General features: G+C 45.3%; 8 protein-coding genes and 1 long non-coding RNA gene across 17 annotated transcripts; 5 read left to right on the top strand and 4 right to left on the bottom strand.

Annotated features, from left to right (window-relative positions):
- Window positions 1-22,099: 22,099 nt before the first annotated feature.
- loxl3 (lysyl oxidase like 3) lies at window positions 22,100-80,322 on the top strand. 3 transcript variants are annotated; one of them, XM_062981911.1, is made up of 16 exons: window positions 22,150-22,188; window positions 25,846-26,050; window positions 41,375-41,718; window positions 48,492-48,655; window positions 64,856-65,067; window positions 72,883-72,942; window positions 73,398-73,635; window positions 73,803-73,983; window positions 74,254-74,408; window positions 75,490-75,663; window positions 76,030-76,189; window positions 76,459-76,702; window positions 76,829-76,944; window positions 77,243-77,379; window positions 79,506-79,617; window positions 79,716-80,322. In XM_062981911.1, exons 3-16 carry the CDS (start codon window positions 41,394-41,396, stop codon window positions 79,787-79,789), a joined length of 2,352 nt encoding a protein of 783 aa, XP_062837981.1. In that variant the 5' UTR covers window positions 22,150-22,188; window positions 25,846-26,050; window positions 41,375-41,393; the 3' UTR covers window positions 79,790-80,322. The 3 variants fall into 3 exon arrangements, with proteins under 3 accessions (XP_008121501.1, XP_008121502.1, XP_062837981.1); XM_008123294.2 differs by lacking the exon at window positions 25,846-26,050 and having other exon boundaries at window positions 22,100-22,188; XM_008123295.2 differs by lacking the exons at window positions 25,846-26,050; window positions 72,883-72,942 and having other exon boundaries at window positions 22,100-22,188.
- Window positions 80,323-81,062: 740 nt separating this feature from the next.
- On the bottom strand, window positions 81,063-90,566 carry htra2 (HtrA serine peptidase 2). The gene is made up of 8 exons (XM_062981927.1): window positions 90,079-90,566; window positions 86,183-86,387; window positions 84,610-84,804; window positions 84,448-84,480; window positions 83,957-84,065; window positions 82,888-82,960; window positions 81,953-82,048; window positions 81,063-81,834 (listed from the first exon to the last, which is right to left on the bottom strand). The coding sequence occupies exons 1-8, from the start codon at window positions 90,411-90,413 to the stop codon at window positions 81,669-81,671; spliced, it is 1,212 nt and encodes a 403-aa protein (XP_062837997.1). The 5' UTR covers window positions 90,414-90,566; the 3' UTR covers window positions 81,063-81,668.
- A 4-nt stretch (window positions 90,567-90,570) lies between these two features.
- On the top strand, window positions 90,571-105,940 carry aup1 (AUP1 lipid droplet regulating VLDL assembly factor). Of its 2 annotated transcripts, none has more exons than XM_062981925.1 (12): window positions 90,571-90,773; window positions 90,880-91,017; window positions 94,344-94,494; window positions 96,179-96,366; window positions 96,538-96,610; window positions 96,763-96,914; window positions 97,145-97,211; window positions 97,371-97,479; window positions 99,613-99,753; window positions 102,647-102,804; window positions 102,921-103,009; window positions 105,536-105,940. In XM_062981925.1, the coding sequence occupies exons 1-12, from the start codon at window positions 90,694-90,696 to the stop codon at window positions 105,585-105,587; spliced, it is 1,398 nt and encodes a 465-aa protein (XP_062837995.1). In that variant the 5' UTR covers window positions 90,571-90,693; the 3' UTR covers window positions 105,588-105,940. The 2 variants fall into 2 exon arrangements, with proteins under 2 accessions (XP_062837995.1, XP_062837996.1); XM_062981926.1 differs by having other exon boundaries at window positions 90,572-90,773; window positions 96,841-96,914.
- Window positions 105,941-121,313: 15,373 nt separating this feature from the next.
- On the top strand, window positions 121,314-129,389 carry LOC103281529 (BCL2/adenovirus E1B 19 kDa protein-interacting protein 3). The gene is made up of 6 exons (XM_062983663.1): window positions 121,314-121,472; window positions 125,952-126,084; window positions 126,207-126,252; window positions 128,735-128,814; window positions 128,919-129,044; window positions 129,216-129,389. Exons 1-6 carry the CDS (start codon window positions 121,406-121,408, stop codon window positions 129,262-129,264), a joined length of 501 nt encoding a protein of 166 aa, XP_062839733.1. The 5' UTR covers window positions 121,314-121,405; the 3' UTR covers window positions 129,265-129,389.
- Window positions 129,390-139,628: 10,239 nt separating this feature from the next.
- LOC103281528 (INSYN2B protein) lies at window positions 139,629-155,892 on the bottom strand. 6 transcript variants are annotated; one of them, XM_062983667.1, is made up of 5 exons: window positions 155,779-155,892; window positions 153,218-153,321; window positions 144,289-145,777; window positions 143,942-144,016; window positions 139,629-140,086 (listed from the first exon to the last, which is right to left on the bottom strand). In XM_062983667.1, exons 3-5 carry the CDS (start codon window positions 145,359-145,361, stop codon window positions 139,834-139,836), a joined length of 1,401 nt encoding a protein of 466 aa, XP_062839737.1. In that variant the 5' UTR covers window positions 145,362-145,777; window positions 153,218-153,321; window positions 155,779-155,892; the 3' UTR covers window positions 139,629-139,833. The 6 variants fall into 6 exon arrangements, with proteins under 6 accessions (XP_062839737.1, XP_062839739.1, XP_062839735.1 ...); XM_062983669.1 differs by lacking the exon at window positions 155,779-155,892 and having other exon boundaries at window positions 144,289-144,590; window positions 145,209-145,777; window positions 153,218-155,543; XM_062983665.1 differs by lacking the exon at window positions 155,779-155,892 and having other exon boundaries at window positions 153,218-155,543.
- On the top strand, window positions 155,657-175,994 carry dqx1 (DEAQ-box RNA dependent ATPase 1). Its single transcript, XM_062983664.1, has 12 exons — window positions 155,657-155,765; window positions 158,708-159,023; window positions 162,820-163,013; window positions 163,426-163,801; window positions 164,507-164,743; window positions 166,887-166,986; window positions 167,078-167,236; window positions 167,333-167,524; window positions 170,500-170,625; window positions 170,732-170,922; window positions 173,054-173,244; window positions 174,855-175,994. The coding sequence occupies exons 2-12, from the start codon at window positions 158,736-158,738 to the stop codon at window positions 175,078-175,080; spliced, it is 2,280 nt and encodes a 759-aa protein (XP_062839734.1). The 5' UTR covers window positions 155,657-155,765; window positions 158,708-158,735; the 3' UTR covers window positions 175,081-175,994.
- Window positions 175,995-195,896: 19,902 nt separating this feature from the next.
- Window positions 195,897-204,546, top strand: LOC103282245 (interleukin-12 subunit beta). The gene is made up of 5 exons (XM_062980918.1): window positions 195,897-196,523; window positions 197,533-197,632; window positions 197,947-198,140; window positions 202,038-202,219; window positions 204,228-204,546. The coding sequence occupies exons 1-5, from the start codon at window positions 196,430-196,432 to the stop codon at window positions 204,372-204,374; spliced, it is 717 nt and encodes a 238-aa protein (XP_062836988.1). The 5' UTR covers window positions 195,897-196,429; the 3' UTR covers window positions 204,375-204,546.
- A 3,553-nt stretch (window positions 204,547-208,099) lies between these two features.
- On the bottom strand, window positions 208,100-214,988 carry LOC103282246 (alpha-internexin). The gene is made up of 3 exons (XR_507838.3): window positions 214,443-214,988; window positions 210,490-210,614; window positions 208,100-208,331 (listed from the first exon to the last, which is right to left on the bottom strand). It is a non-coding gene; the product is annotated as an alpha-internexin (long non-coding RNA).
- Window positions 214,989-224,292: 9,304 nt separating this feature from the next.
- On the bottom strand, window positions 224,293-237,330 carry tlx2 (T cell leukemia homeobox 2). Its single transcript, XM_062981485.1, has 3 exons — window positions 236,985-237,330; window positions 235,009-235,270; window positions 224,293-224,636 (listed from the first exon to the last, which is right to left on the bottom strand). Exons 1-3 carry the CDS (start codon window positions 237,328-237,330, stop codon window positions 224,399-224,401), a joined length of 846 nt encoding a protein of 281 aa, XP_062837555.1. The 3' UTR covers window positions 224,293-224,398.
- Between the last annotated feature and the right edge of the window lie 30,729 nt (window positions 237,331-268,059).

The raw sequence follows: 268,059 nt of genomic DNA on the forward strand, positions 1-268,059 counted from the left end.
TGCAGTGGTTGCATAACATCACAATGGGGAATGTGGCAATGAAGCTACAGTATGTACGGTAAGCACACTGGCTTATAATTGAAAATGCTAGCCTGAATCTGTTGCTAAGCCCAACTGGAATAATATATCCATGGAATTGCTGTGATTCATTTATGTGTTGGTGTATCATTTTATAAGAGGGTTGAATGAAAAGTCATGCCTCCACCTTCGTAACTCCTCAACTCCTGGTCTGTGGCAGGTCCTGGCTTGTTCAGTAGACTCTCCTCTATAGTTAGTTCCATTTGGAGGGAAGCCTTAGCATTGAACGGTTGTGTTGTTAAAGTGTGAAGTATGGAACCCTGCGCAGACGGGGAAGCCTTAGCATTGAACGGTTGTGTTGTTAAAGTGCGAAGTATGGAACCCTGCGCAGACGGGGAAGCCTTAGCATTGAACGGTTGTGTTGTTAAAGTGCGAAGTATGGAACCCTGCGCAGACGGGGAAGCCTTAGCATTGAACGGTTGTGTTGTTAAAGTGCGAAGTATGGAACCCTGCGCAGACGGGGAAGCCTTAGCATTGAACGGTTGTGTTGTTAAAGTGCGAAGTATGGAACCCTGCGCAGACGGGGAAGCCTTAGCATTGAACGATTGTGTTGTTAAAGAGTGAAGTATGGAACCCTGCGCAGACGGGGAAGCCTTAGCATTGAACGGTTGTGTTGTTAAAGAGCGAAGTATGGAACCCTGCGCAGACGGGGAAGCCTTAGCATTGGACGGTTGTGTTGTTAAAGTGCGAAGTATGGAACCCTGTGCAGACAGGGAAGCCTTAGCATTGAACGGTTGTGTTGTTAAAGTGCGAAGTATGGAACCCTGCGCAGACGGGGAAGCCTTAGCATTGAACGGTTGTGTTGTTAAAGTGCGAAGTATGGAACCCTGCGCAGACGGGGAAGCCTTAGCATTGAACGGTTGTGTTGTTAAAGAGCGAAGTATGGAACCCTGCGCAGACGGGGAAGCCTTAGCATTGGACGGTTGTGTTGTTAAAGTGCGAAGTATGGAACCCTGTGCAGACAGGGAAGCCTTAGCATTGAACGGTTGTGTTGTTAAAGTGCGAAGTATGGAACCCTGCGCAGACAGGGAAGCCTTAGCATTGAACGGTTGTGTTGTTAAAGTGCGAAGTATGGAACCCTGCGCAGACGGGGAAGCCTTAGCATTGAACGGTTGTGTTGTTAAAGAGCGAAGTATGGAACCCTGCGCAGACGGGGAAGCCTTAGCATTGGACGGTTGTGTTGTTAAAGTGCGAAGTATGGAACCCTGTGCAGACAGGGAAGCCTTAGCATTGAACGGTTGTGTTGTTAAAGTGCGAAGTATGGAACCCTGCGCAGACGGGGAAGCCTTAGCATTGAACGGTTGTGTTGTTAAAGTGCAAAGTATGGAACCCTGCGCAGACGGGGAAGCCTTAGCATTGAACAGTTGTGTTGTTAAAGTGGGAAGTATGGAACCCTGCGCAGACGGGGAAGCCTTAGCATTGAACGGTTGCGTTGTTAAAGTGCGAAGTATGGAACCCTGCGCAGACGGGGAAGCCTTAGCATTGAACGGTTGTGTTGTTAAAGTGCGAAGTATGGAACCCTGCGCAGACGGTCGGTCAATGCAACTTAAGCAACGTGCAGTCACTGAATTCTTGACCGCAGAAGGTGTCACCCCAAAGGAGATTCCTCAGAGAATGCAAGCTATTTATGGTGGTTGTGTTGATGTGAGTCCTGTGTGTCGTTGGGCGAGTAAGTTTAAAGATATTGAGGTGGGAACATCTGACTTGTGTGACAAACAAAGAGTTGGACATCCTGAGTTTCACAAGCAAAAGGTTGACAGATTGATTCAGGACAATTGTTGTATCACTCAGAGAGAAATTTCAAGCATAATCGGCATTTCAGAAGAACGTGTGGGTCACATTATTGCTTTGCTTGGCTATCGAAAGATCTGTGCACGATGGGTCCTGTGAGACGCCGGTTGCGGAAACAGAGTGCCGACTTCTTCCGTGATGACTTCAGAAAACATGTTCATCGTTGGCAGAAATGTATCCAATTGTCTGGTGATTATGTGGAAGAGTGAATAGTGGCCGTTAAAGAGCACAAGCAAGAGCTTTTAACCTGAATGCAGTATTGCTCTCACAAAGATTGTACCAGCATGAACCACTTTTTAAAAGTCAGAATCCCTCCCATGACATCATTTCTCCCACACCTGCCTTCCCACTCCTTATCTCTAATTCTCTGAGAGAAGTTAATCTGTCTTAATTGCAGGCCCTGTCTTCTCAACTCCAGTCTCCTTGACCTAGACAAACATTCATCTCCCACATTTCTCTCAGCCTGCACTTCTGGCAGGTTCCCTTGGGAACGGATATCGGCTTCTCCATTCTCTTGGGAACTACTGCCAGGAGGATATTCCAAAACACCTCTCTCTGGGCCGCTTCTAGTCTCCTCTGGGCCTTCTGAATCTCTCCCAACATCCCCTTCCTTCCCATCTGAACACTCAGAATCTGACCAGGTTACAACACAGTGGAACTCTCTGCCTCGGAGTCCGGTGGAAGCTCCTTCTTTGGAAGCTTTTAAACAGAGGCTAGATGGCCATCTGCTGGGTGGGCTTTGATTGATTTTTCTGCAGGACATCATGAGGTTGGAATGGATGGCCCATGAGGTCTCTTCCAGCTTTATTATTCTATGTCCTTTAGGACTATTTGGTATCTATAGCAGAACAGAGTGCAGCAGAAGTGGGCTGGGCCCATAACCAGACTGAACAAACTCTTGATGGCTTCCAGCCTGCCATCCTCTTGAGCCCAAGTCCAGCCAGACTCAAAAAGGCTTTGATGTCCTTTGATGTCCACTGTTTGAGAGAGCCCAAATCCAGGCAGGAGAGAGTTTCCAGCTTTGGAACGTGAAATAAAATGCACAGATATAGGAAGTGGGGGACATTTGGCTTGGAAACAGCCCATGTGAAAGGGATCTAGGAGTCTTAGTGGGCCACAAGCTGAACATGAGCCAAGAGTGTCATACAGCAGCTTTAAAAAGCCAATGCGATTCTCGGCTGCATCAAGGGGAGGGTAGTGTTGGGACTGAGGGAAGTCATAGCACTACTCTCTTTTGTTTTGGTCACCTTGAATAATAATAATCCTGTGTCCAGTTCTGGGCAAAGCAATTCAAGAAGGGGATGGACAAGAGGTAATGGGTCCAGAGAAAGGCCACCAAAATGGTAAAAGGTTTGGAAGCCATGAATCCTTATAAGAATTGGATTAGGGAGCTGAGGATGTATAGTTTGGAGAAGAGATGTTGTGATGATGATGATGAAGGGGGATTTGGGTTTATGCAGGCTGACTAAAGCAATGCTGAAGAGGGAAATCTTGAAGGCTCTGATGCTGGAAATCTTGAAGGCTCTGAATTGTCAGAGAGGCCGCAGGAAACAGAAACTAATGATAAGGATGACCTTTCACAGGATTCAGAACATCAACAAGTTGCAGATGTTTTGGGCAGTGAGTCAGAGGAATCTTCCTTGGATAGAGATACAAGATTGAGGTTAAAGGTTCATCGCCCCAGACGTTCCCTTAGAATAGCTGGCAAATGCGTGGGAATTCAAGGGCAGAGAAATGCCTTTTTGGCTTGTAAACATGGAGAAACAGAGAGAGATTACAGACGAAGCAATGTTGATTTTTGGAAGCACATCTCCTGCCTTGTCCAAGCTCATGCAAAGGGATTCTCGTTTATGTTCATGCCTGGAAACTGTGTTTTGAATTTTACTCTGAAGTTCATGGTGCCTTGTTTTTCAGGATTAATTTCCTATATCAGAGATTTGGAATTATATTCTGAAAATTGCTTTTACTCCTGGACTATATTGCTTTTTACTGACTGCCATTGCATTTAGATGTTTGCTTTCTTTACTGCTTATTATTCAGACCTTGCTATCTTTAATCAATAAACTGTTTAAACCTAGCCTGCTGTGGTGGAGTGTGTGTTGAGAGCAAGGTGAACCAGCGCTGAGGTGCAACAAAAGAAGGCTCAAAGGGGAGATGAGAAACAGATTTAAATATTTGAAGGGATGTCCCATTGAGGAGGGGACAATGCTTATCTTGTGATGTTCTGGAAACCAGGACATTATGGAACAATGGGCTCAAATGGCAGGAAAAGAGATTCCACCTCAGCATAAGGAAGAACTTCCTGATGGTAAGAAAAGCTGTTCAGCAGTGGAACTCACTGCCTCAGAGTCTGGCGGAAACTCCTTCCTTGGAAGCTTTTAAACAGAGGCTGAATGGCCATCTGTGGGGAGTGCTTCACTTGTTTGGACTAGATGGCCCTTATGGTCTCTTCCAACTCTATGATGCTATGATTGTATGGATGCCACTGGGCAATAGTGTCACTCACACTCACACGCCAGCAGCAAGGTGGATGCAAAATCTGCAAAGCACGAATGTGCAGGCTGGGCTGGTTTGGGGAGTTTTCTCTGCCCCATTGAAGTTCATGAAGCTGTAATAAATGTGCGTCAAGCGTCTCCTAAGCATAGACTCCACCCAAATTAATTGTAAACAGACATGTTTGAAAGCAAGAGGGGAAATGAAAGAGACCAGCTCCTAATAAACAGCAATGAAATAAGTTGACTGGTCCAAGCCCATGAAACACCCGCACAGTTGTAATCTTGGGGGGGGGGGGGGGGGGGCTCTGACTCAGACTACCAGAACACCTTTGCTGAAGCATATGAGAAGCTCGGTCTCTCACTGAACATCAAGAAAACCAAAGTGCTCTTCCAACAGGCACCAGCCAATCCCTCTGCAAGGCCAGGAATACAGCGTAATGGTGTCACGTTAGAAAATTCAGCCACCTCTCCACAAAAGTCAACATCGACACTGAAATACAACACTGCCTGAGCTCTGCGAGTGCAGCATTTTTCCGAATGAAGCAGAGAGTGTTTGATGACCGGGACATCCGTAGAGAGACCAAGGTGCTTGTTTACAAAGCCATTCCCCTCCCAACCCTGCTCTACGCCTGCGAAATGTGGACGGTCTACAGATGTCACACTCCTGGAGCATTTCCATCAGCGTTGCCTCAGAAAAATCCTGCCAATCTCTTGGGAAGACAGGCGGACAAATGTCAGCGTGCTTGAGGAAGGAAGCAAAGACCACCAGCATTGAAGCGATGCTCCTGCGCCATCAACTCTGCTGGACTGAAAGCCATGTTGTCCGAATGCCCAAAGATCACCATCTCCCAAAGCTATACTCCTGACTCAGAAACAGAAAACAGAATGTTGGTGGGCAGGAAAAGAGATTTAAAGATGGGATTAAAGCCAACCTTAAAAACTGTGGCAGAGACACTGAGAACTGGGAAGCCCTGGCCCTTGAGCGCTCCAACTGGAAATCAGCTGTGACCAGTAGTGCTGCGGAGTTCGAAGAGGAACAAATGGAGGGCTTAAGGGAGAAATGTGCCAAGAGGAAGCGTCAAGCCAACCCTGACCGAGACCGCCTTCCACCTGGAAACCGATGATTCCACTGCGATTCCAACTGATTACCGTGGTCTATATAAGATGCTAGTTCTGACCTTTAAAACTCTTTACGGCCAGGGCCCATCGTACCTTAGGGACCGTCTCTCCTTCTCCCATCATCGGAGGTCGCAACGACCATCCCAACGAGACTTACTTTTCATACCGGGTCCTAGAGAAGTGCACTTGGAGAGGACCAGGCGCAGAGCTTTTTCTGTTTCTGCCCCTGCCTTATGGAATGCCTTGCCGCCCTAGATGAGAGCCATGCGTGAGTTAGGGCCTTTTACCCTCGCACTCAAGACCTGGCTCTTTACTAGAGCTTTTCATCTATGTTAATTTTATCAATATTCGTATGTATGTATTTTTATCCTTTACAATTTTATCTTGTAAATTGCCTAGAGCATCTTGGATGGAGGGCGATTAATAAGTAATTAAATGATGATGATGATGATGATGATGATGATGAAAGAATATGCGGATCAAGAATAGGTCACCTACGGACACACTGCCAAGACATCAGAATGGGAGGACCACCATCCTCAGCCTACGAGGATCGCCTAAGTAAGTAAAGTAAATAACCAGAACTGACTGAAGCAAAGGCCTCAAGTCAGTGGCTGATATATCTGGGGAGGAGTGCAGGCTTTTCGGCTGATTGGCTGAAAGAAGGCTGAGAAGAGAATAAAGCAGAAGCACCGGATTTTGTTCTTGGCAAGGAGAGTCTCCTCTCGGATGCTGCCAAGTGATAGCGGATAACCTGGACTCTGCTGTGTGGAAACACGGAGTTTTCTGGATGGAGCTTGGCATTGAATTCCCAGCCAGACGGCAGCCAAGAGAGGAGCTCAGCAGGGGCACGGGAGAGGGGCCGGAGCCCTTGGATGCCTCGTTCCGATGGAAATGTGAGGCTGAGCCTGGTCACCCAAGGCCAAGAAGAGCCTGGCCACTCACCTGTGTTGCTAGAATAAATATGAGCAGAAAACTGCAGCTTCTGCCCCTGTTGCTTTCCTGGAAGCACAAGGCTTAAGAACACTCAAGGGGAATACAGGTGGCAGTCTGGGTACTATAATAATAATAATAATTATTATTATTATTATTATTATTATTATTATTATTATTATTATTAGGCCTTCTGTCTCCTTCTTCAGGGTCCCATTTGTGAGCCAGAGCCAGGTCTTCTCTTTATCAGCTTTTCCTTCAATTTTGCATCAGAACAAATGCAATCAAGGCCAAGATCGAAAAATCAGCTGATGACCCAAAGTGCAGACTGTGCAAGGAAACCGATGAAACCATGGATCATATCCTCAGCTGCTGTAAGAAAATCGCACAGACAGACTACAAACAGAGGCACAACTCTGTGGCCCAAATGATTCATTGGAACTTATGCCTCAAGTACCACCTCCCAGCAGCAAAGAACTGGTGGGATCACAAACCTGCAAAAGGATTGGAAAATGAGCACGCAAAGATACTGTGGGACTTCCGAATCCAGACTGACAAAGTTCTGGAACACAACACACCAGACATCACAGTTGTGGAAAAGAACAAGGTTTGGATCATTGATGTCGCCATCCCAGGTGACAGTCGCATTGAAGAAAAACAACAGGAAAAACTCAGCTGCTCTCAGGACCTCAAGATTGAACTTCAAAGACTCTGGCAGAAACCAGTACAGGTGGTCCCAGTGGTGATGGGCACACTGGGTGCCGTGCCAAAAGATCTCAGCCGGCATTTGGAGACAATAGACATTGACAAAATTACGATCTGCCAACTGCAAAAGGCCACCTGACTGGGATCTGCACGCATCATCCGAAAATACATCACACAGTCCTAGACACTTGGGAAGTGTTCGACTTGTGATTTTCTGAAACGAAATCCAGCATGTCTATCTTGTTTGCTGTGTCATACAACGTCGTTGTGTCAATAATAATAATAATTATTATTATTATTATTATTTTATTTTGTATCCCGCCTCCATCTCCCCGAAGGGACTTGGGGCGGCTTACATGGGGAGAAGCCCAATCAACATAGTTAAAATGTAATGACATTAAAATTCACAAACAGCATCATAAAACAATATAAAACAACAACAATATGACACAGTATAAACCAGCCATCAAACAACAACCAGTGACCTGGAATAGTACTCGGGGCAACTTACGCACGGCACAAAAGTGCCTAAAAATAGAGCATAAAATAAAACACGATATATAATGCAATTAAATATACAAATAGACACATAAAACAACAGTTAAAATTCAATTTAAATGGTGCGCACCTGGCAGTAAGCTACTGTAAACATGGCCAGGCTGCCAACAATGGGCAAGGGAATGGGATAAGCGCAAAGGTGCAACCATGGGAGGAGAGCATGGGAGGTAGTGTAAAACTGCATAACAATTGCATAGAACAACTATGGACCAGGCGTTCTCAAAAGCTTGTTTGAACATCCAGGTCTTCAGGTCCTTACGGAAGGCGGACAATGTGGGGCCAGCCTAATCTCCCTGGGGAGGGAGTTCCGAAGCCGGGGGGGCCACCGCGGAGAAGGCCCTCTCTCTTCTCCCCACCTACCTCGCTTGTGATGGTGACGGGACCAAGAGAAGGGCCTCCCCGGCAGATCTTAGAGCCCTCGGCGGTTCATGGGGGGAGATGCGGTCACGAAGATAGGCTGGACCCAAGCTGCTTAGGACTTTGTAAGCTACTCCCTCTGCAATGCCAGGAATACAGCGTAATGGTGTCACATTAGAAAACGTTGACCATTTCCGCTCCCTTGGCAGCCACCTCTCCACAAAAGTCAACATTGACACTGAAATACAACACCGCCTGAGCTCTGCGAGTGCAGCATTTCTCCGAATAAAGCAGAGAGTGTTTGATGATCGGGACATCCGTAGAGAGACCAAGGTGCTTGTTTATAAAGCCATTCCCCTCCCAACCCTGCTCTACGCCTGCGAAACGTGGTCTACAGACATCACACCAAACTCCTGGAGCATTTCCATCAGCGTTGCCTCAGAAAAATCCTGCCAATCTCTTGGGAAGACAGGCGGATAAATGTCAGCGTGCTTGAGGAAGCAAAGACCACCAGCATTGAAGCGATGCTCCTGCACCATCAACTCTGCTGGACTGACCATGTTGTCCAAATGCCCAAAGATCACTGTTTTCCAAAGCAGCTACTCTACTCCGAACTCAAGAACGGGAGACGTAATGTTGGTGGGCAGGAAAAGAGATTTAAAGTCAACCTTAAAAACTGTGGCATAGACACTGAGAACTGGGAAGCCCTGGCCCTTGAGCGCTCTAATTGGAGGTCAGCTGTGACCAGCAGTGCTGTGGAGTTCGAAGAGGCCCGAACGGAGGGCTTAAGAGAGAAATGTGCCAAGAGGAAGGCCCATCAAGCCAACCCTGACCGGGACCGCCTTCCACCTGGAAACCGATGTCCTCACTGCGGGAGAACATGCGGGTCAAGAATAGGTCTCTTCAGCCACCTACGGACACACACCCAAGATGGAAGACAATCATCCTTGAACTACGAGGGATTGCCTAAGTAAGTAAAAGTAAGTAAGTAAGTGTAAGTAGTAACCTGCACTTTGAATTGGGACCAGAAACTTATAGGTAGCCAATGGAGCTGCTTTAAGAGGGGCATTGTGTGCTTCCTATACAGTAGTTAGCTCCAGTTAGTAGCCTGGCTGCCGATCTCTGCGCCAGTTGCAGTTTCCAAGCCCTCTTCAAAGGCAGCCCCACATAGAGCGCATTGCAGTAATCCAGTCTAGATGTAACTAAGGCATGGACCACCGTGGCCAAGTCAGGCTTCGTGAGGTACGGTCACAGCTGGTGCACAAGCTTTAACTGTGTGAAGGCCCACCCCAACACCTGGGCATCAAGCGTCAGCGCTGAGTCTCGGAGGACCCCAGACGGTGGGCCTGTGTTCTCAGGGGCAGTGTAACCCCGTCGAGCACAAGTTGCCACCCAGGGCCGGCCCAAGGTAATTTTCAAATATAGGCGAACAGAATTTTGGCGCCCCCCCCCCAAACCAATCACTGAAAAATAAAAGTGTTGGATAAGCGAAAATGTTGGATAATAAAGAGGGATTAAGGAAAAGCCTAAATAAAGAACAACATTCTGAAAACAGGGGAAATCCAGACAGGAAACAATCAGGGCCAGCTAACACCTCCTAACCAAGGATGCCCCCAGGTAGCAATAGCCAGGCTTTGCAGCTGCAAGGCACCTCAATGTTAAGCAAGCTGGCAAACTGCAACATTCACACTTGCTTCGAACAGAAAAGAGTTCTTTCTCCCACCCTGGACCTCCACAGATATATAAACCCTATTGCGCCAAATTGCTATGTGTGTGTGTAAAGAAATCCTTGCAAAGTTGCTTGCAAAAGATCTCTGCAAAAAGGGAGCTGAGCTTTTGTAGAGGCAAGCCATGCCTCAAACAATGCATCGGTTTGCTGGCAGATGGCTGGGTTTGTCAGTTGGGAATCTGCGCTTGCAGGGAGAGCACAGAAAAGACAGGCTCTCTAGCTACGGTCAAGTAGCAGTTTAAATATGCCATGCTGGGTATATTGAATGCTGATTGATTAGTTATAGATCCTATGCAACTACAAGGACATTGTACGATTGCTGAACTTTTTATTTAACTTCAACTCAACAAGTATAGTTCCTTTGTTCTTTCAATTCCTCTGCCTGGTCTGAGTCTTTTGCATATGGTGTTAACTGGACACTGCTGGTTCTGCTATACACACTCGCTAACAAACCCCACTTACCTAGCTTCCAACAGACCTCAGAACCTCTGAGGATGCCTGCCATAGATGTGGGTGAAACATCAGGAGAGAATGCTTCTGGAACATGGCCAGGCAGCCCAGAGACCTGGCCTCGAGGAAGGGGCGAGAAGGAAGGCGTTCGCTGCTTTGGGGAGCAGAGAAGTGGCGTTTCTGTGCTCCCCAAAGCGGCGACCTCCTTCCTTGCGGAGGCAGAAATTTCCTCAACAGCACCCCCTACAGGATGGCGCCACAGGCAACTGCCTAGTTTGCCTCATGGTTGAACCGCCCCTGTTGCCACCCTAGACCCTGATCATCCTCGCAACTGACCGGGAGGACCTCTGTCTTGTCTGGATTAAGCTTCAGCTTGTTTGCCCTCATCCAGTCCATCACAGCGGTCAGACACTGGTCTAGGATCTTTAGGGCTTCCATTGAACTTTGGTCGAAAAGAGTAGTAGAGTTGTGTGTCATCTACGTATGGATGACACCTAACTCCAAAACTCCAGATGACCTCACCCAGCAGTTTCATGTAGATAATAATAATAATAATAATAACAACAACTTTATTTTTATACCCTGTCCTATCTCCCCGAAGGGATTCGGGGCGGCTTACATGGGGCCTAGCCCGATAAGACAATCAATATCAATAGCACGACTATAAAACAATTATACCAGTAAAACATTAATAGCAATAAAACAATCGTTAAAATCAGCAAAAAGCATACAAAAAACATACAATATTAAAACAGGAGACTAATTCATAAAATCCAGAACAGAATGTGCCGGTAGAAATGGACAATAAAGTGCAAAATAGCATTGGCAACATCTCAGAAAAGGGGGCTATTATAAAATGGGCAGATGGATCAGTCCAACATCTAATTAGGTGTCAAAGGCCTAATAATAGATGTTGTAAAGCATGGGGGGTGGAATGGTAGGCTGTCAGGAATTGTGGAAATTGAAGTCCAAAACACCTGGAGGAAGGCCAAAGTTTGCCCATGCCTGTTGTACAAGATGTTTATTTATTATGTTACTAGCTGTGCCCAGCCACACGTTGCTGTGGCGAAGTGTGGTGGTATGGGAAATAAAGTATTGAGGAATTGATGGGAGTTAGTGTATATTATTTCCTAAGGCTTGTGAATATACAATATTTCTGATTGTTGGTGCCAAGTATAAATACTGCAATTAGCCAGAATGATTCTCATGTAATGGCTTTCAGCTTTAAAGCCTGGCTACTTCCTCCCTGGGGGAATCTTTCGTTGGGCGGTGTTAGCTGGCCTTGATTTTTTTCATGTCTGGAATTCCCCTGTTTTCAGAGTGTTGTTCAGAGTGAACCCTGCCTGCCCACCGGGTGCCATTGTGGCTGAGGGGGTTGCTATGATACGGAGAGGGTGGGGCCTAAAGGGGGCGGGACCTACCCTTCTGACTGGAAGCCAGTGGGAAGATGGCTCTTCCTCATCCTCTGTAATTTGGACTTTATTTTTCTAGGGCTTTTTTTGATTGAAAGACATAGATCATAGAATCATAGAATCATAGAATAGTAGAGTTGGAAGAGACCACATGGGCCATCCAGTCCAACCCCCTGCTAAGAAGCAGGAGATTATGTCTTTTGTGGCCAAATTTGGTGTGATTTGGTTCAGTGGTTTGTTGTTTACTCCATGGGAAAAAACGCACATTACATTTATATATATACTAACTGTGCCCGGCCACGCGTTGCTGTGGCAAAGTATGGTGGTATGGGAAATAAAGTATTGAGGAATTGGTGGTAGTTAAGTTAAAGGTTTTCTCCTGACATTAAGTCCAGTTGTGTCCGACTGCACACTGAAGTGGATTATATGTCAGTGTGGAGTCAAGATAATCCAGTTCAAAGCAGATAATATAAGATTACTAGCTGTGCCCGGCCACGCGTTGCTATGGCGAAGTCTGGTGGTCTGGGAAATAAAGTATTGAGGAGTTGGTGGTAGTTAAGGTCAAGGGTAAAGGTTTTCCCCAGACATTAAGTCCAGTCCTGTCTGACTCAGGGGGCTGGTGCTCATCTCCATTTCTAAGCCGAAGAGCCGGCGTTGTCCGTAGACTCCTCCAAGGTCATGTGGGATGACTGCATGGAGCGGCGTTACCTTCCCGCTGGAGCAGTACCTATTGATGCACTCACATTTGCATGTTTTTGAACTTCTGGGTTGGCAGAAGCTGGGGCTAACAGTGGGGGCTCTCTCCGCTCCCCCAATTCAAACCTGCGGCCTTTCGGTCCAGAAGTTCAGCAGCTCAGCGCTTTAACACGCTGCGCCATCAGGGGATATTATTTCCTAAAGGTTGTGAATATACAATATTTCTGATTGGTTTTTTTTGTTTGTTGGAGGCAAGTATGAATGCTGCAATTAGGAAAAATGATTAGGATGTAATGGCCTTGCAGCTTTAAAGCCTGGCTGTTTTCTCCCTGAGTGAATTTTTTGTAGGGAGGTGTTAGCTGGCCCTGATTATTTCCTGTCTGGAATTCCCTTGTTTTCAGAGTGGTGTTGTTTGCGATATTTTATGTGCTTCTACTGTCTGTGGCCCTGAGAAAACAGAGGATTTGCCAGTCTTTGATTATGGGAATACTTTGTTGGGAGGTGTTAGCTGGCCCTGATTGTTTCCTGTGTGGAATTCCCCTGTTTATTTACTGTCCTGGTTTTAGAGATTTATGAATTTAGCACCAAAATATCACGATATATTGAAAGCATTGACTACAAAAATGCGTTGGATAATCCAGAACGTTGGATAAGTAGAATGAGACTCTACTGTAATTACTACATAGCATTACTGCGTATGGAACTACTTTTTCTGTCAAATTTGTTGTATAATATGATGTTTTGGTGCTTAATTTGTATAACGATTACCTAATTTGATGTTTAATCAGCTTTTCCTGAATCCCTTCTTATTATCCAATATATTTACTTATCCTGCCGGCCTGTTTATGTTGGATAAGTGAGAGTCTATTGTATATTGATCATCTTATATTATCTGCTTAGAACTGGATTATATGAGGCCCTTTCTTCACAGCTGTATAAAATGCACACTGAAGTGGATTATATGGCAGTGTGGAGTCAAGATAATCCAGTGCAAAGCAGATAATATAAGATTATAAATGGGTTATATAGCTGTGTGGAAGGGCCTTGAGTCTACACTGCCATATAATCCAGTGCAAATTAGATAATCTGTGGAAGAAGCCTAAGTGAGGCCTAAATCTGCCTGTCCCCTAACTGAAACCTGGCTGTCCCTTGGTTGCTAGGCAACCAAGTGGGCAGAGATTAGCCCTCTAAACTGGCAGCAATTGGATAAAAACAATTATTGCTCTCCCTCTAATTAGGACTTTATTTTTCTTTTCTTTTTGTTGTATCAACCTTGAGGCGTGGATGATGGGTTGTGTTGTCAAATTTCGAGGTTGGGGGGCCTGTAGTTTTGTTGTTTTGTCCACTGCCCTGATGCCATCACTCTTTTATATATATAGATAGATAAATGGGTTATATAGCTGTGTGGAAGGGCCTTGAGTCTATACTGCCATATAATCCAGTTCAAATCTGATAATCTGTATTTTATAGGCAGTGGGGAAGAGGCCTAAGTGAGGCCTAACTCTGCCTGTCCCCTGAGCTGAGTGGGTTGCTAGGAGACCAAGTGGGCGGAGCTTAGCTTTTTAACTGGCAGCAATTGGATAAAAACAATTATTCCTCTCCCTCTAATTAGGACTTTATTTTTCTTTTCTTTTTGTTGTATGAACGTAGAGGCATGGATGAGGGGTTGTGCTGCCAAGTTTAGTGTTTCTGGGATGTGTAGTTTTGTTGTTTTGTCCTAGGCCAAAATTTCATTACCCTTTTATATATATAGATACAGATTATGTTTATTAATACCATGCTTTATCTCTCATGATGGAGACTCACATACTAGAATACTGTGAACCTTTGAACTGAACTGAAGCCAGCTTGAAAGCAAACAGTGCTACAGCATACGACAATCCGTCCCCAAAGACTTGCTGGAAGAGAAGGGTTTGCAAAGAAGCAGCCAAACTGGCCTCTTAATCCCCAGAAGCAGTTCCTCATAATATGCAACTGGAATCTCTCTTCCTGCGCTTTGAGTCTATGCCTCCGTTGTGTCCAGAGAAACAAAAACAAGGCTCGACTTTGCCTCAATGGGATGCCCTTTCCAATATTTTAAAAATATTTTCCAATATTTAAAGATGGACCTCGAGTTCTTTCTTCACTCTCTCACCTCCAAGCTAAACATCCCAAGTTCCCTCAGGGATTCATAGTTTCCAGACCTTTTTGATCGCCCTTCTTTGTAGCTTGTACATCTTTCCTGAACTTTGATGCCCAAAATGGACACAGTTTTCCAGGTCTGACCGACATAGAATACAATACTTCCCTTGACTCTATATTCCTATCGATGCAGCTGAGAATCACACTGGCTTTTAAAGCTGCCGCTTCACCTTGTTGACTCATGTTCAGTTTGTGGTCGTCAACCCAAATAGTTTCCTTGGATTGCGGTGAGAAGCAGAGAGAGAGAGAGAGAGAGAGCTGGGTGTCCTCCGCATACTGGTAATACCTTTCTCCCAGTGGTTTCATGTAGGTATGAAATAGCTTGAAATACCAGGGCTGAATGAAAAGTAATGCCTCCACCTTCGTTACTTGGGTTTGGATGGGAGGATTTTAATAAATCAAACGCAGAAATAATCCTGAGAATGTGCTCTTTAACCACCACTATTCACTTTTGCACATAATCACCAGACAACTGGATACATTTCTGCCAACGATGAACAGGTTTTCTGAAGCCGTCACAGAAGAAGTCGACACTCTGTTTCCGCAACCGGCGTCTCACAGGACCCATGGTGCACAGATCTTCCGACAGCCAAGCAAAGCAATAATGTGACCCACACGTTCTTGTGAAATGCCGATGATGCTTGAGATTTCTCTCTGAGTGACACAACGATCGTCCTGAATCAATCTGTCAACCTTTGAATGGCCTTGCAGCTTCAAAGCCTGTCTGATTCCTGCCTGGGGGAAATATTTATTTATTTACTTAACCTTTTTTTTTCCTACCCCGCCTTTCTCTCCCTCACAGGGGACTCAAGGCGGCTTACATATGGCCACTATTAGATGCCTTCAAACACATACAAACAATAATAATAATAATAATAATAATAATAATAATAATAATAATAATAACTTTATTTTTATACCCCGCCTCTATCTCCCCGGAGGGGACTCAGGGCGGCTTACATGGGGCCAAGCCCGAATAAAAACAGTAGCAGTATAAATCACAGCAATAGACAACAACTTGCACAATAAAAAAAAATTAAACATTAGCCAATAAAAAACAAGAACTAATAAAAACATGAATTAAAACTGAGAGATTGTAAAAGTAGACTGGGTAAGGTGCACCATATAAATATTGTAAACACAAGGTGACTGATAAAGTGCTGCAAATTCTGGAAGTGCAAATTGGGATGGCAATAGACCCTGTGTCTATATCGAGTTGACAAAGGTAAAAGGTGCAAATAGGGTTGTTGTATGTTTTCCAGGCTGTATGGCCATATTCTAGAAGTATTCTCTCCTGACGTTTCGCCCACATCGATGGCAGGCATCCTCAGAGGTTGGGAGGTATGGAGAAACTCAGCAAGGAAGGTTTATATATATCTACATCTACTAGTCATTTAATGCAAATTAGGGTGATTAACTGCAACATTTATGCTGGCCTCCAACTGACAAGAGTTCTTCTCTCACCCTGGACTTTTCACAGATATATATAAACCTTCCTTGCTTAGTTTCTCCATATACCTCACAACCTCTGAGGATGCCTGCCATAGATGTGGGCAAAACGTCAGGAGAGAATGCTTCTGGAACATGGCCAGACAGCCCGGAAAACATACAACAACCCTGTGATCCCGGCCATGAAAGCCTTCGACAACATACAAACAATAACTAAGGTCATCTGGAGAGGCCCTGCTCTCGGTCCCACCTGCCTCACAAGTGCGGCTGGTGGGAACAAGGGACAGGGCCTTCCTTCTCGGTGGTGGCTCCTCGGCTGTGGAACACCCTCCCCAAAGATATACGGCAAGCCCCAACCCTTTTGAGTTTTAGAAAAGCCTTAAAAACATGGACATGTGCTCAGGCTTTCAACGAATAAACGACAAAGACGACCCAGACTGATGTATAGATAAAGCACGAAGATATTGGATGAACGGATTTTAACCATTTGTTTTATATTTTACTAGCTGTGCCCGGCCAAGCGTTGCTGTGGTATTGTCTGGTGGTGTCTGTATTTTATAGGCAGTGTGGAAGAGGCCTAAGTGAGGCCTAACTTTGCCTATCCCCTGGGAGAGTGGGTTGCTAGGAGACCAAGTGGGCGGAGCTTAGCCTTCTAACTGGCAGCAATTGGATAAAAACAATTATTCCTCTCCCTCTAATTAGGACTTTATTTTTCTTTTCTTTTTGTTGTATCAACCTAGAGGCGTGGATGATGGGTTGTGTTGTCAATTTTCGAGGTTGTGGGGTGTTTAGTTTTGTTGTTTTGGCGGTCGCCAGGATTCCATCACTCTTTTATATATATAGATACTGTACTAGCTTTGCCCAGCCACGCGTTGCTGTGGCTTATGGGAATCCTTTATTGGCCAGGTGGAATAGCAGTGAATAGCCTTGCAGTCTCAAAGCCTGGCCATTTTCTGGAGTAGCTGGAGCTGTTTATTGTATGAACGTAGAGGCATGGATGAGGGGTTGTGCTGCCAAGTTTAGTGTTTCTGGGATGTGTAGTTTTGTTGTTTTGTCCTAGGCCGAAATTTCATTACCCTTATATATATATACTAGCTGTGCCCGGCCACGCGTTGCTGTGACTTAGTCTGGTGGTGTTGGTCAGTCTACATTAGGTTGTATTTATGCTGTGACCTCCACCTTCTTTATACTCACATTAGTAGTAGTATTTGAAGTCTGTTACCTTCTTCAATTTTTGTGTTGATTGATAATTGCTTGAGATCCCTGTTGTCTTTGGTTTGTTGTTAGTTGTAATGTCTGATTCTGCTGAGTGCGGTTTACATTTTTATTGTGGTACAATAATTTTTTTTGGTTTTGCCTGTGTAGGTGTTTATTATTGTTGTTGTTGTAGTGGTCATGAAGGTTGGATAAGTTAGATGTTACTGTATTGTTTTTTGGAGGCCCAGTGTAGCATTGACTGGCCTCTCAGCCTCAGTGCCTGGCTGTTTCTTGCCTGTGATGGTGTTGATTCTTATTGTTGTTGTTGTTGTCATTGTTATTACTGTAATTGTTTTTTTGGAGGCCAAGTGTGAATGTAGGGATTGGGGAGGTGGATGAGTTGTGTTGTCAAATTTTGTATTTGTTAGTCACAATGCGTTGTTGTGAGTTTTGTGGGTCCGGATTGTGGTTTTGTGGTGTGGTTGTGTTACAACTGAGAGGCAAGGCTTTTGTGTTGTGTTGCCAAGTTTAGTATTTCTGGGGCGTTTAGTTGTGTGGCAAGTTTTGTATTTCTGGGGCGTTTAGTTGTATTGTTATAGTCACGATGCACTGTTGTGAGTTTTGTGGATCGGGATTGTGGTTTTGTGGTGTGGTTGTGTTGTTACAATCGGGAGGGAATGCTTTTGTGTTGTGTTGGCAAGTTTCGTATTTCTGGGGCGTTTAGTTGTGTTGTTATAGTCCTGATGCATTGTTGTGAGTTTTGTGGGTCCAGTGTGGTTTTGTGGTGTGGTTGTGTTGTTACAACTGGGAGGCAAGGCTTTTGCGTTGTGTTGTCAAATTTTGTATTTCTGGGGTGTTTAGTTGTGTTATATTCATGATGCGTTGTTGTGAGTTTTGTGGGTCTGGATTGTGGTTTTGTGGTGTAGTTGTGTTGTTACAACTGGGAGAAAAGGCTTTTGTGTTGTGTTGTCAAGTTTTGTATTTCTGGGGCGTTTAGTTGTGTGTCAAGTTTCTTATTTCTGGGGAGTTTAGTTGTGTTGTTATAGTCACAATGCATTGTTGTGAGTTTTGTGGGTCTGGATTGTGGTTTTGTGGTGTGGTTGTGTTGTTACAACCGGGAGGCAAGGCTTTTGCATTGTGTTGTCAAGTTTTATATTTCTGGGGCGTTTAGTTGTGTGCCAAGTTTCGTATTTCTGGGGCGTTTAGTTGTGTTGTTATAGTCACGATGCATTGTTGTGAGTTTTGTGGGTCCGGATTGTGGTTTTGTGGTGTGGTTGTGTTGTTACAACCTGGAGGGAAGGCTTTTGCGTTGTGTTGCCAAGTTTTGTATTTCTGGGGCATTTAGTTGTGTTGTTATAGTCACGACGCGTTGTTGTGAGTTTTGTGGATCCTGTGTGGTTTTGTGGTGTGGTTGTGTTGTTACAACTGGGAGGCAAGGCTTTTGCATTGTGTTGCCAAGTTTTGTATTTCTGGGGCGTTTAGTTGTGTTGTTATCACATGATGCGTTGTTGTGAGTTTTGTGGGTCCGGATTGTGGTTTTGTGGTGTGGTTGTGTTGTTGTAACCTGGAGGCAAACCTTTTGCATTGTGTTGCCAAATTTTGTATTTCTGGGATGTTTAGTTTTGTTGTTATAGTCACTGCGCAAACAACTTTATCAATTTATATATATATATATATATATATATATATATATATATATTTAACTATTTGTAATAGATTTTATATGCTGTTTGTTTTTAATGATGAGTCAGCATCGAATTGTTCCCTTCGGGTGAGAAGGGCGGGATAGAAATATTTAAAATAAATAAATCAATAAATAAATGTAAATTAAATTAAATCCTTGTTGAGAGGATGCCTGCCCTAGATGTGGGCGAAACGCCAGGAGGGAATGCTTCTTTATTAAAGACTTAGACGAAGGGTTAGAAGGCACAGTCATCAAGTTTGCAGATGACACCAAACTGGGAGGGATAGCTAACACTCCAGAAGACAGGAGCAGAATTCAAAACGATCTTGACAGACTAGAGAGATGATTGGCCAAAACTAACAAAATGAAGTTCAACAGGGACAAATGCAAGATACTTCATTTCGGCAGAAAAAATGGAAATCAAAGATACAGAATGGGGGACGCCTGGCTTGACAGCAGTGTGTGCGAAAAAGACCTTGGAGTCCTTGTGGGGAGGAAGATGAACATGAGCCAACAATGTGATGCGGCAGCTAAAAAAGCCAATGGGATTTTGGCCTGCATCAATAGGGGAATAACGTCTAGATCCAGGGAAGTCATGCTCCCCCTTATTCTATTCTGCCTTGGTCAGACCACACCTGGAATACTGTGTCCAGTTTTGGGCACCGCAGATGAAGGGAGATGCTGACAAGCTGGAAAGCGTCCAGAGGAGGGCAACTAAAATGATTAAGGGTCTGGAGAACAAGCCCTATGAGGAGCGGCTTAAAGAGCTGGGCATGTTTAGCCTGCAGAAGAGAAGGCTGAGAGGAGACATGAGAGCCATGTACAAATACGTGAAGGGAAGTCATAGGGAGGAGGGAGCAAGCTTGTTTTCTGCTGCCCTGCAGACCAGGACACGGAACAATGGCTTCAAACTACAGGAAAGGAGATTCCACCTGAACATCAGGAAGAACTTCATCACTGTGAGAAGGGCTGTTCACCAGTGGAACTCTCTGCCCCGGGCCGTGGTGGAGGCTCCTTCTTTGGAGGCTTTTAAGCAGAGGCTGGATGGCCATCTGTCGGGGGTGCTTTGAATGCGATTTCCTGCTTCTTGGCAGAATGGGGTTGGACTGGATGGCCCATGAGGTCTCTTCCAACTCTACGATTCTATGATTCTAGGGTAGGGGTATGTAACCAGGGCCACAGCACCCTGCCTGGGGGTCCACGGGTGGGCTACTTGTGGGGCTGACCATTGCAACTCTACTATTCTACGATTCTACCCTGTTTCCCTGAAAATAAGACATCCCTGGAAAATAAGACCTAGTAGAAGTTTTGCTGAATTGCTAAATATAAGGCCTCCCCCGAAAATAAGACCTAGCAACGTTTTTGTTTGGAAGCAGGCCCAGCACCTGCCAAACAGAACATCAGAGCATGCAGGATTGGTAAATGTACATGCCAGTTGTACATGGAAATAATGGTAGTAACAAGAAATTCTTGATAGGATTCAGAGTTTGTCTGGTTATGTTGGTTTGTGATGACAACTACTGTACAGTATATAATAAATGTTCTTTTTTGTTCAACAATACATGTGAATTCTTCTTCATGGAAAAATAAGACATCCCCTGAAAATAAGACCTAGAGCAGGGGTCCCCAAACTAAGGCCCGGGGGCCACATGCGGCCCATTGAAGCCATTTATCCGGCCCTCATGGTGGTGGCTCCCTCCTCCTCTTTGCTTGTTTATAATGGTATTTTAATTATTATTTAATTAATTATTAAGGGATGCTTTGCTAGTGCTTTTGGTGCACAAAGGCAGAAGGGAGTTGGACTAAATGGCCCAAGCGGTCTCTTCCAACCCTCTTTATTATTATTATTATTATTATTATTATTATTATTATTATTATTGACAGAAGTACACAGCATAACACAGCAAACGAGATATATATGCTGGCTTTCATATCACAAAATCACAAGTCGAACACTTCTCAAGTGTCTAGGACTGTGTGATTTATTATTATTCTTATTATTATTATTATTATTAACAACATTGAGGCTGGGTGGCCATCCGTCAGGGGTGCTTTGCTTGTGCTTTCAGTGCACAAAGGTAGAAGGGGGTTGGACTCAATGGCCCAAGGGGTCTCTTCCAACCCTCTTTATTATTATTATTATTATTGTTATTATTATTATTATTATTATTATTAACAACATTGAGGCTGGGTGGCCATCCGTCAGGGGTGCTTTGCTTGTGCTTTCGGTGCACAAAGGTAGAAGGGGGTTGGACTAAATGGCCCAAGGGGTCTCTTCCAACCCTCTTTATTATTTTTTATCATGATTATGATTATTATTAACATTGAGGATGTATTTGTTCCCTTTTTTTTACTTCAAAATAAGATACGTTTAATGTGCATGGGAAATTGTTCATAGTTTTTAAAAAAACCTATTGTCTGGCCCTCCAATGGTCTGAGGGACCGTGAACTGGCCTCCAGTTTAAAAAGTTTGGGGACCCCTGACCTAGAGCATCTTTGGGAGCAAAAATTAATATAAGACCCTGTCTTATTTTCGGGGAAACACGGTATGCTTCTTCTGGAACATGGCCAGACATCCCAGAAAAGCTCCCAGCGTTGGATGGAGTCAGGAAGTCGGTCTTTCGGTGGGATCTTTCGGTGGGATCGGTGGGATCATGTCAGACTACACAGAGAAGCCATTGAAATCCACAAGCATGTGGACAACTTCAACAGAAAGGAAGAAACCATGAAAATGAACAAAATCTGGCTACCAGTATTAAAAAACTCAAGAATCAGAACAGTAAATAAAAAGCAATACTCTGAAAACAGAGGATTTCCAGACATGAATCAACCAAGGGCAGTTAACGACTCTAAACAAAGGATGCCCCAGAGGCAGGAAGAAGACAGCAGATAAGCTTTTCAATGCTAATTAAAGTGATTAACTACACAACATTCACACTGACCTCTCTCACCCTAGACTTTCCACAGATATATATTTACCTCTTTGCTTAGTTTTCTCCATACCTCACAACCTCTGAGGATGCCTGCCATAGATGTGGGCGAAACGTCAGGAGAGAATGCTTCTGGAACATGGCCACATAGCCCGAAAGACATACAACAACCCTGTGATCCTGGCCATGAAAGCCTTCGACAACACAAGGGATCCGTTTCTCCTGCCATGTGAGGGGCGGGGGTCTTATTGCCGGAGCCCCCTCCCTCCCTCGCCCCTCCCTGCCCGAGAGGAGGAGGAGGGGGAGGGGGCGGGGCGGGGGCGGGGCCTGGACCGAGCGAGGGAGGGAGGGAGGGGTCCTTCTATCCATCCCTCCTTCATCCATCCGGTCAAGTAGCACAACCAGGGCTCGGACGGCGCAGAAGGTGAGGAGGGGGCTCTCATGGGGGGGGGGGGGGGCTGAACCCCTCCTGGAGCTGTGGGCTTAAGAGGAGGGTCTGGGGGTCTGTTTCTGCGGGATGCGGCCGAGGCCGGGCTGGAAGAAAGGAGGGATCTGAAGGGGGACAAAGGTGGGGTCCGGGGTGGGGGTGGGGGGCACCCTGACCCTCTTCTCGCCTCCCTTTTTGTATCCAGAAGTTGGGGAGGGGGGGGGGGTAGAAAAGAGCCAAGGCGACTCTAAGAAAGAGAAGGGTTTTTTTGGCCGAACACTGAAACCTTCCAGCCTTGCAAAACTCAGCCTAAAACAAACGGCCTCAACCTCAGGCGAACCTAAACTTCGCGGACTCAAATGCAGAAACTATTCTGCAAACCTCGCCCTCCTTGCCCGTTAGTTTCCAGCCCTTAAAACCCGATTTCCACCAGACTATATATACAGTAGAGTCTCACTTATCCAACACTCCTTTATCCAACGTTCTGGATTATCCAACACATTTTTGTAGGCAATGCTTTCAATACATCGTGATATTTTGGTGCTAAATTCGTAAATACTGTAATTTCTACATAGCATTACTGTGTATTGAACTACTTTTTCTGTCAAATTTGTTGTATAACGTTATGTTTTGGTGCTTAATTTGTAAAATCGTAACCTAATTTGATGTTTAATAGGCTTTTCCTAAATCCCTCCTTATTATCCAACATATTCGCTTATCCAACGTTCTGCCGCCCCATTTACGTTGGATAAGCGAGACTCTACTGTATATATAATAACCACACTTCTGCTATTAAGAAACATTCCACTCTTTTAAAAAAGCTCAACAGTTGAAACTTGATCCCCTCTTTGCTCTGGAAAAGGTCACAAACAAGTCCCGAACTCTGAAAAAAAGTTTGTCAGGAGATTTCTCCTTGGGTTGCTGTGCCAATGTTCCAGAAGCATTCTCTCCTGACGTTTCACCCACATCTACGGCAGGCATCCTCAGAGGTTGTGAGGTCTTGTTGGGAAAAAAAGTTTGTCAAGAGATTTCTCCTTGGGTTTCTGTGCGTTTCCCGGGCTGTCTGGCCAATGTTACAGAAGCATTCTCTCCTGACGTTTCACCCACATCTACGGCAGGCATCCTCAGAGGTTGTGAGGTCTTGTTGGAAAAAAAAGTTTGTCAAGAGATTTCTCCTTGGGTTTCTGTGCGTTTCCCGGGCTGTCTGGCCAATGTTACAGAAGCATTCTCTCCTGACGTTTCACCCACATCTACGGCAGGCATCCTCAGAGGTTGTGAGGTCTTGTTGGGAAAAAAAGTTTGTCAAGAGATTTCTCCTTGGGTTTCTGTGCGTTTCCCGGGCTGTCTGGCCAATGTTACAGAAGCATTCTCTCCTGACGTTTCACCCACATCTACGGCAGGCATCCTCAGAGGTTGTGAGGTCTGTTGGAAAAAAAAGTTTGTCAAGAGATTTCTCCTTGGCTTGCTATGAGTTTTCCGGGCTGTCTGGCCAATGTTACAGAAGCATTCTCTCCTGACGTTTCACCCACATTTACGCCAGGCATCTTCAGAGGTTGTGAGGTCTGTTGGAAAAAAAGTTTGTCAAGAGATTTCTTCTTGCGTTGCTGTGAGTCTTTCCAGGCTGTATGGCCATGTTCCAGAAGCATTCTCTCCTGACGTTTCACCCACATCTACGGCAGGCATCCTCAGAGGTTGTGAGGTCTGTTGGAAAAAAAGTTTGTCAAGAGATTTCTCCTTGGGTTTCTGTGCGTTTCCCGGGCTGTCTGGCCAATGTTCCAGAAGCATACTCTCCTGACGTTTCACCCACATCTACGGCAGGCATCCTCAGAGGTTGTGAGGTCTGTTGGAAAAAAAAGTTTGTCAAGAGATTTCTCCTTGGCTTGCTATGAGTTTTCCGGGCTGTCTGGCCAATGTTACAGAAGCATTCTCTCCTGACGTTTCACCCACATTTACGCCAGGCATCTTCAGAGGTTGTGAGGTCTGTTGGAAAAAAAGTTTGTCAAGAGATTTCTTCTTGCGTTGCTGTGAGTCTTTCCAGGCTGTATGGCCATGTTCCAGAAGCATTCTCTCCTGACGTTTCACCCACATCTACGGCAGGCATCCTCAGAGGTTGTGAGGTCTGTTGGAAAAAAAGTTTGTCAAGAGATTTCTCCTTGGGTTTCTGTGCGTTTCCCGGGCTGTCTGGCCAATGTTCCAGAAGCATTCTCTCCTGACGTTTCACCCACATCTACGGCAGGCATCCTCAGAGGTTGTGAGGTCTGTTGGAAAAAAAAGTTTGTCAAGAGATTTCTCCTTGGCTTGCTATGAGTTTTCCGGGCTGTCTGGCCAATGTTACAGAAGCATTCTCTCCTGACGTTTCACCCACATCTAGGGCAGGCATCCTCAGAGGTTGTGAGGTCTGTTGGAAAAAAAAGTTTGTCAAGAGATTTCTCCTTGGGTTGCTGTGAGTTTTCCGGGCTGTCTGGCCAATGTTCCAGAAGCATTCTCTCCTGACGTTTCACCCACATCTACGGCAGGCATCCTCAGAGGTTGTGAGGTCTTGTTGGAAAAAAAAGTTTGTCAAGAGATTTCTCCTTGGCTTGCTATGAGTTTTCCGGGCTGTCTGGCCAATGTTACAGAAGCATTCTCTCCTGACGTTTCACCCACATCTACGGCAGGCATCTTCAGAGGTTGTGAGGTCTGTTGGAAAAAAAAGTTTGTCAAGAGATTTCTCCTTGGCTTGCTATGAGTTTTCCGGGCTGTCTGGCCAATGTTACAGAAGCATTCTCTCCTGACGTTTCACCCACATCTACGGCAGGCATCCTCAGAGGTTGTGAGGTCTGTTGGAAAAAAAAGTTTGTCAAGAGATTTCTCCTTGGCTTGCTATGAGTTTTCCGGGCTGTCTGGCCAATGTTACAGAAGCATTCTCTCCTGACGTTTCACCCACATCTAGGGCAGGCATCCTCAGAGGTTGTGAGGTCTGTTGGAAAAAAAAGTTTGTCAAGAGATTTCTCCTTGGGTTGCTGTGAGTTTTCCGGGCTGTCTGGCCAATGTTCCAGAAGCATTCTCTCCTGACGTTTCACCCACATCTACGGCAGGCATCCTCAGAGGTTGTGAGGTCTTGTTGGAAAAAAAAGTTTGTCAAGAGATTTCTCCTTGGCTTGCTATGAGTTTTCCGGGCTGTCTGGCCAATGTTACAGAAGCATTCTCTCCTGACGTTTCACCCACATCTACGGCAGGCATCTTCAGAGGTTGTGAGGTCTATTAGAAAAAAAGTTTGTCAAGAGATTTCTCCTTGGGTTGCTGTGAGTCTTTCCGGGCTGTATGGCCATGTTCCAGAAGCATTCTCTCCTGACGTTTCACCCACATCTACGGCAGGCATCTTCAGAGATTGTGAGGTCTATTAGAAAAAAAGTTTGTCAAGAGATTTCTCCTTGGGTTGCTGTGAGTTTTCCGGGCTGTATGGCCAATGTTACAGAAGCATTCTCTCCTGACGTTTCACCCACATCTACGGCAGGCATCCTCAGAAGTTGTGTTGGAAATTAGGCAAGTGGGGTTTATATATATGGGGAATTATGTCCAGGGTGGGAGATAGAAAGAACTCTTGTTTCTTTGAATGTTGAATTTTGCAATTGACCACCTTGATTAGCATTGAATTTTTTTTTTCTGTGTCAGGAGTGACTTGAGAAACTGCAAGTCGCTTCTGGTGTGAAAGAATTGGCTGTCTGCAAGGACGTTGCCCAGGGGATATTACCCTGATGCTTGATGTTTTTACCGTCATTGTTGGAGGCTTCTCTCATGTCCCCGCATGGAGCTGGAGCTGACAGAGGGAGCTCATCCACGCCGTTCCCGGGTTGGATTTGAACCTGGCAGCCTTCAGGTCAGCAACCCAACCTTCAAATCACAAGGCTTTAACCCACTATGTCAACGGGGGCTCCTATTAGCATTGAATGGCCTTGCAGCTTCAAAGCCTGGCTGCTTCATGCCTGGGGGAATCCTTTGTTGGGAGGTGTTAGTTGGCCCTGATTGTTTCCTGTCTGGAATTCCCCTGTTTTCTGAGTGTTGTTCTTTATTTACTGTCCTGATTCTAGAGTTTTTAAATACAGGGAGCCAGATTTTGTTCATTTTCATGGTTTCCACTTTCCTGTTGAAATTGTCCACATGCTTTTTTTGGATGTCATTGGCTTCTCTGTGTCATCTGACATGATGGCTCTCAGGGTGGTCCATCATTTCTGTGTTCTCCAATAATATTCTGTGTCTGGGTTGGTTCATAAATGTCTCTGCTATGGCTGAGAGAATCCCTCTTGACCTTTGCTGAACGTAGCATTTGTTGGATTTTCTTAGTGGGTCTGGAGACAGTTTGTAGGTTCTGTTTCTTCACCCAGGCAGGAGGCAGCCAGGCTTTGAATCTGCAAGTCCATTAAATGCTAATCAAACTGGCCAATGGCAACATTCACACTTGTCTCAAACAAACAAGGGTTCTTTCTCCCACCCTGGACATCATTCCACAGATATATATATATACAGTAGAGTCTCACTTATCCAAGCTAAATGGGCCGGCAGAAGCTTGGATAAGCGAATATCTTGGATAATAAGGAGGCATTAAGGAAAAGCCTATTAAACATCAAATTAGGTTATGATTTTACAAATTAAGCACCAAAACATCATGTTAGACAACAAATTTGGCAGAAAAAGTAGTTCAATACGCAGTAATGCTATGTAGTAATTACTGTATTTACGAATTTAGCACCAAAATATCACAATGCATTGAAAACATTGACTACAAAAATGCGTTGGCTAATCCAGAATGTTGGATAAGCAAGTGTTGGATAAGTGAGACTCTATTGTATATATAAACCCGACTTGCCTAGTTTCCAACAGACCTCATAACTTCTGAGGATGCCTGCCATGGATGTGGGCGAAACGTCAGGAGAGAATGCTTCTGGAACATGGCCAGACAGCCCAGAAAACTCACAGCAACCCAGGGATTCTGGCCTTGAAATCCTTCGACAACAGATTTCTCCTTGACCAGAATAATCACTTTGCCTTTCATAACTGCATTCAGATTGCACTATGTCACAAATTTTGAAAATATTTCTGTTCCTGGTTTGAAAGTATTATTTCCTGTTTAATTGTGCGGTTTTGTTCTAGTCCAGAAACTTTTGTTTTTGTGGCTGCCACAGGCTAGGTTGAATGGGTTGAGACTCAAAGATGAGATAGTCATTGAAAAACTAGGGCAAAATGTGCTGCAGGGTGTCCTGCCAAAACAAAGTCTTTGCCGTTTAATAAACCTGGTCTGTGTTTTTATGACTCCGCAGTGAGATATTCACTGAAAAACTGGGACCAAATGTGCCGTGGCAGGATGTCCCTCCCTCCCGCAAAGTTTTGGCAGTTTAATCAACTTTGCCCATGTTTTTATGATAGAACCAATTAGGAAATGACATTTGGAGCCCAGGAACAAAAATTGTGTTACGCAATGTACTGTATATACTCGAGTATAACCCTAGTTTTTCAGCCCTATTTTAGGACTGAAAAAAAACCTCCTCGGCTTATACTCGGGTGAGGGTCCTGGTGGGCTTATATTCAGGTCGGCTTATACTCAAGTATATATTTATTATTTTTCTCTATTATTATTGGTATTGTTACATTTATTATTTTACTCTATTAATAATTATTATTACATTTATTATCTATATATATAAAAGAGTGATGGCATCACGGCGACCCACAAAACAACAAAACTGCAGGCCCCCCAACCTCGACATTTGACAACACAACCCATCATCCACGCCTCTAGGTTGATACAACAAAAAGAAAAGAAAAATAAAGTCCTAATTAGAGAGAGAGGAATAATTGCTTTTATCCAATTGCTGCCAGTTAGAAGGCTAAGCTCCTCCAACTTGGTCTCCTAGCAACCCAATAAAAAATAATAAAAAACACTAAAAATAATTAAAAACACTAAAAAATTAATACAATAAAATACTATAATAACAGAAAATAACTAAAAAATAATACAAGAAAATAATAAAATATAATAAATAAAAAGATAACTTACAATAAAATTAATTAAAAAATACAAATAACGTCAAATAAAAATTACACAACAATTTTTAACCAATATCACCACCACTTTGCCACAGCAGCGCGTGGCTGGGCACAGCTAGTTTTATCTCTATTATTGTTGTTACTTTTACATTTATTTTACTCTATTTTTATTATTATTAATACATTTATTATTTTACTCTATTTATTATTACATTTATTATTTTACTGCATTTATTATTATTATTATTACAGTAGAGTCTCACTTATCCAACACTCGCTTATCCAACATTCTGGATTATCCAACGCATTTTTGTAGTCAATGTTTTCAATACATCGTGATATTTTGGTGCTAAATTAGTAAATACAATAATTACTACGTAGCATTACTGCCTATTGAACTACTTTTTCTATCAAATGTGTTGTATAACATGATGTTTTGGTGCTTCATTTGTAAAATCATAACCTAATTTGATGTTTAATAGGCTTTTTCTTAATCATTATCCAACATATTCGCTTATCCAACGTTCTGCCGGCCCGTTTATGTTGGATAAGTGAGACTCTACTGTATTACATTTATTATTTCACTCTATTGTTATTAAAAGGATACATAAGCACATTTACACTGAAGAAAATGAAAATAATGATTTAATCAGAGTTGAACAGTCATATCTTAAATTACAGTTTGACGTAAAGATTCAAAAACATTTAAACTACTGATGCCTCAATTAATGTAATTTCATTGGTATCTCGGCTTATACTGGAGTCAATGTTTTCCCAGTTTTTTTGTGGTAAAATTAGGTGCCTTGGCTTATATTTGGGTTGGCTTATCCTCGAGTATATACGGTAATTCTTGCTGCAGTTATCCTATATCGCAGTCATCTTCTATATTTTCTTTATGGTTTATCGTCCTGCCTTCCCAAGAAATCAAACTTGGGTTCCATCATGGTTTTAACCTTTATTGACACAGTATTTTGGGGCCTCTTTGCAAGACTCCTCCATAGGATAACGTGTCCTAATGTTGCCTCTCCTAACCGGGTGGTAGGAAAGAGGTCAGGGGTCCCAGATGACCCCCCGACTTCATTCCCAGCCTTTTGGGGTCTCTCTGGGGCAGAGATACTTCTCTCCCAAAGTTGGGCAACAAGATTGGGACTTATTTGTGCCGTTGTGGGGTTGGGCTCTGTCTTAGTCATCTGGACCTTTTTGTGTTGTGTATTGTATAGTCCAGAAGTCCCCAAACTACGGCCCGCGGGCCACATGTGGCCCATCAAAGCCATTTATCCGGCCCCCACAGCACAAAGGCAGAAGGGGGTTGGGCTAAATGACCCAAGGGGTCTCTTCCTCTCTTCCAACCCTCATTATTATTATTTTATTATGACACAGCAAACAAGATAGATATGCTGGATTTCGTATCACAAAATCACAAGTCGAACACTTCCCAAGTGTCTAGGACTGTGTGATGTATTTTCGGATGATGCGTGCAGATCCCAGCAGGGTGGCCTTTTGCAGCTGGCAGGTGGTAATTTTGTGAATGTCTATTGTTTCCAAATGCCAGCTGAGATCTTTTGGCACGGCACCCAATGTGCCCATCACCACCGGGACCACCTGCCCTGGTTTCTGCCAGAGTCTTTGAAGTTCAATCTTGAGGTCCTGAGAGCGGCCGAGTTTTTCCTGTTGTTTTTCGTCAATGCGACTGTCACCTGGGATGGCGACATCAATGATCCAAACCTTTTCCTTTTCCACAACTGTGATGTCTGGTGTGTTGTGTTCCAGAACTTTGTCAGTCTGGATTCGGAAGTCCCACAGTATCTTTGCGTGCTCATTTTCCAATACTTTTGCAGGTTTGTGATCCCACCAGTTCTTTGCTTCTGGCAGGTGGGACTTGAGGCATAAGTTCCAATGAATCATTTGGGCCACATAGTTGTGCCTCTGTTTGTAGTCTGTCTGTGCAATTTTCTTACAGCAGCTGAGGATATGATCAATGGATTCGTTGGTTTCCTTGCACAGTCTGTATTTTGGATCATCAGCTGATTTTTCGATCTTGGCCTTGATTGCATTTGTTCTGATGGCTTGCTCCTGGGCTGCAAGGAGCAAGCCATCAGAACTATTATTATTATTATTATTATTATTATTATTATTATTATTATTAAGGCTAGGAGGCCATCTGTCAGGTGTGCTTTGCTTGTGTTTTTGATGCACAAGGTGGAAGGGGGTTGGACTCAATGGCTCAAGGTGTCTCTTCCAACCATCATCATCATAATCATTATTATTATTATTATTATTATTATTATTATTATTATTATTATTATTATTGCTCAGTGGCCAACTATAGTCCCGCTCTCCAATGGTCTGAGGGATCGTGAACTGGCCCCCTGTTTTTAAAAAGTTTGGGAACTCCTAGTACCATCCATGGGTCAGACATCCTTTTTTGGACCTCCAAACCTTGATTTTGCCATTTTATATAAGCGGCACCATTTGGCTACTACACCATTTTATGTAATGAGGTTTTGACCATCCGCAGTCTGCAAATCCCTCCCTCCCAGACCTTTCCCTTGTCCATCTCTCCAGCCATTTTGAGGATTCCCTCTTTGCTCCTTGCCTTGACCGCTTGCATTATGAAATCCTGCCTCGTTCACCCCACCCACAACAAAAAGACATTTCCACAAACACAAACATGCCTCCCGAAGCTCCCTTTGGTTCGCCTCATTTTCCATAATGACGTCCACAAGCAGCCATCCCGGGCCTTTGCAGAAGAGACTTGGGAGGAGGGAGGGCATTGGTTGGTTTGATCGAGGCCTGCTTGGGGGTCAGGGGGGTCACCAAAGGCCCTGCCATCAATCAGAGGGGTGCAGGGGGTGCCGAAGAAGGGGAGCAAGCCCCTTTCCCTCCTTTGCAAAACTGTTAAGTCTTTTGGGAAGCATCTGGGCGAGAGCGGCCGTCTCCTTGGCAGGCCTCCCTGGCTTTGGGCTGCAGGCAGACTTTCTGTTCCATTTCAAGAGGTCATTGGGGGCCAAGGCGCCTCCACCTCCTCCTCTCTTCCCCCCCCCCCCCATGACGTTTGCTAAGGCTGTCACTCAAAGGGCCTTCCTTGGCTCGGACACTGCTGTGGTGCCAGCTGGGCAGTCTGTTCCTGCAGGACAGCATCCGGGTCGGGTGTCCGGAGAAGGCGGAATGGGTCACTTCAGAGCCCACGGAGAAGGAGGCAGGCAAGCAGACGGCCTCGGCCACATACGACAGCCCTGTGAGGTTGGCCAGCTGGAAAGCGTCCCGGGGATGAGGGAGACTCAAAGGATCAAGGGTCTGGAGAACAAGCCCTATGAGGAGCGGCTGAAAGAGCTGGGCACGTTTAGCCTGCAGAAGAGAAGGCGGAGAGGAGACATGAGAGCCATGTATAAATATGTGAAGGGAAGTCATTGGGAGGAGGGAACTGGATTGTTTTTTGCTGCCCTGAAGACTAGGATGAAATGGAACAAGAGCTTCAAACTACAGCAAAGGAGATTCCACCTGAACATCAGGAAGAACTTCCTCACTGTGAGAAGGGCTGTTCAGCAGTGGAACTCTCTGCCCTGGAGTGTGGTGGAGGTTGCTTCTTTGGAGGCTTTGAAGCAGAGGCTGGATGGTCATCTTTCGGGGGTGCTTTGAATGTGATTTCCTCCTTCTTGGCAGAATGGGGTTGGACTGGATGGCTCATGAGGTCTCTTCCAACTCTAGGATTCTATGATTGTATGTGATGGGCGGCAGCAGCAGCAGCAAGAGCCTCTCACCAAGGCTCTCTGGAGCCCTTTGGTATCCTGTAAGGAGAGAGATGGGGGATGTGCTTGGAGGCTATGGCGCAGCTGGCTAGTAACCAGCTGCAATAAATCACCACTGACCGAGCGGTCATGAGTTCAAAACCCGGGTCGGGTTAAGCCCCCGACCATTAAATAGCCCGGCTTGCTGTTGACCTATGCAGCCCCGAAAGACAGTTGCATCTGTCAATTAGGGAAATTAAGGTACGCTTTATGCAGGAGGCTAATTTAACTAATTTACAACATCATAAAAAAAAACTGCCAGCAAAACACGAGGAAAGGAATGAGGAAGTACAGCCACTAGTGGACGGTGAAGCAACAGCTCCCCCTGTGGCCGGAATCGTGAAGCTGGAAAAAAAATGTTAAATGCCTCTGTGTCTGTCTATACTGTATGTTGTTTGTCTGTTGGCATTGAATGTTTGCCATATATGTGTTCATTGTAATCCGCCCTGAGTCCCCTTCGGGGTGAGAAAGAAGGGCGGAATATAAATACTGTAAATAAACAAATAAATAAATACAACCAAGTACAACCAAGTCCTCAATTTCTTCCTAATCTTCAGCTTGGATTGCTACAAAAACAAAATGGCTTGTATGACCGATTGCACACCAAGTCCTAAATACAATTCCTGCTGTCCTGCTCACTTCAAAGGATCAGTCTGAACGCAGATCAGAGATGGCTGCTCTCAAATCCAATCTTTATTGAAGAACACATGACTTTGGAAAAGTCAGGAATGACCCAATGTTTACATACAACTATTTTTATAACTTTTGATGCTACGTAACACCACACGTAAAGATCATCATCAAGTCCCACCCCACAATATCACATTACTACTTTACTATTTTCACACACTAGACCAATTATAATTGTTTATACTTTCGGCCCCAAGTTCCCAGGCATATTCTATCTTCTTCTGCCAGGTGCTCCTGGGATTGTTTATGTTATGACTCCCAGTTACAGGGCTGAATTACCAAAGCCCTGTAACTGGGTTCCATGACATGGTGCCCTCCTTTTCTTCGTCCTCCTCTTCGGTTCTTCTTTCATCACAAGCCTGAAACAAAACAATAATTCTATGTGTCCATTTTGTCCAAAGTACCCATATATTTTTTCAGTAAGCTACGATGGAATACAGGGTGTATTTTCCCTAAACTTTTTGGCAATGCCAACTGGAAAGTCACCTCGTTGATAACACCCTGTATTCTAAATGGTCCAATATATTTAGGGCCCAATTTTTTCGAAGGTAGCCCCAGTTTGATGTTTTGGGTACTTAGCCACACTAAATCTCCTTTCTCCAATTTATCACCTTCCACCCTCTTTCTGTCTGCGAATACTTTATACTTTTTATGTGCTTCTTTTAAGGATGCAGTCACTTGACTCCAGCATTCCATCATTTGCGCTTTCCATTTCCCTGCCTCTGTTCCCTCATTCTCTGTCCATCTCGGCAGCTGGGGCAGAGGCTGTATTTCATACCCGTAAACTACCTCAAAGGGGGTTTTATTTGTTGCTGAATGTATAGTCGAATTAAAAGCTAGTTCTGCAAAAGCCAACCACCGAGACCAGTCATTTTGTCTCATGTTAGAGTACATTCGAAGGAACTGCCCAAGTGTCTGCTGAGTACGTTCTACCGCCCCATTTGTCATGGGGTGAAAAGCAGAACTTAAACTCCTTTCTGCTCCTAGCATTTCCAGGAATTTTTCCCAAAATTTTGCTGTGAATTGTACTCCTCTGTCACTGACAATTCTACTGGGACATCCATGCAGTTTGTAAATGTGGTTTATGTACAATTCAGCTAGTTTCTCGGCTGATGGTAGTTTCGTCAGTGCTATGAAGTGGGCCTGTTTAGAAAACAGGTCCAATACTGTCCAAATATAACGATGTCCTTTGCTAACCGGTAGTTCCCCCACAAAGTCCATAGCTACACATTCCCAAGGTCTGGTAGGTTCTGCTACTGTTTGTAATAATCCCATTGGCTTCCCTCCTCTCGATTTATTTCTGGCACAATCATCACATTGAACAACATAATTTTTTATGTCCTTCCTCATCCCTGGCCACCAGCAATGTTTTGCTATTGCTTTTGTTGTTTTTGTAATTCCTGTATGACCAGCGCTCTGGTTGTTGTGAAAACGATGCAAAATCTTGATCCTTAATGTTGCTGGGATATACAGTTTTTTGTTCACAAACCAAAATCCCCCCTTCTGCTCCCCCTGTTCTGCATTGGATGCGATCCACTGGTCTCCTTCATAAGACTGTTTCAGCTCGTTTCCCCAATTATCTTTTCCGTCGAGTTCAACCATAGCAGTGTTCTCTTTTTGGGTTTGTGCTCTTGTCCTGACAGCTAAGCCCCATTGTTTGTCAGAGAATATTGTTCCCTCTTTTGCTGTGGGTATTCCTTCGTGTTGAGGCATGCGTGAAAGAGCATCCGCCAAGACATTCTGCTTCCCTTGAAAAAACTTTAATTGGAAATCGAATCTGCTGAAGTATTGCGCCCATCTAATTTGTTTGGGGGACAATTTTCTAGGAGACTTTAAATACTGTAGGTTCTTATGGTCAGACCAAATTTCAAATGGGATTCCGCTTCCTTCGAGGAAGTGTCGCCAGCATTCTAAGGCTTTTAATATGGCTAGTGCCTCTTTTTCCCATATCGGCCAACATTTTTCAGTTTCGCTGAACTTCCGGGACAAATATCCACAGGGTTTTAAGTTCCCATTTTGATCCTTTTGCAATAGTACTGCCCCATACGCACAGTCTGAGGCATCGCAATGGATTATGAAAGGGCTCCTGATATCGGGGTGTTTTAGAATGGGTCCTTCTGTGAAGCATTCTTTTAGGGTTTCAAATGCCTTTTGGCATTCTGGCGTCCAACTCAGTTTGGCGCCAGGAGCTTTTACTTTTGCTGTCTCTCCTTTCCCTTTTGTTTTTAAAAGCTCAGTAAGGGGTGCAGTTATTTGCGCGAAGCCTTTTATGAAGGATCTATAAAAATTTGCAAACCCCAGAAACGATTGCAATTGCCTCCTTGTTTGAGGCACTCCCCATTCTTTTACATCTGCTACTTTAGCTGGATCCATAGCTAACCCTTCTGGAGATATCCGATACCCCAGAAAGTCAATTTGAGTTTTATTGAATTCACATTTGGACAGTTTTGCGTACAGCTTTGCTTCTCTTAGTCTCTGCAAAACTTCCCGGACCAATTTTACGTGCTTTTCCTTATCTTCAGTTACGATCAAGATATCATCAAGAAATATGAATACCCCTCTGTACAATAACGGGTGTAGTATTTCATTTATAAGCTGCATAAAGCAGCCGCCTCCGTTTTTTAACCCGAAAGGCAAAATTTCGTATTCAAAATGGCCGAATGCGCAGGAAAATGCAGTTTTCCAAGTATCCTCCGGTTTGATCCTTAATTTATGATACGCTTCAATTAAATCCAGTTTAGTAAATATGCTCCCTTTCTTCAATACGGTAATTAAATCCTTGACTAAGGGCATAGGGTATTTATTGTCCTTAGTAATTGCGTTTAAATTTCGATAATCAATGCACAATCTTAGGGAGTTGTCTTTCTTTCTCCTAAATAACACTGGGGCCCCGAGAGGAGAATTGGATGGCTTAATGAAGCCTCGCGCCAGGTTTTTATCAATGTATTTCCTCAATTCCTCCTTCTCCTGCACAGACATGGGATACACTTTTGGTTTGGGTAAGCTTGCTCCTGGGGTTATTTCAATTTCTACTTCTATATTCCTTTTAGGAGGCAATTTACTGGCCTCTTTCTTATTGAAAACATCCACAAAGTCCCTGTATTCAGGTGGCAATAGCTGTGGGTCTATTTCCCCTGCTTCATCTTCCTCGTCCTCCTCTTCTGCAATTTTGCTTATCTCCCATTGCATCTGCTGTTCTTTGAATGCTAGGCTTTTTCCTCTCCAATCTACTTCAGGATTTGCCTGTTCGAGCCATGGTATCCCTAATATTACGTGGTATGTGGCAATAGGGGCTATCACAAAGGATATTCTTCCTTCCCATTTGCCTATTTTACATGGGATTCCTCGTATTTCCTTTGTAGATACTTCCCCAGCAGCGACTGATCCATCTAGCTGCGAAAATGCAATTGGGGAGTCAAGCGCCATCTGCTGGCATTTCAGCGCTCCTGCTAACTCCGGGGTTATGATATTTCTAGAACACCCACAATCCACAAATGCCTTGCAGGTGGCCCGATTTTCTAGCCCTGAGAGGCAGATTGGCACTACTATCATGCGGTTGTCCCGACTCACTAGTTTTTCTGAAGATTCTGGGGCCTGCACCTCCTCTTCCGCGCGCCTCCCGGTTGCTGGCTTGGGCTTTGGGGCTTTTGGCGGCTCCCCCTTCCGGGCCCAGCATTCTGCTGCTCGATGGCCCGTCTTCCCACATACAAAGCATCCCGGTTTAGGTTTGTTGTCATCTCCTCTGGAGGGAATCCCCGGCCTCCCTCCGGGTCTTTCCTGCTTCCTCGTTTCTCCTCGGCCCCTCGCCACCGGTCTTTGCTGGCCGCTGCCGCTCCTGAAGCGCTTTACTTGGGCCAGGGTGGATTCGACGCGCCCCGCTAGTTGAATCCATCCCTGGAGCGTTTCGGGGTCGTCTCTGTGCGCTGCCCAGCTGAAAATCTCGGGGCGCAGTCCCTCTTTAAATAATTCCACTTTGGTCACTTCAGACCATTCTGGTACCCTTTCCGCGAGGTGAAGGAATTCCTCTGCGTACTCGGGCACTGTTTTGTCCCTCTGCTTTATTCCTTTCAGCTGGTCTCGAGCCCTCAATTGCTCTAGCCGGTCTCTGAACCGGTTTTCCAGTGCGGCGAGGAAGCGGGGCACTGACCTCAGGCATGGGTCGCGTCTGGCATGAAGCTGCACATACCAGCTGGCTGCTCCTCGCTTTAGTGTGTTGCCGATGGCTCGAACCCTGCTTGCCTCGGAGGGGAATGTGTATGCATTGTCTTCCATGTATCCTCTGATGCTAATTAGAAAAAAGTTCAGTTCATCTGATTCCCCTCCGTATTCTAGTTTGAGGTCTTCCCTTCTAGGCATCCATTCTGCAGCTCGTTGATGCTGTCTGGGAGGCATGGGGAAGGGTTGCATCAGGTTTCCTCGGGCGGCTCCTTGGAACACGCCGCGCCCCACTCCGGTGGTCATTCTGCGCGGCTCCCGAAAGTCTGCCGCCGCTGTCGGCTCTTCCGCCCATCCGCATACTGGCCTTGCTGTAGCCCCCTCATCTCGCCTTTCCTCGTCGTACGGCACATCCTCCTCCTCTTCCTGGATCCCCCGCTCCTCTCCGCCTTCGTCTGCAAATCCACTGGACCCGATCCCTGGCCCCAGTGGCCTTTCCACCCCGACGCCCATTCGGGGGGTTGGGAGCTCTGTTGGAGATGGCGGCCTCAGAGTTCCCAGGGCTCGCTGACGCTCCACTTCTCGCGCCATTCTGTCCCGGAACTCCAGCTCCCGCCAGTATTCCTCATCTCCCTCGTCCCTTGCCGCCACGGGACTCTGCGTTGAAGCTCCCCTCTGGTTCCAATCGCCTCCTTTGCTTGGCTCTCTCTTGGCGCCATATCGGATGTGCTCTTTTTGGAGATTCTCTTCCAATATTGGCACTATTCTCCCCACGGTATCCGACAGCCTGGATAAGTGAGTTTCCAGGATGGATAACCGCAGGGCCACGGTCTCCGGCATGCTTCCTCCAGATCCCCAACTGGTTTCTGCCGCCGCCGGAACGCCTCTTTCCCCTCTGGGAATCCTCTGGGTCACGCCGTCCGGCTTGGGGTACCCCGTAGAGGAAGCTATGGCTTGCAATGTCTCTTCTGCCAACGGCAGAGCTCCCAGCGGAGGCCCCTTTGCTCCGTCATGGCTTTGATCTCCTTCCCTGCTCATTATCACTTCACTGCAAATTTGCAGGAGGGTGAGAACTGGATTCCTGACTTAATTGTCCTGCTCACTTCAAAGGATCAGTCTGAACGCAGATCAGAGATGGCTGCTCTCAAATCCAATCTTTATTGAAGAACACATGACTTTGGAAAAGTCAGGAATGACCCAATGTTTACATACAACTATTTTTATAACTTTTGATGCTACGTAACACCACACGTAAAGATCATCATCAAGTCCCACCCCACAATATCACATTACTACTTTACTATTTTCACACACTAGACCAATTATAATTGTTTATACTTTCGGCCCCAAGTTCCCAGGCATATTCTATCTTCTTCTGCCAGGTGCTCCTGGGATTGTTTATGTTATGACTCCCAGTTACAGGGCTGAATTACCAAAGCCCTGTAACTGGGTTCCATGACATCCTGCCATCTTTTCATCCTGCTTTGCTGCCTTATCAAGCCCCCTCCTCACGCCCAGGTTGGAAGCTCCCCTCCCCAGAAGCCATGGGGCCCGACCCCTCCTCAGTTCAGGGTCCCCAGCAGAGACTCCCCAGAGCAGAGCTCCAGCAAAAGGGGGGCTTAAGGTCCACACATCTCCCACCCCCATACCCACATTAGAGACCCTTGGTTGCTGGCCCAGCCAAAGCCTCCTCGGGGCTGCCAGAGAGAGCTGTTCCTGGACTGAGCTCCGACAGGCAATGCTCACCCTTCGTTTCTCCATCACTTTATGTCTTCAGGTCTCCCCACCTGCAACCTCAGGGGGCATACCTTGCTACTGACAAGTAAATGGGTTGTGTGTGGGTCTTCTTGCCTCATAGAAGGGGCTGCCCCACCTCAGTTAACAGAGTACTATAGGCAGACCCAACAGGTTGCCCTTTGCCAAGCAGAAAGCATGGGCACCAAGAGATGGTGGCCAATGGGGTTGGATGTGTGACTAACCCCCTTTCCCCAAAGACAGACATGGGCAGTTGGCAGCAAAAGCAAACTGAGTGTTTGGAGGGAGTGGGTTGTGTGTGGATCATCCTGCCTCATAGAAGGGGCTGGGGTGGCATGTACTGTCCCACATCAGTTAATAGAGTACTATAGGCAGACCCAACCAGTTGCCCTTTGCCAAGCAGAAAGCATGGGCACCAAGAGATGGTGGCCAATGGGGTTGCCCTCTCGGCCCTTCCTAGGGTGCTCACCCTATAGCAGAAGCCTCTGGGGCAACTGGGTTGTATAGGGTTCTAGTGGAAGTGGAATGCTCCCGTCATTTCCCCTGTTCTCCTTCCCCTGTTAGCGCCTTGAAGACAAACTCAGCATGGATTGGATGTGTGACTAACCCCCTTTCCCCAAAGACAGTCATTGGCAGTTGGCAGCAAAAGCAAACTGAATGTTTGGAGGGAGTGGGTTGTGTGTGGATCTTCCTGCCTCATAGAAGGGGCTGGGGTGGCATGTACTGTCCCACCTCAGTTAATAGAGTACTATAGGCAGACCCAACCAGTTGCCCTTTGCCAAGCAGAAAGCATGGCCACCAAGAGGTGGTGGCCAATGGGGTTGCCCTCTCAGCCCTTCCTGGGGTGCTCAGCCTCTGGGGTAACTGGGTTGTATAGAGTTCTTGTGAAAATGGAACCCCCCCTTCATTCCCCCTCTTCTCTTTCCCTTGTTAGCGCCTTGAAGACAAACTCAGCATGGTCTGGATGTGTGACTAGCCCCCTTTCCCAACTGGTTGCCCTTTGCCAAGCAGAAAGCATGGCCACCAAGAGATGGTGGCCAATGGAGTTGCCCTCTTGGCCCTTCCTAGAGTGCTCACCCTATAGCAGAAGCCTCTGGGGCAACTGGGCTGTATAGGGTTCTTGTGAAAATGGAATCCCCCCTTCATTTCCACTCTTCTCTTTCCCTTGTTAGCGCCTTGAAGACAAACTCAGCATAGACTGGATGTGTGAATAGCCCCCTTTCCCAACCAGTTGCCCTTTGCCAAGCAGAAAGCATGGGCTCCAAGAGATGGTGGCCAATGGAGTTGCCCTCTTGGCCCTTCCGAGGGTGCTCACCCTATAGCAGAAGCCTCTGGGGTAACTGGGTTGTATAGGGTTCTTGTGGAAGTGGAATCCCCCCTTCATTTCCCCTCTTCTCCTTCCCTTGTTAGCGCCTTGAAGACAAACTCAGCATAGACTGGATGTGTGAATAGCCCCCTTTCCCAACCAGTTGCCCTTTGCCAAGCAGAAAGCATGGGCACCAAGAGATGGTGGCCAATGGAGTTGCCCTCTTGGCCCTTCCGAGGGTGCTCACCCTATAGCAGAAGCTTCTGGGGTAACTGGGTTGTATAGGGTTCTTGTGGAAGTGGAATCCCCCCTTCATTTCCCCTCTTCTCTTTCCCTTGTTAGCGCCTTGAAGACAAACTCAGCATAGACTGGATGTGTGAATAGCCCCCTTTCCCAACCAGTTGCCCTTTGCCAAGCAGAAAGCATGGGCACCAAGAGATGGTGGCCAATGGAGTTGCCCTCTTGGCCCTTCCGAGGGTGCTCACCCTATAGCAGAAGCCTCTGGGGTAACTGGGTTGTATAGGGTTCTTGTGGAAGTGGAATCCCCCCTTCATTTCCCCTCTTCTCCTTCCCTTGTTATTGGCTTGAAGACAAACTCAGCATGGTCTGGATGTGTGACTAGCCCCCTTTCCCAACTGGTTGCCCTTTGCCAAGCAGAAAGCATGGCCACCAAGAGATGGTGGCCAATGGAGTTGCCCTCTTGGCCCTTCCTAGGGTGCTCACCCTATAGCAAAAGCCTCTGGGGTAACTAGGTTGTATAGGGTTCTTGTGAAAGTGGAATCCCCCCTTCATTTCCCCTCTTCTCTTTCCCTTGTTATTGGCTTGAAGACAAACTCAGCATGGTCTGGATGTGTGACTAGCCCCCTTTCCCAACCAGTTGCCCTTTGCCAAGCAGAAAGCATGGGCTCCAAGAGATGGTGGCCAATGGAGTTGCCCTCTTGGCCCTTCCGAGGGTGCTCACCCTATAGCAGAAGCCTCTGGGGTAACTGGGTTGTATAGGGTTCTTGTGGAAGTGGAATCCCCCCTTCATTTCCCCTCTTCTCCTTCCCTTGTTAGCGCCTTGAAGACAAACTCAGCATGGTCTGGATGTGTGACTAGCCCCCTTTCCTCACAAATACTATATAAAGCACACACACAGCCTTTATTTCAGGCATGGGCAAACTTTGGCCCTCCAGGTGTTTTGGACTTCAACTCCCACCATTCCTAGCAGCCGGTAGGCTGCTAGGAATGATGGGAGTTGAAATCCAAAACCCCTGGAGGGCCAAAGTTTGCCCATGTCTGCTCTAGAGAACAGCGGTAGAAAGTCACCAGCTGTTCTCCATTCAGTTGTTGGTTCAACTTCTATAGGGGATCTGGAGGGCAGCACCCCCATGCTACCAGATTCCCCAAGGACCAAAGGCGGGCTTCACCTGGGAATGGGCTCAATGCGAGACCCTCACCCATTTCACCCTTCTTCTCCCTACAGGTCCAGGCAGCAGGAGAGGATGGGCCGGCATTGGGCGCTACTGGGCCTGCTCTGGGGAGCCTGGCTGTGGGCGGGTCTGGCGGCCCAACGGAGCACCCCCTCCCCTCCAAGGCAGACCACCCCCACCCCCGGAGGGGCCACCCCTGCCCCCAAGCTGCAGTTCCGCCTGGCCGGCTACCCCCGCAAGCACAACGAGGGCCGCATCGAGGTCTTCTACCGCCAGGAGTGGGGCACCATCTGCGACGACGACTTCTCCCTGGCCAACGCCGAGGTCCTGTGCCGCCACCTGGGCTTCACGGGGGCCACCGGCTGGGCCCACAGCGCCAAATACGGCAAAGGCGTCGGTGAGTGACAAGCTTGGTAGATACAGGGAATGCTGTGGGTGTAGTATATCTTGATTCCAGGAGGGCCTTCGACAAAGTCATCTAACCCTAACCCATGACCTTCTTGCAAGCAAACTAGTCCAGTGTGGGTCAGGCAAGGCTACTATTAGGTCAGTGGGTCTCAACCTGTGGGTCCCCAGGGGTTTTGGCCTACGACTCCCAGAAATCCCAGCCAGTTGAAGGCCAAAACATCTGGGAACCCACAGGTTGAGAACCACTGTGTTCGGTGGATCTGTAATTGGTAAAGTGACCAAACCCAAAGGGTGCTTCTCCCCAATGGTTCCTCTTCTTCATCCTGGAAGGAAGGGACTATTTGGGTTCCATGAAGAGGGTTCGGTCCTGGGCCCAGTTCTGTTCAACGTCTTTATTAATTACTTGGAAGGAAGGTTTAGAGAGCCTGTTGATCAAGTTTGCAGATGACACTCAATTGGGAGGGAGAGCTAATACTCCAGAGGACAGGATCATGATCCGAAATGACCTTAATAATAATAATAATAATAATAATAATAATATTTATTGATTTATTTACAGTATTTATATTCCGCCCTTCTCACCCCGAAGGGGACTCAGGGCGGATCACATTATGTACATATAGGGCAAACATTCAATGCCCATAAACACATTGAACAGAGACAGACAGACAGACAGACGCAGAGGCAATTTAACCTTCTCCTGAGGGGATGTTCGATTCTGGCCACCGGGGGGAGCAGCTGCTTCATCATCCACTCTGACCGCACTTCCTCATTCCAACGTTGTAAATTAGTTAAACTTGCCTCCCCACTTTTCATAAGTAGTACCTTATTTCCTACTTGATAGATGCAACTATCTTTCGGGTTGCTAGGTCAGCAACGAGCAGGGGCTATATTTTATTTTTAATTGACGGGTGCTCACCCCGCCACGGGCTGGCCTTGAACTCATGACCTCATGGTCAGAGTGATTTACTGCAGCAACTGTTTACCAGCCTGCGCCACTTATATCCCACTTTTCTCCCAAAAAAGGAACCCAAAGCGGCTTCCAACATATTAAATACAGCATAAAATCTGCAGCAATCAACACATAAATAACACATGAACCATCAATAAAATATAACATGAATAAACATTTTTAAAACCATATGCATTATTATGGTTTCTTATCCATTGCTCCGCTCAGTAAGAGATAGCCTTAACAGATTCGAGAGCGGATTGGTCAAAAATAACACAATTAATTTAAACAAGGAAAAATGTAAGATACTACACTTAGGTACCAAAAAAAGAAAGAAATCCAATGATACAGAATGAGTGACGCCTGGCTCGACAGCAGTCCAGGCGAGAAAGATCTTGGAGCCTGCATGGTGAATAAGTTGAACCTAAGCTAAAACTGTGATGCAGCAGCTGAAAAAGCCAATGGGGTTCTGGGCTGCATCCAAAGGAGTCTAGTGTCCAGATTGAGGGAAGTCATGGTGCCTGTCCATTCTGCTTTGGTCAGAACTCTTTCCCTGGAATCACACTGTGTCCGATTCTGGGATATTGACTCTAAGCTGGAAGGAGTCCAGAGAAGGGCAATTAAAATGATCAAAGGTCTGGAGACCATGAATCCTTATGAGGAGCGTCTTAAAGACCTGGGTCTGTTTAGGTGCAGAAGAGAAGTTTGGGAGGAGACATGTAGAGCAGGGGTCCCCAAACTAAGGCCCGGGGGCCGGATGCGGCCCTCCAAGGTCATTTACCTGGCCCCCGCCCTCATTTATAATATAATATTTTTATATCCGTTCTAATAATATAATATATTGTATAGGAGATTCCACCTGAACATCAGGAAGAACTTCCTCACTGTGAGAAGGGCTGTTCGGCAGTGGAACTCTCTGCCGCGGAGTGTGGTGGAGGCTCCTTCTTTGGAGGCTTTTAAGCAGAGGCTGGATGGCCATCTGTCGGGGGTGCTTTGAATGAGATTTCCTGCTTCTTGGCAGAATGGGGTTGGACTGGATGGCCCATGAGGTCTCTTCCAACTCTACTATTCTATGATTCTATGATATACATATGATATTGATAATAATATTATCATTTTATACAATATAATACTAATAATAATAATAATATCATATATTAATTATATGTTATATATTACACTAGTTGTGCCCAGCCACGCGTTGCTGTGGCAAAGTATGGTGGGATGGGAAATAAAGTATTGAGGAATTGGTGGTAGTTAAGGTAAAGGGTAAAGGTTTTCTCCTGACATTAAATCCAGTTGTGTCCGACTGCACACTGAAGTGGATTATATGGCAGTGTGGACTCAAGATAATCCAGTTCAAAGCAGTAATATAAGATTATAAATGGGTTATATAGCTGTGTGGAAGGGCCTTGAGTCAGATAATCAGATGTATTTTATAGGCAGTGTGGAAGAGGCCTAAGTGAGGCCTAACTCTACCTGTCCCCTGGGCTGCATGGGTTGCTAGGAGACCAAGTGGGTGGAGCTTAGCCTTTTAACTGGCAGCAATTGGATAAAAACAATTATTCCTCTCCCTCTAATTAGGACTTTATTTTTCTTTTCTTTTTGTTGTATCAACCTAGAGGCATGGATGAGGGGTTGTGCTGCCAAGTTTAGTGTTTCTGGGATGTGTAGTTTTGTTGTTTTGTCCTAGGCCGAAATTTCATTACCCTTTTATATATATAGATATAATATTACAGTATAGTGGTATAGTTCAATATAATGCTAATATTGTGCTATGCTAATAATATAATATATTGTATGTACATACAGCTGCTCTGAGTTCCCTTCGGGGTGAGAAGGGTGGGATATAAATGTAATAAATAAATGTAGTAGATGAATACATAAATAATTTTGGACTTAAGCTCGCCCAAAGTCTGAAATGACTTGAAGACTCACAACAACAACAATCCTAATTAACCTGACTATCTCATTGGCCAGAAGCAGGCCCACACTTCCCATTGAAATCCTGATAGGTTTATGTTGGTTAAAATTGTTTTCATTTTTAAATATTGTATTGTTCTTTCATTGTTATTATTGTTGTTTTGCACTACAGATAAGATATGTGCAGTGTGCATAGGAATTTGTTCATTCCCCCCCCTCCCCAAATGATAATTCGGCCCCTCAACAGTCTGAAGGATTGTGGACCGGCCCTCTGCTTTGAAAGTTTGAGGACCCCTGATGTAGAGCCATGTATCAGTATGTGAAAGGGTGTCATAAGGAAGAGGGAGCAGGCTTGTTTTCTGCTCTGGAGACCAGCATTCATTGTAGCCATGGCTTCAAACTACAGGAAAGGAGGTTACACCTGAATATGAGGAAGAGCTTCCTGGCTGTACAAGCTGTTCAGCAGTGGCACTCCCTGCCTCAGAGTTTGGAGAAAGGTCCTTCTTTGGAAGCTTATAAACAGAGGCTGGATGGCCATCTGTCAGGGATACTTTGATCGTGCTTTTCCTGCATGGCAGGGTTGGACTAGATGGCCCATGTGGTCTCTTCCAACTCTATTATTCTATGAGCGTGTGATACAGTTGTGATGGTAAATGTGACATTTTAGATATCTTAACTTGGGTTTAGATACATATATTTCTAAAGGAAATAAAACAATAAAGGAAACGGTACCAATAAAAGAAAGCATGATCAAATGGGCCCAAAACCTAGGTAAAACAATACATCTAACAGAATGGGAAAAGGCCTGGAACTCTAGATTGAAATTCACCTATGCAACCGAATTAAAAGAAAACTGGATCAAAATGTTCTACCGCTGGTATTTGACCCCCCCAAAATTATCAAATTTTAATAAGAAAATCTCAAATAAATGTTGGAAATGTAATGACCAAGTGGGTACATTTTATCATTGTTGGTGGACTTGTAAAAAGGCGAAAAACTATTGGAAGAAAATCCATCAAACAATTCAAAAGATGTTGCAAATTAATATAGAACTAGATCCCAAACACTTTCTTCTGGGGATGATTAATATAGAAAAGGATAAAGATAAAGAAATTCTTTTCAATTATCTCATAATAGCTGCAAGAATAGTTTATGCCAGATATTGGAAAAAGAAAGAAATTCCGGAGCTGAGCCAATGGCTAGTCAAGATTTTGGAAATAATGAACATGGATAAATTGATGTATTTACTCAAAAATAACTATGGCATTCCCAAAAAGCAAACAAACTGGGACCTGGTTAAGAATTTTTTGATTGAAAGGCAAATGAAGGTGCTAATTTAACCCCAATAGAAAATCCAACGTTAATGATGGAAGAATTAAAAAAAAATAAAAAAAGAGAAAAGGCTGACACCAAAGCAGAACGAACGGAAAGACTAATTAAAGATAGAAATTTTTCTTTAAGTATCTGTGTAAGAGATGGAAGTGACCAATTATTTTATACTTCTGTTTATTTTACTCTATTTTCCCCCTTTTTTTCTCTTTTTTTTCTCTCTTTCTTCAATTTCTACTCACTCATTGCACTTTTTCTTCTAAGAACCCAATGTGTTCTTAAACACGTACTGTAAATTTTATTTGAAAACTCAATAAAAAATTTTTTTTAAAAAGGATCTGGGTTACAAAAGTGGGAAGTAAAAAGTGATGTTATATATTTTTGAAAACTTGGTGATGAAAAATAAACTTAAATAAAGTTTTGCGATGGAAATGTAATGAAGATGAACAAATAAGGAAACACTTGGGAACAAGATGGTTTTAGATCATATGCATATGAAAAAAGGTTGTTTTATTAATTGATAAAATGTTTTGACATGAAATTATTCATTCAATTCTAATAATGATGATGATTTGGTTATTTGCAATTGTAATTGTGAAAATGTATTTCTGGTTAAGAAACTGAGATTTGGCACACCTGAAATTTAGATGTTGCTTTACTATATTTTGCATATAGATTTATAAATGAAATCAATATGCAAGAGGGGGAATATGTGACCAAAATATGCATATATGATATGTGGTATGAATGGAAGAGTGAACGAGAGCTAGAAATTTGAAGACCTGCAAACCATTAACTACCTGCACAGGGGAGCTGCTCTTGCTTTGCGTCCTTCTTCTAGAAGGGAAGCATCCCATAAAAGCCACCCTTGCCCAGGACCAGCCGACCCAATGGGTCACACCTGGCTCAGCTGAGTGGAGGCCAATGTGGTGTGGGCAGCACTCACTCTCTCCAGACTTCCCAGAGGTCTGTCTGAAGAAGTGGCTCAGCAGTATTAAAGCATGTGCAAAGTGTTGTGGTAATCTCTGAGCGGTTAGACCCAATTGAACCCTCTCTCAGGGAGATTCCACCAAAATGCAGCAGATCAGCAAAAGCAAAAGCTTTCAAATGCAACAGTTACTTACACAGGGTGAGCAAAGAGAAGCCTTTGTCTATTTAGGATGGCAATGGCTGCAGAGTCTCAGTAAAAGTTCAAAAAAGTATTTATTCAGGTAAAAAGAATTCCATTGTAGATAGAAAGGCTTGGGAGCTGTCTAGTCTACTCTAGACTGGTTTCTAAGGAAAAATAAGAAAGGAAAAATAACAAACATCTAAATAGTTACATCTTGCCAGGAGAGATGGCGAGATGCTTGTTAGCTAGAAGAACAAAGGGAGAAGAGAGAACCAAAATGGTTCCAACCTCATGGTCCAGTTTATTGGGGCCATAAAAGACATTCTGACCAATGGGAAGTTAGTGTCCCTGGAGATTCACATTTCTACTAACTTCAAAGTAAGGGATGTGACGTAAACAGGATAGAGTGAAACACAGTAGAGCCTATCTAGGCATGCTTTGGAAACGGGGAAAGGATTCCCTCAATCTAACTCTATCATCTAATTGAGGGCCGGGCTGTTGGGCAGCTGGCTAGTAACCAGCTGTAATAAATCACTACTGACTGAGAGGTCATGAGTTCGAAGCCCGGGTCGGGTTAAGCCCCCGACCATTAAATAGCCCGGCTTGCTGTTGACCTATGCAGCCCCGAAAAACAGTTGCGTCTGTCGAGTAGGGAAATTTGGGTACGCTTTATACGGGGAGGCTAATTTATCTAATTTACAACATAAATTACAATAAAACTGCCAGCAAAACATGAGGAAAGGAATGAGGAAGTACAGCCACTAGTGGACAGTGAAGCAACAGCTCCCCCTGTGGCCGGAATTGTGAAGCTGGAAAAAAATGTTAAATGCCTCTGTGTCTGTCTATATATGTTGTTTGTTGACATTGAATGTTTGGCATATATGTGTTCATTGTAATCCGCCCTGAGTCCCCTTCGGGGTGAGAAAGAAGGGCGGAATATAAATACTGGGGCTGTGGCGCAGACGGGAGAGCAAGCCAATGCAATTAACTGCAATGGATCATTGACCAGGAGGTCATAAGTTCGAGGCCCGCTCGGAGCTATGTTGTTGTTTGTCTTTGTCCTATGTTAAAAGGCATTGAATGTTTGCCTAATATGTGTAAGGTGATCCGCCCTGAGTCCCCTTCGGGGTGAGAAAGAAAGGCGGAATATAAATGCTGTATATAATAAATAATAAATAAATAAATACTGTAAATAAATTAAATAAATAAATACATCTAGACTTGAGTAGTCCAGGGTGATTCCCAACAGGCAGCACTCACTCGATCCAGACTTCCCAGAGGGAGGTCTGTTGTGGGGAATTACTGTCTGAAGAAGTGGCTCAGCAGTATTAAAGCATGTGCAAAGTGCATTTCCCATTGGGAGCAGGCGTTCAGGCCTCTTCCTTTGCGTCGGCACCTTCTTCCCTCTCCTCCTGATCTTGATCTGTGGCTCTCTGTGGCTCCGCAGGGCGCATCTGGCTGGACAACCTCAACTGCGGAGGAAGCGAGAAGAGTGTCGCGGATTGCCCTTCGCGCGGCTGGGGAAACAGCGACTGCTCGCACGAGGAAGACGCCGGCGTGATCTGCAAGGACGAGCGCATCGCGGGCTTCGTGGACTCCAACGTCATTGAGGTATGGGGAAGGGAGAGGGTCTGAGGCTGGTCTCCTGGGCCAGGAGGCTCTTGTTGGCCTTTTCTAGGATCTTGGAGCAGGGGTCCCCAAACTTTTAAAACAGGGGGCCAGTTCACGATCCTTTGGACCGTTGGAGGGCCGGACTATAGTTGGCCACCGAGCAATAATAATTAATAACAACAACAACAATAATAAAGAGGGTTGGAAGAGACCCTTTGGGCCAGGGGTCCTCAAACTTTTTTAGCAGAGGGCCGGTCCACAATCCTTCAGACTGTTGAGGGGCCAAATTATCATTTGGGGAAAAAAACCCAAACAAATTCCTATGCACACTGCACATATCTTATTTGTATTGCAAAACAACAATAACAATGAAAGACCAATACAATATTTAAAAATGAAAATAATTTTAACCAACATAAACCTATCAGGATTTCAATAGGAAGTGTGGGCCTGCTTCTGGCCAATGAGATAGTCAAGTTAATTAGGATTGTTGTTGTTGTGTGTCTTCAAGTCAATTCAGACTTTGGGCGAGCCTAAGACCAAAATTATTTATTTATTCATTTACTACATTTATTTGCTACATTTGTATCCCACCCTTCTCACCCCAAAGGGAACTCAGAGCAGCTGTATGTACATACAATATATTATATTATTAGCATAGCACAATATTAGCATTATATATTACTATATTGAACTATATCACTATACTGTAATATTATATGTAATATATAACATATAATTAATATTATTATATGGTATTATTATTAGTATTATATTGTATAAAATGATAATATTATTATCAATATCATATGTATCTACAATATATTATATTATTAAAACTGATATAAAAATATTATATTATAAATGAGGGCGGGGGCCAGGTAAATGACCTTGGAGGGCCACATCCGGCCCCCGGGCCTTAGTTTGGGGACCTCTGATCTGGGAGTCTTCATTGACCGCAAGTTGAACATGAGCCAACAGGGTGATGCGGCAGTTTAAAAAGCCAATGTGATTCTAGGCTGCATCAGTAGGGGTTTAGCTTCTAGATCAGTTGTTCTCAACCTTCCTGATGCCGCGACTCCTTGATACAGTTTATTTATTTATTTATTTATTTACAGTAGAGTCTCACTTATCCAACATAAACGGGCAGGCAGAACGTTGGATAAGCGAATATGTTGGATAATAAGGAGGGATTAAGAAAAAGCCTATTAAACATCAAATTAGGTTATGCTTTTACAAATTAAGCACCAAAAAATCATGTTATACCACAAATTTGATAGAAAAAGTAGTTCAATTCACAGTAATGCTATGTAGAAATTACTGTATTTACGAACTTGGCACCAAAATATCATGATGTATTGAAAATATTGACTACAAAAAAGCGTTGGATAATCCAGAATGTTGGATAAGCGAGTGTTGGATAAGTGAGACTCTACTGTATTTCAATTATTTATACTCCGCCCTTCTCACCCGAGGGGACTCAGGGCGGCTTACAAGTGGCAATTGATGACGTTACACTGATATACAATAAACTAAAACAGTTAAAACAGTCATAAAATAGTCATAAAATACAATACACAAGCTTAAAACAATGCAAAGTGCTTATGCCATTCATCCACCAGACCTTATACAAGAGCCATAATTCAGACCGCGTCCGTCTTTATCTCCGAGGGGACTCAAAGCGGCTTACAGTAAATAGGCGAAAATTCAATGCCAAAAAGCAATGTAAAAACAACAATTCATACAAAACAATCTACAAAACAACAATTCATATAAAACAGATACCATTACAAAATAAATCACATTATATAAAATTTTAAGCATGTTCCTGATGTTGTGGTGACCCCCAACCATAACATTATTTTCATTGATACAGTAGAGTCTCGCTTATCCAACATTTGCTTATCCAGTGGATTATCCAACGCATTTTTGGATGCAATGTTTTCAATATATCGTGATATTTTGGTGCTAAATTCATAAATACAGTAATTACTACATAGTATTACTGCGTATTGAACTACTTTTTCTGCCAAATTTGTTGTCTAACATGATGTTTTGGTGCTTCATTTGTAAAATCATAACCTAATTTGATGTTTAATAGGCTTTTCCTTAATGCCTCCTTATTATCCAACATATTCACTTATCCAACATTCTGCCGGCCCGTTTATGTTGGATAAGTGAGACTCTACTGTACTATGTAGTAATTACTGTATTTATGAATTTAGCACCAAAACTTCACAATGTATTGAAAAATTGACTACAAAAACATTGACTACTAAAAGGCAAACTGCGTTGGATAATCTAGAACATTGGATAAGCAAATGTTGGATAAGCGAGACTCTACTGTATGCCCAAATTTGAATAATGGTAGGGTTGGGGGAGGTTATTGATTTTGTCATTTGGGAGTTGTAGTTGCTGGGATTTATAGTTCACCTACAATCAAAGAGCATTCTGAGCTTCACCAACAATGGCATGGAACCCAACTTGGCTCACAGAATTCCCATGACCAACAGAAAATAGTGGAAGGGTTTGGTGGGAGTTGTAGTTCACCCACATCCAGAGAGCACTGTGGACTCAAACAATGATGGATCTGGACCAAACTTGGCATGAATACTCAGTATGCACAAATTTGAACACTGGTGGAGTTTGGGGAAAACAGACCTTGACATTCTGGAGTTGTAGTTGCTGGGATTTATAGTTCACCAATCTTCTATTGTATGTGAACTATAAATCCCAGCCACTACAACTCCTAATCAACCCCCCTTAACCCTACCAGTATTCACATTTGAGCGTATTGGGTATTTGTGCTAAATTTGGTCCAATGAATGACAATCCATCCTGCATATCAGATATTTACGTTATGATTCATAATAGTAGCAAAATGACAAGTTATGAAGTTATGAAGTAGCAACGAAAATAATTTTATGGTTGGGGGTCACCAAAACATGAGGAACTGTATCAAGGGGGTGCGGCATTTGAAAGACTCAGAACCACTGATATACAGGGACCAAGACGACCTCTGATTCAGCAGCTCAAGCCCCGTAAGAGCCTAATTTTGAAGCAATCACAATGGGCACCTGTTGGGTTGCACAGCCTCCTCTATAATAATGATGATGATGATGATGATGATGATGCTGTTATTAATCCAGCATATATGTCTCATTTGCTGTGTCATACTCCGTGTTAATAATAATAATAATAATAATAATAATAATAATAATAATAATAATAATTTTAATTTTCTATCCCGTCTCCTACCCCGTAGGGACTCGGGGTGGCTAACAAAGGGCAAAGTCTGAAAACAATAGAGCAGAGTAAGACAGATAGAATATGTTAAGTATGTTAAGTAAAACACAATAAAATCACAATACAAATGCAATACAATAACAGCAAAAAAAAAAACCAATGTAAAACATGAAATAATGAGATATTGTTTGGTCCTGATCCTGCCACCAGTTTGCCATACTGTGAACCCAAACTGGGCCAGTTCTTGTATTTTGGGGGAGACAGGAGCCAAAGCAGCAGGCAATGTGAATCCAGTTATATGAGGGTTGAATGAAAAGTAATTTCTCCACCTTCGTAACTCCTCAACAGGTGGCAGTCCAGGTATGCGGCAGGTCCTGGCTTGTTCAGTAGACTCTCCTCTACCCTTCCATTTGGCGGGCAGCCTTAGCATTGAACGGTTGTGTTGTCAAAATGCGAAGTATGGAACCCTGAGCAGACGGGGAAGCCTTAGCATTGAACGGTTGTGTTGTCAAAGTGCGAAGTATGGAACCCTGCGCAGATGGGGAAGCCTTAGCATTGAACGGTTGTGTTGTTAAAGTGCGAAGTATGGAACCCTGCGCAGATGGGGAAGCCTTAGCATTGAACGGTTGTGTTGTCAAAGTGCGAAGTATGGAACCCTGTGCAGACGGGGAAGCCTTAGTATTGAACGGTTGTGTTGTCAAAGTGCGAAGTATGGAACCCTGCGCAGACGGGGAAGCCTTAGCATTGAACGGTTGTGTTGTCAAAGTGCGAAGTATGGAACCCTGCGCAGACGGGGAAGCCTTAGCATTGAACGGTTGTGTTGTCAAAGTGCGAAGTATGGAATCCTGCGCAGACGGGGAAGCCTTAGCATTGAACGGTTGTGTTGTCAAAGTGCGAAGTATGGAACCCTGCGCAGACGGGGAAGCCTTAGCATTGAACAGTTGTGTTGTCAAAGTGCGAAGTATGGAATCCTGCGCAGATGGGGAAGCCTTAGCATTGAACGGTTGTGTTGTTAAAGTGCGAAGTATGGAATCCTGCGCAGACGGGGAAGCCTTAGCATTGAACGGTTGTGTTGTCAAAGTGCGAAGTATGGAACCCTGTGCAGACGGGGAAGCCTTAGCATTGAACGGTTGTGTTGTCAAAGTGCGAAGTATGGAACCCTGCGCAGACGGGGAAGCCTTAGCATTGAACGGTTGTGTTGTCAAAGTGCAAAGTATGGAACCCTGCGCAGACGGGGAAGCCTTAGCATTGAACGGTTGTGTTGTCAAAGTGCGAAGTATGGAACCCTGCGCAGACGGGGAAGCCTTAGCATTGAACGGTTGTGTTGTCAAAGTGCGAAGTATGGAACCCTGTGCAGACGGGGAAGCCTTAGCATTGAACGGTTGTGTTGTCAAAGTGCGAAGTATGGAACCCTGCGCAGATGGGGAAGCCTTAGCATTGAACGGTTGTGTTGTTAAAGTGCGAAGTATGGAACCCTGCGCAGATGGGGAAGCCTTAGCATTGAACGGTTGTGTTGTCAAAGTGCGAAGTATGGAACCCTGTGCAGACGGGGAAGCCTTAGTATTGAACGGTTGTGTTGTCAAAGTGCGAAGTATGGAACCCTGCGCAGACGGGGAAGCCTTAGCATTGAACGGTTGTGTTGTCAAAGTGCGAAGTATGGAACCCTGCGCAGACGGGGAAGCCTTAGCATTGAACGGTTGTGTTGTCAAAGTGCGAAGTATGGAACCCTGCGCAGACGGGGAAGCCTTAGCATTGAACAGTTGTGTTGTCAAAGTGCGAAGTATGGAATCCTGCGCAGATGGGGAAGCCTTAGCATTGAACGGTTGTGTTGTTAAAGTGCGAAGTATGGAATCCTGCGCAGACGGGGAAGCCTTAGCATTGAACGGTTGTGTTGTCAAAGTGCGAAGTATGGAACCCTGTGCAGACGGGGAAGCCTTAGCATTGAACAGTTGTGTTGTCAAAGTGCGAAGTATGGAATCCTGCGCAGACGGGGAAGCCTTAGCATTGAACGGTTGTGTTGTCAAAGTGCGAAGTATGGAACCCTGTGCAGACGGGGAAGCCTTAGCATTGAACGGTTGTGTTGTCAAAGTGCGAAGTATGGAACCCTGCGCAGACGGGGAAGCCTTAGCATTGAACGGTTGTGTTGTTAAAGTGTGAAGTATGGAACCCTGCGCAGACGGGGAAGCCTTAGCATTGAACAGTTGTGTTGTTAAAGTGCGAAGTATGGAACCCTGCGCAGATGGGGAAGCCTTAGCATTGAACGGTTGTGTTGTCAAAGTGCGAAGTATGGAACCCTGTGCAGACGGGGAAGCCTTAGTATTGAACGGTTGTGTTGTCAAAGTGCGAAGTATGGAACCCTGTGCAGACGGGGAAGCCTTAGCATTGAACGGTTGTGTTGTTAAAGTGCGAAGTATGGAACCCTGCGCAGATGGGGAAGCCTTAGCATTGAACGGTTGTGTTGTCAAAGTGCGAAGTATGGAACCCTGTGCAGACGGGGAAGCCTTAGTATTGAACGGTTGTGTTGTCAAAGTGCGAAGTATGGAACCCTGAGCAGACGGGGAAGCCTTAGCATTGAACGGTTGTGTTGTCAAAGTGCGAAGTATGGAACCCTGCGCAGACGGGGAAGCCTTAGCATTGAACAGTTGTGTTGTCAAAGTGCGAAGTATGGAACCCTGAGCAGACGGGGAAGCCTTAGCATTGAACGGTTGTGTTGTCAAAGTGCGAAGTATGGAACCCTGCGCAGATGGGGAAGCCTTAGCATTGAACGGTTGTGTTGTTAAAGTGCGAAGTATGGAATCCTGCGCAGACGGGGAAGCCTTAGCATTGAACGGTTGTGTTGTCAAAGTGCGAAGTATGGAACCCTGCGCAGATGGGGAAGCCTTAGCATTGAACGGTTGTGTTGTTAAAGTGCGAAGTATGGAACCCTGCGCAGATGGGGAAGCCTTAGCATTGAACGGTTGTGTTGTTAAAGTGCGAAGTATGGAATCCTGCGCAGACGGGGAAGCCTTAGCATTGAACGGTTGTGTTGTTAAAGTGCGAAGTATGGAACCCTGCGCAGATGGGGAAGCCTTAGCATTGAACGGTTGTGTTGTTAAAGTGCGAAGTATGGAATCCTGCGCAGACGGGGAAGCCTTAGCATTGAACGGTTGTGTTGTCAAAGTGCGAAGTATGGAACCCTGCGCAGATGGGGAAGCCTTAGCATTGAACGGTTGTGTTGTTAAAGTGCGAAGTATGGAACCCTGCGCAGATGGGGAAGCCTTAGCATTGAACGGTTGTGTTGTTAAAGTGCGAAGTATGGAATCCTGCGCAGACGGGGAAGCCTTAGCATTGAACGGTTGTGTTGTCAAAGTGCGAAGTATGGAACCCTGCGCAGACGGGGAAGCCTTAGCATTGAACGGTTGTGTTGTCAAAGTGCGAAGTATGGAACCCTGTGCAGACGGGGAAGCCTTAGCATTGAACGGTTGTGTTGTCAAAGTGCGAAGTATGGAACCCTGAGCAGACGGGGAAGCCTTAGCATTGAACGGTTGTGTTGTCAAAGTGCGAAGTATGGAACCCTGTGCAGACGGGGAAGCCTTAGCATTGAACGGTTGTGTTGTCAAAGTGCGAAGTATGGAACCCTGAGCAGACGGGGAAGCCTTAGCATTGAACGGTTGTGTTGTCAAAGTGCGAAGTATGGAACCCTGTGCAGACGGGGAAGCCTTAGCATTGAACGGTTGTGTTGTCAAAGTGCGAAGTATGGAACCCTGTGCAGACGGGGAAGCCTTAGCATTGAACGGTTGTGTTGTCAAAGTGCGAAGTATGGAACCCTGCGCAGACGGGGAAGCCTTAGCATTGAACGGTTGTGTTGTCAAAATGCGAAGTATGGAACCCTGCGCAGACGGGGAAGCCTTAGCATTGAACGGTTGTGTTGTTAAAGTGTGAAGTATGGAACCCTGCGCAGACGGGGAAGCCTTAGCATTGAACAGTTGTGTTGTTAAAGTGTGAAGTATGTTATTAAAGTGCAAAGTATAGAACCCTGCACAGACGGTTGGTCAATGCGACTTAAGCAATATGCAGTCACTGAATTCTTGACAGCAGAAGGTGTCACTCCAAAGGAGATTCATCTGAGAATGCAAGCTGTTTATGGTGATTGTGTTGATGTGAGTCCTGTGCATCATTGGATGTGTAAATTTAAAGATGTTGAGGTGGGAACATCTGACTTGCGTGACAAACAAAGAGTTGGACGTCCTGTGACAACAACCACTGAGTTTCACAAGCAAAAGGTGGACAGATTGATTCAGGACAATTGTCGTATCACTCAGAGAGAAATTTCAAGCATAATCGGCATTTCACAAGAACGTGAGGGTCACATTATTGCTTTGCTTGGCTATCGGAAGATCTGTGCATGATGGGTCCTGTGAGACGCCGGTTGCGGAAACAGAGTGTCGACATCTTCTGTGACGGCTTCAGAAAACCTGTTCATCGTTGGCAGAAATGTATCTGATTGTCTGGTGATTATGTGGAAAAGTGAATAGTAGTTCTAAGTATTGGGTTGTTGTATGTATTCTGGGCTGTCTGGCCATGTTCCAGAAGTATTCTCTCCTGAAGTTTCACCCACATCTATCGCAGGCATCCTCAGAGGTTGTGAACACGTTCTTTGAGAACCTTGAGAACACGTTTGAGAGGTTGTGAACACGTTCTTTTGAGAGCCTTTGAGAACACGTTCTAAGGATTATTTCTCCCTTTGATTTATTAAAATATTCCCATCCAAACCCAAGTAACGAAGGCGGAGGCATTACTTTTCATTCAACCCTCGTAACTGGGCATTTGCATCACAGCTCTTGGAGGGAAACGCAATGCCCGGGGTCTGGCCATAGGCTGAGGAAGGGGCTTCCCTTGCTGCCCCTCGCCTGGCCTTTCTTTCTCTGGGAAGCAGCCGTGCTCCTGGGTCCCCAGCCCATCTTTTTGGAGATTGCTGGCACTTCCTTCCTCCCTCGGCCGCCCACAGCATTCCTTCCTTCCCTCCGTCATCCGAGGAAGGCTTCCAGACTCTTTCCAGCCTCGGGAAAATCTGCGCAGCGGCTTCCTTGTAAACAGGCCGGCTGGCTTCCCAAACGGGGTCTGGCTGCTGCGAGGCTCCCATTTACGTTGCATGTTTGTGGAAAGTTGGTTGGCTGTCTGTCGCAGAGGACGAATGCCTGTGGAATTGAGGAAAATCTTCAAGCAGCAGCAGGGAAAATGATCTCATGAAGGCTGCTAATTGCCGCTCCTGCTGACGAGACGCTTAGTCAGCCATAAATGCCATAAATGGGCTCAAGGGTTCTTCGCATGAGGCATCGTTAACCTGTGGAATTCAGTGCTACAGGAGGGTGGCGGCGGCGGCGGCGGAGGTGGTGGGGTATTACAAAGAGAATAATCCTACCAGTTATCCACCAAATGCACACACACACAAATACAAGGCAGGTGAGGGGCTCGCATGAACCAAAGAGCCCTTCTTGCCTGCGCCAAAGGGAAATGAGCCATGTGTGGAAATAATAAAAGCACCAGAGTCTTGCAACAGTGCATGCTCTATTGTGGTCTATAACTTTGAACATGTTTTAATGGTTTTTAACTGGGGGATATATATATACACACACACACATACATACATACACACACACACACACACACACACACTAGCTATGCCCGGCCACGCGTTGCTGTGGCAAAGTGGTGGTGGTATTGGTTAAAAATTGTTGTGTAATTTTTATTTGACATTATTTGCAATTTTTTAATTAATTTTATTGTAAGTTATATTTTATTTATTATATTTTATTATTTTATTGTATTATTTTTAGTTATTTTCTGTTATTATAGTATTTTATTGTATTAATTTTTTTAGTGTTTGTTATTTATTTATTTTTTTGGGTTGCTAGGAGACCAAGTTGGAGGAGCTTAGCCTTCTAACTGGCAGCAATTGGATAAAAGCAATTATTCCTCTCTCTCTCTAATTAGGACTTTATTTTTCTTTTCTTTTTGTTGTATCAACCTAGAGGCGTGGATGATGGGTTGTGTTGTCAAATTTCGAGGTTGGGGAGCCTGTAGTTTTGTTGTTTTGTGGGTCGCCGTGATGCCATCACTCTTTTATATATATAGATACACACACACACACACACATACAGTAGAGTCTCACTTATCCAACACTCACTTATCCAACGTTCTGGATTATCCAACGCATTTTTGTAGTCAATGTTTTCAATACATCATGATATTTTGGTGCTAAATTCGTAAATACAGTAATTACTACATAGCATTACTGCATATTGAACTACTTTTTCTGTCAAATTTATTGTTAGACATGATGTTCTGGTGCTTAATTTGTAAAATCATGACCTAATTTGATGTTTAATAGGCTTCTCCTTAATCTCTCCTTATTATCCAACATATTCGCTTATCCAACGTTCTGCCGGCCGGTTTATGTTGGATAAGTGAGACTCTACTGTATATATAAAAGAGTGATGGCATCACGGCGACCCACAAAACAACAAAACTACAGGCCCCCCAACCTCGAAATTTGACAACACAACCCATCATCCACGCCTCTAGGTTGATACAACAAAAAGAAAAGAAAAATAAAGTCCTAATTAGAGGGAGAGGAATAATTGCTTTTATCCAATTGCTGCCAGTTAGAAGGCAAAGCTCCTCCAACTTGGTCTCCTAGCAACCCAATAAAAAATAATAAAAAACACTAAAAAATAATACAATAAAATAATAAAATATAATAAATAAAAAGATAACTTACAATAAAATTAATTTAAAAATACAAATAACGTCAAATAAAAATTACACAACAATTTTAAACCAATACCACCACCACTTTGCCACAGCAACGCGTGGCCGGGCACAGCTAGTATATATATAAAAGAGTGATGGCATCACGGCGACCCACAAAACAACAAAACTACAGACCCCCCAACCTCGAAATTTGACAACACAACCCATCATCCACGCCTCAAGGTTGATACAACAAAAAGAAAAGAAAAATAAAGTCCTAATTAGAGGGAAAGGAATACAGTAGAGTCTCACTCATCCAAGCTTCGCCTATCCAAGCCTCTGGATAAACCAAGCCATTTTTGTAGTCAAAGTTTTCAATATTTCGTGACATTTTGGTGCTAAATTCGTAAATACAGTACAGTAGAGTCTCACTTATCCAACACTCGCTTATCCAACGTTCTGGATTATCCAACGCATTTTTGTAGTCAATGTTTTCAATATATCATGATATTTTGGTGCTAAATTCGTAAATACAGTAATTACTACATAGCATTACTACATATTGAACTACTTTTTCTGCCAAATTTGTTGTCTAACATGATGTTTTGGTGCTTAATTTGTAAAATCATAACCTAATTTGATGTTCAACAGGCTTTTCCTTAATGTCTCCTTATTATCCAACATATTCGCTTATCCAACATTCTGCTGGCCCGTTTATGTTGGATAAGTGAGACTCTACTGTAATTACAACATAACATTACGGCATATTGAACTACTTTTTCTGCCAAATTTGTTGTCTAACATGATGTTTTGGTGCTTAATTTGTAAAATCATAACCTAATGTGATGTTTAATAGGCTTTTCCTTAATCCCTCCTTATTATCCAAGATATTCCCTTATCCAAGCTTCTGCCAGCCTATTTAGCTTGGATAAGTGAGACTCTATAAAAGAGTGATGGCATCACGGTGACCCACAAAACAACAAAACTACAGGTCCCCCAACCTCGAAATTTGACGACACAACCCATCATCCACGGCTCTAGGTTGATACAAACAAAAGAAAAGAAAAATAAAGTCCTAATTAGAGAGAGAGAGGAATAATTGCTTTTATCCAATTGCTGCCAGTTAGAAGGCTAAGCTACTCCAACTTGGTCTCCTAGCAGCAACCCAATAAAAAATAATTAAAAACACTAAAAATAATTAAAAACGCTAAAAAATTAATACAATTAAATACTATAATAACAGAAAATAACTAAAAAGAATACAAGAAAATAATAAAATATAATAAATAAAAAGATAACTTACAATAAAATTAATTTAAAAATACAAATAACGTCAAATAAAAATTACACAACAATTTTTAACCAATACCACCACCACTTTGCCACAGCAACGCGTGGCTGGGCACAGCTAGTATATATGTAAACATGTAATGTGCATAATTAGGACTGAGTTAACAACAAAACCACTGGGCCAAATCACACCAAAATTGGCCACAATACTCATCACTTTCCAAGGAGTGACCATCAAAAAATAGCCCTGCAGCTTCAAAGCCTGGCTGCTTCATGCCTAAGGGAATGCTTTTTAGGCCGCCTTGAATGCCACAAAGAAAACCCCGCTTTGGACTACATCACAGCAACATGTGGCCGGGCACAGCAAGTTACCATTTATAATCCTGTTGCAATGTTTGCATATTTGCATATCTTAAACTGTATGTTGATGCTTTTGTATTAAGCTGCTTTGAGTTGTCGAAGGGGTTCAGGGCCGGCATCACTGGGCCGCTGTGAGTTTATCGCCATGTTCCAGCAGCATTCTCTCCTGACATTTCGCCTACATCTGTGGCTAATGGCATCTTCAGAGGTTCTGTTGGCAGCGAGTATATATATTATACCTGTGGATTGATGTCCAGGGTGGAAAAAAGAACCCTTGCCTGTTTGCGAGTTGCAATTAGCAAGCTTGATTAACATTGAGTAGCCTAGCAGATGGGGGTATTTACATAGGGGTGGCTTGGCTGTTGTTTGCCTGGAGGCATCCTTCATTAAATTGTGATATTTTTCCCACTCTGGATTATTCAGATATATATACACTCCCCTTGATTCATTTCCAACAGACCTCTAAGGATGCCATTAGCGACAGATGCAGGTGAAACGTCAGGAGAGAATGCTACTGGAACATATAGCCCAAAGAACTCACAGCAACCAAGCCGCTTTGAGTCTCCTGTGCGGGAGATAAAGCGGGATATTTGTAGTAATAATAATAATAATAATAATAACAATAATAACAATAATAATAATGATACCATGTTTCCCCAAAAATAAGACAGTGTCTAATATTAATTTTTGCTCCCAAAGATGCTCTAGGTCTTATTTTCAGGGGATGTCTTATTTTTCCATGAAGAAGAATTCACATTTATTGTTGAAAAAAAAAAATGAACATTTATTATATACTGTTCAGTAGTTGTCATCACAAACTGTGAATCCTATTAAGAATTTCTTTTTACTACCAATATTTCCATGCACAACACTCTATGGTACGTACATTTACCAATCCTGCATGCTCTGGTGTTCTGTTCAACGGGGATGCTTCCAAACAAAAACTTTGCTAGGTCTTACTTTTGGAGGATGCCTTATATTTAGCAATTCAGCAAAACCTCTACTAGATCTTATTTTCTGGGGATGTCTTATTTTAGGGGAAACAGGGTAGTAGTAGTAGTAGTAATAATGTAGAGCAGGGGTCCCCAAACTAAGGCCCGGGGGCCGGATGCGGCCCTCCAAGGTCATTTACCTGGCCCCGCCCTCATTTATAATATAATATTTTTATATCAGTTTTAATAATATAATATATAGTATATACATATGACATTGATAATAATATTATCATTTATACAATATAATACTAATTATAATACCATATAATAATATTAATTATATGTTATATATTACATATAATATTACAGTATAGTGATATAGTTCAATATAGTAATATATAATGCTAATATTGTGCTATGCTAATAATATAATATATTGTATATACATATAATATTGATAATAATCTTATGTTATACAATATAATACTAATAGTAATACCATATAATAATATTAATTATATGTTATATATTACATATAGTATTACAGTATAGTGGTGTAGTTCAATATAGTATAATGCTAATATTGTGCTATGCTAATAATATATTGTATGTACATACAGCTGCTCTGAGTTCCCTTTGGGGTGAGAAGGGTGGGATATAAATGTAGTAAATAAATGTAGTAAATGAATAAATAAATAGGGTTGTTGTATGTCTTTCGGGCTGTGTGGCCATGTTCCAGAAGCATTCTCTCCTGACGTTTCGCCCACATCTATGGCAGGAGAGAATGCTTCTGGAACATGGCCACACAGCCCGAAAGACATACAACAACCCTGTGATCCCGGCCATGAAAGCCTTCGACAACACATTGAATAAATAAATAATTTTGGACTTAGGCTCGCCCAGAGTCTGAAATGACTTGAAGGCACACAACAACAACAATCCTAATTAACCTGACTATCTCATTGGCCAGAAGCAGGCTCACACTTCCTATTGAAATCCTGATAGGTTTGGGTTGGTTAAAATTATTTTCATTTTTAAATATTGTATTGGTCTTTCATTGTTATTGTTGTTGTTTTGCACTACAAATAAGATATGTGCAGTGTGCATAGGAATTTGTTCGGTTTTTTAAAAAAATGATAACTTGGCCCCTCAACAGTCTGAAGGATTGTGGACCGGCCCTCTGCTCTGAAAGTTTGAGGACCCCTGATGTAGACTCTGCAGAAGATGCTTCAAGCTGTACTCCAGAAAAAAAGGAAAATTATGCTGTTTAGCAAATTTTGCAAAGGCTGGTTTGTCATGAGTCAATGTTTTTGTACCTATTTCACATACCTTTATGCCTGGGATCACATACCAATGTCTTGGGCCAAAAGGGGTCACAAATGGAAGAGGTTTAAGAAGCCCTGGTGTAGCCCACCCCCTGAGGGATGGACCAAAGTAACCAGAGCCACAGCACCATCAAACTGTTGCATTAACAGTATGATGAATGGTAGTTACATTCACAACGGAGTAAACTTTCTTGTTTACTTTCTTGTTTCTTCACAAAAGATGCGTAGACTCACGAGTTAATGCTACGCACTGCACTCTTCAAGGTGCTGGAAGAGGTGTAAATACGGGACTATTATTGGAAATGCAACAGGTCAGACTTACTGGATCAATGTGTTGTCGAAGGCTTTCATGGCCGGGATCACAGGGTTGTTGTATGTCTTTCGGGCTGTGTGGCCATGTTCCAGAAGCATTCTCTCCTGACGTTCCGCCCACATCTATGGCAGGCATCCTCAGAGGTTGTGAGGTATGGATAAACTAAGTAAGGAAAGGAAGGAATTGTGATGACTCATGGGCCTTGTAGTCCTGTTCCTAGTACTATTGTGGCAGACGAAGAGGAAAACATGGGATTTTCGCCGGTTCAGCAAGAGCCGGAGTCTCTTCACCTGCAGGATGTTGACGTTTGCCCTCAAGAATTCAGTCAAACAGGCCTTGGGCAGAACTCCCCCCCGTTTTCCAGGAGGGAAAATTATACTAAAGATAGGGGAGTCAGGGAGGCTAATCGCAGAATCGCTGCCAAACAAATGGCTGATTAGGTCTGCTTCCCTTGGGAAATTCTAAGGAGTCATGCATCTGGACAGAGTTGGGTTTCGCTTCTCGTTCTCTAGGGAAAGAGTTCTGTTGACGGGAAAACGAGACCCAATATAGGTGCTTGTCGCAAGGAATACTTTGCGGAGTCAATTGATCAGCTTGAGGAGAGAGATCGTGTGTGGACTTCGTAATCCCAGTTCCTTGCTTCCCGGATCAAGCTTCAAGCCTTGCCCTGCCTTGCGTTTTTACCACGGACCCTGCTTCATGCTTCATGTTTTGTCTTGTCTCCAGTCACGGATCTAGTCAAGAATCAAGTTTATTTCCAGCCTTGTTGTCAAGCTTCATTGGACTTTAAAGACTCTGTTATTTCCCCACACTATTGCTTGGCAAAGTGTGTGTTTCGGTCAAGTGGATTAAAACTTTGAACTCTAATATCTTATATTGGACAATACATTTCTGGACTATATTTGACCTCATCTGAAAGGTCTGCTTCTGAACTTTATTCTTCACTTGTTTTTATTGATTTTATATATTTCTTTAATAAAGATATTAGATAGAGACTGGCCTCTGTGTAAGGTTATTGGTGCTCTGCAGCCTGGGTCCTGACAGGAATATATATCTGTGTAGAGTCCAGGGTGTGGCAAGAGTCCTTTGTCACTGGGAAGCCAGCATTAATGTTTCAGTTAATCACCCTAATTAGCATTGGAAAGGTTTTGTCTCTTGCCTGGGAGCGTCCTTTGTTCAGTCATTAGCTGCCCTCAGAGTGTTGGTTCCCATCTACTGTTTTGATTTTGGAGTTTTGTAATACTGGTATTCAGATTTTGTTCATTTTCATATTTTTCCCCTTTCTGTTGAAGTTGTCCACATGCTTGTGGATTTCATTGGCTTCTCTGTGTCGTCTGACATGATAGTTGTTGGAGTGGTCCAGCATTTTTGTGTTCTCAAATAATATCCTGTGTCCAGGCTGGTTCATCAAATGCTCTGCTGTGGCTGATTTCTCTGGTTGAGTGAGTCTGCAGTGCCTTTCATGTTCTTTGACTCTTGTTTGGGCAAAGCTGCGTTTGGTGATCCCTATGTAGACTTGTCCACAGCGAATGACTGAACAAAGGATGCCCCCAGGCAAGAGACAAAACCTTTCCAATGCTAATTAGGCTGATTAACTGAAACATTAATGCTGGCTTCCCAGTGAGAAAGGACTCTTGCCACACCCTGGACTCTACACAGATATATATTCTTTCCTTTCCTTACTTAGTTTATCCATACCTCACAACCTCTGAGGATGCCTGCCATAGATGTGGGCGAAACGTCAGGAGAGAATACTTCTGGAACATGGCCACACAGCCCAAAAGACATTCAACAACCCTTACTGGATCAGTTATTGAAGGCCTGCTGGAAGAGCCATGAAAGGAGAGGAGGGTAGGGGTAGGTAACCAGGGCCACAGCACCTGCCTGGGGGTCCACGGGTGGGCTGCTTGTGGGGCTGACCATTGCCCTCCCCTTCCTTCCTTCCTTCCTTCCTTCCTTCCTTCCTTCCTTCCTTCCTTCCTTCCTTCCTTCCCTGCAGACGGAACAGAACCAGCTGGAGGAGGTGCGCCTGCGCACGGTGGTCTCGCACGCCAAGCGCCCGCTCCCGGTGGCCGAGGGCATCGTGGAGGTGCGCCACCGCAACGCCTGGGCCCAGATCTGCGACGAGAACTGGAGCAGCCGGAACAGCCGCGTGGTCTGCGGCATGCTGGGCTTCCCGGCGGAGAAGAAGGTCAACCGCAACTTCTACAAGTGAGTCAGGGAATGCGCAGGCATGGCCGTGCATACATCCAGAGTGCGTATGTGGCTGTGGTTTTTTTTTTTTTTGGGGGGGGGGGGAAGGGCTTTCCAGTTTCCACTGATGGAATAATAACAATGTATTAAATATCATTAAGCATTGTATTATGTACAATAAATGAATATACATTTCAGATTTTTAAATAATTTTAAAAAAATTATTTATTTATTTATTGGGCTTGTATACCGCTACTCCCAATTTGGCTCGGAGCGGTTTACAAAATAGATAAAACAATACAGTTAGCTTTAGATAACAATAAGAACAGACATAGACCCAAGTTTCACCCTTCGAAGGCTTGTCAGATGAGAAAGGTTTTACAGGCTTTCCGAAAGGCAAGTAGGTCTCGGGTAGTTCAAATTTCAACCGGCAAGGCATTCCATAAATAAGGGGCTACAATCGAGAAGGCTCTCTGCCTAGTAGAAGACAAATGATAGGTCCGGATGTTAGGGACTTCAAGCAAATTTTGGTCTTTAGACCGAACTAATCTCTAATCTGACAGTTGCATTCACAGTATGATGAATGGTAGTTACATTCACAATGGAGTAAAGGTTTTTGTTAATTTTCTTGTTTCTTCATAAAAGATGAGTAGACCCCTGATGCACAACCGGTTTCGACTACCTATAGTCTTCGTCTGGTAGTAGGGTCTGCAAATATTGGGTAACATTAATACAATTGTACAAAGTGTTTTCTGGCTTAGTAAAATTGACAATAGGAGAACACAGAACATTAGGGATATTTTAATACATTCTGATATAGATCCGAAACAACATTTCATAAAATCCAATCTGGTGGGTAACTTTGCATGTCGACCCTGCTCCATATGCCCACAATTTGTACAGGCCAAGTTCTTCAAGAATCATAACACCAATTTTGAATATAAAATACATCATTTTGTTACCTGTACCACTAAAGAGGTTATTTTTGCTATCACTTGTTCATGTCCACTAATATATATCGGTCAGACAGGCAGGGAAATCAAACTTCGAATTACAGAACATAAAAGCAAGATCAGAAACCATTCTATTGATTCTATTTTTTACAAGCATTTTGAAGATTTGAACCATAGCCCTGAGTCACTTCGGGTCCAGATTCTAGAAGTTGTCTTGATTCTTGAAATACCAGAAGCCAGAAAACACTTTGTACAATTGTATTAATGTTACCCCATATTTGCAGACCCTGCTACCAGACGAAGACTATAGTAGTCGAAACCGGTTGTGCATCAGGGGTCTACTCATCTTTTATGAAGAAACAAGAAAGTAAACAAGAAAGTTTACTCCATTGTGAATGTAACTACCATTGATCATGATGTGAATGCAACTGTCTGATTGTCATTTGTTACCATTTATCTGAAATTTCTATTCATTTATTGTACATAATACAATGTTTAATGATGTCTAATACATTGTTATTATTCCACTAGTGGACACTTGTTAGTTCAAGCCCTTGGGAACCCATTTTTTTCTTATAGGGCTTTCCAGTTTCCTCACTATCTAGTCCTGGAGGGCAACAAATGATGTTGGTGTGGAGGGGTGAGACATGAGTGGGCTTGCAGCGCACGTTTAGCAAAGTTGTCCTGGAAAAGAGTGCATCAGGTGCCTCTATCGGCACAGGATTTGGAAACTCAAGTGAGCAGGACCGTTCATGACAAAGCCCATCATCCCCGGCTGCTCACTACCACCAGAGCCGGTCCAAGGTAATTTTCTAGTGTAGGCGAAGAGAAATTTTGGTCCCCCCCCCCCCCAAAAAAAAACTATCACTGAAAAATAAAAGTGTTGGATAAGCAAAAATGTTGGATAATAAGGAGGGATTAAGGAAAAGCTTAAATAAACAACACTCTGAAAATAGGAAACCCAGACAGGAAGCAATCAGGGCCAATTAACACCCCCCCCCAACCAAGGATGCCCCCAGGGAGGAAGCCCCACTTGCCTTGCTTCCTAGACTTCCTACAGAGGAGGAGGAGGAGGCTGAGTTGGATGACCCAGTAGTCTGAATCAGTACAACTATTTCTGACAATGTATGTCAGATTTTTTCAAACTGGCATTTTCCAGAAGTGCTGGACATTCATTACTGCCTTGCACATCCATTAGAAAGTGTAGATTCTATATCTCTGCTAAACTAAATAGTTGTATACAGGTGTTAAAACTTTAATCCGTGGGAAAATCTACTTATAAATGAAGGTACTAGGACTTATTTAACAATTTCCCTCCTTTTCATAAATGGGGCCAAAAGTGGCTCACCCATGAATTAAAACAAGCTCCATAAATTAAAAAATAACAGTAGAAAATGAATATTCAATTAAATAAGTGTGTATGCATTAAATTAATTCACCCAAGTTAGGTAAGATAAGCAATACTTACTTCACAGGCTTCCCAAAAACCATATTGTCTTCCTAGGTTCCTTTCTGCCGCAGGAGACAGGAGTTGCCTCGATGGCGCCCCCAACAACATGGCGCCACAGGCAAATGCCTAGTTTGCCTGGTGGTAGAACCGCCTCTGACTACCACCATCACTGTGTCCTGAAGAGGCTGTTGGCTTTCCTCTCTAGGCGATTCAAGCGAGCGGCCAAGGCAGCCCCCCGAAGCCAAAGCAAGAACAGGAGGAAGAGGCGCCCGCTGCCCCCAAAGCCCTCCAAGAGGTAACGGGCCGGCCAGGGTGGCCCTGCTAATGGTCCAGCTAGTTGCCCCAGGCAACTCTCCGCTGGCACCGTTGCCACCAAGGCCCGGCCCCGCTCCTGCCCGCATCCCAGAGATCGGGCTGAGCCGCCCCACTTGGCTGGATTTGTTGGCTACGAATCCACCCAGAGGATGTTGGAGATGGAGAACCTCATCCCCAGACTGGCCAGGCGGCCCCACATGCATGCTCATGCTCTCCCTTTCTCGCTTCATGCCTCTATCCAGATGGATGGGCAGCAGTCTCACCAATGGGCCGGCCCCATTGGTCTTGAGGGCATGAGGTTCACCTGGGAAAAGGGTGCCAGGGGAGGGGGCTTGGCTTGAGCAGCTTGCTTGGAAGGGTGGGAGTGGGCTCCATGCACATTGTTTTTCCCACCTATGGGTTGTCAGCGGTGACGACGCTGGGGTGAGACCCTGGTTGCCGTGCAGAGTGGGTTCCAAAAACATCATCCCGGTCTCACCTCCTTCTCCAGGCTGTTTTCCCATGCGGAGAATCAGCACTGGTCAACAAACACTCCAGCAGGCGAAGAGTCAGTTGTTTAACTGTTGTTTAACTTTATTTACATAACTATTTACAGTTGCAGTTATTCACAATAAATCCCGGACACATGGCTGTGTCTCCTCCGCTACAGAGCATAGCGTTCATAGTCCATCTCCAGAGAATGCTCAAGCCAAACACACTCTAACAGACAACACTCCCCTGCATTCCACAGACCAAGAAGGAAGTCCCGGTCAAACAAACTTGACCCCATTGGTCCTGTGATACGTCAATCAAAGCAGGTTCTTATTAACTCCATAGTTACTGAAATGCCTTGCCGAAAACTAACACAGAAGGCATTTCTAACAGCCTAGATTGATTTCAACATTTCATTGCCTGATAAAGCAGCACATTACTTATTTATTTATTTACAGTATTTATATTCCGCCCTTCTCACCCCAAAGGGGACTCAGGACGGATCACATTATATACATATAGGGCAAACATTCAATGCCCATATACACATAGAACCGAGACAGAGACAGACAGACGCAGAGGCAATTTAACATTCTCCTGAGGGGATGTTCGATTCTGGCCACAGAGGGGAGCAGCTGCTTCATCATCCACTCTGACGGCACTTCCTCATTCCAATGCCGTAAATTAGTTAACCTTGCCTCCCCACTTTTTATAAGTGGTACCTTATTTCCTACTTGATAGATGCAACTATCTTTCGGGTTGCTAGGTCATCAACGAGCAGGGGCTATTTTTAATTTTTAATTGACGGGTGCTCACCCCGCCACGGGCTAGCCTCGAACTCATGGTCAGAGTGATTTAATGCAGCAGGCTGCTCACCAGCCTGCGCCACAGCCCGGCCCCTTACTTACTTAGGTGATCCCCTGTTGTCCAAGTATGATTGTCTTCCAGGTGAAGTGTCCTGGTGGTGGATACGTAGGTGACTGTGGAGCCCTTTGGATGCTGGGTTTGGTTGGTTCTTCCTTTTGAGCAGGGAGAAAAAAATCCACAAACAGGGCCTGCAATCTTTCAAAGACCCTCCCCTCTTTGTGTTGTTGAAGGCTTTCATGTCCATAATCACTGGGTTGTTGTGGGTTTTTGGGGCTGTACGGCCATGTTCCAGAAGCATTCTCTCCTAACACCTCCCAGCAAAGGATTCCCCCTGGCAAGAAGCAGCCAGGCGTTGAAGCTGCAAGTGTATTCAAGGTTAATCACACACCTCCAACAGACAAGAGTTCTTTCTCTCTCCCACCCTGGACATCATACCACAGATATATAAACCCCGCTGGCCTAGTTTCCCACAGAACTCACAACCTCTGAGGATGCCTGCCATAGATGTGGGAGAAACGTCAGGACAGAATGCTTCTGGAACATGGCCATAAAGCCCAGAAAACTCACAGCAACCCAGTCTCTCTTCTATTATTATTACACCATGTAACAAAATTTGAAGAATGTTCTGTTCCTGGTTTGTAAGTGTTATTTCCTGTTTAATTATTCAGTCCTTTCTTTGAAAGTAGTTGTTCTACTCCAGAAACTTTATTTTTTGTGGCACAAACTATGTTGAATTGGTTGAGACTTAATGATGAAATATTCATTGAAAAACTTTAACAAAATGTGCTGCATGTTTTCCCATGTTTTTATGATAGAGCCAATTAGGAAGTGACGTTTGTAACCCAGGAACAAAAATTGAGTTACGTAGTGTTATTGTTATTATTATTGTAGGAGCCGCGGAGGTGCAATGGGTTAAACCCTTGTGCCGGCTGAACTGCTGACCTAAAGATCTGAAGGTCAGCGGTTCAAATCCACGAGACGGAGTGAGCTCCCGTCTGTCAGCCCCAGCTTCCATGTGGGGACATGAGAGAAGCCTCCCACATGACAGCAACACATCTGTCAATGTCTCTGTAGATGGCCGATTCTCACACACCAGAAGCGACTTGCAGTATATTCTCAATTCGCTTCCAACATGATGAAAAAATATTAATGTATCCCACCTTTTCTCTCTAAAAAAGAGACTTGAACGTTGTTGTCTCCTGGAAGCAATGAGTAGGAGTACAAACTCAACCATGCTGCTCCTTCTAAAAGCCCCCAAGCCATTCCTTGGGCTTAGTATTAAAAAACTCAAAAATCAAAACAGTAGATGGGAAGCAACACTCTGAGGGCAGAGGAGCCCCAAGGACGGCTAATGCCTCTTAACAAAGGATGCTCCCCAGGCAAGAGACAAACCTTTCTAATGCTAATTAGGGCGATTAACTGAAACATTAACGCTGGTTTCCAACTGACAAAGGACTCTTGTCACACCTGGACTCTCCACAGATATATATTTTTTTCCTTCCTTGCCCAGTTTATCCATGCCTCACAACCTCTGAGGATGCCTGTCATAGATGTGGGCGAAACGTCAGGAGAGAATACTTCTGGAACATGGCCACGCAGCCCGAAAGACATACAACCATTCCTTAGTGTTTCTCATTCTCTAGGAGACCCCCAACCCATTGGTTCCCAGCCCCTGCCCCATTGGGAGCTGAGCCTTTGCAGGGAGGGAGCAGTGGCTGTGTTGGGCCAGGGCTGAGCTGGCCCTTGGACTGAAGAGCAGCTCTCCTCCCAGGCCTTGATGCTCCCCCCACAAGGGAACCTCAGGATGCACAAAGCAAGGGGCAAAGAGGGGTCCAAGGGGCATGGAATGGATGGGGATGGGGAGGGCAGGCCACAGCAAGAGCAAGCCTTGGACAGGAAAGGCCGTGCCAAGTCCATGCCAAGGGAGATCTGGGGTTCCCCAGCTCTGCAGATGACCTTCTTCCTCGCCCCATGAGAAGCAGCCGGCTGAGAGGCAGGAGGGAGGGAGGGAGGGAAGGGGGCCCAGGCAGTTTGAGTGGGGAGACAAAGCCCCCAGTGTCCTCTGCTTTGCCACTTTGCCCAGCGGAGTTTTTAGAAGCAAGATGAGTTTTCCAGAGCATGCAACAGCAGCGGCACATGGCAAGGCAGCCTTGGCACCCTGGGACTGCCACGCGGGCATCGCTCTCTCACTCCGACCGTGTGGGCACTGCCCAGCTGTCCTCAATTGACAGCACCTTGCTTCCTATTCCTTTTACTCCCACACTTGAAACCGTTCGGGGGACCAGGAACTGGGCTTAGGTTGGCACAACTGGAGGAGTGAGAGGGAGCCAGAGGAAGAGAGGGTTGCTCTCTCCTCCCAAAATACCAGGAGTGTCGCACCTCAGAATAGTTCACCTTGCTATAGACACCAATCACACATGGGAGATTGTCTTTTGTAGTTTTATTGAGCAAAAGCAGATATAAATCAAAGCAGGCAGTTAAAAAGTCAATAGAAATCCAATAGTCATAAGCCATAATAATCCACAAGTCCATAGCCAAAACAGTAAACGATAGATCCCAAAGAACAAAGGCAAAAGGTTTCCAAGATCCAAGATCAGAAATCTTCTCTAGGCATGAAGCAGAAACATCCACACAGATGAAGCGAGGATTTGCTTAGACAAAAATCTATTCCCCAACACACACTTTTAAAAGCACCCCAGAAAGGCATTTCTCTTTCCTGTGGAGGCCTCTCGCTTACTGCCAATCTCTCACTCCTACGAGGCTGAACTCCCTTCCATAACAGCCGGTCCACCCTAGATAATTCAAGGTCTTCATTATCTAGCACCTGAACCGGAGCTTGGGCTTGAGACATCTCTTGCTCATTAATTCCCATGGGAATGTCATGCTGGCTGTTATCTATGGTCTGTGGGGTCAACAGTTCATTCTGCTCAAGCTGCAGTTCTTGAGCCCCTGAATCAGCCTGCATGATTCCCATGCCATCCTCCTGAAATTCATCCTGCATCCCCTCATCTAGCTCTTGTATCTGAAACCCAGAATCCCCTTCTTCATCCTCACTCTGGCTATGCTGTGGCTGAGTCACAACAAGGAGGGTCTTTGGCAGAGACTAGGGATGGGCAACAAGGCCCTCCATCAGCAGCAGCTCTCCTTCCTTGAAGGAAGACGGCCCTTTAGAGGTCCCTTCCAAGTCTATGATTCCATGATATGGTCTTCAGGAATGCTCCTTTTCATACTTTTAAAAATCAAGTGCACTCACACCTGGCGGAGTCAGAGGGAACCGTAGGAAGACAGCGTTTCTCTCTCTTCCCAAAATACCAGACTAGGGATGGGCAACAAGACCCTCCAGCAGTGGCCATCAGACCACATTCAGCTACAGCTAACAAGGCTGTCCTGGTCAAACTGGGCCAAGGTCCAGCACCCAGGCAGGGGTCTTTCTGACTGTGCCCAGCTAAGATCCAGTGGCTTGAGCCCCAAGGACGCCTTCCCAACGGCCATTCTCAGATTGCAGCCCCCTTGGATTGGGCCCTTTCTCATTGCAGTAGGATCAGGATTCAAATCCCAACCCTCACCTGGACCTGACTGCCATTTGTTCTGGTGGAACAGATTCAGGGTCTCTTTACTTGTTGCAGGGGATTCCAGGTGCATTCTTCCTTGGGCCTTGGGGGCTGGGAAGGTGGGGCTGATCCAAGGGAGCATTGGCAAAGAAGCATCTCCCACCCCACCCCACAAAAGCCCAGCAACAACCCTTGGCCTGTTTCATGTTTGTCTTCTATTTTCCAGGAGGGTCTCCAAGCCCCAGCCCAGAGACAGACGCAGGGAGGCCTGGAAGGGCACCAAGAGGTACAATGGCCTCGGCTGCCTCTTCCTCCACCCCACGTCTTGTGCTCAGCCTTTTGGGGAGAGGAGGCCTTGCCCACTCCCCATCATAGACCTGGGCCAGACCGGGTGAGGGCGGGGGGGGGGCTGAAGGGGAGGGCAGCGGAGGGGGTCCATGGGGTGCAACTGGACAAAGCCTCTTCTGGGGTGTTAGGGGCCGAACCAGGGCTGCACATCTGACCAGAGTTGTGGGCTGATGAACCACCTCCGCCTCTCAAGGCCTGTTGAACAGACCTTGATGGACACGATCCAGAGGCAATGATGTACAATTGAGCCCCTGTGAGCCTCACGCTCAGTCACTGAAAACATGAGCAACCGCGGAAGGACTGTGGGCTCAGTGGGCATCTGTGGCCGCAGCCCAGCCCCACTCCGTTTCCCTCTGCATGCCTCATTGGACCCATCTGACCCCTCTCTCACAGGCTGTCCCTGGAGCGCCAGCAGAACCAGCTGAACTTCCGCCTGCACTCGGTCGCATGCACCGGGAACGAGGTCCACCTCTCCCTTTGCTCCTTCGAGTTCTACAAGGGCAACAACACCGGAGCCTGCAAGGGTGGGATGCCTGCCATCGTCAGCTGTGTGCCCGGGCCCCTCTTTGCCGCCGGCAGCAATCCACAGGCGAAGAAGAAGAGGCGGCAGCAGCAGCAGAACGACAGGCAGGTGAGTGGGTGGGCAGGAGGGTGCGCATCAAGGCTTCCTTTGCACCTCTCCTGGCCAGCGGATGCACGAGTTCTGCAGAACTCCAAAGTGGAGGTGAGGGTGGAGCGGAGTGGCATCTTTGGGCGGCTACAGTCTCTTGCTCACCACCTCTTTGTGCTAACCCACAGCAATGTGTGCGCCTGAAAGCGGGTGCCAAACCTGGCGAGGGTCGGGTCGAGGTGCTGAAGAACGGCGAGTGGGGCACCGTCTGTGACGACCGCTGGAACCTAATCTCGGCCAGTGTGGTTTGCCGTGAGCTGGGCTTTGGTAGCGCCAAGGAGGCCCTGACAGGGGCACGCATGGGCCAAGGTGAGCACGGGGATGCCGGGCCTGGTGCGCTGCACACTCCTCTCCCCCTTCTTTCTGCAGAGGCTTCCAAGGGGTCTGAGGAAGGTCCCTGCTTCCACCTCTTTACCCATCATACAGAAACTTCTGCATGGCAGTGGGGCTCCCATTGGGCAGCACCTCACTGCCCCTGATATGCAGAAAGGTAGGACAAGAGCCATGGGTGCATCAGAGGTTTGGGTAGAGAGCACCTTTCCACACACACGCATGATGTCACCCATTGATTCCTGGCAGGATTCGGCGAGATCTACATGAATGAGGTTCAGTGCCTGGGTTCCGAGAAGTCCCTGTGGAGCTGCCCTCACAAGAACATCACCCAGGAGGGCTGCAAACACTCAGAGGACGCTGCCGTTCGCTGCAACATCCCTTACATGGGCTACGAAACCATGGTGAGGCGTGGAGGGGTTCTACTCTGGGAGGGATGGGCAAATATCCAGCCATTCCTTAAAGGAGCCAGCTGTTGTACTCCAAGGCTGGGAAGCACCTCTGTACTTAACACAATAGCAAAGCAGTTTGTTGATGAATATATATGAAAAGCAGATCAGCAAAATAGAATAAAAACAAAGTCAAAATGTCAGAAATAGTCTGCAGAATTCAAAGTACAAGAAGTACAAGCATCAAAACCCAGGAATAAATCCACAAGATGAGATTCAGGAACAATTCTTAGAACCTGGAAGCATGAAATATGAGCAACAGGAAACATGGAACTAGAAATCCCTTAGCAGGTTTGACTTGGCAAGAGATGTATCCTTAAAAGCCAACGTTGACCAGAATGGCAAAAAAAGCCTTTTGGTCTTGCTAATATAGACAGAAAATCATGCCTTCTCTCCTAAGATACTGATAAGGACTTTTTGGCTAACAAGCGTCTTGGCCTTTGCAAACTCTGTTGAGCTGCCCTGTGTTGACAAAATGTAAATCTCCTATCTAACCGCTCATTAGACTGAGCACCTGGAATCTCCTCCTCTGAGCTCATCTCTGCTTCTGACCTTGCTTTCCTAGCAAACTGTCTTTCTGGAGTGTGGCCTTCAGACAGAGACTGCTCAATTTCAGGACTTAAAATCTCTTGCGGACTCTCCTGCTGGTCTGTAGGCCCAGAATCCCCAGCAGCATCAGGCTGGCCTGCAGGTCCAGAATCCCCACTAACCTCAGGTGCAGGCACAATCAAAGACTGAACTACAACACCAGCAAAGGAGATGGTAGCATTTCCCCAGGTGGCTCCTGGCATTAAGTCCTTCCCATGACAAATACTGTTGGCACAATGGGGGAGTTCTGTGCCAATGGGGTGATGGTGGTGCTTTGCTGCAGACTTTAACGTAAATAGAGATGGGGAAATGACTGACGGGGCAGAGAAACATGGTCCAGATAGAAGCAACCAACCCATCTGTCCCTCCTGTGTGAAAGGTGAGGAGACCAAAATGACCCCAACTGACCTATGTGCTTCCCCGTCCCACCCTTGTGTCCCCTCCACAGATCCGGCTGAGTGGGGGGCGCAGCCGCTTTGAGGGGCGAGTCGAGGTGGCGCTGGGGAACGGTGGCCTCGGCACCCGCCGCTGGGGCTTGATCTGCGGAGACAACTGGGGCACCCTGGAGGCCATGGTGGCCTGCCGCCAGTTGGGCCTGGGCTATGCCAACCACGGCTTGCAAGTAGGTACTGCCGCTTGCCCCTTGCCCGGCTGCCACCGCTAAACTAACCGGTTGGCTGGCGAAGAGCAGCAGCAGCAGCAGCAACAGCTAACTCTTACCCTTGACCGGAAGCCGCTGGGCCTGGGCCATGCATGCCATCACGGTAGGTGGGCGGCCAGCATGGAGGGCGCATGCGTGCATATATGACAGACATCACAAAAGGGCTTGGGGGGAGGGCAACAATGCAGCCACATTTAGTTGGGCACCCAGAGCAGCACCTGCATGTGCTCACAGCCACGCTTGCCTTGCAATGTGGGGAGGGGGTGGGGTGGGGCTTGCCGCAAGTCCCATACCCCTCTGTGTGTGCTCTGCTTGTGCCCCCCACAGGAAACGTGGTACTGGGATGCCAGCAACGTGACCGAAATGGTGCTGAGTGGCGTGAAGTGTGCCGGACATGAGATGGCTTTGAGCCAGTGCCAGCACCACACCACCGTCACCTGCCGGAAGACAAACACCCGCTTTGCCGCCGGCGTCATCTGCTCTGAGAGTAAGAGGGGCGCGGGGAGGGGCCTTCCATCTTTGCCATGGCCTCTGTGGCAGAGAGCATCCTTGGCATGAGCCACATTGGTTGCTGAATTAACACGAGGAGGAGGAAGCAGTGGCTGGTGGGAGTGCGGCCACGGCCAGCTCTCCATATTCCTCCTGAGCATCCCAGTCCCTGCCTGGGGGTCCTTGGGTGGGCTTCCTGCACATGCCACTGAGCATGCTCCCTCTCTCTCCCCACCATGACCCCTTGTCTCCGCCATCTCCTCCCAGCTGCATCAGACCTCCTTCTGCACGCTCCTCTGGTGCAAGAGACTGCCTACATTGAGGACCGCCCTCTGCACATGCTCTACTGTGCCGCAGAGGAGAACTGTTTGTCCAGCAGCGCCCGCAATGCCACCTGGCCCTATGGATACCGGCGGCTCCTGCGCTTCTCCTCCCAGATCCACAACAACGGCCGTGCCGACTTCCGCCCAAAAGCTGGGCGGCACTCCTGGGTCTGGCACGAATGCCACGGGTAAGGGACCCCACCAGAGCCCATTTCCATGCCGCTTTGACCCCTGGCACCCAGTTTCGCCTCCCCACCCTTTAGCTTCACCCTCTTGGTATGTGCCACTCACATTTTGTGGTTTCCTTACCCTAGGCACTATCATAGCATGGACATCTTCACCCACTATGACCTCCTGACACCCAACGGCACCAAGGTGGCTGAAGGACACAAGGCCAGCTTCTGCTTGGAGGACACGGAGTGCGATGAAGGTGTGTGGGGGGAAGGTCTGCCTTCTTTGACACAATTGGGGGCAAAGACCTTCCTTCCTTCCTTCCTTCCTTCCTTCCTTCCTTCCTTCCTTCCTTCCTTCCTTCCTTCCTTCCTTCCTTCCTGTTACTTTTGCACTTTCTCTGCTTCTCCCTCTCCCTTTCTCACTTTCAATGTATAGTGAATAATATTCAGAAATGATATACAAACACTTGAGTTCTGTTGAAAGTGGGGAAGGTGGAGGATCCTCTTTGTTGCAGCTTGCGTTGGGATCTAACCCCTGCCCTTCTCTTTGGGCAGATGTGGCCAAGCGTTACGAGTGTGCCAATTTTGGGGAACAGGGCATCACCGTGGGCTGCTGGGACCTCTATCGGCATGACATCGACTGCCAGTGGATCGACATCACGGACGTCAAGGCTGGGAATTACATCCTGCAGGTGAGTGGGACATGGGGAGTGGGGCAGGAAAGACCTTGTGGTTGGAGAAGAAAGGCAGCGGTGGTGGGCTCCCTTCCTTCCGCATCCTGCCCCCAGGTAACTCTTGCCAGGGTTGCAAAGTCATCTTGCATGGGGAAGGGCTGGCAGGCTTTGGTGCTTGACTGCCTGCCAGGTTTCACAGCCTGGCCTCTGGTTAGTGGGATGTCGTCATTTCCAACAACTGAGGTGAAAAAGGGATTTAAGAGGCGGCTGTCTTTGGCTACTACCAGCCCTCCTGCTGTTTTACGTGCAAGAGGCATTGGGTTGTTAGGCTGGTTTTTTTTTAATCTCTCCTTGCATTCCCTGAATTCCAGAATCCACAAAGGATAGAAAGCCAGAATGGGCAAAATGCCACCCCACACAAACGCGCTTATACAAGGCTACCATGGTTAAAAACAACCAACAGAAGCAGGCATTGAACATGGGGGTTGTGACAGTTACATGAATCAACAGAGTGCGTGGCAGCTTTAAAAACCAACACAATTCTAGACTGGAGCAGAGTGTAATGGCTCAGAGTACAGCCAAAACAACACCCAATTTGTCACAAACCAACCGCTTAACTGAAGGCAACACTTAAAACACTTAAGTCTCTTCAATGTCGGACTACAAAACATAAAGATTGCCCAAAGCTGAAGTTATAAAACAAAGTCCCAAGGTCCATGACACAAGCAAAGTTCCCAAAATAATATTCAATGATTCAGGTAAACCAGTATCTATTATCCTGTAGCTCAACAGTACTCCAATGCGAGAGTCACACCAAAAAGTCAGTCCACATTCCAACAAAGGGCCTCAGGTTAATGAGCACACAGCCACGTCCAGGGTTCAACAAGGAACAAAACAAGATATATGGAATCAGGTTAAGATCCACACCCTAGGGGGGAAACGGCCAAAACCCATGTCCTAATATGACGGATACTGGCAGCTGATCACAGCTGCATCCCATTTCAGCAGGCTGGCTCCCAAATGATCACAACAGCCTGTGCATCCTGACTGGGAAGGTCAACCTGACCCCTTCCAAACAGGAGGGAGATTAACCCCTTCCAAACATTCAACAGCAGCTATACTACAACCACCAAACTACTGGCCTTGACAAGAGTCTAGATTAAGGGAAGTCATGGTCAAGCCTCACTTGGAAAAAACCTGTGTCCAGTTCTGCACACCGTAATTCAAGAAGGATAGGGACAAGCTGAAATTGTTCAAGAGAAGAGCACCAAAAGGATCAAAGGTCTCAAAACTATTAATCCTTCTGAGGAACTTCTTAGAGAGCTGGGGATGTTTAGCTTGCAAAAGAGATAGTTGAGAGGGGACATGAAAGCCATGTTCAAGCCACTCTGAATCCCCTTTGGGAGAGATAATGCGAGTTACAAATAAATAAACATGATGATGATGATGATTAAATACTGGAAAGGATGTTCCATTGAGGAGAAAGGGGAAAGGTTGTTTCTGATGCTCTGCAGACTTGGTCACATTGGAGCAAAAGATTCAAATTGAAGGAAAAGAGATTCCAATCACAGCACGATATCAATTTTAAACATCTTTACATTGCGTAGTCCAGCCCGGGCTTTGAATACAGGACCAGCCATGCCAGGTTGGGGCAGACGACAAAAGAGAGATGCAAATCTCCATTTATTTTATTCTCTCACATACATCAACAAACGTACACACACATGCCGCTGGGAAGATTGCAATGACTTGTATGTATTTCCTCAATTTTGTGCTGAGAAGAGCAGCTGGCCTCTTTCTCACAGAAGGCTAAAACGCTCAGTCATTGGCTGGTGCGTGGGTGTCTCTGGGCGCCACAAGATCCACTTCCTTCGTGAGGGAACGGAAAATGTGTGAACCTTTACATGTCACAGAATCCTGAGTTCCTTTCTCACAGACACATACGCATGTTGCTTCTCACCTATGGAAACCAACGCACAAAACAGGTCAACAACGCAGCAGTGCCAGGGCCCTTCTACGGTGCTTTTGGGCCCAATAGCAGCAGCAGCCATACTGGGATGGGCACTCAGGGAGGGGGACATGTGCAAAGCCCCCCACTCTGGCCTCCCTCCCACCCACACCCTTGCCGTTCCTTCTCCTTCCAGGTGGTGATCAACCCTCGCTATGAAGTGGCGGAGAGCGACTTCACCAACAACGCCATGAAATGCAACTGCAAGTACGACGGGCACCGCATCTGGATCCACAACTGCCATATAGGTACAGCCCGGAGGTCGTGGGATTCTGCTGCAGGAAGGGAGGGAGGCTTTCTTCCCGTGGGGGACAAGGGTGAGCCTCATTTTCTCCCTTCTCTGCAGGCGACGCTCTGAGTGAGGAGGCCAACAGGCGCTTTGAACAGTACCCAGGACAGCTCAACAACCAGATCGCGTAGCAGCAGGGAGAGACCACCTGCCGGCCCCCTCATGCCACTAGAACTGCCTGCGTCAGCTGCGTCCCCTGGAGAGGAGAGAAGCACGTGGAGACATCATCCCCAGGATCAAGGGCTGAGCGGGAGAGCAACTCCATGGGCGCAGCTGGGGCTGCCCCAAAGTCAGCCCCACCATCTCCCAGCGACGCCTGGCTCCCAGGACCCTCCCCTGAAAGGAGTTGCCACTGACCCTCTTCCCCATACAGCTCAACCTCTTGCGGTGTGCCTGGGACCAGACTGTCACCGCCCTGGCATTGCCCCCAACACGTCTTCTTATCGCCATGGTTACATTCAGAATAGTTGGGTCAAGCCTACTGGTGGGAGGGCAGGGGTCTCGGGTAGGGGCTCCCCTTGGTGCTGCAGGTGGCAGGCACGGCGGCCATCCAGGAGGCCCTCGGCCTGCCCCCTTCCCCCACCGTTCCTGGTGCTTCGGTCTCTGTCTGCCTGGCCAGTGGCCCATTCTGTCTCTTATATAAAGGTAACTCTCTTGGCCCAACCGTGTGTCTCAGCTGCCTCTTCTATTTGCCAGCTCCAGCCCCCACTGTGCCCAGAGCAAAAGCCATGTCCCCTCCCCAAAGGAGGGGCTTTTCCTCCCCCTTCCCAGTTAAAGGAGGGAGTCGGGACCAGAATGGGAGGCATTGATGGGCTCAGCCACTCTCTGCCTGGCAGGCCGGCCTCTCCCCTTCCAAGGACACAGCCAGCTATGTCAGCAATGCCGCCAGGGGCCCCACCTGCGGTCAGAGGAGCCACCAGACGCTTTCTGCTGCAAGGACTCTGTCTGAATGTCCATTCGCTGGGCCTGTTTTCTTTCCTGGCTGGTTCTCACATTCCAAGACAGGAGCTGAAAGGAGAGGCTGTCCGGCAGCTGGACAGCCCAGCCCTAAAACCAACACAGCCCCCCTTGACTTCCTGGGGTTTAGTTCAGCACACAGTCAGTCTGGATGCTCCGCACACAGACACGCACACACAAGGGACTCCCATAAAAGGCGCAACTCCACTGCCCAGGTGCAGAGGCCAGAGCAGCAGGTGAAAAGGTATTTGGGGGCAGCATGCCAACAAGGAGGCTCCAACCTCTCTGGGGGCAAGAACACCCACTGGCTCCTTGGACTCGGTCCCTCGCCAACACTGGCAAGAAGGACCAGAGAAAGTAACAACTCTGTAGGCACAAAAACTTCAATCAATCACACACACAATTTCAAAACACTGGCTTTGAAAGAAAAGGCAAAAGGTCTGGGTATGCGCATCCCAAGATTTATTTTGTCAAAACCTTAGGAGAATGGGTCAAGGCCCACAACTCCCCACACATAATTTTCAGTAGCTACTGTAAAAAAAAAAAAAGAAGACAAAGCTCAAGGTGCTGGTCCTTATGGCAGCCTCCCCAGTCCAGCTCCCTCTTTCTGTATTGGACTACAACTCCCACTATCCCCAACCAGCACAAGGCATTGCCACTACATTATCTTCTGATTTCACACAAAGTCCTTTAGGAAGAGATGTGATGCACATAAGATACGCATTTCTGAACCAGCTCAACCTACGACGTTCAGGGGCCACAAAAAGCCGCCCTCAACGCACTCAAAATAGGTTCCCCCATACACATGTCCCCCCCTTGTGCTCTCATTGTCAATGCAGTGGGCCTGGAACACACTGTCCCTACAAGTCTGAGAGTGGGGAGAGCACAGCTACTGTCACACAGCCTTTTAACCGTGAGAAACCATGTCCGCTTTGAGGAATGTGGGGGTCAACTTGCACAGCCCCACCTTTGAGAGAGCAACTCTTACTTAATGCTCCCTTGAACAAGGCATCCATTATGAAAATAAAGGGACCTTTCTGCCTCGTTCCTGCTTCACTCGGTGACTTCGGGGGTGATGGTCAGGAGCAAGGCCTCGTAGCCCCGGTGGACCAGCAGGGTCAGGTGGTCCTGGGTCCGCACGGCCTCATAGACATCCTCTGCCCGGCGGGAGGCCCGGCCATTGATCTCCACCACCACGTCGCCTGCCTTGAGTCCCGCCCTGCAGGGAGAAAGGCACAGCGATTGATGGCAGGGGAGCGCAATGGGGGAAAACAGTGGCCCACACAAGGGAGGCATCCCCTCCAAATCCCTGCCTCAAGAGGGAACTTGGAACTTACTGGTGTGCTGGAGAACCAATGATAACCTTGTGGATCAGGACTCCATAGGAGATGTCCGGGAAGGAAGGGTCTCTCATCTTCAGCTCTGACAAGATGCTATGAGAAGGGGGGGGGGGAGGAGATAGCATCGTTGGGGAGTTGTCATGAATACTTTATAAAGAAAGGTTCTTTGTTTGAGAGAGTATATCAGAACTTTTACACAAAGAATGACATTAGATATACAGACACACAGATTCTATGTAACCACATTGGATTCATAACAACCTGTTACATTAGCTAACAAACAAAAAAGGGGAATTGCATTTTTACTCAGCATTCACACACATATACATGTATTCATCCCCATTTCTCCATTCTTCCATTCTTTCTCCGTAAAGAGCACCTGTTAGGCCAGACTGCTTCCTTGCAAATCTGCCAACGTATAGTTCCAAAACTCCTAAAATGACAAAATTTATCTTTTCCTAAGAACAATGCCAAGGATCAGACCTCTATTTTCCATACAGCAGAACCTGACATGTATCATGACTCAAAAATGCACTCCTGAGTGTAGTTAGTCATTGCAGGCTTTAATATTTTTGAATTGTGTCTTCAAAATTATTAGCTCTCATTCATTCATTCCTTGCATACATTTCATTCATACCCACACCTATCAAACCCACAATTATCAAATCTACACATCATATTTTAGTGACAGAATGGGTTCACAAAATAAGCCTCCTCCCATGGACTGGGAAACAGTGGGGAGGAATGGGGCTGCAGGGGGTCCTATCATAGTACTGGCTTCATTGCACCCCACTATTCCTACAATGCACAGCCCACCTTATTCTGTGGTTGGACAGGAGCAGAGTCTTTATCTCCAACTAAATAATCTCTTCTGCCCCATCCACTGACCGCAAGACCGCCCCCCCCCCCCAGCTTTACAGAAAAGTATCTACCTGGAGGTCAGGGTCAGCATCATCACGCCAATGTAGCGCCTCTTCCCCTCCTTCTTGCCACCAAACCAGGAGTCTGCAATGGGGGGAAAGGGGGGAGGAGGAGAGAAAGAGGAAGGGTCTCTCATCTTGGAAGCGGACCCAACGCTCCAGCCCACCTCCCAGATCTCACACCCGATGGAACAACACACAGACCCACAGAGTAGCAAACCCAGAACAGAAACTGAGATTTGGATGCCCTACGCCACAAAGGCAAAAAGTGAAGAGATATTGGTGAAGGGGCTCCACTGGGTAGTTCTGGATTTCCAGTTCCAAAACAGACCTCTCCCACTGCACACACAGCAAGGGCAGGGTTACTGGAGCTGAAGGACCACAGGAACCTTCCCCACCCAGTAATAATATAACAGCTCTTTATTTGTACCCTGCCACCATCTCCCCGGGGGGGGCTCACAGAAGCACTATAGTGCCACATATAAACTATAATACACAGCACACAAGTATAAATATATAACGTAAGTATAAAAACAAATATACACGTAAAATCCCAGTAAAATTGTAAGAATTATAACATTTCCTAAAATTCAATGGAACCTGTGAATAAGCTGGCTATCTGCAAAACAAAGTGTGGTGTGGCATAGTCAGCAAGTCATCAGGCTGGCCAGATTACACAGGCTCAAAGGCCTATCTGAAGAGCCATGTTTTTAAACTTGCCCGAAAGGCTTGAAGGGTAGGGGCTAATCTAATTTATTTAGGTAAGGTATTCCAGTGTCAGAGAGCCACCACTGAGAAGGCCCTCTCTCTCGTTCCCACCAACCGTACTTGAGACGGTAGTGGGACCAAGAGAAGGGCCTCCCCAGCAGATCTCAATGCACACGCCGGTTCATAGGAGATGCGGTCTTGAAAATAGGTTGGACCCGAAGCGTATGGCCCCAATCCCCCCAGAAAAGCTTTCCAGTTCCCGCAGGGATCCCAGCGAAGCAAATCAGAACTGTCAGCTAAATCCCCATGGTCCCTCTTCTCCTGCTCCCAAACTCTCTCCCCCCCCCCCCAACCCCTCCACCATTAAATTCACCTTTGCTCTTCTCCTCCTTCTCTAGAAAGGCCCGGAGACGGTCCGAGGGGATGGCAAAGGAAATCCCGGGCGTCACCTTCATGGTGTTCACCCCAATCACCTCTCCGTCCTGAGGCCAGAAAGAGAAAGTGAGGACTGAGATGCAGCTGTGCTCCAAGAAGGAGGTGGGGGTGGGAGGGAGGGGGGTGGGAGGAGGACCCCTAGACATTGCTATAAAGTGGGGGGGGGGCTTCTAGAGTGTGCAAAAGCCCTAGCCATGGACCATAGGGCCACCCCTGCCCCAAAGTGCCACCAGATAAGTAAACAAGACTTACGGGCAAAATAATAATATAATTTTTTATTTATACCCCGCCCATTCTCCCTGAAGTGACTCGGGGTGGCTTACAACGATCAACAGATCCATAGAATAATATAAACAATAGACAACGGATAACAGTAAACAATTATCAAAGAGAGGGAAACAAGCCTTGGTCAGCAAAAGAAGTACTTACCAGATTGACAAGGGGACCTCCAGAGTTCCCAAACTGGAGGAAAAGAGACACAAAGGGTGGTGTCACTTGAGGGCCCCATGACACCCCCAAGGACCCCTCTCACTCCCAACACAGGGGCCAAGATTGAGCCTGTGCCTATCCACTCTGAAACAGCTTACTTACATCGATAGCAGCATCAGTCTGGATGTACTCTATGTCCGAGGAGGAGAGACCCAGCTCCCGGCCCCCCCGCTGGGCCGAGCTGACGATGCCGGAGGTGATGGTGTTCTGGAGGGCGAAGGGGCTGCCCATGGCCACCACAAACTCCCCCTGGCGCACCTCCGAGGAGCGGCCCAGGCGGAGCGTGGGCAGGGGTTTCTGGGGGAGAAGGGGAAGCAGGTCAGCGACAGGTGCCAGCGGCAAACCTAATTTGTCTTTTGAAAATAAGCCCAGCTTGAAGAATGGAAGAACTCCATGGATAGAAAACAGAAGCTCTGCCCTCTTTCGTTGTCAGGACTACAGTTTGTCATAACATACACACATTATGATGACCAGCATTCAGACACTTTGTGCATACATTTTCATTGGTGCACAACACCTCTATTGGCTAATAAAGCTGAACATGGCCCCTTATCCTAACCCCAGGTGACTTCATTCCTAGCTCCACATATCCCAGACCTTTCTCTCTTATCTCCCAGGTACTGGTCCTATAAGCTTGATTTTTATTTATTTATTTATTTATTTCCAACATTTATATCCCGCCCTTCTCACCCGAAGGGACTCAGGGCGGCGTACAAAATTGGCAACAATTCGATGCCTATACATAATTAAAACAGCTATAAAAATCCAATAAAACAATTAAAACAATATAAAAAATATAAAAACATATGATTAAAATCCATTCCTCCAAAATCCTCGTGCTGTAGCCGTAAATCAGTCCGGGTCGTCATTATTTTACTCTAATTCCCACCAACAAGCTTAGTACAAAGTATTAACAATATGTTGGAGCAAGCTATAGTAATACATGTAAAGCAGAAGATATAGATATACAGATACTGAGAATGAGTTGCAGTCCAAAAGTTTGCATGGGTGGGGCCAAAATTACTTGGGCAGTTAATACAAAAAGGCAAGCCTGTCAAAAGCATGGGACCAAACGGAAAAACTCTCATTTAGGATATTATCCTTTGGGATGTGAACAACTCAAGACATTCTTCTGCCTGAGGCCAAGAACAAAATGTTGTCAGCTCCCATCCATGAACAAAAGGTGGCATGAATCATCTGTCTTCCTTCTATAATTGATTTATGTCTTATGGCCCTTCTCCAATACTACTGATTTATTAGTCTGACTGTATAGCTTTAATTGGAAATATTAATTATTTCAACAGAATGAGGTTGCTCATTGGTAAGGCACTGGAAGAAAGAGCTGTCTGCTGCACGGCCTTTACTTCACCCTAAACCAGGCTTCATTCCAACAAGGTGGAGGAGGCTGCCTCATTGTCAACCCTGAACGAAGAGTTCAATGCCAATCAATTTAGGTGCCAGGGTGGGAATATGACAGAGCTAAAGCCTGCAAATGGGTTCTGTGTTGGCTCCTTGAATTGAAAGGGGCAGTCTATCTGATGACTGCCACCATCACTTTCAGATGCTGTGAGGAGCCAGTTCCTAAGGTCTGGAGGCCGGCCTGGCATTGTCCTTCTTCTGTTCCTTTGGCTCAATCCCCTTCCAGCCCCAGTGGCTCCTTCCCTGCTGGACCCACCTTAGGGGAGATCTTGAGGGTAGCGATGTCGGCCACCTGGTCCACCAGTCGCACCGTCGCATCATAGAGCTCCCCGCTGGCCAGGCGCACCCGCACCCGCCTCCGGTTGGCCACTACGTGCGCATTGGTCACAATCAGCCCGTCTGAAGAGACCACGAAGCCTGAGCCGTTGGAGATGGGTACCTCGCGCCCGGAGAAGGGATGCCTACGCAAGGGGGAGCAGAGGAAGGATGAGGCGGCCAGTGGAGGGGCAACACCCCCCCCCCCACTCACACAGCCTCCCACTCCAGAGGAATCACAGATACAACATAAGTCCACAATCTTGAAGGTATAACTGATAACACTGGAACAGGCGTACATGAACAGGAATACAGAAAACTTCCAGGACGTACTAAATCCAAAACCAAAGTTTGACTTGAACCACAAACAAAAGAACTCAGGCTCAGCTTCTCACTCTTACGCAGCGTTGCCTGAACTGACCTTAAAGTAAACAACTTCTTGTTTAATAGACACCAATGAAATCATTCCAATTCCCATGAATTTCTTTCACAGCTTACCCACGTAATCTCTCTGAATGACACAATTTATTTTTGGCTTTGATTTGTAAACAAAGACTTTTGATGATCTCCGTAACTGCAGATGGGTTCCCCTGGGAACTCTCCTTATCACTCAGCTCTTCATAGAATCATAGAATAGTAGAGTTGGAAGAGACCTCATGGGCCATCCAGTCCAACCCCCTGCCAAGAAGCAGGAAATCGCATTCAAAGCACCCCCGACAGATGGCCATCCAGCCTCTGCTTAAAAGCCTCCAAGGAAGGAGCCTCCACCACAGTCCGGGGGAGAGAGTTCCACTGTCGAACAGCCCTCACAGTGAGGAAGTTCTTCCTGATGTTCAGGTGGAATCTCCTTTCCTGTAGTTTGAAGCCATTGTTCCGTGTCCTAGTCTGCAGGGCAGCAGAAAACAAGCTTGCTCCCTCGAATTCACTCGAATTCTTATCTGCTGTAGCTACGTCCGACTCCCCAAATGATTTTGAGGCTCTGCACTTTACGAGCCAGTTTTCTCACAAAGAAAACTATCATTTCCCAGACTTGAGGGGCCATCACTTTGTGCCACAGGAAAGCTCGCAATCGTCTCTAAATCATCAGTTAAACCATCAGCTTCTGGTGACTGATCTACTACACAGACAGGGATCCAGCAGGATCTCTGTCCAAGGCACCAAAGTCAGGGCCTCCATTTCATGGAGCCATAGAGTTAGAAGACAGCCCAAGGGCCATCCAGTTCAACCCCTTCTGCTATGCTGGAAGGTACAATCCAAGCCCTCCCAACAGATGTCCATCCAGCCATCTGCTTAAAGACCTCAAAAGGAGGAGACATCTGGAAGCAACATATTGCTTGGTTGAACAGCTTTTAGCATCTCTTTACCTGCAATTTGAATCCATTGCTTCATTTTGTCTCCAGATCATAAGAAAACATTCTGGCCCATTCCTCCTCGATGTGACCTCCTTTCCAATATTGAAACATGCCTCTCATGGCCTCCTTCTCTCAGCCTCCTTTTCTCCACAAGCTAAACATCCCCAGTTTCTTCAGCCTCTCTCTTGCCAAGAACACCAAAGGAGGGGCCTCCATTTGATAGAATTAAAGAATCAGAAGAGACCCCAAGAGTCAACCCCCTTCTTCAACAATCAAAGAACTCCTGAAAGATGGCCATGCAGCCTCTGTATGAAAATCAAAGTAGACATCCCCAGTTCCCTAACCGTCTCCTAATAGGACTTAGCTTCCAGACCTTTTGACTGTTTTGGTTACCATTCTATGAGTGAGTTCCAGCTTGTCAACACTTTTATTCAATCTTCGGGAGAGATAAAGTGAGGTATAAATGAATATATTTATTTCATTTATATACCGCTTTTCTCAAAAGGACTCAAAGAGGTTCACAACAAAGTAAATGGCAAAATGTAATGCCTCATAAAATATAAAATACAACACATAACTAAAATAGCATACAACAATAGATTAAACCCAGTAAAGTATAAAACATCAAACATAGACAATCTAAAAAATAAAAAATTGGACATTGCACCAATCCCAAAGTTATCATGGCTGCTTCATCTCACTCTCCAAATGTTTGCTTAAACAGCCACGTTTTAAGTAGTTTCCTAAAAGTCAGGACGGAGGGGGCTGGTCTGATCTCGTTGAGGAGGGAGTTCCACAGCCAAGTTGCCGCCACCAAGTAGGCCCTGTCTCTTGCCCCCACTAGTTGCACTTGCAAGGGTGGTGGAACCGAGAGCGGGACCTCCTCAACCAATCTTAATGCTCTAGCTGGCTCATAAAGGGAGATACGTTCTGATAGATAAGCTGGACTGGAACTGTTTAGAGATTTATGGGCTAAATCCAGCACTTTGGATGTGCTCTGTAGTAGACTGGCAGCCAGTGTAGCTGACACAACTGAGGGATTGTGTGCTCCCTGTGAGTAGCTCCAGTTAGAAACCTGGCTGCTGCTCAGTTGAACTACTTGAAGTTTCCGAACAGTCTTCAAAGGCAACCCCATGTAACAATGTCAAGCCACTTTGAGTCCCCTTCAGGAGAGATAAAGCAGGGTATAAATAAATATAATAATAATAACAATGTCAAACTACTTTAAGTCCCCTTTGGGAGAGATAAAGCAGAATATAAACAAATATAATAATAACAATGTCAAGCCACGTTAAGTCTCCTTTAGGAGAGATAAAGTGGGGTATAAATAAATATAATAACAACAACATCAAGCCAATGTGTTGTTGAAGGCTTTTATGGCCGGAATCACTGGGTTGTTGTGAGTTTTTCGGGCGGTATGGCCATGTTTCAGAAGCATTCTCTATGTTTTGCCCACATCTATGGCAGGCATCCTCAGAAGTTGAGGGGTCTGTTGGAAACTAAGTACAGTAGAGTCTCGGTTATCCAACCTCCACTTATCCAACATTCTGGATTATCCAACGCAGTCTGCCTCCTGCCCGGATCCACAGCTGTTTCTCTAGGCAGCAAGGACTGAACTTTTTACGGATTTAACTTCTGACAGTGTTGTTACTGTAAATTCATTCTATGCTATTCTACCTTTATTTGTAGTAAATTTGTTAGTAGCCAATGTTTTTGTAGTCAATGTTTTCAATACATTGAGATATCTTGGTGCTAGATTCGCAAGTACAGTAATTACTAAATAATGTTACCTTGTATTGAACTGCTTTTTCTGTCGAATTGTTGTAAAACATGATGTTTTGGTACTTAATTTGTAAAATCATAACGTAATTTGATGTTTCATAGGCTTTTCCTTAATCCCTCCTTATTATCCAACATTTTCACTTATCCAACGTTCTGCTGGCCCGTTTATGTTGGATACATGAGACTCTACTGTAAGTGAGGTTTATATAACTGTGGAATGTCCAGGGTGCAGGAAAGAACGCTTGTCTGCTTGTGTGAATGCTGCAATTTGCCAACTAACAACAAACCCAGTGTCAAGCCACTTTGAGTCTCCTTCGGGAGGGATAAAGCGGGGTATCAATAACTATAATACAGTAGAGTCTCACTTATCCAACACTCACTTATCCAACGTTCTGGATTATCCAACACATTTTTGTGGTCAATGTTTTCAATGCATCATGATATTTTGGTGCTAAATTTTTAAATACAGTAATTACAACATAACATTACTGCATTTTGAACTGCTTTTTCTGTCAAATTTGTTGTATAACTGGATGTTTTGGTGCTTAATTTGTAAAATCATGACCTAATTTGATGCTTAATAGGCTTTTCCTTAATTCCTCATTATCCAACATATTTGCTTATCCAACATTCTGCTGGCCCGTTTATGTTGAATAAGTGAGACTCTACTGTAATAATAAGGAGGAGAACCCTGAAGGCGCACCTGCCCAGGATCTCGATGTAGACGAGGGCCGGCGCGGTCCGCTCCACGACATCGGCGATGAAGTTGTAAGTGCTGCGCGGGGAAGGCGGCGGGGAAGGCACGGCGGCTAAGAGCGCAGGGACAAGGCCTTCCTCGGGCCTCCGCCGTTTGCGAGGGAAGAAGAGTAGCAGCAGCAGCCCGGCTCCCGCTCCGCACGCTCCCATTGCTGCCCAACGCCACCGAGGAGGAGGCGGAGGAGGCGGGGAAGGAGGAAAAGAAGGCCTTCCTCCGCCTGAGAAGACCGCCCTCTTTCCCAACGCCAGCCACAAGCCCCTCCGCAGCCCCGCCGGCCACATCCTCCCCACCCGCCGGGCAAAATCAGCAAGAGAAGGTCTGGGAGTAGCGCCGGAAGTGTAGGCCGCGGCGCCACCGGAAGTGTAGGCCGAGGCGTGCTTCTGTCACTTTTTCCGAGCGGCGAACCAATCAGGATGCAGAGTTGTGCTACGCGGTGACGCACTTCCGCCCGAGTGCGGCCTGTGCGTGCGGGCGACGCCAAGATGGCCGCCGGGGCCTGGGAGCGCTGAGGGAGAGCCGAGGAAGGGAAGGCGGCGAGGCGGAAGGCGCGGGGGAGACGCCATGGATCCCGCACCGGCTTCCGCCGCAGCAGCCGCCTCGCCTTCCCCCGTGGGGCCCGAGCGCCTCTTCGACTCGCACCGGTGAGGAAGGGCGCGGGGCGCATTGGCTTTGGGCCTACCTTCTCTTGCCTTTTCCTCAGTCCCTGACGCCTCTCTCTCCCCCTCTCTCTCTCCGTCTCTCCCTCAGCCTCCCGGGCGACGGCCTGCTGGCGGTGGCGCTGCTGCTCTACGCGCCGGTGGGCCTCTGCCTGCTCCTGCTGCGCCTCTTCGTCGGCCTCCACGTCTTCCTCGTCAGCTGCGCGCTCCCGGACAGCGCCCCTAGGAGGTCAGGCCCGCCCTCTTCACATTATCTAACCCAGGCATGGGCCAGCCTCGGCCCTCCCGCCAGGTGTTTTGGACTCCAACTCCCACAATTCCTAACAGCCTCAGGCCCTTTACTTTACTCCCTCAGCCTCAGGCTGTTAGGAATTGTGGGAGTTGGAGTCCAAAACACCTGGAGGGAAGACCGAAGTTGGCCCAGGCCTGGTCTAACCCAATTTGACATATGTTCTGTTCTCTTTATATACGAGGGCTATCCAGAAAGTACATGACGTTTTGGAATTAAAAAAGAACAAAATACAGTAGAGTCTCACTTATCCAACATAAACGGGCCGGCAGAACGTTGGATAAGCGAATATGTTGGATAATAAGGAGGCATTAAGGAAAAGCCTATTAAACATCAAATTAAGTTGTGATTTTACAAATTAAGCACCAAAACATCATGTTATACAACAAATTTGACAGAAAAAGTAGTTCAATACGCAGTAATGCTATGTAGTAATTACTGTATTTACGAATTTAGCACCAAAATATCACGATGTATTGAAAACATTGACTACAAAAATGCGTTGGATAATCCAGAACGTTGGATAAGCAAGTGTTGGATAAGTGAGACTCTACTGTATAGGATAAACCACTTACGATATGCAGTTGAAAGCCACACTGAAATAGTACATTTCAACATAGTTCTCATTCAGATTTAGGCACTTATCACAGTGAGGAATGACTTTGGAAGTTTCATAGCCTCAACACTTTGCCGCCGCTGCGACCAGTGTTATTGCAACGCTGAAACTCAGCCAGGCTGAACAATGAATGCAAAGGGAAGCAAGCAAGCTCTGGAAAGCGGACTGGAGGAGAGCAGCTCCCAAGGAGAAGCTGGCAGGATTGGCTAGGTTGCAATCGGCCCAGGTTTTGCAAGCAACCAGGATCGGCTGGCAGGAAGTCTGTCTTCTTCAGATCCCTTTGCTAAAGAAGCAAGAGCTGAGTTTTTCCTTGCTTCCCTTTGCATTCATTGTTCAGCCTGGCTGAGTTTCAGCGTTGCAATAATGCTGGTCTCAGCGGCGGGAAAGTGTTGAGGCTATGAAACTTCCAAAGTCATTCCTCACTGTGATAAGTGCCTAAATCTGAATGAGAACTATGTTGAAATGTACTATTTCAGTGTGGCTTTCAACTGCATATCATAAGTGGTTTATCCTATATTTTGTTCTTTTTTAATTCCAAAACGTCATGTACTTTCTGGATAGCCCTCGTACAATGCACAAGATAACCAGGGCCTCAATACCTACAAGTTTCAGAAAGATTTACATACAGTAGAGTATCACTTATCCAAGCTAAACGGGCCAGCAGAAGCTTGGATAAGCGAATATCTTGGATAATAAGGAGGGATTAAGGAGAAGCCTATTAAACATCAAATTAGATTACGATTTTACAAATTAAGCACCAAAACATGTTTTACAACAAATCTGACAGAAAAAGCGGTCCAATACACAGTAATGTTATGTTGTAATTACTGTATTTAAGAATTTAGCACCAAAATATCATGATATATTGAAAACATTGACTACAAAAATGGTTTGGATAATCCAGAAACTTGGATAAGTGAGACTCTACTGTATCTACAGATTTTGAGGGATTTTATAAAGTTTAGACTAAAAGCGACCACAACAAATTGTAACGAATATGATACAAAATACGAAGAGTAATTTTGTACAGCCCTACTATCTAATCCAGGTCTGGGCCAACTTTGGCCCTCCCTCCAGATGTTTTGGACTTCAATTCCCACAAATCGACTGTTGGGAATTGTGGGAGTTGCAGTCGAAAACATCTGGAGGGCCAGAGTTGGCCCATGCCCGATTTAACCCAGTTTGAGATATACTCTGTCCCTGGTTTGACCTTTTTGTGCCACAAACGAGGTTGAGTTGGTTGAGACTCGATGAAGACATACCCACTGAAAACCTATAGCAAAATTGTTCTCGCAGTTTAATTTTTGTAGTTTAGTAAACCCTAACGGTGCTCCATGCAGTCATGCTGGCCACATGACCTTGGAGGTGTCTGTGGACAACGCCAGCTCTTTGGCTTAGACATGGAGATGAGCATCAACCCCCAGAGTCAGATATGACTGGACTTAACGTCAGGGGAAACCTTTACCTTACCTTTTAGTAAATTATATACCAGCAATCAATGCTATGTGACACTATTTTTGTTCTTAGCTTATCAGTGTCGTTTCCTAATTGGTTCTATATAGGATTGCTAAGCGGTTGTGTTGGTGCAGTGGGTTAAACTGCTAGGCTATAGAACTTGCTGATCGGAAGGTCAGCGGTTCGAATCTGTGGGACAAGGTGACCTCCCACTGTTAGCCCCAACTTCTGCCAAACTAGTAGTTCAAAAACATGCAAATGTGAGTAGATCAATAGGCAACACTTTGGCGGGAATGTAACAGCGCTCCATGCAGTCATGCCGGCCACATGACCTAGGAGACATCTACGGACAACGCCAGCTCTTCGGCTTAGAAATTGAGATGAGCACCAACCTTCAAAGTCAGACACAACTAGACTTAATGTCAAGGGCAAATCTTTACTTTTACTAGGGGCTGCCTATATTATTACACTATGTAACAGAATTTTTGTTCTTGAATTCTCAATGTCATTTCCTAATTGGTTCTATACAAGAACTGGCTATATGATTATACTATGTAACACAATATTTGTTCCTAGGTTCTCAGTGTAATTTCCTAATTGGTTCTATGGAGGGACTGACTATATTATTACACTATGTAACACAATATTTGTTACTGTGTTCTCAATGTAATTTACTAATTGGTTCTATGATAAAACACAGGGAAAGTTTATCAAACTGCCAAAACTTCGTCTCTGGGGTTGGGACATCATCCTAGTATATCACGTTTTGCTCTAGTTTTTCAATGAATATCTCCAAAGTAGGAGATTGTATGGGAGAAGGCCAGCCTCTGAGCAGGCATGGGCAAACTTCGGTCCTCCTCCAGGTGTTTTGGACTTCAACTCCAACAATTCCTAAGTAGCTGTTAGGAATTATGGGAGTTGAAGTCCAAAACACATGGAAGAGGGCCAAAGTTTGCCCATTTCTGCTTTAGATAACCTGGATCCAAACCATATAGAGTTTTAAAGGTCAAAGCCAACACTTTGTACTTTGCCCAGAAACACATTGGCAGCCAGGGAATGATTTCAGTATCATGTGTGTCATATGCTCACTCCTGGATGTTCCTGCAATTGGCCTGGTTGTGTGGGAGGCAAGGGAACATGGATGTCTGTGCTGTATAGGCACCTCACCCCCACTCCATTCCTCCTTCTGCCACAGGTTCGTGGTGCGGGCGATGTGCGCTGTGCTGGGCCTCCTAGTGCGCCAGAGCAGCCCCCGTCGTCCTCCCTCTCGCCTCCGCCTCCTGGTTGCCAACCACATCACCCCTTTCGACCACAACGTCCTCAGCCTCCTCCTCTCCTGTGGTGCTGTGAGTCCCCAAAGGCTGGCCAGATGGGAGGGAGGAAGGGGAGAGAGGGCAGACCCCTGCAGAAGATCCTAAGAGCCAGGGCTCTTGGTTCACCACCATGTGCTTGTGTAGGAATATTTGGTTCCTGTTACATAACAGAGTGCAGCATAAGTATGCTGGCCCCATAGCCTGCAGGGATATTGGGTATCTGTGGCAAAGGAGAGCACATCAAAAGAATGTTGGGCCCAAAGTAAGAGGTATATTGACTCTAAGCTGGAACGTGTCTAGAGGAGGGTGACTGAAAATGTTCAAAGGTGTGGAGATCATGAATCCCTCAAAAGGCTGGGTCTGTTTAGCCTCAGAAGAAAAGGTTGAGAGGAGGAGACATGAGCCATATATAAATATGTGAAAGGATGCCATAAGGAAGTGGGAGATGGCATGTTTTCTGCTGCCCTTGAAACTGGGACTTGGAGCCATGGGTTGAAATGACAGGAAGGGAGATTCCAATTGATCATTAAGAAGAACTTCCTGACTAAGAAGAGCTGTACAACAGTGGAACTCACTGCCTCAGAGTCCAATAGAAGCTCTTTCCTTTGAGGATTTTAAACAGAGACTGGATGACCATCTGCCATGGGTGCTTTGATTGTGTTTTTCCTGCATGGCAGGGGTTGGACTAGATGGCCCATGTGTTCTTTTCCAACTCATATAATTCTGTATCCTTTAGATCAGTGGTTCTCAACCTGTGGGTCCCCAGGTGTTTTGGCCTTCAACTCCCAGAAATTCTAGCAGCTGCTAAACTGGTTGGGATTTCTGGGAGGTGTAGGCCAAAACACCTGGGGACCCACAGGTTGAGAACCACTGCTTTAGAATGATTTGGTAGAGTGCAGCAGAAGTGGGCTGGGTCTATAACCTGAAGGAATATTTGCTCTCTATAGTAGAGCAGAGTGCAGCGTAGTCAGTGCTCGATATGTGTTTATGGTAGGAAAGAGGAGATAAAATACACAAGATACTCTGGTAAGATTATTTTTAAAAGGTAAAAAGCTTTTATTCTTGCAAGTAATACATATGATGTAAAAGCGTCGTAACCTAACTTTGGTGGAAGAGTCCCTAATGCTGACTCTTGTGTCTGTGTGTAAGGCATATTGAAGCAGAAAGAAGCCTTGCAATGGCCCCTTCTCAAACAAAGGCTAATAAATCACACTAAAGGATTTTGGGAAGAAGGAGCAAGTGGACTTTCCATGCAGACAGGAAGCAGAACACCCTAAGCTACATAGATCTAGGGAATAGATGAAAAACAAGATAGCCGCCATGCACTATAAGGTTCCATCTCCGCCTAATTTCTCTATACCAGGCATGTGCAAAATTTGGCCCTCCAGTTGTTTTGGACTACCGGCTGCTAAGAATTGTTGGAGTTGAAGTCCAAAACACCTAGAGGGATGAAGGTTGCCCATGCCTGTTCTAGACACAAGTTTTGATGCCTCTTCACTTCCAGCAGGTTGGCGGTCAGGGTGGGGTTTGAAGCATTACAGCTCCGAGCGTTTTTGAGGCCCATCTTCCACTGGGGTCCCTAGGGCATGTGGGGGCATGTCTGCCAGGTAGCTGGGGAAGGAACTATAGAGTGGGCGGCAGAGAAGGCTGTCTGATATTGCCCACCTGCAGAATGTGCCCCTGGGGCCCTCTGACTCCCCCTCCTCTGCCTCCGCAGCCTGTCCTGAATGGTGCTTCTGGCTTCCTGTGCTGGTCCCGGGGCTTCCTGGAAGTGGGGCCCACAGACAGCCGGTCGGAGCTGCTGGAGTCACTCAAGGCCTACTCCTCCCAGGGGGGGAACCCTCCGCTGCTGCTCTTTCCCGAAGAGACAACCACCAATGGCCGTGTCGGGCTCCTGCGCTTCAGGTGGGGCCTTTGAGAGCAGGGCGAAGAGATGTCTCTGTGTCCCTTGCAGAGCTAGGAGTGATGAAGGCATGGGGCAGGAGGAAGGGGCCTTGCTGCTGCTGAATTGGGGGCACCACCCCCTTGTCTGGCCTTACTGATTTGGCCCCTCCCTCCCTTCCTCCCTCCCTGCAGCACATGGCCCTTCTCCATCTCAGATACTGTCCAGCCAGTGGCACTGCAAGTCCAGAGACCATTTGTTTCTGTGGTGAGTACAGATACAGGAGGAGGGGATTTGCTGGTATTGAGGAGGATCTTACCTTGTTCTTCTTTAGAACAGTGAGCTTCGAATGTGGGAAAGAGGGAGGGAGAGAGGCAGGGATTTGCTCTTCTTCAAGTGCCCAAAATGTCCACTTGCAGCTGCTCCCTTGGAGACTTTTCACAGACCTCTCTCTTTCCACATCTCTCCCAATGCACCCCCTCCAAATCCCCCCGAAGAGTGTAGCTGATGCATCTTGGGTGACTGAGTTGCTTTGGACGTTCTTTGTTCCCTTCACTGTTTATCAAGTAAGGTACTAAAATTCTTTGCCTTTTTTTTTGGTGATGGGTGGCATTAGGTTGGGGTGGCATGAGGAAATAGGTCTTTCATATCCCCCCCCCCCATTAGATTGTGTCTTCCTGCTTGGACTGGACTGTCCTTGTGGTCCCTTCCAACTTATGTGATCGGGAGTGATATTTTCCTGTGTGCTGCAGCACCCAAAGCTCTGCTTGGGCTTTCTTCCTTTTCCTCCCTCTTTTCCAGGTGGCTCCCATCAGTCTGCAGACAAGCTGAAGAGACACGTGAGGAGTTTGCATTGCGAGTTCAGGAGGTAGGAGTGGAGGGTTCTCATAAGGAAGTCATGTCCCTGTGACTTGGTGCTGGGCAGGTGAAGGCTGGGCCTGCTCCTGTGCTGAGGGCAACTGGGGTCTGGCTGTCCATACTATGCTCTGAGCTTGAGTCCTGACCCCTCTCCCTCGACATTTCACAGCTTCTGGCCTCGGAGCTGGGCCTTGTCTCTACTCGACTCACTGCGGCTGACAAAGCGGAGTACCTGAAGCGACTGCGCCACAGCCCCCGCAACTCCTACAGTTCCCCAGGTGAGTTGGGGGAGTTCATTCCCTGGTAGACCTTTTATTATCTGCATTCACTGTCTCTTTCTCTGCCTTTGGGGGAAAGAGCAGCTGCCCCTCAGGCCCTTCCACTTAGAGTTTGGAATTCTATGCCCTCCCCAGATTGTAAACATTGTGTTCAACTCTACCCCCTCCAAATATGGAAAGTAGCAGCCAGGGCAGGGGAGCTGCTAGACTGCTGGGCCAGAGGGCTACCAGGTGGAGCTTTCTGATAGCTGCTTTTGGGCTCTCGAACTCCCTTCCCAGGGAGGCCAAAATGACCCCAGTCGGTTGCCCTCCTGGCAGCAGGCTAAAGTGGTTTGGTTTAGAAAGCCTTTTAGAATATAATAGCTTTATTGTCATTGTACATTGTACAATGAAATTACAAGCTTTCCCTAGCACACATCACAAAAACAACAATGCCGTCCCTCCACACTCCCACCACCACTGCACAGCCCCCAATGCCACATCAGTGTGAAGCTATGGAGTTCAATATAGTTAGAGCCCTAGGATAAAAGCTATCTCTAAGTCTGTTTGCTTTTGCCTTTGTCACCCTGTACCGTCTGCCAGATGGTAATAATTTTTTAAAGGAATATGCCAGGTGAGATGGATCTTTAAGAATGTTCTGAACTTCCTTAGGACTGTGGGACCTGTAAAGTTATTCCAGAGAAGGGAGAAAGAGGGCAACCAATGATTCTCTGTGCAGAAGTGGTGACCCTTTGGAGTGTCTTCCTATCTGCCACTGTGTGGTTACCAAACCATGTGCAGATGCAGTAGGTTAGGACACTCTATAGCACAGCATTAGGAAGTATTCCTCTAAAAACAGGTGAGGGTGTGCTATATTGTGTTTGAATTCTTTCTAAGTTTCATACTTATTCTTTTGTATACGATTTTAATCTAATAGTTTCAATAAGAGTGACATGTAATTCTGTTTTTATGATTATATTAAATATATAAGTACAGTAGAGTCTCACTTATCCAACACTCGCTTATCCAACGTTCTGGATTATCCAACGCATTTTTGTAGTCAATGTTTTCAATATATTGTGATATTTTGGTGCTAAATTCATAAATACAGTAATGACTACATAGCATTACTGCGTATTGAACTACTTTTTCTGCCAAATTTGTTGTATAACATGATGTTTTGGTGTTTCATTTGTAAAATCATAACCTAATTTGATATTTAATAAGTTTTTCCTCAATGCCTCCTTATTATCCAACATATTTGCTTATCCAACATTCTGCCAGCCCGTTTATGTTGGATAAGTGAGACTCTACTGTATATAGATTTATATTCATGTTGGGGTTCAGCAGCAGGATGCTGGGGATTCCTCAGAGGTCAAGGGGAGTGATGGGTTTTCCATTGAGGGGTATGTGTGCGATCAGGATGAATTGCAGGCCTCAGATCAGAAAGAAATGCTGACAACTGCAGAGGAGATGGGATGTTTGGGATTCCAGTGACGGGTCTCTTGGGAATCGGCCTTCAGATGCAGATGGGGAGTTTTCCCATGATATCAGATTAAGCCTCCACATGGAGGGAGTGAAGGATAGATCAATTAGGCAGTCAGAAAGACTCCATGACAAGTCCCTGAAACCCAGGTCTCAAAGGCATGACCTCATGGCTGCTTGGTTGAGTCTGAGCATGGTTACCTGGTATCTGCAGAGCAGACAACGTTGCCATAGAATCAAGTTCCTGTTTCAGCTTTCACATTCATGTTTCAAGTCTCCTGTGTATGCCTTTGTTCCCGAAAGAGTTTTGCCAATCCATGCTTATGGATTTATGTCTATGTTCTTGCCTTCCTGGATGTTATGTACCTTGCCATTTTGGACTATTGATCTTTTGTATATATGGACTATTGCTATTTCAGAGCATCTCTTCCACCATTTTTGGGAAAATGCCCTTTTTTCCCTTTTGTACAGGCTTTGTAAATAAACTGCTGTAGTTAGTAACTACTAGACTCTGTGTGGTGCTGAGTGAAAAGGTGTTCCATGGCTAGAGTGCAACAATTCATGTATACTCTCTCGAGGTTATGAGGCACTTTGCGTCCCAGTTCCTGAGATAAAAGAGGAATATAAATAAACCTGATGAAAATAATAATAATCGTACCTCTCTCCCAGCCCCAAACCAGCCTGCAGTGGCCCGTTCCCGAGCGCCTCCCATCGTGGCCTCTGCAGAGGATGTGCATTTGATGGAATTGGCCCAGCGCGTCAAGGAGGTCCTGCCCCACGTGCCCCTGGCCGTCATCTGCAAGGACTTGGGTGAGCAAAGGCGGGGGTGGGAGAGGGGCCTGTGGAAGCAGAGCTGGGGTGCTGCCCAGGGGAGCTTTGCTTCCACACCATGAGAACTGAGGAACTGAGAGCCTCAAGGAGGAGGCAGGTTGGAGACCAAACTCCTCCGATCCTTGTGGATCAGCACAAGTTTAGTGAACCCACGGTCCATTGTGTGGGCTTGCATACAGTTAACATACAAACTCTTCTAGCTGGCAAAGGATAAAACTATGAGGTTGGTCCAGGAAAAGACTGCATTTCATAGGCAAAGGCTGCTGTAGAGCTGGTCAGAGGCTTTTGTGCTTGTGGGCATCTTCTATTGGTGTGGGGGGACTGCTTGCCTCTTGTGTTTTTCACAGCCTTTCCAACATTTTGGGCAGATATTTCTGAGAGATTGGCAGGGAAGAGAGAATTTTACAGTATTTTTTTTTTTATTCTTCACTTTTCAGGGGTTCAGATTCATGACATTTTTAGTCTAATTTGTAAGAGTTTATTATGTGGTAAATGTGTGTGATGCATTTTATTACGTTTATTTAAGTTTAATTTTAGGGGGTTTTTTTTGTTAGTTTTATAATTTCATATTGAGATTGTTTTATTCACTATTTTGAATAGTTGTCTGTTTGTTCTCGGCATTGAGTGTTTGCCACTTTGTCACTTTTGTTGGAAACCGCCCTGAGTCCCCTTGGGGAGATAGGGCAGATTATTTAAAATAATAATAATAATAATTATTATTATTATTGAATAGACTTGAGTTTAAGGGGGTCCCATTGCGCTTGGGAAGGGGAGGATACAGGCAGCAATTGGAAATACTTTTAGGGAAGTGATACATTTTGTTCTAGTTCCAAAGTCCTAAAGATCACCGGGGTTTAATCCAGCTACAGTAGAGTCTCACTTATCCAAGCTAAAGGGGCCGGCAGAAGCTTGGATAAGCGAATATCTTGGATAATAAGGAGTGATTATGGAAAAGCCTATTAAACATCAAATTAGGTTATGATTTTCCAAATTAAGCACCAAAACTTCATGTTATATAACAAATGTGACAGAAAAAGTAATTCAATACGCAGTAATGTTATGTTTTAATTACTGTATTTACGAATTTAGCACCAAAATATCACAATATATTGAAAACATTGACTACAAAAATGGCTTGGATTATCCAGAGGCTTGGATAAGTGAGACTCTACTGTATTTAATTCCCATATTCAATTAGGACATGGCGTCTATTTGATGGTGTCAGTGTTTTGGACTTAAATATAATAAGTCACAAAGAACTCATATTATTTAAGAGACAGAAAATGATTCATATTCCTTGAAACATCAGTTTGTTGCTTTTTTTAAAGCATCTGCCTTGTTCTTTGTTACAAATAGGTTTAATTTTCCAATAATCATGTAAGATCTTCACTTGTCTCCTTTAAGAAGCACTTAAAAACACACTTCTGTACACTGGCTTCAGAGAGGAGGATGCTTAGTTTTATTTAATTTTTTACTTGAAATTATTTCCCACATTTTTGCCCTGCCCTTCTCACCCTGAAGGGGACTCAGGGCAGCCTTACAACAGGCAATAAATTGATGCCAACAACATGGAATTCCAAAAATAAACAGTTACAATTAAAATCCAAACAGTTCAAATTATTAAAACATCAATTAAAATCACGCAAATTCAAATAATGGTCCAAGGCCTGTCCATTTGTCAATCATATTAGTTCATTCTCATTATTACGCTGCTTCAATTACTGCCCCCACAGCCACATTTTAAGTTTTTTCCTGAAAAAAAACTTTTTAACTTCTTATGCTTCTATTCTGCCTGATGAGGCTGACTGAGAACATATTGCCCCAACTCATTGCACAGCCACATTTTTATTGTTAATTTCTTTTGTTGATTCTATTAATTTACTATGTTATTTATGGAACTTATTACCTGTTTTAACAATGTTTGTGTTTGTGAATTTTTAATTGCTTGTTTTAATTGTTTTTTACTGCTGTTTATTTCTTTTTAATCTTTGTAAGCCACCCTGAGTCCCTTCAGGGAAAGAGGTAAGGTAAAGGTAAAGGTTTCCCCTGACGTTAAGTCCAGTCATGTCTGGGGGTTGGTGCTCATCTCCATTTCTAAGCCGAAGAGCCGGCGTTGTCCGTAGACACCTCCAAGGTTCTGTGGCCGGCATGACTGTATGGAGCGCCGTTACCTTCCCGCCGGAGCGGTACCTATTGATCTACTCACATTGGCATGTTTTCGAACTGCTAGGTTGGCAGAAGCTGGAGCAACAGCGGACGCTCACTCCGCTCCCGGGATTTGAACCTGGGACCTTTCGGTCTGCAAGTTCAGCTCAGTGCTTTAACACACTTTGCCACCGGGATGGGCTATAAATAAAGTTGTTGTTATTATTATTATTATTATTATTATTATTATTATTATTATTATTATTATTATTATAATATAATATACTATGTATATATTTTATAGTTATATTATAATTATATAATATTTGTATATGATTATATAAAATGACAATAATATAAGATATATAATAAAATATAAATATAAAAAGAGGATCCCTCGGTGGCTCAGCAGATTAAACCGCCGAGCGGTTGAACTTGCTGACCAAAAGATCGGCAGTCCGAATCCGGGGAGTGGGGTGAGCTCCCGCTGTTAGCCCCAACTTCTGCCAACCTAGCAGTTCAAAAACATGCAAATGTGAGTAGACCACTGCTCTGGCAGGAAGATAACAGCACTCCATGCAGTCATGCCGGCCACATGGCCTTGGAGGTGTCTATGAACAATGCCGGCTCTTCGGCTTAGAAATGGAGATGAGCACCAACCAGTATTATTATATTACACTGTACTGGATGTTGCCTTATTCACAGTGACCCTCTTCTTTCCCCGCAGCCCAGACGAACTGCGTGGACGCCACCATCGCCAACCTCCTGGAGGGGCGGGTTCCCTTCACACCCAGCGAGGAGGGAGAGGCGGCGACGGCAGAGGCCTCCCTCCTGGCTCCCTCTGGCTCCGGTGCCCACAGCCCGCCCGCCTCTCCCCCAGTCACGGTAACACTTGGGGGTCATGGGGAGGGGGAGGGAATGGGCCAGAGCTGTGGGACAGTTGGGACGTGGACTTTGCGGTGCTTCCAGGCCACCCTCACACCTCTCTTCTCTCTGCACAGCCGTCCGCCGCAGTCTTTGCCAGGTCCCCGGAGGCACGGCACCTCTCCCTGCAGGAGCGCAAGCGGGTCCTCTATGACTACGCCAGGAGGTGAGGACCCCACACATTGCCTTACAGCTGTAGCTGGACATGTCACGAATACTTTTTAAAGCAAAGATTCTTTTATGGCAGTTTCCAGTGTGAGAAGGTATATCAGAACTTTTACACAAAGAACAACATTAGACATACAGATTCTATTAACTACATTGGATTCACAAACAACCTACTAGTTACATTGGCTAAGGGGGATTTACATTTTTACTCAGCATTCACACACAACATATAAACATTCACTCATCATCATTCATACATCACCATTTCTCAATCGGTCATCTTCTGGAGAAGAACACCTCTTAGGCCAGACTGTTTCCTTGCAAATCTTCCAACGCACAGTTTCAAAATTCCTAAAATGCCAAAACTTCAAAACTCCAAAATGCATCTTTTTCCCCTAAGTACAATGCCAAGGATCAGAATCCCTGTTTCCTTTACAGCAGAAACTGACTCCATACAACCATGTCATGACTTCAAAATTGCACTCTTTTTCCTCTTCCTTTGAGAAAAGGAGACTCCAGCATCTAGAATTCTGCTTTCTATTGCAGATCTGACACTCCCTATGCATCATCTCCACAGAGCATGGCGGGTGAACATCTCTCTGGCTGATACAATTTTTGGAATGTTAGAATGTCCCTTATATAGCAATCTTTCTCTGATGTTGTCCTAAAGTTGTAAATTACTGATAGACATCTTCCATCCAGGAACATATTGATTCCATCTCAGTTTCCGGGCAGATGTTGACTTTTCTTGGATAGTGTTGATAACGCAAGGAGCTCTGTGTTGACTTCCTTCTTGATGTAAGGAATCTTGTAAACATTTCCTTAACTTAAAAGAGCTATTGTCTCTGATTAATGTAAACATGTTGTTTTCCCCCAAAAGTTCAAGTCAGAAATGTCAACAGATATAAACATTTCTCTTATCACTGTAACAATTCTCATCACAGTTCAGCAAGTTTTAATTACAGTTCATGAGTGTAGTTAATCATTGCAGGCCTTAATACTTTTGATGATGTCTTCAAAATTATTAGTTGTCATTCATTCCTTCCTTCCATTCAGTTCATTCATACTCACACATATCAGATCCACATTTATCAAATCTGCACATTATATTTTCATGACAGTCTCTTTGATGGGGAAGAAGGGCTGCTACATTACCATGGGGGCAGTTGGCAGATACACCTTTATCCAGAGAGCCGGATGTGTTTAGCTTGGGCAAAAGTAAACAAGAGAGGGCACATGAGAGCCATGTTTAAATGTTTGAAAGGCTGTCACATTGAGAAGGAGGCAGGCTTGTATTTTGCTCCTCTAGAGACTGAGGCATGGTGGAGCCCTGGGTTCAAATGGCAGGAATGTCATAAATACTTTTTAAACTCCAAAAAGCATTAAATTTCTTTTATTTTGTTCACAATGAGACACAGTATACCACAGAGCAATACAGAGAAAGAAAGTAGACACATAGACTCTAGCTACATTAGGTACAGAAACAAGGGGAATTACATTTTAGCATTCACACACATGTAGCATTGATTCATCATCATGCATCATCAGTTCTCCTATTTGTAGTTTTTGTTGGAGTATGGTTGTATTTGTATGAAATATAAATCAAGTGTTTACTGCTGATGAGCTAGAGTGTGTATTTTCAGTAATGAAATAGTTAACAGCAGGCTAGTTTTGACTGACAGCCTGTTGTGATTACTGTGACCTATCAGGATTGATTTCCTGCCTTTGAGGGTTGGAACTTCCTCCGGACAGAGGAATGTGTTATCTTATCTGTGTAGTTCGGCATGAGCTTTCTCGGAGGATGGACTGAGAACTGAATGGCTCCGTTTCCGAAGAGACATTGCCATGTGTCTGAGACTTATGGCAATTGACTTTATTTGTATATAGCTATGTAAATAAAGATTTACAACAGTTGGATTTACAACTGAACCTCCGGCTGCTGGAATTCTGTTGGCCAGTGCTGTTTCTCCGCAAGAGAAGTCAGCCTGCAGAAGAAAGGGGGCGGTGAGACCAGAATGATGATTTTTGGAATCCACTCTGCTACCCATCATCCCCTGACAGTTTTCCAGGCTTCAATTTTAGGATGGTATCTTTAGGCTATATCAGGCATGGGCAAACTTGGGCCCTCCAGGTGTTTTGGACTCCAACTACCGGCTGTTAGGAATTGTGGGAGTTGAAGTCCAAAACACCTGGAGGGCCCAAGTTTGCCCATGCCTGGGCTATATAGGCCCCAACCATACACCTTTCATACAATTCCATTCAAACCACATGTCATATATTCATGATAGGACGAGACATTCCATCTAAACATTAGGAAGAACTTCCTGATGTAAAAGCTGTTTGATGGTGGAATATGCTGCCTAGGAGTGTAATGGAGTCTCCTTCCCTGGAGGTTTTTTTTAGCAGGCTGGATGGCCATCTTTCAGGAGAGGTTGGATTGTGCCTTCCTGCCTGGCTTGATAGAGTTGGACAGAATGGCCCTTTGGGGTCTCTTCTAACCCTAGGATTCTTTGATTCCCTGCAGGAGATTCACGGAAAGACACGGGACGATGGCACAGAGAGAGGGCAGCCGCTGACTGTCCCCTCGGTCACCTGGACTTTTGAGTCGGCCAGCGACGACGGATCTTTCTTTGCCACGAGGAAAGTGGACAGCTGTCCCTAGCCGATGGAACTGCTTCTGTCTGGGCTGCTCTTGTGGTCGTGCAGTGGTCCCTGAGCCGCCCTGGAGCAGAGCGAACCCTGCCTGGCTCTTCGGGGCAAGGAGCGCAGGGGCCTGGCCTGGCTGCCCCTCTCCTGGTCCAAGCCATTTTGTCCGGGGTGCGGCCAGGACAGCCGGTGGGCCTCCCTCCCTGTGGGGCAGCCAGGAAGCTTGCGAAGGGAGAGGGAGGGGGAGCTTTCACTGTCAAAATAAACCTTCCTTTGATTCTCACCCACTGCCTGGACTGGACCTTGATTCTTTGGTAACTGGGTCTCTTGCACAAGCTCTGGATAGAAGTGTCCTATTTTGGGGGGGGGGGGGGGGGGGCTCTATGCACTATGGTTGGGAAAGCAGAATAAGGGTGCATCTACATCTGGTGGCTACTGAACTTGCTGACCGAAAGGTCAGTGGTTCCAATCCAGAGAGCGGGGTGAGCAGGGTGTTAATTTCCAATATTATGGGTGTATTGTTGTGTTTAAGCATTGAATGTTTGCCTTTTATGTTTGGAATCCGCCCGTAGTCCCTCCGGGGAGATAGGGCGGAATATAAATAAAGTTGTTGTTGTTGTTGTTGTTTGTTGTTTTTCCGGGCTGTCTGGCCATGTTCCAGAAGCATTCTCTCCTGACGTTTCGCCCACATCTATGGCAGGCATCCTCAGAGGTTGTGAGGTATGGAGAAACTAAGCAAGGTAGGTTTATATATCTGTGGAAGTTCCTGGGTGGGGGTGGTGGGAAGAACTCCTTGTCTGTTGGAGGCTAGTGTGAATGTTGTCATTAATCACCTTTGTTAGCATTAAATGGCCTTCCCAGCCTCACATTCTGGCCTGGAAGAATCCTTTGTTCAGAGTCATTAGCTGCCCCTGATTGATTCCTGTCTGGAATTCTGTTCTCAGAGTGCTGCTCCTTATTTACTCTTCTAATTTTGGAGTTTTTTAATCCTGGTAGCCAGATTTTGTTCATTTTCACAGTTTCCTCCTCTCTGTTGAGATTGTCCACATGCTTCTTGTGGATTTCAGTGGCTTCTCTGTGTAGCCTGACATGGTGAGAGTAGTCCAGAATTTTTGTGTTCTCAAATAATGTTCTGTGTCCAAGTTGGTTCATCAAGGGCTCTGCTCTGGCTGATTTCTCTGGTTGAGTGAGTCTGCAGTGCCTTTCATGTTCTTTGACTCGTGTTTGGGCAATGATGCTGCGTTTGGTGGTCCCTCTGTAGACTTGTCCACAGCTGCATGGTATCCGGTAGACTCCTGCAGCACCCAAACTCAAGTCAAAGAACATGAAAGGAATGAAGATGAGCATCAACCCCCAGAGTCAGACACAACCAGACTTAATGCCACGGGAACACCTTTACCTTTACGTTCACCAGGTACGAGCCAGCTTTGGCCCTCCCTCTAGGTATTTTGGACTTCATAAGAATTGCAGGAGGTGAAGTCCAAAACTCCTGGAGTGAGGGCCGAAGTTGGCCCATGCCTGGTCTACGAACATCACTCTCGACTTCTGGAAAGATTCCATCAAGCGTTGCCTTCAAAAAATTCTGCAAATCTCTTGAGAAGAAAACAGGTGGACAAACATCATCATCTGGAAGAAGAGACAAAGACCATCAATATTGAAGCCATGATCCTCCACCATCAACGTCCAAATGCCTGATCTCTCCATCTCTCAAAATGTACTTTACACAGCTCGTAAATGGAAAACAGGATGTCAGGGGAAAGCAAAAGAGATTGAAAGATGGGTTTAAAGCTAGCCTTAAAACCAATAGTATGTTGAAGTGGGAATGATTGTATATAGAGTTGTTTAAATGTCATTGATTTATAGTGATGCAATGTGAGATGGAGATTGCATCATGCACTGTCTGCTGTCCACTATGCGAGTGTGTAAAGAGTTAACTGTGTATTGCATCAGACAGCAGAGGTGGTTATAAATAGCTCCCTGTGTTATCTGCCCTCTGCTCTCTGCACTCTGTCTGTATATATCGTCTTGAGAGTTTTCCGTTTGTTAGTAAACTCTTGTATAGAAAGCCAAACAGGCTTCAGCCTCTTTATTGGTGCCAGTGATTCTTCGTTGATCTTCCGCTGCATGTGTGTTTATTCAAACCGCGCGCTCTGACATAGTAGGTCATGTGTGTCAGCTGTAACTAATAACCCTATGCATTTTGCACACAAAAACTCCCAACCTTGCCTTGACCATTCACAACATATTATTAAGTTATTTTTGACATTTGTTTCTAGTTTAGAAATGTTAACAAAACAATAATAGCTCATTTATTTATCGTGTCAGAAGTGAATTGAGGGTACAGTTATGGATTTAAAAACACAAAATTTAAAACTTGGCATGATACTAAATGTCCTTTGACCTGATGCTGAGCACTTGGAGTCCCTCTGGTGTGGCCGTGAGAAGATCCTCCCTTGTGCATGTTGCAGGGCTTAGGCTGCATTGTAATAAATGGTCTGTGGTTTGCTCTTCTCCACGCTCGCATGTTGTGGTCTCCACTTTGTAGCCCCTTTTCTTAAGGTTGGCTCTGCATCTCGTGATGCCAGAGCGCAGTCTGTTTAGCACCTTTCAAGTCGCTCAGTCTTCTGTGTGCCTAGGTGGGAGTCTCTCATGCGGTCTCAGCCACTGATTGAGGCTCCGGGTCTTAGCCTGCCACCTTTGGACTCTCGCTTGCTGAGGTGTTTCTGCAAGTATCTGTTAGGTTCTCTTCTCCCAGTTGTGCTGTGGTCCGTCTTCCAAGGAAAAGCACCAAGACACACGCGGGTAGATTCCAACAAGTTTTTATTGTACCGAATGCCAGAACCTTCTTTTGTCCCACATATATAGGGGCTCCCACATACCAGAGGGTAATTGATGTTTTATGGCCGGCCTGTTTTATGGCTGGCATCTGTTCCTTGTCAGCCAACCAGAGATGTCAAGGATTGGAGGTCATGACATCACGCCCCCTCCAAAACTCGTCCTCCTCCCTTGTGTGGAGGTTTGTGTGTTTTGAGCGTGAAACCTCTTGATGAGTGTGGGTGCATTTATATTGGAATCTCTCACCCATTCTGATTCACTGAGAGGAAAATGCTTCCACCTGACGAAATACTGGAGAGTGTTTTTCCTGACTCTGGAGTCTAATATTTCCGCCACCTCATAGTGTTGGTTGCCCCCTCTCATGATGGGTGGGGGCGGGGGCTTGGCTGGGTGCCATTGGGAGTTCTCGGGAGCTGGTTTGAGGAGACTGAAGTGGAAAACGGGGTAGGACTGGGGAAGTTCTAGTTCTGCGGTGACTTCATTCACTAGTCTTTTGACCGTGAAAATTGTTAGGTTCTCTTCTCCCAGTTGTGCTGTGGTCCGTCTTCCAAGGAAAAGCACCAAGAGACACGCGGGTAGATTCCAACAAGTTTTTATTGTACTGAATGCCAGAACCTTCTTTTGTCCCACATATATAGGGGCTCCCACATACCAGAGGGTAATTGATGTTTTATGGCCGGCCTGTTTTATGGCTGGCATCTGTTCCTTGTCAGCCAACCAGAGATGTCAAGGATTGGAGATCATGACAGTATCTCTGTAGATCTTAGGATGCTGTTTCTTGATTTAAGGCATCGTCTTGCTGGCTGATATCCAAACAGAGGATGGGCTGAAGATGTCACTGCCTTGGTCCTTCCATTGCTGACTGCTGCTTCCCAATGGATGTCAGGTGGTGCAATACCGACTAAATAATAGTATAATTTCTCCAATGATGCGGGGCGTAGACATCCTGTGACAATGTGGGATATCTCATTAAGTGGTGAGATGCATTCCACACTGGGCATGCGTATTCAGCAGCAGAGTATCCAAGCGGAAGGGTAAATGTCTTCGCTGTGTCAAGTTGTGATCCCAAGGTTGTGCAGTCAGCTTTCGTACAATATTATTTCTAGCACCCACTTTTTGCTTGATATTCAAGCAGTGCTTCTTGTAAGTCAGGGCACGGTCCAGAGTGACTTCTGGGTGTGAGTGTGTGCTGCAATGTTTCAGTGGGATCCCCTCGCAGGTGTCCTAGGACTCCTGTTTTCCTTAGGAGAGCAGAGAATCCGTTCCAGGGTTTGAATGGCCTCCGAGGAGCTCTCCACGGTGCTGAAATGAGGCAGAAATGGATTGCAGCCCTGTGGAAATGCCCTTCAAACCTAGAGTGGATTCACCATCCTACTGACATGGATGCTGCAGAATTATGTATATGAGGAGTTCTTGTCTACATTTTAGTTTAGGAAAAAGTAATGAGGGTATATTGTGGCCTTTGTGTGAACAGAGACGTGTGTTTGATTTGAGTATGTCTTGTCTTATACCATCTCCACGTCGCACCTCAGGGTAGCTTCACCTTGCTGAACACACCAGGCTGCACACTGGTTGAAGTCTTTTGTAGTTTATTAGGATATAGGAAATAAATAGTTCTTAAAAAGCGAAAGTAAAGATCCAAAAGATTGTTGCAAAAACAAGGCTATACAGAATAATCCAAGAGAATCTTAGGCATAAAACAAGGTTCCAATAATACATGAAATAGTCCCATGAACTTGATTACAGGATAATCCAAGAAAGCAAGAGCTGCTTCTAACTCAAACGAGACGTTGCCTTTGACAAAGGTTTCTCTCTCAACACACCCTTTAATATTCCCTGCACAGCATGAATGCATTTCTTTGGCCTCTGACCTCTTTCTTGTTTGCTATTCTGACACTCCTGCGAACCTGGAATTCCAAACGGCCAGCTCGATCCAGAGATGCCGTTTCCTCAAGGCCAGACAGCTCATTAGCAGCAGCCTCTGTCTGCATGCTATCTAACTGGGAGCTGTCCTCCCTTTGCACCTGGCTAGCTTCGGTATCATCTCCCGTATCATCAACACCATTCCCTGCCGTGGGAATGCCTCCCTACTCCTCATCTCTCACAGCAGGGACACTTTGAACTTGAATCCCATAATTCCCACCAGAGTCATCTTGCACCTGAATCCCATCATCTTGAACATCTGGACCCTGAATCCCACAATCCCCATCAGAGTCACTCTGGGACTCCAGCTGAGTCACAACACTCCACACATGACCTAGAGCGCAGGCAAAGTTCTTAACAATTAAAGAGATCCAGGGTAGGGGAAGAATCTCCTGCAAATGCAACAGTCTCATCCAAAAGAAGCATGTGTTCCCTACTGCGGATTCATTGCAGGACAAAACAATGTGTCTTTAAATTGAATGTATTTCTGAACTCCACAGCACTGCTGGTCACAGCTGACCTCCAGTTAGAGCGCTCAAGGGCCAGGGCTTCCCAGTTCTCGGTTTCTATGCCACAGTTTTTAAGGCTGGGTTGTCGAAGGCTTTCATAACCGGGATCACAGGGTTGTTGTATGTCTTTCGGGTTGTGTGGCCATGTTCCAGAAGCATTCTCTCCTGACGTTTCGCCCACATCTATGGCAGGCATCCTCAGAGGTTGTGAGGTATGGAGAAACTAGGTAAAGAATGGAAAGAATATATATATATATATATATATATATATATATATATATATATATACACACACACACACACACACACACACACACACACACACACACACACACACACACTAGCTGTGCCTAGCCATGCGTTTTTGTGGCGAAGTCTGGTGGTCTGGGAAATAAAGTATTGAGGAATTGGTGGAAGTGAAGGTAAAGGGTAAAGGTTTTCTCCTGACATTAAGTCCAGTTGTGTCCGACTGCACACTGAAGTGGATTATATGGCAGTGTGGAGTCAAGATATTCTAGTTCAAAGGAGATAATATAAGATTATAAATGGGTTATATAGCTGTGTGGAAGGGCCTTGAGTCTACACTGCCATATAATCCAGTTACAATCTGATAATCTGTATCTTATAGGCAGTGTGGAAGAGGCCTAAGTGAGCACGAGGATTTTGGAGGAATGGATTTTAATCATATGTTTTTATATCTTTTATATTGTTTTAATTGTTTTATTGGATTTTTATAGCTGTTTTAATTATGTATAGGCATCGAATTGTTGCCAATTTTGTACGCCGCCCTGAGTCCCTTCGGGTGAGAAGGGCGGGATATAAATGTTGGAAATAAATAAATAAATAAATAATAACTCTGCCTGTCCCCTGGGCTGAGTGGGTTGCTAGGAGACCAGTCTTCTAACTGGAAACAATTGGATAAAAACCAATTATTCCTCTCCCTCTAATTAGGACTTTATTTTTCTTTTCTTTTTGTTGTATGAACGTAGAGGCATGGATGAGGGGTTGTGCTGCCAAGTTGAGTGTTTCTGGGATGTGTAGTTTTGTTGTTTTGTCCTAGGCCGAAATTTCATTACCCTTTTATATATATAAATTAAGGCTGGCTTTGAGTCCATCTTTAAATCTCTTTTCCTGTCCACCAACTTTCTGTTTCCCGTTCTTGGAGTAGAGTCTTTGGGAGACGGTGATCTTTGGGCATTCGGACAACGTGGCCTTTAGTCCAGCGGAGTTGATGGCGTAGGAGCATGGCTTCAATGCTGGTGGTCTTTGCTTCCTCAAGCACGCTGACATTTGTCCGCCTGTCTTCCCAAGAGATTGGCAGGATTTTCCTGAGACAACGCTGATGGAAATGCTCCAGGAGTTGAGTGTGACGTCTGTAGACGGTCCACGTTTCACAGGCGTAGAGCAGGGTTGGGAGGGGAATGGCTTTGTAAACAAGCACCTTGTTCTCCCTACGGATGTCCCGATCCTCAAACACTCTCTGCTTCATTCGGAAAAATGCTGCACTCGCAGAGCTCAGGCGGTGTTGTATTTCAGTGTCGATGTTGACTTTTGTGGAGAAGTGGCTGCCAAGGGAGCGGAAATGGTCAACGTTTTCTAATGTTACACCGTTAAGCTGTATTCCTGGCTTTGCAGAGGGATTGGCCGGTGCCTGTTGGAAGAGCACTTTGGTTTTCAGGGTTTTTGTATGTTTTCTGGGCTGTGTGGCCATGTTCCAGAAGCATTCTCTCCTGACGTTTTGCCCACATCTATCGCAGGCACCCTCAGAGGTTGTGAGGTATGATTCTCATTGTTTTTAATTCGATGTTTTAATACCGTGTTGTGGTTTTTGTTTTGTTTTTTTCGGTTGCTGTGTATATATTATTTTTGGTTTTGTTCTCTGATGTTTCATATTTTATTTTATATTGTTTTGCTGATTTTGCTGTAAGCCGCCCCGAGTCCCCTTCGGGGGAGATGGAGGCGGGATATAAATAAACTTATTATTATTATTATTATTATTATTATTATTATTATTATTGACACAACGACGTTGTATGACACAGCAAACAAGATAGACATGCTGGATTTCGTTTCACAAAAGCACAAGTCGAACTCTTCCCAAGTGTCTAGGACTGTGTGAGGTATTTTTGGATGATGCGTGCAGATCCCAGCAGGGTGGCCTTTTGCAGTTGCCAGATCGTAATTTTGTCAATGTCTATTGTTTCCAAATGCTGGCTGAGATCTTTTCGCACGGCACCCAATGTGCCCATCACCACTGGGACCACCTGCACTGGTTTCTGCCAGAGTCTTTGAAGTTCAATCTTGAGGTCCTGATAGCGGCTGAGTTTATCCTGTTGTTTTTCACCAATGTGACTGTCACCTGGGATGGCAACATCAATGATCCAAACCTTGTTCTTTTCTACAACTGTGATGTCTGGTGTGTTGTGTTCCAGAACTTTGTCAGTCTGGATTCGGAAGTCCCACAGTATCTTTGCGTGCTCATTTTCCAATATTTTTGCAGGTTTGTGATCCCACCAGTTCTTTGCTGCTGGCAGGTGGTACTTGAGGCATAAGTTCCAATGGATCATTTGGGCCACACAGTTGTGCCTCTGTTTGTAGTCTGTCTGTGCAATTTTCTTACAGCAGCTGAGGAGATGATCCATGGTTTCGTCAGCTTCCTTGCAGAGTCTGCATTTTGGGTCATCAGCTGATTTTTCGATCTTGGCCTTAAGTTAAGCCCCCCGCAGGTGCCACCTTGACGTGGTGGGGGGGCTTAGCTGCTCCAATGATGACTGAGGGCTGTGCTGGCGGTAGTGTAACTACCGGCAGGTCCAACCAAGCCAGAGAGGCCTCAGCGGAGGAATGCAACCAAGTTCACCTAACCCATTAGCATATGGAGAATCAAACCAAAATAAAGTCTATACTGGCTCGGTCGTCGCCCAGGATAAAAAGGACCGCGGTGGATGCTGCTGATTCTGGACATCCATCGACAAGTGGGCTACGGAATCATCAAAACCCAAATGAACAGTCACAGAAGCGGCAGAAATATACAATGCCAGAAAACCGCACAATTATTATTATTATTATTATTATTATTATTATTATTATTATTGACACAATGATGTTGTATGACACAGCAAACAAGATAGTTATGCTGGATTTTGTTTCACAAAACCACAAGTCGAACACTTCCCAGGTGTCTAGGACTGTGTGATGTATTTTCGGATGATGCGTGCAGATCCCAGTAAGGTGGCCTTTTGCAGTTGGCAGATCGTAATTTTGTCAATGTCTATTGTTTCCAAATGTCGGCTGAGATCTTTTGGCACGGCACCCAATGTGCCGATCACCACCGGGACCACCTGCGCTGGTTTCTGCCAGAGTTTTTGAAGTTCAATCTTGAGGTCCTGAGAGCGGCTGAGTTTTTCCTGTTGTTTTTCTTCAATGCGACTGTCACCTGGGATGGCGACATCAATGATCCAAACCTTGTTCTTTTCCACAACTGTGATGTCTGGTGTGCTGTGTTTCAGAACTTTGTCAGTCTGGATTCGGAAGTCCCACAGTATCTTTGCATGTTCATTTTCCACAACCTTTGCAGGTTTGTGATCCCACCAGTTCTTTGCTGCTGGGAGGTGATACTTGAGGCATAAGTTCCAATGAATCATTTGGGCCACATAGTTGTGCCTCTGTTTGTAGTCTGTCTGTGCAATTTTCTTACAGCAGCTGAGGATATGATCAATGGTTTCATCGGTTTCCTTGCACAGTCTGCACTTTGGGTCATCAGCTGATTTTTCGATCTTGGCCTTGATTGCCTTTGTCCTGATGTCTTGCTCCTGGGCTGCAAGGATCAGGCCTTCTGTCTCCTTCTTCAGGGTCCCATTCGTGAGCCAGAGCCAGGTCTTCTCTTTATCAGCTTTTCCTTCAATTTTGTCAAGGAACTTTCCATGCAATGTTTTGTTGTGCCAGGTATCAGCTCTAGTTTGTAGTGCAGTTTTCTTGTACTGGTTTTTTGTCTGCTGTGCTTTGAGGAGTTTCTGATTTTTGACTTCAATCAAAGCAGGTTCTTCACTTTGCTTGACATATTCTGCCAGGGCATGTTCTTCTTCTTTGACTGCTTGCTTGACTTGTAAGAGTCCTCTGCCCCCTGATCTTCTAGGCAGATACAGCCGGTCAACATCACTGCGAGGGTGCAGAGAATGATGAATGGTCATGAGTTTTCTTGTTTTTCTGTCCAAATTGTCCAGTTCCGCCTGTGTCCAATTTATAATAATAATAATAATAATAATAATAATAATAATAATAATAATTATTATTATTATTATTATTATTATTATTCTCTGGATGTTCAATGAAGTGTGGCTGTACAGTGTTATCGAAAGGGAGAATAATAGGATCCAAAGGCCACAATAAGGCTCCTACATTAATTGGTGTGCGTTTCTAGTACATGTCTATTGATAGATGGCTCTGTCTCGGGGGAGTGGGCTTGGGATGCAAGGTGTTGCAGCTGTTCTCTCGGATCCAAACTGGCTTTGGGTTTGTTTCCTTTTTTTTCTTTTGACTTCTGAATAATTCTGCATGGGGCGGGGGGGGGGGGTCCACCGTGTCACGTGGTGCTCTCTCTCTCTCTCTCTCTCTTTCCTTATCCCCCCCCCCCCTTCACGATGCCCCGGGGTCGGGCGAGGTCAGGCTCCCGGGGGCCGGCGCCGGGGCTGCGTGCGGCTCGGCATGTCTGCTTTCCGCGCCCTCCATTCATGCCTCACGTAGGCGGCGGCTCTTAAAAGGGCGATGGCGGGCCCGCCAAAAGGAGACCTCCCTCCCTCCCTCCCTGGGAATCTCCCAGGTCACTTCTGAGGCCAGAGTCTCCTGATCCTGGAGGAGATCTCAGCAAGGCCCTGAAATGACCACCATTGTGCAAAGGCTCTTCACAGGTCATAGGTCCTCAATCTTGGCTTCCTCTGGTCGGCCACAAAGGACCAGAGTTTCCACAACTGGAAGAAGCTTCTTTCTGTTTTCTTTTCTTCTATCTATCTATCTATCTATCTATCTATCTATCTATCTATATAAAAGAGTGATGGCATCACGGCAGCGGACAAAACAACAAAAGTAAACACCCCACAACCTCGAAAATTGACAGCACAACCCATCATCCATGCCTCTAGGTTGATACAACAAAAAGAAAAGAAAAATAAAGTCCTAATTAGAGGGAGAGGAATAATTGTTTTTATCCAATTGCTGCCAGTTAGAAGGCTAAGCTCTGCTCACTTGGTCTCCTAAGCAACCCACTCAGCCCAGGGGACCCTTTACCTTAACTACCACCAATTCCTCAATACTTTATTTCTCATACCACCATACTTCGCCACAGCAACGCGTGGCCGGGCACAGCTAGTTTTTTATATAAAACAATCTTTACAGTAGAGTCTCACTTATCCAAGCCTCGCTTATCCAAGCTTCTGGATTATCCAAGCCATTTTTGCAGTCAATGTTTTCAATATATCATGATATGTTGGTGCTAAATTCGTAAATACAGTAATCACAACGTAACATTACTGCGCATTGAACTCCTTTTTTTGTCAAATTTGTTGTATAACATGAAGTTTTGGTGCTAAATTTGTAAAATCTGTAAAATCATAACCTAATTGGATGTTTAATAGGCTTTTCCTTAATCCCTCCTTATTATCCAAGATATTCGCTTATCCAAGCTTCTGCCGGCCTGTTTAGCTTGGATAAGTGAGACTCTACTGTATTAGTTTTAACAAAATATTAAAAAAGAAAGAGAAAAAAATCCCAAATTGGGAAAAAGAGAAAGAAAAGGAAAAGAGAGTAGAATAAAAAATAAAAAAGAAAAAAGAAAAAGAAAAAGAAGAAAGAGAAGAAAATAATAATAATAATAAGATAGGTTTTTAAAAGAACTTCACGGCAGTTTCTTTGAGGTTTTTCGCCTTAGGGGCCGGGCTGTGGCGCAGGTTGGTAAACAGGTGCTGCAATAAATCACTCTGACCAAGAGGTCATGAGTTCGAGGCCAGCCCGTTGCGGGGTGAGCACCCATCAATTAAAAATAAAATATAGCCCCTGCTCGTTGCTGACCTAGCAACCCGAAAGATAGTTGCATCTATCAAGTAGGAAATAAGGTACCACTTATAAAAGTGGGGAGGCAAGTTTAACTAATTTACAACGTTGGAATGAGGAAGTGCCGTCACAGTGGATGATGAAGCAGCTGCTCCCCCCGGTGGCCAGAATCGAACATCCCCCTCAGGAGAAGGTTAAATTGCCTCTGCGTCTGTCTGTCTGTTGTCTCTGTCTTGGTTCGATGTGTTTATGGGCACTGAATGTTTGCCCTATATGTACATAATGTGATCCGCCCTGAGTCCCCTTCGGGGTGAGAAAGAAGGGCGGAATATAAATACTGTAAATAAATAAATATTTTTCTTTCTCTCTTTAAGTTTTCCTTAGACTTTTTCTCCATTTCTTCTCTTTTTCTCTTCCTTTCTGTTGAGGTTGTCTTTCCTTCTCATCATATTGTTCTTTTCTTCTCCTTCGTCGTCTATTTTTCCTTTCTTTGCTTCTCTATCCGTTTTGGGTCTTCTATTATTCTATTCTAGTTTAATTTTTTTATTGGTTCTCCTCTGTTTTTGCTCATAAAAAGGTCAATCTATCCAGGTTTCGTATGTCAAGCACCTTTATCAGCCAATCCTCTTCTTCTGGGGTTTCTTCTTTCGTCCATAGTTTCGCATAACAAATCCTTGCCGCTGTTATTAATAAAAATAGTCGTTTGTCCTCATTATTTTCTATTTTCATTTCATGTATCCCTAATAAAAATGTTTCTGCCTTAAAAGGTATTCTGATCTCTAGTATTTTTTTCTAGTTTTCCTTGTATCTTTTTCCAATATTTTTGGGCCTTTTCACATGTCCACCACATGTGGAAGTACGATCCCTCCCTCTTTTCACACTTCCAACATGTTGCATTTACACTTCTTTCTGTTTTCTTCTGATTTCTTTTCTCATTGAGATGTTTTCCACTGTAAGTTAGCAAGAAGTTTCCAGCCACGCACAAGTTGTTCTGATGGGACTCTGTTTTTAGGTGTCTATTGAAGACACCAATTTTTCCCATTGCAGGAACAGTTTAGCAACTGTTTAGCAAACTTCTGATGAGCCCCTTTGCCCCCGCCCTCTCCTCCAAATACCACACCATATCTACAGAGCGCATGTTGTACATAGAATCCTAGAGTTGGAAGACACCTTGTGGGCCATCCAGTCCAACCCCTGCCAAGAAGCAGGAGAATCACATTCAAACCACCCCCGACAGATGACACGCGTAGGCAAATGAGTAGGCTAACCATGGCATGAGGAGGCCAACCAGGGAAATCTGCAGAACATTTGGGTCAGAATCTTAGGAGCTGTGATGTCTCAGGGACCTTTGACCCATGACCCCGCAGCCATCATAGATCAAACTGAAGAGGATATGGGTTTTTTCCCATCTCAGCAAGATTCTGTTCCATTCCAGATGTCCCCTGTTGACATTTTTGTGCCAAAGCCAATTACGGACGCCCTTGAAACAGAGCCTGGTTCCCCGGAAAGTGTTGTGTTTGATAGGAAGTCCTTTCTCAAAACACATCGCTCCCATAAGGAGTTTCTGAGACGAAGCGCGAGATTAGCAGAGAGAGAGAGAGACGATTGTAATTAAACCGTTTCCCTTGGAAAGTTTCGGGGAGGCAGGCATGTTGAAACAGCTACTTTCTCTGGGAACAACTGGGGAGTTAAACACCTGTTGGGGGGAACTCTTGAACTTCCATAAAAGTTCTGCACTGAGCTCTCCCTATCGCAGTGTCAATGTGACTAATCAAAGAACATTGTCCCTTGTTTCCAAGCTCCTAAGCGGCCTTTCGGTGTGCTTACTCACGAGTAGACCGGGAGTTGCGTTTTCACTCCTGTTCAAGTTTGGACTGCGTTTCAGATCCACCACGAATTACCTTGCCTAGCCTCTTACTTTGCCTAGCCTCGAATCCTTGTCTGGACTTTACTTCAAGAATCTCCCGGTGAATCTTTGCTCTTTCCCCACTCAAACTTCCAAAGAGTTTGTCAGTTATTGGATTGTAGACTTTGGACTCTAATACTGGACATACAACTTCATTTATTTGGACTATTTTTGATCTTTCTTATAAGGACAATTGCTTGACTATATACTCTGCATACTTTTGTTTTATTCTTTTATTGCATTAATAAAGATATTAGATTGTTTATTGGCCTCCGTGTTGGTTTCCAGTGCTCACGCAGCCTAGGGGTGTTACAGGAGCCTCTTCTTATCCACAGGAAAGACATCTCCTGGCCGTGGAGTCTTTGGATTGGGCACTCATTGAGCTTTCACTTGTGTTCATACAAAGTCCAAGATCTAACAATGGCACAGTGGAAAACATCTTGATGAGAAAAGAAATAAGAAAACAGAAGAAAACAGAAATGTCTGCCAATTGTGGAAACTATTGTCCTTTGTGGCCGACAAGCACTGGCTTCAAGAGGAAGCAATGATTTAAGACCTGTTACCTGTGAAGAACCTGTGCAGAAAGAGGGTTGTTGAGATCTCTGCCAGATCAGGAGACATTGGACTCAAAAGCCATCCTGGAAATAAATTCAACCCCTCCCAATTTTTTTCTGGCTACAGGCCAGGCTACTGTTCACCCTTGGTGGAAAACTCCATTGTCTATGGTCAAGGGATGTGCCTAGTGGTGCCACTTGTGCTCGTGCATGTGTGCAAAACCAGCCCCTGATGCATCCCTCGCCCTCCTCCTCCTCCTTCTTGCAAGTCTTGGAGGAATGTCATGACCTGGCTCTTTGCAGAGAGGGAGAGAGAAACAGCTCTGGGCTGGTGCCGTTCTTGGTCAAGGTTGGGGGGATGGCACCCAGTTGAGGAATGACATGGCTTTGGGTGCAATGACGGGGGTTTTGGACAGAGCCCCCTCCTGATGTCAGAATCAAGAGGCCGAGGAGAAGGGATTGCTGCCCAATAGTCCCTTCTTTCCCCCAAATAGTCCCTTCTTTCCAGGATGAAGTGGAACCACTGGGAAGCTTAGCTTTCTGAGTCCTCACTGTTGGGTCTGGCCAGTGGGCTTCTGGTGGGACTTTGCCTGGCCCAGCTGTGGCCATTGGTCATTGTCCTGGGGGTGGCACTGGAGGCGGGGAGGAGGATGTCGCCAGTCACCCTTAGTGGGGAAATCGATTGTCTATGGCAGGGGTCCCCAAACTTTTTAAACGGGGGGCCAGTTCACAATCCTTTTGACTGTTGGAGGGCCGGACTATAGTTGGCCACCGAGCAATTAATAATAATAATAATAATAATAATAATAATAATTAAAAAGAGGATTGGCAGAGACCCTTTGGGCCATTGAGTCCAATCCCTTTCTGCCTTTGTGCACCAAAAGCACAAGCACAGCACCCCTAACAGATGGCCACCCAGCCTCAATGTTAATAATAATAGTAGTAGTAGTAGTAGTAGTAGTAATACAGGGTTTTGGAACACAATACTCCTGACCTCACAATTGGGTTAAAAACAAAGTATGGATTGTCGACGTTGCAATCCCAGGTGACATCAGGACTGAGGAGAAACAACTGGAAAAGCTGACATGTATGAGGATTTAAAGATTGAATTACAAAGACTCTGGCACAAACCAGGCAAGGTGGTCCCAGTGGTGATTGGCACACTGGGTGCAGTGCCTAAAGGCCTTGGCCTGCACTTAAACACAATCGGCGCTGACACAATCCCCACCTACCAGCTGCAGAAGGCCACCTTACTGGGATCTGCGCGCATTATTCGCCGATGCATCACACAGTCCTAGACAACTTGGGAAGTGTTCGACATGTGATCCAGTACAACAGCCAGCAGAGTATCTGCTGTGGACTCATCTTGTTGTATTTCTAATAATAATAATAATAATAATAATAATAATAATAATAATAATAATAATAATAATAATAATAATGGTTGTAAAAGAAGAAGAGACCCCTTGGGTCATTTAGCCCAACCCCCTTCTGCCCTTGTGCCATGGGGGCCGGATAAATGGCTTTGATGGGCCGCATCCGGCCCCCGGGCCTTAGTTTGGGGACCCCTGGTCTATGGTCAGTGTATGTGCTCCTGAATCTCCCAAACTAGCCCCTGAGGCATCCCTCGCCCTCCCCCTTTGGCAAGTCTTGGAGGAATGTCAGGATAGGTCTCTTTGTGGAGGAGAGAGACACTGCTCTGGGCTGGGGAGGGGGGCTGCTGTTTCCCCCTTTGCAGGTGCCGTTCTTTAGGAAGGGCAGGGGAGGATGCCCAGGTGAGCCATTGCTTTGTTGGGGCCCCTAGCTGAGGGAGGCCCCACTTGTGGAGCGGCGTCGCCCTTTTAAGGAGGCAGCGCGTGTGTTTACAAGGCGTCGGGCGGGTGGGCAGGGGCTCAGAGCCAGTGATTCCCTGGAAGAAGAAGAAGAGGAGGAGGAGGAGGAGGAAGAAGAGGGCGAGGAGGGGTCGCCGACGGAGGAGGATGGAGATGATGGAGACCCCCCCTCGGGAGGAGGAGGAGGAGGAGGACCCCCTGATGCTGCTGCGCGGTGAGCGGGGGGGGGGGGGGGGGGGGGCGAGGAGGGAGGGAGGGGAGGGGTCTTCACTCGGGAGGGGCTGAGACTTTGCCCACCGAGGTGGCTTTTGAGTCCAGTGTCTCCTGATCTGGGAGGAGATCTCAACAAAGCCCTGCGATGACCAACATTCTGCAAAGGTTCTTCTCAAGTAACTTGGTGGTCTTCTCGACCACAAAAGGCAATAGTTTCCACCATTGGCGGCAGGAGTTTCTTCCCGTCTTCTTCTGATGTCCTTTCTCATCCAGACGCTCTCCACTGTGAATGAGCAAGAAGGTTGCAACCAAGCACAAGTTGTTCTGATGGGACTCTGTTTTGGGGTGTCTATTGAAGACATCTCTTGCATCTTTCCATCCCACCAATAGTTTAGCATCCAATGCACCAAGCTTCTGATGACCACTTCTCTTCTAAACCCCACCTTCTCTTCCAAACACCATACCATACTCTAGATGAAACAAGTAGGCTAACCAGGGAAATCTGCTGAACCATTTGGGTCGAAATCTTAGATGCCTCTTCTTATCCACAGGAAAGACATCTCCTGGCCATGGAGTCTGTGGATTGGGCACTCAATGAGCTTTCACTTCATCATCAGAAACTGTCTTGTTATAAGTCCAATGGCACAGCTTCTTCTCTTTGCTCCTCCTGATTTAATGTGATTCAATTCGATTAATAAATAGCAATAGATTGATCAGGAATCTTGCTTTTCCAATAATAGTCCCGTAATTACACCTCTTCCAGCACCTTGAAGGTGACAACAATTTGGACAATCCACACCTTCTTGATGATTCCGACATAACTAGCACTTTGGCCCAGGTTTTTTTCCTGATTTTATCTAAGATTTTATCTTTTGTCCAAATATGTGATTTCTTATGACATGTTTTTACTGTTTTTAATCTGTTTTATGGTGTTATTTTATTGTTGTTGACCAGGCTTGGCCCCATGTAAGCCGGGGAGATGGGGCGGGGTACAAAAATGAAATCATTATTATTATTATTATTATTATTATTATTATTATTATTATTATTATTATTATAAAATAGCTTTAGTGTCTTAGAAATCAACTGGAGATACCTTTAGTGTCTTTGAAAGTATGTAACACAAACAGCAGTTGAACAAAGGGTTTTCCACTAGCACCAAATGACAGCAATAAACAGACCATCACTTCCTTAGAGGTGCAAATGGAGATGTAAGGATTGGAAATGTCATTTTGATGTAGTTTGATTTTAATCGATTGGGCCACATTGAGGCTTCAAAGGGCCCAGGTGGTATATTGATAATATCAGTTATAACCGGACATTTGTCTTGAACTGTTTTGATAAACATTTCATCAAAACCGCCATGCATGAAAAAAAGACCAGATAAAAGGACAAAGGGTTGAGAACAGCAAAACAGGTGTGAAATTTCCCTGGAAAATGTATAAAAACCTAACGGAGGTTGCATCCCGTGTGGCATTCTCGCCCTCCATGCTGCAAAACATTTTGCATGTTTTGCAAAATAATCATTTGTTCGTACTCATCTTTTCTCCTCAGAATCCATTATTGGGGAAACAGGTTTCTGAGGCTCAAAAGGGACCCTAGCCTCAACACTCTTCCATTGTTTCCTTGGCAGGACTTAGATCAGATCAGTGGTTCCCAATCTGTGGGCCACAGTCCAAATAAAGTCCACAAGACATGTGGGGAAAATTGGTACCAGAGCCTATTCTTGGGGTTATTTGGGGTGCTGATTCAGAAAATGGCATTGGATCGACCATTCCAGCTCTAGATGATTAAATATGGTTTTCTGTGGGCGAGCAGATGGCGACCACTGGGTGGCACATGTTCTGTATCGGAAACTAGACTTGATGTGGTCTATCCAGTGCAATGTTCTGAATTGGCACTTCAAATAAACAAACCGAACCTAAAGTTGACCAAAGACTGATTCGTAACCCTTTTGGGACTAATGTTGGAGAGTCGTCCCTGGTCACAGGGGTCCTGGTCAAAAAAAGATTGTGAACCACTGGATTAGATGGACCAGTTTCCGCAGTTTCCACCTGCAATCCAGGTCAACCCCCCCATTCCCCTGTCCCACACTCTAGAACAGGGGTCCTCAAACTTTTTAAGTGGAGGGCCAATTCACAGTCCCTCGGACTGCTGGGGGGCCGGACTATGATGAAATAGTCCAAAATTAGGATTGTTGTTGTTGTGTGCCTTCAAGTCATTGCAGACTTAAGTCAACCCTAAGTCTAAAGTTTAGGACAAGGGCTGGGTCAATGACCTTGGAGGGCCACATCCGGCCCATGGGCCTTAATTTGGGGACCCCTGATCTAGACGATCTCATAAGATCATAGGTAAGCAAAGAAACCTCCAAAGACCATCTAGATGGTCTCATCAGGCCATCAGAAGAGCATAGATAAGGAAAGGGACCCTCAAAGGCCATCTAGATGATCTCATCAGGCCATCAGAAGACCATAGATAAGGAAAGGGACCCTCAAAGACTATCTAGATGATCTCATCAGGCCATCAGAAGACCACAGATAAGGAAAGGGACCCTCAAAGACCATCTAGATGATCTCATCAGGCCATCAGAAGACCATAGATAAGGAAAGGGACCCTCAAAGAACATCTAGATGATCACATCAAGCCATCAGAAGACCATAGATAAGGAAAGGGAACTCAAAGACCATCTAGATGATCTCATCAGGCCATCAGAAGACCATAGATAAGGAAAGGGATGCTCAAAGGCCATCTAGATGGTTTCATAAGACCATAGGTAAGGAAAGGGACCCTCAAAGGCCATCTAGATGGTCTCATCAGGCCATCAGAAGTGCATAGATAAGGAAAGGGACCCTCAAAGGCCATCTAGATGATCTCATCAGGCCATCAGAAGACCATAGATAAGGAAAGGGAACTCAAAGACCATCTAGATGGTTTCATAAGACCATAGGTAAGGAAAGGGACCCTCAAAGGCCATCTCTAGATGATCTCATCAGGCCATCAGAAGAACATAGATAAGGAAAGGGACCCTCAAAGGCCATCTAGATGGTTTCATAAGACCATCGGTAAGGAAAGGGACCCTCAAAGGCCATCTAGATGATATCAGGCCATCAGAAGACCATAGATAAGGAAAGGGACCCTCAAAGGCCATCTAGTTGATCTCATAAGGCCATCAGAAGACCCTAGATAAGGAAAGGGACCTCAAAGACCATCTAGATGGTCTCATAAAACCATTGGTAAGGAAAAGGACCCTCAAAGGCCATCTAGACAATCTCATAAAACCATAGGTAAGGAAAGGGACCCTCAAAGGCCATCTAGAGGATCTCACCAGGCCATCAGAAGACCATAGATAAGGAAAGGGACTTCAAAGATCATCTAGATGTTTTTATAAGTCCATAGGTAAGGAAAGTGACCTCCAAAAGCCATCTAGATAGTCTCATAATGCCGTAGCTAAGCAAAGAGACCTTCAAAGACCATCTAGACGATCTCATAAGGCCATAAGTAAGCAAAGAGACCTCCAAAGACCATCTAGATGGTCTCATAAGACCATAGGCAAGGAAAGAGACCTCCAAAAGCCATCTAGAGGGTCTCATAAGGCCGTAGCTAAGCAGAGACCTTCAAAGACCATCTAGATCAGGGGTCCCCAAACTAAGGCCCAGGGGCCGGATGCGGCCCTCCAAGGTCATTGACCTGGCCCCTACTCTAAACCTTAGACTTAGGGTTGACCTAAGTCTACCTGGTCTTTGGAGGTCTTTTTGCTTACCTATGGTCTTATGAGATCGTCTAGATGGTCTTTGAAGGTCTCTTTGCTTAGCTATGGCCTTATGAAACCATCTAGATAGCTTTTAGAGGTCACTTTCCTTACCTATGGTCCTATGAGACCATCTAGATGGCCTTTCAGGGTCCTTTTCCTTACCTACCTATGGTTTTATGAGATTATCTAGATGGCCTTTGGGGGCCCCTTTCCTTACCTATGATTTTATGATCATCTAGATCAGGGGTCCCCAAACTAAGGCCCATGGGCTTCCAAGGTGATTGACCTGGCCTCTGTCCTAAACTTTAGACTTAGGGTTGACCTAAGTCTGCAATGACTTGAAGGCACACAACAACAACAATCTTAATTTTGGACTATTTCATCCTAGTCCGGCCCCCTAACAGTCTGAGGGACTGTGAATCGGCCCTCCACTTAAAAAGTTTGGGGACCCCTGATCTAGATGATCTCATAAGGCCATAAGTAAGCAAGGAGACCTCCAAAGACCAGGTAGACCAGGTAGTTTAGGACAGGGGCCAGGTCAATGACCTTGGAGGGCCACATCTGGCCCATGGGCCTTAGTTTGGGGACCCCTGCCTTAGACTTTTCCACATTTTGGCAGATTCCACTCTGTCATCTATGGCTGCTCTTGCAATGTAAATTGGCAGAAAGGTAGGTAATGATAGTGTGAATCATCCAAATGTGGTTGAGATTGTGCTTGCTTCCGTGTAGGCTCCTGGGTGGAAGTGGCCCCTCTGGGAGCCCCTGAATGGCCCTCCTCCCTGGAGGAGGAGGAAGAGGAGGAGGAGGAAGGTGAGCTGGAGGCCATCCTGAGAGAAGCCCAGATGGAGAAGGGCTGCGAAGGGTAAGGAGGAAGGAGAAGGAGGAGAGTTGGGAATTATGGGAGTTGAAGTCCAAAACACCTGGCCTAGAGAGGGTCAAGTGTAGGCCAAGAATGGAGTATAACCAATCTCCTTGTGCTTCTAGGGCCTTGAAGAAAGAGGACGACGACGACGGAAGCCCACCTGGGAAGGTGAGCTGGAGCATCTAGGGCAGGCCTGGGCCAACTTCGGCCTTCCCTCCAGGTGTTTTGGACTTCAACTTCCACAAATCCTAACAGCCGGTAGGCTGTTAGGAATTGTGGGAGTTGAAGTCCAAAACACCTGGAGGGAGTGCCGAAGTTGGCCAGGCCTGAATGCATACAACATCCAAGAGGCACAGATATCTATAACAAATACCAAAAAGCAAAACAACAAGTAGTCAACTGTTATACACAATAGTGTTATAAAGTATGTAAGACAATTTAATCTAGAAGTGAATAGCTGAACAAGGATATACAATGATACAATATCCAATAGTGCAGTTTTTTCCCCATTGTTTACCAACTATAAGACAATACAGAAGGGTGAAGATACAACTCTTGACAGTTTGAAATACCTCCACCAGGAATATATAAAATTACTAACGGGACTTAAATACTGTATATAGGAGTGAAGATAAATCTCTGACTATATATATAATCTCTGTTAAAAAAACCTGCACTATTGGATATTGTATCATTGTATATCCTTGTTCAGCTATTCACTTCTAGATTAAATTGTCTTACCATATATACTCAAAGATAAGCCGAGTTTTTCAGCCCTTATTGATGAGCTGAAAAAACCTTCCCCCGCTTATAATCGGGTCAAGGTCAAGGCCGGCAATGGAGCCTGCAGGCTGTTACTTGCAATATGTGATCTATTTCTTCTCCTCCCTTATCAGTGTGTTTGCTTTTGCAAAGCCTCCCTCGCTCTTAATCAAGGGAATGTTTTGAAAAGAGAAAGACACCTTTGCAAGTCAGGAAGAAGAAAAATATATATTCATTAATCTTATGAAAGCATTTTCCCCTGAAATATTTGTTAAACTCTCCTACAAATATATAGGCATTAACCTATAACTTGCAAACTTGCAGTCTCTATCTACCTTTATATGTGTATCTATCTATATACATTAATTTTATATATGAATTTCCCCTCATATGTTTGCAGGTCTTTGCAAATCCTTTATACATATAGTTCCATGTACCTGTGTATCTGTAGCCATACATATACATTATTTTTATATATGAATTTACCCTCATATGTTTGCAAGTCTCTGCAAATATCTATATAAAGAGAGATGTCTGGATAGATATGAATATATTCTTACCTACCTATATATAGGGCTTGCAAATATTACAGGGGGGAAATGAACACACGAATATATATAGACAAGTCTATATATACAGTATATATATATATACACACACAGTAGAGTCTCATCCAACATAAACGGACGTTGGATAAGCGAATATGTTGGATAATAAGGAGGGATTAAGGAAAAGCCTATTAAACATCAAATTAGGTTATGATTTTACAAATTAAACATCAAAACATCATGTTATACAACGAAATTGACAGAAAAAGTAGTTCCATGCGCAGTAATGCTATGTAGTAATTACTGTATTTACGAATTTAGCACCAAAATATCACGATGTATTGAAAACATTTACTACAAAAATGCGTTGGATAATCCAGAACGTTGGATAAGTGAGACTCTACTGTGTGTGTGTATATATATATATATATGGATATGGTTTGCAAATATTGTAGGGGAAATGCACACACACACATACAGAGGGATTTGCAAATGTTTCAGGGGGAAATTAGTATCTATAACTATAGATCTATATTTAGCTCTGCATTGTTTATATAAGCATTGAATTTTGCCTGTTACTATGTTGGAAGCTGGCCTGAGTCCCCAAGGGGAGATAGGGTGGGATCCAAATGAAGTTTTTTTATTATTATTATTTTATTATGACACAGCAAACAAGATAGATATGCTGGATTTCATATCACAAAATCACAAGTCGAACACTTCCCAAGTGTCTAGGACTGTGTGATGTATTTTCGGATGATGCGCGCAGATCCCAGTAGGTGGCCTTTTGCAGTTGGCAGATGGTAATTTTGTCAATGTCTATTGTTTCCAAATGCCGGCTGAGATCTTTTGGAACGGCACCAGTATGCCCATTATTATTATCGTTATTATTATTATTATTATTATTATTATTATTATTATTATTATTATTATTAGGTTATTGTTGATACCATATTTTTTTGTTGCTCCTGCTTTTCCACTTATAGAGCTAGTTTATTATTTTTCTTTGAAATACAGTAAATATTCAAAAACATTTAACCTACTGATGCCTTTTATTGGTATCTATTTTTATTTCGAAATTTACCCGTAACTGCTTCATTTTCCACCCTCGGCTTATACTCGAGTCAATAAGTTGTCCCAGTTTTTTGTGGTAAAATTAGGTGCCTCGGCTTATATTCGGGTCGGCTTATACTCGAGTATATACGGTATGTACTTTATAACACTATTGTGTATAACAGTTGACTACTTGTTGTTTTGCTTTTTTGCTGAATGAACACAAGGCCTGGTTGCTCTCCCAATAGTGGGGTTCCCAGTAACGCCCTCAATTTCCGTCTTTGCAGAGGGAAGACCCCGAGAGGACGCCTCTCTGCGAGACCCTGCCCTGGACGTGGCCTGGCCCCCCGGAGACCCTGCCCCCCACGTAAGGAGTGTCCCCCCCCCCCCACACCGGCATCCTCTTTGAGCCTTCTCTGGCTTTGCAGCACCCCCAACTCTTGCTCTCTCTCTCTCTCTCTCTCCCTTCAGGGACCTGGCCTGTGGACCCCTCCTCAGCCCGGCCCTGAGCCGGAAAGAGGGGCTGCAGGACCCCCCGCTGATGCTGCTGGTGGTCCCCTCCCTGATGCTCAGCCACGTCTTGGCCCTGGGCCTGGGGTGAGTTTGTTTGCAGAAGCCACGATGAGCCCAACACAGAAAGGACCCCCTGTCCTGCTTTGATATTGGGGTGTGGGCTCTTTTGGCTGGCCTCTGGGGGTCCTATTTGGTCAAGCAAGGCCTCGGGAGGGGGCTCTGCCTGACAACCCTCTCCCCACTTTCTCCCTCCAGCATCTGCATTGGGAAGCGCCTGGCCACCTCGTCCTCCAGCGCCCTGTGACCGGACCCCCCACCCTTTTTGTCCGCTCTCCAGCGAGGAGCCCCCTCCCCTAATTCCAGGACTTATCTGCCGCTCCTCACCCCATGGACCCCTCCCCAAATTGACTGAGAAGACCCTCCTTCCCAGGGCTGTGTGGGGCTGCGTTGTGTAATTGGGGAGGGGGGAGTTGCGTTCTGGCAAAGGGGGGTCTCTACACACACAAACATACCTGGACCCCCCCCTCTCAATCAGTCAGCCCCCGCCCCCACCTATGGTGCCTATAAGGGGAGGGGGCAGTTTGGACAGAACATCACCAACTATTTGGGAGGCACATCTCCCCCGTTACCCCTCTCCCTCAAAGTGAACATGCATGCAAGCCCCCTCCCCCATCTGTTCCCATAAAAAGGTGAATGCAGGTCACAGTAAACACCCTCTTGGGGGGGGGGGGGGTAGCAAGTGAGCCCACCTCCCAAAGCAATGAGAGGAAGAATGCAGAATAGAGCCAGGCTATGGCTTGCCCTTGGTTTCCAAATGCAGCCTGGAAATGCATTAGCCTTGTTAGCTGCCGCATCACACTCTTGACTCATCTTTGCCAGCAGATTAAAACTGGATTGGACACAGGGTTGTTCCAGGCGAGGTCTGGCTGACACAGAAGAGAACGTGGGCCGTTGAGCTGACGCAGGTCACAGTTGACTCATGTTCAGCTTGTGATTCACTAAGGGGGGGGGGTTGGAAACCCCTCTCATGGAGATCCTTACCTAGGAAGAAGGGGGGGGGTTCTGGCCAGAAAGCCCCCTCCCCATACGCAGCAGTAGACACCAGGGGGAAAGAGGTTCCTACAAAGTGAATGGGTCAGGGTCCCTTGAGCAGAGTGCATATTGAGGTGGGGGGGGGAGCCTTTCCAGCTTCGTCTAGGACCCTCCTGTGAGAAATGGTTTTTCCTGAAACCTGAGGAACTCTCCGCTACAAGATGCAGTGGTGGTGGTTTGGCTAATTTGCAGGAGAGCAGAGATGCAAACCTGGACAGGAAAGACCTGCTATGAACATAAGTGTGTGTGTGTGTGTATGTGTATGTATGTATGTGTATATATGTGTGTGTGTGTATACACACACACACACACAAGCATACAGGGAGGCCAAATGTCACAAAGAGGGTTCAATATTGTAATAAATCCTCTTTTATTTTTTACTTCACAATGCCACGTAATTGTGTGCAATACGGGTAGGAAATAAATCTACATTATGAGTGGAAGCTCAAAATCTTTTGAATAGCACCCAGTACCATAGCATCATAAACTGTGTGGGTGTATATGTGTATATGTATACACACACACACACAGAGCCCCTTTTGTGACCTTTGGCCCATCCTATATGTATGCATGTGTGTGTGTGTGTGTATATATACACACATGTATATAAATGTGTGTGTGTGTGTATATATATATATATATGCACATATATATACATATATGTATATGTGTGTACACACATGCACAGAGGGCCCCTTTTGTGGTCTTTGGCCTATCCTATGCATGTGTGTGTGTATATATACACACATACACACACATGTATATAAATGTGTGGGTGCATATATATACATATATGTGTGCGTGTGTACACACATACACAACAGAGGGGCCCTTTTGTGACCTTTGGCCCATCCTATATATATGCATCTATATATGTATATAAATGTGTCTCTGTGTGTATATATGTGCATATATATACATATATATGTTTATAGACACACACACGTACAGAGCTCCCCTTTTATGACCTTTGGCACATCCTATAGATATGCGTGTGTGTATATATATATATATACACACACACACACATACATACACACACACACACACATATATATAAATGTGTGTCTATGCACACATGTATATTATGCGACATGCACGCATAAACACACACACACAGGTGGGGATCCTGCTACAGAGGCAAAGACTGGGAGAAGGGCTCGGTGACCTCTGGACTGTCCATGGTGGGAATGGCCCTCTGCACATGCTCGAGGTGTACCATCTCCTTTGGCATCAAAGGAAGGGGCAAACTAAAGAGCTTCCTGGTGTGATGCCCCCAATGTCCCTCCCCCCATTCATGTGTGGAAAGAAGAACCCCCTGCCCCCAAGCAAGGGGATGGAAGGGGGGATTGTGGCCCCCCCTCAGCTGTTTCCTCCAAATAAACACTCCAAATTCCGTGACAATGCTTGAGACTATTAAGGGGGATGGGGCTTGGGAAGAGGTGGGTGATAATGGGGGTCCAAAATTCTCTACTGGGAAGCCCTGCAGTTCCTGCGACCACCAGCAGATAGCGCGAGAGAGCCACGATCTCCAATGCTGAACCAGAAGGAATCATCTGAGCAACTTCAAGACAGACTGGCAGGTATCCATCACCTTCAATTAATACAAGACCTTGTCTTATTTTTGGGGAAACAGCACACTTCCCTTTGTGAGCACTTGGTGGAATTGGGGAGCTTGGAGGGGGGTAATGTGGGTCTCGGGGCCCTGTCTGCAAAAGGGAGATCCCATGAGAGGCGTTAAGAGCTGGGATGTGACACAAATTGCAACTACGGAGCCCTGTTGCATTTACTTGACACTCGCCCACCCAAAAAAAGCCTTAAATTGGGGAAACTGTGCTTTTCCATTAGTACAGACAGAACAGGGGGTTATCAATAGCCAATGGACAATCCCTTCTTGCCCAGAATTGCATCCTGGGAAGTTGTCCTCTGCCCTCTCCTTTGGGGGTCTCATAGACCTTTGCGGGAGGAAGGAATACAAAGTGGGGTATAAATAAACATCATCATAATAGTAACAATAATATGTTGTCAAAGGCTTTCATGGCCGGAATAGCTGGCTTGCTGTGAGTTTTCCAGGCTGCATGGCTATGTTCTTATCATATTAAAGCATCTTATGACTGCAGAGGGAAGCTGGTGAAGAAACACAACCTACAAACTATCTACAGACCAGTGGTTCCCAAACTATTTGGCCTGCTGCCCCCTTTCCAGAAAAAATATTACTCAGTGCTCCTTGAAAAGTGGGCGTGGCTCCTGCTCAAGAAGGCGGGGCTGAGCCTCTCCCTTAGTCCAAGATGCAGGGCTGGGAGGGGGAGGTGGGAGGGGCCACAAATGGGCGGCCAGGACTGGGATGGGCGGAGTTACGAGCTCTGAGGCAGGGCTGAGCTTCTATCCCTGTCCTGCGATGCCTGCGAGGACACATGGGGCGGGGCTAGAGGAGGGGGCGGGGCCTCTTCCCAAGTGCCCGACGGGGCTGAACCTCTATACTCCGCCTCCGTGTTCTAACAAGCGCCTCAGGGGTGGTATACAGAGGCTCAGCCCTGTCTCATGCTCTTGGGAAGAGGCCCCGCCCCCTTCCCTAGTTCCGCCCTTTAGTCCTAAAAGGTCTCTCAGGAGAGGTATAGAGGCTCAGCCCTGTCTCGGGCTCTTGGAAGGAGGCCTCACCCCCTTCCCTAGCTCCGCCCTCTGTGTCCCAGCAAGCACCTCAGGAGAGGTATAGAGTCTCAGCCCTGTCTCGTGCTCTTGGGAAGAGGCCCCGCCCCCACCCCTAGCCCTGCCCTTAAGTCCTAAAAGGCCCCTCAGGAGAAGTATAGAGTCTCAGCCCTGTCTCGTGCTCTTGGGAAGAGGCCCCGCCCACTTCCCTAGCTCCGCCCTTTAGTCCTAAAAGGCCCCTCAGGAGAGGTATAGAGTCTTAGCCCTGTCTCGGGCTCTTGGAAGGAGGCCCCACCCCCTTCCCTAGCTCCGCCCTCTGTGTCCCAGCAAGCACCTCAGGAGAGGTATAGATTCTCAGCCCTGTCTCGGGCTCTTGGGAAGAAGCCAAGCCCCTCCCCTGGCCCCGCCCCCGTGTCCTAATAGGTGCCATCACCGCCCCCCCTGGATCGCTGCAGCGCCCACCAGGGGGCGATAGCACCCACTTTGGGAATCACTGCTACAGACCCACCAAGAAAATCCAACAAATGCTACATTCAGCAAAGGACAAGAGGGATCCTCTCACCTCTGCAGTTGTCTACCCTATACCATGCAGCTGTGGACAAGTAAACATAGGGACCACCACATGCAGACACACATCAAGGAACATGAAAGGCACGGCAGGCTAATTCAGCCAGAGAAGTCAGCCATAGCAGAGCACTTGACAAACCAACCTGGACACAGAATATTATCTGAGAACACAGTAATGCTGGACCATTCTCACAAGCACCATGTCAGGCTACACAGAGAAGCCACTGAAATCCACAAGCATGTGGACAATTTCAACAGAAAGGAGGAAACCATGAAAATGAACAAAATATGGCTACCAGTATTATAAAAAAAACTCTAAAATCAGGACAGTAAATAAAGAACAACACTCAAAAACAGTGGGATTCCAGATAAGAAACAATCAGGGCCAGTGAACACCTCCCAAAAAAGGATTCCGCCCGGCAGAAAGAAGCCAGGCCATAAAGCTGGAAAGGCCATTCAATGGTAATCAAGGTGGTCAACTACAACATTCACACTTGCCTCAGGCAGACAAGAGTTCTATTTCCCACCTTGAACATTCCACATATATATATATAAACTGTTGGTGTATTTTGGTGTATGTGGGAAATGTTGAATCAAGTGTTTTGCTGTTGGAGTTTTGCAACTGTGTATTCCGGCATGCTTTCCAGCAGCACACGGGTTAATGGCAGGCCATCTTGAGTGATAGCCTGCCTAGCCAATAGGTCAAGCCTATTGGATTGGTGAGAGGCCTGACTCACCAATAAATCAGGGTGGTTCGGAGCTAATTAACCTCCTGGCATAAACCCCACAACCTCTGAGGATGCCTGCCATAGATGTGGGCGAAACGTCAGGAGAGAATACTTCTGTGTCAGCTCACCACAGCCGCTCCTGAATGAACACACAAGACTCTCTGTGATATCACCAGAAACTTTTACTGTAGGAAACATGAACATCAGAAAAGCCAAGAATGGGATACTACGGCCAACCCTCCTTTATATACCCTCCCCCTCATTTGAACAGTCTCTTCCCGCTCAGTAAAACCCCGCGCAAATTCCCCGCCAAGTCCAGCAGCCGTTTCTTCTCCAAGTCCTGAGCCGCAGGTGTCTTATCAATGTCAGTGACCCTGAAACTCAGAGCCACATCCAGGCTCTAGTAGCAGGGTTCTGACATGGCGTCCTCCTCCCCTTCATCCTGGAAGGAAAAGATTAAACACAACTATTGTTCTCCGCCGTCCAGAGTTCCTTTATACTTTTTTAACAGGCTGCAATGGAATACCGGGTGTATCTTTCCTAGGTCCTTGGGTAGCCTCAGCTCATAGGTCACTTCGTTTATTCTTTTTGCTACCCTGAATGGTCCTATATAGCGTGGAGCCAATTTCTTGGATGGGAATCCCAATTTTAGGTTTTTTGTGCTCAGCCAAACCAGATCTCCTTCGCCCAATTTGTCCCCCTCTCGGCGCCTACGATCCGCAAAGAGCTTGTACTTCTTTTGTGTTTCCCGCAATGCCTCTACCACGGTTTGCCACCCTTGCTTGATTTTGGCCGGCCATTCCTCGTCGGTCTGGCCCTCCCCTTCCTTCCACTCGGGTAGCCTGGGGAAAGGTGCCACCTCCTGTCCGTATACTATTTCGAATGGGGCACGACCTGTGGCCGAATGTACGGCCCCGTTAAAAGCCATCTCAGCAAACGGTAGAAGGTCCGCCCAATCATCCTGTCTATAATTGGTGTACATCCTTAAAAATTGGCACAGTGTCTGTTGGGTACGTTCGACCCCCCCGTTGGTCGCGGGATGAAAGGCCGAGCTCAGGTTCCTTTCTGCTCCTAACAGCTGTAAGAATTTTCCCCAAAATTTTGCAGTAAATTGGACTCCCCGGTCGCTAATTATTTTGTCGGGACACCCATGTAGGCGATATACATGCTTCACATACAAATCAGCAAGTTTTTCAGCTGAAGGGAGTTTTGGCAGGGCCACAAAGTGTGCCTGTTTTGAGAATAGGTCCAATATTGTCCAAATGTATCTGTGGCCTCTGCTGGGGGGTAGTTCGCCTACAAAATCCATGGCTACGCATTCCCATGGCCTCATGGGCTCCACCACCTTCTGCAATAGCCCCTGGGGCTTCCCCGGTGGTGTTTTTCCCTCTGCACATAATTCACACTGCGTGACGTACCCCCTGGCGTCTTTCCTCATTCCGGGCCACCAGCATTGTCTGGCCAACAGTTTAATAGTCCTGGTGGGGCCTAGATGACCCGCACCTTTGTTATCATGGTACTTCCTTAACATTTCTCGTCTTAAACATTCAGGGATATACAATTTCTTATTTACAAACACCAAATCCCCACACAATTCTCCCTTTTCTTTGTTAGTTTGTAACCATTTGTCCATTCCATACGCTCGCTTCAACTCTTCCTCCCATATTTCTCCTCCCCCCGTGGAAATGGCAGTACGTTTGTTTTCTTTGGCCGCTTGTGCTCGAGTTAGTACTGCCAGGCCCCATTGCTTATCTAGGAATAGGCTCCCTTCAGATTCCTGAATTCCTCCCCCGTGCTGAGGCATCCGAGAGAGAGCGTCAGCGAGTATGTTATGTTTCCCCTGGAAGAATCTGAGTCTGAAATCAAAACGGCTGAAATATTGGGCCCATCTAATTTGCTTCGCTGATAGTTTACGAGGGGATCTTAGATACTGTAAATTTCTATGATCAGTCCACACCTCAAACGGTGTTCCACTTCCTTCCAGAAAGTGTCTCCAGCACTCTAGTGCTTTTAGAATAGCTAAGGCTTCTCTCTCCCAAATTGGCCAGTTTTTTTCTGTATCGCTAAACTTTTTTGACAGATAGCCACATGGCTTCAGGTTCCCCCCCTCGTCTTTCTGTAGCAGAACTGCCCCATATGCCCGGTCTGATGCATCGCAATGTAATACAAAGGCTTTAGACATATCAGGGTGCTGTAGGACAGGCTCCTCAGTAAAACGCTTTTTAAGGGCTTCGAAAGCTTCCTGGCATTCTATTGTCCATGTCAGTTTGGCCCCTGGGGCCTTCACTTTGGCTGTTTCTCCCCTGCCTTTAGTCTTTAACAAATCCGTTAATGGCAAAGTGAGGCGCGCAAAGTCCTTGATAAATGTTCTATAGAAGTTTGCGAACCCTAGGAAGGATTGCAGCTGCTTCCGTGTTTTGGGGGCTTCCCACCCCCTCACGTCTTCTACCTTCGCAGGGTCCATCGCCACTCCCTGGGAGGAAATCCTATACCCCAGAAAGTCTATCTGGTCTTTATTGAACTCGCACTTGGCAAGCTTCGCATACAGTTTTGCTTCTCTCAACTTTTGCAGGACTTCCCTGACTAGTTCTATGTGTTGCTCCTTAGTCCGAGATATTATCAATATGACATCTAAAAAAACAAAGACCCCCTTGTACAACAATGGATGCAACACTTCGTTGATTAATTGCATGAACGCGGCACCTCCGCCGCACAAACCGAAGGGGAGCACACGATAATTGAATAATCCGAATGCACAGGAGAAGGCCGTCTTCCACCTGTCCTCTGGTTTGATCTGCAATTTATGGTACGCTTCAATTAAGTCCAATTTAGTGAATATCTGTCCCTCCGATAACTGGGCGATCAAGTCCTTCACTAAGGGTAGGGGGTATTTATTTACAGAACTGATTGCATTCAGGCCCCTGTAGTCAATGCAGAGCCTCAGCGTTTGGTCCTTTTTCCGCCTGAACAACACAGGCGCCCCTAGAGGGGAATTTGAAGGCTCTATGAAACCCCTCGCTAGGTTTTTATCAATGTATTTTCTCAGTTCCTCCTTTTCCCTAGCCGACATTGGGTATATTTTTGCCTTGGGAAGCTCTGCTCCTGGGACTAGCTCTATCTTCACTTCAACTCTCCGCTTCGGTGGGAAACTGTCTGCTTCCTTCTCATCAAACACGTCCACAAAATCCCGATACTCTGGGGGTAATTTATCTGCCAGTTCTGCTATTCTGATAGAGTCTTCCTCCCCCCTTTTCCCTGGCTCCCTCTCCCCTTCCTGGCTCCCTTCTTCCAAATTCATCCTGAAGATCATGCTCTTATCCTCCCAGTTGATTTGCGGGTTGGCCTGCCCCAGCCACGGCATGCCTAGTATAACATTATAGCTGGCTATTTGTGATATCACAAATGACACCTTTCCTTCCCAACTCCCTATCTTACACTTTACATCTTCGGCACTGTACTTAGCTAATGATCCCGATGCTGTGGATCCGTCCAACTGCGAAAAAGCTATTGGGGATTCTAGGTTCGTTCTTTCGCATCCCAATCCCTCGGCTAATTCAGGGGAGATGATGTTCCTGGAACATCCACAATCCACAAATGCTTTGCAGGTTGCTTGTTTGCTGCCACTTTCAAGCTGAATGGGGACCACTATCATGGCTTTGTCCTGACTTACCAACCCCCCCGAGTGGTGCCTCATCGGTGGTTCTTCCTCGGCGCGTTTCCCTGCCACGGCTCTTGGTTTGGGCGGGCCTCCGCCTTCCCCTTTTCTCTGCCAGCACTCGGCAGCCCTGTGGCCCAAACGGCCGCACACGAAGCAGCCCCTCCTGCTGGTGCTCACGTTCCCTGTCGGCTCCGTTCTCCTCCCGGCTGGGGTTGATCCCTCCTTCCGGCTCCCCTCTTTCATCTGCGGCCGCTGCTGTAGCCCTCCTCGGTGCCTCCTCGCCTGGGCCAGCGATGTCTCGATGCGCCCCGCCAGCTGAATCCATCCGCGCAGTGTGTCAGGCTCATCACGATGCACCGCCCAGGAGAGGATCTCCCGCCTGAGACCCTCTTTGAATAGTTCTATCTTTGTTACTGCAGACCATTCCGGCACCTTTTCAGCGAGGCATTGGAACTCCTCCGCATACTCAGATACTGACCTCTGCCCCTGGGAGACGGTCTTCAACTTCTCCCTCGCCCGGATCTGCTCCAGTGGATCTCGGAAACGGGTCTCCAGGGCCCCCATAAAGCGTCGGAGTGACCCCAGACATGGGTCGCGCCGCGCGTGCAGTTGAACGTACCAGCTGGCCGCTCCCCTCTTCAACACTGCACCAATGGCCCGTACCCGGCTGGATTCCGTTCTAAAAGTGTGAGCATTGTCCTCCATATAGCCCCTCACCGTGGTCAGGAAAAAATCCAGTTCAGAGGACTCTCCCCCAAACTCGATCCTTAGTTCCTCTCGTCTCGGTAGGGGTCCCTGTGGTGGCAATCCCCAATTCTCCGCCCGTCGCAAGCCCCCTTGCGGACCAGTGGGCCCCGCTGCTGCTTCTCTTGGCCCTGTGCCACGCCCGGCATTCGCCAGGGGCACCAGGGTCTCAGTTGGGAGCGTAGCCGGGATTCTCGGAGGCTTTTCCCCTTCGTCGTCACTCTCCTCCACCCGCGTCAGGCTTGTTTGGATCTTGGGCCGGGCACCGGGCTCCTTTCGCATTTCCCTTCCCTTCGGTGCTGGGAGGTCTGCAAAGCCCTGGCTGCTTCCCACGCTCACGTCCCACATTGAGCTAGCCCGAAGTTCCCTTCCTCTCTCCGGCTCCGCCAAAACCGCCAGGCGCTCCATCGCCCTCGACATCACTGCCAGGGTGGTCTCCATCGCCGACATCCTCTCCTCCAGAAACACCATCCTTTGTGGGCCTGGGGAAGGTGAACCTTCCTCTCCTCCGGTGCTATCTCCCCGCACCACTCCACGCCTCTGGGTTACCCCATTTGGCTGGGCATAAGCGGTGGAGGACGCCAGGGCCGCCAGCTGGTGGAACTCAGCGTCCGACTCGGGAGTGGCCCTTTCCGACCTTCCTCCTCCTGCGCCCAAGAGCTCTTCATCCTCCACTTGCATGTTACACCTCACCGCTACAGCGGGATGGTGTCCGTAATTCTTGGCTTAGTGTCAGCTCACCACAGCCGCTCCTGAATGAACACACAAGACTCTCTGTGATATCACCAGAAACTTTTACTGTAGGAAACATGAACATCAGAAAAGCCAAGAATGGGATACTACGGCCAACCCTCCTTTATATACCCTCCCCCTCATTTGAACAGTCTCTTCCCGCTCAGTAAAACCCCGCGCAAATTCCCCGCCAAGTCCAGCAGCCGTTTCTTCTCCAAGTCCTGAGCCGCAGGTGTCTTATCAATGTCAGTGACCCTGAAACTCAGAGCCACATCCAGGCTCTAGTAGCAGGGTTCTGACACTTCTGGAACATGGCCATATACAGCCCAAAAAACATACAACAACCCACTTGCTTTGTTTCCAACAGACCTCACAACCTCAGAGGATGCCTGCCATAGATGTGGGAGAAGCATCAGGAGAGAATGCTGCTGGAACATGGTCAGACAGCCCAGAACCCTCACAGCAACCCAATAACAACAACAACAATAATGAGAACCAGAATGAAAACAGGCATCTCCTGGGGCTTTATTGGGGCTTCTTCAGGTACCGAAGTTATATGCTTCCTCCACTTAAATGGTTGGTAATTGTACTGTATTGCAAAGAAGGGGCATCTGCTGGCAGAGAGGGGGAGGATGTCACTTCCCTCTTCCTCATTGAGGGGGGGGGGTCCTGACTCTGCTGTAACCCCCCCCCAAAAGAGCCCTCTTCACAGGAACCAGAAGCACTTCCGCCAGGCCTTCCTGGCCTCTCCTTTGGTGGACAGTCGGGCAACCGGCAAGGGCTGGCATGGGGGGCTCGGAGGGCCCATCGCGGGGGAAGCTGGGGGGCTGCTCGGGCCTAGCTCGACCTTGACGGTGCTCAGCACTCGCTGGAGGCGGCCCTCCTGCTGCCGGAAGTCATGCTCCACACTGGAGGCAAGGAAGGAGAGAAAGAAGGAAGGAAGGAAAGCAAGAAAGAGGCTGAGAAAGAGGAAGAGGTCGGGTGTGTTGGGATTCATCCTGGACTACTCAAGTCTAAATGTAGTCAGATAAATGATAGAGTTAGATTGAGGGAATCCTTTCCCCGTTTCCAAAACATGCCTAGATAGGATTCACCATTGTTTCCTGCTTCCCGTCCTATTTAGGTCAGCCCACCCTTTGATGTTCCTAGAAATGTAATCTCTCCTAGGGCTCTGACATAACTTCCCCAATTTGGTCCTTTGGAATGTTTATGGCCCTAGAGAAGAAGCGACCCACGAGGCTGACCGCTATTCCAGCTTCCTGCTTTGTTCCAGAGAGGACGCACCTCTGTCCTCTATTAGTCAAGATGTAGTTATCTATAGAGCTTTGTAATTTTAATCCGTCTATGTGTATAGATTAGCCAGTTAGTTCCAAACCTTTTCCATCCATCAATGGATTTCTTTTTACCTCAATAAATGCTTTTAAACTTTAAAGCTAACTTTGCATCCTTTTGCCTTCCTGAATACACAGAGGCCTTCCAAAACTCACACCACGTAAGTCTCATGCTGCTGCAATTCTTTACTCTGCTATTTTAATTGGAATTTACCTCATAAAGGAGGGTGGTTAGAGCTTAACGGCTCTTCCATTCCCAACAGGGTGGGGGGTCAGCTTCCCAGAGCCCCCACTTTTGGGGAACCCAAGAGGGTTTTGAAAGGGGAGACAACAGAAGGGGCCTCCCTGCACAGGAGCAGATGCTCAACTATTTGGGATGAGGTATTCTTCCAGGAAGGCTACAAATTGCATGCAAATGTGAATAGATCAATAGGTACTGCTCTGGCGGGAAGGTAACGGTGCTCTGTGCAGTCATGCCGTCCACATGACCTTGGAGGTGTCTACGGACAACGCTGGCTCTTCAGCTTAGAAATGTAGATGAGCACCAACCCCCAGAGTTGGACACGACTGGACTTAATGTCAGGGGGAAACCTTTACTTTTACTTTATCTAAGATCCCCCCGCCACTGCATGCTGGTCATTTAGACACAGTGCCCCCTCCACTCAGCAGGAGAATCCTAACAAGGTGGGGGGCAAGGGAGGAGGGGTATTCAGCCAATGAATGCATCAGGGAGCCTGGGAAGAGACCTGGTGGGGCATCTAGTCTGAACCTATTCTGACAAGAAGCTGGAAAATTGCATTCAAAGCACTCCCAACAGATGCATTCCTGTTGGGACAGAATCACAGAATCCCAGAGTTGGAAGAGACCTCGTGGGCCATCCAGTGCAGCCCCTTTCTGCCAGGAAGCATGAAAATTGCATTCAAAGCATCCCTAACAGACGGCCATCCAGCCTCTCTTTCAAAGCCTCCAAAGGAGGAGCTTCCACCACACTCCGGGGCAGAGAGAGTTCCACTGCTGAACAGCGCCCTCTCTCACACAGTGATGAAGTTCTAAGATTCAGTTGGAATATTCTTTCTTTCCTGTAGTTTGAAGCCCTTGTTCCATTGCGTCTTAGTCTCCAGGATAGCAGAAAACAAGCTTGCTCCCTCCTTCCTATGACTTCCCTTCACATCTTGATCCATGGCCCTTATCATGGAGTTTCAGCCTTCTCTTCTGCAGGCTAAACATGCCCAGCTCTTTCAGCCGCTCCTCATGGGGCTTGTTCTCCAGGCCCTGGATCCTTTGAGTCACCCTCTTCCTCTGGACACATCCCAGCTTAAGAGTCAACATCTCTCTTCAGTTGCGTGCCCAGAATGGGACACAGTGTGATTCCAGGTAAAGTGGTCTGACCAAGGCAGAATAGAGGGGGAGCATGACAGATGGACAGAAGGAAGGAAGGAAATAAAAAAGGAAAAAAAGGAAGGAAAGAAGGAAGGGAGGGAGAGATGGAGGGACAGAGAGAGGGAGAGAAGGGGGAAGGAAGGATAAATCCCTTCTGCCTCCCTTGTGGCTGCTGATGCTCAGGCATTTCTTGCCACGGCTAGACTACCGCCATGGGCTCCCTCCAGGCCTGTTCCATGGGCTGATGCTTAAGGGGCCGAAGGACCACTGAAGGGGCTGTTTTGTGACCCAGGCTCCATTGCTGGTGGGTTTGGCTGGAACCCACCTCTTCCTGAGGGCCATTTTGGGTTGGAGAAGGGCTAGGGTCCCATCCTAAAGACAGAAGCCCCCTCCATCCCAGCTTCACAGCCCCTGGGGGCTGCCCTCATCCTCTCAAGCCCCTTCCTTCCCACCTAAGGCCTGCTTGTTCCCTTTTGCAGCAGTGGCTGCTGCCTGCGAGCACTCTCACTTTTCCCCAAAGACCCCTTGGCGCTCTCAAGCCTTTGGGTGGGGGAGACCTTGGGGAACAGACAGGAAAGCACAGAAAGATGATTGAGCCCAGGCCAAAGGGGGGGGGGAGAGTCCCATGCTTCGGGGGACCAGGGAAATGCTTGTGCTTGTGTATGTATGTGAAAGAGAAAGCAAGCGCGTGATGCAGCCACCCGTGTCTGCCGCTGCCTCTGCCACGCGGGCACGTCTCACCCGGCACCTCAGCAGCACGCAGGGACACCCGTCAGTCCCAATTAAGGCTGAGGTCTCCTCTGCGCTGCGTGCGGGGAGGGGGCCGGTCCTTGCAGAGAGAGAGAGAGAGGCAGGCAGAGCGAGGGAGGCACATGGTGGGGAAGGTCAAGCTAGGTGGAAGAGCAGCAGGGTTGAGCGGAGTAGGGAGGGGGCTCTTGCTGCAGACCCCAGGCTCCCCCAAGCAGGAGGGAGAAGCCCCCTCCCCAACTAGGCAAGGGCTTTGCCCTCTGCTGTCAGTAGGGCCCCTGGGGGACAAAGAGGGGGTCCAGAGACATTGATGGGGGGCTAACAAGGCCAGGAAAGGGCCAAACAGTGGGTCTCTTGACAAAGGGAGTGTCTCCACAGTTATAGCAAGCAATAAGTCCACAAGAGTTATGGCAAGCATGAGCAAACTGTGGCCCTTTAGGTGTTTTGGAGTTCACCTCCCACAATTCCTAACAACCTACCGACTTGGAATACTGTGTCCAATTCTGGGCACCGCAATGGAAGGGAGAAACTGGAATGTGTCCACAGGAGGGTGACTAAAATGATCAAGGGTCTAGAGAACAAGCCCTATGAGGAGCGGCTTAAAGAACTAAGAATGTTTAGCCTGCAGAAGAGAAGGCTGAGAGGAGACATGATGAGGGCCAGGGATCAAGGGGGAGGGGAAGGAAGTCATAGGGAGGAGGGAGCAAGCTTCCTTTCTGCTGCCCTGGAGACTAGGATGGAACAACGGCTTCAAACTACAGGAAAGAAAGGAGATTCCACCTGAACATGAGGAAGAACTTCTGCACTGTTCAGCAGTGGAACTCCCTGCCCCGGAGTGTGGTGGAGGCTCCTTCTTTGGAGACTCTTAAGCAAAGGCTGTATGGTTATCTGTCAAAGGGGGTTTGAAGGCGATTTTCCTGCTTCTTGGCAGAACGGAGCTGGACTGGATGGCCCTCCAGGTCTCTTCCAACTCTAGGATTCTAGGATTCTGTGGGAGTTAGAGTCCAAAACACCTTTAGGGCCACAATTTGCCCATGAACCCCATCACATGGACTTTAAATCCACTTGAGGGAGGGGTCTTCAAACAGCTAGCCAGACAGGTGCTGGGCTTCACCAAACTACAAACCCCAGAATTCTGCAGGAGGCAGAACCCAGATTTAAAATGAATTCATGCTCTAGTGTGATGAGGCAACATGCTTGGGTTATAGGCAGACAAACCTGTGGCCCTGATCATGGAGACAAAGCCAAAACAGAGTCCTGCTGGACACAGAACCTCTTTTTAACCTTCCTGGCTACTCCCTCTGCACCCCCGCCCTCAAGTCTACTCCCCCCATCTTTCTGTCCCCAAGGCCCCACCTGTAAATGACGCAAGCGCAGTCCCGGCATGTGCCGCAGTTGGCAACATCTTGCCCTGTCTGGTAGGAACAGCGCCTGCAAGAAAGGCAAAGGATACACAAGGGGTCGGCAGCTTGGATGCACTTGCTCCCCATCCTTGCATCCTGTGGCATCTAGTACCCAGGCCATTGTCCCCAGAACACAAGTGCAAGAGTTGAGGAAGGGGGAACCTCTGGACCCGATCCCCGGTGGAAGGAAAACAGTGCCCTCCCAGAATCCCTTCCAGTGCTCCTCTGCCCCTTTTGAAGGGGACCAGAGGTGTGCATTTGACAATAAAGTTATTCTATGATATTCTACTCTCTTCTCACCCGTCCCGCTGGGCCTCCTTCCTCTCCAGGTCCTGGATGACCCCCAGGAGCACCCGGATGGTCTGCTGGCTGGTCTCCAGCACCCCCTCCAGGGACCGCAGCCGGGAGCGGATGTCGCCCTGTGATGCCGACGAGCGCGTTTCCTCCTCCTCTTGCTCTTCTGGCCTCTTGCCGATGGGCACCAGCTGCAGCAGGTTGTGCACCTGGCACAGCGCCCCGGCTGGCATCGGGGAGAGGCTCCGGCACGGGATCCTGGATGGCAGGAGGCTCTTGGGCCCCATGGCAGGAGAGGGCTCTCGGCTCTGGGGAGGCAGACAAGCAGCCGGCTGGGCCCCAAGGCACATGGGGGAGGCTGGGGAAGGTGGTTTCCCTGATGTGGCAGGAGGAGAGGGGCTTTCATGGGGGACCTGGGGGGCTGCCTTCTGGGGGCAGGAGTCCCAGAGATGGGGATCTCTCTGGAGGGGGCCCTGAGCAAGAGGATAAGGGGGAGGGCTGCCCCGCTGTGGGCAGGGGGTACATGGCTTGCATTGGGAAGCAGAGCTGAGCGAGAGGCCCGGCCCTTGGCCCGGGTACGGTGGTGGCGGCCGCAATGGGCACAGAGTGGTTCCAGTTTGAGGGCACAGCTGGGCGGCGGAGGGGGTGGGGGGCTGGCTCTGTGCAGAGAGGCAGGCAACCTCAGAGGCGCTCCCGCTGCGGAGAGGGGCTGCCCAAGAGGGTCTGCGCAGGCCGGGTGAGGTCTGGATGGCGGTGCTGGCGCAGGCCTTGCGGAGAGGGGGCTGCAGGGGTGGCTGGGCCTGGGGCCAACTCCTCCGGGCAGAGCTGGCCCCCCGCCGCTTGGGGGCGGCAGAGGCACGAGGGGTGTTCTGGGTGGGGGGCTCCTTGGCGGCGCTGATGCTCTCCTCCAGGTCCTTGAAGCGCACCTGCTGAGCTGGCCGCTGCTGGCGGCGTTGTGCGCGTCCCTCAGTATCCGGCGAGTCACGTCGCAGCAGCACCGACCGCACCGTCATGGCTTTCTCCTTGGGGGCCGTGCTCGGGGAGCCCAGACTGGGGCCTGCTTCCTCCTTGCTGACCATGGTGCCCCCGGCCCCGCCAGCTCACTGGTCAAGGCCTGCCACGGCCCATGACCTTTTGCCCTTCCGCTCGGAGATGGGAATGAGGTAAGTCGGGGACGCAAGGCATCTCTTGGCTGGAGAGCAGCAATGACCAGGGTCTTGACCAGAGGATGGAGGTTGTGGGTGGGAGCCTGGAGGGTCATCGCTGGTGAGGGCCCTGTTGCAGCCCCATGGTCAGCCCCAGGCCCTGGCCGCTTCCTCAGGGCCTAAAAGGCTGGCCATCGCTGGTTGAGAGAAAGCTTTCTAGTGGACACTGGAAAGGATGGGAGGCAGGGGCGGGCATCTTTCTCAGGGGGGCTTTGGTCACTCATAGGGCAGGGAAGAGTCCGACTGAGAGGTCACTGCAGGCCTATGACCGCTGCCATCAGAAGTTGTACCTGCAGAGAAGAGAAGCCACTGTGTAACTAAGGTTCCCTAAACCACCACAATGGCCCTTTAGAGGAACAATCCTGTAATTTCCCAAATGACATAAAATTCAGGCCACAGACCAATCTCACTTCACCACATTCCCCTCCAAAACCAGGCACTGTTTTAACTTTGGAGAGGCCTCTTGTCAGCTGGAAGCGAACCAGGAGCCCAGGTCTAGCAAAGCCCTCCTAGCTTAAAGCAGCACAAGGCAGCCTCAAAAACACAGCAATCCTGCCGCCAAAAACCCCGCTGCTGCCTGCCTGCCTGGCTTCCTGGAGGGCTGTGCTGTAGGTGGTGGGTCAGCAGAAGGGTCCGGCACCCTCCACCTCAACACACCGCCCTGGGTTGAGCACAGCTATCCCTTTAAAAGACACTGGAACAAGATTACAAAACAGAAAGAGACCCGCTTTGATCTCTGCAAAGAAAAAAAAAGGCAACTGGAAAAGCAGCCCCTTCAGCATAAACAGGGGATGAGTCGCAATGCCAGCCAAGCGGAAGCAAACGCTAAGAATAGCAGCTTAGCAGCCGCTGCCGCCCCCACCACTGCATGGCCTTCAGGGGGGCAAAGGCAGCTCAGTGGGGAGGGGGAGACAGGCCTGAAGAGACCCTTACCCCCTCCTCAGCTGTTCTTTCCTTGCGAACATGGCCTTTGCCTTCTGCCTGGTTGCCACGTGCCACCACCGCCTGCCTTGAGCTGCCAGGTCAATTCTTTGCAAGTAGACCAGTCCCGGGCCCATCTCTTTTTTATTAAGTGCTCCATTTGACCATCAAATGTCTCTGTTTGATGGGATCCTTTAAGAGCTGGATGAGGATGCTTTTGGCCCGAACATGCTAGATAATTGGGTGGGCCACACAGGGACTCCCTCCTGAGCCACCTGTGAGTAAGTTACAATTTCAGACTTCCCTTCAGGTGTTTTGGACTTCAACTCTCACAATTGGGAGTCGAAGTCCAAAACACCTGGAGGGCTGAAGTATGCCCATGCCTGCTTTAGCCAGTCCGTGACTCACAAAAGCAGGGAAAGCAATGCAACGGCCCGCAGATGGAAACAAACGCTGGGTATACATTCCTACCCACCAGGGAGTACAATATCCTTAGGATCATAGCAATCCACTTCTACAGAAGGAAGCAATGCTCAGAATCCCACACCAAGGATTGCTGAGGATCTCATTCATGGGGTCTCAATACAGTAGAGTCTCACGTATCCAACATAAACTGGTCAGCAGAACATTGGATAAGCGAAAATGTTGGATAATACAGAGGGATTAAGGAAAAGCCTTTTAAATGCCAAATTACGTTATGATTTTACAAATTAAGCACCAAAAACATGTTTTACAACAAATCAACAGAAAAAGCAGTCCATAGTAATGTTATGTAGTAAATACTGTATTTATCAATTTACCACCAAAACATCACAATACAGGATGTTTGAAAAAGAACTCCCTAGTTTTAATGTATACTAATTACACCCTGTATATTAATTACACCCTGTAATTTGAAAACATTGGGTAAAAAAAACTGGCTACTAACAATTGGCTACAAATAAAGATAGAATTGCATAAAATGAACTTACAGTAGCAACACTGTCAGAAATTAAATCCATAAAAAGTTCAATCTTTGCTGCCTAGAGAAACAGCTATGGATATGGGTGGGAGGCAGACTGCGTTGGATAATCCAGAACATTGGATAAGCGAATGTTGGATAAGTGAGACTCTACTGTAGATCGAAAGCAACTTGCCAGCAGTTAACAACAATCCGACTTATGGAATCCCAGAATTGGAAGAGACTCCAAGGGCCAGCCATTTCCAATCCCCTTGCACAGGCAGGAAGTCACAATCCAAGCCATCTGGGCAGATGTACATTAACCTCAGATTGAAAATACCCAGAGTTGGAGGCTGCATATTCTACTTTGGGGCAAGACTGACTGAACCAATCCCAAAGGCTGGAGAGGGGAGATTTCCCCTGAGGGAAGCCCTTCTCCTTGGGTGGGGAGTGGGTTGGGAAGGCAGGGAGCACATAGAATCCTAGAAGAGGGAGGGAGGGACCCCAGGGGTCATCTAGCCCAGCCCCCTTCTTCCTGCCAGGCAGGAAGACACCATCCAAGCCCTCCACCCAGCCTCTGCTTCAAAATCCCAGAGACGGGGAATCCCGAGGATCCCACTGTGGAACAGCTCTTATCCTCGGGAAGTTCTTCCTAATGTTTAGGTGGGATCTCTTTCCCTGCAACTTGAACCCATGGCTCCATTGTGCCCCAGTCCCTGGTCAGCAGAAGCCAGGCTTTCCCCTTTCCCCTCCTCCTCTTCCTCAACGGGCATCCTTTCCGACATCCCAACCTGGTCCTCCTGCCGCCTTCCTTCAGCCTTAGCTGCTCCCAGGGTTCGAGGGGACGGAGACCCCCTCCCCGCACAAAAGAAGGAAGCCCCCTCCCTTCCCACGGAAACCCACGCGAAACGCGCTCACTCTCCGGAGCGAAGTTCTGCCGCCGCCGCCGCCGCCGCCGCCGCCGCCGCCGCTCCTTCAGCCGGGATTCCGAAGCGAAGCCGCGTGGGAAGGGAGACTCGCGTGTCTGTGGCGGGAAGCGAGCGGAGGGGGCGTGGGCGGGGCCGGAGGGGGCGGGGCCTGCGAAGGGAGGGGGAGAGAGCGGAGGAGGGACCCCAGCCTTCCTTTGGCTGCATCTACACGCCCCAGTTGAGAAGAAAATGCAATGTCGGGGGTTGACAGATGGGCTGAAAGCCAACCTTCAAAAATGTGGCATCAACACAGACAGACTTGGGAAGCAGCCCTGGCTGGAGCGTTGCGCCTGGAGGTCAGCTGTTACCAACTTGGGTGCCATGGATTTTAAGGAGGGCGAAAAGTATTGGAAATAACTGCCCCCAGTCTCTAGGCACATATATATCCCTTTGGAAATAAATGGCAAGCAATCATAACCTCATTGGAAAGGAAAAAAATAGTGTCCTATCCGTTTGGCAAATGTGAATCTCCATGAACCACCTTTTGAAAACCACTGGTCAAGAAAAGCATGACCTTGTAGGAAGTCAACATTAGAAATATAATGGCACACAGGGAACTCAGATGTTAGACTGAACAACCATGTCTTTGAACTGCCCAGGACAAAGACAGGCCACTACAAAAATATATTTAGTTTGTAGAAGATTGTTGTTTTGTTGAAGTTGAAATTGCAGTTGCCCAAAAGACAGGCACTCCCTTGAAACTTCCTAGTTTGAAATATGCACTCAAGAGATAAAAAACAAAGTCTTCTTTGAAAATTAACATTATTCATTCAACTGTATTCATTCAACTACCTCGTGACTCAATATTTACACACTGCACTGTCAGAACCCTGCTACTAGAGCCTGGATGTGGCTCTGAGTTTCAGGGTCACTGACAGTGATAAGACACCTGCGTCCCAGGACTCGGAGGAGAAACGGCTGATGGACTTGGCGGGGAATTTGCGCGGGGTTTTACTGAGCGGGAAGAGACTGTTCAAATGAGGGGGAGGGTATATAAAGGAGGGTTGGCCGGAGCCTCCCATTCTTGGCTTTTCTGATGTTCATGTTTCCTACAGTAAAAGTTCCTGGTGATACCACAGAGAGTCTCGTGTGTTCATTCAGGAGCGGCTGTGGTGAGCTGACACTGCACTTTACCCAGCTCGTTTTTATCCTTTTACTTGGGTGCCAAATCCACGTTTTAATAGGCTTTTAACATGATTATGTCTTTTGTTTTAGAATGTTGATTTTAATAACTGTGTTGCATTTTGATGTTTCTCTATGTTTTATTGTTTTATCTGGGCTTGCCCCCATGTAAGTCGCCCCGAGTCCCTTCGGGGAAATGGAGGCGGGGTATAAATATAAAGTATTATATATTATTATTATTATTTCATATCTTTCACCATACAGGCACATTTCTTATTAAAGTTCAGTTATAGATAGGATGTAGTTCTCTGTGTGTTGAGTACACAGGGTATCATTCTTAATCAATAGTCCATAGTCTTGAGGTATTGTTGTACTCCCTAAAGTCCATGTCATACTTCTCTACTGAAATCCAAAACAGCAACATGCATCCACCTCCACTGAGGTCTGATCAAATATGGATCTACCTTCACTGAGGTATGATGCAAACATGCACCCGCCTCCATTGAGGTGTAAAACAGACACACATCCACCTCCACTGAGGTGGATAGCAGATACTGACTACAGATACTGGCCCGGGGCTGTGGCGCAGACGGGAGAGCAATGAGTCACTGACCAGGAGGTCATAAGTTCGAGGCCCGCTCGGAGCTATGTTTGTTTGTCTTTGTCCTGTGTTAAAAAGGCATTGAATGTTTGCCTAATATGTGTAATGTGATCCGCCCTGAGTCCCCTTCGGGGTGAGAAGGACGGAATATAAATGATGTAAATAAATAAATAAATAAAATGGAGTCGAGTCTGAACATGCTCAGTACAATCACATATCTATAACCCCTCCTGCACCAAAGAGGTACAGTCAAACTGACAAATTAACATACACATAGAACACAGGTTAGCAAATATATACATAAACAAATAAATAGTGAAAGGCTTGGGAGGCTACTATTTCCAACAAAAGGGAGGAACGTGCCAAGAGGAAGAAGGGTCCTCAAGCAAACCTCAAGTAAACCTCAAGTAAACCCTTCATAACCACCTTTCATCTTGAAACCTATGTTCTCACTGCGAAAGATGGACTGGGTTCAAATGTCAGGAAAGGAGACTCAACCTAAACATCAGGAAAAAAATTGACTGTAAGAGTTGTTCAGCAGTGGAACTCTTTGCCTTGGAGTCTTGTGGAGGCTCCTTCTTTGGAGGCTTTTAAACAGAGGCTGGATGGCCATCTGTTGGTGTGCTTTGATTGTGTTTTCCTGCATGGCAGGGGATCGGACTAGATGGCTCATGTGGTCTCTTCCAACTCTATAATTCTATGACTGGAGTGTAGATCCAGAAGAGATTTCCAAGGTCGTTTAAGGACTCACCACCAAGCCTCTACCCTTGGAAGACAGTCAGACTCATGGGCCAGGAGGCATTGCCTAAGATGAGGATGATTTCACTGCAAAATTAATGCAGTTTGACCCCACTTGAACTGCTGTGGCTCGATGCTAAGGAATCTTTGGAGAAGTAGTTTTACCCAGTCCTCAGCTGCCTCTGCCCAAAAGTGGCCAAATGCAGCTTCCAGGATTGCATAGCATTGGGCCATGGTGGTTCAAGTGGGCGCAAACTGCATTCATTCCAAAGTATAGAAGCACTTTCTAAGTCAGATGTTTGTAACTTAGTTTTATTACCAAGCCAGAGTTTAAACCAGTCCCTAAAAAGAGATACAGACACATAAATGTGTGGGGAGACAACATTTATTATGAAAAACATTCAATTATATTATATTTCCAAGATTTCTATCATTGCACTCAACAGTGCAGCCAACACATGAATATGTCCCAACATACAGAATAAATGCAGTTTGTCTCCACTTGAACTAGCAGCAGCCAGACAACGAACACCCTCAAAGGGCCACAAAAAAAATCCTAATATGCACCAGTGATCTGACCATTTAATGCAGTTTCTAACTGGTATTGAAGAAAGTGGTTTCACTGTGCAGGTGATTCCATACGGAATCCTGGAACCAGTTTGAGGCCTGCAGGTGATGACACAAGCCACAGAGCACTGATGCACATAAAGGGCTCTCTTTAGTGTGCTTTTGTGACTGTTTTTTGTCTGGCTGCTGCAATCTGAAGCTAGCTTTGAACTGCATTAAATGATCAGTGTAGAAAAGGCTCCACAAGAGATATAGAATCATAGAACCACAGAGTTGGAAGAGAGCACATGGACCATCTAGTCCAATACCGTACTATGCAGGAAAAACACAATCAAAGCAGCTCTGGCAGATGGCCACCCAGCCTCCAAGGAAGGAGCTTCCACTGGACACCAAGGCAGAGAGTTCCACTGCTGAACAGAAAGTTCTTCCTCATGTTCAGGTGAAATCTCCTTTTGTGTCATTTGAAACCATGGCTCCATTGAGTCCTGGTCTCCAGGGTAGCAGAAGGAAGCCTGCTCCCTCTTCCTTATGACACGCTTTCACATGTTTATACATGGCTCTCAGGGTTCCTCTCAGTCTTCTCTTCTGCAGGCTAAACAAACCCATCTGAGATGTTCCTCAGGGGGTTTATTTATGGTCTCCAGACCTTTAATCATTTTAGTCATCCTCTTCCTCTGGACACCTTCCAGTCAATAAGAGAGTCAATCTCTCTCTTAAACTGTGATGGCCAGAACTGGATTCTAAGTAAAAGGATCTGACCAAAGCAGAAGAGAGGAGCAGCACAACTCCCCTTGATCTGGACACTGGGCTCTTTCTAATGCAGCCCAAAATCCCATTGTCTTTTTTAGCTGCTGCATCACTCCCTTGGCTCGTGTTAAACTTATTCTCCATGAAGACTCCAAGATCTTTTTCACATGTTGTCGAGCCAGGCGTCACCCGTTCTGCATCTTTGGAAGAGACCCCAAGGGCTACCCAGCCCAACCCCCTTCAGCCAGGCAGGAAGACCCAATCGAAGCCCTCCCAACAGATGGCCATCCAGCCTCGGCATAAAAATCTCCAGATTCCACAAGACTCTGAGATAACATATTTGTAGAGATGGTTAGCATTCCATCATTCCTTTAATTATCTCTAGAAGAGAGCTCAGCTTCTTATCAGCAATCCCATTGTTCTGAAGAGTGTAAGTGAAAGCTCTGTAGACTGCATTTCTGCTTGGAAGAAAGAGGCTGGGCTAGATGTCCCTTGGGTTCCCTTTTTGTTCAGTAAAGCTTTAGGGAACACAAAGAAAGGCATATTGTGCACTATGTTCTTTGAGACAATCAAGGTCAGGAAACAGAGAGGCAGCAGCTTCTTAGAACAAAGGACCAAAGAGAAAAGTATACATTTTAGATAAAATTCTAATTCCTTTCTCAAGAACCGGTAAGAAAAATCGCATAAAAACAAAGGCGCTGCCAGAAGTGTAGAAGAAGCACAATATCTGGGTGAAAAGGGCATCATTTACATACACAATTTTACTCCTTTTGCATAATGGGATTTATATGCCTTTCTTATTCTGCCACTTTTTGATACCTGTGTGCACATTTGTTATGTTCATTATAAATATTACATTTGTCCAATCATACCATATTATGTTAAAAGGATAGATGTTTTGATTAGTATACATTTGCTGTTTGAGCTTGCATTCTTTGCCTATCGGGTTCTTGGAGGATAAATCATAGTGCAGGGTGAATACATACATGGGTGATGGAGTGACTTACTTTTTGTTGTTGTTTGGGTTTCTGAATGTCTTATTGGACTATAACATCGGGAATGCCTCTCCAGTGCAAAAGTTGGAGTGCGATAGGAAAAGTTGGAGTGTGATATGAGAAGTACTTACCACAATCCATTTGAATGGCCTCTGGTGTCTGCTCAAACTTGGTGTGCATTGCTTGTACTGATTTGTGGAGCTGCTGTTCCCACTTGATCTTCAAAAAGTCATTCCTGCCAAAAAAAAGTCATTCTTTCTCTTCACCCAGGCTTTGCCAACCTTCTGGGTCTTTGCTAGCCCTGTTGGGCTTTGACCCTTTTGCCCAGGAATAAGCAAATTTGACCCTCCAAGCGTTTTGGACTTCAACTCCCGCAATTCCTAACATCATGATGTTACAGCAGAAGTGTTAGAAATCATAAGAGTTGGAAAAACAGCAAGCGTTATTCAATCCAACCCCCTTTCTGCCAGGCAGGAGAACACCATCCAAGCCCTCACAACAGATGGTCATCTAGCCTCCGCTTACAAACCTTCACCGTGGTCTGACAGTTCATTTTCCACTGCCGAACAGCTCTTATGTCAGGAAGTTCTTCCTAATATTTAGGTCAGATCTTCCTTCCTGCTAGAGGCTTCAAAGGTAGCAGCAACCAGAAGCAATGCTGATAACCATGACAGGGATAAGAACCACCTTTAGAAACATAGAATAACAATGTGTTGTCGAAGGCTTTCATGGCCAGGATCACAGGGTTGTTGTGTGTCTTTCGGGCTGTGTGGCCGGATACCATGCAGCTGTGGACAAGTCTACATAGGGACCACCAAACGCAGCGCCCAAACAAGAGTCAAAGAACATGAAAGGCACTGCAGACTAATTCAACCAGAGAAATCAGCCATAGCAGAGCATTTGATGAACCAGCCTGGTCACAGAATACTATTTGAGAACACAAAAATGCTGGACCATTCTAACAACTATCATGTCAGACTACACAGAGAAGCCATTGAAATCCACAAGCATGTGGACAACTTCAACAGAAAGGAAGAAACCATGAAAATGATCAAAATCTGGCTACCAGTATTAAAAAACTCAAGAATCAGAACAGTAAATAAAAAGCAATACTCTAAAAACAGAGGATTTCCAGACATGAATCAACCTAGGGCAGTTAACGACTCTAAACAAAGGATGCCCCAGAGGCAGGAAGAAGACAGCAGATAAGCTTTTCAATGCTAATTAAAGTGATTAACTACACACATTCACACTGACCTCTCTCACCCTAGACTTTCCACAGATATATATTTACCTCTTTGCTTAGTTTTCTCCATACCTCACAACCTCTGAGGATGCCTGCCATAGATGTGGGCGAAACGTCAGGAGAGAATGCTTCTGGAACATGGCCACACAGCCCGAAAGACACACAACAACCCATAGAATAACAGTTGGAAGGGAACACATAAGCTATCTAGTCCAACCCCACCATGCAGGAAAAGCACAATCAAAGCCACCTAACAGATGCCCATCCAACCTCTGTTAAAAGCCTCCAAAGAGGAAGCATCCACCACACTCTGAGGAGGCAGGGAGTTCCACTGCTGAACTGCTCTTCTTACAGTCAGGAAGTTTTTCCTAATGTTTAGGTGAAATCTCCTTTCCTGGGATTTGAACCCATGGCTCTTAGTTCTAGTTTCAAAGGCAGCAGAAAACAAGCCTGCTCCCTCTTCATTATGGCACCATTTCAGATATTTATACATCGCTATCCTATCTCCTCTCAACCTTCTCTTCTGCAGGCTAAGACACTCCTCAGAGGGATTCTTCTTGGTCTACGGACCTTTGATCCTTTTAGTCACCGTTTTCCTCTGGACATCTTACAGGTTAGAGTCAATATCTCTTTAATAACAACAACTTTATTCTTGTATCTCGCCACCATCTCCCTGAAGGGACTCAGGGCAGTTTTACACAGCACAAAAGTGCCTAAAAACAAAGCATAAAATAAAACACAATATAAAATATATAGGTGCGAAGATCCTAAGAGTGCCTTGGACCTTTGCAAGAAGATACAACCAGTCCATCCTCCAGGATAAAATGCCCAATGGCTGCTGACTGGAGGGAAGGATGCTAGAGGCAAAGATGAAGTATTTTGGCCACATCATGAGGAGGCAGGAAAGCTTGGGAAAGATCACGATGCTGGGGAAAAGAGAAGGAAAAAGGAAGCGGCTTAAGCGGCTGAGGGAGAAAAGGAAAGGGCCTGAGGCTGTTAGGAATGGTGGGAGTTGAAGTCCAAACCCCTTGGAAGGGAGGCCCAGGTTGGCCCAGGCTTGCAGGCTGATCGGAAAAGCCTCAGCCCTTGTGAGGAAAATCAATGTAAATAAACCTCCACGGTGTCAAAATGGCGCCCAACACGGCTCCCTCAGAAACAGAACTGCCCGCTCTAAGATTCTTCGCGGACAAAGCGAGGCGATTGGCTGGCTGGAAAAGGGGCGGGGCTTCGCGCTACAGCGAACGCTCCCGCCTCGAGCCAGGTGTGAGTGACTTCACGGGGTGGGTGGGGCGCCAGGCCGGAAGCGGGGCGGCTTTCCCCTTCTGCTATTGGCCAAGGGGGAAAGAAGGGGGGCTGCGTCACGAGAAGGGGCGGGGCCAAGGCGCCTCACGGAGAAGGCGGAAGCGGAGACCCACCGGAAGGAAGGGCAGCAGGTGTGGGTCTCACCTGGGGGAAAGGGCCGGAAGCACGGGCACGGGAAGCGACTGCGTTTCCGCCTCCGTCTGCATCCCCCTTCCTCCTCTTCCTTCCCAGCCCCTCCTTTTGATTCTTCTTCCTCTCCCCTTCTTCTTCCTCCCCACTTCCTTCATCTCTTCCTTCTTCTTCCTCTCCACTTCCTCCTTTATCTCTTCCTTCATCTCCCCTTTTCTTCTTCCTCTGCACTTCCTCTTATCTCTTCCTTCTTCCTTTCCCCTTCTTCCTCCTCTCCCCTTCTTCCTTCCCATTTCCTCCTTTATCTCTTCCTGCTTCCTTTTCCCTTCTTTTTCCTCTCCCCTTCTTCTTCCTCCCCACTTCCTCCTTTATCTCTTCCTTCTTCCTTTTCCCTTCTTTTTCCTCTCCCCTTCTTCTTCCTCCCCACTTCCTCCTTTATCTCTTCCTGCTTCCTTTCCCCTTCTTCCTCCTCTCCCCTTCTTTCTCCGCACTTCCTCCTTTATCTCTTCCTTCTTCCTTTTCCCTTCTTTTTCCTCTCCCCTTCTTCTTCCTCCCCATTTCCTCCTTTATCTCTTCCTTCTTCCTTTCCCTTCTTTTTCCTCTCCCCTTATTCTTCTTCCTCTGCACTTCCTCCTTCATCTCTTCCTTCTCTTTCTTCCTCTCCTCTTCCTTTTCCCTTTCCTCTTCCTCCTCATTGTCTTCTTTTCCTTCCTCTCTTCCTCCTCCTATTTCCTTCTTTCTCTCCCACTTCCTCCTGCTTCTTCATTCCCTTCCTCCTCCTCCTTGTTTTTCTCCTCCTTTCTCCTCCGCTTCCTTTCCTTGTCCTCCTTTGTCACCTTTCTTTCCTTCTCCTTCTCCTCCTGTTTCTTCTCTTCCCTCCCCTTCTACTTCTTTCCTCTTCCTTTCCCTTCTTCCTCATCGCCTTCTTGTTTTTCTTCCCCTTCTTCCTCTAATTCCTCCTCCTTCTGAGGCCCCACTCCCAGCATTCCCTCGAGTTTCCCTTCCTTCTCGTCCCTTCCTCCTCCTTTATCTCCTCCTCCTTCCTTCCTTCCTTCTTTCTCTCCCTCTTCTTCCTGCTTCTTCATTCCCTTCCTCCTCCTCCTCTCTCTCCCTCCTCCTTCCTCCTAATCACTCCCTTGATCTTCTGCCTCTTCCTCCAATTCCTCCTCCTCCTTCTTGGCAGCTAGTTTTCTCTTCAGGTTTTCTGTGTTTTCAAAATGGTGCAATTTTGATTTTATGTCATATGTGTTGGTTGTGATTGTTGTTATAATTTTTATATGATATCGTTATATATTCATGTACCGTTTTATATTATACTAGCTGTGCGTTGCTGTGGCTTAATGGGAATCCTTTGTTGGCCAGGTGGAATAGCAGTGAATAGACTTGCAGCCTCAAAGCCTGGCCGTTTTCTGGAGTAGCTGGAGCTGTTTATTGTGTGAACGTAGAGGCATGGATGAGGGGCTGTGCTGCCAAGATTAGTGTTTCTGGGATGTGTAGTTTTGTTGTTTTGTCCTAGGCCGAAATTTCATTACCCTTTTATATATAGAGATGCTGCACAAGCCTTTGAAAGTCCCTTCGGGGATATGGTGGTGGGATATAAGTAAAGATTATTATTATTATTCCAGCCCCCTTGTTCGCATCTCCCTCCTCCTCCTCCTTTATTTTCTTCCCTTTCTTCTTCCCCTTCTTCCCTTTCCTCCTCCTCCTCCTTTTCCTTCTTCCTCCTCATTGTCATCTTGTTTTTCTTCCTCTTCCTCAAATTCCTCCTCCTCCTAGCCCATTTTCCCGCATCTCCCTCCTCCTTTTATCTTCTTTCTCTCTCCCCTCCTCCTCCTGTTTCTTCTTCTTCCTTCCCTTCTTTCTCCCACTTCTTTTCCTTCTCCTTCTAAGGCCTCCTTCCCAGCATCCCCTCAAGTTTTCCTTCCTTCTGTTCCCTTCCTCCTCCTTTATCTTCTTCTCTTTCATCCTACTTCTTCCTCCTCCTCATTTCTCCTCTTTTTCCTCCTCGTCCTCTTTTTTTCTCTTCCCTTTCTTTCTCATCTTCCTCTACTTCCTCCTCCATCTAGCCCTCTTATCCCAGCATCCCCTTAAGTTTCTTTTTTTCCCTTCCTCCTCCTTTATCTTCTTTCTCTCTCCCCTCCTCCTGTTTCTTCTTTCCCCCTCCTTCTCTCCTCCTCCTTCTAGGGCCTGTTTCTCTGCATCCCTACAGGTTTTTCTTTCTTCTCTTCCCCTTCTTTATCTTCCCCTTCTTTCTTCCTTCTTTCTCTCTCTCCTTCTCCCTTTCCTTTCTTCCTCTTCGTCTTCTTTCCTCATTTTCCTCTTCCTCTATTCCCTCCCTCTCCTCCTTCTAGCCCCCCACCTGCAAGTTTTCCTTCCATCCCCTCCTTTTCCTCCTCCTCTACTTTCTCTCTCCCCTCCTCCTGTTTCTTCTTTTTCCTCCCCTTCTTCACCGCCTTCTTCCTTCCCTCCTTCTTACCACACCTCCCTGAATCCCCTCAAGTTTTTCTTCCTTCTCTTCCCTTCCTTCTCTTCCTCCTCCTCATTTCTTCTTTTCCTCCCCTTCTTCTTCCCCATCTTCCACCTCCTCCTCCTTTCCCTTGTTCTTCCTTCATGTCTTCTTGATTTTCTTCCCCTTTCTCTTATTCCTTTACTTTCTCCTCCTCCTTGCCCCACTTCCCTGAATCCCATCAGATTTTTCTTTTTTCTCTCCTCCTCCTGCTTCTCCTTCCTCCTCCTCCTCTTTTCCCTCCTTCTTCCTCCTCATCTTCATCTTGTTTTCCTTCCCCTTCTTCTACATCCTCTTCTACTTCCTCCATCTAAGGCCCCCATCCTGCTGCATCCTCTTTTTCCTCCCCTTCTCCTTCTCCTTGCTCCTTGGCCAAAGAGAATATCCTTGGGGCAGACCCTCAGAGCCCCTTCCCATCTCTCTCTCTCCTTTCCACAGGTCTCCTGGACTCCCTTCCTTCCTTCTCATGGCGTCGTCTTCATCAGAGGGGCAGGAGCCTCCCCTAGAAGATGGGGAGGGGGTCCCAGAGGAAGAGGCCCCCCTGGCAGAGGAGCTGTCGCTGGGCATCGGGGCCGACCTGGAGGTGAACCCCTTTGACGGGCTGCCCTTCTCCTCCCGCTACTACCAGCTGCTGCGCCAGCGCCGGGCCCTGCCCATCTGGGGGGCCAGGTTCGCCTTCATGGAGCTGCTGGAGGGGGAGGCCGGGGGCGTCATCCTGGTCTCTGGGGAACCGGGCACCGGGAAGAGCACCCAGGTGAGTGGATTGTGCCCAGCCTCCCTTTGGGAGGAGATTAGACTGGCCCCAACCCTGTCTGCTTTTACTAAACAGCTGAAAACAAGGCTTTTCCAGTGTGCATTTGAATAATTAACCACATGACAGACCCCTCTTTATAGACATACAGTAGAGTCTCACTTATCCAAGCTAAATGGGCCGGCAGAATCTTGGATAAGCGAATACAGTAGAGTCTCACTTATCCAAGCTAAACGGGCCGGCAGAACCTTGGATAATACAGTACAGTACTTGTAAATACAGTACAGTAGAGTCTCACTTATCCAACATAAGCGGGCTGGCAGAATGTTGGATAAGCAAATACGTTGGATAATAAGGATTAAGGAAAAGCCTATTAAACATCAAATTAGGTTATGATTTTACAAATTAAGCACCAAAACATCATGTTATACAACACATTTGACAGAAAAGGTAGTTCAATACTCAGTAATGTGATGCTGTAATTACTGTATTTACGAATTTAGCACCAAAATATCATGATATATTGAAAACATTGACTGCAAAAATGCTTTGGATAATCCAGATACTTGGATAAGCGAGGCTTGGATAAGTGAGACTCTACTGTATCTTGGATAATAAGGAGGGATTAAGGAAAAGCCTATTAAACATCAAATTAGGTTATGATTTTACAAATTAAGCACCAAAACATCATGTTATACAACAAATTTGACAGAAAAAGTAGTTCAATACGCAGTAATGTTATGCTGTAATTACTGTATTTACGAATTTAGCACCAAAATATCACGATATATTGAAAACATTGACTACAAAAATGCCTTGGATAATCCAGAACCTTGGATAAGCGAGTCTTGGATAAGTGAGACTCTACTGTACTGCTTTTCTGCACTTTATTTTGCCCCGGTATTGGAGAGAGCTTGTCTTCCTACCCTATCCTACCCCAAATTCTCCCAGATAACTCTTCGACATTTTGTCCAGGCACTTTATTAAAAGGTCTTGTAACTATTTTATTTATTTATTTATTTATTTGCCCCATTTACACCCCGCCTTTCTCACCCCGAAGGGGACTCAAGGCGGCTTACACAAGGCACAGTTCGATGCCCCAAAACACATATAAAATTAAAACTTAAAATATTAAATATTTAAAATTTAAAACATTAAAATTTAAACATTACAAGAGTTAAAAATCACGCCATCCAAAAAATTGTGGTCTAAAGCCACTCTGAGCTCATTTTACATATTAAACATACATTATTGCACTGCATTTTTATATTTTCTTGCATTTGCTGACTTGACTGCCCCCATTTTATCCATTAGTGGTGATGTTTGCTTTATCATTTTATCTTTCCAGCTGGTTATTATGGTGTTATATTGTATTAGTGTATTAATTTATTCGATCTGTTATGTTGATAGTGTTTATTTAGTTATTTATATATGTTTTAACTTTGTTCATTTTTTGTTTTTGTGCCTGGCCCCATGTTAGCCACCCCAAGTCCCTTCGGGGAATGGAGGCGGGATAGAAAAATAAATTATTATTATTATTATTATTATTATTATTATTATTATTATTTGGAGATCCCTCCTGTCTCTTCTGGGTGGAGTCTGGCATGGAGGGGGGAAAGAAGAAGAAACCATGTGGAGGGAGCCTTTGCTCCTCCTTTGCCAGCCTGGGGGTCAGAGTCAGGGGCCCCTGCTGGGGTCTGAGCTGGGGTCTGAGCCAAATGTGGCCCTCACCGCCATCTGGGGCTTTGTGGCTACTGAGTAAAGTGTGGCTACAGCCCCTGTTCTCCTCAGTGTAGGGCCTGGCATCCCTTCACCAACATGCCAAGACATTCACAGCCCTTGTCCTGGCCAGAATGATCCAAAGTGTGGGGCAACAGGATGCCCTCTTGGGGTCCTATGGGGTTGTATATGTGCACCGCTCCCTGTGTAATTATAATTTATTTCTTATTCGCCTCTTCTTGCTGCTCAAGGTGGGTCACAGCATGGTTAAAACGCACAAACAGTGCAAACGTTCCATAAACACACATATTAAAATATTTTTCTTTCTATACAAGATACTCAAGTATTTTATAATGTATGGTTTTAAATCTATTTATTGTATTTTGTTAAATTATCTAATTGTTTTAATTGCTTATGTTTTATCTTTTTGTATTGTATATTGGCATTGAATTTTGCCAGATTGTGAGCCGCCCTGAGTCCCTTCGGGTAAGAAGGGCAGGATAGAAATGATGGAAATAAATAAATACATATTAAAACGTATTTCTGTAAAATACCTTTTAAATACACAGGATAGAGATTAAAACACAGGACACAAGTTTAAAATGTATGCTTAAAACTGGGTGGGTAGCCCCACTGGAACAGTTAGGTCTTTAGATGGGTTTTAAATTCTGACCGCTCATTTAGTTGTCAGACTTCTTCCAGCAGGTCATTCCACACTCTTATTTTCCGCCAGGCCTCCTTTTGGGATTCCCCTTCTTGCTATTCTGGGTTGTATCACAAAGGAATGGTGGAAGAAACAGCAGGAAAGGGATTTCTGCCCTTCCTTTGCCAGCCTTGAGGCCAGAGTTGGGGATCCCTGCCAATGGTCCGAGTCAGACATGGCCCTTTTCTGCCTTCTGGAGCTTGGTGGCTAGAACTCTGTTGCAATTCCTATTCTCAAGAAGGGCTTGGCCTTCCTCCCCAAGGTGCTGAGACTACCACCTCATCTTCCGGTTTGGTTTGGTCGCAGCTGTTGTCTTGGCCACAGAGCAAGGCCAGGCCTTCTGCCTGCGGGAGGCTGAGAAGGAAGCGGACTTTGGCTGGGTGGGGCCCTTCCTTGTAGCTTTAGGCAACAATCTCTAAGCAAAGAGGAGCAACAGCATCTGTCCGGCGCTGGAGAATAGAACAGAATAATGTCATTGTACATTGTACAACGAAACTAAATGCCTTCCCCAGCGCATATCACAAAAACAACACACCCATCTCGCCACACTCCCAGAATATTTTCCCCACTTTCTATCCCTGTGATCATTGGATTTTGAAAAAAAAATGGCTTGTTGTGAAAACAAGGATTGGTGATAAAACTGTAGCGGAGACACCTTTTCCCCATTATAATAGCTCTTTCAGGATTGGATTTCCCTCTCTTCCAAGGGGAAGATTTCTCTCACTTCCTTGTCTCAACCCCGTTTGCATGTATCTATGTGTCGTTCGTATGTCAGATGTTTGTAATCCAGGGACTGCCTGTATATCAAACATTTGCTGATAACAAACCAGCATTTGGAAGGCTTGCTAAACAGCCTTGTTTTTCTTTTTTTCTGGAGTACAGTGGAAGCATTTTCTGCAGAGTCCAATATAAACACTGCATATTGTTGCTAACAGATCAATGTAAATAGGTGGTATTCAGAATCCTTTTATTGTGGTCAATTTTTTTCATGACCCCAATGTTGAGCAAAGGGGATCACATATGGAGTCAAGGACCAACATGTGGTAGGAAAACCCCTTTCCCGCCCTTGCTTGAGCTTTTCTCTCTAGTGCAGGCCAAAGCAGCCACAGGGTCTGTCTAGTGGCCAGCATGGAATTAAATGTGGCCTACCTGAACCCACAGCTTCTGTGTGCATTGGCCCTGAATGGCCTTTCCTCATGGACTGCCTGGGCTAAAACTTCTGCTGTTCTCAAGGGAGTCCTTTGTGCGCCAGAACGTAGTCTGATGCTGCACTCTTGAGTCGGCCACTCCATATTGTGGGGAGGGTTGGACAACAGAGCAGCAAAGGATAGAAGATCCTGTCTCCATTCACACACACACACACACCCTTTTCCTCAGGTGCCCCAGTGGTGTGCGGAGCATGCCCTCTCGCTGCAGTTCGCCCACGGCCAGGTGGTCTGCACCCAGCCTCACACCCTGGCCGCCCTCAGCCTGGCCCTCCGTGTGGCCGACGAGATGGACCTCAACGTGGGCCACGAGGTGGGCTACTGCGTCCCCTACGACGACTGCTGCACCTCCGAAACTCTCCTCAGGTGGGGTCCTCCTCTTGGGACCTGGGGAGGGGGCTTCTTGGAACAAGGGGGCTAATTGGAACAAGGGGGCTTCTTGGGACCTGGGGGGTGCTAGTTAGGGCATGGCAGGGCCAAAACTTGCCCCTTTCAGGTGTCTTACACCTTCCAAAGTTACTGATCAAGATGCTGGATGGGCCACCTACCTACATACCTCCCCCCCCCTCATTTCTTGGGGGCTGCAGGTGTGCAATTGTGTCCCATATGTAGCTAGATGGGGAGGCTGGCCAGGGATGAAGGGACTGCCTCTCCTTCCCCAGCTCTTCTGTTGGTGCCCTGTCTGCAGGCCTCTATTTCCTGCTCCTGTAGAACTTGGGAGGAAGGAGGAAAGTGGAGACCCCACAGTATCCCTCAAGATGCCTTGTGTGGGTTGCAGGTTCTGCTCCGATGAGGTGCTTCTGCGGGAGATGACCTCGGACCCTCTGCTGCGCCAGTACGGGGCGGTGGTCCTGGACGAGACCCAGGCCCGCACAGTACCCACTGACCTCCTGCTGGGCCTCCTGAAGGACGTCCAGCGCCAGCGGCCGGAGCTGCGCCTGGTGGTGGTGACGGAGCCGCCCATGGAGCAGTCCCTGGGCCACTTTTTCCCAGAGGTTCCCCTGGTGAGGGTCCCGGGGTCCGGCCCAGCGCCCCGCCTTACCCACCGGGAGACCCCACTGGGGGAGCGTGTCTCGGCTGCCTCCCAGGCCGCCCTGGAGCTCCATCGGCAGAAGGAGCCTGGAGATGTGATGCTCTTCCTGGCCAGCGAACAGGTGGGCCCTGTGACAGAGGGGTCTCTGTGGGGACCGCGCACCCTGCAGAATAGGACATGAGAGCCACAGTGGGCCCTGACTGCCAGCGTGGGGATGTCCTGCATATACATTGCTGCATGTACATTTCTAGAGGAAGGTTGGGTGGGCGAGATGGCCATCGTTTCTGCTAATCTGGGGTCAGGGCCGTAGCCAGAAAAAAAATTCGGGAGGGGTTTTGAAAATTTCGGGGGGGGGGGGGTTTAACCCCTAGCACACACCCCTCCCCGCTACAAACCTGTCAATATCTGCTTGAGATAGTGCCTGGAGGGACTCTTAATGTTTTGCATCTCATAGACTTAGCATGGGGATTTGGTTAACCAGTTAAAATTCATGAGTAAACCAGGTTTTTTTATAACCTGAAAAATTTCGGGGGGGGGGGGGTTGAACCCCTAAAACCCACCCCTCGCTACAGGCCTGTCTGGGGTCCTGGTTGCAGTCACCTTTGCAAAGTGCCTGAAGGCTTCACCTGGTCAAGGATGGCTGCCTCCGGGTTGTGCACAATCGCAGCTTGTGGGGAGAGCAGAAGTTCCTTGCTGAGAAAGCATCTCCACTGCTTGCTGCACACACTTCTGGCTGCAGAGGTGACCCCTAAGTGCCCATTTGGGTCCTTAGCCTTCTGCATTTTCTATTGCTCTTTGACCCATGATCATGATCCTCCCTCTGCAGGAAGTCAGCGAGTGTTGTGAGGCCATCCGCCTGGAGGCTGCCACCCTGGACCCTGCGCTGGGCCCGCTGCTAGTGCTGCCCCTCCACCCAGCTGTGGGGCGAGAGGTCCAGCGGGTGTATGAGGCAACAGACGGGGACCGGATGCGCCGGATCATCGTCTCCCACTGGATGGCGGACGCAGCCTTCTCCATGGGGAGCGTCAGGCATGTCATTGACTCCGGCCTCGAGCTGCGCAGTGTGAGTACTTGCACGGGCCCTGTGTCTCTATTCTAGAGCCCAGGGGCCTGAAGCATGTCCGTTGTGGATATTGATAGGGCTATTACTCATACTAGCATTCAACACGGTGGAGCCCTTGGGTGATTTGAATGACCTCTCCAGTGAAATCTGGCTGGTGGCATGGGATGGAGGGAGTTGTCCAGACTTTTTGGAAGGTGAGCTCAGTTGACCCCTCCAAGGCCAAGCATGCATGGTGGCCACCTTGCCTTCGTGGCGGGGGGCAACCGGGATCATTTTGCTGTGATTTCGCCCATCCTGGACTTGCAACCCACCCACCTCCTTATTCTGGTTGCCAAACAAGGAAGGATGTTTCAAGAGCAGCATGGTTTTAATAGTGAATTATTTATTTATTTACAGCATTTATATTCCTCCCTTCTTTCTCACCCCGAAGGGGACTCAGGGCGGATCACATTACACATATAGGCAAACATTCAATGCCTTTTTAACATAGAACAAAGACAAAACAAACACAGGCTCCGAGCGGGCCTCGAACTCATGACCTCCTGGTCAGAGTGATTCATTGCAGCTGGTTGCAGCTGGCTTGCTCTCCAGCCTGCGCCACAGCCCGGGCTGTGGAATGTTATGTTTATTGTATGTTGAAACTGGGCTTGTCCCCATGTGAGCCGCCCTGAGTCCACTCTGGGGAGATGGGAGCGGGATATACAAATAAAGTTGTTATTATTATTATTATTATGTTTGTAAATGTTTTAATGTATTGTTTTAAATTCAATTTAAATGTTTGTTTTAATGTGTGGAGCCCCGGTGGCGAAGTGCGTTAAAGCATTGAGCTGGAGACCGAAAGGTCCCAGGTTCAAACCCCGGGAGTGGCGTGAGCGCCCACTGTTAGCTCCAGCTCCTGCCAACCTAGCAGTTCGAAAACATGCCAATGTGAGTAGATCAATAGGTACCGCTCCGATGGGAAGGTAACGGCGCTCCATGCAGTCATGCCGGCCACATGACCTTGGAAGTGTCTACGGACAATGCCGGCTCTTCAGCTTAGAAATGGAGATGAGCACCAACCCCCAGAGTCAGACATGACTAGACTTAACGTCAGGGGAAAACCTTTACCTTTTTACCTTTAATGTGTACATTGTTTTAATGCACCAAATAGTTATGATAATAATAATAACTTTATTTTTATATCCTGCCACCATCTTCCCGAAGGGACTCGGGGTGGCTTACTAAGCCCAAAAAACAACAAATAGTTGCCTATGTGTAAAACCGCCTTGAGTCCCCTTCGGGGTTGAGAAGGGTGGAGGGGCGCGTATAAATATGGTAAATAAATGAATGAATGAATGAATAAATAAATAAGCCAATTGGCCATTGGTTTGGGCTTTCCTGCAGAGTGCCCCACAGACTATGGGTAGGAGAAGGGGAAGTGTCACTCACTGAATGGGTCATGCCCACAGTGTGCCTCGGTTCTTCCCTCAGGGGACCCCACCAACAGTACAACTGCCTTTTTGATTAAAAGGTCTAGGCCCCTCTGGCCAGAAGGTATCTAGTTATTTAGTTATTTATTATATTTCTACATCCCACTCTTCTCACCTCAAAGCGGCTTACAGTTTGGCCACTTCAGAGCCACATTGCAAAAACACAGTCTATAAATTGGATACAATACAAATCAAAGCACATTTAGCATAAAATACAAGACAAAAATCACACAAAGCGTAATAATAATGTCCGGAAATAAGATATAAATAAATATTAAGCATTAAACATATTTAAACCCCATTACAATTGTTGTGGAGACTCATCAATTAAACAGTATATTTCACTAAGCTCAGTCATCTATGAGAAATACAAGCTAGTGAGAAAATTAAGAGAAGTCTCCACAAAATAAATAAAAATAAATAAAATCTGAAAACAAAAACAAAAGTCCCCACTAAAGCCTGGGAGGAATAGAGTTGAAAGCTGAGTTTTGGCAGGTACCCAACCATATAACCAAACAAGCTTCTCTAATTCCTCCAATACTTACATGGCCTTTTTTGGGAGCAGCATCCCCCCCCCCTCCATGTGGCAACAAACGCCTTAACCCCCTTCATCTGTACTCACAAGGCCATCCATTGATCCATCTTACACTCTGCCTCTCCTCCTGGACACACAGGTTTACAACCCACAGATCCGGGCTGAGTCTCAGGTCCTGCGCCCCATAAGCAAGAAGCAGGCCGAGGCAAGGAGGCTGAGGGCAGCTGGGAGCCCCCCAGGTGAGCCCTCCTTCGGGTTGGGTGCCCTGGGAGAGGGGGTCAATCAGCCTGCCCCACACGTCACCCACGGCTCCTTCTCTGCTCCTTGCAGGGTCCTGCCTGCGCCTCTACGCAGAGTCCGCCTACGCGCAGCAGCTGCCAGACTTCCCTCCAGCCGGCATCACCGAAGCCAACCTCAGCCGCCTGGTCCTGCTGCTGAAGCGCCTGGACATCGCCGACATGGGGCAGTGCGACTTCCTTGACCGGCCAGGTGTGGGGCTCAGGGACGGGAGGTGGGAAAGGGATGGAGGGCTGGGCGTTCCACCCCTCTGTGGCCTGACCAGCCTGCTCCCCCTTCCCTGTCCAGGCCCCGAGTCTCTCATGCAGGCCCTGGAAGACCTGGACTACCTGGCTGCCCTTGACGATGACGGGAACCTCTCCGAGGTGGGCATCATTATGTCCGAGTTCCCCCTCGACCCCCAGCTTGCCAAGGCCCTCCTGGCCGCCTGTGAGTTCGACTGTGTTGATGAGATGCTCACCTTGGCTGCTATGCTGACAGGTATGTGCACTGGCTCTAGCCAGGTTATGTTGCAGTGTCTGGCCCCTCCCTGCTGGACTCTCATCCCCCCCCCCATCTCTTCTCTGAGGTCAGAGCAGGCATGGGCAAACTTTGGCCCCCAGATGTCTTGGACTTCAACTCGGCTGTTAGGAATTGTGGGAGTTGAAGTCCAAAACACCTGGAGGGCCAAAGTTTGCCCATGCCTGGGCCAGAGCAAGGTCAGTGAAGCACACACGGTTCCCCACCCCTTGCTCTTTGGAAGGAGAATTCTTTCCCACTTGATAGCTGATACATACAATAGAGTCTCAACATTCTGGATTATCCAACGCAGTTTGCCTCCCGCCCCAATCCACAGGTATTTCTGTAGACAGAAAAGATTGAACTTTTTATGGATTTAATTTCCGACAATGTTGCTATTGTAAGTTCATTTTATGCATTTTATACATTATTCAGTTCATTACCGGAGCCCGAAGTCTCAACCATAACATTAACACATTGCCTCTGGGTTCTGAATAAGGATAATTTGGAATATTTTTTATGAATGTTTAATGTATTTAATTTTAATTGATTGGATGTTTTGTATTATTATTATATATGTGTTTTATTGTAAGCCGCCCTGAGTTCCCTATTGGGTGAGAAGGACGGGATACAAGTACTGTAATAAATAAATAAATAAATAAATAAATAAATCTTTATTTTTAGTCCATTTGTTAGTAGCCAATTTTTTTAGGCAATATTTTCACTTTATTGCAATGTTTTGGTGCTAAATTCATAAATACAGTAATTACATTTTACTACATAATGTTACTGCGTATTGAACTGGTTTTTATGTCAATTTGTTGTAAAACATGATGTTTTTGGTGCTTAATTTGTAAAATCATAACGTAATTCAACATTTAATAGGTTTTTCCTTAATCCCTCCTTATTATCCAACATTTTCGCTTATCCAATGTTCTGCTGGCCCGGTTATGTTGGATAAGTGAGACTCTACTGTACTACTTTGAGGACCCTCTCCTTGCCTTTAACAGTAGTGTCCAAACAGACAGCTGTTGGCTTCACCTCTCCAGCTAAGCGCTCCTAACTCTTGGAATCTCAGGCATTTAACATTGGGAAATGTCCAGGCAGCTTAGGAAGATTTTAGGGTTTGTTATGAATGCATGCATACACAGGTTTATATCCACTTGAGAGCAGTTTTTACATCATTTCCAGCATCCATTTATTCAGTTCTTAACACATTGCCTCTGGGTTCTGAATAAGGATAATTTGGAATATTTTTTTATGAATGTCTAATGTATTTAATTTTAATTGATTGGATGTTTTGTATTATTTTTATATGTGTGTTTTATTGTAAGCCGCCCTGAGTTCCCTATTGGGTGAGAAGGACGGGATACAAGTACTGTAATAAATAAATAAATAAATATTGGATACATGTTGCAGTGCTAGTCAAGAGAGACATTCCCCAAACCCCGACTGCCATACAACATCCTCTGGTGGCTTCCAGAGTGTTGGAAATAGCAACCTCCCAATCCTTTCACCATTTATTTGTTAATGTATATATTTGCTAACCTGTATTCTATGACCTCAGTGGAGGTAGATGCATGTTTGCTAATGGACTTCAGTGAGTACAACTATACTTAAAGACTATGGACTATTGATTAAAATCATACCCTGTGTACTCAACACAGAGAAACTACATCCTATCCATAATTGAAATTTAATAAGAAATAGGCCTGTATGTTGAATTAATACAAGATGTTTATGAGTAAACAAGATACATTATTTTTCAAAGAACAATTTGTTTTTTTTATCTCTGAGTGCATATTTAAACCAAAAGGTTTTAAGAGAGTGTTTTGGGCAACTTCAACTACAATGTCAACTTCAAAGAAACAGCCATCCTCTGCTAACCCAATATATTTTTGTAGTGGCATGTCTTTGTCCTTGGCAGTTCAAAGACATGGTTCTTCAATCTTACCGCTGAGTTCCCTGTGTGCCATTACATGAATGCTTCTGAATATCACTTGTTCAGAGGGTTGACTTCTAACAAGGTCATGCTTTTCTTAACAAGTGGTTTTCAAAAAAGTGATCTCCACATATTTATGGAGATTCACATTTGCCAAAAGGATATGTGTCTAGAGCAGGGGTCCCCAAACTTTTTAAAGAGGGGGCCAGTTCACGATCCTTTGGACCGGTGGAGGGCCGGACTATAGTTGGCCACCGAGCAATAATAATAAATAACAACAACAACAACAACAATAATAATAACAAAAAAGAGGGTTGGAAGAGACCCTTTGGGCCATTGAGTCCAATTCCCTTCTGCCTTTGTGCACCAAAAGCACAAGCAAAGCATCCCTGACAGATGGCCACCCAATCTCAATGTTAATAATAATAATAATAATAATAATAAAGAGGGTCGGAAGAGACCCCTTGGGCTATTGAGTCCAATCCCTTTCTGCCTTTGTGCACCGAAAGCACAAGCAAAGCATCCCTGACAGATGGCTACCCAGCCTCAATGTTAATAATGATGATGATGATGATGATAATAATAATAATAATAATAATAATAATAATAATAATAAAGAGGGTTGGAAGAGACCCCTTGGGCCATTTAGTCCTATCCCCTTCTGCCTTTGTGCACCAAAAGCCATTAGTATTGCCCCTGACAGATGTCCACCCAGCCTCAATGTTAATAATAATAATAATACTAATAATAATAATAATAATAATGGTTGTAAGAGAAGAAGAGACCTCTTGGGTCATTTAGCCCAACCCCCTTCTGCCCTTGTGCTGTGGGGGCCGGATAAATGGCTTCGATGGGCCGCATCCGGCCCCCGGGCCTTAGTTTGGGGACCCCTGGTCTAGAGAATGGGTGCAGTTATTTTCCAATACAGAGCAGTGGGGGGGGGGTTGTCATGGGGGGACATCCTCTTTCTGTGTTTCTGCCTGAATTTTCATTCCGTCTCTTCCTCCTGCCCCAGCCTGGCCCTGCTTCCTGACTCCCCAGACCCGCTGGGAGGAAGCGGTGGCCGCCCGGCAACGAACCCTGCTGCACCCGGCGGGAGACCACTTCACCCTCATCAACATCTTCAATGCTTTCCACCAGCGTGAGTGAGGCCTCTGGGGAGTGGAAGGGTGCTGGGGCCACAGGAGAAGCCCAGTTGGCCAGCTTGCCCACTCCCACCACCTTTCTTCCTTCCTTGCCTCCTTCAGAGAGCGACCCGGAGAGCTGGTGCCGGAAGCACGGGGTGAGCGAGGGGGCACTGCGGCTGGCGGGGGCCGTGCGGGCAGAGCTCCTGGAGGTCATGCAGCGGATCGAGCTCCCGGTCTCCCCGCCGGCCTTCGGCTCGGACAGCAACGTCCTCCACCTCAAGCAAGCCCTGCTCTCGGGATTCTTCCTGAAGGTGAGTCCACAGGACCTGGGCAAGCAAGGCTGGGGGGGGGGTCCAATCTTAACTGTCAGGGGTCCCCCAAAAAGCAGGCACTTAGGTTCCCTGGATTTGCAGTTACAGACATGAGCGATATATGTGACATACTCTCTTCTGCTGTGCCTCTCTGCTCTTCCCCTGCCTCTGTGCTTCTTCAATCAAGCACACTGGATCACTGTCTTTCAGCCAAGAGAACCCTCGGCAGCACACTGTTTATTATTGTTCCAAACTGATTTACAGCTACTTACACTCAGACAGTCACGGCAGAAGAGAGACAGAAGAGACAGATCAACCACATGGTCACTGTTTATAAATCACAGCTTATCAGTTCATCTCTGTTGCCACCCCCAGCCGGATATGACATTCCTGGTCTGGCCTCTCCAGACACTGGGTGATATTAACCCTTCAGTTACCCATGCTGCCAGCCAGATGTCTTAGGAATGATTTTTTTCCTGGTACAAGTTCCCAGATCAGTTGTGTCAAAAGTTCAGCAGCAGTTTGCTTCATCAGCACTTTTCACATCGCCAGTTAATCTAATCTTTGCCTCCTACATAATGCCATTTCTCCAGGTTCCAATTTTCTTGTCAAACTTTAACAGGCCCTTGCTAGTCCCCAATCAACAAGTGTAAGCCATATAGCGTTGGCTATAAAGAATTCTTGAGCTAAAGGAAGTGAGATGCAGAGTTCCATCTTAAAAGTTTCAAAACGTTTATTAAAACATAAGAACAATATTTCTTGATAGAAAATAATTGGCTCTAAGCTTTCTCTCTGTTACTTCTAAGTTCAAACGAAAGGAAAAACCTCTAAAGACTGCATATTCCCATGCACACACAACTTAAAGAAAGACTCAGAATGAAAAGAAGGTGAATGAAGGAATGACCATGAGGACTTAAAAATTTAATTTTATCAATATTTGTATGTATGTATTTTTATCCTTTACAATTTTATCTTGTAAATCGCCTAGAGCATCGTGGATGGAGGGCGATTAATAAATAATTAAATGATGATGATGATGATGATGATGATGATGATGATGATGATGATGATGATGAAAGGAACATGCATCCTGTAGAAGTTGAAGTCTACGTCATCAACTAAGATGGGAAGAGAAAGGATAGAGACTGGGTTGCTGTGAGTTTTTCAGGCTGTATGGCCATGTTCCAGTAACATTTTCTCCTGATGTTTTGCCTGCATCTGTAGCTGCTGGAGGTGAGGCAAGTGAAGTGTATATGTATCTGATTTTGCAGCTTCATGGCTACTCAATGCTATTCAAGCTTACTAAGTGCAATATTCACACTTGCTTTAAAAAGACAAAGGGTTTTTTTCCACTCTGGACTTTCCACAGATATATACGAGGGTTATCCAGAAAGTAGATTACATTTTGGAATTAAAAGTGAACAAAGTATAGGAGAAAACATTTCCCATATGCAGTTGAAAGCCACACCCAAATACCACTTCTTAATATAGTCGCCATTCAAATCTAGGCACTTACCATAGCAATGAATGAGCTTGGCAACTCCTTCCCCACAAAACTCTGCCGCTTGCGTCCTCAACCAGCCAGTCTGAGGACGCAAGCGGCAGAGTTTTGTGGGAAAGGAATTGCCAAGCTCATTCATCGCTATGGTAAGTGCCTAGATTTGAATGGCGACTATATTAAGAAGTGGTATTTGGGTGTGACTTTCAACTGCATATAGTAAATGTTTTCTCTTATACTTTGTTCACTTTTAATTCCAAAACGTAATCTACTTTCTGGATAACCCTCGTATGTGTGTGTGTATACACACCCACATACACATACATACCACTTACTTCATTGCCAACAGATCCTCTGAGGATGCCAGTACAGATGGAGGTGAAACATCAGGAGAGAATGTTACTGGAACATAGCCAAACAGTCCAAAAAAACTCAAAGCGAGTGATTCTGGTCATGAAAGCCTTTGAGAACACAAAAGGTAGAGAGAGAGAGAACAGACACAAAAACAACACATTCAGGAGTGAGGGAAAATTATGGGATTCCCACAGCCTAGCTTAAGTCTATTTATCATTCTCATGGAGGACTACAGACTTGAGTGGTGTGAGGTTGAATTCCAATGCTTCTTCCCCACAGGTGGCCCGGGACATCGATGGCTCTGGCAACTACCTGCTGCTGACCCACAAGCACCTGGCCCAGCTGCCCCCCAGCTGCTGCTATCGCCTGCGCCGACCTCCCCCACGGCCTCCTCCCTGGCTGCTCTACCACGAGTTCACCATCTCCCAGGACAATTGCCTGAGTGTCGTCTCCGAAATCCAGCCAGAGATGTGAGCATCAGGGGGGGGGGGGGGAATGGGGGTGGGAGTCATGCAAGTCCATGCCTGTCTCCCATAGCTGTGTCTGTTGGAAATGACTGCACCCAATCTCTGGGCACATATCCCTTTGGAAATAAATGGCAATCATAACCTTACTGAAAAGGTAAAAATGATGCCATATCTGCTTGACAAATGTGAATCTCCATGAACATGTATGTGGAGACCACCTTTTGAAAACCACTAGTCAAGAAAAGCACAACCTTGTTAGAAGTGATATTTAGAAGCATTCATGTAATGGCACACAGGGAACTTGGCTGTTAGACTGGAGAACCATGTCTTTGAACTGCCAAGAACAAAGACATGCCACTACAAAAATATTTTGGGTTAACAGAGGATTGTTGTTTCTTTGAAGTTGAAATTGCAGTTACAGTTGTAGTTGCCTAAAAAGGTATACACTCCCTTGAAACCTCTTACTTTAAAATATGTCCTCAGAGACAAAAAAAAGTCTTCTTTGAAAATTAATATACAGTAGAGTCCCACTTATCCAACATTCGCTTATCCAACATTCTGGATTATCCAACACATTTTTGTAGTCAATGTTTTCAATACATTGTGATATTTTGGTGCTAAATTCGTAAATACAGTAATTACTACGTAGCATTACTGCCTATTGAACTACTTTTTCTGTCAGATTTGTTGTATAACATGATGTTTTGGTACTTAATTTGTAAAATCATAACCTAATTTGATTTTTAATAGGCTTCTCCTTAATCTCTCCTTATTATCCAACATATTCGCTTATCCAGCGTTCTGCTGGCCCGTTTATGTTGGATAAGTGAGACTCTACTGTACCTTGTTTCCTCATAAACCTATTGTATTAATTCACCATCCAGGCACATTTCTTATTAAAGTTCATTTATAGGTAGGATGTAGTTCTCTCCATGTGTTGAGTACACAGGGTATTATTCTTACTCAATAGTCCATAGTCTTTAAGTATAATTGTACTCACTGAAGTCCATAAGTCATACTCGTCTACTGAAGTCCAAAACGGCAACATGCATCCACCTCCACTGAGATGTAAAGTACACTTAACACATTGAAGTGTATAATCACACACCTCCACCGAGGTGTGATGCAAACTGACTACAAAATGGAGTCCTGAGTCTGAACATGCTCAGTTACAATCACAGGTCTATAGTCCCTCCCACACCAGTCAAACTGGCAAATCAACATACACATAGAATACAGGTTATCAAATATACACATTAACAAATGAATAGTGAAAGGCTTGGGAGGTTGCTATTTCCAACCCACTTTGGTTTGTGCCTTTTATTTATTTATTTATTTATTTATTTACATCATTTATATTCCGCCCTTCTTACCCCGAAGGGGACTCAGGGCGGATCACATTACACATATTAGGCAAACATTCAATGCCTTTTTAACACAGGACAAAGACGAACAACATAGCTCCGAGCGGGCCTCGAACTTATGACCTCCTCGTCAGTGACTCATTGCTCTCCCGTTTGCGCCACAGCCCCGGGCTGTGTTTGAGCTTTTGCTTTGTTTGAGCTTAGTAACGGCATTCGGAAAGGTGTTTACGTTGGCTTCCCTTCCTGCAGGTTGGCCCAACAGGCCCCCCAGTACTACCTGAGCAATCTGCCGCCCAGCGAGAGCCGGGACCTGCTGCTGGAGCTGCGAGAGAAGCTTTCGGGCGAAGAGGAGGAGGAGGAGGAGGAGGGAGTGTCCCCGGCGAAAGTGGCCTCCTCACCACAAGACGAGGGGCCAAACGCCACCAAGGCCGCCACCGCCTCTGAGGGCAGAGAAGACGTCTGTGTGGTGCAGTGAGGACAGAGCAAGGCTAGGCCTATACCTGCCCAGGAGGGGAAATCACTGGGGAAAGGAGGAGGAGGAGGGCCTCAGGCCTGCGTCATTGGCATCCTCTGGGGCGGCACGTGGTACCCTGGGCTTCGGAGGGGCCTTGGGGGTGCCTGGGGGTGCAAGAATGGGTGCTTTCTGGGAAGAGCAGGGACTCAGGGCCATGTTTCCCTTGATGTGGACGCTTTGCGGAGTGACTCCCACCTGCCCCCAGGCACCTGGAGGCCAGGTAAGAAGCCAGGTAGGACAGGGTTAGATGGGGTGACGGGGCTACTTGCAACGTGGAACTCGTGCCCTGTGCTTCTGCTGATGGGGGTTGGCTGCACCCTCCCTGCACCTGGGACACCTGGGAACGTCTCCCCGGAGCCTTTGTTCCCGGTGCGTGGCAGTGCTCAACCCACGGAGGACCATAAAGCTCCTATCTGCCCTGAACGGTTGGACAAGTCTCAATCCTCCTGTAGCGGGTCAGTGGTCGCCTGAGTTGCCGCCAGTCATTCCTGGGGCAGGAGACCCCTCGTGCGGGTCGGGGGTGAGAAGAAGGCCCTTCACTAAGGAAACAGCATGGGGGGCCCTTTCCTTTGGGGGTCCTGCTCGCCCTTGACTTGGACGTCTTGGCCTGCATCCCTTTGGCCTTCTGTGGGGCACGAAGCCCCAGGCGGGGGATTTTTCCACAAGGGAAGAGGGTGGGCGTGGGGTGTGCGTGTGTGGCTTGCTCATGGGAATCTCATGGGGGGGGGGGGGATTGTGCACAATAGTCTTTGTGGGCTGATCGTAAAGGACACAATCGCAATCTGGCTGCCCTCCGCTCTAAGGGCTTACTGTGTGACTCCTTTCGGAAACACGAAATAAATAAATCAAGAGATCAATAAAGCTTTTTAAACTCCCGAACGTGTCTGGTGCAGTTTTGAATCCCCAAAACAATGTAGTTCCCAATCTGTGTGCGGGCCACGAAACCTAAAATAAGGTCATGAGTTCGAGGCCAGCCCGTGCCTGTGTTTGTCTTTGTCTCTGTTCTATGTCAAGGCATTGAATGTTTGCCTTTATGTGGGCAATGGGATCCGCCCTGGGTCCCCTTCGGGGTGAGAAAGAAGAGCGAAATATAAATACTGTAAATAAATAAATGGAGGGAAAATTGGCGCCAGGGCCTGTTCCTGGGGTTATTTGGGGTGCCGATTCAGAAATTTGTGTTGGCTAGACCACATCAGCTCTACATGATGAAATATGGTTTTCTGTGGGCGAGCAGATGGCGACTGCTGGGTGGCATCTGTCCTGTATCAGAAACTAGAGCTGATGTGGTCTCTCCAATGCAGTGTTCTGAATCAGCACCCCAAAGAACCAAACCGAATCTCAAGCTTACCAGAAACGGATTTCTAACCCTTTTGGTACTAATGTTGGAGAATGGTTCCTGGTCAAGTGGTCTCCGGCCAAGCGGTCCCTAGTCAGAGTCCCTGGTCAAAGTGGTCCCTGGCCAAAAAAAGGTTGGGACCCACTGCTTAAAAGGAATATATTGCAGAATGGGCAAGGCAAGAGTTGTGTAGCTGAGGAGGAGGTGAGGCAATCTGCAGGCCTGGTCGTTAAAACCAGGGCAGGAGGCGCATCAAACCCAAATCCTTGCCGGTCATAAGAAGTGGGCAAAGGACCGGCCAGAATCTGGAAACGGACCCAATGCCACATTTTGCTGGTCCCTTTGGGCCACTCCTGCCTTCTCACTCTGGTCACTATGAAAAAATGGGCTTCCATAAAGGATGAGGACATCCACTGAGGAAAAATGAAACGGGGAGAGTGAACCAGGCCTTCCTTAACATCATTCTGGTCTTGCTGCATAAATAAGGGTCTAACGCAGGGGTCCCCAAACTTTTTAAACAGGGGGCCAGTTCACGATCCTTCGGACCGTTAGAGGGCCGGACTATAGTTGGCCACTGAGCAATAAATAATAATAATAACAGCAATAATAATAAAAAAGAGGGTTGGAAGAGACCCTTTGGGCCATTGAGTCCAATCCCCTTCTGCCTTTGTGCACCGAAAACACAAGCAAAGCACCCCTGACAGATGGCCACACAGCCTTAATGTTAATAATAATAATAATAATAATAATAATAATAATAATAATAATAATAATAATAATAAAGAGGGTTGGAAGAGACCCTTTGGGCCATTGAGTCCAATCCCCTTCTGCCTTTGTGCACCGAAAACACAAGCAAAGCACCCCTGACAGATGGCCACACAGCCTTAATGTTAATAATAATAATAATAATAATAATAATAATAATAATAATAATAAAGAGGGTTGGAAGAGACCCTTTGGGCCATTGAGTCCAATCCCCTTCTGCCTTTGTGCACCGAAAACACAAGCAAAGCACCCCTGACAGATGGCCACCCAGCCTTAATGTTAATAATAATAATAATAATAATAATAATAATAATAATAATAATAATAATAAAGAGGGTTGGAAGAGACCCTTTGGGCCATTGAGTCCAATCCCCTTCTGCCTTTGTGCACCGAAAACACAAGCAAAGCACCCCTGACAGATGGCCACCCAGCCTTAATGTTAATAATAATAATAATAATAATAATAATAATAATAATAATAATAATAAAGAGGGTTGGAAGAGACCCTTTGGGCCATTGAGTCCAATCCCCTTCTGCCTTTGTGCACCGAAAACACAAGCAAAGCACCCCTGACAGATGGCCACACAGCCTTAATGTTAATAATAATAATAATAATAATAATAATAATAATAATAATAATAATAATAATAAAGAGGGTTGGAAGAGACCCTTTGGGCCATTGAGTCCAACCCCCTTCTGCCTTTGTGCACCGAAAACACAAGCAAAGCACCCCTGACAGATGGCCACACAGCCTTAATGTTAATAGTAATAATAATAATAATAATAATAATAATAATAAAGAGGGTTGGAAGAGACCCTTTGGGCCATTGAGTCCAATCCCCTTCTGCCTTTGTGCACCGAAAACACAAGCAAAGCACCCCTGACAGATGGCCACACAGCCTTAATGTTAATAATAATAATAATAATAATAATAATAATAATAATAATAAAGAGGGTTGGAAGAGACCCTTTGGGCCATTGAGTCCAACCCCCTTCTGCCTTTGTGCACCGAAAACACAAGCAAAGCACCCCTGACAGATGGCCACACAGCCTTAATGTTAATAATAATAATAATAATAATAATAATAATAATAATAATAAAGAGGGTTGGAAGAGACCCTTTGGGCCATTGAGTCCAACCCCCTTCTGCCTTTGTGCACCGAAAACACAAGCAAAGCACCCCTGACAGATGGCCACACAGCCTTAATGTTAATAATAATAATAATAATAATAATAATAATAATAATAATAATAATAATAAAGAGGGTTGGAAGAGACCCTTTGGGCCATTGAGTCCAACCCCCTTCTGCCTTTGTGCACCGAAAACACAAGCAAAGCACCCCTGACAGATGGCCACACAGCCTTAATGTTAATAGTAATAATAATAATAATAATAATAATAATAATAAAGAGGGTTGGAAGAGACCCTTTGGGCCATTGAGTCCAATCCCCTTCTGCCTTTGTGCACCGAAAACACAAGCAAAGCACCCCTGACAGATGGCCACACAGCCTTAATGTTAATAATAATAATAATAATAATAATAATAATAATAATAATAATAATAAAGAGGGTTGGAAGAGACCCTTTGGGCCATTGAGTCCAACCCCCTTCTGCCTTTGTGCACCGAAAACACAAGCAAAGCACCCCTGACAGATGGCCACACAGCCTTAATGTTAATAATAATAATAATAATAATAATAATAATAATAATAATAATAATAATAAAGAGGGTTGGAAGAGACCCTTTGGGCCATTGAGTCCAATCCCCTTCTGCCTTTATGCACCGAAAACACAAGCAAAGCACCCCTGACAGATGGCCACACAGCCTTAATGTTAATAATAATAATAATAATAATAATAATAATAATAAAGAGGGTTGGAAGAGACCCCTTGGGCCATTGAGTCCAACCCTCTTCTGCCTTTGTGCACCGAAAACACAAGCAAAGCACCCCTGACAGATGGCCACACAGCCTTAATGTTAATAATAATAATAATAATAATAATAATAATAATAAAGAGGGTTGGAAGAGACCCCTTGGGCCATTGAGTCCAACCCCCTTCTGCCTTTGTGCACCGAAAACACAAGCAAAGCACCCCTGACAGATGGCCACACAGCCTTAATGTTAATAATAATAATAATAATAATAATAATAATAATAATAATAATAATAATAAAGAGGGTTGGAAGAGACCCTTTGGGCCATTGAGTCCAACCCCCTTCTGCCTTTGTGCACCGAAAACACAAGCAAAGCACCCCTGACAGATGGCCACACAGCCTTAATGTTAATAATAATAATAATAATAATAATAATAATAATAATAATAATAATAATAATAAAGAGGGTTGGAAGAGACCCTTTGGGCCATTGAGTCCAATCCCCTTCTGCCTTTGTGCACCAAAAGCAGATGCGAAGCACACCTGAAAGATGGCCACCCAGCCTCAATGTTAATAATTACTGTATTTATGAATTTAGCACCAAAATATCACGATATATTGAAAACATTGACTCCAAAAATGCATCGGATAATCCAGAACGTTGGATAAGCGAGTGTTGGATAAGTGAGACTCTACTGTAATAATAACAATAATAATAATAATAAAGAGGGTTGGAAGAAACCCCTTGGGCTATTGAGTCCAACCCCCTTCTGCCTTTGTGCACCAAAAGCACACGCAAAGCACCCCTGACAGATGGCCACCCAGCCTCAATGTTAATAATAATAATAATAATAATAATAATAATAATAATAATGTGATTTTGTGATACGAAATCCAGCATATCTATCTTGTTTGCTGTGTCATACAATATAATAATAATAACAATAATAATAAGGGTTGTAAGAGAAGAAGAGACCCCTTAGGTCATTTAGCCCAACCCCCTTCAGCCCTTGTACCATGGGGGCCGGATAAATAGCTTCGATGGGCCGCATCCGGCCCCCGGGCCTTAGTTTGGGGACCCCTGGTCTAGTGTCTAGATCAGGGGTCCCCAAACTAAGGCCTGGGGGCCGGATGCGGCCCTCCAAGGTCATTTACCTGTCCCCCACCCTCAGTTTTATAATATATTTTTATATATCATTTTAAATAATATAATATTGTATATACATATAATATTGATAGAAATATTATAATGTAATACAATGTAATACTAATAATAATACCATATGATAATATTAATTATATATTATATATTACATGTACTATTACTGATAATATTACAATATAGTGGTATAATTTAATATAGTAATATATAATGCTAATATTGTTCTATGTTAATAATATAATATGTTGTACAGTAGAGTCTCACTTATCCAACACTCGTTTATCCAACGTTCTGGATTATCCAACGCATTTTTGTAGTCAATGTTTTCAATAAATCGTGATATTTTGGTGCTAAATTTGTAAACACAGTAATTACTACATAGCATTATTTCGTATTGAACTACTTTTTCTATCAAATTTGTTGTAAAGCATGATGTTTTGGTGGTTAATTTGTAAAATCATAACCTACTTTGATGATTAATAGGCTTTTCCTTAATTCCTCCTTATTATCCAACATATTTGCTTATCCAACGTTCTGCCGGCCCGTTAATGTTGGATAAGTGCTTCGCAGCTCCAGGGTTTCTTGGTTGACACTGATTTTCTGGATCCGGCACAGTCTGGCTTTAGGCCGGGGCATGGTACTGAGACAGCCTTGGTCGCCTTAGTCGATGATCTTCGCCGGGAACTGGATGGGGAGTGTGTCCCTGCTGGTTCTGCTGGACCTCTCAGCGGCCTTCGATACCGTCGATCACGGTATCCTTCTGGGACGCCTCGCAGGAATGGGACTTGGAGGTACTGTCCTGCAGTGGCTCCGGTCCTTCCTGGAGGGTCGGTCCCAGATGGTGTCACTGGGGGACGCCTGCTCGGCCCCACAACCGTTGACTTGTGGGGTCCCGCAGGGTTCTGTACTGTCTCCCATGTTGTTTAACATCTACATGAAGCCGCTGGGAGAGATCATCAGGAGTTTCGGGGTCCGGTGTCATCTGTACGCAGATGATGTCCAGCTCTGTCACTCCTTCCCACCTGTCACTAAGGAGGCTGTTCAGGTCCTGAACCGGTGCTTGGCCGCTGTGTCGGACTGGATGAGGGCCAACAAATTGAAATTGAATCCAGACAAGACAGAGGTCCTCCTGGTCAGTCGGAAGGCCGAACAGGGTATAGGGTTACAGCCTGTGCTGGATGGGGTCACACTCCTCCTGAAGGCGCAGGTGCGCAGTCTGGGGGTTCTTCTCCTGGACTCATCGTTGAGCCTGGAGCCCCAGGTCTCAGCGGTGGCTAGGGGAGCCTTCGCACAATTAAAACTTGTGTGCCAGCTGCGACCGTACCTTGGGAAGCCAGACTTGGCCACGGTGGTCCACGCCCTTGTTACATCCCGTTTAGACTACTGCAACGCACTCTACGTGGGGCTGCCTTTGAAGACTGTTCGGAAGCTTCAATTAGTCCAACGGGAAGCTGCCAGGTTAATAACTGGAGCGGCGTTCAGGGAGCGTACTACTCCTCTGTTACGTCAGCTCCACTGGCTGCCGATTAGCTACCGAGCACAATTCAAGGTGCTGGCTTTAGCCTATAAAGCTCTAAACGGTTCCGGCCCAGCTTATCTGTCCGAACGTGTCTCCCGCTATGACCCACCTCGAAGCTTAAGATCGTCGGATGAGGCCCTGCTCGCAGTCCAGTCAGCCTCACAGGTGCGTCTGGCGGGGACGAGAGACAGGGCCTTTTCAGTAGTGGCTCCCCGCCTATGGAACGCCCTCCCCATTGAAGTCAGGCAGGCTCCCTCCCTCCTATCCTTCCGTAGGAAGGTAAAAACTTGGTTGTGGGGCCAGGCTTTCGAATAAGAATCAGCAGCATTAATTACTATTATGTATACTGGAACTCAATTGACAGACCCAGTCTTTTAAACTTGTACACGCCTATCTATATTTTATAAATGCATTTTATGAATGTTATATGTAAGTTAATTTTTTAACTAATTTATAGTGTATTGTACTGTTTTTATATGTCTGTTTTATTGTAAGCCGCCCTGAGTCCCCTGTTGGGTGAGAAGGGCGGGATATAAATATTGTAATAAATAAATAAATAAATAAATAATAAGTGAGACTCTACTGTATATAGATATAAATTGTAAGCCGCTCTGAGTTCCCTTCGGGGTGAGAAGGACAGGATATAAATGTAGTAAATAAATAATAAATAAATAAATAAATTTTTGACTTAGGCTCGCCCAAAATCTGAAATGAATTGAAGGCACACAACAACAATAATCTAATTAACTTGACTATCTTGTTGGCCAGAAGCATGTCCACACTTCCCATTGAAATCCTGATCGGTTTGAGTTGGTTAAAATTGTTTTTCTTTTTAAATATTGTATTTTTCTTTCATTGTTGTTGTTGTTGTTTTTGTACTACAAATAAGACATATGCAGCGTGCATAGGAATTTGTTCATTTTTTTTCTTCAAATGATCATTCGGCCCCTCAACAGTCTGAAGGATTGTGGACCGGCCCTCTGCTTTAAAAGTTTGAGGACCCCTGGTCTAGATCCAGGGAAGTCCTGCTCCTCCTTTCTTCTATTCTGCCTTGGCCAGACCACTTTACCTGGAATCCCACTCTGTCCCATTCTGGGCACCACAGTTGAAGGGAGATGTTGACTCTAAGCTGGAATGTGTCCAGAGGAGGGCAATGATCAAGGGTCTGGAGAACAAGCCCTATGAGGAGTGGCTGAAAGAGCTGGGCATGTTTAGCCTGCAGAAGAGAAGGCTGAGAGAGAGGAGACAGGATGAGGGCTAGAGATCAAGATGTATGGGGAAGTCCTAAGGAGAAGGGAGCAAGCTTGTTTTCTGCTGCCCTGGAGACTAGGACGCAATGGAACAAATTGCTTGGCAATACAGGAAAGAAAGGAGATTCCACCTGAACATGAGGAAGAACTGTTGGGATTCATCATCCTGGACTACTCAAGTCTAAATGTAGTCAGATAGATGATAGATTGAGGGAATCCTTTCCCCGTTTCCAAAGCATGCCTAGATAGGATTCACCATTGTTTCCTGCTTCCCGTCCTATTTAAGTCAGCCCACCCTTTGATGTTCCTAGAAATGTAATCTCTCCTAGGGCTCTGACATAACTTCCCCAATTTGGTCCTTTGGAATGTTTATGGCCCTAGAGAAGAAGCGACCCACAAGGCTTGGTCGTCATTCTAGCTTCCTGCTTTGTTCCAGAGAGGACGCACCTCTGTCCTCTATTAGTCAAGATGTAGTTATCTATAGAGCTTTGTTATTTTAATCCATCTATGTGTATTAGAACAGGATAGATTAGCTAGTTAGGTCTGAACCTTTTCTATCCATCAATGGATTTCTTTTTACCTCAATAAATGCTTTTAAACATTAAAGCTAAGTTTGCATCCTTTTGCCTTCCTGAATACACAGAGGCCTTCCAAAACTCACACCGTGTAAGTCTCACGCAGGTGCAATTCTTTACTCTGCTATTTTAATGGGAATTTGCCTCATAAAAGAGGGTGATTAGAGCTTATTTATTTATTTACAGCATTTATATTCCACCCTTCTCACCCCGAGGGGGACTCAGGGTGGATCACATTACACATATAGGCAAACATTCAATGCCTTTAACATGGAACAAAGACAAGACAAACATAGGCTCCGAGTGGGCCTCGAACTCATGACCTCCTGGTCAGAGTGATTCATTGCAGCTGGTTGCAACTGGCTGCTCTCCAGCCTGCGCCACAGCCCGGGCCGGCTCTTCCATTCCCAACAAGAACTTCCTGACTGTGTGAGAGAGAAGTGTTGTCGAAGGCTTTCATGGCCGGGATCACAGGGTTGTTGTATGTCTTTCGGGCTGTGTGGCCATGTTCCAGAAGCATTCTCTCCTGACGTTTCGCCCACATCTATGGCAGGCATCCTCAGAGGTTGTGAGGTATGGAGAAAACTAAGCAAAGAGGTTAATATATATCTGTGGAAAGTCTAGGGTGAGAGAGGTCAGTGTGAATGTTGTGTAGTTAATCACTTTAATTAGCATTGAAAAGCTTATCTGCTGTCTTCTTCCTGCCTCTGGGGCATCCTTTGTTTAGAATCGTTAACTGCCCTTGGTTGATTCATGTCTGGAAATCCTCTGTTTTCAGAGTATTGCTTTTTATTTACTGTTTTGATTTTGGAGTTTTGTAATACTGGTAGCCAGATTTTGTTCATTTTCATGGTTTCTTCCTTTCTGTTGAAGTTGTCCACATGCTTGTGGATTTCAATGACAACTATCATGTCAGACTACACAGAGAAGCCATTGAAATCCACAAGCATGTGGACAATTTCAACAGAAAGGAAGAAACCACGAAAATGCACAAAATCTGGCTACCAGTATTACAAAACTCCAAAATCAAAACAGTAGATGGGAACCAACACTCTGAGGGCAGCTAATGACTGAACAAAGGATGCTCCCAGGCAAGAGACAAAACCTTTCCAATGCTAATTAGGGTGATTAACTGAAACATTAATGCTGGCTTCCCAGTGACAAAGGACTCTTGCCACACCCTGGACTCTACACAGATATATATTCCTTCCTTTCCTTACTTAGTTTATCCATACCTCACAACCTCTGAGGATGCCTGCCATAGATGTGGGCGAAACGTCAGGAGAGAATGCTTCTGGAACATGGCCACACAGCCCGAAAGACATACAACAACCCTGTGATCCCGGCCATGAAAGCCTTTGACAACACATTGATCCAGTAAGTCTGACCTGTTGCATTTCCAATAATAGTCCCGTATTTACACCTCTTCCAGCACCTTGAAGAGTGCAGTGCGTAGCATTAACTCGTGAGTCTACGCATCTTTTGTGAAGAAACAAGAAAGTAAACAAGAAAGTTTACTCCGTTGTGAATGTAACTACCATTCATCATACTGTTAATGCAACAGTTTGATGGTGCTGTGGCTCTGGTTACTTTGGTCCATCACTCAGGGGGTGGGCTACACCAGGGCTTCTTAAACCTCTTCCATTTGTGACCCTTTTGGCCCAAGACATTGGTATGTGATCCCAGGCATAAAAGTATGTGAAATAGGTATAAAAACATTGACTCATGACAAACCAGCCTTTGCAAAATTTGCTAAACAGCATAATTTTCCTTTTTTTTCTGGAGTACAGCTTGAAGCATCTTCTGCAGAGTCTACATCAGGGGTCCTCAAACTTTCAAAGCCGAGGGCCGGTCCACAATCCTTCAGACTGTTGAGGGGCCAAATTATCATTTTTTTAAAAAACCGAACAAATTCCTATGCACACTGCACATATCTTATCTGTAGTGCAAAACAACAACAATAACAATGAAAGACCAATACAATATTTAAAAATGAAAATAATTTTAACCAACCCAAACCTATCAGGATTTCAATAGGAAGTGTGAGCCTGCTTCTGGCCAATGAGATAGTCAGGTTAATTAGGATTGTTGTTGTTGTGTGCCTTCAAGTCATTTCAGACTCTGGGCGAGCCTAAGTCCAAAATTATTTATTTATTCAATGTGTTGTCGAAGGCTTTCATGGCCGGGATCACAGGGTTGTTGTATGTCTTTCGGGCTGTGTGGCCATGTTCCAGAAGCATTCTCTCCTGCCATAGATGTGGGCGAAACGTCAGGAGAGAATGCTTCTGGAACATGGCCACACAGCCCGAAAGACATACAACAACCCTATTTATTTATTCATTTACTACATTTATTTACTACATTTATATCCCACCCTTCTCACCCCAAAGGGAACTCAGAGCAGCTGTATGTACATACAATATATTATATTATTAGCATAGCACAATATTAGCATTATATGTTACTATATTGAACTATATCACTATACTGTAATATTATATGTAATATATAACATATAATTAATATTATTATATGGTATTATTATTAGTATTATATTGTATAATATTACAATATTTTTATCAATATCATATGTATATACAATATATTATATTATTAAAACTGATATAAAAATATTATATTATAAATGAGGGCGGGGGCCAGGAATGCCCGGTCCCCTCCCTGCCTGAGTCAAGGCGCATCATCCATTGATGCTGACTCTTACTTAGGAAGCCCATCAGCCAGTCATCTTGTGGAAAGCACAGCGGGGAAGGAAGGCAAGGAGGAAGTGGGCGCACCCCACCCTTCCCCTGAACTCAAGGTTTCCCCCCTGAAATGTGTGTTTGTGGGGGGGGGGGTCCTTTTGGAGTTCTCCTCCTGAGTCAGGGGGGAAGTGGGACTCACTCTAAAGCAGGGGTCCTCAAACTTTTTACGTGGAGGGCCGTTTCATGGTTCCTCAGATTGTTGAGGGGCCGAAGTATCATTTGAAGAAAAAAAATGAACAAATTCCTATGCACACTGCACATGCCTTATTTGTGGTGCAAAAAACCCTTCCAGCAACAATTATAGAATCATAGAATCATAGAATCGTAGAGTTGGAAGAGACCTCATGGGCCATCCAGTCCAACCCCATTCTGCCAAGAAGCAGGAAATCGCCTTCAAAGCACCCCCGACAGATGGCCATCCAGCCTCTGCTTAAAAGCTTCCAAGGAAGGAGCCTCCACCACGGCCCGGGGGAGAGAGTTCCACTGCTGAACAGCCCTTCTCACAGTGAGGAAGTTCTTCCTGAGGTTCAGGTGGAATCTCCTTTCCTGTAGTTTGAAGCCCTTGTTCCCTTGTGTCCTAGTCTTCAGGGCAGCAGAAAACAAGCTCCCTCCCTCCTCCCTAGGACTTCCCTTCACTTATTTGTACATGGCTATCATGTCTCCTCTTAGCCTTCTCTTCTGCAGGCTAAACATGCCCAGCTCTTTAAGCCGCTCCTCATAGGGCTTGTTCTCCAGACCCTTAATCATTTTAGTTGCCCTCCTCTGGACGCTTTCCAGCTTGTCAACATCTCCCTTCAACTGTGGTGCCCAAAATTGGACACAGTGTGATTCCAGGTGTGGTCTGACCAAGGCAGAATAGAAAGAGGGGGAGCAGGACTTCCCTGGATCTAGACGCTATTCCCCTATTGATGCAGGCCAGAATCCCATTGGCTTTTTTAGCTGCTGCATCACATTCCTGGCTCATGTTCACCTTCCTCCCCACGAGGACTCCAAGGTCTTTTTCGCACACACTGCTGTCAAGCCAGGCGTCCCCCATTCTGTATCTTTGATTTCCATTTTTTCTGCCGAAGTGAAGTGAAGGGAGACGTTGACTCCAAGCTGGAATGTGAATATTTATCCATCATATATTTATCTTCCATATATTTATCCATCACATATTTATCTTCCATATATTTATCCATCACATATTTATCTTCCATATATTTATCCATCACATATTTATCTTCCATATATTTATCCATCATATATTTATCTTCCATATATTTATCCATCATATATTTATCCATCATATATTTATCTTCCATATATTTATCCATCACATATTTATCCATCATATATTTATCTTCCATATATTTATCCATCACATATTTATCCATCATATATTTATCTTCCATATATTTATCCATCATATATTTATCCATCATATATTTATCTTCCATATATTTATCCATCACATATTTATCTTCCATATATTTATCCATCACATATTTATCTTCCATATATTTATCCATCACATATTTATCTTCCATATATTTATCCATCATATATTTATCTTCCATATATTTATCCATCACATATTTATCTTTCATATATTTATCCATCACATATTTATCTTCCATATATTTATCCATCATATATTTATCTTCCATATATTTATCCATCACATATTTATCTTCCATATATTTATCCATCATATATTTATCTTCCATATATTTATCCATCATATATTTATCTTCCATATATTTATCCATCATATATTTATCTTCCATATATTTATCCATCATATATTTATCTTCCATATATTTATCCATCATATATTTATCTTCCATATATTTATCCATCATATATTTATCTTCCATATATATATATATGAAAAGGAAAGGGCCTGAGGCTGTTAGGAATGGTGGGAGTTGCAGTCCCAAACACCTGGAAAGAAGACCCAAGTTGGACCATGCCTGTTGCATCTCAAACCAAAGCCCATTCTCCCCATTGAACAGAATTGCCGCTTCCCAGGTGTGGCTGGCTGCACCCCGACTCCCATCATCGCTACTTCGGGATGTGTCTAATGATGAGTAAGAGGGGTTGTAGTCAGAGTGTGAGTGGGAGGTCCCCCTTCCTCCGCCCCACAGGGACATATAGGGCGACCCTCCAACCTTCCCCTTTCAGACACGCATCCAGAGCCAGAGGGAGACAGAACTGAGATCAACAATCAGGCAAGTATTATTATTATTATTTTATTATATTATTATTACTATTATATTAATGTGCTGTGAGCTTTCCAGGCTGTATAGCCATTTCCCAGAAGCATTCTCTCCTGACGTTTGGCCCGCATCTATGGCAAGCATCCTCAGAAGTGATGAGATATATTGGAAACTAGCAAGTATTATTATTATTATTATTACTATTATATTAATGTGCTGTGAGCTTTCCAGGCTGTATAGCCATTTCCCAGAAGCATTCTCTCCTGACGTTTCGCCCGCATCTATGGCAAGCATCCTCAGAAGTGATGAGATATATTGGAAACTAGCAAGTATTATTATTATTATTATTACTATTATATTAATGTGCTGTGAGCTTTCCAGGCTGTATAGCCGTTTCCCAGAAGCATTCTCTCCTGACGTTTCGCCCGCATCTATGGCAAGCATCCTCAGAAGTTGTGAGATATATTGGAAACTAGCAAGTATTATTATTATTATTATTACTACAGTAGAGTCTCACTTATCCAACATAAACGGGCCGGCAGAATGTTGGATAAATGAATATGTTGGATAATAAGGAGGGATTAAGGAAAAGCCTACTAAACATCAAATTAGCTTATGATTTTACAAATTAAGCGCCAAAACATCATGTTATCCAACAAATTTGACGGAAAAAGTAGTTCAATACGCAGTAATGCTATGTAGTAATTACTGTATTTACAAATTTAACACCAAAATATCACGATGTATTGAAAACATTGACTACAAAAACGTGTTGGATAATCCAGAACGTTGGATAAACGAGTGTTGGATAAGTGAGACTCTACTGTATTATATTAATGTGCTGTGAGCTTTCCAGACTGTATAGCCATTTCCCAGAAGCATTCTCTCCTGACGTTTCGCCCGCATCTATGGCAAGCATCCTCAGAAGTGATGAGATATATTGGAAACTAGCAAGTATTATTATTATTATATTATTATTACTATTATATTAATGTGCTGTGAGCTTTCCAGGCTGTATAGCCATTTCCCAGAAGCATTCTCTCCTGACGTTTCGCCCGCATCTATGGCAAGCATCCTCAGAAGTGATGAGATATATTGGAAACTAGCAAGTATTATTATTATTATTATTACTATTATATTAATGTGCTGTGAGCTTTCCAGGCTGTATAGCCATTTCCCAGAAGCATTCTCTCCTGACGTTTCGCCCGCATCTATGGCAAGCATCCTCAGAAGTGATGAGATATATTGGAAACTAGCAAGTATTATTATTATTATTATTACTATTATATTAATGTGCTGTGAGCTTTCCAGGCTGTATAGCCGTTTCCCAGAAGCATTCTCTCCTGACGTTTCGCCCGCATCTATGGCAAGCATCCTCAGAAGTGATGAGATATATTGGAAACTAGCAAGTATTATTATTATTATTACTATGATATTAATGTGCTGTCGAAGGCTTTCATGGCTGGAATCACTGGGTTGCTGTGAATTTTTCTGGACCATGTTCCAGAAGCATTCTCTCCTGATGTTTCACCCACATCTATGGCAAGCATCCTCAGAAGTTGTGAGATATATTGGAAACTAGCAAGTATTATTATTATTATTACTATGATATTAATGTGCTGTCGAAGGCTTTCATGGCTGGAATCACTGGGTTGCTGTGAATTTTTCTGGACCATGTTCCAGAAGCATTCTCTCCTGATGTTTCACCCACATCTATGGCAAGCATCCCCAGAAGTGGTGAGATATATTGGAAACTAGAAATTATTATTATTATTACTATGATATTAATGTGCTGTCGAAGGCTTTAATGGCTGGAATCACTGGGTTGCTGTGAGTTTTTCTGGACCATGTTCCAGAAGCATTCTCTCCTGACGTTTCGCCCGCATCTATGGCAAGCATCCTCAGAAGTGATGAGATATATTGACACAACGATGTTGTATGACACAGCAAACAAGATAGACATGCTTTATAATAATAATAATTAATAATAATTATTATTATAATTAATTAAATAATAATAATAATAATTAATATTAGTATTATTAATATTAATAATATTAATTATTATTATTATTATTATTATTACTATTATAGGCTTTAATGGCCGAAATCACTCGGTTGCTGTGAGCTTTCCAGACTGTATAGCCATTTCCCAGAAGCATTCTCTCCTGACGTTTCGCCCGCATCTATGGCAAGCATCCCCAGAAGTGATGAGATATATTGGAAACTAGCAATTATTATTATTATTACTATGATATTACTGTGTTATCGAAGGCTTTCATGGCCAAAATCACTGGGTTGCTGTGAGCTTTCCAGACTGTATAGCCATTTCCCAGAAGCATTCTCTCCTGACGTTTCGCCCGCATCTATGGCAAGCATCCTCAGAAGTGATGAGATATATTGGAAACTAGCAATTATTATTATTATTACTATGATATTACTGTGTTGTTGAAGGCTTTCATGGCCAAAATCACTGGGTTGCTGTGAGCTTTCCAGGCTGTATAGCCATTTCTCAGAAGCATTCTCTCCTGACGTTTCGCCCGCATCTATGACAAGCATCCTCAGAAGTGATGAGATATATTGGAAACTAGCAAGTATTATTATTATTATTATTATTATTACTATGATATTACTGTGTTGTTGAAGGCTTTCATGGCCAAAATCACTGGGTTGCTGTGAGCTTTCCAGGCTGTATAGCCATTTCTCAGAAGCATTCTCTCCTGACGTTTCGCCCGCATCTATGACAAGCATCCTCAGAAGTGATGAGATATATTGGAAACTAGCAAGTATTATTATTATTATTATTATTATTATTATTACTATGATATTACTGTGTTGTTGAAGGCTTTCATGGCCAAAATCACTGGGTTGCTGTGAGCTTTCCAGGCTGTATAGCCATTTCTCAGAAGCATTCTCTTCTGACGTTTCGCCCGCATCTATGACAAGCATCCTCAGAAGTGATGAGATATATTGGAAACTAGCAAGTATTTTTATTATTATTATTATTATTATTACTATGATATTACTGTGTTGTTGAAGGCTTTCATGGCCAAAATCACTGGGTTGCTGTGAGCTTTCCAGGCTGTATAGCCATTTCTCAGAAGCATTCTCTTCTGACGTTTCGCCCGCATCTATGACAAGCATCCTCAGAAGTGATGAGAGATATTGACACAACGATGTTGTATGACACAGCAAACAAGATAGACATGCTTTATAATAATAATAATTAATAATAATAACAATAATTATAATTAATTAAATAATAATAATAATTAATATTAGTATTATTAATATTAATATTATTAATATTAATTATTATTATTATTATTATTATTATTATTATTATTATTATTACTATTATAGGCTTTAATGGCCGAAATCACTGGGTTGTTGTGAGCTTTCCAGACTGTATAGCCATTTCCCAGAAGCATTCTCTCCTGACGTTTCACCCGCATCTATGGCAAGCATCCTCAGAAGTTGTGAGATATATTGGAAACTAGCAAGTATTATTATTATTACTATGATATTACTGTGTTGTTGAAGGCTTTCATGGCCAAAATCACTGGTTTGCTGTGAGCTTTCCAGGCTGTATAGCCATTTCTCAGAAGCATTCTCTTCTGACGTTTCGCCCGCATCTATGACAAGCATCCTCAGAAGTGATGAGATATATTGGAAACTAGCAAGTATTTTTATTATTATTATTATTACTATGATATTACTGTGTTGTCGAAGGCTTTCATGGCCGGAATCACTGGGTTGCTGTGAGTTTTTCTTTGCCATGTTCCAGAAGCATTCTCTCCTGACATTTCGCCCACATCTATGGCAAGCATCCCCAGAAGTGGTGAGATATATTGGAAACTAGCAAGTATTATTATTATTATTATTATTATTATTATTATTATTATTACTATTATATTAATGTGCTGCCGAAGGCTTTAATGGCCGAAATCACTGGGTTGCTGTGAGCTTTCCAGACTGTATAGCCATTTCCCAGAAGCATTCTCTCCTGACGTTTCGCCCACATCTATGGCAAGCATCCTCAGAAGTGATGAGATATACTGGAAACTAGCAAGTATTATTATTATTATTATTATTATTATTACTATATTAATGTGCTGTCGAAGGCTTTAATGGCCGAAATCACTGGGTTGCTGTGAGCTTTCCAGACTGTATAGCCATTTCTCAGAAGCATTCTCTCCTGACGTTTCGCCCGCATCTATGACAAGCATCCTCAGAAGTGATGAGATATATTGGAAACTAGCAAGTATTATTATTATTATTATTATTAGTATTATTACTATTATATTAATGTGCTGTCGAAGGCTTTCATGGCCGAAATCACTGGGTTGCTGTGAGCTTTCCAGACTGTATAGCCATTTCTCAGAAGCATTCTCTCCTGACGTTTCGCCCGCATCTATGGCAAGCATCCTCAGAAGTTGTGAGATATATTGGAAACTAGCAAGTATTATTATTATTATTATTATTATTATTATTACTATTATATTAATGTGCTGTCGAAGGCTTTAATGGCCAAAATCACTGGGTTGCTGTGAGCTTTCCAGACTGTATAGCCATTTCCCAGAAGCATTCTCTCCTGACGTTTCGCCCGCATCTATGACAAGCATCCTCAGAAGTGATGAGATATATTGGAAACTAGCAAGTATTATTATTATTATTATTATTATTATTATTATTATTATTATTATTATTACAGTAGAGTCTCACTTATCCAACACTCGCTTATCCAACGTTCTGGATTATCCAACGCATTTTTGTAGTCAATGTTTTCAATATATCATGATATTTTGATATACGTTTGAAAAAATAAATAAATAAAATAAATAAATAATTATCCAATCTATGTCTTTCCATCAAAAAATCTGGCAGACAAGAGTTTTTTCTCCCAACCTGGGCATTATTCCACAGATACATAAACCGCACTTGCATGGATCCTACGGGGATCCTCCGTTGCCCACCTTGAATAGTGGGATCTGGGCGCATCATCCGAAAATACATCACACAGTCCTAGACACTTGGGAAGGGTTTGACTTGTGATTTTTTGATATGAAATCCAGCATATCTATCTTGTTTGCTGTGTCATAATAAAATAATAATAATAATAACGACCAAAATGCAGACTGTGCAAGGAAACCGACGAAACCATGGATCATCTCCTCAGCTGCTGTAAGAAAATTGCACAGACAGACTACAAACAGAGGCACAACTGTGTGGCCCAAATGATCCATTGGAACTTATGCCTCAAGTACCACCTCCCAGCAGCAAAGAACTGGTGGGATCACAAACCTGCCAAAGTATTGGAAAATGAGCACACAAAGATACTGTGGGACTTCCGAATCCAGACTGACAAAGTTCTGGAACACAACACACCAGACATCACAGTTGTGGAAAAGAACAAGGTTTGGATCATTGATGTTGCCATCCCAGGTGACAGTCGCATTGACGAAAAACAACAGGAAAAACTCAGCCGCTCTCAGGACCTCAAGATTGAACTTCAAAGACTCTGGCAGAAACCAGTGCAGGTGGTCCTGGTGGTGATGGGCACACTGGGTGCCGTGCCAAAAGATCTCAGCCGGCATTTGGAAACAATAGATATTGACAAAATCACGATCTGCCAACTGCAAAAGGCCACCCTACTTGGATCTGCACGCATCATCCGAAAATACATCACACAGTCCTAGACACTTGGGAAGTGTTCGACTTGTGGTTTTGTGATATGAAATCCAGCATATCTATCTTGTTTGCTGTGTCATAATAAATAATAATAATAATAATACTTGATAGTTTCCAGTATATCTCACCACTTCTGAGGATGCTTGCCATAGATGTGGGTGAAACATCAGGAGAAAATGCTTCTGGAACATGGTCCAGAAAAACTCACAGCAACCCAGTGATTTTGGCCATGAAAGCCTTCGACAGCACATTAATATCATAGTAATAATAATAATAATTGCTAGTTTCCAATATATCTCACAACTTCTGAGGATGCTTGCCATAGATGTGGGCGAAACGTCAGGAGAGAATGCTTCTGGGAAATGGCTATACAGCCTGGAAAGCTCACAACAACCCAGTGATTTTGGCCATGAAAGCCTTCGACAACACAGTAATATCATAGTAATAATAATAACAATAATAATAATACTTGCTAGTTTCCAATATATCTCATAACTTCTGAGGATGCTTGTCATAGATGCGGGCAAAACGTCAGGAGAGAATGCTTCTGGGAAATGGCTATACAGCCTGGAAAGCTCACAACAACCCAGTGATTTTGGCCATGAAAGCCTTCGACAGCACATTAATATCATAGTAATAATAATAATAATTGCTAGTTTCCAATATATCTCACAACTTCTGAGGATGCTTGCCATAGATGTGGGCGAAACGTCAGGAGAGAATGCTTCTGGGAAATGGCTATACAGCCTGGAAAGCTCACAACAACCCAGTGATTTCGGCCATGAAAGCCTTCGACAGCACATTAATATCATAGTAATAATAATAATAATTTCTAGTTTCCAATATATCTCACAACTTCTGAGGATGCTTGTCATAGATGCGGGCGAAACGTCAGGAGAGAATGCTTTTGAGAAATGGCTATACAGTCTGGAAAGCTCACAGCAACCCAGTGATTTCGGCCATTAAAGCCTTCGACAGCACATTAATATAATAGTAATAATAATAATAATAATACTTGCTAGTTTCCAATATATCTCATCACTTCTGAGGATGCTTGCCATAGATGTGGGCGAAACGTCAGGAGAGAATGCTTCTGGGAAATGGCTATACAGCCTGGAAAGCTCACAACAACCCAGTGATTTTGGCCATGAAAGCCTTCGACAGCACATTAATATCATAGTAATAATAATAATAATTTCTAGTTTCCAATATATCTCACAACTTCTGAGGATGCTTGTCATAGATGCGGGCGAAATGTCAGGAGAGAATGCTTCTGAGAAATGGCTATACAGTCTGGAAAGCTCACAGCAACCCAGTGATTTCGGCCATTAAAGCCTTCGACAGCACATTAATATAATAGTAATAATAATAATAATAATACTTGCTAGTTTCCAATATATCTCATCACTTCTGAGGATGCTTGCCATAGATGCGGGCGAAACGTCAGGAGAGAATGCTTCTGAGAAATGGCTATACAGTCTGGAAAGCTCACAGCAACCCAGTGATTTCGGCCATGAAAGCCTTCGACAGCACATTAATATCATAGTAATAATAATAATAATAATAATACTTGCTAGTTTCCAATATATCTCATCACTTCTGAGGATACTTGTCATAGATGCGGGCGAAATGTCAGGAGAGAATGCTTCTGGAACATGGTCCAGAAAAACTCACAGCAACCCAGTGATTCCGGCCATGAAAGCCTTTGACAACACAGTAATATCATAGTACAGTAGAGTCTCACTTATCCAACATAAACGGGCCGGCAGAATGTTGGATAAGTGAATATGTTGGATAGTAAGGAGGCATTAAGGAAAAGCCTATTAAACATCAAATTAGGTTATGATTTTACAAATGAAGCACCAAAACATCATGTTAGACAACAAATTTGGCAGAAAACGTAGTTCAATACGCAGTAATGCTATGTAGTAATTACTGTATTTATGAATTTAGCACCAAAATATCACGATATATTGAAAACATTGACTACAAAAATGCGTTGGATAATCCAGAACATTGGATAAGCGAGTGTTGGATAAGTGAGACTCTACTGTACATACATAAATAGTTCAGGCTGGTCAACCATCTCCCTTCTTGCAGGCTCAGCACCTTGACCCTGACCCCTTCCTGGTTGCGACCCCAAACACCCCTCATCCGAACCTACAACTGACCATGGGGCTGGGAGCCCTGCTGCTGGTGTTGACCCTCCTCCTCCCGGGGAGACCCTCCTCTTCTGCCTTTGCCTGGACCGCCTTCCGAGACCCAGGTCAGTCCCACAGGGGAAGCGTATTTTGTGGGGGGGGGGGGGGGGATTCAGGAAAAACCTTGGCAAGTCACATACTCTCAGCCTTAGAAGTCAACCAATGGAGAGAATGGGAAATCTGGTTCAGAGAAGCCCTAGGATGGAGGCCTCTTGGAGGACCATTGCTAGAGATTTCACACATCCAAAGCAAATAAAGGTAGGAAGCAATGTGTTATTAGGGTCCGTTCTACACTGCAATATAATCCAGATTATCAAGGCAGACAATCTGGACTTTAAATGGCCGTATAGATGGGGCCTTTGACTTTAGAAGGGCGTCGATAGTTTTGTTTGGTACAGTAGAGTCTCACTTATCCAACATAAATGGGCCGGCAGAACGTTGGATAAGCAAATATGTTGGATAATAAGGAGAGATTAAGGAGAACATCAAATTGGGTTATGATTTTACAAATTAAGCATCAAAACATCATGTTATACAACAAATTTGACAGAAAAAGTAGTTCAATAGGCAGTAATGCTATGTAGTAATTACTATATTTACGAATTTAGCACCAAAAAATCACGATGTATTGAAAACATTGACTACAAAAATGCGTTGGATAATCCAGAACGTTGGATAAGCGAGACTCTACTGTATCTCATTAGATTTTAAGCCTACAAGGAGACAAGCTTCATGGCATCTTGAAAAGAGCTTGAGAGCCACTGTGCTGCCATGTAAAATCCAGACTATCTGCTTTGAAATGGATTATAGGGCAGTGTGGACTCATATAACCCAGATCAAGGCAGACCATCTGGATTATATGGCAGTGTAGATCCAGCCATAGTCTAGTCTTGATAATATTTGGGGAATCAAAGGTCAGAAGAGGGTTTTGGCTGGACAGAAGCATTCTTGGGCGGAGGTGGTCTTCCTGGAGGTGGGGGGCATTTGACCCACCTTGGACGGAGAACTCTTTAGGGTGAGGGGCAGTGGGGTCCCTTGCCCATTTGCATTGAACCCTGGCCTTGATCCCCACAGCCGGCGTGACCTGCGAGGCCTTGTCCTACAACAACACCTCTCTCCGCTGTTCCTGGGAAGCCCTCCGTCCGGCAACTGTCCGCCTCCACCTCCGGCAAAAGTGAGTGGGACCCCCGGACCCCTTCCCCATTCTGCTGTTGCAGTTGGGAGACAGAGGAAGCCTGAGTTGCAGGCCTCCTGCTGCTGTTTGCACCTCTAGACCTCTGGCTTTGCTGCACTCTGCTATAGAAACCTAATTTTCCAACAGGTTATGGGCCCAGCATGACTCTGCTGCACTCTACTCGGGTATAGGTATCAAATATATATCCTATAGCCTTATCTGGGGGTAGTAGAAGGCAGCCAGGACTGCTCCAATATGCCCCGTGTGCATGTGCAGAGTGCCCTGCTGACTGGGTCTCTCTCTCTCTCTTGTAGGGGGGAACTGGGTGCCAACTGCTCCTCCCGGGAAGTGAGGTCCGGCCGGGGCCCCTCCTGGGTCCTGATGGACAGCTGCCCCTCGGCCTGTTCTTCTGCTGCAGAAGAGACCCCCATGGAGCTGGAGGTCGAGGCCGGGGGCAATGGGGGGCAGCACCAGCGCCTGAGCAGGAGCCTCCTCTGGAGAGACCTTGGTAAGGAGACCCAAACTCCCTAGGAATTTAAAACTCAATGGCAGACCCCTCTCCTCTAAAAGGGCTAGTGTTGGAGTTTCAACCACATCCTGTTCAAGTTTATAGTCCTCATCAAGGAAATACAGGCAAGTCCCCAAGCCAGACATTTGACTTAGTTAGGAATGGGGCTGAGACAACAGAAAGTGAGAAATCTGCCTCTAAGAAGGGAAATTTACTCCTGGAAGTTATTATCAGGGGGGAAATGGGTTTCCACTTGCACTTTCTCAACGATCCGTTTCCACAAGCCAAATTTTCCAAAATCCAGTGATCGCAGGGATAAAAAGTGAGGCGAAATCTTCTGAACAGGGGCAAAGACAGCAAAACGCCAAAGGGGCATTAAGCCTTCCCTATGGGCTGTGGCACAGCTGGTTAGTAGCCAGCTGCAATAAATCACTACTGACCGAGAGGTCATGAGTTCGAAGACGGCCCGCGTCGGATTGAGGGCCCAACCATTAAAAATAGCCCAGCTCGTTGTTGACCTAAGGAACCTGAAAGATAGTTGCATCTATCAGGTAGGAAATTTAGGTCCAGCTTATGTGGGGAGGCTTAATTTAACTAATTTACAACACCATAAAAATCGGGGATGTTGTATGTCTTTCGGGCTGTGTGGCCATGTTCCATAAAAATCGTCCAGCTGCATGTGGAAAGGAATGAGGAAATAATCCATCAAGGACTCGGTGTCACAGTGGATGATGGAAGCAGCAGCTCCTCCTGTGGCTGGAAGGTGGAAAATGTTAAATTGCCTCTGTGTCTTCGTCTGTGTCTGTATGTCTAATGCCATTGAATGTTAGCCATGTATACGTACATTGTGATCCGCCTTGAGTCCCCTTCAGGGTGAGAAGGGTGGAATATAAATACTGTAAATAAATAAATATGGTGTCCAAAGTATGTATGTGTGTGTGTGAGAGAGAGAGAGAATGTGGAGCTACACTTTCAAAACATACCTATTCTGAGTTACATACAAATTCAGCTGAAGAACCTCTATTGCAGGGGTCCCCAAACTAAGGCCCGGGGGCCAGATGCGGCCCTCCAAGGTCATTTACCTGGCCCCCTCCCTCCATTTTATAATATAATATTTTTATATCAGTTTTAATAATATAATATATTATATATACATATAATATTGATAAAAATATTATAATGTTAAACAATATAATACTAATAATAATACCATATAATAGTATTAAATTTATATGTTATATATTACATATAATATTACAGTGTAGTGGTATAGTTCAATGTATCTATATATATAAAAGAGTGATGGCATCATGGCAATTCACAAAACAACAAAAGTACAGGCCCCCCCAACCTCAAAATTTGACAACACAACCCATCATCCACGCCTCAAGGTTGATACAACAAAAAGAAAAGAAAAATAAAGTCCTAATTAGAGGGAGAGGAATAATTGTTTTTATCCAATTGCTGCCAGTTAGAAGGCTAAGCTCCTCCAATTTGGTCTCCTAGCAACCCAATAAAAATAATAAAAAACACTAAAAATTAATACAATAAAATACTATAATAACAGAAAATAACTAAAAATAATACAAGAAAATAATAAAATATAATAAATAAAAATATAACTTACAATAAAATTAATAAAAAATTGCAAATAACGTCAAATAAAAGTTACACAACATTTTTTAACCAATACCACCACCACTTTGCCACAGCAACGCGTGGCCGGGCACAGCTAGTACCATATAATAGTATTAAATTTATATGTTATATATTACATATAATATTACAGTGTAGTGGTATAGTTCAATGTATAGTAATATATAATGCTAATATTGTGCTATGCTAATAATATAATATATTGTATGTACATACAGCTGCTCTGAGTCCCCTTTGGGGTGAGAAGGGTGGGATATAAATGTAGTAAATAAATGTAGTAAATAAATAAAGGAATACTTTTAGACTCAGGCTCGCCCAAAGTCTGAAATGACTTGAAGACGCACAACAACAACCCTAATTAACCTGACTATCTCATTGGCCAGAAGCAGGCCCACACTTCCTATTGAAATCCTGATAGGTTTATGTTGGTTAAAATTATTTTCATTTTAAAATATTGTATTGGTCTTTCATTGTTATTGTTGTTGTGTTGCACTACAAATAAGATATGTGCAGTGTGCATAGGAATTTGTTCGTGTTTTTTTTTCAAATGATAATTCGGCCCCTCAACAGTCTGAAGGATTGTGGACCGGCCCTCTGCTTTAAAAGTTTGAGGACCCCTGCTCTATTGTTTGTAACTTGGGGACTGCCTGTAGATTGGCAGAAAATAAGCTAGGTTAGGGAACCCTTCTCTCATTTCTCTCTTCCCTCCCATCTCATTAATGATACAGACTGATACCTCTCAGGTTGCATTTATTTTAATTTCCCCTGACTTCTAATCCTCTCTTCTAAGTTGTGTGAGCTGGATGCAGAGGGACATCTTTGAGTCTTTCCTGTTTGACTTAAGGCAGAGGTGGAGATTATACCAAATATCTATTTAGAGAAAAGCAGGATAGAAATGAATTATTATTATTTAGTTAGTTAGTTTAGACCAGGGGTCCTCAAACTTTTTAAGCCGAGGGCCGGTCCACAATCCTTCAGACTGTTGAGGGGCCGGATTTTCATTTAAAAAAAAAATACAAATAAATTCCGATGCACACTGCATATGTCTTATTTGTACTGCAAAAAAAAAAGGAACAACAACAACAATGAAAGAACAATAAAATATTTAAAAATAAAATTAATTTTAACCAACATACATTTATCAGGATTTCAATGGGAAGTGTGCTCCTGCTTCTGGCCAATGAGATAGTCAAGTTAATTAGGGTTGGTGTTATTGTTGTTGTTGTTGTGTGCCTTCAAGTCATTTCAGACTTTGGGCGAGCCTAAGTCTAAAATGTATTTATTATTTATTTATTTGCTGCATTTATTTACTACATTTGTATGACACCCTTCTCACCCCAAAGGGGACTCAGAGTGGCTTACAAATTATATGTACATACAATATATTATACTAGCTGTGCCCGACCACGCGTTGCTGTGGCGAAGTATGGTGGTAAGGGAAATAAAGTATTGAGGAATTGGTGATAGTTAAGGTAAAGGGTCCCCTGGGCTGAGTGGGTTGCTAGGAGACCAAGTGAGTGGAGCTTAGCCTTCTAACTGGCAGCAATTATATAAAAACAATTATTCCTCTCCCTCTAATTAGGACTTTATTTTTCTTTTCTTTTTGTTGTATCAACCTAGAGGCATGGATGAGGGGTTGTGCTGTCAATTTTCGAGGTTGTGGGGTGTTTACTTTTGTTGTTTTGTCCGCTGCTGTGATGTCATCACTCTTTTATATATATAGATTATTAGCATAGCACAATATTAGCATTATATATTACTTTATTGAACTATACCACTATACTGTAATATTATTAGTAATATTATACGAATGTAATATAGAATATATAATTAATATTATTATATGGTATTATTATTAGTGTGATATTGTATTACATTATAATATTATTATCAATATTATATGTATATACAATATATTATATTATAAAACTGAGGGCGGGGGCCAGGTAAATGACCTCGGAGGGCCGCATCCGGCCCCCGGGCCTTAGTTTGGGGACCCCTGGTTTAGACCCCAACTTTTCTATGTAGAAAATGTAGTTGTGTTTTTAATAAACCTTTGAAACAAAAAGGTTGCTCACTGGTTTAAAGCTCAATTTTCTTTCGGCCGCACCGTCCTGCAGAAACAAAATTTTTGCAGCTTATTTTCCCCATACTTTTGATAGAACCAATTAGGAAATGACATTTATAACCCAGGCACAAAATGTGTGTTACACAGTGTTATTATTCTTCCCTTCCTTGCAGTGAAGCCCGCTGCCCCGGAAGGCCTGTGGGCGCACCAGGAAGAGCGCTCGGGGCAGGTGCGGCTGAGGTGGGCGCCTCCGGGGTCCTGGGACCGTCCCGCCTCCTTCTTCCCGCTCCGCTTCCACCTCCACCTGGAATACTTTGGCAATCTGGACAAAGGCCTCCTCCAGGACCTCTACAGCGTGGGTCCACACTCCCCGTGTTATACCTGTTTATCTAACTTTATGTCAAGGGTCTTGGGCTGGCTGAAAGAGGACCCAAGTATCTAACTTTCAGATCCAGACTGTGGAATGACTGCAGATCGATACTGCATGCTCTGCAGCCCTGCGAGTTGTAGTCTGGTGTCAATAGCATGGGTGCAGTCTGACTTCAACTTGGGCAGTCCTGCCTTCCTGCTACGGGGCCTGGGAGTTGGTAGTCTAGGCCACAAAGGTGAAGGCATCCTCAAGCTGTTGTATGTCTTTCGGGCGGTGTGGCCATGTTCTTGAAGCATTCTCTCCTGACGTTTCGCCCACATCTATGGCAGGCATCCTCAGAGGTTGTGAGGTATGGATAAACTAAGTAAGGAAAGGAAAGAATATATATATCTGTGTAGAGTCTGGGGCAGGGGTCCTCAAACTTTTTAAGCCGAGGGCCGGTCCACAATCCTTCAGACTGTTGAGGGGCCGGATTATCATTTGAAAAAAATACAAACAAATTCCGATGCATACTGCATTTGTCTTATTTGTAGTGCAAAAACAACAACAACAACAATGAAAGAACAATACAATATTTAAAAATAAAAACAATTTTAACCAACATATATTTATCAGGATTTCAATGGGAAGTGTGGTCCTGCTTCTGGCCAATGAGATAGTCAAGTTAATTAGGGTTGTTGTTGTTGTGTGCCTTCAAGTCATTTCAGATTTTGGGTGAGCCTAAGTCTAAAATTTATTTATTATTTATTTACTGCATTTATTTACTACATTTGTATCACACCCTTCTCACCCCAAAGGGGATTCAGAGTGGCTTACAAATTATATGTACATACAATATATTATATTATTAGCATAGCACAATATTAGCATTATATATTACTATATTGAACTATACCACTATACTGTAATATTATTAGTAACATTATATGTAATATAGAATATATAATTAATATTATTATATGGTATTATTATTAGTGTTATATTGTATTACATTATAATATTATTATCAACATTATATGTATATACAATATATTATATTATAAAACTGAGGGCGGGGGCCAGGTAAATGACCTCGGAGGGCCGCGTCCGGCCCCCGGGCCTTAGTTTGGGGACCCCTGGTCTGGGGTGTGGCAAGGGTCCTTTGTCACCGGGAAGCCAGCATTAATGTTTCAGTTAATCACCCCAATCAGCATTGGAGACGTTTTTGTCTCTTGCCTGGGGGCATCCTTTTGTCAGTCAAGCCCTCAGAGTTTTGGTTCCCATCTACTGTTTTGATTTTGGAGTTTTGTAATACTGGTAGCCAGATTTTGTTCATTTTCATGGTTTCTTCCTTTCTGTTGAAGTTGTCCACATGCTTGTGGATTTCAATGGCTTCTCTGTGTAGTCTGGCATGACAGTTGTCATTGAAATCCACAAGCATGTGGACAATTTCAACAGAAAGGAAGAAACCATGAAAATCTGGCTACCAGTATTACAAAACTCCAAAATCAAAACAGATGAGAACCAACACTCTGAGGGCTTGACTGAACAAAGGATGCCCCCAGGCAAGAGACAAAACATTTCCAATGCTGATTGGGGTGATTAACTGAAACATTAATGCTGGCTTCCCAGTGACAAAGGACTCTTGCCACACCCCAGACTCTACACAGATATATATATATTCTTTCCTTTCCTTACTTAGTTTATCCATACCTCACAACCTCTGAGGATGCCTGCCATAGATGTGGGCGAAACGTCAGGAGAGAATGCTTCTGGAACATGGCCACACAGCCCGAAAGACATACAACAACCCTGTGATCCCGGCCATGAAAGCCTTCGACAACACAGCCTCAAGCTGTTTGGGCCAGTTTGAGGAGTCCTGCTCTCAGAATTCTGTGCTTGGAACCACTGGCAGCCTAAGTGACGCCAGACTGCATTCATCCTGCAGTGTGGATGCACCTTGTGTCTCTTCCTCCCTCCCGGCCTCCTGACCCTGGGCTATTTCTTCTTGCAGGACCGCCTGGAGGAGACCACTGAGCCCCTGCGACCCCACCAGATCCTCCGCCGGGCCAAGGTTCGCTGCCAGGACCCCGTCACCGGCTCTGCCTGGGGCCCCTGGTCTGGATGGGCCCTTCCTTCAGAGGCCACACCACTCCCTTGAGCTGGACCCCAGAAAAAGGGGTCTCGGAGGGTGGGGATGTGGGCAAAGGACCCCCACCACCACCACCCACTGGATGTTGCAAAGCTTCTGCAGAAGTTTCACTTACTTTCCTCGCAGGGCTCCGTAAAGACAGAGCATGCATGGGTTTTTTTTAATAAATGCATGGAAAGAATGATGCTGGTCTGGCTCCTCTTATTTGGGCTAAGGGACCCCACTCATTGCCCCCTTCTCCAAAGGGAGGTAGACCGCCAAAAGAGTCCCACACTTCTGGTTCCCATTCACAGAACTTTATTGGTTGGGATGTTCCGAAGGGAAGAGGGGTTGCTGTGGATGAGGATGGATGGGGAGCGGGGGGTCCTAGCTGGTCATTTTGTGCTTTCACCCGCCCCACTTTCTGGAACAACTTGATGTCCAGCCTTGAGTCCTCGGGGTAGAGAAAGGAAGGATATAAATACAGTAGAGCAGGGGTCCCCAAACTTTTTAAACAGGGGGCCAGTCCACGGTCCCTCAGACCGTTGGAGGGCCGGACTAGAGTTAAAAAAAAAAAACTATGAACAAATTCCTATGCACTCTGCACATGCCTCATTTTGAAGTAAAAAACAAAACAAAACAGGAACAAATACAGCCTTGATGTTAATAATAATAATAATAATAATAATAATAATAATAATAATAATAATAATAATAATAAAAAAGAGGGTTGGAAGAGACCCCTTGGACCACTGAGTCCAGCCCCCTTCTGCCTTTGTACACCCAAAGCACAAGCAAAGCACCCCTGACAGATGGCCACCCAGACTCAATATTAATATTAATATTAATAATAATAAAGAGGGTTGAAAGAGACCCTTTGGCCATTGAATCCAACCCCCTTCTGCCTTTGTGCACCAAAAGCACAAACAAAGCACCCCTGACAGATGGCCACCCAGCCTCAATTTTAATAATAATAAAAAAGAGGGTTGTAAGAGACCCCATTGGGCCATTGAGTCCAACTCCTTCTGCCTTTGTGCACCAAAAGCACAAGCAAAGCACCCCTGACAGATGGCCACCCAGCCTCAATGTTAATAATAATAATAATAATAATAATAATAATAATAATAATAATGGTTGTAAGAGAAGAAGAGACCCCTTGGGCCATTTAGCCCAACCCTCTTCTGCCTTTGTGCCATGGGGGCCGGATAAATGGCTTCAATGGGCCGCATCCGGCCCCCGGGCCTTAGTTTGGGGACCCCTGCAGTAGAGTCTCACTTATCCAAGTCTCGCTTATCCAAGCTTCTGGATTATCCAAGCCATTTTTGTAGTCAATGTTTTCAATATATCATGATATTTTGGTGCTAAATTCGTAAATAGTTATTGCAACATAACATTACTGTGTATTGAACTACTTTTTCTGTCAAATTTGTTGTATGACATGTTTTGGTGCTTAATTTGTAAAATTATAACCTAATTTGATGTTTAATAGGCTTTTCCTTAATCCCTCCTTCTTATCCAAGATATTCGCTTATCCAAGCTTCTGCCGGCCTGTTTAGCTTGGATAAGTAAGACTCTACTGTATGGTAATGGTAAATAAATAAATAAAGTTATAGATCACAGACTTGGAAGGGACCCCCAGATGATATCCAGTCCAATCCCATTCTGTCATGTGAGAAGACACAATCAAACCCCTTTCGACAGACAGCCATTCGGACTCAAGTTTAAAAGCCTCCACAGAAGGCAACGCCTAGATTCTACTGGCCTTCAGTATTAGCCCAGTTTCGGAGTCTATCTGACCTGCCAATTTGAGAGGCGGAAATATGCTATATATAAGACTGCTTCATCTGTTCACTCATAGTAAACCATATCCAATGGTCTATTCAATGCCATTTTCTGAATCACTGCTGTTCTAAAAGCTAGGATGGCAATTTAAAAATAGTTTTGTTGGGCAAGGAAAGGATGGGTATTGTAGAATCAGAATCATATAGTTGGAAGAGACCACATGGGCCATCTAGTCCAACCCCGTCATGCAAGAAAGCACAATCAAAGTACCCTTGATAGATGGCCATCCAGCCTCTATTTAAAACCTTCTAAGGAAGGAACTTCTACTGAACTCCGAGGCAGAAAGTTCCACTGCTGAACAGCTCTTCTTACAGTCAGGAAATTCTTCCTAATGTTCATGTGGAATCTCCTTTCCTGTCATTTGAATCCATGGCTCCGAGTCCTAGTCTCCAGGGCAGCAGACAAGCCTGCTCCCTCCTCCTCATGGCATCCTTTCCCATATTTATCCATATCTCCTCTCAACCTTCTCTTATGCAGGCTAAACAGACCCAGTTCTTTAAGATGCTCCCCATGGGGAACAGAGCTTGTAGTCTTATCAAAACAGTGGAGAAGCAATACATCAGAAAAAGGTCAGGTCTGTTTCCCGAAACAGCATCAGGATGGCGAAGCCTCACCCGCGGCGACCGCCTTTGCCTGGGGAGGGGGCTAACAGGGAAGGAATGGGAGTTGGGGGCTGTTACTTTGGAGGGAGGGACTAGAGGGGCATCTTATTGCCACAAGGGCAAGGGGCAGCTATAACGTGTGGCCTCGCTCCAAGGTGCTCTGAAGGACAGGAACCACCCAGCCCCAATATTCTGGGAACAAGCCCCTCTTCCCCACACACCCTCTTGGCTTGAGTGGGGAGGGGACAGCTGAGGGCGGACATCATGGCGTGCGGTTTCACCCCCCAGGCCTTGGCGGGGAGGGAGGGGGCTGGAGAACGTGTGGTTGCAGCACTGGCTTGCCAGGGCCTTGTACTTTAGGAGGGAGTGGAGGAAGGGAACCCAGAGGCCATCTAGTCTAGCCCCTGCCAGGCAAGAAGGCTCAACTAAAGGCACTCTAGGAGACAGGGAGGCAAAGGGTCCACCAGGCTTTGGAGACATTGCCATCGGCTTTGAAGCCCCTTCAATAAGTAAACAAATTTGTTTGTTTACCCCACTCCCCTCTCATCCACATAGGGGTTTACTTGTAGTTGTTGTTATGTAAGAGGAGGGGGAGAGAAACTAAAGTTGAGCAACTAGGGCACATTTATTAAACTAGTTCAAAAGTGGAATAAGCTGCAGCCTTGAAGTCCGATGGAGTCGCTTTTCCTGGAAGTTTTTGAGCAGAGGCTGGACATACATCTGTTAGGAAGGCTTGGATTGTGTCTTCCTTCCTGATAAGAGGGAGCTGAACTGGATGGCCTCTGGAGGTCCCTTCCAACTCCAGGATTTTAATTATAATAGATCTGCCTGGGGATAAATAATGTGGTTGGGACAGTCTATAGTACTTCCTGCACCAGGTCCCAATAAGCAAACTGTTTAACTAGCTGTCTCACAATTTCTGTCTCTGAAGATCAGACCAGACAAAGGTTCCTTTAAAGTCCAGAATTCTTGATGGAAGCCTATCACCTTAGAATGGTCTCAAAGACCCACCCCTTATTCTCCGTAACTTGATGGATTGGTCAGATACTTTCACTCTGAATGCATGCAGAAAGGTTCAACAATCTCTACTGAGCCATCTCTTTCTTAGTAAATGCTTACTATTTAAATACTACTTAAATAGTGCCATCCAAGACAATGGAGAGAGAGAAACCTAGGACCAAGAGATGAATGGTGATCCACCCCATGCATAGGCCCTTTGGAGCCCAAGGATCAACAGTTGACCCACCTGCCCAAAGCCTGACAATCAAATACAGGATGCAGGGAAATAGACCCTTGCACACGCCCCTTTCCTTCATATGCCGTTATCTCTGGCCCACAGGAAGCTCCCAGTTCCCAGGCCATCGGGGCACGAGCCACCTGCCAAGAAAGGGGAGACCCTGAGCATCTTAAAGGGGGAAAGGGGAGATGGAGATGCCAATGGAGATGAACCAGACAAGGGGGCAGGAGACGTCAGGAGGGTCACTTGGTTGCATCCGGCCAAGTCACAGCGCTCCACCACATCTCCTCCCCCTCCAGAAGCTTCCTGGAAAAAAAAGAGGACAAAGTAGTCAGTTTCATCCTAAACAACCCACCTCTTTTCACCCCACTTCCATTTGGCAGCCCACTTTGCCTTTGCTCTCTGACCCTTTGCCACTGAGCATATGGCAAGGAGCACCCCGGGATGAGAGACCGCCACCTTTCTTGATTCTATTTGGAACTGTATTTTGCTCCCAACTTACTTAAAAAAGCTGAACCTGTTTAGAATTATGCACAAACTGTGAGTAAGCATCTTTATTATACTTTTGCCCAAGTTTTGTTCTTTGTCCACTAGATTCTGTGTTGCTGAAGGTGTGGGGAGAGGTAGATAATTTTAAGAATGATCCAGAAGGTGCATGTAGTTTTTTATGTATACCAATAGATTTTAATGGTTTTAATTATTTTGATAGTTCCATGTTTAACTCTAGCCTCATGTTAATATGTTGGTTTTAAACTGCATATTGTATTGTTTTTAGCCTCTTTGAGTCTCTTTTAAGAAAGGAAAGTTGGATATAACAACAACAATAATAATAATACCCTGTTTCCCTGAAAATAAGACATCCCTGGAAAATAAAATCTAGTAGAGATTTTGCTGAATTGCTAAATATAAGGCCTCCCCCGAAAGTAAGACCTAGCAAAGTTTCTGTTTGAAAGCATGCCCACCAAACAGAAAACCAGAGTTTGCAGGATCAGTAAATGTAAGTACCATAGATTGTTGTACATGGAAATAGTGGTACAGTAGAGTCTCACTTATCCAAGCCTCGCTTATCCAAGCCTCTGGATAATCCAAGCCATTTTTGTAGTCAATGTTTTCAATATATCGTGATATTTTGGTGCTAAATTTGTAAATACAGTAATTACAACATAACATTACTACGTATTGAACTACCTTTTCTGTCAAATTTGTTGTATAACATGAAGTTTTGGTGCTTAATTTGTAAAATCATAACCTAATTTGATGTTTAATAGGTTTTTCCTTAATCCCTCCTTATTATCCAAGATATTCGCTTATCCGAGCTTCTGCCGGCCCCTTTAGCTTGGATAAGTGAGACTCTACTGTAGTAACAAGAAATTCTTGATAGGATTCAGTTTGTCTGGTTATGCTGGTTTATGATTACAACTACTGTACAGTATATAATAAATGTTCATTTTTTGGTTCAACAATAAATGTGAATTCTTATTCATAGAAAAATAAGACACCCCCTGAAAATAAGACCTAGCACATCTTTAAGAGCAAAAATTAATATTATTTATTAATATTATTTGTTTTATTTTCGGGGAAACACAGTAATAATAAATTAGAATACTAAACAGCAGCATCATTATCATAACCTCTGCTTCTTTATTATCACAATATCTGCTTCCATGTTTAATTCTATTGTAGTGTTTACATCAGGCATGGGCAACTTTGGCCCTCCAGGTGTTTTGGACTTCAACTCTCACAATTCCCTGCTTGAGAAAGACATAAGAATAAAAACCACAGCAAACAGGGTCATAAGGGAGTGGGGTATTCTGGAGGATAGATATTAGGGGGAGCAACGGAAAAGAAATATAAAATGGTTACTCTCCAAAAGCGCAGCGAAAGAGCCATGTTTTCAAGTCTTTCTTGAAGGCTGCTAGTGTGGGGGCTTGTCTAATCTCCGCGGGCAGAGAATTCCACAATTGGGGGGCCACAGCAGAAAAGGCCCTCTCCCTTGTTCCCACAAGGCGGGTCTGGGATATCGGGAGTGGGGACAGGAGAGCTTCCCCTGACGATCAAAGGGATCGGGCAGGTTTATGATAGGAGATACGGTGTAGATTCCCAACTGTACACTATTATTTTTATCACTGTTAGCCACTTTGAGCCTCTTTTAAGAGAGAAGTGGGAAATAATAACAATAGTAATAAATAATTATAATAAACAGCAGCATCATTATTATCATCATATCTGTTTCTGCCCAGTGTGCTCTGCTGCTACTAAAGAGATTCATTAAATCTAATATTTCTAACTACCCAACAGTGCCCTCTCCAGGTCTTCTGAGGACAGAGCTGGAATTGGGAGTTTGGATTCCGCTCCAACCATAGATGAGGCTCTCAAGGGATTTGGGAATGGCAAACTCCTAATGATACCAGTCACTCCTGTGTGAGAAATAGTGGGAGGGGTCCCTGAACCCCCTTGGCCTTACCTGTAGGCTGCAATCTCCACGTCCAGCGCAATCTTGACCTTCAGCAGCTCCTGGTACTCCTGCAGGTATCTGCCCATCTCCTCCTTGGCCTCAGAGATCTCTTCTTCGAGTTCGGCCACCCTCTCCTGCCAGAAGAAGAGACGAGTGGGCCTAGGGGCTAGCCAGAGGCTTCCCAGTATCTCTCAGCTTCCATGAGCCCTTCCTAAGCCTCCCAATTCACATACCCCAAAACCAGGAGTCAAGCTACCCGTATTTACTTGAATCTAATGCACACCCAACTTTCAAAACCCTGAAACAAAAAAAAATTGCTGCCAAATGTAATGGCCAGCAGCAAAAAGTACACTCTTTGTCATGTGGCCAAAAAAGGTGCGCATTACAGTAGCTGCCTGCTTAGATTTCCTTCTTTAAAGACAAAAATGTTAAAACACCAAAGCTTTCAAGCAAAGGAAAAGAAAACCTTGCTATAGAATGAACCCACTTTAATTGCCTTGGTTCAAGGCTATGCGGTCATGGGAGCTGTCAAAGAATGCTGATGTCTCACCAAAATACAAATCCCAGCTTTGCATAGCACTGAGCCATGGCAATTAAATTAGAGATGACATTCCTCAAATAGGAGCTCCAGGTGCTCTTGAAGTAGCTTCCCCTTTTGCTTTGGCTCAGAACTAAGATTACTATATTACGCACATCTAATGCACACCCTAATTTTGGGAAGTCAATTCAGCCAAAAAGGGCGAGCATTAGATTTGAGTAAACACAGTATTTGCGTGGTCCGGTGTAGTTCTCCCCTCCCAACACCTGGAGGGCCGTAGCTTGCTCAGGCCTGGTCTAGAGCACCCATGTGGCCTCCGCCCAGATAATGAAACAGTGCCATATGGGGAGATAGGTAGATAAAGTTAAACTTAAAAAATGTAACTGTATAATAAACTTGAAATACAAAGATGTACCTGGATAAAACATACACACATACTAGTTTTGAAGAGCACAGGGAAGGTTGTGTGTATATAATAACAACAACAAAACCAACAATAATCAGGGCCAGCTAACACCTCCCAACAAAGGATTATCCCAGGAAGGAATCAGCCAGGCTTTGAAGCTGCAAGGCTTTTCAATGCTAATCAATATACTTCTCTTGCCATACAGCCCAGAAAATGCACAGCTACCCAGTGATTCCGGCCATAAAAACCTTCAACACTAATCAAGTTGATTAATTGCAATATTAACACTTGCAAACAGACAAGAGTTGGGTTTTTTGTGAGTTTTCTGGGCTATATGGCCATGTTCCAGAAACATTCTCTCCTGATGTTTTGCCCACATCTATGGCAGGCATCCTCAGAGGTTGTGAGGTATATTGGAAGACTAAGCAAGGAAGGTTTATATATATGTGGAAGGTCCAGGGTGGGAGAAAGAACTCTTGTCTGTTGGAGACCAGTGTGAATGTTGCAATTAATCACCTTGATTAGCATTAATGGCCTTGCCAACTTCAAGGCCTGGCTTCTTCTTGCCTGGGGGATTCCTTTGTTCGGGGGTGTTAGCTGGCCCTGACTGATTCATGTCTGGAATTCCTCTGTTTTCAGAGTATTGTTCTTTATTTACTGTTCTGGTAGCCAGATTTTGTTCATTTACATGGTTTGCTCCTTTCCGTTGAAATCCTCCACATGCTTGTGGATTTCAATAGCTTCTCTGTGTAGTGAATGGAGACTCCACCACTGACATCAGAAGATCCGCAAGGCCAAGAACAAACCACGAGAGTAAAGACAAAGATCCACCCAGAGAAAAAGTATTCTTACCATACACCAGTGGTTCTTAACCTGTGGGTCCCCTGATTGGCCTTCAACTCCCAGAAATCCTAACAGCTGGCAAACTGGGATTTCTGGGAGTTGTAGGCCAAACACCTGGGGACACCAGGTTGAGAATCACTGCCATACATCAAGGGAACCACTGACCACATAGGGAAGCTGATGAAGAAACACAACCTACGAACTATCTACAGACCCAACAAGAAAATCCAACAAATGTTACGTTCAAGCCAAGGACAAGAGGGATCCTCTCACCTCTGTATACCATGAAGCTGTGTGTAAGTCTACATAGGGCACACCAAACAGAGCAGCATTGCCCAAACACGAATCAAGGAACATGAAAGACACTGCTGACTAATGCAACCAGATATATCAGCCATGGCAGAGCACTTGATAAACCAGGCGGGACACAGCATATTATTGGAGAACACAGAAATGCTTGACCACTCTCGCAATTAACATGTCAGGCTACACAGAGAAGTCAGCAAGTTCAGCGGTTTAAACTACTGTGCCACTGGGGGCTCCATGTCATTCATCTAGATCAGGGGTCCCCAAACTTTTTAAACAGGGGGCCAGTTCACGATCCTTCGGACTGTTGGAGGGCCGAACTATAGTTGGCCACCAAGCAATAATAAATAAATAAATAAATAACAACAACAACAATAAAAAAGAGGGTTGGAAGAGACCCTTTGGGCCATTGAGTCCAATCCCCTTCTGCCTTTGTGCAATGAAAGCACAAGCAAAGCACCCCTGACAGATGACCACCCAAGCGTCAAGAAGAAGAAGAAGAAGAAGAAGAAAGAGGGTTGGAAGAGACCCCTTGGGCCATTCAGTCCAACCCCCTTCTGCCTCTGTGCACCAAAAGCACAAGTAAAGCATCCCTGATAGATGGCCATCCAGCCTCAATGTTAAGAAGAAAAAGAAGAAGAGGAAGAAGAAAGAGGGTTGGAAGAGACCCCTTGGGCCATTTAGTCCAACCCCCTTCTGCCTCTGTGCACCAAAAGCACAAGGAAAGCATCCCTGATAGATGGCCACCCAGCCTTAATAATAATAATAATAATAATAATAATAATAATAATAATAATAATAATAATAATAATGGTTGTAAGAGAAGAAGAGACCTCTTGGATTATTTAGCCCAACCCCTTCTGCCCTTGTGCCGTGCGGGCCGGATAAATGGTTTCGATGGGCCGCATCCGGCCCCCGGGCCTTAGTTTGGGGACCCCTGATCTAGATCAATGGTTCTCAACCTTCCTAATGCTGCGGCTCCTTAATACAGTTCCTCATGTTGTGGTGACCCCCAACCTTAAAATTATTTTCGTTGCTACTTCATAACTGTCATTTTGCTCCTGTTAAGAATTGTAATGTCAATATCTGATATGCAGGATGTGTTTTCATTCACTAGACCGAATTTGGCACAAATACCCGATATGCTGAAGTTTGAATACTGATGGGGTTGGGGGGGCGGGGAGGTGGGACTGATTCTGTCATTTGGGAGTTGTAGTAGCTCACCTACATCCAGAGAGCACTGTGGACTCTAACAATGATGGATCTGGACCAAACTTGGCACCAATACTCAATATGCTCAAATGTGAACACTGGTGGAGTTTGGGGAAATTAGTCCTTGACATTTGGGTAGTTGCTGGGATTATCATTTATTGTATTTTTAATGGTGCTATGATGTTTTTTATATTTTATTATATTGTATTGCTCTGGGTATGGCCCCATGTTAGCCGTCCCGAGTCCCCGTTGGGGAGATGGTGGCGGGGTATAAATAAAGTTTTATTATTATTATTAATAGTTCACCTATAATCAAAAAGCCCTTTGAACCCCACCAACGATAGAATTGGGCCAAGCTTCCCACACAGAACCCCCATGGTCAACAGAAAATATTGGAGTGATTTGGGTTCCTAAGACCATCAGAAATATGTTTTCTTATGGTTTTTGGCGACCCCCTACAGGGGTCCCGACCCCGTTGAGAAACGCTGTTCTAGATGGTTTTACTGTTGTATTATACTGTTTTGTTGTATTGTACTGTATTGTTGTTTGTACTGTTTTGAAAATATTATGCGCCGCTTTGGGGAGAAAGGTGGGATATAAATAAAGATTTATTCTTACTATTATTATTATTATTACTACTACTACTACTCTGCGCACCTGTTTGCGGCCTAGCTGCCCTGCCTGTTGGCCGTGGAGCTCCCGGAGGCGGGCCTGGAGGCCTTTGATGCGGCGGCGGAGCCCCTCGGCTTCCCCGGCGCGGGCCTGGCGCTTCGCCCGGTACTGTAAGGCCTCCCTCCGCACCCCGCGCAGGGCCTCCCGGCTCCTGGCCGCGCTTCGGGCCTCCGAGGCCAAGGCGGACCGGCGCCACTCCTCCGCCGCCGCCCGGTTCCGCGCCGCCAGGCCTTCGTACTCGGCGCGGATCTCCCTCAGCGCCTCAGGCAAGGCCTCGCCGCCCTCGGCGGGACACTTCCGGTTTCCCCCTGCTTCCGGTTCGGCCCGTCCTTCAAGGCGCAGCTTCCGGAGGAAGGCCGCCTCGCGACGGAACGGCCCCGGCGGGCGGCGGCTGCTCCTGCTCGGAGTCCGTAACGTCTCGGCCTCCCTCTTCCCCGACAAGCGGTCGTTAAGGGCCGCCATGCCGGAGAACCTCTCGGCAGCCGCCTCCATACACTTCTGCGCTCGCTGAGGCGCCGGCAGCCGCTTTTATACCAGACACGCCCCCGGTGGTGACGTCATGCTCCCGGCAGCCAATCGCTGCCAGCGCTGCACCAAGAGAAGCCGTTGAAGGGGGCGACATGACATGGGCGGGGCTTCTCCCTGGTGGGCGGAGCCTCGAAAAGGGGAGGAGCATTCAGGCCATTCAAAGCAGGTAACCCTATGGCCCCTTCTAATCGGCTTTGAACTGGATTATATAACAGTATAGACTCATGTAATCCAGTTCAAACCAGATTGTGTGGACTAACAGCCTTGATATCGCGAGTTATATGGCTGTGTGAAAGGGCCCTGGGTTCTATCTGAGTCCACACTGCCATATAACCCAGAATATCAAGGGAGAATCCCACAATATTTGTTTATTTATTTACCATATTTATACCCCGCCTTTCTCTACCCCCGACGGGGGGAACTCAAAGCGGCTCATAGACGGCACTACTATAGTGCCTTGGACATAAACACATGAAGTAAGATTAAATTAAAATTAATACACATAAAACATAATTAAAATTCATTCCAGTGTATTAATAATAATAATAATAATAATAATAATAATAATGATAATAATAATAATAATAATAGACTGACTGAAGATACTGTGGGACTTCCGAATCCAGACTGACAAAGTTCTTGAACACAACACACCAGACATCACAGTTGTGGAAAAGAAAAAGGTTTGGATCATTGATGTCGCCATCCCAGGTGACAGTCGCATTGACGAAAAACAACAGGAGAAACTGCTGTGTCATACAATAAGGTAATAATAATAATAATAATAATACAAAAGGCCACCCTGCTGGGATCTGCGCCCATCATCCGAAAATACATCAGGACCTCAAGATTGAACTTCAAAGACTCTGGCAGAAACCAGCGCAGGTGGTCCCGGTGGTGATGGGCACACTGGGTGCCGTGCCAAAAGATCTCAGCTGGCATTTGGAAACAATAGACATTGACAAAATTACGATCTGCCAACTGCACAAGGCCACCCTGCTGGGATCTGCGCCCATCATCCGAAAATACATCACACAGTCCTAGACACTTGGGAAGTGTTCGACTTGTGATTTTGTGAAACGAAATCCAGCATATCTATCTTGTTTGCTGTGTCATACAATAAGGTAATAATAATAATAATAATAATAATAATAATAATAATAATAATAATAATAATACAAAAGGCCACCCTGCTGGGATCTGCGCCCATCATCCGAAAATACATCACACAGTCCTAGACACTTGGGAAGTGTTCGACTTGTGGTTTTGTGAAACGAAATCCAGCATGTCTATCTTGTTTGCTGTGTCATACAACGTTGTTGTGTCAATAATAATAATAATTTTATTCTTATACCCCGCTCCATCTCCCCGAAGGGACTCGGGGCGCCTTACATGGGGTCACGCCCGAATAGAACAATAAAAACAAGACAAGAAACCAGTAAAACCAATAATCAAACCATAAAAACAAGTCATAACCACATACAGTAGAGTCTCACTTATCTAACATAAACGGGCCGGCAGAATGTTGGATAAGCGAATATGTTGGATAATAAGGAGAGATTAAGGAAAAGCCTATTAACCATCAAATTAAGTTATGATTTTACAAATGAAGCACCAAAACATCATGTTAGACAACAAATTTGGCAGAAAAAGTAGTTCAATACGCAGCAATGCTATGTAGTAATTACTGTATTTACGAGTTTAGCACCAAAATATCATGATATATTGAAAACATTGACTACAAAAATGCGTTGGATAATCCAGAACGTTGGATAAGCGAGTGTTGGATAAGTGAGACTCTACTGTACCACTGTTCTTTTGATCTCTGGGAATTAGTAAAGTTCCGGTATTTTCTTTTTCTTTGTTCTGCAAACCTGAGTGGTATGTCTGCGGGTGACTCTGGGTTGCGGGTAAGAGCTTCCATTTATGGCCCCTTCCACACAGCTGTATAAAATACCACATTATCTGTTTTGAACTGGGTTATATGGCAGTGTAGACTCCGATTGTCCAGTTTAAAGCAGATACAGTAGAGTCTCACTTATCCAACACTCGCTTATCCAATATTCTGGATTATCCAACACATTTTTGTAGTCAATGTTTTCAATACATCGTGATATTTTGGTGCTAAATTCGTAAATACAGTAATTACTACATAGCATTACTGCGTATTGAACTACTTTTTCTATCAAATTTGTTGTATAACGTGATGTTTTGGTGCTTAATTTGTAAAATAATAACCTAATTTGATGTTCAATAGGCTTTTCCTTAATCTCTCCTTATTATCCAACATATTCGCTTATCCAACGTTCTGCCGGCCCGTTTACGTTGGATAAGTGAGACTCTACTGTAATATGGATTATCTGCTTTGGTAATCTTGATGATATGGAAGAATAGAAGGCGTTTATGTCACACGATTTCTATTCCTGGGTTATAAATGTCATTTGCAAATTGGTTCTGTCTTATAAATGCCAATTTCCTAATTGGGTCTATCAGAAATACATGGGGAAAGTTTATTAAACTGCAGAAAACTTTGTTTCTGTGGGAGGGACATCATCCTGCAGCGCATTTTGCTCTCTTTTTTCAACGATCGTCTCAACCAATTCAATCTAGTTTGTGGCAGACACAAAAATGAAGTTTCTACAGTAAAACAACAACTTTCAAAGTAAGGAAATACAAATTAAACAGGAAATAACTCTTTCGAACCAGGGACAGAAAGTTTTTCAAATTTTGTTACACGGTGTGAAATTCGGCTGGATCTATACTGTCCTATAGCCCAGGATCTGATCCCAGATTATCTGCTTTGGACTGGATTATATGAGTCTACACCAGGCATGGGCAAACTTGGTCCCTCCAGGTGTTTTGGACTTCAACTCCCACAATTCCTAACAGCCTACCGGCTGTTAGGAATTGTGGGAGTTGAAGTCCAAAACACCTGGAGGGCCCAAGTTTGCCCATGCCTGGTCTATATTGCCAGATAATATCGGATAAGCAGATAATCTGGGATCAGATCCTGGGATATAGGGCAGTGTAGACCAAACCAGAGAGTCTAGTTGTGGAGAGAAAAAGCAGGGTATAAATAAACATCATCATCATCATCATCATCATCTGGATTTTATATGGAGCCTGAGGCTGGATCCACGATGCCATATGATCTGGTTCCTGATCCCAGATGACCTGTTTTGAATTAGATTATATAAATAATAATAATAATAATAATAATAATAATAATAATAAGAAGAAGAAGAAGAAGAAAACTGCTGTAAGAAAATTGCACAGACAGACTACAAACAGAGGCATAACTGTGTGGCCCAAATGATCCATTGGAACTTATGCATCAAGTACCACCTCCCAGCAGCAAAGAACTGGTGGGATCACAAACCTGCAAAAGTATTGGAAAATGAGCACGCAAAGATACTATGGGACTTCCGAATCCAGACTGACAAAGTTCTGGAACACAACACACCAGACATCACAGTTGTGGAAAAGAACAAGGTTTGGATCATTGATGTCGCCATCCCAGGTGACAGTCGCATTGACGAAAAACAACAGGAAAAACTCAGCCGCTATCAGGACCTCAAGATTGAACTTCAAAGACTCTGGCAGAAACCAGTGCAGGTGGTCCCGGTGGTGATGGGCACATTGGGTGCCGTGCCAAAAGATCTCAGCCGGCATTTGGAAACAATAGACATTGACAAAATTACGATCTGCCAACTGCAAAAGGCCACCCTGCTGGGATCTGCACGCATCATCCGAAAATACATCACACAGTCCTAGACACTTGGGAAGTGTTCGACTTGTGGTTTTGTGAAACGAAATCCAGCATGTCTATCTTGTGTGCTGTGTCATACAACATCGTTGTGTCAATAATAATAATAATAATAATAATAATAATAATAATGTTTATTTGTATCCCGCCTCCATCTCCCCCGAAGGGGACTCGGGGCGGCTTACAGCAAAATCAAAATACAAACAATGATAAAATATAAAACATCAGGACAAAAACAAAACCGATAAAAATATACACAATAAGTTAAAAACACAACGCAGAATTAAAACATCAGGTTAAAAACAATGAGGTTGCAATAGTGGATAAGCCAAGTGTACGGTGCACATTATGGGTAACAAATTCATAAATAGATAAAGTGCATTAGAATCATTTAGGGTCACATATGAGTCGACGGCTGCCATATAATCCAGTTCAAAGAATAGAACGGAATAACTTTATTGTCGTCGTACATTGCACAACGAAATTGGAGGTCTGTGCACACCACAAAAACAACACACCCATCGCTCCACCACCGCACAGCCCTCAACACCAAATCAATGCGAAGCCAATATAGTTACAGCTCTAGGATAAAAGCTGTCGCTGTCTGTCTGTCCTTGTCTTTGTCACCCTGTAGCGTCTGCCGGATGGCAATAATTTTTTAAAAGTAGAATATGCCGGGTGAGATGGATCCCCAAGAGTGCTCTGAGCTTTTTTTAAGGCTGAGGGACTTGTAAAGTTCTTCCAAACAATGGAGAAAGAGGGCAGCCAAGGATTCTCTGTGCAGAAGTGGTGACCCTTTGGAGCACCTTCCATTCAGTCAGTTAGGACACGTCCAGCTCGGACTCCAGCACCATGGACAGCAACTTTGTTTCCAGTTCCCATCAGGTGTGCCTCCTTCCCAAACAGCTTGGGGGGGGGGTCCTCCAGAGGCCATCCAGACGGACCTCCTTCTTCCAGGCAAGAGGAGGCCACCATCCAAGCCCTCCAGGCAGATGCCCATGCCACCTCTGCCTAAAAGGCTCCAATGGGTTCCAACTTCCCAGGCAGGAGAAGACCAAGGCGATGTGGGGAAGGATAAGGGCCAGTTTTTGGGGAGAATTGGTGGGATTTGGGATAGGGTATACATGAAGTTAATAATGTTCAACAAAACATTATTAATTTCATGTATACCCTATCCCAGAACCCACCAATTCTCCCCAAAAACTGGCCCTTATCCTTCCCCAGGCTTTCATGGCCGGAATCACTGGGTCGCTGTGAGTTTTCCAGGCTGCGTGGCCGTGTTCCAGAATCATTCTCGCCTGATGTTTCACCCACATCTATGGCAGCTATCCTGAGAGGTTGTGAGGTCTGTTGCAAACTAAGGAAGTGTGGCTTATATATCTGTGGAATGATGTCCAGGGTGGGAGAAAGAACTCTTGTCTGTTGGAAGCCAGTGTGAATGTTATAATTATTGATTAGCATTAACAGCCTTGCCAGATTCATTCCTGCCTGGCGGAATCCTTTGTTCAGAGGTGTTAGCTGCCCCTGATTGATTCATGCCTGGAATTCCCCTGTTTTCAGAGTGTTGTCCCGTCCCCTTGATCTGGTCATGTAAGTGTGATTTATTGTTATAATTGTATTATTTTACTTTTTTAAAAAAATGTGTATTATGTTGTTATGTAATGTTTGTGTTGCTTTTATGACTGTAAACCGCCCTGAGTCCCATCCGGGAGATAGAGCCAGGCCTGTAGCGAGGGGGGGGGGGGGTTAGGGGTTCAAACCCCCCCCGAAATTTTTCAAGTTATAAAAAAAATCTCGTTTACTCATGAATTTTAACTGGTTAACCAAATCCCCATGCTAAGTCTATGCAAAACATTAAGAGTCACTCCAGGCACTATCTCAAGCAGATATTGACAGGTTTGAGGCGGGGAGAGGTATGTGCTAGGGGTTCAACCCCCCCCCCCCCCCGAAATTTTCAAAACCCCTCCCGAAATTTTTTTCTGGCTATGGCCCTGGATAGAGCGGTATATAAATAAAGTTTTATTTATTATTATTTATTATTGTTCTTTATTTACTGTCCTGATTTCAGAGTTTTTAAAATACTGGTAGTCAGATTTTGTTCATTTTCATGGTTTCCTCCTTTCTTTTGACATTGTCCACATGCTTGTGTTTTCACTGGCTTCTTTGTGTAGTCTGACATGGTGGTTGTTATAGAATATTCTATAACATATAATATAATATAATAATATTCTGTGTCCAGGTTGGTTCATCAAGTGCTCTGCTATGGCTGACTTCTCTGGTTGAGTTAGAATGCAGTGCCTTTGCTTTTCCTTAATTTGTGTTTGGGCAATGCTGCTGCATTTGGGATTTCCTAGGTCGACGTCCACTGTAGACCCCTGCAGATTGTTGACACAGATGACACTTTAGGTTACTGGTGCTGTTCTGAGTTCAAATTGTTTGTTTTATATACTAGTGGTTTTATTTTGTATTGTACTGTGTGTTTATTTTATGAATTGTTTTAGGCACCTTGTGCCATAAGTAAGCCACACTGAATCCCTTCGGGGAGATGAAGGTAAGATACAAAAACAAAGTTGTTGTTGTTATTATTATTATTATTATTTTGTATTGTACTGTGTGTTTATTTTATGAATTGTTTTAGGCACCTTGTGCCATGTGTAAGCTGCCCCAAGACCCTTTGGGGAGATGGAGGCAGTGTAACATTAATAAAGTTGTTGTTGTTATTATTATTATTATTATTGTTATTATTGTTCGCCGCCTTGAGTTCCCATGGGGAGGAAGGCAGGGTCTAAATAGAGTGAATAATAATAATAATAATAATAATAATAATAATAATAATAAAGTGTTGTGACTCAGCCTTTGTGTGACTCTGATGGGGATTCTGGGATGCAGTTTCAGGATGATGGGATTCAGGTTCAGGATGATGGGTGCCGTGCCAAAAGATGTCAGCCGGCATTTGGAAACAATAAACATTGACAAAATTACGATCTGCCAACTGCAAAAGGCCACCCTGCTGGGATCTGCACGCATCATCCGAAAATACATCACACAGTCCTAGACACTTGGGAAGTGTTCGACTTGTGATTTTGTGATACGAAATCCAGCATATCTATCTTGTTTGCTGTGTCATAATAAAATAATAATAATAATAATAATAAAATAATAATAATAATAATAATAATAATAATACATCACACAGTCCTAGACACTTGGGAAGTGTTTGACTTGTGATTTTGTGATATGAAATCCAGCATATCTATCTTGTTTGCTGTGTCATATAAAATAATAATAATAATAATAATAATAATAATAATAATAATAATAATAATAATAAAGTGTTGTGACTCAGCCTTTGTGTGACTCTGATGAGGATTCTGGGATGCAAGTGCATGATGATGGGATTCAGGTTCAGGATGAGTTTCAAGACGACTCTGATGGGAATTATGGGATTCAGGTGCAGAGTGTTCCTGCTTTTGGAGATGAGGAGGAGGGAAGCTTTCCCATGGGAAGAAATGATGTTGTTAATGATGATGGTTTTCAGGTGCAAGAAGCAGAAAGGGAGAGCGGTTCCCAGTCTCAGCTTGATAACACCTGTGGCCTTGAACGTGATGAGGCCACTTCTCTCGATCGGACTAGTCGTTTGGAATTTCGGGGGTTGCGCAGAAGTCTCAGAATAGCAAATAAGAGGGAGGTCAAAGGGCAAAGAAATGCCTTCATGGTATGCTATTAAAACAGTCTGCTGAGAGGGAAATCTTCATCAGTGCAATTTCTTCACTTGAATCAAGAACTAAGTCTGCTTTCCTGCATTATTGTATAGTCTGGATGTATCCTCGTTTCTGGGACTTTGGCTTCGTTTTAAGGACCTTGCTTCATGTCTAATGTTTCCATGGATTTGTTCTTATAGCCTTGTTTTTGCAAATATCTTTTGGAACTGAACTTTTGCCTTTTATGAACTATCTTTTCCTTATTGCCTAATAAACTACAAAAGACTACTTTTGGTGTGCAGTCTGGTGTCTTTAGCAAGGTGAAGCTAACCTGAGGTGCGACAATAATAATAATTGGCCTGACTTCTGACCCCCACCCCAGGCACTGACTAGTGCATGACCTCCCCCCCCCCACAATGGAGATCATGGGGGGAGCGACCTTTGTCCTGTTGGAAATTACAGACTTCTTCAAGCCTCCTCAGTAATTTGCTAATCTATGATTCTGTTTGCTTACTGTTTTGTATATGTGTTCTGGTATGCAGCTTCCTTTGCTCTATGTTTCCTGAGAGGTTGTGGGCGGGGCTACAGACCATGTGATCCGATCTGGGACTGCTTAGATCTCAGGCTCCATTTCAGATCCTTCTTAGACTTTGGACTGCTCAGAGCAAACACTTGCCTGCTATTTGAGCAAGACAGATGCCCACACAGAGATTATCTGAAACTGGACTGGTAAGCTATGCGCCAGTGTTATGCTGAACACATGAAGGTTGTGAGTAAACCAAATACGTTATTTCACCAAAGCCTACTTCATTTTTTGTCTCTTGAGTGCATGATATAAAACTACAATAGAGTCTCACTTATCCAACATAAATGGGCCAGCAGAATGTTGGATAAGCGAATATGTTGGATAACAAGGAGAGATTAAGGAGAAGCCTATTAAACATCAAATTAGGTTATGATTTTACAAATTAAGCACCAAAACATCAGTAATGCTACATAGTAATTACTGTATTTACGAATTTACCACCAAAATATCACAATGTATTGAAAACATTGACTACAAAAATGCGTTGGATAATCCAGAATGTTGGATAAGCGAATGTTGGATAAGTGAGACTCTACTGTAGTTGTTTTATGGGAGAGTAGATATATTTTGGGCACTGAAATAACACTCCTGAAACTCTGCTGTTTTTACGCACTGGCAAATCTCTGTTTTCCTGACAGATCAGAGACAACAGGTTATTCAGTCTAACAACTGAAAACATCGCCTTGCATATTACATTTGGTTGTATACCACATGAGAAGATTCTACTCAAAGGAGGTTTTTGGCTTTTCTCTGAAAGTTCAAACTTTTCCAAAAGGTTATGACCTCCAAACGGTTGTGAAGGCCATTTCCCAAAACTTTTTAAACTTTTGCATCGCGCTTCTTAAACTTGACTAAAGAGTGGGGTTGTTGGCGGCCTTGAGTCTCCACGGAGAGAAAGGTACATAAAGGTAAAGGTTTTCCCCCTGACGTTAAGTCTAGTTCTGTCCGACTCTGGGGGTTGGCGCTCATCTCCATTTCTAAGCTGAAGAGCCGGCGTTGTCCGTAGACACCTCCAAGGTCGTGTGGCCGGCATGACTGCACGGAACGGGGAGAAAGGCGGGGTATAAATAGAGTTAATCATAATCATAATCATGAGCCTGACTTCTGACCCACACCCGGGGCATTGTCCAATGCGTGCCCCTCCCCCTTAATAGGGGTCCTGGGTGGGGGGCGACCTTTCCCCCCAGGAATCGCATCTTTGGCACATAGCAGGAGCAAGCGGCCTACACTCTTTATTGTAGGAGACGATGCAGTCAGTAGTATCCAGAGTGGGGGACAAGGTCAGAGTTCGCCTGGGAGGGGACGTTGACCCTGGGACCCCCCCCCCTCCTCCTCAGTCCTGAAGGGGGTCTCCTGGGGCTCAGAAGAGGGCACTGGCATTGACCTTGTGCTCCTGGGCCCAGGGCTGCAGGTTCTGGAGGGCGAAGAGCGAGGAGTTGTGGGCGCAGAGTGGGTCCGAGGGGGGTGGGAGGGGGTTGGGGGGCGGGGGAGGGGGTGGGGGAGGCAGCCCCCCCTTCCGGAAGGCCTCCTGCCGCAGCTGGAGCATCACACGCGTGGCCTGCTGGCGCTCTGCCTCGCGCTCCTCCGCCGTCTGGCGCCTGCAAGACAGACACACAGACAGACATTCAACAAGACTCTGCACTTCTCCTTTTTTTTTCGTGTCAGGAGCAACCGGAGTTGCTTCTGGAGTGAGAGAATTGGCCGTCTGCAAGGACGTTGCCCAGGGGACATTGCCCGGATGTTTAGATGTTTTTACCATCCTTGTGGGAGGCTTCTCTCATGTCCCCGCATGGAGCTGGAGCTGATAGAGGGAGCTCATCCGCGCTCTCCCCGGGTGGGATTCGAACCTGGCAGCTTTCAGGTCAGCAACCCAACCTTCCAGTCAGGAGGCTTTTATCCCCTAGGCCACCCGAGGCTCCGACTGCACTTCTCCTAAGAGCAATGGACTCATCAGTCTACGCCAGGCCTGGGCCAACTTTGGCCCTCCCTCCAGGTGTTTTGGACTTCAATTCCCACCATTCCTATCAGCCTAACAGGGATGTTTCATACCTTCTTGTTAGCCGCTTTGAATCCCAGATGGGGGAGAAGGGTGGGATATACATCAAGAAATAATAATAATAATGATCTGAAAAGGAGAAGACCTGGCTCTGGCTCACAAATGGGACCCTGGAGAAGGAGACAGAAGGCCTGATCCTTGCAGCCCAGGAGCAAGACATCAGAACAAAGGCAATTAATAATAATAATAATAATAATAATAATAATAATAAGAAGAAGAAGAAGAAGAAGAATATTATATAATATAATATAATAATAATAATAATAATAATAATAATAATAATAATAAGAAGAAGAAGAAGAAGAAGAAGAAGAAGAAGAAAATTGCACAGACAGACTACAAACAGGCACAACTATGTGGCCCAAATGATCCATTGGAACTTATGCCTCAAGTACCACCTGCCAGCAGCAAAAAACTGGTGGGATCACAAACCAGCAAAGGTCGTGGAAAATGAACATGCAAAGATACTGTGGGACTTCCGAATCCAGACTGACAAAGTTCTGGAACACAGCACACCAGACATCACAGTTGTGGAAAAGAAAAAGATTTGGATCATTGACGTTGCCATCCCAGGTGACAGTCGCATTGATGAAAAACAACAGGAAAAACTCAGCCGCTCTCAGGACCTTAAGATTGAACTTCAAAGACTTTGGCAGAAACCAGTGCAGGTAGTCCCGGTGGTGATGGGCACACTGGGTGCTGTGCCAAAAGATCTCATCCGGCATTTGGAAACTATAGACATTGACAAAATTACGATCTGCCAACTGCAAAAGGCCACCCTGCTGGGATCTGCACGCATCATCCGAAAATACATCACACAGTCCTAGACACTTGGGAAGTGTTCGACTTGTGATTTTGTGAAACGAAATCCAGCATATCTATCTTGTTTGCTGTGTCATACAACGTCGTTGTGTCAATAATAATAGTAATAATAATAATAATAATAATAATAATAATAATAATAATAATAATAGAAGACCTGGCTCTGGCTCACGAATGGGACCCTGAAGAAGGAGACAGAAGGCCTGATCCTTGCAGCCCAGGAGCAAGACATCAGGACAAATGCAATTAATAATAATAATAATAATAATAATAATAATAATAATAATAGAAGACCTGGCTCTGGCTCACGAATGGGACCCTGAAGAAGGAGACAGAAGGCCTGATCCTTGCAGCCCAGGAGCAAGACATCAGGACAAATGCAATTAATAATAATAATAATAATAATAATAATAATAATAATAATAGAAGACCTGGCTCTGGCTCACGAATGGGACCCTGAAGAAGGAGACAGAAGGCCTGATCCTTGCAGCCCAGGAGCAAGACATCAGGACAAATGCAATTAATAATAATAATAATAATAATAATAATAATAATAATAATAGAAGACCTGGCTCTGGCTCACGAATGGGACCCTGAAGAAGGAGACAGAAGGCCTGATCCTTGCAGCCCAGGAGCAAGACATCAGGACAAAGGCAATTAATAATAATAATAATAATAATAATAAGAAGAAGAAGAAGAAGAAGAAGAAGAAGAAGAAAAATAAGAATAATAATAATATTATATAATATAATATAAGAAGAAGAAGAAGAAGAAGAAGAAGAAGAAGAAGAAGAAGAAAATTGCACAGACAGACTACGAACAGAGGCACAACTATGTGGCCCAAATGATCCATTGGAACGTATGCCTCAAGTCCCACCTCCCAGCAGCAAAGAACTGGTGGGATCACAAACCTGCAAAAGTCTTGGAAAATGAGCACGCAAAGATACTGTGGGACTTCCGAATCCAGACTGACAAAGTTCTGGAACACACCACACCAGACATCACAGTTGTGGAAAAGAAAAAGATTTGGATCATTGACGTTGCCATCCCAGGTGACAGTCGCATAGATGAAAAACAACAGGAAAAACTCAGCCGCTATCAGGACCTCAAGATTGAACTTCAAAGACTCTGGCAGAAACCAGTGCAGGTGGTCCCGGTGGTGATGGACACATTGGGTGCCGTGCCAAAAGATCTCAGCCGGCATTTGGAAACAATAGGCATTGACAAAATTACGATCTGCCAACTGCAAAAGGCCACCCGACTGGGATCTGCGCGCATCATCCGAAAATACATCACACAGTCCTAGACACTTGGGAAGGGTTCGACTTGTGATTTTGTAATACGAAATCCAGCATATCTATCTTGTTTGCTGTGTCATACAACGTCGTTGTGTCAATAATAATAATAATAATAATAATAATAATAATAATAAAAGACCTGGCTCTGGCTCACGAATGGGATCCTGAAGAAGGAGACAGAAGGCCTGATCCTTGCAGCCCAGGAGCAAGACATCAGGACAAAGGCCATTAATAATAATAATAATAATAATAATAATAATAGAAGACCTGGCTCTGGCTCACGAATGGGACCCTGAAGAAGGAGACAGAAGGCCTGATCCTTGCAGCCCAGGAGCAAGACATCAGGACAAAGGCCATTAATAATAATAATAATAATAATAATAATAATAATAATAATAATAATAATAGAAGACCTGGCTCTGGCTCACGAATGGGACCCTGAAGAAGGAGACAGAAGGCCTGATCCTTGCAGCCCAGGAGCAAGACATCAGGACAAAGGCCATTAATAATAATAATAATAATAATAATAATAGAAGACCTGGCTCTGGCTCACGAATGGGACCCTGAAGAAGGAGACAGAAGGCCTGATCCTTGCAGCCCAGGAGCAAGACATCAGGACAAAGGCCATTAATAATAATAATAATAATAATAATAATAATAGAAGACCTGGCTCTGGCTCACGAATGGGACCCTGAAGAAGGAGACAGAAGGCCTGATCCTTGCAGCCCAGGAGCAAGACATCAGGACAAAGGCCATTAATAATAATAATAATAATAATAATAATAATAATAATAATAGAAGACCTGGCTCTGGCTCACGAATGGGACCCTGAAGAAGGAGACAGAAGGCCTGATCCTTGCAGCCCAGGAGCAAGACATCAGGACAAAGGCAATTCAGGCCAAGATCGAATCTTGGTGATGTTGTATGTTTTCCAGGCTGTCTGATGAATCTGGGGTTGTTGTATGTTTTCCAGGCTGTCTGGCCATGTTCCAGAAGGACCGGGCTGTGGCGCAGGCTGGAAAACAAGCCAGCTGCAACAAATCAACTAATCACTCTGACCAAGAGGTCATGAGTTCGAGGCCAGCCCGGTGCCTGCGTCTTGTCTCTGTCTCTGTTCTGTGTCATGACATTGAATGTTTGCCTTTATGTGTGCAATGTGATCTGCCCTGAGTCCCCTTCGGGGTGAGAAGGGTGGAAAATAAATGCTGTAAATAAATAAATAAATAAATTCTCTCCAGATGTTTCGCCCACACCTATGGCAGGCATCTTCAGAGGTTGTCAGGGTGCCTGCCATGGATGTGGGCGAAACGTCAGGAGAGAATACTTCTGGAACATGGCCAGACTGCCCGGAAAACACACAACAACCCTGTCATCCCAGCCATGAAAGCCTTCGACAACACATTGTTTTATTTTATCTGTTTGTTGATGTTGTCTATACATGCTTTTAATCCTGTTCATGTTTTGTTTTGGGCTTGGCACCATGTTAGCCACCCTGAGTCCATTTCGAGGAGATGGAGGCAGGATAGGAAAAAAAGTATTATTATTATATTATTATTATTATTATTATTATTATTATTATTACCCCGCTTTATCTCTCCCGAAGGAGACTCAAAGCGGCTTAACATAAAAACATCAGCATACGACTCAAAATATACAAGCATACAAACATCACAACAAGATTAAATATAAAAAGTATCTGAAAAGGGTTGCTGTGAGTCTTCCGAAGTGTATGGCCATGTTCCAGAAGCATTCTCTCCTGACGTTTCACCCACATCAATAGCAGGCATCCTCAGAGGTAAGATTTTTCATACAGGAGAATCATAGAGATTGGCCACTTTGATCGGCGTTGGATGGCCTTGCAGCTTCGGGCCCTGGCTGCTTCCTGCCTGGCGGCATCCTTTGATGGGTGAGGAAACAATCAGGGCCAGCTAACACCTCCCAGCGGGGGATTCCCCCAGGCAGGAGATGGCCGGTCTTTGAAGCTGCAAGGCCATTCAGTGCTGGTCGGGGTGTCCAATGGCAACGTCCACACGTGCTTTAAGCATACAATTTCCCACCGTAATAATAATAATAATAATAATAATAATAATAATAATAATAATAACAACAACAACTTTGTTTTTGTATCTCACCTTCATCTCCCCGAAGGGATTCAGTGTGGCTTACTTATGGCACAAGGTGCCTAAAACAACACATAAAATAAACACACAGTACAATACAAAATAAAACCACCAGTATATAAAACAACAATTTGAACTCAGAACAGTCGTAAAAAACACGGCCAACTATAAACAAGAAGAAAGGAAAGGGATTAAATGTATATTTATATGAATGTTTTAATCTAATTAATTTAAATTGTAATGAATTGCAATTGTAATTGTTTTACACATGTGTTTTGTATTTGTAAGCTGCCCTGAGTACCCCCGGGGGGGGGGGGGGGTGAGAGGGCGGGGTAGAAAATTTGTAATAATAACATAAATAAATAGTGCAAATTGTAGCTAAGGAACAAGGGAATGGGATAAAAGTGCTGCTGTGCTGTGTCATAATTGTGGACCATTGGGCCAGACATTCCCAAAGGCTTGTCTAAACATCCAAGTCTAAACATCCAAGCGTTGCTGTGTCTTATGGGAATCATTTGTTGGCCAGGTGGAATAGCAGGGAATAGCCTTGCAGCCTCAAAGCCTGGCTGTTTTCTGGAGTAGCTGGAGTAGCACCCTCAATCAAAGAGCCACTTTGAAGCCTGGCTACTTCCTTAGTAGTGGAATCCTTGTTTGGCCAGCTTGAACTGCACTGAATAGTCTTGCAGCTTAAAAGCCTGGCCGCTTTCTACATAGGGCATCCTTTCTAGGCCTGGTTGTATGGGACAGAGGAGCCTCGTGGCTTCAGAGCTTGGGGGTTTTCTATCTAGGGGAAATCTTGCTTGGCCAGGTTGAAAAGCAAGGAATAGCCTTCCTGCTTGCAAGCCCGGCCGCTTTCTATCCTGCGGAATCCTTAGTTGGCCAGTTTGAACAGCAATTAATAGTCTCAGAGTGGCAAGTATGAATGCTGCAATGAGCCACCTTGATTAGCATTTAATGGCCTTGCAGCTTCAAAGCCTGTTTGCTTCCTGCCTGGGGGAATCCTTTGTTGGGAAGTGTTGGCTGGCCCTGATTGTTTCCTTTCTGGAATTCCCAATTTCCCTGCTTTCAGAGTGTTGCTCTTTATTGACTGTCCTGGATTTAGAGATTATATTGTTCTGTATTATTCTATCACAGTAATTATTTCATATTGCAGTAGAATCTCACTTATCCAACATTCGCTTATCCAATGTTCTGGATTATCCAACGCAGTCGGCCTTTTAGAAGTCAGTGTTTTTGTAGGCAATGTTTTCAATACATTGTGATGTTTTGGTGCTAAATTCGTAAATACAGTAATTACCACATAGCATCACCGTGCATTGAACTACTTTTTCTGTAAAATTGGTTTTCTAACATGATGTTTTGGTGCTTCATTTGTAAAATCATAACGTAATTTGACGTTTAATATACTTTTCCTTAATCCCTTCTTATTATCCAACATATTCATTTATCCAACGTTCTGCCAGGGTGTTTATGTTGGATAGGTGAGACTCTACTGCAGGGGTCCCCAAACTTTTTAAGCAGAGGGCCGGTCCACAATCCTTCAGACTGTGGAGGGGCCGAATTATCATTTGAAAAAAAAATACAAACAAATACATACTGCACATGTCTTATTTGTAGTGCAACAACAACAACAACAACAACAACAACAACAACAACAACAACGAAAGAACAATACCATATTTAAAAATGAAAACAATTTTAACCAACATAAACCTATTAGGATTTCAATGGAAAGTGTGGGTCTGCTACTGGCCAATGAGATAGTCAAGTTAATTAGGATTGTTGTTGTTGTTGTTGTTGTTGTTGTGTGCCTTCAAGTCATGTCAGACCTTGGCCGAGCCTAAGTCTAAAATTATTTATTTACTGCATTTATTTACTACATTTATATCCCACCCTTCTCATCCCGAAGGGGACTCAGAGCAGCTGTATGTACATACAATTTATTATATTATTAGCATAACACAATATTAGCTTTATATATTACTATATTGAACTATACCACTATACTATTATATAATATGTAATATATAACATATAATTAATATTATTATATGGTATTAGTATTATACTGTATAACATAAGATTATTATCAATATTATATGTATATACAATATATTATATTACTAAAACTGATATAAAAATATATTATAAAACTGAGGGCGGGGGCCAGGTAAATGACCTTGGAGGGCCGCATCCGGCCCCCGGGCCTTAGTTTGGGGACCCCTGCTCTACTGTATATTTATAATCTTATATTATCTGCTTAGAACTGAATTATATGAGGCTCCTTCTACACAGCTGTATAAAATGCACACTGAAGTGGATTATATGGCAGTGTGGACTCAAGATAATCCAATTCAAAGCAGATCATATAAGATTATAAATGGGTTATATAGCTGCGTGGAAGGGCCTTGAGTCTACACTGCCATATAATCCAGTTCAAATCAGATCATCTGTATTTTATAGCCAGTGTGGAAGAGGCCTGGTTGAAGCAGCCCTGGGCGCCATTAAATGGCTGAGTGGGTTGCTAGGAGACAAAGTGGGCAGAACTTAGCCTTCTAACTGGCAGCAATGGGGAAAAAATTGTTCCTCTCACTCTAATTAGGACTTTATTTTTCTTGTATTTTTATGTCTAAACACAGCAAGGATGACCATGTCTTTTGTGGCCAAGTTTCATGGGTTTTGAGTGTGTAGTTTTGCTGTTTACTTTAAGCTAGAAATGGTCAGAACATTTTTATATATATAGATTACCTGGACTTTGAATTGGGACCTGGATGTAACTAAGGTGTGGACCACCGTGGCCAAGTCAGACATTCCCTGGACATTCCACAGAGATAGAAGCCCCACTTGACTTGAGGCCAACAGACCTCACAACCTCTGAGGATGCCTGCCATAGATGTGGACGAAACGTCAGGAGAGAATGCTTCTGGAGCATGGCCAGACAGCCCAAAAAATGCGCAACAACCCAGCGACAATATGTTCAAAAATTCCTAGTTAAAAGCCATTAAAACATATCCAGAGTTTAAAGCCACAGCTCCCCCTGAATTGATTTTCAAAACATGCTGCTTTGAACTGGATTATATGAGTACACTGCCAGATAATCTGGGATAAGATAATCTGGGATCAGATCCTGGCTTATTTTATAATGGAGTTGGAAGAGACCACATGGGACCTCTAGTCTATATATATAAAAGAGTGATGGAATCCTGGCGACCGACAAAACAACAAAACTAAACACCGCACAACCTCAAAAATTGACAGCACAACCCCTCATCCATGCCTCTAGGTTGATACAACAAAAAGAAAAGAAAAATAAAGTCCTAATTAGAGGGAGAGGAATAATTGTTTTTATCCAATTGCTGCCAGTTAGAAGGCTAAGCTCTGCCCACTTGGTCTCCTAGCAACCCACTCAGCCCAGGGGACAGGCAAAGTTAGGCCTCACTTAGGCCTCTTCCACACGGCCTATAAAATACAGACACCACCAGACAATGCCACAGCAACGCGTGGCCGGGCACAGCTAGTCTTCCATAAAAGAAAATGGGTTCCCTGGAACTACAAAGACAAGTATCCACAGTTGTATCCACTGTTGTTATGTATCTTGTATGTCTCATGTAACTATGTGTATTGTAAATAAACTTTAGGTAAAGGTAAAGGTTTTTCTGACACTAAGTCCAGTTGTGTCCGACTCTGGGGGTCGGTGCTCATCTCCATTTCTAAGCCCAAGAGCTGGCGTTGTCCATAGACACCTCCAAGGTCATGTGGTCACTGGCATGACTGCATAGAGAGATGTTACCTTCATACCGAAGCGGTACCTATTGATCTACTCACATTTGCATGTTTTCGAACTGCTAGGTTGGCAGAAACTGGGGCTAACCTTTAGCCACTTTATATGTTCCCTATAGGATCCATATAAAAAAAACTCAGAAAAACAACTGAAATAATAGGCTACATTCCACCTGAAGAAGACTCCTTTGAGTTGAAACCGGTTGTAGTTTTGGAGTCTACTATTCATAGTAAAGAAATAAGGAACAATTTTTATATATAAGAAGAGGAGTCAATTCGTGTATTGTTTACGAGAAAATGAGTAATTAAATTCATCTTTGGAGAGAAAAATAATTATTTTTACTGTGAAAGTCACAGTCCTTTGCTTTATTGTATAGCGATGCTTTTGTTGTACAGTAGAGTCGCACTTATCCAACATAAACGGGCCGGCAGAACGTTGGATAAGTGAATGTGTTGGATAATAAGGAGGGATTAAGGAAAAGCCTATTAAACATCAAATTAGGTTATGATTTTACAAATTAAGCACCAAAACATCATGTTATACAACAAATTTGACAGAAAAAGTAGTTCAATACACAGTAATGTTATGTTGTAATTAGTGTATTTACGAATTTAGCACCAAAATATCACGATATATTGAAAACATTGACTACAAAAATGGCTTGGATAATCCAGAAGCTTGGATAAGCGAGGGTTGGATAAGTGAGACTCTACTGTGTTTGAATTCATATTGATGCATTGAACTAAATATGAGTTTAATGACATTTTTTTTAAAAAATTCTTTATTACTATAAGAGTGGATACTTGTCTTTGTAGTACCTCTAGTCCTCTGCCTTCATGCAGGGAAAGCACAATCAAAGCACCTCCCAACAGATGGCCATCCAGCCTCTGCTCAAAAGTCTCCACCAAACTCTGTGGCAGGGAGTTCCACTGCTGAACAGCTCTGACCGTGAGGAAGTTCATCCTGAAAAATCTGTATAAGAGTGGATACTTGTCTTTGTAGTACCTCTAGTCCTCTGCCCCTGGGGGAGTGTTTTTGAGATTTTTTTAAAAGATATTTTAAAGATGTTTTTAAATTGTTAGATTTTAGCTGGTTCTTGTAAGCCGCCCCGAGCCCTAGGGGAGTGGCGGCATATAAGTTTAAATAATAAATAAATAAAGGGAAAGCACAATCAAAGCACCCCCAACAGATGGCCATCCAGCCTCTGCTCAAAAGTTTCCACCAAACTCTGCGGCAGGGAGTTCCACTGCTGAACAGCTCTGAGAGTGAGGAAGTTCTTCCTGAAAAATTCTTTATTACTATAAGAGTGGATACTTGTCTTTGTAGTACCTCTAGTCCTCTGTCTTCATGCAGGGAAAGCACAGTCAAAGCACCTCCCAACAGATGGCCATCCAGCCTCTGTTCAAAAGTCTCCACCAAACTCTGCGGCAGGGAGTTCCACTGCTGAACAGTTCTGACCGTAAGTTCTTCCTGAAAAATTCTTTATTACTATAAGAGTGGATACTTGTCTTTGTAGTACCTCTAGTCCTCTGTCTTCATGCAGGGAAAGCACAATCAAAGCACCTAGCTTCTGTTCAAAAGTTTCCACCAAACTCCGCGGCAGGGAGTTCCACTGCTGAACAGCTCTGAGAGTGAGGAAGTTCTTCCTGAAAAATTCTTTATTACTATAAGAGTGGATACTTGTCTTTGTAGTACCTCTAGTCCTCTGCCTTCATGCAGGGAAAGCACAATCAAAGCACCTCCCAACAGATGGCCATCCAGCCTCTGCTCAAAAGTTTCCACCAAACTCTGCGGCAGGGAGTTCCACTGCTGAACAGCTCTGACCGTGATGTTCAGGCGGGGCCTCCCCTCCCTCCCTCCCTCCCACTCGGCCGGTGCCGAGTCCCGCGTTACCTCCACTTGGTGCGGCGGTTCTGGAACCAGGTCTTGACCTGGGCGTCGCTCATGCGCAGGGCCTTGGCCAGGGCGGCCCGCTCGGCGGAGGCCAGGTACTTCTGCCGCTGGAAGCGCCGCTCGAGCTCCGCGATCTGGGCCCGCGAGAAGGACGTGCGCGGCTTCTTCCGCTTCGGAGGGGTCCGGTTCTGGTACGGGTGGCCCACGCGCCGCGAGGAGGACGAGGACGCGCAGAAGGGCAACAGGTTGGAGCAGGGCCCGGCTGCGGAAGGGGAAGAGGAAGAGGAAGAGGAAGGAGGAGGATTTACTCATGAATTTTAAGTGTTCACCAAATCCCCATAAGTGTTCGCTGAAGTTTATCGAGGGAGCCTGATTTCTACATTGTTTTACGTTGTGGGATTACTCTTCATGATTCGTGGGGGGGAAAAAGTTTCAACCACCCACCCTCCCCGAATTTTTTTTTTTCTGGCTATGGCCCTGCCTTTTCCCCTTCCCTTTTCTCTTCACCTTCCCCCTCCTCTTCCCCTTTCATTTTCCTCTTCCCTTCTCTTTCCTCTTCTCTTCCCTTTCTTCTCCCTCTTCTTCCCCTTTCCTTCTACTTTTCCGTTACATTTTCACTTTCCCTTAGCATTACCTCTTCCCTTTCCTCATCCCCTTCCTCTTCCCTTTCCTCTTTCCCTTTCTCTTCCCCTTTTCCTTTCTCCTTCCCTTTCCCTCCTCTCCTTCCCCTTTCCTACTTTTTCTTTCAATCTTCCCTTTCCCTTGGCATTCCCTTCCCTTTCCCTTTCCTCTTTCCTTCCTCATCCCCATCCCCTTCCTTTTCCCCTTCCTCTTTCCCTTTCCCTTTTCACTTTCCCTTGGTATTCCCTTCCCTTTCTCTTGCCTCTTCCCCTTTTCCCTCTTCCCTTCCCTCTTTCCCATCCCCTTCCCCTCCCATTTCCTCTTCTCCTTTCTCTTCCCTTTCCCCTCCCCTTCTTCCCCTTTCCTTCTACTTTCCCTTTTCACTTTCCCTTCAGATTCATTTCGCTTTCCTTTGCCTCTTTCCTTTCCTCTTCCTCATCCTCTTCCCCTCCCCTTCCCCTTTCCCTCTTCCCTTCCCTCTTTCCCATCCCCTTCCCCTTCCTCTTCTCCTTTCTCTTCCCTTTCCCATCCCTCTTCCCCTTTCCTTCCACTTTTCCTCTCCATTATCACTTTCCCATAGCATCCCTTTCCCTTACCTCTTCTCTTTCCCCTTCCCCTTCCCCTTCCTCTTCTCCTTTCTCTTCCCTTTCCCCTTCCCTTCTTCTCTTCCTCTCCATTATCACTTTCCCATAGCATCCCTTCCCCTTCCCCTTCCCTTTCCTTTTCCCCTTCTCCTTCCTCTTGCCCTTTCCTCTTCCTTCCTCTTCTCCTTCCTCTTGCCCTTTCCTCCTCCTTCCTCTTCCCCTTCTCTTCCCTTTCCTCTTCTCCTTCCTCTTGACCTTTCCTCTTCCTTCCTCTTCCCTTCCCCTTCCCTTTTCTCTTTCCCATCCACTTCCCCTACCCTTTCCTTTTCCTCTTCCCCTTCCCCTTCCCCTTTTCTTCCCCTTCTCCTTCCTCTTGCCCTTTCCTCTTCCTTCCTCTTCCCCTTCTCTTCCCTTTTCTCTTCCCCTTCCTCTTCCCCCTTTTCTTCCCCTTCTCCTTCCTCTTGCCCTTTCCTCTTCCTTCCTCTTCTCTTTCCCTTCCCTTTTCCCTTCCCCTTCACTTCCTTTTCCTCTTCTCCTTCCTCTTGCCCTTTCCTCTTCCTTCCTCTTCCCCTTCTCTTCCCTTTTCTCTTCCCTTCCTCTTCCCCCTTTTCTTCCCTTTCTCCTTCCTCTTCCCTTTCCCTTCCCTTTTCCCTTCCCCTTCCCTTCCCTTTTCCTCTTCTCCTTTCTCTTCCCTTTCCCCTTCCTTTTCCCCTTCCCCTTCCCTTCCCTTCTCCTTTCCCCTTCCCCTATTTCCCCCTCCCCCTTCCTCACCTGCCCCCCTCTCCTTTCCCGCCCGGGGGCTTCCTTCCACCCAGGGGAAGGCGCCGTGGGCGAGTCCCGCGTGGGCTGCTGCTGCGGCTGCGGCTGCTGCGGCGGCGGCTCCTGTCGGGGGCGGGAGGGCCCTATGCGCGGGGACGCGGATCACCCTCCCGGGCGGGGCGGCAGCGGCGGGGAACCCATAGGACCCATAGGCTCCCCCGAAGCCCCCCGGCTCGCCCTCCAGGCAGGGGCCCCGAAGCGGCGGCGGCGGCGGCGGCGGAGACGAGCCCAGGATCCGGTCGATGCCGAAGCGGATGGGCTCCGGGGGCGGCGGGGAGAGGGGCCCGGGGGCCTCCATTCTACCCTCGCCTTCTACCCCGGGGGCGGCGGGGGGAGGGCGAGGCAGGCGGGCTCCTCTCCGCGGACCTCAACTCCTCCTCCTCTCCGTCCCAAACCTCCGGCTCCGGGCTCCCGATTGGCCGCCTTTGGAGATGATGGACAAGGGGGCGGGGCCGGGGTGGGTCCCCCCAGGGGCTTCACGGGGGGGGGAGGGGTTGGGGACCCCGGCCCCGCCCTCCCTCCCTCCCTCCCTCCCCGCGGGGTCCTCCGGGCTCCTTTAAGAAGAGCGCCCAAGTCCCCGAGGAGGATCCCTCCGGCCACTTCCCACGACAGGACGGGGAAGGAGAGAGAGAGAGAGCGAGAGGGGGGGGGCGCCTCTGGGGGCAGGTGAGACACCTGTCCCCCCTCCCTCGCCTTTCAACTGGGACCCTCCACAGGTGAGCCCCGTTCCCGGCGGAGCCTTACCTGTCGGGATGGCCAGCCAGACCTTTGCCAGACCCCCGGGAGGGCGAGGGGAGTGGCCCCCCGCTTCTAGGCCCAGGAAAGGGTCCCACAGAGGCCATCCAGACCAGCCTCCTCCTGCCAGGCGAGCCCTCCCGACAGATGGCCATGCCGCCTCTGCGTAAAGGGCTCCACCGGACTCCCAGGCAGAAGCCCTTTAAGCAGAGGCCAGGTGGGCCCACGCCTGTCCTAGAAGCCCCTTCCCCTTCCTCTTCTCCTCCCTCCCATCCCTCTTCCCTTCCCCTTCCATTTCCTCTTCCTCTTCCCCTTCCATTTCCTCTTCCTTTCCCCTTCCATTTCCCCTTCCTCTTCCCCTTCCATTTCCTCTTCCTCTTCCCCTTCCATTTCCTCTTCCCTTCCCCTTCCATTTCCCCTTCCTCTTCCCCTTCCATTTCCTCTTCCCTTCCCCTTCCATTTCCTCTTCTCTTCCCCTCCCATCCCTCTTCCCTTCCCCTTCCATTTCCTCTTCCTCTTTCCCTTCCATTTCCTCTTCCTCTTTCCCTTCCCCTTCCATTTCCTCTTCCCCTTCATTTCCTCTTCCCTTCCCCTTCCATTTCCTTCTCTCTTCCCCTTCCATTTTCTCTTCCACTTTCCCTTCCATTTCCTCTTCCCTTCCCCTCCCATCCCTCTTCCCTTCCCCTTCCATTTCCTCTTCCTCTTCCCCTTCCATTTCCTCTTCCCTTCCCCTTCCATTTCCTCTTCCTCTTTCCCTTCCATTTCCTCTTCCCTTCCCCTTCCATTTCCTCTTCCCTTCCCCTTCCATTTCCTCTTCTTCTTTCCCTTCCATTTCCTCTTCCTCTTCCCCTTCCATTTCCTCTTCCTCTTCCCCTCCCATCCCTCTTCCCTTCCCCTTCCATTTCCTCTTCCCTTCCCCTTCCATTTCCTCTTCCTCTTTCCCTTCCATTTCCTCTTCCCTTCCCCTTCCATTTCCTCTTCCCCTTCCATTTCCTCTCCCACTTCCCTTTGCTCTTCCACTTCCTCTTCCCCATCTCTTCCCCTTCCTTTTTCCTTTCTTCTTCTTCCCCTTCCTCATCCCCCTTCCCTTTCCTTTTCCCTGTGTGTTTACACTTCCCATTTTCTTCCCCTTTTCATTTCCCCTTACACCTTCCCTTTTACTTTCCACTTCTGCTTCCTTTTCCCTTTTCCCTTCCCCTTCCCTTTCCTCTCCTTTACTTCCTTTTCCCCTTCCCTTCCTCATCCATTTCCTCTTCCTCTTCCCTTCCCGCTTCCCTTTGCTCTTCCACTTCCTCTTCCCCTTCCTTTTCCCTTTCCCTTTCCTCTTCTTCCTCTTCCTCATCCCCCCTCCCTTTCCTTTTCCCTTTGTGCTTACACTTCTCATTTTTCTTCCCCTTTTAATTTCCTCTTACGCATTCCCTTTCCTCTTCCTCATCCCCTTCTCCTTCCTCTTCCCTCCCTTTCCTCTTCCCCTTCTCTTCCTTATTCCCTTCGCCTTCCTCTTCCCCCTTTTCTTCCCCTTCTCCTTCCTCTTCCCTCCCTTTCCTCTTTTCCTCGTCCTTCCTCTTCCCCTTCTCTTCCTTTTTCTCTTCGCCTTCCTCTTCCACCTTTTCTTCCCCTTCTCCTTCCTCTTCCCTCCCTTTCCTCTTTTCCTCTTCCTTCCTCTTCTCCTTCCTCTTCCTTTCCTCTTCCCCTTCTTTTCCCCCTTTTCTTCCCCTTCTCCTTCCTCTTCCCTCCCTTTCCTCTTCCTCTTCTCTTCCTTATTCCCTTCGCCTTCCTCTTCCCCCTTTTCTTCCCCTTCTCCTTCCTCTTCCCTCCCTTTCCTCTTTTCCTCTTCCTTTCTCTTCCCCTTCTCTTCCTTTTTCTCTTCGCCTTCCTCTTCCCCCTTTTCTTCCCCTTCTCCTTCCTCTTCCCTCCCTTTCCTCTTTTCCTCTTCCTTCCTCTTCCCCTTCTCTTCCTTTTTCTCTTCCCCTTCTCTTCCCCCTTTCCTTCCCCTTCCCCTTCCTCTTCCCTCCCTTTCCTCTTTTCCTCTTCCTTCCTCTTCCCCTTCTCTTTTTCTCTTCCTCTTCCTCTTCCCCCTTTTCTTCCCCTTCTCCTTCCTCTTCCCTCCCTTTCCTCTTTTCCTCTTCCTTCCTCTTCCCCTTCTCTTCCATTTTCTCTTCCCCTTCTCTTCCCCCTTTTCTTCCCCTTCTCCTTCCTCTTCCCTCCCTTTCCTCTTTTCCTCGTCCTTCCTCTTCCCCTTCTCTTCCTTTTTCTCTTCCCCTTCTCTTCCCCCTTTTCTTCCCCTTCTCCTTCCTCTTCCCTTCCTTTCCTCTTTTCCTCGTCCTTCCTCTTCCCCTTCTCTTCCTTATTCCCTTCGCCTTCCTCTTCCCCCTTTTCTTCCCCTTCTCCTTCCTCTTCCCTCCCTTTCCTCTTTTCCTCGTCCTTCCTCTTCCCCTTCTCTTCCTTTTTCTCTTCGCCTTCCTCTTCCCCCTTTTCTTCCCCTTCTCCTTCCTCTTCCCTCCCTTTCCTCTTTTCCTCTTCCTTCCTCTTCCCCTTCTCTTCCCTTTTCTCTTCGCCTTCCTCTTCCCCCTTTTCTTCCCCTTCTCCTTCCTCTTCCCTCCCTTTCCTCTTTTCCTCTTCCTTCCTCTTCCCCTTCTCTTCCTTTTTCTCTTTGCCTTCCTCTTCCCCTTTTCTTCCCCTTCCTCTTCCCTCCCTTTCCTCTTTTCCTCTTCCTTCCTCTTCCCTTCTCTTCCTTTTTCTCTTCGCCTTCCTCTTCCCCCTTTTCTTCCCCTTCTCCTTCCTCTTCCCTCCCTTTCCTCTTTTCCTCTTCCTTCCTCTTCCCTTCTCTTCCTTTTTCTCTTCGCCTTCCTCTTCCCCCTTTTCTTCCCCTTCTCCTTCCTCTTCCCTCCCTTTCCTCTTTTCCTCTTCCTTCCTCTTCCCCTTCTCTTCCTTCGGGTGGCATCTCTTTTCCTGCCACTTGACCCTTTTGTTGGCCCTTCTCTGGACACTTCCCTTCTTGTCCATCTCCTCCTTGAATTGTTCTGCCCAGAACTGGACACAGGTGAGGACATCTGACCATCCAGACACTCCACTCCTTTCCATGCGGCCTGCAATCGCATTGATCGTTTTAGCTGCTGCATCACGCGATTGCCTCAGGTCCAACTCGTGGCCTACAAAGACTCTGAGGTCCCTTTCACATGAAAGCCATGTATAAATAGGTTTGTTTTTTTTCCAGTGTCGGGAGCGACTTGAGAAAGAGCAAGTCGCTTCTGGGGTGGGAGAATTGGCCTTCTGCAAGGACGTTGCCCAGGGCGATGTTTGACGCTTTACCCTCCTTGTGGGAAGCTGGAAAGCTGGAGCTGACAGGCGGGAGCTCATTCCTCTCCCCGCTCATGATGAAAATATATGTTTTCTTTGGGCCTGAGAACGTCCTAGGCATTTATTTCCCTTTTATCCTTTTGGCGGCAGAAAAAAACCCCTTTTATTCAGAGATCCGTTTAAATAAATTGTCAAGAAAAAGCCAGGATGGAGCTGTATCTTGTTTGAAGTATTTTTTCTGGTTTTTAAATGGTTTTACCTGATAAGTTTAATTTAGTTTTTAATATTTGCAAGTCGGAGATGTTTTAAATGGTGCTGTTCTTGAATTGTTGTGGGCCCCTTTGCGTCACAATCACAGAGATAAAAATTGTGCTATAGTCAAAATAATAATAATTATATATGATAATAGATTATCCTATAATATAACATAAATGATAATATAATATATATGATTATATATATGTGATAATATATTATAGTTTTTCAATATCATTCTTAATAGTATATTACTATATTTAAAATATTATTTAGAATGATATTGTTAAATTATAATATATACATAATATAATATATACAATATGTAATTTAACAATATAATTCTTATTAGTATATTACCATATTTAAGATATCATTAAGAATTACATGGTTAAATTAGAATATATGTATAATATAATATATAATATATATAATATATAATTTAACAATATCATTCTTAATAGTATATTACCATATTTAAAATATTATTAAAATTATATTGTTAAATTATAAATCTAATATGTAATTTAACAATATAATTCTTAATAGTATATCACCATATTTAAAATATTATTAAGAATTATATTGTTAAATTATAACATATATAAATAAATCATATCATCTATAATATATATATTATCATCTATAATATAATATATATGATTTATATATGCGAAAATATATTATAATTTAATAATATAATTCTTAAAAATATATATTATTATATAATATATTATTATATTATATATATAACATTATTAAACAATATAATTCCTAATAATATTTAAATTTTAATAATTACTTTTGTATCAACAGCTTGATTAGCAAGACTATATTATAACTGTATTATAATTAAGTATTAGTATGTGTTATCATTTGTTATATTATTATTGTTATTGAATATGTTATAATTTAACAATATAAGTCTTTAAAATATTATACATTTTAATAATAACTTATCAATTGTAAAATTAGTAAGACAATAACATTGTATTATAATAAGCCTTTGACAACACATTGTATTATAATCATTAATATATGTTATCATTTGTTATTTTATTATTGTTGTCGAATGTTATAATTATAATAATATTATATAATAATATAATTAACAACATAACACTGTAGTATAATTATTATAATATGTAATGATTTGTTTTGTTGTTGTTGTTGTCGTCGTTGTTGTTATTCAAGACCAAAACAACAAATAGCCACAGAGGGAAAGGCGTCGTCGTCAAAGGAAGCCAAAAGGAAAATTATTTTCGTTCTTACAGTTTCCTGTTATTTATTTGCCTATTTTTTAAATTAAATATTTTAAATTTATGCAAAGAAAGAGGAAATAAAATAAAAGGGAAACACAAACAGGAACAGAAAGCAAAGAAAGGAGCGGCTTCCTCTGTTTTTTCTGAGTCTTTCGCCTCGTTATTCCTCTCTCACCATTATTCCTATATATGAGGGTGATGATGAAGATTACTATTGTGAGTGTAGACTCTTATACCGCAATCTGAACCGCATTAAAGTACATTAAAAGGCTCTACTGACCCAAGCGGCAGTGTAGATCCAGCCGAAGTTCTTCCTCCTTTTTCTCAGCTTCTGTGAGTTTAAACCAGGCATGGGCCAACTTGGGCCCTCCAGGTGTTTTGGACTGCAACTCCCACAATTCCTAGCAGCCTACCGGCTGCTAGGAATTGTGGGAGTTGCAGTCCAAAACACCTGGAGGGCCCAAGTTGGCCCATGCCTGGTTTAAGACGACTTGGACGCCTGGGGGAATCCTTTGTTGGGAGGTGTTAGCTGGCCCTGATTGTTTCATGTCTGGAATTCCACACAGCAACCCAGTGATTCTGGCCACGAAAGCCTTCGACAAACGGAGTCCTCTTCTTTCTCTGAAGGCTTTTAGGCAAAGCCGGATGGCCATCTGTCGGGAGGGATCGGGTGGCACTTGGGGGGATTTTACAACATTGTGTTAAAAGATGTGAAACATTTTCTGTTCCTGGTCTTAAAGTGACCAAAAAATTAAATAATAAACATTATAATGAACTTCAGGAAAGTTCAATGCCAACTCTCGGTCCCGGATAAATAAATAGATAGATAGAAAGATAGATAGATAGATAGATAGATAGATAGATAGATAGATAGATAGATAGATAGATAGATAGATAGATAGAAAGATAGATAGATAGATAGAAAGATAGAAAGATAGATAGATAGATAGATAGATAGATAGATAGATAGAAAGATAGATAGATAGATAGATAGATAGATAGAAAGAAAGAAAGAAAGATAGATAGAAAGATAGATAGATAGATAGAAAGATAGATAGATAGATAGATAGATAGATAGATAGATAGATAGATAGATAGATAGAAAGATAGATAGATAGATAGATAGATGATAGATAGATAGATAGATAGATAGATAGAAAGATAGAAAGAAAGATAGATAGATAGAAAGATAGAAAGATAGATTGATAGAAAGATAGATAGATAGAAAGATAGATAGAAAGATAGATAGAAAGATAGATAGAAAGATAGATAGAAAGATAGATAGATAGATAGATAGATAGACAGACAGAAAGATAGATAGATAGAAAGATAGAAAGATAGAAAGATAGATAGACAGATAGAAAGATAGATAGATAGATAGATAGATAGATAGATAGAAAGATAGATAGATAGATAAATAGATACATAGACAGAAAGATAGATAGAAAGATGGAAAGATAGAAAGATAGATAGACAGATAGAAAGATAGATAGAGATAGATAGATAGATAGATAGATAGATAGAAAGATAGGGATAGACAGAATAAAAATAAAAGTAAAGAAAAATTAATCAGCTAAATTATTAAAATAAATAAATATTTCCAGGGCAATTTTCCCGAGGTTAGGTTGCTGTGAGTTTTCCGGGCTGTCTGGCCATGTTCCAGAAGCATTCTCACCTGACGCTTCGCCCACATCTTTGGCAGGTATCCTCAGAGATTGTGAGGTCTGTTGGAAAGTAGGCAAGTGGGGTTTATATATATATGTGTGTGTGTGTGTGTGTGTGTGGAATGATGTCCAAGGTGGGAGAAAGAACTCTTCTCTGTTTGAGGCAAGTGTCAATGTTGCCATTGGCCACCTTGATTAGCATTGAATGGACTTGCAGATTCAAAGCCTGGCTGCTTTCTGCCTGGGTGTGGGAATCCTTTGTTGGGAGGTGTTACCCACAGATATATAAACCCCACCTGCCTAGTTTCCAACACACTTCACAACCTCTGAGGATGCCTGTCATAAATGTGGGCGAAACGTCAGGAGATAATGCTTCCGGAACATGGCCACACAGCCCAAAAAACTCACAGCAACCCGGCTGTTGTGAATTGTGGGAGTTAAAGTCCAAAACACCTGGAGGGAAGGCCGAAGTTTACCCAATCCTGGTATATACAGACACAGATTCAGAGACACACACGTTAAGTTCCTTTTAGGTGTGTGTGTATATATATATATATATACGTACACACATATATACACATACATACACAAAGTCCTTAAAAAATAATTTAAGCAAAGATCCGCTTGGAACCCTCCCTCCCGTGTCTGCAGCTTGGACTCAAAAAATAAAAAAAAAATCATCCGTAGATGCCATTAGCTACAGATGCAGACGAAACGTCAGGAAAAAATGCTGCTAGAACACCAGCGGTTCCAGCCGGGAAAGCCTTCGATAACACAATCATAAAATAATAATAATAAATGATTCCCGAAGTTGTTTTCAATGTAAACGCGTCCGAGTTTTAAAAAGAACGGAAAGGAAGTTGGGCTGCGGTGAGTTTTTCCGGGCTGCCTGGCCATGTTCCAGCAGCAGCAGCATTCTCTCCTGACGTTCCGCCCGCATCTAGGGCAGGCATCCTCAGAGGTTGCGAGGTCTGTTGTTGGAAAACTAAGCCAGGGAGGTTTCTATATCTGTGTGGAATAATGAGCAGGGTGGGAGAAACGTCAGGAGAGAATGCTACTGGAGCATGGCCAGGCAGCCCGGGAAAAAAAAATCACAGCGGCCTAGTGATTGTGGCCGTGAAAGCCTTGGACAACACATTGAAAGGTTTTGTCGAAGGCTTTCATGGCCGGGATCACAAGGTTGTTGTATGTTTTCCGGGCTGTCTGGCCCTGTTCCAGAAGCATTCTCTCCTGACGTTTCGCCCACATCTATGGCAGGCACCCTCAGAGGTGGATTCCAGCCACGAAAGCCTTGGACAACACATTGAAAGATTTTTGTCGAAGGCTTTCATGGCCGGGATCACAGGGTTGTTGTAGGTTTTCCGGGCTGTCTGGCCCTGTTCCAGAAGCATTCTCTCCTGACGTTTCGCCCACATCTATGGCAGGCACTCTCAGAGGTGGATTCCAGCCACGAAAGCCTTGGACAACACATTGAAAGATTTTTGTCGAAGGCTTTCATGGCCGGGATCACAGGGTTGTTGTAGGTTTTCCGGGCTGTCTGGCCCTGTTCCAGAAGCATTCTCTCCTGACGTTTCGCCCACATCTATGGCAGGCACCCTCAGAGGTGGATTCCAGCCACGAAAGCCTTGGACAACACATTGAAAGATTTTTGTCGAAGGCTTTCATGGCCGGGATCACAAGGTTGTTGTAGGTTTTCCGGGCTGTCTGGCCCTGTTCCAGAAGCATTCTCTCCTGACGTTTCGCCCACATCTATGGCAGGCACCCTCAGAGGTGGATTCCAGCCACGAAAGCCTTGGACAACACATTGAAAGATTTTTGTCGAAGGCTTTCATGGCCGGGATCACAGGGTTGTTGTAGGTTTTCCGGGCTGTCTGGCCCTGTTCCAGAAGCATTCTCTCCTGACGTTTCGCCCACATCTATGGCAGGCACTCTCAGAGGTGGATTCCAGCCACGAAAGCCTTGGACAACACATTGAAAGATTTTTGTCGAAGGCTTTCATGGCCGGGATCACAGGGTTGTTGTAGGTTTTCCGGGCTGTCTGGCCCTGTTCCAGAAGCATTCTCTCCTGAAGTTTCGCCCACATCTATGGCAGGCACCCTCAGAGGTGGATTCCAGCCACGAAAGCCTTGGACAACACATTGAAAGATTTTTGTCGAAGGCTTTCATGGCCGGGATCACAGGGTTGTTGTAGGTTTTCCGGGCTGTCTGGCCCTGTTCCAGAAGCATTCTCTCCTGACGTTTCGCCCACATCTATGGCAGGCACTCTCAGAGGTGGATTCCAGCCACGAAAGCCTTGGACAACACATTGAAAGATTTTTGTCGAAGGCTTTCATGGCCGGGATCACAGGGTTGTTGTAGGTTTTCCGGGCTGTCTGGCCCTGTTCCAGAAGCATTCTCTCCTGAAGTTTCGCCCACATCTATGGCAGGCACCCTCAGAGGTGGATTCCAGCCACGAAAGCCTTGGACAACACATTGAAAGATTTTTGTCGAAGGCTTTCATGGCCGGGATCACAGGGTTGTTGTAGGTTTTCCGGGCTGTCTGGCCCTGTTCCAGAAGCATTCTCTCCTGACGTTTCGCCCACATCTATGGCAGGCACCCTCAGAGGTGGATTCCAGCCACGAAAACCTTGGACAACACATTGAAAGATTTTTGTCGAAGGCTTTCATGGCCGGGATCACAGGGTTGTTGTAGGTTTTCCGGGCTGTCTGGCCCTGTTCCAGAAGCATTCTCTCCTGACGTTTCGCCCACATCTATGGCAGGCACCCTCAGAGGTGGATTCCAGCCACGAAAGCCTTGGACAACACATTGAAAGATTTTTGTCGAAGGCTTTCATGGCCGGGATCACAGGGTTGTTGTAGGTTTTCCGGGCTGTCTGGCCCTGTTCCAGAAGCATTCTCTCCTGACGTTTCGCCCACATCTATGGCAGGCACCCTCAGAGGTGGATTCCAGCCACGAAAGCCTTGGACAACACATTGAAAGGTTTTTGTCGAAGGCTTTCATGGCCGGGATCACAAGGTTGTTGTAAGTTTTCCGGGCTGTCTGGCCCTGTTCCAGAAGCATTCTCTCCTGACGTTTCGCCCACATCTATGGCAGGCACCCTCAGAGGTGGATTCCAGCCGCGAAAGCCTTGGACAACACATTGAAAGATTTTTGTCGAAGGCTTTCATGGCCGGGATCACAGGGTTGTTGTAGGTTTTCCGGGCTGTCTGGCCCTGTTCCAGAAGCATTCTCTCCTGACGTTTCGCCCACATCTATGGCAGGCACCCTCAGAGGTGGATTCCAGCCGCGAAAGCCTTGGACAACACATTGAAAGATTTTTGTCGAAGGCTTTCATGGCCGGGATCACAAGGTTGTTGTAAGTTTTCCGGGCTGTCTGGCCCTGTTCCAGAAGCATTCTCTCCTGACGTTTCGCCCACATCTATGGCAGGCACCCTCAGAGGTGGATTCCAGCCACGAAAGCCTTGGACAACACATTGAAAGATTTTTGTCGAAGGCTTTCATGGCCGGGATCACAAGGTTGTTGTAAGTTTTCCGGGCTGTCTGGCCCTGTTCCAGAAGCATTCTCTCCTGACGTTTCGCCCACATCTATGGCAGGCACCCTCAGAGGTGGATTCCAGCCACGAAAGCCTTGGACAACACATTGAAAGATTTTTGTCGAAGGCTTTCATGGCCGGGATCACAAGGTTGTTGTAAGTTTTCCGGGCTGTCTGGCCCTGTTCCAGAAGCATTCTCTCCTGACGTTTCGCCCACATCTATGGCAGGCACCCTCAGAGGTGGATTCCAGCCACGAAAGCCTTGGACAACACATTGAAAGATTTTTGTCGAAGGCTTTCATGGCCGGGATCACAAGGTTGTTGTAAGTTTTCCGGGCTGTCTGGCCCTGTTCCAGAAGCATTCTCTCCTGACGTTTCGCCCACATCTATGGCAGGCACCCTCAGAGGTGGATTCCAGCCACGAAAGCCTTGGACAACACATTGAAAGATTTTTGTCGAAGGCTTTCATGGCCGGGATCACAGGGTTGTTGTATGTTTTCTGGGCTGTCTGGCCCTGTTCCAGAAGCATTCTCTCCTGACGTTTCGCCCACATCTATGGCAGGCACCCTCAGAGGTGGATTCCAGCCACGAAAGCCTTGGACAACACATTGAAAGGTTTTTGTCGAAGGCTTTCATGGCCGGGATCACAGGGTTGTTGTATGTTTTCTGGGCTGTCTGGCCCTGTTCCAGAAGCATTCTCTCCTGACGTTTCGCCCACATCTATGGCAGGCACCCTCAGAGGTGGATTCCAGCCACGAAAGCCTTGGACAACACATTGAAAGGTTTTTGTCGAAGGCTTTCATGGCCGGGATCACAAGGTTGTTGTATGTTTTCCGGGCTGTCTGGCCCTGTTCCAGAAGCATTCTCTCCTGACGTTTCGCCCACATCTATGGCAGGCACCCTCAGAGGTGGATTCCAGCCACGAAAGCCTTGGACAACACATTGAAAGATTTTTGTCGAAGGCTTTCATGGCCGGGATCACAAGGTTGTTGTAAGTTTTCCGGGCTGTCTGGCCCTGTTCCAGAAGCATTCTCTCCTGACGTTTCGCCCACATCTATGGCAGGCACCCTCAGAGGTGGATTCCAGCCACGAAAGCCTTGGACAACACATTGAAAGATTTTTGTCGAAGGCTTTCATGGCCGGGATCACAAGGTTGTTGTAAGTTTTCCGGGCTGTCTGGCCCTGTTCCAGAAGCATTCTCTCCTGACGTTTCGCCCACATCTATGGCAGGCACCCTCAGAGGTGGATTCCAGCCACGAAAGCCTTGGACAACACATTGAAAGATTTTTGTCGAAGGCTTTCATGGCCGGGATCACAAGGTTGTTGTAAGTTTTCCGGGCTGTCTGGCCCTGTTCCAGAAGCATTCTCTCCTGACGTTTCGCCCACATCTATGGCAGGCACCCTCAGAGGTGGATTCCAGCCACGAAAGCCTTGGACAACACATTGAAAGATTTTTGTCGAAGGCTTTCATGGCCGGGATCACAAGGTTGTTGTAAGTTTTCCGGGCTGTCTGGCCCTGTTCCAGAAGCATTCTCTCCTGACGTTTCGCCCACATCTATGGCAGGCACCCTCAGAGGTGGATTCCAGCCACGAAAGCCTTGGACAACACATTGAAAGATTTTTGTCGAAGGCTTTCATGGCCGGGATCACAAGGTTGTTGTAAGTTTTCCGGGCTGTCTGGCCCTGTTCCAGAAGCATTCTCTCCTGACGTTTCGCCCACATCTATGGCAGGCACCCTCAGAGGTGGATTCCAGCCACGAAAGCCTTGGACAACACATTGAAAGATTTTTGTCGAAGGCTTTCATGGCCGGGATCACAAGGTTGTTGTAAGTTTTCCGGGCTGTCTGGCCCTGTTCCAGAAGCATTCTCTCCTGACGTTTCGCCCACATCTATGGCAGGCACCCTCAGAGGTGGATTCCAGCCACGAAAGCCTTGGACAACACATTGAAAGATTTTTGTCGAAGGCTTTCATGGCCGGGATCACAAGGTTGTTGTAAGTTTTCCGGGCTGTCTGGCCCTGTTCCAGAAGCATTCTCTCCTGACGTTTCGCCCACATCTATGGCAGGCACCCTCAGAGGTGGATTCCAGCCACGAAAGCCTTGGACAACACATTGAAAGATTTTTGTCGAAGGCTTTCATGGCCGGGATCACAAGGTTGTTGTAAGTTTTCCGGGCTGTCTGGCCCTGTTCCAGAAGCATTCTCTCCTGACGTTTCGCCCACATCTATGGCAGGCACCCTCAGAGGTGGATTCCAGCCACGAAAGCCTTGGACAACACATTGAAAGATTTTTGTCGAAGGCTTTCATGGCCGGGATCACAGGGTTGTTGTAGGTTTTCCGGGCTGTCTGGCCCTGTTCCAGAAGCATTCTCTCCTGACGTTTCGCCCACATCTATGGCAGGCACCCTCAGAGGTGGATTCCAGCCACGAAAGCCTTGGACAACACATTGAAAGGTTTTTGTCGAAGGCTTTCATGGCCGGGATCACAAGGTTGTTGTATGTTTTCCGGGCTGTCTGGCCCTGTTCCAGAAGCATTCTCTCCTGACGTTTTGCCCACATCTATGGCAGGCACCCTCAGAGGTGGATTCCAGCCACGAAAGCCTTGGACAACACATTGAAAGGTTTTTGTCGAAGGCTTTCATGGCCGGGATCACAAGGTTGTTGTATGTTTTCCGGGCTGTCTGGCCCTGTTCCAGAAGCATTCTCTCCTGACGTTTCGCCCACATCTATGGCAGGCACCCTCAGAGGTGGATTCCAGCCACGAAAGCCTTGGACAACACATTGAAAGGTTTTTGTCGAAGGCTTTCATGGCCGGGATCACAAGGTTGTTGTAAGTTTTCCGGGCTGTCTGGCCCTGTTCCAGAAGCATTCTCTCCTGACGTTTCGCCCACATCTATGGCAGGCACCCTCAGAGGTGGATTCCAGCCACGAAAGCCTTGGACAACACATTGAAAGATTTTTGTCGAAGGCTTTCATGGCCGGGATCACAAGGTTGTTGTATGTTTTCTGGGCTGTCTGGCCCTGTTCCAGAAGCATTCTCTCCTGACGTTTCGCCCACATCTATGGCAGGCACCCTCAGAGGTGGATTCCAGCCACGAAAGCCTTGGACAACACATTGAAAGATTTTTGTCGAAGGCTTTCATGGCCGGGATCACAGGGTTGTTGTAGGTTTTCCGGGCTGTCTGGCCCTGTTCCAGAAGCATTCTCTCCTGACGTTTCGCCCACATCTATGGCAGGCACCCTCAGAGGTGGATTCCAGCCACGAAAGCCTTGGACAACACATTGAAAGATTTTTGTCGAAGGCTTTCATGGCCGGGATCACAGGGTTGTTGTAGGTTTTCCGGGCTGTCTGGCCCTGTTCCAGAAGCATTCTCTCCTGACGTTTCGCCCACATCTATGGCAGGCACCCTCAGAGGTGGATTCCAGCCACGAAAGCCTTGGACAACACATTGAAAGATTTTTGTCGAAGGCTTTCATGGCCGGGATCACAAGGTTGTTGTAAGTTTTCCGGGCTGTCTGGCCCTGTTCCAGAAGCATTCTCTCCTGACGTTTCGCCCACATCTATGGCAGGCACCCTCAGAGGTGGATTCCAGCCACGAAAGCCTTGGACAACACATTGAAAGATTTTTGTCGAAGGCTTTCATGGCCGGGATCACAAGGTTGTTGTATGTTTTCTGGGCTGTCTGGCCCTGTTCCAGAAGCATTCTCTCCTGACGTTTCGCCCACATCTATGGCAGGCACCCTCAGAGGTGGATTCCAGCCACGAAAGCCTTGGACAACACATTGAAAGGTTTTTGTCGAAGGCTTTCATGGCCGGGATCACAAGGTTGTTGTATGTTTTCCGGGCTGTCTGGCCCTGTTCCAGAAGCATTCTCTCCTGACGTTTCGCCCACATCTATGGCAGGCACCCTCAGAGGTGGATTCCAGCCACGAAAGCCTTGGACAACACATTGAAAGATTTTTGTCGAAGGCTTTCATGGCCGGGATCACAAGGTTGTTGTAAGTTTTCCGGGCTGTCTGGCCCTGTTCCAGAAGCATTCTCTCCTGACGTTTCGCCCACATCTATGGCAGGCACCCTCAGAGGTTGATTCCAGCCACGAAAGCCTTGGACAACACATTGAAAGATTTTTGTCGAAGGCTTTCATGGCCGGGATCACAGGGTTGTTGTAGGTTTTCTGGGCTGTCTGGCCCTGTTCCAGAAGCATTCTCTCCTGACGTTTCGCCCACATCTATGGCAGGCACCCTCAGAGGTGGATTCCAGCCACGAAAGCCTTGGACAACACATTGAAAGATTTTTGTCGAAGGCTTTCATGGCCGGGATCACAAGGTTGTTGTAAGTTTTCCGGGCTGTCTGGCCCTGTTCCAGAAGCATTCTCTCCTGACGTTTCGCCCACATCTATGGTAGGCACCCTCAGAGGTGGATTCCAGCCACGAAAGCCTTGGACAACACACTGAAAGATTTTTGTCGAAGGCTTTCATGGCCGGGATCACAAGGTTGTTGTAGGTTTTCCGGGCTGTCTGGCCCTGTTCCAGAAGCATTCTCTCCTGACGTTTCGCCCACATCTATGGCAGGCACCCTCAGAGGTGGATTCCAGCCACGAAAGCCTTGGACAACACATTGAAAGATTTTTGTCGAAGGCTTTCATGGCCGGGATCACAAGGTTGTTGTATGTTTTCCGGGCTGTCTGGCCCTGTTCCAGAAGCATTCTCTCCTGACGTTTCGCCCACATCTATGGCAGGCACCCTCAGAGGTGGATTCCAGCCACGAAAGCCTTGGACAACACATTGAAAGATTTTTGTCGAAGGCTTTCATGGCCGGGATCACAAGGTTGTTGTATGTTTTCCGGGCTGTCTGGCCCTGTTCCAGAAGCATTCTCTCCTGACGTTTCGCCCACATCTATGGCAGGCACCCTCAGAGGTGGATTCCAGCCACGAAAGCCTTGGACAACACATTGAAAGATTTTTGTCGAAGGCTTTCATGGCCGGGATCACAAGGTTGTTGTATGTTTTCCGGGCTGTCTGGCCCTGTTCCAGAAGCATTCTCTCCTGACGTTTCGCCCACATCTATGGCAGGCACCCTCAGAGGTGGATTCCAGCCACGAAAGCCTTGGACAACACATTGAAAGATTTTTGTCGAAGGCTTTCATGGCCGGGATCACAGGGTTGTTGTATGTTTTCCGGGCTGTCTGGCCCTGTTCCAGAAGCATTCTCTCCTGACGTTTCGCCCACATCTATGGCAGGCACCCTCAGAGGTGGATTCCAGCCACGAAAGCCTTGGACAACACATTGAAAGATTTTTGTCGAAGGCTTTCATGGCCGGGATCACAGGGTTGTTGTATGTTTTCCGGGCTGTCTGGCCCTGTTCCAGAAGCATTCTCTCCTGACGTTTCGCCCACATCTATGGCAGGCACCCTCAGAGGTGGATTCCAGCCACGAAAGCCTTGGACAACACATTGAAAGATTTTTGTCGAAGGCTTTCATGGCCGGGATCACAAGGTTGTTGTAAGTTTTCCGGGCTGTCTGGCCCTGTTCCAGAAGCATTCTCTCCTGACGTTTCGCCCACATCTATGGCAGGCACCCTCAGAGGTGGATTCCAGCCACGAAAGCCTTGGACAACACATTGAAAGATTTTTGTCGAAGGCTTTCATGGCCGGGATCACAGGGTTGTTGTATGTTTTCCGGGCTGTCTGGCCCTGTTCCAGAAGCATTCTCTCCTGACGTTTCGCCCACATCTATGGCAGGCACCCTCAGAGGTGGATTCCAGCCACGAAAGCCTTGGACAACACATTGAAAGATTTTTGTCGAAGGCTTTCATGGCCGGGATCACAAGGTTGTTGTATGTTTTCCGGGCTGTCTGGCCCTGTTCCAGAAGCATTCTCTCCTGACGTTTCGCCCACATCTATGGCAGGCACCCTCAGAGGTGGATTCCAGCCAAGAAAGCCTTGGACAACACATTGAAAGATTTTTGTCGAAGGCTTTCATGGCCGGGATCACAAGGTTGTTGTAGGTTTTCCGGGCTGTCTGGCCCTGTTCCAGAAGCATTCTCTCCTGACGTTTCGCCCACATTTATGGCAGGCACCCTCAGAGGTGGATTCCAGCCACGAAAGCCTTGGACAACACATTGAAAGGTAGTTCGAGGCCAAGCCTATACAATCCTCACGCCAATCTGAATCCACAAATAAAGAAGATATAACACTTAAAATGAAGTTAAAGGGGAGGGGGCTGCTTGGGGAGGGTGCCCTCCCCCCCCTCCTCCCTCCAGGGTCCCTCCAAGCCCCGCCCCTCTCCCCCCGCCCCTCCCCCTTCTGCTCCTGCTGCGCCTGGGTTTTAATTCGGGGCTAATTCGATTCCGCGGGGCGCAGATGGCTCGGGGCCTCCCTCCCCGGGGAGCGGCTGGCGCCTCTTGCCTCCCGCAGACGCCCGATAAACGCATCAGCCTCCCGGGCAAGGAAGGAGGACGAGGCGCGGAGAAAGAGGCCTGGGGCGGGTGGGCCGGGGTCAGCAGGGGACTCACCCCGAAAAGGAGGACCATAGTGTCCGCAAGTGGCAGAAGTTTCTTCCTGTTTTCTCCTTGTTTCTTCTTCTTCTTTCCTTTCATAGAATCCTAGAGTTGGAAGAGACCTCCTCGGCCATCCAGTCCAACCCCATTCGGCCAAGAAGCAGGAAAATCGCATTCAAAGCTCCTCCGACAGATGGCCATCCAGCCTCTGCTTCAAAGCCTCCGCCACACGCTGCGGCAGGGAGTTCCACTGCTGAACAGCTTTCACCGTGAAACTTCATTGTTTCCCCACCCTCATTGACGCCACCACCATCACCGAGTGCCTCCACACCTGTGAGTCGCGTTGAGGAAGGGGCAAAGGCTTTTAGTGTTGGTGTTCAGTGGTTTTTCTGTATACGCATGGGCCAACTGCATTAGACAGACACAGAGGCATTTTTAACATTTTTCCAGTTTCACGATTCCGGCCACAGGGGGACCCACAATATTTACAGAAAACCTACACACATGCATAGATACCTACATAAAAACTCCAACCATCACCCAAGTAAAAAAGAAGCATAGTTAAAGCCCTGGTAGACCGTGCAAATAGGATCTGCAAAACCCGGCTCCTCCAAGGTGAGCTGAACCACCTAAACTGGGCTATGCAGGCCAATGGGTCTGTATTCTACAACAAGCATCAGAAGAGCTGCAAGACCAAGAACAAGCCACAAGAGTAAAGACAAAGATCCACCAAGAGGAAAAGTGTTCTTGTCATACATTAAGGGAACCACTGACCATATATTTATTTATTTGCAGTATTTATATTCCGCCCTTCTTTCTCACCCCAAAGGGGACTCAAGGCGGATTACAATGAACACATATATGGCAAACATTCAATGCCAATAGACAACAACATACATTAGACCAGGGGTCCCCAAACTTTCGAAGCCGAGGGCCGGTCCACAATCCTTCAGACTGTTGAGGGGCCGAATTATCATTTGAAAAAAACGAACAAATTCCTATGCACACTGCACATATCTTATTTGTAGGGCAGCAACAACAACAATGAAAAAACAATACAATATTTAAAAATGAAAACAATTTTAACCAACATAAACCTATCAGGATTTCAATGGAAAGTGTGGGCCTGCTACTGGCCAATGAGATAGTCAGGTTAATTAGGATTGTTGTTGTTGTTGTTGTTGTTGTTGTGTGCCTTCAAGTCATTTCAGACTTTGGCCGAGCCTAAGTCTAAAATTATTTATTTATTTACTGCATTTATTTACTACATTTATATCCCACCCTTCTCACCCCGAAGGGGACTCAGAGCAGCTGTATGTACACACAATATATTATATTATTAGCATAACACAATACAGTAGAGTCTCACTTATCCAACACTCACTTATCCAACATTCTGGATTATCCAGCACATTTTTGTAGTCAATGTTTTCAATATATCGTGATATTTTGGTGCTAAATTTATAAATACAGTAATTACTACATAGCATTACTGCGTATTGAACTACTTTTTCTGCCAAATGTGTTGTCTAAAATGATGTTTTGGTGCTTCATTTGCAAAATCATAACCTAATTTGATGTTTAATAGGCTTTTTCCTTAATGCCTCCTTATTATCCAACATATTTGCTTATCCAACATTCTGCCGGCCCGTTTATGTTGGATAAGTGAGACTCTACTGTATTAGCATTATATATTACTACTAGCTGTGCCCGGCCACGCGTTGCTGTGGCGAAGTATGGCGGTATGGGAAATAAAGTATTGAGGAATTGGTGGTAGTTAAGGTAAAGGGTCCCCTGGGCTGAGTGGGTTGCTAGGAGACCAAGTGAGCGGAGCTTAGCCTTCTAACTGGCAGCAGTTGGATAAAAGCAATCATTCCTGTTCCTCTCATTAGGACTTTATTTTTCTTTTCTTTTTGTTGTATCAACCCAGAGGCGTGGATAAGGGGTTGTGATGTCAATTTTCGAGGTTGTGGGGTGTTTACTTTTGTTGTTTTGTCCGCTGCCGTGATGCCATCATTCTTTTATATATATAGATATTGAACTATACCACTATACTATTATATAATATGTAATATATAACATATAATTAATATTATTATATGGTATTACTATTAGTATTATATTGTATAACATAATATTATTATCAATGTTATATGTATATACAATACATTACATTATTAAAACTGATATAAAAATATTATATTATAAAACTGAGGGCAGGGGCCAGGTAAATAACCTTGGAGGACCGCATCCGGCCCCCGAGCCTTAGTTTGGGGACCCCTGCATTAGACAGACACAGAGGCATTTTTAACATTTTTCCAGTTTCACGATTCCGGCCACAGGGGGAGCTGTTGCTTCACCGTCCAGAAGTGGCTGTACTTCCTCATTCCTTTCCTCGTGTTTTGCTGGCAGTTTTATGGTGTTGTAAATTAGCCTCCCGCATAAAGCGTCCCTAAATTTCCCTAATTGACAGGTGCAACTGTCTTTCGGGGCTGCATAGGTCCACAGCAAGCCGGGGCTATTAATGGTCGGAGGCTTAACCCGACCCTATTAATGGTCGGAGGCTTAACCCGACCCGGGCTTCGAACTCATGACCTCTCGGTCAGTAGTGATTTATAGCAGCTGGTTACTAGCCAGCTGCCCCACAGCCCGGCCCCAGCTATTCCTCAAGTTCAGGTGGAATCTCCTTCCTTTCCTGTCCTTTGAAGCCTTTATTCCAGGGGTCCCCAAACTAAGGCCCTCCAAGGTCTTTTACCTGGCCCCCGCCCTCAGTTTTATAATATAATATTTTTATATCAGTTTTAATAATATAATATATTGTATATACATATAATATTGATAAAATATTGTAATGTTATACAATATAAAACTAATAATAATAATACCATATAATAATATTAATTATATGTTATATATTACATATAATATTACAGTATAGTGGTGTAGTTCAATCTATATATATAAAAGAGTGATGGCATCACGGCAACCCACAAAACAACAGAACTACAGGCGCCCCAACCTCGAAATTTGACGACACAGCCCATCATCCACGCCTCTAGGTTGATACAACAAAAAGAAAAGAAAAATAAAGTCCCAATTAGAGAGCGAGGAATAATTGCTTTTATCCAATTGCTGCCAGTTAGAAGGCTAAGCTCCTCCAACTTGGTCTCCTAGCAACCCAATAAAAATAATAAAAAACACTAAAAAAAATACAATAAAATACTATAATAACAGAAAATAACTAAAAATAATACAAGAAAATAATAAAATATAATAAATAAAAATATAACTTACAATAAAATTAATAAAAATGCAAATAAAGTCAAACAAAAATTACACAACAATTTTTAACCAATACTACCACCACTTTGCCACAGCAACGCGTGGCCGGGCACAGCTAGTACGTTATATATTACATATAATATTACAGTATAGTGGTATAGTTCAATATAGTAATATATGATGCTAATATTGTGCTATGCTAATAATATAATATACTGTATATACATACAGCTGCTCTGAGTCCCCTTCGGGGTGAGAAGGGTGGGATATAAATGTAGTAAATAAATGTAGTAAGTAAATAAATAAATAATTTTAGACTTAGGCTTGCCCAAAGTCTGAAATGACTTGAAGGCACACAACAACAACAACAACAATCCTAATTAACTTGACTATCTCATTGGCCAGAAGCAGGCCCACACTTTCCATTGAAATCCTGATAGGTTAATATTGGTTAAAATTGTTTTCATTTTTAAATATTGTATTGTTCTTTCATTGTTGTTGTTTTGCACTACAAATAAGACATATGTGTGCATAGGAATTTGTTCGTATTTTTTTCAAATGATAATTTGGCCCCTCAACAGTCTGAAGGATTGTGGACCGGCCCTCTGCTTTAAGAGTTTGAGGACCCCTGCTTTATTCAATTGTGTCCTAGTCTCCAGGGCAGCGGAAAGGAAGCTGGCTCCCTCCTCCCTAGGACTTCCCCTTATTCACATCTTGCAAGTCATTTTCTTGGCTTCTTGTCTTTCTTTTCTTAGGGACTAGATGGCCTCTGGGAGCCCCTTCCGATTCCTGGAGGCAGTGAAGGGAAATCCGGGTCTACTTGCCACACAGCGGCACCTGGCGGCGATCCCGAGCATTGCGCCTCTGAATTGCACTCCTGGCCAAGGAAGAGGGACAGAAGCAGGGTTGTTGTATGTCTTTCGGGCTGTGTGGCCATGTTCCAGAAGCATTCTCTCCTGACGTTTCGCCCACATCTATGGCAGGCATCCTCAGAGGTTGTGAGGTATGGAGTCAAAGAACATGAAAGGCACTGCAGACTAATTCAACCAGAGAAATCAGCCATAGCAGAGCATTTGATGAACCAGCCTGGACACAGAATACTATTTGAGAACACAAAAATGCTGGACCACTCCAACAACTATCATGTCAGACTACACAGAGAAGCCATTGAAATCCACAAGCATGTGGACAACTTCAACAGAAAGGAAGAAACCATGAAAATGAACAAAATCTGGCTACCAGTATTACAAAACTCAAAAATCAGAACAGTAAATAAAAAGCAATACTCTGAAAACAGAGGATTTCCAGACATGAATCAACCAAGGGCAGTTAACGACTCTAAACAAAGGATGCCCCAGAGGCAGGAAGAAGACAGCAGATAAGCTTTTCAATGCTAATTTAAGTGATTAACTACACAACATTCATACTGACCTCTCTCACCCTAGACTTTCCACAGATATATATTAACCTCTTTGCTTAGTTTTCTCCATACCTCACAACCTCTGAGGATGCCTGCCATAGATGTGGGCGAAACGTCAGGAGAGAATGCTTCTGGAACATGGCCACACAGCCCGAAAGACATACAACAACCCTGTGATCCCGGCCATGAAAGCCTTCGACAACACAAGGGACAGAAGCGATTCCGATGTCGGGTTTTCGGATGGTAACTCGGCCAGAAAACCGAATTAAGGCGAGAAGACCTGCGAATTGCCCTATGGCAGCCCTTTCCAGCAAAGTAGAGCCCAGAAGGGCACCGTGGACTCTGATTCCACCCTTCTCACCCTGAAGGGGACTCAGAGCAGCTGTATGTACACAGAATATATGATACTAGCTGTGCCCGGCCACGCGTTGCTGTGGCGAAGTCTGGTGGTCTGGGAAATAAAGTATTGAGGAATTGGTGGTAGTTAAGGTAAAGGGTCAAGGTTTTCCCCAGACATTAAGTCCAGTCGTGTCTGACTCTGGAGGTTGGTGCTCATCTCCATTTCTAAGCCGAAGAGCCGGCGTTGTCCGTAGACTCCTCCAAGGTCATGTGGGATGACTGCATGGAGCGGCGTTACCTTCCCGTCGGAGCAGTACCTATTGATGCACTCACATTTGCATGTTTTTGAACTTCTGGGTTGGCAGAAGCTGGGGATAACAGTGGGGGCTCTCTCCGCTCCCCCAATTCAAATCTGTGGCCTTTCGGTCCAGAAGTTCAGCAGCTCAGCGCTTTAACACGCTGCGCCATCAGGGGATATTATTTCCTAAAGGTTGTGAATATACAATATTTCTGATTGGTTTTTTTTGTTTGTTGGAGGCAAGTATGAATGCTGCAATTAGGAAAAATGATTAGGATGTAATGGCCTTGCAGCTTTAAAGCCTGGCTGTTTCCTCCCTGAGTGAATTTTTTGTGGGGAGGTGTTAGCTGGCCCTGATTGTTTCCTGTCTGGAATTCCCTTGTTTTCAGAGTGGTGTTGTTTGCGATATTTTATGTGCTTCTACTGTCTGTGGCCCTGAGAAAACAGAGGATTTTCCAGACTTTGATGATGGGAATACTTTGTTGGGAGGTATTAGCTGGCCCTGATTGTTTCCTGTCTGGAATTCCCTTGTTTTCAGAGTGGTGTTGTTTGCGATATTTTATGTGCTTCTACTGTCTGTGGCCCTGAGAAAACAGAGGATTTTCCAGACTTTGATGATGGGAATACTTTTTTGGGAGGTATTAGCTGGCCCTGATTGTTTCCTGTCTGGAATTCCCTTGTTTTCAGAGTGGTGTTGTTTGCGATATTTTATGTGCTTCTACTGTCTGTGGCCCTGAGAAAACAGAGGATTTTCCAGACTTTGATGATGGGAATACTTTGTTGGGAGGTATTAGCTGGCCCTGATTGTTTCCTGTGTGGAATTCCCCTGTTTATTTACTGTCCTGGTTTTAGAGATTATATTGTTCTGCATTATTCTATCCCAGTAATTATTTCATATTAAAGAAGAATCTCACTTATCCAACATTCGCTTATACAATGTTCTGGATTATCCAACGCAGTCTGCCTTTTCATAATCAATGTTTTTGTAGTCAGTGTTTTAAATTCATTGTGATATTTTAGTGGTAAATTTGTAAATACAATACAGTAGAGTCTCACTTATCCAACATAAACGGGCCGGCAGAACGTTGGATAAGCGAATATGTTGGATAATGAGGAATTAAGGATAACCCTATTAAACATCAAATTAAGTTATGATTTTACAAATTAAGCACCAAAACATCATGTTAGACAACAAATTTGTCAGAAAAAGTAGTTCAGTACACAGTAATGCTATATAGTAATTACTGTATTTATGAATTTAGCACCAAAATATCATGATATATTGAAAGCATTGACTACAAAAATGCGTTGGATAATCCAGAACGTTGGATAAGCGAGTGTTGGATAAGTGAGACTCTACTGTAAATACTACATAGCATTACTGTGCATGGAACTACTTTTTCTGTCAAATTTGTTGTATAATATGATGTTTTGGTGCTTAATTTGTATAACGATTACCTAATTTGATGTTTAATTGGCTTTTCCTGAATCCCTTCTTATTATCCAACATATTCACTTATCCTGCCGGCCTGTTTAGCTCGGATAAGTGAGACTCTACTATAATCTATATATATAAAAGAGTGATGGCATCACGGCAATTCACAAAACAACAAAAGTACAGGCCCCCCAACCTCAAAATTTGACAACACAACCCATCATCCACGCCTCTAGGTTGATACAACAAAAAGAAAAGAAAAATAAAGTCCTAATTAGAGGGAGAGCAATAAATGTTTTTATCCAATTGCTGCCAGTTTAGAGGGCTAATCTCTGCCCACTTGGTTGCCTAGCAACCAAGGGACAGCCAGGTTTCAGTTAGGGGACAGGCCGATTTAGGCCTCACTTAGGCTTCTTCCACAGATTATCTAATTTGCACTGGATTATGTGGCAGTGTAGACTCAAGGCCCTTCAACACAGCTATATAACCAATTAATAATCTTATTTTATCTGCTTTGAACTGGATTATCTTGACCCCACACTGCCATATAATCCACTTCAGTGTGCATTTTATACAGCTGTGAAGAAGGAGCCTCAGATAATCCAGTTCTGAGCAGATAATATAAGATTAGAAATATACAGTAGAGCAGGGGTCCTCAAACTTTTTAAGTGGAGGGCCGATTCACAGCCCCTCAGACGACTGGAGGGCCGGACTATGATGAAATAGTCCAAAATTAGGATTGCTTTTGTGTGCCTTCAAGTCATTTCAGACTTAGGTCAACCCTAAGTCTAAAGTTTAGGACAGAGGCCAGGTAAGTGACCTTGGAGGGCCGCATCTGGCCCATGGGCCTTAGTTTGGGGACCCCTGATCTAGATGATCTCATAAGACCACAGGTAAGCAAAGAGCATTGGTAAGGAAAGGGACCTTCAAAGGCCATCTAGATGATCTCATAAAGCCATCAGAAGACCATAGATAAGGAAAGGGACCCTCAAAGACCATCCAGATGGTTTCATAAGACCATCGGTAAGGAAAGGGATCCTCAAAGGCCATCTAGATGATCTCATCAGGCCATCAAAAGACCATAGATAAGGAAAGGGACCCTCAAAGAGCATCCAGATGGTTTCATAAGACCATAGGTAAGGAAAGGGGTCCCCAAAGGCCATCTAGACAATTTCATAAAACCATAGATAAGGAAAGGGACCCTCAAAAGCCATCTAGATGGTCTCATAGGACCATAGATAAGGAAAGTGACCTCCAAAAGCCATCTAGATGGTCTCAGAAGGCCGTAGCTAAGCAAAGAGACCTTCAAAGACCATCTAGACGATCTCATGAGGCCATAAGTAAGCAAAGAGACCTCCAAAGACCAGGCAGACTTAAGTCAACCCTGAATCTGAAGTTTAGGACAGGGGCCAGGTAAATGACCTTGGAGGGCCGCATCCGGCCCCCGGGCCTTAGTTTGGGGACCCCTGCAGTAGAGTCTCACTTATCCAACATAAACCACTCTCACACCACTTCATGCTAGGTTTTTTGGTGAATTTGGACACACCAAGCGCAAAAGGTGGCCCATCATTGCTATATGGCCATCGATCGGGAGGGTTGGAAGGTGCCTTCCTGCCTGGTAGAAAGATGGGGGTGGGACTGGATGGCCTTTGGGGGTCCCTTCCAACTCCAGAATCGTGTCATTTGTATTCCTGTCCGTGTTTATCCCTGGATCCAGGGCTGCCCCTCCCTGCCGCCCCCGCTCTGCTCCCGCCCGAGGCCCACCGAGCAGCCCCCCCCCCCCCCGACCTGGCCCCGCCCCGCCTGGAGCCTGTCTAATGGGCCTGATTCGATCAGGGCCGCCTAATTCGAGGCAGGTGCCCGGCCTGTTCGGCGCGACTTTGGCCGGAGGCTCCGAGCCGGACTTCAAGCGGCGTCTGGGGAGGCAATTGGGGGGGGGGGGGGGGAAGGATCCCCGACTCATCCAAGCCAAGCCAGTAAAAGAGATCCACCGCTGAAGGGATCCCCGGAAAGGAAGCTTCTGCAGCTGTGCGAGGGAATGGCGTTGGGCTTGTGTGCTGCCGCCTCTCGCCTCATTGCTCCGCCGACGCCAAGCCCGGAGCCAAGGGGGCGGTTTAGGGGTTCACCACCACACCCCCTATTTGGCCTGCTCAACTTCCATGCCGCCAAGTCTATGAGAAGCAAAAAAATGGGCTGTCTGGCTATATTCCAGAAGCATTCTCTCCTGACGTTCCGCCCACATCTATGGCAGGCATCGTCCGAGGTTGTGATGTATAAGGGGAAGGGGAAGAGGAAATGGATGAGGAAGGGGAAAGAGAAGGGGAAGGGAAAAGGAAAGGAAAAGGGAAGAGAAAAGGGAAATGAAAAGGGGAAGAAAATGGGAAGTTGTTGTATGTCTTTCGGGCTGTGTGGCCATGTTCCAGAAGCATTCTCTCCTGACGTTTCGCCCACATCTATGGCAGGCATCGTCCGAGGTTGTGATGTATAAGGGGAAGGGGAAGAGGAAATGGATGAGGAAGGGGAAAGAGAAGGGGAAGGGAAAAGGGAAGAGAAAAGGGAAGAGAAAAGGGAAATGAAAAGGGGAAGAAAATGGGAAGTTGTTGTATGTCTTTCGGGCTGTGTGGCCATGTTCCAGAAGCATTCTCTCCTGACGTTTCGCCCACATCTATGGCAGGCATCGTCCGAGGTTGTGATGTATAAGGGGAAGGGGAAGAGGAAATGGATGAGGAAGGGGAAAGAGAAGGGGAAGGGAAAAGGGAAGAGAAAAGGGAAGAGAAAAGGGAAATGAAAAGGGGAAGAAAATGGGAAGTTGTTGTATGTCTTTCGGGCTGTGTGGCCATGTTCCAGAAGCATTCTCTCCTGACGTTTCGCCCACATCTATGGCAGGCATCGTCCGAGGTTGTGATGTATAAGGGGAAGGGGAAGAGGAAATGGATGAGGAAGGGGAAAGAGAAGGGGAAGGGAAAAGGGAAGAGAAAAGGGAAGAGAAAAGGGAAATGAAAAGGGGAAGAAAATGGGAAGTTGTTGTATGTCTTTCGGGCTGTGTGGCCATGTTCCAGAAGCATTCTCTCCTGACGTTTCGCCCACATCTATGGCAGGCATCGTCAGAGGTTGTGATGTATAAGGGGAAGGGGAAGAGGAAATGCATGAGGAAGGGGAAAGAGAAGGGGAAGGGAAAAGGGAAGAGAAAAGGGAAGATGTAAAGGGAAATGAAAAGGGGAAGAAAATGGGAAGTTGTTGTATGTCTTTCGGGCTGTGTGGCCATGTTCCAGAAGCATTCTCTCCTGACGTTTCGCCCACATCTATGGCAGGCATCGTCAGAGGTTGTGATGTATAAGGGGAAGGGGAAGAGGAAATGCATGAGGAAGGGGAAAGAGAAGGGGAAGGGAAAAGGAAAGGAAAAGGGAAGAGAAAAGGGAAATGAAAAGGGGAAGAAAATGGGAAGTTGTTGTATGTCTTTCGGGCTGTGTGGCCATGTTCCAGAAGCATTCTCTCCTGACGTTTCGCCCACATCTATGGCAGGCATCGTCAGAGGTTGTGATGTATATTGGAAACGAGGCAAGTGGGGTTTATATACAGTAGAGTCTCACTTATAATTATAATTTATAATAATTTATAAATACAGTAGAGTCTCATTTATCCAAGACTCGCTTATCCAACGTTCTGGATTATCCAACGCATTTTTGTAGTCAATGTTTTCAATACAGTAGAGTCTCACTTATCCAACATAAATGGGCCGGCAGAACGTTGGATAAGCGAATATGTTGGATAATAAAGAGAGATTAAGGAAAAGCCTATTAAACATTAAATTGGGGTATGATTTTACAAATTAAGCACCAAAACATCATGTTAGACAACAAATTTGACAGAAAAAGTAGTTCAATACGCAGTAATGCTATACTGTATTTACGAATTTAGCACCAAAATATCACAATGTATTGAAAACATTGACTACAAAAATGCGTTGGATAATCCAGAACGTTGGATAAGCGAGTGTTGGATAAGTGAGACTCTACTGTACAACAATCTATGGTACCTCTTGCAGTTTCCACGCTGATTTCTCTCTATTCTAGTTTCAATGTAGTCATGAATAATAAATAATATAATAATAATATAATAGCAATAATATGATAATATACTACAATAATAATACAATAATAATAAAATGTGTATATATATATATTTATATATACAGTAGAGTCTCACTTATCCAACACTCGCTTATCCAACATTCTGGATTATCCAACGCGTTTTTGTAGTCAATGTTTTCAATATATGATTATATTTTGGTGCTAAATTCGTAAATACAGTAATTACTACATAGCATTACTGTGTATTGAACTACTTTTTTGGTCAAATTTGTTGTATAACATGATGTTTTGGTGCTTCATTTGTAAAATCATAACCTAACTTGATGTTTAATAGGCATTTCCTTAATGCCTCCTTATTATCCAAGATATTTGCTTATCCAAGCTTCTGCCGGCCCGTTTAGCTTGGATAAGTGAGACTCTATTGTATAAACAAGTTAAAATATAAAGCAATAACAATAACAGTATAACACTCAAATAAAAACAGATTCACAAAGGCCATGTAGTACATCCTCTTTATACTACACAAGAAGACACCTACCATCAACATCATCATCATCATCATCATCATCATCAGGTTGCTGTGAATTTTCCGGGCTGTCTGGCCATGTCCCAGAAGCATTCTCTCCTGACATTTCGCCCACATCTATGGCAGGCATCCTCAGAGGTTGTGAGGTATGGAGAAAGTAAGCAAGGAACGTTTATATATCTGTGGAAGTTCCTGGGTGGGGAGAACTTTTGTCTGTTGGTGGCCAGTGTGTATATTGTAATTAATCAAGTCAATTAGCATTAAATGGCCTTCCCAGCTTGACCTCTTGGCCTGGGGGAATCCTTTGTTCAGAGTCGTTAGCTGCCCCCGATTGACCCATGTCTGGAATTCTTCTGGCCTCCAACAGACAAGAGTTCTTTCCCCCACCCTGGACCTTCCATGCCTAGCACTTTATAGTTGACCACCCCAACGTTAATCCCGGCCACTGTATCTGAGTTCATTGATGGAGCCCTGTCCTTAGGTTTTAATTCTTGGTTATGTGTTTTTTATGATTATATGTCTTATGCATTTATGTCTATGTGGTATTTTATATATTTTTTAACTTGTATGTTTCCTGCTGTGTTGGAAACTGCTCTGAGTCATTTGAGGAGATAGGATGGTATATAAATAAAGTATTATTATTATTATTATTATTATTATTATTATTAACCATGCTACTGGTTGGAACGCTCATTCTGTGAAGACTGTGTGTTGATCAGCTGTGCACCGACCTACACACATTAAAAAAACCCTCAAGTACAGGCATTTTCCAAGAACCTGGAAGGCCATCATACTCAGGTTGAAAACATCTTCTGCAGCGCCCACCAGGGGGCGGTAGCGCCTACTTTGGGAATCACTGGTATAGACAAACACAGAGGCAATTTAACATTTCCAGCTTCATGAGGGTATGCTAGATTCCGGTCACAGAGGGAGCTGTTGCTTCACCATCCACTAGTGACACAGAGTACTATACTTCCTCATTCCTTTCTGCGTGCTGCTGGAAGTTTTATGGTGTTTTAATAATTTTCCTAGTTGACAGAAGCAACTGTCTTTCCAGCTGCTTAGGTAAACAGAAAACCAAGCAATTTAATGGTTGGGGGCTTAACCTGACCTGGGCTTCGAACTTATGACCTCTCGCTCAGTAGTGATGATCTCCTTTAAATTGGAATATATGGCAGGCTCCATGCAGTCATGCCTATGGCCACATGACCTTGGAGGTGTCTAAAGACAACGCTGGCTCTTCGTCTTAGAAATGGAGATGAGCACTGTGAAGACTTGACGTGGCAGAGAATGGAATCCCTTCAGATCCCACCGCTGCCACCAAAATGCGAAGGGTTCACCTTCTACCTCTATGTATTTCACTTTTCTATGTTGTCGCTGCCACCACCTTTGAAAGATGCTTTGCTCAAATAATAAGCAACATTTGAAGAAACAGTAACTTGTTTATTTATAGTACAAAGCTTGATGGTTGCAAGAATGTTATAACTTAAGTTGAACGATGTTACTTCTGTACAGTAAGTGTTGCAAGACTTTTCAATCGTTTCACTGAGCTTAGTATGGTATTAGCTTTATAAGACTTGTTTCTTTCGGTTAGGAATACTGTCCTTCTTGAACTTAATTGATCTGTACCCGATCAAACTTGGACTGGGGAGTTTAACTGGTTAACCCTAGTCCTTCTATGACTTAGGGATGTAACCTCAGCTCTTTAGTTATTCCTACTAAAGGCTCAGCAATTTTAATTTTAGCCCTTCTCCGCTAAAACTCTCTAGCTGCTCAACTTCCTCCCACAATCTCTTTATTTCGATCACACTCCTTTCCCACTGAATAGAACCAACTGCTCTGCTCAACCGACAAACTCCAACTGCCAAATTCCAACTGCTAAATTTTGAATTCTAAGGCTTCCACCAGCAAGGTGAAGCCACGCCCCTTTTCCTGGCCATGCCTTAGAGGCTCCCAGCTTCTGTATAAGAATAGCTGAAATATATAACTTTAAACAGTCAACCTAAACATACCAATCATGAATAAAACACAATGATCATGACATCTTTACAAGCACCAACCCCCAGAGTCGGACCCACTGGACTTCATGTCAGGGGAAAACTGTGGGGCCGGGCTGTGGCGCAGGCTGTTGAGCAACCAGCTGCAACAAATCACTCTGACCAAGAGGTCATGAGTTCGAGGCCAGCTCGGAGCCCATGTTTGTCTTGTCTTTGTTCTATGTTAAAGGCATTGAATGTTTGCCTTATATGTGTAATGTGATCCGCCCTGAGTCCCCTACGGAGTGAGAAAGAAGGGAGGAATATAAATACTGTAAATAAATAAATAAATAAATTAAACCTCTACCTCTATATGGCAGGCGGTTCTGTTCAATTACTCAGCGAAGGCCACA

Source organism: Anolis carolinensis, chromosome 5 (genome assembly GCF_035594765.1).
Source record: "Anolis carolinensis isolate JA03-04 chromosome 5, rAnoCar3.1.pri, whole genome shotgun sequence".
Lineage (NCBI taxonomy): Eukaryota > Metazoa > Chordata > Lepidosauria > Squamata > Dactyloidae > Anolis > Anolis carolinensis.

What these genes read in the sequence shown, in the direction of transcription:
- LOC103282245 (XM_062980918.1), top strand. Translation starts at nt 196,430, where the DNA reads ATGGGGCTGGGAGCCCTGCTGCTGGTGTTGACCCTCCTCCTCCCGGGG. An exon ending in GACCGCCTTCCGAGACCCAG is followed by an intron (nt 196,524 to 197,532) that starts GTCAGTCCCACA and finishes TGATCCCCACAG; the next exon opens with CCGGCGTGACCTGCGAGGCC. An exon ending in CGCCTCCACCTCCGGCAAAA is followed by an intron (nt 197,633 to 197,946) that starts GTGAGTGGGACC and finishes TCTCTCTTGTAG; the next exon opens with GGGGGAACTGGGTGCCAACT.
- aup1 (XM_062981925.1), top strand. Translation starts at nt 90,694, where the DNA reads ATGGATCCCGCACCGGCTTCCGCCGCAGCAGCCGCCTCGCCTTCCCCC. An exon ending in TTCACTGTTTATCAAGTAAG is followed by an intron (nt 96,915 to 97,144) that starts GTACTAAAATTC and finishes CCTCTTTTCCAG; the next exon opens with GTGGCTCCCATCAGTCTGCA. An exon ending in CCGCCTCTCCCCCAGTCACG is followed by an intron (nt 102,805 to 102,920) that starts GTAACACTTGGG and finishes CTCTCTGCACAG; the next exon opens with CCGTCCGCCGCAGTCTTTGC.
- LOC103281528 (XM_062983667.1), bottom strand. Translation starts at nt 145,361, where the DNA reads ATGGTCAGCAAGGAGGAAGCAGGCCCCAGTCTGGGCTCCCCGAGCACG. An exon ending in AAGGAGGCCCAGCGGGACGG is followed by an intron (nt 144,017 to 144,288) that starts GTGAGAAGAGAG and finishes CCTTTCTTGCAG; the next exon opens with GCGCTGTTCCTACCAGACAG. An exon ending in TGCGCTTGCGTCATTTACAG is followed by an intron (nt 140,087 to 143,941) that starts GTGGGGCCTTGG and finishes CCTCTTTCTCAG; the next exon opens with CCTCTTTCTTGCTTTCCTTC.
- loxl3 (XM_008123294.2), top strand. Translation starts at nt 41,394, where the DNA reads ATGGGCCGGCATTGGGCGCTACTGGGCCTGCTCTGGGGAGCCTGGCTG. An exon ending in CAAATACGGCAAAGGCGTCG is followed by an intron (nt 41,719 to 48,491) that starts GTGAGTGACAAG and finishes GTGGCTCCGCAG; the next exon opens with GGCGCATCTGGCTGGACAAC. An exon ending in GTCTGGCACGAATGCCACGG is followed by an intron (nt 76,703 to 76,828) that starts GTAAGGGACCCC and finishes TCCTTACCCTAG; the next exon opens with GCACTATCATAGCATGGACA.
- tlx2 (XM_062981485.1), bottom strand. Translation starts at nt 237,330, where the DNA reads ATGGAGGCCCCCGGGCCCCTCTCCCCGCCGCCCCCGGAGCCCATCCGC. An exon ending in GGGAAAGGAGAGGGGGGCAG is followed by an intron (nt 235,271 to 236,984) that starts GTGAGGAAGGGG and finishes CCCCTTCCGCAG; the next exon opens with CCGGGCCCTGCTCCAACCTG. An exon ending in AACCGCCGCACCAAGTGGAG is followed by an intron (nt 224,637 to 235,008) that starts GTAACGCGGGAC and finishes TCTGTCTTGCAG; the next exon opens with GCGCCAGACGGCGGAGGAGC.
- dqx1 (XM_062983664.1), top strand. Translation starts at nt 158,736, where the DNA reads ATGGCGTCGTCTTCATCAGAGGGGCAGGAGCCTCCCCTAGAAGATGGG. An exon ending in CCGGCCTCGAGCTGCGCAGT is followed by an intron (nt 164,744 to 166,886) that starts GTGAGTACTTGC and finishes CTGGACACACAG; the next exon opens with GTTTACAACCCACAGATCCG. An exon ending in CGACTTCCTTGACCGGCCAG is followed by an intron (nt 167,237 to 167,332) that starts GTGTGGGGCTCA and finishes TTCCCTGTCCAG; the next exon opens with GCCCCGAGTCTCTCATGCAG.
- LOC103281529 (XM_062983663.1), top strand. Translation starts at nt 121,406, where the DNA reads ATGGAGATGATGGAGACCCCCCCTCGGGAGGAGGAGGAGGAGGAGGAC. An exon ending in ACGGAAGCCCACCTGGGAAG is followed by an intron (nt 126,253 to 128,734) that starts GTGAGCTGGAGC and finishes CCGTCTTTGCAG; the next exon opens with AGGGAAGACCCCGAGAGGAC. An exon ending in CCGGAGACCCTGCCCCCCAC is followed by an intron (nt 128,815 to 128,918) that starts GTAAGGAGTGTC and finishes CTCTCCCTTCAG; the next exon opens with GGACCTGGCCTGTGGACCCC.
- htra2 (XM_062981927.1), bottom strand. Translation starts at nt 90,413, where the DNA reads ATGTGGCCGGCGGGGCTGCGGAGGGGCTTGTGGCTGGCGTTGGGAAAG. An exon ending in TACATCGAGATCCTGGGCAG is followed by an intron (nt 86,388 to 90,078) that starts GTGCGCCTTCAG and finishes CCCCTTGCGTAG; the next exon opens with GCATCCCTTCTCCGGGCGCG. An exon ending in GAAGGAGGAGAAGAGCAAAG is followed by an intron (nt 82,961 to 83,956) that starts GTGAATTTAATG and finishes CCCCCATTGCAG; the next exon opens with ACTCCTGGTTTGGTGGCAAG.